We start from the raw sequence: 288,358 nt of genomic DNA on the forward strand, positions 1-288,358 counted from the left end.
ATTACTTTGGTTTTTGCTGTCAGCTGTTATTGCTCGTGCGTGAGGGAACGTATGACTGTATGAAGAGAGCTAGACATGTTCACTCGTTGTAGTGTAACCACGAATTTTCTTTTTTTTTTCTTTTTTTTTCTTTTTTTTTTTAGAGATGTGCTTATCTACGTCCATCAGGTAATCTCCATATTGAAGATACATAGATTTTTCAAGATTTTACTCTCTTAGTTGTTTATTTATTCATTATTTCCCAAGTAATATCGGTGAAGGTGACAGTTATTACAAGGATATTGTGTGGATACTTTTATTAATGGCATCTTCACGTACAGAGGTGAGTGCTAGATTTCGTCAGCACCAGCTTAGTCATGCGACACCAGCAGAAACCTCCACCCCCTCCTACACCAAACAATGGTCCTGGACCGCTCTAGCCAGCCGCATTCTACAGTACCACTGCCCAACACCACATTCCCACCAGCAGAGTCCTGCAGTACCCTACCAGGTAGTAGCCTGAAGCAACTCGCTAACGGTCCCATAGGACCAGCCAGCAGACCTCAGCAGCATCTCGCCAGTCTTACCTCACCATGAGGGCCCAGCTGGACGTCTTAACTACACAGTGCTTCAGAACACCACCAGACGAGTTCTACAGAACTGGCAGATCCCCACAGCACCCCCATCCCCCCACAAGCGGAGTCCCACACCACCAGCAATATCCTACGGCCACTCCACCATAAACGGCAAAAAGAGTCCTTCACCACCTCACCAGCAGAATCCTACAGTGCCCATCCAGCGGAGTTTTGTAGCACTCCATCAGCAAACCTCTGCAACGCCCTTCCAGTAGAGCCCTAAATCGCCCCGATCGACGGAGTCCTGCAGTACCCCTAGCAGAGTCCTGCAGCAACTCCACCAGAAGGGTTTGTGAAGCAGCCGCCGGAGTGCCACTAAACCACTGGAGTCCTAGAGTCCCCAGCTCATGTTGACGACAGACACAAAGTATTCATCGTCGTCAAGGTTCTTGCTCAGGCTAGAGTAATAGTCCAAGAACTCCTGCTTCGTCACCTGCAACGGGGAGGAAGTAGCACTGTATAGAACACTGAGGAGAAACATTGGAAAATTATTGCTAATGTGTCATTTGTAAAGATCCTTACAACTAGAAACTTTTGGGTTGAAATACCTTGCCGTCCATGGAGGAGTTACTTTCAAACATGTTAAGGAACTTCTTGAGGAGCTCTTCCTCAGTGGCTTCGCCCTTCACGACCTTAGGGTGTTTCTTGGCCGAGTAGACGCCCTTGAGGTCTTCCACGGATACTATCCCGTCGCCCGTCTTGTCAAGGTGTTTGAACACGGCCTCCACTGCCTTCTTTCTGGGCTCGTTCATACTAGGCTGATGGAGAGGGTGTTGGGGTGTTGATTTAGTAAGGAATGTTGGTTCTTTCCTTCACCATCATACACACACACACACACACACACACACACACACACACACACACACACACACACACACACATACACACAAATTGAAATACACATCCACAGTAACACTTGTGCATAAAACACACTTACACATTTTCCAGTCTTCACACATCCTAAATCTGCAGGTGTGCAAGCAAGGCGAGCAACCATATATACTCGTACATGTATGTGCACTTCCACCTCTACAGCTACCGACATCCTCAACCTCTTTCCATTTCTCTAATTGTATCTTCTTCCCTCTTTCTTTACCTTATATTTTCTTTTTCTTCATCCACTGTCATTCACTGTATTTATTATATCTTTTGTCTCCATCATAACCTTGTTTCTTCCTTTATCACTTTTCATCCTGTTTCTCACCTCTGGTTCCCATTCCCTCACCCTGCCCTCCCCTCAGGTGCACCAGCCTCACCCTTAGGGCCTCGAGGAACTCCTCGTAGTTGATTCCGCTCTGTCCGTCCTTCTCGAAGGCGGAGAAGAGCTTGTTGATGTCAGCTTCGGAGAAGTCCAGACCGAACTTGGCCACCCCGTTACTCAGCTCTTCCTTCGACAGCGTCCATGATCGGTCCTTGTCCATCACTCGGAACACCCTGACGGAGGTAAATGGCTCAGCATGTCCCTTTACACTGCTGTCAAGCTGCTAGGTTAGTCACACTAAGCAGCTCTCAGGTCTGGAATTCAACATAGCAGCTTGACAACACAAAGCAAACTAGTGAAACACAGCAATACAGAGGGAATGTAAGGCAATGCACAAAGCAACAGATCATCGGGTCCCTCAGAGGCAGTGTTTTGGTTACGTTACAAGCTGATTCTTTATATAAATATATTTTTTTATAAACACAGACGCCCTTCAGACTGGAGTTATGGATTTTGTCATCCAATTCTTTATATGCCAGGACGCATCTGCATGATTTTGTGAATACCCGATTTACAGTTCTCAGGTTCCACATGGTTAATTCGAATTTGTCACTCCCCTACTACAATCGGCTCGTTCTACAGTCCGGGAAAGCACAGAGATAGCTGGGTCATCGAAGAACCCGAAGCATCGCAAGTCAAAGGTTATGGGAGAGTAGAGGTAGGCAGAAGTTGTTGAACAGGGACGCTTACTTGCCAAGTCTGAGGAGGCCGCAGTAGCCTTCCGAGAGACAAAAGTTCCGGAGTTTCTCAAGCGGGTCACTCGACTCCTTCAGCTTCTCCTTCGCCGCCTCCTTCATCTTGGCCTCGGACATCCTGCATGAGATAGTTGGTAGTTAGTTCTGTAATGAATGAATTAATTAGTAGGGCATTATCGATACAGTGTAGTGAAACATATGGTAAATTATGTCCGTAAGTTACGAAAAACCACGTAATCAGAGAGAATGATGTTAGTTTACCTCGCAAGTTTTCTCCTACACCGTACATCAAACACTGCTGGAATCATATATATGAAAGCTTGTCTCTTATTCTATGGGCAGCGATTATTTTGCCGAATTGTTGGGTAAAGTAACCAATACTTATGTCTGAACGGGTTAAATTATATTTACATATCCAATATTTTCGGCATTATTTTCTTTCAACAATATATATATATATATATATATATATATATATATATATATATATATATATATATATATATATATATATATTCCTTCAACAATGTTGTATGGTTGCGAGGCGTGGGCTATGGATAGAGTTGTGCGCAGGAGGATGGATGTGCTGGAAATGAGATGTTTGAGGACAATGTGTGGTGTGAGGTGGTTTGATCGAGTAAGTAACGTAAGGGTAAGAGAGATGTGTGGAAATAAAAAGAGCGTGGTTGAGAGAGCAGAAGAGGGTGTTTTGAAATGGTTTGGGCACATGGAGAGAATGAGTGAGGAAAGATTGACCAAGAGGATATATGTGTCGGAGGTGGAGGGAACGAGGAGAAGAGGGAGACCAAATTGGAGGTGGAAAGATGGAGTGAAAAAGATTTTGTGTGATCGGGGCCTGAACATGCAGGAGGGTGAAAGGAGGGCAAGGAATAGAGTGAATTGGAGCGATGTGGTATACAGGGGTTGACGTGCTGTCAGTGGAGTGAATCAAGGCATGTGAAGCGTCTGGGGTAAACCATGGAAAGCTGTGTAGGTATGTATTTTTGCGTGTGTGGACGTGTGTATGTACATGTGTATGGGGGGGGGGGGGGGGGTTGGACCATTTCTTTCGTCTGTTTCCTTGCGCTACCTCGCAAACGCGGGAGACAGCGACAAAGTATAAAAAAAAAAAAAAAAATATATATATATATATATATATATATATATATATATATATATATATATATATATATATATATATATATATATTATCCCTGGGGATAGGGGAGCAAGAATACTTCCCACGTAATCCCTGCGTGTCGTAGAAGGCGACTAAAAGGGGAGGGAGCGGGGGGCTGGAAATCCTCCCCTCTCGTTTTTTTTTTAATTTTCCAAAGGAAGGAACAGAGAATTGGGCCGGGTGGGGGTAGTCCCTCAAAGGCTCAGTCCTCTGTTCTTAACGCTACCTCGCTGATGCGGGAAATGGCGAATAGTTTGAAAGAAAGAATATATATATATATATATATATATATATATATATATATATATATATATATATATATATATATATGTGTGTGTGTGTGTGTGTGTGTGTGTGTGTGTGTGTGGAAAGGGAACTGTGGTTTCGGTGCATTACACTTGACAGCTAGAGACAGTGTGAACGAATGTGGCCTTTTTTCGTCTGTTCCTGGCGCTACCTCGCTGGAGGGGGTGGGGGGGAATGCTATTTCGTGTGTGGCGGGGTAGCGACGGGTATAGATGAAGGCAGCAAGTATGAATATGTACATGTTTGTGTATATACATATATATATATATATATATATATATATATATATATATATATATATATATATATATATATATATATATATATATATATATATATATATAATGTAAGGGTAAGAGAGATGTGTGGTAATAAAAAGAGCGTGGTTGAGAGAGCAGAAGAGGGTGTTTTGAAATGGTTTGGGCACATGGAGAGAATGAGTGAGGAAAGATTGACCAAGAGGATATATGTGTCGGAGGTGGAGGGAACGAGAAGTGGGAGACCAAATTGGAGGTGGAAAGATGGAGTGAAAAAGATTTTGAGTGATCGGGGCCTGAACATGCAGGAGGGTGAAAGGCGGGCAAGGAATAGAGTGAATTGGATCGATGTGGTATACCGGGGTTGACGTGCTGTCAGTGGATTGAATCAGGGCATGTGAAGCTTCTGGGGTAAACCATGGAAAGTTGTGTGGGGCCTGGATGTGGAAAGGGTGCTGTGGTTTCGGGCATTATTGCATGACAGCTAGAGGCTGAGTGTGAACGAATGGGGCCTTTGTTGTCTTTTCCTAGCGCTACCTCGCACACATGAGGGGGGAGGGGGATGGTATTCCATGTGTGGTGGCGATGGGAATGAATAAAGGCAGTGTGAATTGTGTGCATGGGTATATATGTATGTGTCTGTGTGTGTATATATATGTGTACAGTGAGATGTATAGGTATGTATACTTGCGTGTGTGGACGTGTATGTATATACATGTGTATGGGGGTGGGTTGGGCCATTTCTTTCGTCTGTTTCCTTGCGCTACCTCGCAAACGCGGGAGACAGCGACAAAGCAAAATTATATATATATATATATATATATATATATAATCCTCCCCTCTCGTTTTTTTTTCATTTTCCAAAAGAAGGAACAGAGGGGGCCAGGTGAGGATATTCCAAAAAAGGCCCAGTCCTCTGTTCTTAACGCTACCTCGCTAACGCGGGAAATGGCGAATAGTTTAAAAGAAAAAAAAAAAAAAAAATATATATATATATATATATATATATATATATATATATATATATATATATATAAAGTGAGTTGGTATTAGATGTACCATATAGCACAACATTCTTGCATCTGTATAATTATACATGTCGCCCCCAGCATCCTGAAGACGTGGCAGGCAGGTCGACAGCACATCCAAGTACGAGTTTGTTTACCGTCAAGGGGAGAAAAAATCATTACATTTTCTTCTTTATTTTGTTTTTATTTAGATATTCAGAGTAGCTGTTCCAAAGAGAAAATGTTACTGTTCAATGCAGTTATTTACACCTCTGCTACCATCATACGAATATTGCCGCAACATTATTGAAACCTGTAGTGACGCGTAACTACAGCCAAGGTAGGTGACGTAACCTAAGACTTGATGTACAGCCCTGGTTAGAAAGGATCTAGTCCACAGCCGTATATCTTCTCACACCTGCAGGGGTCGACTTTGGCCACGTAGCTGCAGTTACCGCACCTGCACCTGACGGCGATGGCAGGACATACTTGATAAGAACCCTTCTGGGTCCAGCACTCTGCTGACTCATGGATCACCTCTGTCACCGTGCGCGAGGGATCCAAACATGTGTTCACTACTTCCGCCGTAGTCGTGACGACGTGCAGTCCCGTCACAATACAGCGATTCACCCATCTGGTCCTCTCCAGGGGCTTGTCTAACACTGGGGTAGAACGGGCGACGTTGTTAGTGATGGAACGACACTCATCGTCCTGCCCCCAGCACTCCGCCGATGCCACCGTCTCCCTCGTCACCCTCTGCGGGGGATTCAGACACGTGTTTTGGGCCACGTTCTTCCTCGAGACGACGATCTTCCCCGTATGGATGCAATGATCCGACCGTTTGACCTTCTCCAGGGAGACCTTGGACGCCGCCTGGAAAGGTCTACGACCATCCGATGGTTTGTCCACTCCGTTAAAGACAAAGGAAGGCTGTAAGTCCGTGGATCTGGCTGTGGCAGAGGCGGCTACCATTAGCACCAGCGACACAGTCCGAGTGAGCATCGGAGCAAATGCTGTTCTGGTAAATAAACAAAAATCAAGTTAATTCTGAAATCCAGAAGAGAATATATGCCTCCATAACAATATGGTACTTGATCGCCGTTTCCCGCGTTAACAAGTTGGCGCAACCATATAACATTGTTGGAACCACTTTTCCTTCAAAAAAAAAACCATTTTTGCTCTCCGAGATAACGTTCTCGCCTTCCACACATTTTTCAGTGCTCCAGAACCTTCGCCCCCTCCCCCACCCTGTGACTCACTTCTGCTTCCATGGTTCCATTCGCTGCTAAATCCACTCCTAGATGTCTAACATTAGTAGATGCTGTACATGTGTCTACTGGTGACTTCAGTCCATCTCGAGATGGCTACCCTGACAAGCGTCACCTTCCCTTACCCCTAAGATACTTGATTTTCTGTCTGTCGAAAAAGTCTAACCCCTTAATTTCTTCCTGAAAGATCCAGGTTTTTTACCAGCCTTTTGTATGGCACAGAGTCATAAACTTTCATGTAGATATTGCATAGGACGTGGCTTTATTCCTGTACTTTTAGGCAATTTCAGTTTTAACCTTCCCGTATATTTGAAGTACCAGGTATCCACGTTCCCACCCCGTCATTTTACAGTTTCATAGAACCTTCCACCACAACGCCCTGGTTTCTGGCTACATAATGCTCTGTATCCCTCGTCAACTTTATTATGGACATTGTTTTGTTCTCTGTGGTTTTTCATGAAAATATTTCCTCTGCATCTGGTTTTATCTGTGTTCGTGCAACGTCCTCGTTTACCACATAAACAAAAGCGTTGCGTGATTACTTTTTTTTCCGACAGTATGGTGGAAGATGTGATGTACGTTGCGGTTGCTAGGATGGAGTGTGGATGATGTTGGCTGGGATAGTGTGTGGCGGTGCTGCGCCGTATGACTCATGAAGGGCTGGTAGTGGGTGTGAGGGGAGGGCGGGCTGGTGTTGGGCGTTCGTCAAGGTTAATCGTTCCCCGACTCCTCAGGCATAGTCTGGCTCTATGTTTCTCGCCTGTGTGTTATGTCGATAACCAGCCTCCTTAATACACACGTTTGACCTGAGCAGTAGTGACCTGTACGGCCAGGTCAGATTGTTCTTTATATGTATGTACATCTGCTCCCAGGGTCTGCAGCTTCTCGCTGGCACGGACGCCGGCGTCCGTACCATCCATTCCTCATCGTCTCCGTCACCTCTCTATAAGCCCTTCACTTAGCACCTGTTGTTGCCTGTGTGATGGCTGCGTGTCCCTCACAACGCTTGTGTGACGGCTGCCTACCCCGCAACCTGCCTGGGTGAGGGCTGCCTGGTACGTTTCACATCTGTGGCAACAACGCCTGTCGGCCTTGACATTACGCTCCCTTCCTGCACGCACGATATTATTCACAACGCTTGTGTGACGGCTGCCTACCCCGCAACCTGCCTGGGTGAGGGCTGCCTGGTACGTTTCACATCTGTGGCAACAACGCCTGTCGGCCTTGACATTACGCTCCCTTCCTGCACGCACGATATTATTTCCCCCCCCCCCCCCCCCCCCCACCACCACCACCACCATGGCTTCCCGCGGGACTTTGGCGTAGGTAGATTTGTAAAAAAGGCAAGATTTCTCCAGTGTCTTCGGACGCCACAGGTGGCTGCCAGTATTGTGCTTTGACTGCAGACACATACGAACAAGAGGTGGTCCCCACGAGCGTAAATCTCCCTCTCCACACTTTACAAATAGGAAATTGTGCACACACACACACACACACACAGTATCTACACCATGAAGGTCAAGCAAAACGACCGGCCGCTGGGGTGAATGTGCTGCTGCTGCTGCCGCAACCGTGCGCTTGCCGCGGGTCTGGACAGCGCATGCGTTTCTTCTCTTGTGATATTGTTGTTTCCCCGCCATATTGCTCCTGCTGGCCTAGAACCCAGATGTAAACCAAGTATCATCATTTATACTCACGCAAGACGCGTTGTGTTGTTTTCCCTATCCATAATGAAGAACTTTGTTTCTTGTAAAGTCATTGAAGTTTCTACATTTACTATTTATGGGGGAGCAGGAGTGGTCGAGGTTCCAGACACTCGGTGGATATTTTTAAGGGTTATGTGGTCGGAGGCGGACAGGAAATCGCATTGCGCTCAAAAAGAAAAACATCCCGTGTGACTCAGGGGAGCGGAGTGTGGTAAACGCCTCCTGACACCCACGGTCGTAGCTCCAACCATTTTACAGAATAATGAAAATTAATGACATGAAGTAAAAGTAAAATGATGGGAGAAGAACGAAGTAGCGACAAAATGACAGTGAAAGAAGAGTTAATGACAGACATACAAATGAAGACGAGAACGGCGCAGGCCTGGCGGTCGATGGGGCGTGGTGGGAAATACTGTATAAGTCTAGTGTACATTGTGCCAGGAGGACGCACCGCTTGCTCCAGGGAATGATGTAACTTCGATATTTTCAAACTTAGATTGTGAGGCAGTTTTGGTTCATTCAGTGAAGACGAATTCATAATTAGCATCTATTTGTTTTTATTATTCCAAAGATGAGCAGAGTGAATAGTAAAAGAACCCAGTGCAGACTCCAACGCGATGAGTTTAGGCTGGACATATGCATATGAATTAGGAATACATTAATCCGGGCTGTCATTAGCTACACAAGTGGGTGTGAAGAGTGGGTGTTGACCAGTTCAATTTGGAAGATTCCTCTCTACTCATTAGCGCTTTACAAACACACTGTACGTAATATGAAATTGAAGTATATATATATATATATATATATATATATATATATATATATATATATATATATATATATATATATATATATATATATATATTATCCCTGGGGATAGGGGATTAAGAATACTTCCCACGTATTCCCTGCGTGTCGTAGAAGGCGACTAAAAGGGGAGGGAGCGGGGGGCTGGAAATCCTCCCCTCTCGTTTTTTTTTTTTTTAATTTTCCAAAGAAGGAACAGAGGGGGCCAGGTGAGGATATTCCAAAAAAGGCCCAGTCCTCTGTTCTTAGCGCTACCTCGCTAACGCGGGAAATGGCGAATAGTTTAAAAGAGAGAAAAGAAAGAATATATATATATATATATATATATATATATATATATATATATATATATATATATATATATCCCTGGGGATAGGGGATTAAGAATACTTCCCACGTATTCCCTGCGTGTCGTAGAAGGCGACGAAAAGGGGAGGGAGCCGGGGGGCTGGAAATCCTCCCCTCTCGTTTTTTTTTTTTAATTTTCCAAAGAAGGAACAGAGGGGGCCAGGTGAGGATATTCCAAAAAAGGCCCAGTCCTCTGCTCTTAACGCTACCTCGCTAACGCGGGAAATGGCGAATAGTTTAAAAGAAAAAAAAAAAATATATATATATATATATATATATATATATATATATATGATTACTCGAGCACCAATTTCTGAAGGTACTTTTATGCTAGCTGGGTACCCATTCTACCTTTCAATCCGTCGGAATGGATGAACACCTGAGTTGACTGTGGACCAACTGCCGCAACCTGGATTCGAACCGTGCGCTCGACCTGGGCGGCCCGTGAATGCGTCACGTTCTGAAGTGGTAACCGCTACACCAAGGAGGTTACCCAACACCTTTCCAGAGACCACCAGTAGCAGGGAAGTGATGGACTCCTCTGGCGTGTGAAGTTCTTCCACGAGACTACATTTCCAGTGTTACACAGGATCTTTCCAGTCGCTGTGTAACCTCAAGCAGATGCATCCGGCAATATATATATATATATATATATATATATATATATATATATATATATATATATATATATATATATATATATATTTCATATATTCGCCATTTACCGCATTAGCGAGGTAGCGTCATGAACAGGACGAGCCTTAGAGGAAAAATTTCTCCCTTGTCCCCTTTTCTGTTCATTGTCTTGGAAAAGTAAAAACTGGAGGGGAGGATTTCCAATCCCCCACTCCCATCCCTTTTAGTCGGCTTCTGCGAAAGGGAGGGAATAAGTGGGAAGTATTCTTTCTCCCCTATCTCCCGGGATAATATATAGTCTCGTGTGTGTGTGTCTGCGTGTGTGTGTGTGACATACGTAGAGCATGACCTCACATTTACAGAAAAATTGTTCACTTATTACAAAATCGGTTTTACGTTGCCGTGTACTGGATGCATCAGGTGATTACTATTTGTGTTTCACAGGGAGTTTTACTCTGGTGATGCCCTGTCTTCCTAACCTCGTGTATAGTTACTATGTCTGTACTCATCTGTATGCACACACACACACAAACACACACTAGCGTATGCCAGGTACCCATTCTATCGACCAGCCCGTAAGGGAGGATGAACAGGTGGATAAACAATGAAGCAGGATTCGAACCTTTGCTGGTTTAAGAATGGGGAGGGTTGGAGTACGTATGAATGGAAGTTTACACGTCGTCAACCAGCAAACAAATATTCAGAGACATTTATCAGTGGGAGGAAAACATGGCTGTTTGATTACACTGAAACAAAAACAAAAATATTGATAACGTCCTAAATGGCGCTCATACAGCAATTTACGGAAAAATTGTTGGTCGAACTTTGACACCTGGCGTGTTTTACCCCATTTCCATCCCCAGCCATAATAATCCCTTTTAGTACTCATTGTCATCATGACGGCTTATCACTAACATTAGACTCGCATCGCTTTTTTTCATCTTACTAGATTTTCGATGCGTTGATATGCTACAGTGAGAATGGTCATTGAGCTGCCAGGAATCTAAAGTTACTGACGGACGACACTGGGCGGGTCCGAGTCCGGCTGTATCCCAGCCGCCCTTGGGCAGTTGCACCACCCTGGTCATCGATATTTACCTCCCGCCAGGGCAGTTCCTCAAACCGGTTCATCTGTCTAGTTATTACACTCCTTGAGATTGGCATCGAACCGTGGCTACCTGCAGGCTACTGATCCCGTCGTGCTGCCCCACACCGCCATGTCCGCGATGCCTGTAACCACTTGTTGTACCTACCTTGGTGTTGTAGAGTGTAGAGCTGCGGTGGTTGGCGCCGAGCTGTTGTGGCGTTGGAGCGGGCTGGTGGGGCGGCTCGCGGAGAGTGAGGCCGGGTGTGGTGGCGCCGCGGCCAAGCTCCGCCGGACGGCTGGCCGCTCCCCGTATCACAACACAGAAAGCGCCGGAGATTTCAACACCATGCGGACGATTTTAATATGTTTAGGAACGTCAGAGCTCTACCATTTTATTTTATTCATGGATTTACAAAGGTTAGAGGGATGTGATAAATACACCTGTTGGATGATACAACTGGAGAATTTGATAGATGCCAACGTGTTAGACGCAGATAGATGCACCAACATAGGAAAAATGACTGACATCACTTTCGTGGAATTACCGGATCGTGTGTGGTGATGATGTCAACGGCAGTGTGTTCTAGCTAAATGTTCGTTCGACCTTCGTGAAGTGTTTTATGGAGCAAAGACTCATGACCAGCCTCTCACCACCGCCCACATCCGTGTCTCTCGCTTGTGACTCATATTCTAGAGTCCCCTCCATCTTCAGTCATCACCGCTTCTTGCTTCTATCCTCCCCAACGCCATCATGACAACCTCGAGTTACAACTCACGAGCGCGGCACAATCCACAACCCTGGCAAAACTCCTTGAGCACAGGGGGTGCAACGAATCACAACAGGTGTTCTGTCACCAATACTGTGCTCGTGGGTGGAGTGAGCAACGTGATGAGTGAACCCTCAGTTTTAACCAACTTTGAGAGAAAGAGTGGTATTAGGAGACTTTATGCCAGCACATGGATTCCTAATGGGCCATGACAACGGTAACATCGATGTACGAAGAAAGCTCACATTTGGAGGTTTAGGCGAGAAAAATGTGCGGAGAGATGTGAGAAAGCGTTTCTTTAGCATGAACTGTCGACTTGTGGAATAAGCTGGACAGTGGGAAGTAAAATGCGGGAACCACTGGCCGAGGACAGGTCGGAGAAGGGGGTGCTCCTTCCCTCCAACCAACCGCCTTAACAGGAAAGTCTTTCTTGGTTTATTTTGAGGTTAACTGTCGTTAGCAACATTGGCGTTAATATTAGGAATGAAATACTTCTAAAACTTAACACTCTCTCTCTCTCTCTCTCTCTCTCTCTCTCTCTCGTTTAGCATCTTTAACAAATTATTTTTTAGGATTAGAATACAACGAATTGAATAGAAAAAACTGTAATGAGAGGAAAGTTGTCTGAAGAAGAGGGCACTATCGAAGCATAGAGCCCACTACATTTACAACCATTACGTCAAAAAACCCTCATAACCCACCACATCTACAACTTACCACATCATCAAACTTTATCATAGCCAGTCATATCACTAGACTCCATCATACATGGTTTATCACATCTACAACCATCATCACATCACTAAAGTGAATCATAGCTCACCACCACATCTACAGTTATCACAAAACTTGATCATAACCCACCGTCTACAAGCATCACATCACAACTCCATCCTAACTAACCACTTCTACGACAATCATCACAACAAAGCTGCATCATAGCTCACCACAGGTACAGCCATCCAGCAGCATGACCAGTACATACCCTTACCAACACGGTCCTTCATCACAAGTTCACCACCGTACAACACCTTCCCTTTCTCAGAAACCACAGCCTCATTACCAGAACTTGCCAACCATAACCTCAACTGCATCTATCTTGGGGAGTTTCCCATTGTATCATTTGACGATTAACATATGAATCTTCCTTAACGTTATAATGTAACATCTGAATCTTCATTACGTTATGTCACAACATCTTTACCTTCCTTAACATTATAACATCATGATGTCTTCCTTACTGTTATACCGTCATAGCATCTGACCCTTCCTTCACGTTGTTATAACATCTAGATCTTCCATAATATTAGAACATCATAAACTAGATATTCCGCAACTTTCTATGTTCCTCCACTTTTTTTTTTTTTACTGGTTTCCTGTATATTGGTGATGCTTCACCTGAGTCCCGCAGCTTTTCATCCCCACCTGAAAATATATGCAAAACATAATCTCAAACCTCATCATTTTATTACCAGCACTCCTGAGATACAGGTGCCTCACCAAATTGGAGTTCTGAAGGTCACATAAATGTTTAGAGCTTTCTGTAGTGTGTTCACCATGCTTAATCAACTATAAGATGTGGATCTTTCACAAAAAATGATTATAACATAAGTCATTGGTGAGGCCATAAAGCAGAAATTAGAAAATTGCAAGCTGGAAAAAGAAAATGAAAGACTGACCAATAAAAATCTTTTATCATTCATTATATCTTCTCAGTACATGAAATATTCAATAATTACACTATTTGTGTTATATAATGCACAATATCTCAGAAATTTTCATGACATGGTATCAAAACTACATTCATTTTTCATGAGAAAACACATAAAATGTCAGTATGTATGATGAATGTGACTGGCTGTAATGCTGGGTACCTCAGTAATAAAATGCTAATACATGAAAGACAATGCAAAATATACCATGAGGTTATGAATATAGAAATTATATGAGATTAGTAGGAACTATGAAAATAATGAAGTGAAAATACAGTAGGATAAGTGATTAACATTTTGTAATCTGTCAATGCATCCCCTGAAGCTGCAATTTCATCACCTAAACACATTCATTTATATAAAAGAAAATATACATATAAAGAACTTGCCACTATACTCTGTAGCTGGTTTCTACATATTTTTCCTGTAAGTATAAAAGCAATCTGAACAGTAGTAAGGTGGACTTTCTGCATATAATCTCAAAAACACTGACACCTGACTGTGAATAGAGAATAGGAAAGATATGGATAAATTTTCCAAACAAAAAACAAAACTTAATATTAATAAAGCATGGTTAATAAAAGCTACTACTATCAACACATATCTCACATGGTACACAATCAAAATGATATACAGCAGTACCTTTACCAGCCTGCAGGACTGGGTTTGGATAACCCACTGCTACAAAATTCAGTCCCACGAATGCATTTGATACATCCCATGTAAATGGGAACAGAAGTAATGGATAACAGATGGAATAAAGCAAAATTTTGCATAAAACGTCATCTACAGCTTACTTCAGCAGCATAAAATGGCAAAATTACTCCATTTCAAAAGAGATTTGGTTATTAACTACTTATGAAGGTCTAAACTCTAAAATGAATTAATGGGGTTTACAAAATTGTTGCAAGCCATCTTTATTAAAACTTTATATGGTCTCATGACCAGATGATCTTATATTACTCTAAAAATGCAGATTTTGAATGAAAAAGCCTTACATTCCAAGGCCACATCTGCAAACAATGCAAAAACATCTGGGCTAGGACCTTCTAGCCTTGTCTTTTTGGAGAGGAACACCAGCTTTCTCCAACAACTTATCCTCCCACCTCCATAACAACTGCTTGTTTGTATCAAGTCCCACCCTTGGCCAGTCAGACAATGCCACAAAGGCAGTACCATCCACACACTCTCCCGGCTACTAACAGCTCAATTATACCCAGGCCGCAGAGAAAGAAAGAACAAGATAAAATGTTCATGGGATGCCCTTTCGGAGAGAAAAGGTTTTAAAACTTTTCTCTTGCAAGCATGAAAGCATACCCACAGGACGGAGGGTTTAGAGAAAAACATTTAAATGACTGGACCCAATGACAGACTAAGCATCTACAAAAATGTAACTTTGTCCAGCTACAAAAATGTAACTTGTCCAGGGTTGTTATGATGAAACTCACTTTATAGGAGGTGTTAAGTTCTCAAGTCTGTGTCTGGAATTTTCCTCATACAAGCTGAAGACCCCAATCAAGGCTAATGAGAGGGAAGTGCAGAGGGGGTCACTGCCTCTGGGCTGGGTACGTGAAGGGGTCTAAGCCTCTCTTTTTTTCATGTCCCACTTTAATGCTGTTTTATATGTTCAACAAAAACCATCATCCTCCCTTCATCACAACATAATACATGCATTCTGCTTTATCAATGAGTGCATTCCTATCCTATTTCAGGATTTTATTTCCATGTTCCTAGAGAGCAAGAGCCCCTTACATCATTACCAGTCTCCCTACTTATAGATGGCAAGCTTGTTTGCCATGGCCTTATGCTTGCTTGTGATGCTCCTACACCCAATAGATTGTTGAGGTAAGCCACAACTAACACACTGCAGGACTTTTGCTGAAGGAAGAAGGGTTGCAATTACTCTTGTAATTCGAAGGGCCAAGCCTGAAGCTGATGACATCATCTTGAACTACCATTTTTGTGTACTAGTGTTTTGCAATAAGCCAGTAGGCATCCTTTAAGTCAAGGATGATTCTCCAGTTAACAGCTATAAGGTCTGGCAGATGTTCGGTAAAGTGGTCCATCTTGAACTTAGCTTCAGTATACGAGTTTGTTGAGAAGACATTCCTTTTCCTAATGACTCTCTTTTTTGGACCAGAAAACGTGTTGATAAAAAGTCTTTAGACTTCGTTAATGATCATCAGTACTGGGTATGCCTGTTCAAGCTAGGCTGGTAGCTATCCTAAAAGTTTCTGATTTCCAATCCATCTTGCACACCTCATTAACATTTGATACATCATGTTATCCCCTGTATACCACAATGCTCCAATTCACTTCATCCTTTGCATACTTCACACCCACATACATACTTGGGCTACGAACCTTCAAAACATCTTTCAATTCATTCTTCCATCTCCTTGGTTTACCCCTTTTCCCCGTTCCTCCATTTCTGACATGTATACCCTCTTAAGTCACCATTTCCTTGCTCATCCTTTCCCAATGTCCACTTATTACCACACCTCTCTCTCACCCTATCGTATAATATTCAATCAACTCTCCTCACAACACATTTCAATTCCAACATCCACCCTATTCCATACTTATATCTAGGGCCCATGCCATGAATCCATTCAAAACCACTAGAACATCAAACTTCCAAATACAACCTTCTTTGCTCTCACAGGCAGTGACCTCTCTTTCCACACACTTCTCAATATTCCCGAGACCTTAATTCCCTTACCCACCCTAAGCCCCATAGTTCCATTTACCTCTATGTCTACTCCCAGGTGTTTAAAGTTCTCTGCTACCAAAAAGTAACAAAAAACAAAGAAAAGGGATATTAATTCATGTAATGGAAGAAGCTGACGAGTTAGCATGTCTTGACAGTAAACAACCTACAGTAAAACCAAGCACTCACTGGCCAGGAGCCAGTATATTGATGACAATCATCTCTGTGGCAGTCTCTAACTGGCCAAGGCAAGGGCAGACCCGATATGAATAAGTGGCTATGACTTAGGGAAACAGACAGCAGCAAGCGGGAAGAGCCAGTATTGCCAACCAGAAAGACAAAGGATTTAGTCCTAACAATGATAATTCTAAAGAACATCTCTTATATACATGGGACAAACCACAAAAGAGAAATTTATAATAAATTAAGAGCATTGTGAACCTTCACTGATTCCTATGATGTGATTATTTTGATAAGTGAAATTGTATTGCCAAAAAATGAAAATTATGTCCTAAATAACATGCAAAAAATATATAGTGTAGAACCATAAAAGCAAAATATACTACGGGTAGCATATTTGAGCAATAACATCTGTGTATAAAACCTAAAAACTTAACGCTTTATCGTTAAAAAACAATGGCAGGTGAATTTTAAATACAAAATATTTTCATACACTTTTAAACGTGTAATATAGTCTAGTCAGTCAACTGTACATCACACAATACAGAATGCTTCAGTCTGTTTGATGACCCCTATATTATTCAATTTTACATATAAAAAGATAATGATCAGTTAGTTACACCTGGAGAAACAAGTGTGAATATAAATAGAGTACAAAATATGTCATGCCTCAATATCGTCTTCTCTTTCTATCATCTGCTTCCCTAGAAGGTTCCCGCCGTGCCCATCTGCCCCCTTGCCCAGAGGACGTTCCTCCCCGAACTTCATATTCATAGCTGGAAGCACGATACTGCCAGTCCCTATCATCCATATCTTGGCTACTTCCATACTTCTCCAGCCAATCTCGGTAGCGATACCACCACTGTTCCCATTTCAAGTAATCATCAAGAGTGATGGATCTGTCCCCAAAATATCCAGATTCTTTATAGTATCGGTACCTTACATGAACATCATCCCAATTTTGTGGCAACTCACGAGGAAGATCCCGATGGGGATCCCAGTGCCTTATCTCTCCATACCGTTCCTGATATTCTCTGTATTCAGCCTGATGTTCCTGCAGCCATCGCTCATGTGCAGGGTGGGTTGTACGGCTTCTGCCACTTGGGGAAGGTGATCTAGAGTGAAGGCGTCCTGCCTCAAGATAAACTTTCTTATCTTGTCCACCCTCACGCACTATCTTCATTCGCACTCCCTCATATTCCTGCCGCTGTGAACTAAGCTGAGCTAGTTTTCCAAATCTCTCAGACAGTGTCATACGTCGAGGTCCATCCTCTTCATCTGACGATGAATCAGAATCTGTGTCTTCCCCTTCTGATCTTGGTGATTCTCTTGGTGGAGGCAGAGGTTGATGATAATCAGGATGGTCAGGTGGCACTACTTTATAATGGTGGGGATCTAGTAAGTGACGACCCTCAGGTGCCACTCGAGGAGGAGTGCCAGGACCCCTATACTCAGCTGGCTCATTTACAAGGACATTATTATCATCATAATAATTACTTGTTGCTTGGGGAACAGGCGGACGAGGCTTTCTTCGCACTGCAGCTTCCCCATCTTTAAGCTTTACCTTGTTTTTCAACTTTGGTATTTTTGCAACTGTATTTCGAGACTTTATGACCACATTACTAACAGTTTTAGTAACAAGTTTCTTAGTAGTTTCTTGGTGTGTTACTTGCTTCATGCGTACTTGTGATGAGGGATTGGCTGGTGGTGGCTGCCTTCGACTTATCCTTCCCCGATGTGGAGATCCAGAGTAAGATCTTGGCCTTCGCTGTGCTGGAGAGTATGAACGTCTCCTCCTAGACCCCGATGAGCTGGATGAGGAACTAGTAAAAGATGATGATGAGGAGCCTGATGAAGAACGAGAGTATGAAGAATAGCTTCTGGAATAAGAAGATCCACTACTACTACTACTGGAAGACGATCTTGAATAGCTGCTGGAGTATGACCTCTTACGAACACGAGCTCGATTAGGAGATCGAGAACTATGAGACCTCTTGCGCCTTATAATCTGTTTAGGAGAGTGTCTTGGAGATCGTCTGGGTGAAGGTGGTGAAGCTCTCTGGTTTGACCTAAGTGGAGAACGTCGTGGAGACCGTCTTGGGGACCGTCTGGGAGAATGAGGTGATCTGCTCCTTGTTCTGTGTGGAAAGAGAGAACATAATGAGAAAGCAATATCCTACAAGAGAACGTGTGAATTATGAATCGACTGAGATTACAAACGAAATATTCATGTACATACAAGAACATGGAGTCATATAAATAGCCAGAAAGACTACTTTTCATCCCCTGCTTAAATATAAATACAAATTATAATCTTTAGCTGATCATTAAATATTACTTTATATGCCACTTTCACCTTCCTTTGTCAACTATCTCTAAACCTGCCACCACTTAATAATTCTAAGGGGCATTTACTTATAGCAACACAAAATATTTTCATTATTCTTAGGCAATCACTATACATTAAGCTTCCCTAAATCTAATCACACCCATGCAAAAAATTTCATATTTTGAAAAAAAAAATCTTAACTGAGATGGCACAGGCAGCTGAGGCCCTAATCAAGGCCATCCCATTAATGCATGTGAAGCATCTGGGTTAACCATGGAAAGGTCTGTGGGGCCTGGATGTGAATAGGAAGCTATAGTTCAGTGCATTACACAAGACAGCGAGAGACTAAGTGTGAACGAATGGGGCCTTTTTGTCTGCATTCCTGGCGCTATTTTCCTGTGGGGTGGGGTAGCAAGAGGAATGGAAGAAGGCAAGCTTGTATGAATATGTACATGTGTATGTATGTAATGTCTGCATATGTGTATATGTATGTATATGTTGATATGTATATGTGCGTATGTGGGTGTTTATGTGTGTACATGTGTATATGAGTGGATGGGCAATTCTTCATCTGTTTCCTGGCACTACCTCACTGATGTGGGAAACAGCGATTATGCTTAACTTGTTTATGGATGGGGTTGTTAGGGAGGTGAATGCAAGGGTTTTGGAGAGAGGGGCACATATGCAGTCTCTTATGGATTAGAGGGCTTGGGAAGTGAGTCAGTTGTTGTTCACTGATGATACAGTGCTGGCGGTTGATTCGGGTGAGAAACCAGAAGTTGGTGACTGAGTTTGGTAAAGTGTGTGAAAGAAGAAAGTTGAGAGCAAATGTGAATAAGAGCAAGGTTATTAGGTTCAGTAGAGTTGAGGGACAAAGTTAATTGGGAGGTAAGTTTGAATGAAGAAAAACTGGAGGAAGTGAAGTGTTTTAGATATCTGGGAATGGATTTAGCAGTGGATGGAACCATGGAAGTGGAAGTGAGTCACAGGGTGGGGGATGGGGCGAAGGTTCTGGGAGAGTTAAAGAATGTGTGGAAGGCGAGAACATTATCTCGAAGAGCAAACATGGGTATGTTTAAAGGAATAGTGGTCCCAACAGTGTTATATGGTCGTGAGGCATGGGCTATAGATAGGATTGTGCGGAGAAGGGTGGATGTGTTGGAAATGAAATGTTTGAGGACAATGTGTGGTGTGAGGTGATTTGATCGAGTCAGTAATAATAGGGTAAGAGAGATGTGTGGTAATAAAAAGAGTGTGGTTGAGAGAGCAGAAGAGGGTGTATTGAAATGGTTTGGTCACATGGAGAGAACGAGTGGGGAGAGATTGACCAAGAGGATATATGTGTCAGAGGTGGAGAGAATGAGGAGAAGTGGGAGAGACTGAATGCAGAATGGAAAAAGGTTAGAGCAAAGGACGTAAGGGGAGTGGGGGAAGAATGGGATGTATTTAGGGAAGCAGTGATAGTTTGCGCAAAAGATACTTGTGGCATGAGAAGTGTGGGAGGTGGGCAGATTAGAAAGGGTAGTGAGTGGCATCGTCCGATTTTTGCAGGGAAGTAGTGCAAATGACTGGGAGATGTATAAAAGAAAGAGACAAGAGGTCAAGAGAAAAGTGCAAGAGGTGAAAAAGAGGGCAAATGAGAGTTGGGGTGAGAGAGTATCATTAAATTTTAGGGAGAAAAAAAACTGTTTTGGAAGGAGGGAAATAAAGTGCGTATGACAAGAGAACAAATGGGTACATCAGTGAAAGGGGCTAATGAGGAAGTAATAACAAGTAGTGGTGATGTGAGGAGATGGAGTGAGTATTTTGAAGGTTTGTTGAATGTGTTACATGATAGAGTGGCAAATATAGAGTGTTTTTGTCAAGGTGGTGTGCGAAGTGAGAGGGTCAGGGAGAATGGTTCAGTATATAGAGAATAGGTAGTGAAAGCTTTGCAGAAGATGAAAGCCTGCAAGGCAGTGGGTTATTATTAAAAAAGGGAGTGACTGTATTGTTGACTGGTTGGTAAGGATATTCAATATATGTATGGTTCATGGGGAAGTGCCTGAGGATTGGCGGAATGCATGCATAGTGCCATTGTACAAAAGCAAAGGGGATAAAGGTGAATGTTCAAATTACAGAGGTATAAGTTTGTTGAGTATTCCTGGGAAATTGTATGGGAGGGTACTGATTGAAAGGGTGAAGGCATGTACAGAGCATCAGATTGGGGAAGAGCAGTGTGGTTTCAGAAGTGGTAGAGGATGTGTGGATCAGGTGTTTGCTTTGAAGAATGTATGAGAGAAATACTTAGAAAAACAAATGGATTTGTATGTAGCATTTATGGATATGGAGAAGGCGTATGACAGAATTGATAGAGATGTTCTGAGGAAGGTATTAAGAGTATATGGTGTGGGAGGCAAGTTGCTAGAAGCAGTGAAAAGTTTTTATCAAGGATGAACGGCATGTGTACGAGTAAGAAGAGAGGAAAGTGATTGGTTCCCAGTGAATGTCGGTTTGCGGCAGGGGTGCGTGATGTCTCCAAGGTTGTTTAATTTGTTTATGGATGGGGTTGTTAGGGAGGTGAATGCAAGAGTTTTGGAGAGAGGGGCAAGTATGCAGTCTGTTGTCGAGATATAGATATATATATATATATATATATATATATATATATATATATATATATATATATATATATATATATATTTTTTTTTTTTTTTTTTTTTTTTTTTTTTTTTTTTGCTTTGTCGCTGTCTCCCGCATTTGCGAGGTAGTGCACGGAAACAGACGAAAGAAATGGCCCAACCCACCCCCATACACATGTATATACATACGTCCACACACGCAAATATACATACCTACACAGCTTTCCATGGTTTACCCCAGTCGCTTCACATGCTTTGATTCAATCCACTGACAGCATGTCAACCCCGGTATACCACATCGCTCCAATTCACTCTATTCCTTGCCCTCCTTTCACCCTCCTGCATGTTCAGGCCCCGATCACACAAAATCTTTTTCACTCCATCTTTCCACCTCCAATTTGGTCTCCCTCTTCTCCTCGTTCCCTCCACCTCCGACACATATATTCTCTTAGTCAATCTTTCCTCACTCATTCTCTCCATGTGCCCGAACCATTTCAAAACACCCTCTTCTGCTTTTTTGCTTTGTCGCTGTCTCCCGCGTTTGCGAGGTAGTGCAAGGAAACAGACGAAAGAAATGGCCCAACCCACCCCCACACACATGCATATACATACACGTCCACACACGCAAATATACATACCTACACAGCTTTCCATGGTTTACCCCAGACGCTTCACATGCAATGATTCAATCCACTGACAGCACGTCAACCCCGGTATACCACATCGATCCAATTCACTCTATTCCTTGCCCTCCTTTCACCCTCCTGCATGTTCAGGCCCCGATCACACAAAATCTTTTTCACTCCATCTTTCCACCTCCAATTTGGTCTCCCACTTCTCCTCGTTCCCTCCACCTCCGACACATATATCCTCTTGGTCAATCTTTCCTCACTCATTCTCTCCATGTGCCCAAACCATTTCAAAACACCCTCTTCTGCTCTCTCAACCACGCTCTTTTTATTTCCACACATCTCTCTTACCCTTACGTTACATACTCGATCAAACCACCTCACACCACACATTGTCCTTAAACATCTCATTTCCAGCACATCCACCCTCCTGCGCACAACTCTATCCATAGCCCACGCCTCACAACCATACAACATTGTTGGAACCACTATTCCTTCAAACATACCCATTTTTGCTTTCCGTGATAATGTTCTCAACTTCCACACATTCTTCAAGGCTCCCAGGATTTTCGCCCCCTCCCCCACCCTATGATCCACTTCCACTTCCATGGTTCCATCCGCTGCCAGATCCACTCCCAGATATCTAAAACACTTTACTTCCTCCAGTTTTTCTCCATTCAAACGTACCTCCCAATTGACTTGACCCTCAACCCTACTGTACCTAATAACCTTGCTCTTATTCACATTTACTCTTAACTTTCTTCTTTCACACACTTTACTAAACTCAGTCACCAGCTTCTGCAGTTTCTCACATGAATCAGCCACCAGCGCTGTATCATCAGCGAACAACAACTGACTCACTTCCCAAGTTCTCTCATCCACAACAGACTTCATACTTGCCCTTCTTTCCAAAACTCTTGCATTCACCTCCCTAACAACCCCATCCATAAACAAATTAAACAACCATGGAGACATCACACACCCCTGCCGCAAACCTACATTCACTGAGAACCAATCACTTTCCTCTCTTCCTACACGTACACATGCCTTACATCCTCGATAAAAACTTTTCACTGCTTCTAACAACTTGCCTCCCACACCATATATTCTTAATACCTTCCACAGAGCATCTCTATCAACTCTATCGTATGCCTTCTCCAGATCCATAAATGCTACATACAAATCCATTTGCTTTTCTAAGTATTTCTCACATACATTCTTCAAAGCAAACACCTGATCCACACATCCTCTACCACTTCTGAAACCACACTGCTCTTCCCCAATCTGATGCTCTGTACATGCCTTCACCCTCTTAATCAATACCCTCCCATATAATTTACCAGGAATACTCAACAAACTTATACCTCTGTAATTTGAGCACTCACTCTTATCCCCTTTGCCTTTCTACAATGGCACTATGCACGCATTCCGCCAATCCTCAGGCACCTCACCATGAGTCATACATACATTAAATAACCTTACCAACCAGTCAACAATACAGTCACCCCCTTTTTTTATAAATTCCACTGCAATACCATCCAAACCTGCTGCCTTGCCGGCTTTCATCTTCCGCAAAGCTTTTACTACCTCTGCTCTGTTTACCAAATCATTTTCCCTAACCCTCTCACTTTGCACACCACCTCGACCAAAACACCCTATATCTGCCACTCTAACATCAAACACATTCAACAAACCTTCAAAATACTCACTCCATCTCCTTCTCACATCACCACTACTTGTTATCACCTCCCCATTTGCGCCCTTCACTGAAGTTCCCATTTGCTCCCTTGTCTTACGCACTTTATTTACCTCCTTCCAGAACATCTTTTTATTCTCCCTAAAATTTAATGATACTCTCTCACCCCAACTCTCATTTGCCCTTTTTTTCACCTCTTGCACCTTTCTCTTGACCTCCTGTCTCTTTCTTTTATACATCTCCCACTCAATTGCATTTTTTCCCTGCAAAAATCGTCCAAATGCTCTCTCTTCTCTTTCACTAACAATCTTACTTCTTCATCCCACCACTCACTACCCTTTCTAATCAACCCACCTCCCACTCTTCTCATGCCACAAGCATCTTTTGCGCAATCCATCACTGATTCCCTAAATACATCCCATTCCTCCCCCACTCCCCTTACTTCCACTGTTCTCACCTTTTTCCATTCTGTACTCAGTCTCCCCTGGTACTTCCTCACACAAGTCTCCTTCCCAAGCTCACTTACTCTCACCACCCTCTTCACCCCAACATTCACTCTTCTTTTCTGAAAACCCATACAAATCTTCACCTTAGCCTCCACAAGATAATGATCAGACATCCCTCCAGTTGCACCTCTCAGCACATTAACATCCAAAAGTCTCTCTTTCGCGCGCCTGTCAATTAACACGTAATCCAATAACGCTCTCTGGCCATATATATATATATATATATATATATATATATATATATATATATATATATATATAGATATCTGGGAGTGGATCTGGCAGCGGATGGAACCATGGAAGCGGAAGTGGATCATAGGGTGGGGGAGGGGGCGAAAATTCTGGGAGCCTTGAAGAATGTGTGGAAGTCGAGAACATTAACTCGGAAAGCAAAAATGGGTATGTTTGAAGGAATAGTGGTTCCAACAATGTTGTATGGTTGCGAGGCGTGGGCTATGGATAGAGTTGTGCGCAGGAGGATGGATGTGCTGGAAATGAGATGTTTGAGGACAATGTGTGGTGTGAGGTGGTTTGATCGAGTGAGTAACATAAGGGTAAGAGAGATGTGTGGAAATAAAAAGAGCGTGTTTGAGAGAGCAGAAGAGGGTGTTTTGAAGTGGTTTGGGCACATGGAGAGGATGAGTGAGGAAAGATTGACCAAGAGGATATATGTGTCGGAGGTGGAGGGAGCAAGGAGAAGAGGGAGACCAAATTGGAGGTGGAAAGATGGAGTGAAAAAGATTTTGTGTGATCGGGGCCTGAACATGCAGGAGGGTGAAAGGAGGGCAAGGAATAGAGTGAATTGGATCGATGTGGTATACCGGGGTTGACGTGCTGTCAGTGGATTGAATCAAGGCATGTGAAGCGTCTGGGGTAAACCATGGAAAGCTGTGTAGGTATGTATATTTGCGTGTGTGGACGTATGTATATACATGTGTATGGGGGGGTTGGGCCATTTCTTTCGTCTGTTTCCTTGCGCTACCTCGCAAACGCGGGAGACAGCGACAAAGTATAAAAAAAAAAAAAAAAAAAATATATATATATATATATATATATATATATATATATATATATATATATATATATATATATAATTTCATATGTATTTGCCATTTCCCTCTTTAGCGAAGTAGCATTAAGAACAGAGGTCTGAGCCTAAGAGGGAAAATTCTCTTCTTTTTTTTTCATACATATTCGCCATTTCCCATTTCATCAACCAACACCTAGGGGTGGATGACCAGCTGGGTTGACTGTGGACCTAATGCCATATCCAGAATTTGAACCAATGCCCTCAACCCTGGGCAGCCTGTGAATGCATCATGGTCAAGAAAGCTAACTGAATTTTAGTTTCTATGCAAATACAATATCCCTTTCCAAAGAGTAATGTGCTTTGCCTTCTCCATGATTATGGAGCAAATACAGTTCCAAAAATCTAAACTCAAGAGATAGACCACCCATGGATGGGCATAGTGAGCACAGTTTACCAATACCCATAAAACAGAACCAGTTGTTCTTATATGAAAACCTCACACAGCATACACCTCTCTTACTTAAATGGATACTCCCATCAAAAGTAACAAAAAACAAACACCATAAAAGATATTAGTTTAGCAACTCTGAACAGTCATATATACCCTGTACTTTGTAATACAGTGACAAAGGCTGCAAAATGCATAAAACTCCAAATACATCACTCACACCAAGACTTATTGTTTTAGAACTCTGACCTCCAAGCTCCCTAATTTTGCCTTTTCTCCTTCACTCTATGCTTTTCTTTTTAGTTTTCCTTCCAAAAGATTTTAAACAAAGAGCCTGAATAGGATACTGTTGCTTTAAAAAGTTGGCTTGCTGATCACTTATGCTGGTTTGCTTTCAATCAGATGAAGTGACAGATTTATCTTGACTCATATATGCTTGAAAAGTATCACTATCCTAAAAATCAACATTTCCCAAAACCATGTATGATTTTTTTTTTATTAAAACAAAGTCTATATGGATTCCCTGATAAAAGAGAAATATAGGGGCAATAGCACATGGCAGAAACTAGAGATTAAAATGTGCTCATGTATACTCCTTGGAAAAAACAAAGTGGATATGAACACTTCTATCAAGGATATACTTCATGGATGAATAAGATCAATCAGTTTATCTTCTGTACAGTTCAAATAATTCTGTTATACACCTTTCTACCCAAACTTTTGTATGCAAGATGTCATGTATCTATTGATACCTTTCTTAATGGCCCCTAGATAGTTTTTTTTTCTCATTTTTCAGAATCCAACAGAGCTTAATATTAAAAAAAAACTTTCTTAAACATAGCTCCTTCTTAAGCTTTAATTCTTTTAAATAATAATGGCAACAAATTATATCATTAGTCCTAAAAGAGGGTAGCACTTCCATCATACAAAACTGGGAATCTCTGCCTTTTGTTAGCCTGTGGGGATGAGTATTTCAGTTCCCAAAGATTAATTTCTATAAAAGGTATCTTTCTGCAGTTTTATTTCATAACATCAGACATGAAACTGGCAAAAGCAAGCCCCAACTGAATCCATGTCAAATGACATAGTAAACTGATGTCTGAAAAAGAAAAAATGCAAAGGGATTTAATTTGGGCTCCTAAGGTGTTTGTAAAACTCAACACGACACATGATTCTTCTTTCTTCCCTTGCATATCAAATCTGTGGAATTCTCTTCCATCTTCCTTTCTTCCTATGAGAAAAAGCCAAAAAGGAAGAAGAGAATTACACAGCTATGATGTGAAGCTAATTAAAAAGGTACCATACATAATGGCCAAACCTCATGTGACTATCTCCACACAGAAACTATGAGAAGAAGCAACTACTTAAATGCCTTAAATCAGGAACACTGGAACCTAAACATGCAGATAGCTCACAAGGCCAGCAGCTGAGATAATACCTGCAGAACAGAGGGAGAAGCAACATCCTATCAGACAGAGATAGCTGAAGGGAGGTGATGGCAGAAGGTCTTTGTTTCCATTATGGCTAAAAGAGGGATGGAAGAAGAGCCACCCCATACATGCATGCAAGGGGTGAATGAAACTCCTATAGAGATAACACAGCTGCTCAGATCACACTAAGCCTCTGGGAAGCACATTTTCTAACGCTCTTTATGTAGGGTTTCCTGGGTACAGTGGATGACAAAGGTAGATCTAATGTTTGCTTTATTGCGGGGCTGAACTGTGATGTTCTGCAGTTTGAAGAGGAAACAAGTGAGACTTGCCAGCTTAACAGCCTTTAATATGATTCTCATCCTACCTCCGCCGAGGATCTTGTGGGGATCTGGGGCGGGAAGGGGAGGCAGCCTTGCGAGGAACAATACCAGATGGATCCCGTGGGTCACGAGGGCGAGAGGAGGCCCGATTTTCTCTTTCCTTTTCATCAGCACTTCCCTCTCCAACATCACTATAGCCTAGCTCATCTCTATAAAGTTCCTTGAATCCAGTATGTGCCCACCTGTTGCCAAGGTACCATAAAAATAATCATTAGTTCACTGATTTAATAATTTTTCCTTATAAAATGATTATCCAACCACAAATAAATTATAAAATAGTAAAATTACATAAACTATGTTGTGATTACCTGTTTGGTTGAGAAGCTTCTGCATCCAGCAATTTCTTGGTCCAAAAAGTGTCCTTAGTACGTGTGGAAGCTTCTCGCCTTGCACGTACAACCACTTGCTCCATGGGACCTCTCTCTGCTGTAGCACCACGATCACCATCTTTAAATATTAACTGCATAAAACTGGCTCAAGGGTTATGTTAAGCATATAATAATTACCTGTCTCATGATATATATATTTATCATTATTATTATCATCATTATTATTATTATTATATGTAACCGCTGTTTCCTGTGTCAGCGAGGTAGCGTAAGGAAACAACAAAGAATGGCTCAACCATCCACATACACATATATATATATATATACATAAACACTCATACATGCACATATAAATACATATACATTTCATCATATAGATACATATACATACACAGACATATACATATATACACATGAACATATTCATATCTGCTGCCTTCGTCCATTCCCACCGCCATCCCGCCACACATGAAATAGCATATCCCCCCCTCCCCCATGTAGAGACAGGAATACAAACAAAAAGGCCACATTCATTCACACTAAGTCTCTAGCTGTCATGTGTAATGCACTGAAACCATAGCTCCCTTTCCACATCAAGGCCCCACAGACCTATCCATGGTTTACCCAAGACACTTCACATGCCCTGGTTCAATCCATTGACAGCACATCGACCACGGTATACCAGATCATTCCAATTCATTCTATTCCTTGCACACCTTTCACCCTCCTGTATGTTCAGGCCTCGATCGCTCAGAATCTTTTTCACTCCATCCTTCCACCTCCAATTTGGTCTCCCGCTTCTCCTTCTTCCCTCCAGCTCTGACACATATATCTTCTTTGTCAATCTTTCCTCACTCATTCTCTCCATGTGTCCAAACCATTTCAACACAGACTCTTCTCTCTCAAAAACACTTTCTATTACCACACATCTCTCTAACCCTTTCATTACTTAATCAAACCACCACACATCACATAATGTTCTTAAACATTTCATTTCCAACACATCCTCCCTCCTCCGCACAACCCTATCTATAGCCCATGCCTTGCAACCCTATAACATTGTTGGAACCACTATTCCTTCAAACACACCCATTTTTGCTCTCTGAGATAACATTCTCGCCTTCCACACATTCTTCAACGCTCCCAGAACCTTCGCCCCCTACCCCACCCTGTGGCTCACTTCTGCTTCCATAGTTCCATCCACTGCTAAGTCCACTCCCAGATATCTAAAGTACTTCACTTCCAGTTTTTCTCCATTCAAACTTATCTCCCAATTAACTTCTCTCTCAACCCTACTGAACCTAGCAACCTTGCTCTTATTCACATTTACTCTCAACATTCTTCTTTCACATACTTTACCAAACTCAGTCGCCAACCTCTGCAGATTCTCACCAAAATCAGCCACCAGTGCTGTATCATCAGCGAACAACAACTGACTCACTTTCCATGCCCTCTCATGCACAACAGATTGCATACTTGCCCCTCTCTCCAAAACTCTTGCATTCAACTCCCTAACCACCCCATTCATAAACAAATTAAACAACCATGGAGACATCATGCATCCCAGCCACAAACCGACGTTCACTGGGAACCAATCACTTTCCTCTCTTCCTACTTATACACATGCCTTACATTCTTTGGTAAAAACTTTTCACTGCTTCTGGCAACTTACCTCTCACACCATATACCATATACTCTTAAAACCTTCCACAAAGCATCTCTATCAACTCTATCATATGCCTTCTCCAGATTCATAAATGCTACATACAAATTCATTTGTTTTTCTAAGTATTTCTCACATTCATTCTTCAAAGCAAACACCTGATCCACACATCCTCTACCACTTCTGAAACCACACTGCTTTTCCCCAATCTGATGCTCTGTACATGTCTTTACCCTCTCAATCAATACCCTCCCATATAATTTCCCAGGAATACTCAATAAACTTATGCCTCTGTAATTTGAACACTCACCTTTATCCCCTTTACCTTTGTACAAAGGCACTATGCATGCATTCTGCTAATCCTCAGGCACTTCCTCATGATCCATACATACAATGAATATCCTTAACAACACAGTCACCCCCCTTTTTTATTAAATTTCACTGCAGTACCATCCAAACCTGTCACCTTGCCAGCTTTTATCTTCCACAAAGCTTTCACTACCTCTTCTCTGTTTACCAAACCATTCTCCCTGAACCTTTCACTTCAGACAACACCCTATATCTGCCACTCTATCATCAAACACATTCAACAAACCTTCAAAATACTCCATCTCCTCACTTCATCACTACTTGTTATTACCTCCCCATTTGCCCTCTTCACCAAAGTTCTCATTTGTTCTTGTCTTACACGTTATTTACCTCCTTCCAAAACATCTTTTTATTCTTCCTAATTTTTAATGATACTCTCTCACCCCACCTCTCATTTGCCTTCTTTTTCACCTCTTGCACCTTTCTCTGGACCTCCTGCTACTTTCTTTTATACATCTCCCAGTCATTTGCACTACTTCCCTGCAAAAATAGTCCAAACGACTCTCTCTTGTCTTTAACAATCTTACTTCTTCATACCACCACTTACTACCCTTTCTAATCTGCCCACCTCCCACCTTTCTCATGCCACATGCATCTGGATAGCATTTTTCAAAAGGCCTATAAAAACTTCACTTCTAGTCAAAATAGTTGCTAATTAAGATAATTCAAGGGATAATGTACACAAGCCTAGATTCCCCCACTCTCTCTTCCTACAACCCTTACTCACTCTATTCCACTTGACGCCACCTCAAACCCTCATCATTAACTTTTCAAAATGTCATCAGAGAGAGTGGCATATCATTCTTAAGCTAACGGTTTCATGTATATCCATTCCTCAAGGGTTAGAAATGGAAATTTTCTATTCAGGAATGTAACCTCACCCTCACTTTATATAATGGGTCTCAACTTTGCATGTAATGACAGATCATTTTGTGACAGGTTTTCCAGGAGTGCAACCCTATTTTCAACATGGGGTTTAGTGTATAGGCATATCTTCCTGAGGAATTTGTACATGTCTGTTACTCCTACTTCTTTACCAAAGGATGTGGCAGACTTATTTTCCCTTTTCTCCACTCATCTCTTATTTTCATCCCAGTTAAATTTTTCTCTAATATTCAGCAACATCATGTATAGTCTGTCCCATCATTATTCTCTACCTGTACACTTGATCCCCTACTTACAACCTATGCAACTTCAAACCATCTTGTACATATGACAGGAAAAAATATAAATAAAAAATCAAAAATTATGAAATATGAACTATAGAATCTTAAATAAAATATAAAAATAAACTACAGAATCATATAATAAAGTTGGTTAATAAAAAAACGAAATAATCATGATAGAAATTGAGTAGGATAAAGAATGCTGTACAGGTATACAAATTCTACATGCCAAGCTGACATGTGTCCAACTTATGTCCATTTCGAGATCCGACCAGTCAGTCAGAACAGAACTCAGACATGTAGGGGAGGGGGTTGCATTTCCATAATGAAAGGATAGTGCTTCATTGAAATATCTTTTCAAATAATAAGCACTGTACTGCAAGTTAATTGTGAAACCAAGCAATGCTGGACTTTTCTCCACAAAATCCAACAACTGTGATTCTATTCATGAAATAAGAATTACTAGGAAAAACAGCAAAATTCACACTAATGCATGCAAGTTTGAACAAAAAAAAATGTGAAACAACTATCACAAAAAACAATGGATTATTAAAAATTCATTTAAGGTAAGATGAAGTTCTGGTTAGTTTATAGTTTATGGTACAAGGAGTTGGCCGAGTGTGATAAGACAGCATGCCAAAGTATATGAGCATGCTGAAAAATTGAATGTGGACTACACTGTGTACACCCCAAACAAATGGAAAGAAAGATATATGGCACAAAACTGAGATGTGTAATGACTAAGATAATAAGAGCAAAACACATCCACATTGTACTAACATTCAAAACATGCACTTATATAAAAAAAAAAATCAAGAATTAAATGTTTAACCCAAAATATATCAGGTGTTTACAAATGAGAAAAACATCTTACCATCTTTGGGATCACGTAAAAGCTTTTCTGCCCGTGGTGGTCTGTAGTCATCCATTCTCATCCTCATGGATGCAATTGGCTGAACGTTGCCTCCAGACATAGGTGGTCTCCTACTACCCCCTCTTCCCCGCCGCCGGCGACGCCGACCTTTCCGTCTGCGTCTGCCACCACCACCACCACCACCAATTCCGCCACCAATAACACCATTGCCTCCAGCTGAATTGATAGGTCTGGGTGGTGGGCTTCGAGGTCCTCGCCTGGAAGCTGTACGCTCTGCACTACGTCTCTGTGGGAAATATCATCTATTAGAGAAAAAAATAAAAAATAAGAATAATAATTATCACATCAGATGTAAAGCCTTGAAAATTGGAATAACTTAAACCAGGAAATATCTACACCTACAACTTTGGTAATAATGCTTGAAACAAAGCCCTTCAACTGAAACCTAACTAAAAATCATAGCAAGACATATGTAACACATGAATTAATTTATCTTATTTAACTTCACCTAATAAATCTACTTGCAGAATGTACAATTCTAAAGGTAAAAAAGTAGACAAAAGCATGAGTAAGCAACACAAATTTTTATATATACTTAAAAATATGACGATAAAGAGATTAGGAAAAACACAATCACCAAGAAAGCCAAAATACTATGAAACCTTATATTGTATATTATCTAACATGTCTCCAAGGATTTTCTCATATAAGAATAGTAATCTAAAATGGCACTCACAAATTTAACAAAACAAATTACTTCAAAGAGAAAATTGTTAATCACCTCTTTGTTTCTTCCATACTCACCAAACCAAATCACTGAGTATACAGAGCACAAAGTATCTAATGCCATGTTACTGTGCTCAGCAACTGCTCTTGGCTAGACAGCCAATCCCATGGGCAGAATATGTGGGCCACACCACCACTCTGCATGGCCTCCATGACTTGGATCTGAGCCCTCGAGCTGTGGCAAGCTCAGGTTACTGTGTGCCAGTAACAAGTCATGAAGGTGGTTGGTCCTTCTCCACCCATCACTGGAAGGGGAGCTCTGCCTCAATGGCAACCCCACCTCTCTCTGTAGAACATCTGCTTCCATCACAGGTTTGATGACAGAATGGCCATAAGTGCCACATGTCCCTTCATAAAGACTCCATAACTGTTAGTTGTCAATAGCCAACTGTCCTGATTAACAAAGCAAACTTTGGGTGAAATGAGCAGAGTATCGCAACAGAATCTTAAACTACATGAATGCAATTTTTCCAGTTCTAAGTTACATACGAATCATAAGTTATATCTAACCCTCTGACTAGGATACCAAATTTAACTATGACATATACAACATAAAGAATGGGAAACATCAAATGTTCCTATCAATTCAGTCTTCACAAAACTCATAGGCAATCTCCCAATACACACACAAGAAAGAAGACAGATCACATTCCTGATAAGCTGTCTAATTATTTATTAGCAAAGTGTACCAACTCAAGATCAAAAGTTGTAAAACACAAACAAGACTTCGGAATGATTTTAATGGCTACATATGCATTACACAAAGATGGAGAAGGTTAAAAATATCTTTCTGGGAGAACTTGAAAAAGCAATTATTGGTGAAGATTTAAAGAAGAAACTGTATGATGGGTGACTTGAATGAATGGGTTAAAGACCTGATTAGAAAAGACAAACATGGGATCCTAGGTGTAAATGACGAGTGAAAATATATATGGATCAGGTGCAATAAGAGGTACGAGTTAAAAACATACTTTCACATAAAATACACGAGGTATAAAAACAACATAATGTGGTAAAATACACTAACTGGTATGTTCCTGGTAAAAACATGATAGGTAAAATGCATGATGTGTGGTCTGTGAGTGAGATAGGTGGAGGCTGGTTGATCACATGGTTAGACTTTTATAATTGATGGAATAAGACTTGACATGTGAATGAAAAAAGACATAAGGATAAAGGGAAGTTGGAAATCAAAAAGTGAACTCCGAAGAGAAGTTAAATGAAAGACTGAGGGAAGCTTATGAAATGGTACAAAGTGAGGTTAAGGTGATGTGGCAGGTAATTGTTTTACCCATATTAATTTCTATTATGCCAGTCAGTAACCATTAAAATACTGTGTGGAATTGTAAATACTTTCCTTGCTGCCCAGGCAGCAAGGAAAATATATAAATATAACGTATGTAGATTTATATAAATGGTGTATTCATTTGTATATATACAGAATGAAACAGTAATGGGAATTATAACATGAATACTTGCCCTCCTTTCACCCTCCTGCATGTTCAGGCCCCGATCACACAAAATCTTTTTCACTCCATCTTTCCACCTCCAATTTGGTCTCCCTCTTCTCCTCGTTCCCTCCACCTCCGACACATATATCCTCTTGGTCAATCTTTCCTCACTCATTCTCTCCATGTGACCAAACCATTTCAAAACACCCTCTTCTGCTCTCTCAACCACGCTCTTTTTATTTCCACACATCTCTCTTACCCTTACGTTACTTACTCGATCAAACCACCTCACACCACACATTGTCCTCAAACATCTCATTTCCAGCACATCCATCCTCCTGCGCACAACTCTATCCATAGTCCACACCTCGCAACCATACAACATTGTTGGAACCACTATTCCTTCAAACATACCCATTTTTGCTTTCCGAGATAATGTTCTCGACTTCCACACATTCTTCAAGGCTCCCAGGATTTTCGCCCCCTCCCCCACCCTATGATCCACTTCCGCTTCCATGGTTCCATCCGCTGCCAGATCCACTCCCAGATATCTAAAACACTTCACTTCCTCCAGTTTTTCTCCATTCAAACTCACCTCCCAATTGACTTGACCCTCAACCCTACTGTACCTAATAACCTTGCTCTTATTCACATTTACTCTTAACTTTCTTCTTTCACACACTTTACCAAACTCAGTCACCAGCTTCTGCAGTTTCTCACATGAATCAGCCACCAGCGCTGTATCATCAGCGAACAACAACTGACTCACTTCCCAAGCTCTCTCATCCACAACAGACTTCATACTTGCCCCTCTTTCCAAAACTCTTGCATTCACCTCCCTAACAACCCCATCCATAAACAAATTAAACAACCATGGAGACATCACACACCCCTGCCGCAAACCTACATTCACTGAGAACCAATCACTTTCCTCTCTTCCTACACGTACACATGCCTTACATCCTCGATACAAACTTTTCACTGCTTCTAACAACTTGCCTCCCACACCATATATTCTTAATACCTTCCACAGAGCATCTCTATCAACTCTATCATATGCCTTCTCCAGATCCATAAATGCTACATACAAATCCATTTGCTTTTCCAAGTATTTCTCACATACATTCTTCAAAGCAAACACCTGATCCACACATCCTCTACCACTTCTGAAACCACACTGCTCTTCCCCAATCTGATGCTCTGTACATGCCTTCACCCTCTCAATCAATATCCTCCCATATAATTTACCAGGAATACTCAACAAACTTATACCTCTGTAATTTGAGCACTCACTCTTATCCCCTTTGCCTTTGTACAATGGCACTATGCACGCATTCCGCCAATCCTCAGGCACCTCACCATGAGTCATACATACATTAAATAACCTTACCAACCAGTCAACAATACAGTCACCCCCTTTTTTAATAAATTCCACTGCAATACCATCCAAACCTGCTGCCTTGCCGGCTTTCATCTTCCGCAAAGCTTTTACTACCTCTTCTCTGTTTACCAAATCATTTTCCCTAACCCTCTCACTTTGCACACCACCTCGACCAAAACACCCTATATCTGCCACTCTATCATCAAACACATTCAACAAACCTTCAAAATACTCACTCCATCTCCTTCTCACATCACCACTACTTGTTATCACCTCCCCATTTGCGCCCTTCACTGAAGTTCCCATTTGCTCCCTTGTCTTACGCACTTTATTTACCTCCTTCCAGAACATCTTTTTATTCTCCCTAAAATTTAATGATACTCTCTCACCCCAACTCTCATTTGCCCTTTTTTTCACCTCTTGCACCTTTCTCTTGACCTCCTGTCTCTTTCTTTTATACATCTCCCACTCAATTTCATTTTTTCCCTGCAAAAATCGTCCAAATGCCTCTCTCTTCTCTTTCACTAATACTCTTACTTCTTCATCCCACCACTCACTACCCTTTCTAATCAACCCACCTCCCACTCTTCTCATGCCACAAGCATCTTTTGCGCAATCCATCACTGATTCCCTAAATACATCCCATTCCTCCCCCACTCCCCTTACTTCCATTGTTCTCACCTTTTTCCATTCTGAACTCAGTCTCTCCTGGTACTTCCTCACACAAGTCTCCTTCCCAAGCTCACTTACTCTCACCACCCTCTTTTTTCATACTATTCGCCATTTCCCGCATTAGCGAGGTAGCATTAAGAACAGAGGACTGGGCCTTTGAGGGAATATCCTCACCTGGCCCCCTTCTCTGTTCCTTCTTTTGGAAAATTAAAAAAAAAAGAGAGGGGAGGATTTCCAGCCCCCCGCTCCCACATATATATATATATATATATATATATATATATATATATATATATATATATATATATATATACACATAAATGCCCATTCACACAAATATACAAACATACACATATCAACATCTACACATACACATGCACATACACAAAAATATACATATATATACTTGCTTGCCTTTATCCATTTCTGGTACTACACAACCCCACAGAAAACAGCATTGCTACCCCCTACTTCAGCAAGGTAGTGTCAGGAAAACAAACAAAAAAAGCCACATTCATTCATACACAGTCTCAAGCTGTAATGTGTAATGAACCAAAACCACAGCTCCCTATCCATATCCAGGCCCGACAGACCTTTCCATGGTATACCCCAGACATTTCACAAGCCCTGGTTCAATCCACTGACAGCACGTCGACCCCAGTATACCACATCATTCCAATTCACTTCATTCCTTGCATGCCTCTCACCTTCCTGTATGTTCAGGCCCAGATTGCTCAAAATCTTTTTCACTCCATCCTTTCACCTCCAATTTAGTTTCCCACTTCTTATTCCCTCCATCTCCGACACATATATCCTCTTTGTCAACCTTTCCTCACTCATTCTCTCCTTATGTCCAAACTATTTCAACACACCCTCCTCTGCTCTCTCAACCACACTCTTTTAATTTCCACACATCTCTCTTAGCCTTTCATTATTTACTCGATCAAACCACTTCACACCATATATATATATATATATATATATATATATATATATATATATATATATATATATATAAATATATATATATATATATATATATATATATATATAAGGTGTGTGGAAGTCAAGAACATTATCTCAGAAGCAAAGGTGGGTATGTTTGAAGGAATAATGGTTCCAACAATGTTGTATGGTTGCGAGGCGTGGGCTATGGATAGAGTTGTGCGCAGGAGGGTTGATGTGCTGGAAATGAGATGTTCGAGGACAATATGTGGTGTGAGGTGGTTTGATCGAGTAAGTAATAATAGGGTAAGAGAGATGTGTGGTAATAAAAAGAGTGTGGTTGAGAGAGCAAAAGAGGGTGTTTTGAAATGGTTTGGTCACATGGAGAGAATGAGTGAGGAAAGATTGACCGAGAGGATATATGTGTCAGAGGTGGAGGGAATGAGGAGAAGTGGGAGACCAAATTGGAGGTGGAAAGATGGAGTGAAAAAGATTTTGAGTGATTGGGGCTTGAACATGCAGGAGGGTGAAAGGCGTGCAAGGAATAGAATGAATTGGAACGATGTGGTATACCGGGGTCGACGTGCTGTCAATGGATTGAACCAGGGCATGTGAAGCGTCTGGGGTAAACCATGGAAAGTTCTGTGGGGCCTGGATGTGGAAAGGGAGCTGTGGTTTCGGTGCATTATTACATGACAGCTAGAGACAGAGTGTGAACGAATGTGGCCTTTGTTGTCTTTTCCTAACACTACCTCGCATACATGAGGGGGAAGGGGGTTGTTATTCCATGTGTGGCGAGGTGGCGATGGGAATGAATAAAGGCAGACAGTATGAATTATGTACATGTGTATATATGTATATGTCTGTGTGTGTATATACATGTATACATTGAGATGTATAGGTATGTATATTTGCGTGTGTGGACGTGTGTGTATATACATGTGTATGGGGGTGGGTTTGGCCATTTCTTTCGTCTGTTTCCTTGCGCTACCTTGCAAACGCGGGAGACAGCGACAAAGCAAAATAAATAAATAAATTTTTTTTTCTTTTTTTTTTTTTATACTTTGTCGCTGTCTCCCGCGTTTGCGAGGTAGCGCAAGGAAACAGACGAAAGAAATGGCCCAACCCCCACCCATACACATGTATATACATACGTCCACACACGCAAATATACATACCTACACAGCTTTCCATGGTTTACCCCAGACGCTTCACATGCCTTGATTCCATCCACTGACAGCACGTCAACCCCGGTATACCACATCGCTCCAATTCACTCTATTCCTTGCCCTCCTTTCACCCTCCTGCATGTTCAGGCCCCGATCACACAAAATCTTTTTCACTCCATCTTTCCACCTCCAATTTGGTCTCCCTCTTCTCCTTGCTCCCTCCACCTCTGACACATATATCCTCTTGGTCAATCTTTCCTCACTCATCCTCTCCATGTGCCCAGACCACTTCAAAACACCCTCTTCTGCTCTCTCAACCACGCTCTTTTTATTTCCACACATCTCTCTTACCCTTACGTTACTCACTCGATCAAACCACCTCACACCACACATTGTCCTCAAACATCTCATTTCCAGCACATCCATCCTCCTGCGCACAACTCTATCCATAGCCAACGCCTCGCAACCATACAACATTGTTGGAACCACTATTCCTTCAAACATACCCATTTTTGCTTTCCGAGATAATGTTCTCGACTTCCACACATTCTTCAAGGCCCCCAGAATTTTCGCCCCCTCCCCCACCCTATGATCCACTTCCGCTTCCATGGTTCCATCCGCTGCCAGATCCACTCCCAGATATCTAAAACACTTTACTTCCTCCAGTTTTTCTCCATTCAAACTTACCTCCCAATTGACTTGACCCTCAACCCTACTGTACCTAATAACCTTGCTCTTATTCACATTTACTCTTGACTTTCTTCTTTCACACACTTTACCAAACTCAGTCACCAGCTTCTGCAGTTTCTCGCATGAATCAGCCACCAGCGCTGTATCATCAGCGAACAACAACTGACTCACTTCCCAAGCTCTCTCATCCCCAACAGACTTCATACTTGCCCCTCTTTCCATAACTCTTGCATTTACCTCCCTAACAACCCCATCCATAAACAAATTAAACAACCATGGAGACATCACACACCCCTGCCGCAAACCTACATTCACTGAGAACCAATCACTTTCCTCTCTTCCTACACGTACACATGCCTTACATCCTCGATAAAAACTTTTCACTGCTTCTAACAACTTGCCTCCCACACCATATATTCTAAATACCTTCAACAGAGCATCTCTATCAACTCTATCATAAGCCTTCTCCAGATCCATAAATGCTACATACAAATCCATTTGCTTTTCTAAGTATTTCTCACATACATTCTTTAAAGCAAACACCTGATCCACACATCCTCTACCACTTCTGAAACCACACTGCTCTTCCCCAATCTGATGCTCTGTACATGCCTTCACCCTCTCAATCAATACCCTCCCATATAATTTACCAGGAATACTCAACAAACTTATACCTCTGTAATTTGAGCACTCACTCTTATCCCCTTTGCCTTTCTACAATGGCACCATGCATGCATTCCGCCAATCCTCAGGCACCTCACCATGAGTCATACATACATTAAATAACCTTACCAACCAGTCAGTAATACAGTCACCCCCTTTTTTAATAAATTCCACTGCAATACCATCCAAACCTGCTGCCTTGCCGGCTTTCATCTTCCGCAAAGCTTTTACTACCTCTTCTCTGTTTACCAAATCATTTTCCCTAACCCTCTCACTTTGCACACCACCTCGACCAAAACACCCTATATCTGCCACTCTATCATCAAACACATTCAACAAACCTTCAAAATACTCACTCCATCTCCTTCTCACATCACCACTACTTGTTATCCCCTCCCCATTTGCGCCCTTCACTGAAGCTCCCATTTGCTCCCTTATATATATATTGTCTTCAAACATTTCATTTCCAACACATCCATCCTCCTCCGTACAACCCTATCTATAGCCCATGCCTCACATCCATATTATATTGTTGGAACTACTATAATTTCAAACATACCCATTTTTGCTCTCTGAAATAACATTCTCTCCTTCCACACTTTCTTCATCACTCCCAGAACCTTCACCCGGCTTCCCCACCCTGTGACTCACCTCCCTGGGGATAGGAAAGAGTACTTCCCATGTATTCCCTGCATGTCATAAAAGGCAACTAAAAGGGGAGGGAGCAGGGGGCTGGAAATCCTTCCATCCAGTTTTTACTTTTCGAAAAGAAGGAACAGAGAAGGGGGCCCAAGTGAGGATTCTCCCTCTAATCATTATTTATTATTATCATAACTACTATTATTATTATCATCCTACTTTATCGCTGTCTCGTGTCAGCGAGGTAGGAGATCCAATTCATGAGAGTGAGTGGATGATATTGGGGAAGTGGACATGTGTAGAGAAGTTATTGTATAAAAGTGCAGCAATGACTTGAATAAATTCAGTAAAGTTTTAGTATAACTAAACAGGTATCGCTCACATGTCAGTTAAAGATTTAAATTCTCATAATTGAGCCTATTCTGGCCACTAAGCTTCAGTACTGTTAATAGTATTACTCTGGAGGATCTAACTTTAAGACATCTAGCACTGGGTGAACCTTTATGAAAGTCTAGAATGTACTCAAATACCAAGACCAGCCAGTCATAGCCAAATCTTTACAGATTTGGCTATGACTTGAGATGTAACAGAAACCACCTGACAATAAATATTTGGGCAATTTATGGGATTCTGTTAAGGGTTAGGAGCAGATGGTAACACAACTAGAGCAGAAGATATGGATACATGAATAATTTCAAGGCTTATGAAGGAAGTCATGAGATAAAAGAGGAACTTAGATATCTGAGATAAACAGGCTTTAAGAATAAAAAAAAAAATTCAGAATTCTAGAGGGGATTCAGGATACTGAATATGAGAAAAGATGGCGGTCATCAAAAAGCAAATAAGGTCTGTCTGATGGGTCTTTTCTAAATATATTAGAGGCTGTTCATCTAGAGGCAAGGACAAAACTACATATGGGATTTATGGGATTCTGTTAAGGGTTAGGAGCAGATGGTAACACAACTAGAGCAGAAGATATGGATACATGAATAATTTCAAGGCTTATGAAGGAAGTCATGAGATAAAAGAGGAACTTAGATATCTTAGATAAACAGGCTTTAAGAATAAAAAAAAAAATTCAGAATTCTAGAGGGGATTCAGGATACTGAATATGAGAAAAGATGGCGGTCATCAAAAAGCAAATAAGGTCTGTCTGATGGGTCTTTTCTAAATATATTAGAGGCTGTTCATCTAGAGGCAAGGACAAAACTACATAAAAGAATCTACTGATAATAATGGTTGAAAAGATGCAGGAGCAATATCAGTAGCTGTTCAGTTAGAGGAGAGGAAAGGACTAAACCACATACAAAATCTATAAACAACAGTGGGCAGGGAAGTGCAGAAGGATCAACATTGGCAGCTGTTCAGTTACGACTATGACAAACCTGAATCTGACAGCAGTGGGCAGTGAGGCTCAGAAGAAGCAATTTCTGTAGCTGATGAATAGATACAGAGCATAAAGAAAGATGGAGATAAACATCGACCTAGGGTCATACAAACAGAAGCACACAGGAAGCTAAGAGAAGCTATTGAAAAAATAATATTCACAGTTTGAGATGATGCAACCAAGGAAGTTTATGAGCTTGATAATGGAAAGTTTAAAAAAGTAAAGTGCATACATGAAAAGTGCTTCCTAGCTAAAACAGATTTTTGAGAAAGAGAGGTTGACAGTTTAACACAGGATGTAGATGAAAAGTGGGTAGCACCAAAATTAGAAAAATTAGTAAAGCAGGAGGTTGATAAATGAAAATCACTGACTGTTCCTTTGTTTGGAAAATTATACACCAGATAAGGAAGGATGGGGAAAGAAGGAAATCCTAATAAAAAAAAATTCTGGAGGGTATGGGAATGCCAGGTGTAATTTTGATGAAGAATCAATGATGATATTCAAGATGTAAGGGGGGCTGCCATTTACAACAGTTAAGTCTGACTTGGAGCGCTTGGGAGAGATAAGAAACTTGCAAGGCGAGGTGGAAGTCAGTAAGATATGCATCAAATGATCATATAAAATAAAGTGCATCTGATGTTGTTGGAATCATGGAAACAAAAGTTCATCAAAGAGATAAGATCTCACCTCTTCTGCCTAGAGAGGTACATGATGGTAAGGAGGTAAACAAAAGGCAAAGAAGAGACAGGATTTGCCCTCTTAATACCCTCTGCGTGGGGCTGGAAATCTTCTCACTTTTTTTTACTTTTCCAAAAGAAGGAAGAGAGAAGGGGACCAAGTGAGGATATTCCCTCTAAGGCTCAGTCTTCTGTTCTTAACCCTACCTTGCTAACACGGGAAATAGCGAATATGTATGAAAAAAAATCCTCAAAATTGATCCAGTGATCCAGACCAATTATAAGAAATCAATGAAGGAACAATCTGGATGGCACATGCAGCATTAAAACACTCATTCCTGAAAAAAGTTACTAATAATGGGAATTTCATTTATAAATTTATTGGCTGGGGGAATCTGGATTCTCAAGGTGATCTTATAAGGGGTCATAGAGACAAGTTTTACTTTGTATAGAGGAAAATATCCTATACCAAGATATCAGCGAGCACACTCAAATAGGATACAATGATACATCATCGTTAGATCTAATCTTCACCCGTTAGCACGAACCTGGAGAATATTACATATGATATACTACCTGGAAAAAGTGACCATGTAATGCTAAAGCTGGTCTCACTATGTCTTAAATGAGAACACTAAAAGAGTAGATATGAAGCAAGACATAAAGAGGTATAATAGGGGTAGAAACATTAGGTAGAAAGGAAGAAGCAGGAAGTAAGAACATTATGTAGAAGCAGTAGTCAGCAGGAACACTAGGTAGGAGCCTCTGCAAACACTGCGCTAGACTGGCCCTCTGCCAGTGGCCTTTTAAGGGTGAGGCACTAAAGGCTAAGAAGCGACAGTGGTGTTCACTAGTTATGGAGACTCCATTGCCATGGCCACCCCACTGAAGGAGTTTCTGAAGGGAATGGGGATCGGAGATAAAGATTTTCTCTCCATCTGTCCAAACCATCTCAGCACACTCTCTTCACACAGTAGAGGAAGTGTGGAATAATTCTAAAACACACTAGTCAAGATTGAAAATAGACATCTTTCTTTCTTTCATACTATTCGCCATAAACATATTCCACAAATTACCAATAGAACTTGCAATATTTCAAAACCATCAGGGATGAATAAGAATAAAAGGACTAATTTGCCAAAAGAAAAAATATACAAGAAATTCAAATCAATGGGAACCGATGAAAATTGCCAGGAAGTAATCAAAACGCAGAGAATGCAAGATCATACGATAGTAAACATGAGGAAGAAAAAAGAATTTTTTTTTGAAAGTTAACAATAATCTTAAGGAAATCTTCAAATATAAAAGACAATGGAAGAAAGTTAAAGAAGGAACTGGACCAATAAGAAACGAACATGACACACTAACTACTGACAACAAGAAAATGGCTACCATATGCATGTATGTATATACACATGTATGTGGGTGGGTTGGGCCATTCTTTTGTCTGTTTCCTTGCGCTACCTCGCTAACATGGGAGACAGCGACAAAGTATAATAATAATAATAATAATAATAATAGGGATAGGGGGATAGGGGATTAAGAATACTTCCCACGTATTCCCTGCGTGTCGTAGAAGGCGACTAAAAGGGGAGGGAGCGGGGGGGCTGGAAATCCTCCCCTCTCGGTTTTTTTTTTTTTTTTTTCTTTTCTTTTCCCAAAAGAAGGAACAGAGAATTGGGCCAGGTGAAGGTATTCCCTCAAAGGCCCAGTCCTCTGTTCTTAACGCTACCTCGCTAATGCGGGAAATGGCGAATAGTTTGAAAGAAAGAAAAAGAAAATAATAATGATCATTATCTTGTGGAGGCTAAGGTGAAGATTTGTATGGGTTTTCAAAAAAGAAGAGTGAATGTTGGGGTCAAGAGGGTGGTGAGAGTAAGTGAGCTTGGGAAGGAGACCTGTGTGCGGAAGTACCAAGAGAGACTGAGTACAGAATGGAAAAAGGTGAGAAAAATGGAAGTAAGGGGAGTGGGGGAGGAATGGGATGTATTTAGGGAATCAGTAATGGATTGCGCAAAAGATGCTTGTGGCATGAGAAGAGTGGGAGGTGGGTTGATTAGAAAGGGTAGTGAGTGGTGGGATGAAGAAGTAAGAGTATTAGTGAAAGAGAAGAGAGAGGCATTTGGACGATTTTTGCAAGGAAAAAATGCAATTGAGTGGGAGATGTATAAAAGAAAGAGACAGGAGGTCAAGAGAAAGGTGCAAGAGGTGAAAAAAAGGGCAAATGAGAGTTGGGGTGAGAGAGTATCATTAAATTTTAGGGAGAATAAAAAGATGTTCTGGAAGGAGGTAAATAAAGTGCGTAAGACAAGGGAGCAAATGGGAACTTCAGTGAAGGGCGCAAATGGGGAGGTGATAACAAGTAGTGGTGATGTGAGAAGGAGATGGAGTGAGTATTTTGAAGGTTTGTTGAATGTGTTTGATGATAGAGTGGCAGATATAGGGTGTTTTGGTCGAGGTGGTGTGCAAAGTGAGAGGGTTAGGGAAAATGATTTGGTAAACAGAGAAGAGGTAGTGAAAGCTTTTCGGAAGATGAAAGCCGGCAAGGCAGCAGGTTTGGATGGTATTGCAGTGGAATTTATTAAAAAAGGGGGTGACTGCATTGTTGACTGGTTGGTAAGGTTATTTAATGTATGTATGACTCATGGTGAGGTGCCTGAGGATTGGCGGAATGCGTGCATAGTGCCATTGTACAAAGGCAAAGGGGATAAGAGTGAGTGCTCAAATTACAGAGGTATAAGTTTGTTGAGTATTCCTGGTAAATTATATGGGAGGGTATTGATTGAGAGGGTGAAGGCATGTACAGAGCATCAGATTGGGGAAGAGCAGTGTGGTTTCAGAAGTGGTAGAGGATGTGTGGATCAGGTGTTTGCTTTGAAGAATGTATGTGAGAAATACTTAGAAAAGCAAATGGATTTGTATGTAGCATTTATGGATCTGGAGAAGGCATATGATAGAGTTGATAGAGATGCTCTGTGGAAGGTATTAAGAATATATGGTGTGGGAGGAAAGTTGTTAAAAGCAGTGAAAAGTTTTTATCGAGGATGTAAGGCATGTGTACGTGTAGGAAGAGAGGAAAGTGATTGGTTCTCAGTGAATGTAGGTTTGCGGCAGGGGTGTGTGATGTCTCCATGGTTGTTTAATTTGTTTATGGATGGGGTTGTTAGGGAGGTAAATGCAAGAGTTTTGGAAAGAGGGGCAAGTATGAAGTCTGTTGGGGATGAGAGAGCTTGGGAAGTGAGTCAGTTGTTGTTCGCTGATGATACAGCGCTGGTGGCTGATTCATGTGAGAAACTGCAGAAGCTGGTGACTGAGTTTGGTAAAGTGTGTGGAAGAAGAAAGTTAAGAGTAAATGTGAATAAGAGCAAGGTTATTAGGTACAGTAGGGTTGAGGGTCAAGTCAATTGGGAGGTGAGTTTGAATGGAGAAAAACTGGAGGAAGTGAAGTGTTTTAGATATCTGGGAGTGGATCTGGCAGCGGATGGAACCATGGAAGCGGAAGTGGATCATAGGGTGGGGGAGGGGGCGAAAATTCTGGGGGCCTTGAAGAATGTGTGGAAGTCGAGAACATTATCTCGGAAAGCAAAAATGGGTATGTTTGAAGGAATAGTGGTTCCAACAATGTTGTATGGTTGCATTATCTCGGAAAGCAAAAATGGGTATGTTTGAAGGAATAGTGGTTCCAACAATGTTGTATGGTTGCGAGGCGTGGGCTATGGATAGAGTTGTGCGCAGGAGGATGGATGTGCTGGAAATGAGATGTTTGAGGACAATGTGTGGTGTGAGGTGGTTTGATCGAGTGAGTAACGTAAGGGTAAGAGAGATGTGTGGAAATAAAAAGAGCGTGGCTGAGAGAGCAGAAGAGGGTGTTTTGAAGTGGTTTGGGCACATGGAGAGAATGAGTGAGGAAAGATTGACCAAGAGGATATATGTGTCGGAGGTGGAGGGAACGAGGAGAAGAGGGAGACCAAATTGGAGGTGGAAAGATGGAGTGAAAAAGATTTTGTGTGATCGGGGCCTGAACATGCAGGAGGGTGAAAGGAGGGCAAGGAATAGAGTGAATTGGAGCGATGTGGTATACCGGGGTTGACGTGCTGTCAGTGGATTGAATCAAGGCATGTGAAGCGTCTGGGGTAAACCATGGAAAGCTGTGTAGGTATGTATATTTGCGTGTGTGGACGTATGTATATACATGTGTATGGGGGGGGGGGGTTGGGCCATTTCTTTCGTCTGTTTCCTTGCACTACCTCGCAAACGCGGGAGACAGCGACAAATAAAAAAAAAATATATAATAATAATAATGATAATAATAATCGTGTATGGTTGCGAGGCATGGGCTATGGCATGGCTATGGATAGAGTTGTGCGCAGGAGGGTGGATGTGCTGGAAATGAGATGTTTGAGGACAATGTGTGGTGTGAGGTGGTTTGATTGAGTAAGTAATGTAAGGGTAAGAGAGATGTGTGGAAATAAAAAGAGCATGGTTGAGAGAGCCGAAGAGGGTGTTTTGAAATGGTTTGGGCACATGGAGAGAATGAGTGAGGAAAGATTGACCAAGAGGATATACGTGTCGGAAGTGGAGGGAACAAGGGGAAGTGGGAGACCAAATTGGAGGTGGAAAGATGGAGTGAAAAAGATTTTAAATGATCGGGGCCTGAACATGCGGGAAGGTGAAAGACGGGCAAGGAATACAGTGAATTGGATCGATGTGGTATACCGAGTTGACGTGCTGTCAGTGGATTGAATCAGGGCATGTGAGCGTCTGGGGTAAACCATGGAAAGTTGTGTGGGGCCCGGATGTGGAAAGGGAGCTGTGGTTTCGGGCATTATTGCATGACAGCTAGACACTGAGTGTGAACGAACGGGGCCTTTGTTGTCTTTTCCTAGCGCTACCTCGCACACATGAGGGGGGAGGGGGATGGTATTCCATGTGTGGCGAGGTGGCGATGGGAATGAATAAAAGGCAGACAGTGTGAATTGTGTGCATGGGTATATATGTATGTGTCTGTGTGTGTATATATATGTGTACATTGAGATGTATAGGTATGTATATTTGCGTGTGTGGACGTGTATGTTTATACATGTGTATGGGAGTGGGTTGGGCCATTTCTTTCGTCTGTTTCCTTGCGCTACCTCGCAAACGCGGGAGACAGCGACAAAGCAAAATTATAATAATTATAATAATAATCTTTTTCTTTTTCTTTCAAACTATTCGCTATTTCCCGCGTTAGCGAGGTAGCGTTGAGATCAGAGGACTGGGCCTTTGCGGGAATATCCTCACCTGGCCCCCTTCTCTGTTCCTTCTTTTGGAAAAATTAAAAAAAAAAAAAAGAGAGAGAGAGAGGGGAGGATTTCCAACCACCCGCTCCCTTCCCTTTTAGTCACCTTCTACGACACGCAGGGAATACTTAAAGATACAACATATAAAAACAGAGAGCATCAAGACATCACCATATCAAACACTAAACATTTGACAGGTTTTCTCACAGGGACCTCACCATAATGTATACATACATACATACATTTAAAACTACCAAAAGCATAAATATATATTCACTTTCCCTTTCACACTTGATCGCTGCTATTTGCATCAGCAAGGTAGCGCCAGAAACAGACAAAGAAAGGCCACATTCTCTCACATCCATTCTCAAGCTGTCATGTGTAAGCACCAAAATCACAGCTCCCTATCCACATCCAGGTCCCACTGACCTTTCCATGGTTTACCTGGGGATAGGGGATAAAGAATACTGCCCACATATCCCCTCCATGTTATAGGTGACTAAAAGGGGAGGAACAGGGGGACTGGAAATCTTCCCCTTCTGTATTACTTTCCAAAATAAGGAACAGAGCAAGGCATCAGGAAATGATTTTTTTCCCTCTAAGGCTCAGTCATCTGTACCCGATGCTACCCCACTCATGTAGGAAATGGCAAACATGTATAAAAGATATAAGTATACATAGTTGGTGTTACCAGATTACATCTGCTTAAGATTACCCCAAGAGTGAAAAGTTACCTTTGGTGAGGCTGTACCAAAGGCAGTATGTTGTCAAAGAACTTCTCACTTTAAAGGAGGTGACATTTCTATGTTCCTGGAACAAGTGCAGCCTAGGGCTGCAGGAGCCTTTAGAAAAGTCTTGTGTAACACCAAGACTCCTTCAAAGAAATTGATCCTTGAGTAACTAAAAATAATTTTTTTTTTCAAACATACTTGCCATTTCCAGCATTAACAAGGTAGAATCAAGAACAGATGACTGAGTCTCAGAGGGAAAAAATCCTCACTATAATAATAATAATAATAATAATAATAATAATAATAATAATAATAATAATAATAATAATAATAAATTATTCCTTAACTCCATATTCACACTCTCGAATACTGCAACCAATGAAAATGTTTCAAGAATCTGATGAAGATGAGTTGAAGGTTAGAGAAATAAAGAGCTCTGAAGTACTAAAATACATGAACCAATTAAATCCTAACAAATCAAACGGCCCCGATAACTTAGCTCCCACGATTTTTTAGAGGTCAGAAGACAGCTGATATAACCCATAACAAAAATATTCAACAGATCTCTGGATCATATGGTCAGGTGCCAACTAACGGGAAACTAGCAAATGTTACGCCTATATATAAAAAAGAAACAAAAAGTGTACCTTGAACTACTGCCCAATTAGCCTTACATCAGTATTGGGTAAAAAGATGGAAAAAATAATAGAAGGTAAAACTGTCACGTTTCTAGATCACAAAATTGTATCACACAACCAACGTGGTTTCTGCAATAGAAGATCCTGCCTGAAAAATTTGCTGGAATTTTTTTGATGTTATTTATCTGAATTGAGACAAAAAAGTACTGTCTGATGTAGAATTTTTAGATTTCCAAAGGGCTTTCAATAAAGTACCTTTCAAGAGACTTTTAAATAAACTGGAAGCACATGGAATTGGTAAAGAATTATGTACATGGATCAGAGACTGGCTTACTGGAACAAAGCAGCATGTAGTATTAAATGGTGAAGCCTCAGACTGGTCAGACATAATGAGTGGTGTGCCACAGGGATCAGTCCTAGGCCCAATTCTTTTCATAATACATTAATGACCTAGAACTTGATCTCACATCTAAGATCTCTAAATTGCTGACAATACTAAACTAGGAGGCAGAGCTATAAACATGCAGGACTGTAAGATGATTCAAAGAGATCTTAAGTTACTAGCAGAGTGGTCAGACAGATGGCAAATGAAGCTTAATGTTGACAAACATAAAGTTATGCACTTTGGGGACAAGAATATACATGATGACTATAAACTATTCAGAAACCCTCTAACTAAAGTATATGAAGAAAAGAACCTTAGAGTTATCATTAGCAACAATCCAAAGTACACTAAAGAGTGTCAAGCCGCATGTAAAAAAGGCAACCAAAAGTAAGGTTTCAAATTCAGGAACACATATTACAAGACACCAGAAACAATTCTCACACCTTGAATATGCAGTCCAGTTTTGGTCCCCAAACTATGAAAAAGAGAGGAGGAAAAATTAGAGCAAGTACAAGGATACACAACAGAATTGATCCCATCCCCTGGAAATCTGGCATACAAAGAAAGGTTAACATGATTAAATCTTTTCTACCTTAAAAGATGTAAACTTTGTGGCAACTTAATCCAAGAGTTCAAAATGCTGAACAAGTTTGATAAAGCAAATCAAGAACACCTTTCCAAAATACAAGACAATACGGTTACCAGGACAAATGGAATAAAACTCAATGCTAAAAGATGTAGTACAGACTTAGGAAAAAGCTTCTCCTGTAGCTGTGTTGAGCACTGGAATAAGTTACTGTCAGATGTAGTGAATGCTAAGGTTATGAATACCTTCAAATGTCATTTAGACAACATTTTATGAATTCAGGTATACTCTGGGAAAAATGCCAAAAATAACCTGCATAAATGACAGCAGTAACAGGGACACAAGAAGGCTAATATTCAGCAGCAGAGAGTCAGTGATAGCTTAAAACCTGCTGATGAAAATAACATTTTCTTGTCAAGTTAAAACTTGTTCTTTTACCAGAAAGTCCAGTCATGGCCCAACCAGGCCTCCTGTTGTCTGTCTTTCTCATGTAAACTCATGTTAACCACATTTGTTGTATTACCACACCTCTCTCTTACCCTTTCATTACTTAATCAAAATTCTTCACACCACATAAAGTTCATTTCCAATACATTCATACAGCTTTATCTGTAGGCCATGCCTCATATTCATAAAATACTATTAGGACTACTATTCCTTCAAACATACCTATTTTTGCTCTCCCAGATAATGTTCTCTCTTTCCACACATTCTTCAGCGCTCTCAGAACTTTTGCCCCCTCACCCACCCTACAACTCACTTAAGCTTCCATAGTTCCATTTGCTGCCATGTCCACAAACAGGTATCTAAAACATTTCACTTCCTCTAATTTTTTTCCATTCAGACTCCCTACAAATTACCTGTCCCTCAACCCTGATAAACCTAATAAACTTTGTTTTTATTCACAGTCACTAGCAACTTCCTCCTGTTTCTTTATGATTTTGAAAAAAAAAATTGAGCACCTCACACAAACACCAAACAAAAACAAAAATTCAATGAATTTGGTAAAATAGCAATTGAGAGAAAAAATATTGATTTTTTTAATGACCAAAACCTTACAAATTCTCAAGTATAACATATCCCAAAAATAATTCAATTTGAGGAAAAAATAAGAATAAGTAACAAAGGCACCACATGATCATATAGGAAAAATCAATGCCAATGAAAAAAACAACTGAGGAAAGTCTAAAAGTTCATCGAGACACTATGCAAGCAAACAGAACAATATGTTTTTTCCACATCTCTATATACAGCTATCATGAGTGCATCTTAAAAAAAAAAATTCATTTCTCAATTTATTTTAACCAAGTAATATTAGCATCTCACACAGCCAGGAAACACCCACACAAGAAATATGAATGAATTTAAAGAAAAAATTTCTATGAAAATTCAGTTTCACTTTCTGGTGTTCAAACATGACAAAAAGATTCATCTGCCATTTTGTCCCAAATTATCTTATCATTTTGAAAAAAATGATTTATGTAAACAAATGCTCACCAGCTGTGTTGATCTGTTGTGCTTAGCATTAAGCCACAAGGTATACTGTGTAGGATAGGATACAGGACTGTCTCTTTTGTACCACTATCCTACCTTAAAGTGGAAGAATACTCTATGTCACTCCCCTCCCCCTCCAAAATGTCTGCAGGAGTTTAAAAAGAACTGGAGCTACCAATGAAGCTTTGGATAATTTTTTCAGTAGATTAATAGGTCACCTGAGAAATAATTCCAGTGGCTAGAAAAGAGAAAATTGTCCATGTATTGGAGATTTCTATCAAGGGGAGGTTCAAACTAAGGAGAACTTATTATATATGAGAAAAATCAGTGTGTCCTTAGTGGAGGGAGTTGAAGGGAAGAGGAGGCAAAAAGAGATTGAAAGAGGCTTTGAGGTATCATGGGCTGAACATTTAAGAGAGCAAGTGGCATGAACAGGATAAAATAAATAGGATCGATATGGTAAAGTTAGGTTGAATCAAGGCTTATGAACCAGTCAGAAGAAACTACATAACAATATCTGGGCTTCGGTTTAGATGACTGACTTTGGTTTCTGTGCATTTTAAATCAGTTCATATTCATCATAAGTAAATGGAGCTCCTGTTTGTGTTTTCCTAGAGATATCATGCAGCAATTGGAAAAGGTCTGTTTCAGGTGATGTCTTGCAACAGTGGGAAATGGTGAACAAGTAAAAAGTAGATAAAGCTTTCTTAATATTTCCTACTTTAACTGACCTGGGGATAGGGGAGAAAGAATACTTCCCACATATTCCCTGCGTGTCGTAGAAGGCGACTAAAAGGGGAGGGAGTGGGGGGCTGGAAATCCTCCCCTCTCCTTTTTTTTTTTTTTAATTTTCCAAAAGAAGGAACAGAGAAGGGGGCCAGGTGAGGATACTCCCTCAAAGGCCCAGTCCTCTGTTCTTAACGCTACCTCGCTAATGTGGGAAATGGCGAATAGTTTGAAAAAAAAAAAAAAACTGACCTAGTCACATTTTTCCCATCACACCCCATTCTTATCTAGGCATCTCTTTTTTCCATCAACATGAGAGGTATCAAGTGCATGAAGACCTTTCATAGGTAGCTGGAGATATGTTGCCCATTACTTGATATAAATACACCCACAATACAGATGCTTCTTGAATAGACATGTCCCTTGTCTAAAATTTCTTTTGGCCAGGTTCACTTTAACAACACAAAGAAATAAAAGAGATACATTTTTTACCCTACTACAAAAGATTTATATATTACATAATTCTATAAAGTACTTAAGCATTCATCAAGACAATTCTATTGATGTACTCTGCCCAATACCCAACACTGCTTCAACAAGAGTTCGCATTATCAGTTTTCAAAACAATAAACTGTCTTTCTCAGTTTTCATTGCAGATATATCTGTCTACACACAGGATAATCTTAAATTTCATAAGAAGCACATGGTGCAATTTCAAGAAATCTTCACAATTTATGTAATCCTTCACTGGTCTTTTCCAACAGTCTGATTAACCAAAATCTTACAAAGCTGTTAATCACAAATTTAGCACGAACAGCTTACCACAGCTATCTTACCATCCTAGATGCAATAGCACTGCATTTACCAATATGTCTACAAGTACACTGATCAAACTCTGATGTCAATCCTTTGTCATTTGCAATGTTCACTGACAGCACGCAAACTACAGATAAGACAGGTCTTTTTCATAAAAACTGAAATGAAAGTCCCCGTATCCGCGATCCAGAGCCAGCAATATATCAGTCACATATATTTCCAGTTCTTTAAGTAATCTATCATCTGCAACCTATGTAGTCTGTATTATTCTCTGCAAATTTTTCAGTGTCACAGCCAAATCTAATTTTCCTTTGTTTGTTTTCATTCCTTTGACTACATCAGAAATTTCCATCCCACTTATATGACTGATTGTAGTTCAAAATAATCCACAAACTCCAAATACATATCACAGATAATGTCATCCACATAGGTTCTCTTTGCTATTTCAAGGAGAGAAAGTATATCCAGAACATTCAAATCACAACACATTATGCATGTGAGAAACTTTTCCATAAAGCACTAATCACAGTTACAATATGAATATATTTGCAATGTTCAGTTTGCAATCAGATATGGATACATACCGATTCCAATTCACATGATGTTACTTGCTGTGCATGTCCAGTACACTTCATGCACCATCACACCAAACAAAAACTACTTCGTGATAAGGCTAATGAGCCAGCAATTATGGTGATGTGACGGCAAAGTTTTCTAAAAGCCTTAAGCTGAAAGAGGTCTAGTCACAAGTCATGGCTAAAACTGATGAATAAAATCTCCAAACACAAGCATTCTTGGACATTAATGGGAACAAGATCCTAATACTGTATAACTCCCATACACTTGGACTTGTAAGGCCACTTTACTATTGACAATAGTTTCCTTACAAAATATTTTACCTATATCCTATCAAAACAATTCATGAATGGAAACAATATGAAAGCTAAACAACAAAGATTCTTATACATGACTACAAAGATGATATAAAACACTCCTTCTGGCTCAAACAGTACTTAAACAAAAGAATGCATAGTACAGCAATAAGGATGATGAATACATCCAATGCACAGTACAAACAAACTTCCCTATCCACAATGCCAAATGGCCTGACAAATCCTTAGTGAAATTCTTGTGTCTGATAAACCTGACCATACATCATAAGCATAATAAATTGTCCAGAATCTCTTACTCTGGGTGACGCTGGTCGTCGTACAGGGGATCTCCTACGGGGAGATTTAGGCCGAGGAGACCTAGGCCGTGGAGATCGGGGTCTGGGAGACCTAGGTCGTGGTGACCTGGGTCGTGGAGATCGTCGGGTTGGGGAACGTGCCATTCTCACACAACCCCTACTCCCCTCTTACCCTGAAATTTAGATATGATACAGCATTAGTTACTACTATTCAATTTCAAGCATCATATCTGTAAGCAATATTAATCTTAAACTTTGCAAACTTACATTTCATCATTTTGTAATACTAATAAATTTACAAATTGTTTTAGGTATATGAAAAAGCTCTTTTTAGAAAAAAGTGTATACAAGGGAGACAGCGACAAAGCAAATAATAAATATTATTTTATTATACTTTGTCGCTGTCTCCCGCATTACCGAGGTAGCGCAAGGAAACAGACGAAAGAATTGCCTAACCCACCCACATAGACATGTATATACATACACGTCCACACACGCACATATGCATACCTATACATCTCAACGTATATATATATATATATATATATATATATATATATATATATATATATATCCCTGGGGATAGGGGAGAAAGAATACTTCCCACGTATTCCCTGCGTGTCGTAGAAGGCGACTAAAAGGGGAGGGAGCGGGGGGCTGGAAATCCTCCCCTCTCAATTTTTTTTAATTTTCCAAAAGAAGGAACAGAGAAGGGGGCAGGTGAGGATATTCCCTCAGTGGCCCAGTTCTCTGTTCTTAACGCTACCTCGCTAACGCGGGAAATGGTGAATAGTTTGAAAAAAAAAAAAAAAAAATATATATATATATATATATATACACACACAGACATATACATATATACACATGTACATAATTCATACTATCTGCCCTTATTCATTCCCGTCGCCATCCCGCCACATATGAAATGAAAACCCCCTCCCCTGCATGTGCGCGAGGTAGAGCTAGAAGACAACAAAGGCCACATTCGTTCACACTCAGTCTCTAGCTGTCATGTATAATGCACCGAAACCACAGCTCCCTTTCCACATCCAGGCCCCACAAAACTTTCCATGGTTTACGCCAGACACTTCACATGCCCTAGTTCAATCCATTGACAGCACGTCAACCCCAGTATACCATGTCGTTCCATTTCACTTCTGAATGTTGCTTGACATTCATATCAAAGGGTCTGTCTTATATCAAAACTACTGAATAAACCTCAGTGATCTGCCATGAAAACCCATTTTGTCTTATGATACTATATATCCAAGTAGTGTCTAAATCACACAACAATGATACAACATACTGCTGATTAGAATTTCCTTCTGCATGCCACTTGATATTTGTATGAAGAGGTCTGGATGATAACATTCCATAAGTAAGTTATAACTTATTCACTATCTGTCCCTCTGGCAACATCGGTATTCATAATCCAGCAAAATCTATGATTAGGTAACTGCATGTTCCAAAGGTTGTCAGATTTGGCTGATTAGAGTACATGCAATTCCTAACTCAAAGAGACTCATGCTACTGTTAAGTTCACATAAATGTGAAACTGGCAAAATTGTTTGCTAATTGGTCACTGCATTACAGCTAAAGCCTACCATCAAAACAAAAAATATTTGTAATATAAGCCTAGAGCTGTAGTTAAGTATGACTGACTCATCTATATATCTATAAGTCTGATACAGATACATTTCAATTCCCATAATCCCACCTAGCTTAACACTCACACCCAAGATCCCCAAAGTGAACTTCTCATAAATCAATGGCAACCTTTCAAAATCCTCATCATGTGCAATCAGCCAACAACATTTCCACACCACATCATGGATTTTTCAGAGGTCTTCATCCCCTACAGCCCAGACTGGGCCTAGCCTGGAACTGGGTCACTGGTCAACCAAGCTGCTGGAAGCCGCAGCCCTCAAACCCACGTAGGTGACACTGGCTGGCCTGTTACCAATTCACTCTTGAACTTCTCTACCATGCATTCCATGCTGTTTCTGATGATAGTTGGCAAAGTGTTGAAGAGTCTCGGGCCCCAGATGTTAAAGAGGTTCTCTCATTTTGTGCATATTGCACATGTGGATTTCAGAGGTAGCATTTTAGAAAGTCTTCCACACCTGTTGTGCCAGTAGGATGTTATTCACAAATATAAGCTGGGAACCACTTCTAGAAATTTCCAGGTTTTTTATTTCTTTACTTTACCCATGCCAGTCTAATATTTTTCTGGTGAAAAGCATGGTGTTCTCAGTTGCTCAATTAAAGACTTCATCTATGTCACTGTATAGCCTTTTGGCATCATCTATTGATGTGATTTTCATACTTATTCTTTTATCATCTGCAAAGGGTGATATTGAACTGTGGCTCATGTTTGTGTCAGTCAGAAATAAGAATTAGGAACATACGGGGTGCGAAAACAGTTCCTTAGGGAGAATTGAAATTTGTACTATGGGAGCACTAAAGAAAGCATGGCTTACAACTTTGTGTTGAGATCTATTAGTTAAAAAGTTGTTTGTCCATCTCCTAATTTTTCTAGTTATTCCTATCTTTTGTATCTTATGTGCTACAACACCATGGTCACATTTGTCAAATGTTTTTGTAAAGTCTGTGTACATCACATCAGCATTTTCTTTGTCTTTCAGAGCTTCAACAGTCTTATCATAATGGTCAAGCAACTGAGATAGGCAAGATCTTTCTGTCTTGAAACCACACTGTCCTGGTTTATATAGCTTGTTCCACATCTATAAATTCAATTTGCACTTACCTTGATCTCTTATCCTCTTCACCCTCTCCAAAACAATTCTCTCATATTTCTTCTTTGGTATGCTCATTATGCTATCACTACTTCACTACTCTCACCACCCTTTCCTTTGTAAAAAGGCAATGCTACTGCTCCTGTCTACTCTTCTGCAACACTCCCACTTTTCTAAGGACATATATATTCTGCATTCATTCTGCTACCATATTACCTCCACTATTCAACATTTATGCTGTTATCCCACCTACTCCAGGGTTTACCTATTCTTAACTTAATTATACCTGCTTTTCTCCAGTTCTTGGATAATATTCTTGGACTAACAAAAGTCTTTATTTACATAAAAACAACTGTGCTGAGTGAAGGTGTACCTGTTATTTAGAGTTCTTACTAACAGACCAGCATGCCTTAACTCAAACTTTAATCTTGATACTTTTTTTCACATTGAAAAAGTCCATATCAAGGCCGGGACTTAAGTGAAATACATAAAATTATGACATGGATAAAGAAAAGACAAGGGAAAGTATTTATGAATTTTTGAGATAGTGAAAGACATGTCTTTTGAAATGTGCTCACACAATTATTGGGAAACAAATGGGAAGGTACAGAATTCCAAAGTTCTGACGTTTAGGGAGAGAAGTAGGTTTAAAACAGTCCACCCTTGAGTTGCCAATGGCCACACAACAATCATATGATGCAGCAGCTTGCCAAGTAGTGAGTGGTCTAGCTAGTGGTGGGGGCACACAAGCAGCCAGCTCTCGGAAGCAAAAACACCAAAGTAATACCTATAGAAAAGCAAAAGTGAACAAACATTGCGGCGTAGGGCAAGGGTCTCTTCTTTCTGCTCAATTTCAATGCAGCTGTGAAATATTCTGGGAAAATGTAAAATATGCTATAGCACTGATCATACCTAACCTAACCTTTATCCACACAATGACCTTACTGAATCAAAGTTTAGACACCCCCAAAATTATGTCCTTTTACAATTAAATAATCAGCACTGAGAAACTACATAACATTAATTTATAAATACGCATAATACTATACAAAGTTTATGACTATAAACAGGAACAACCTGTGGATTAGCTCCAAGCAGCAAAAAAAAATAAGCTTTGTGTCTCTGACTCATTTCTTGCATAAATATCTTTCTTTCTTTTAACCACATTTTCTCTCAGCAAAATGTTTCAAAAGCTGATGTACTCCATGCTGGAAATGAGGACTGTGTTACAACTGAATGAATGTCACATCTAGTTACTTCCCCATCCTACAACCTTACATCAACACAAATGTCAGGGAGGGTCTGAAGTCTGGGAAAATGTAATATTATCAATGATCTAAGAAATTTGACAAAACCAAACATAACCAACCAGGAGAAATCTCCTGATGTAATAATGGAAGATGACTCAAAAAAATATAACACTGCCATTTTCCATCTATGTTCATAGACTAGGAAACAAAGTAAGCCAATGATTAAAAAAAAAGTTAAAAAAAATTTACAAAACTGCTGTTAAAAACTAATAAAAATACATGCATACAAGCAGTTGGGCACCATACAGAATATATGAACCAGTTGTAGTCATCGAGTGTGTAAAACATATCACAGAAAGCATATGCATAAAGGAGAATAACAAAACTGGTCAGGGCATGCTAACATAACATATGCAGACAGAGAATTTTATGATGTCAACTGCTGTCATACCAAAGGCATACAAGATTCTGAATGTAAAAAATTATGAAGTAACAAGGAAAATTTTGACTAAGATACACAAATGTTACAAAAACTTATAAGACTCTCTCAAAGACACCGAGACTTTGTTTAAAAAAAATGAATTGTCAAGAATAAGCTGATTTGTGAAGATTTGTGAAGTTTTTATCCTGGACAAGTATTTACAAAGTGTACTAGATCCACTAGGCTGCGTAGCAACATGGACCTGAAGGCGGTGGTTTCTAAAACCTCAGTCAACCAGCCCAGACTGTGGGGGTAGAAGGCCTTAGAAGAGTACTCCAAGGTAAATGTACTTGAGACCTGGACTGTGATGTCATATGAAAGGAACTTGAATAAATATGATATTCCTTATAACTGCAGAGCTTATGCCACTTTAAAGCTTTAGATTTCAGAAGAGGTGATGTCAATGGTGGACAACACCCCTAACAGAATTCAAGTACACCCATTCCTTGCTTTATGCAGGATCAAAAAAGCAATTTCACTATTCTGTGAGGAACCTATTTCTACCAGTCCCTCTTTTTATGCAGTCAAACTTCACTACTATGCAGGAGTGTGGTAGAAAGTGCACCTAAACTTCATTCATCTCTGTATGTTTCCTGATTTGCTATATGTGATTTCTCTTTAAGCAAGGTTTACAAAGAATGGAACCCCAGCAAAAAGTGAGGGTACTGTGCGACCTATGTCACCAATCCTTACAAATAATAACACACTATAGCAAAACTAAAAACCTTTACATAACAGTAAAATTACACATTCTGAGTTACAATCATCATCCAAGAGATATCATTAAAACAAACAAATGTAATATCTCTTTTTATACCATTCCCACTCCTGCTGGATGTGGTCTTTTTATTTTCATTTCTAATTCTCATGATCACTCACTCATAAAACTATTAATAAAGAAGTTATGTGGTGCAAGTAAAGCAAATAATTACAATTTCTTGTTTTTTCAATGGTTATTACATGACCTAAACATCCTACTGATGATAATGACAAAAGAATTCACCTACCTATTTTGTTTCTGGTCTCAATATAACCTAAAAGAAATATTAGCAAACAGCATTTTGCAAGTAATTACCCAAACTCCAGTAATATATCAAAGTCAAAATAATCAACACAAAATAAAAGAAGGCTGGTCAGCCCAGCTCCTGTAAGAAAGAACAAAAACTAAACTACTGATAGGGGACACAAGTGCTACCTTGGTCTACAGGGCGATGTGTGGTCCACAGGGTGATGTTTAATCTGCTAGAGAGCAAAGTGTTCATATGTGAAGGACTAAATAAATAAACCTCCACAATGACCTAACCTATACTATCAGTGCAAGTGTTACTCTCTTGAGTCATACAGTACAAATTTAGCATGGCTATGGGTATGGGACCATTTCTCTTGTTGGAATTAACTGATTCATTTTTGGGGGGATTCATACACATTACAGAAGAGAGTTATATATTTAACAACATATCACATAATATGATACCATACATGTTAGTGAATTCAAAGGATAACACAGTAAAGACATGAAAGCTGTTTCACTGTGTTCATTGAAACTGCAAGTACAGTAAATAAGTAGCATTCTTACATTATGGAAGCAGTGATTCAATACCAAATAAAAATGAACAGAAATCATATCAGCGGGTTCAATACATTTAGTAAAAGTAATCCATCTGCAGTGAAAAAAAAAACTAATCCACTTGTAGTGACAGCTTTAAAGGATGTTAGGTTATGTACAGCTAGGTCATCTATACTTTTTCATCTAAAACCTGATAAATTTGAAAAGAAAGGCAATCATGACTCAAGACACCTAACCCAGTTCATAAATTACCAGTTTAGCCTTGCATTGAAAACAGCTTTGAAAAATGAACAGAGAAATACATGGAAAAGACAATTCTATATCATCTTTCAAATTATATTACACAACAGTGAGAATGGTTATGATGGTGAGGGAAATGATGGAAAAAATTATAGGTTGACCTGCTTGAATGTATATACCAGTATATATACTTACTTTCTGCCCCAGGAGTTCTTTCTGTCTTTATTAGGCTCCTACTGCACTCAGGAAACCAACCGCATCCAATGGTCAGTGCCAAAGGTTAAAAGTGTAGTGATGTTATGTTTACCTCTATGTGCAGTGAATGCAGAACAATTCTGTGGTTAGTTCTCAGTACTTTCACTGTGGTATTTATATCATAGGTATGAAGGGTCATGGGATATAACGAAACAATATTTGCAGTACTGTAAGGATCAGTGATATCCAGAGCATAATCAGGAAAGTAAGATTTGTGTTTTTCTTTTAGTGTGGGTTCTGATGGCCATTTGTCTTGTGGACTGGTTAAAGACTGAGTTGGAAAGGCAGCTATAGTGCTTGTACATTTATTTCTGTGACTATTTGTGTTTTGTCAGTTTAATATTGGGTGGGGATGTGCGAGTACAGGTTACTGAAATGTGAGGCAAGAGTAAACTTTTTATTTTTACTTGGGTTTAGCAGTTATGGAGTGGCTTGAGTGGGAAGGGTAGCACAGAACTGTGGGCCAAGCATGCTAAGTTGAGACTGCACTGATAGGATCTTTGCATCATTGTGAAGCTGTTGAGTTTGTGGTTGCACTAACTTCTGTGGTTAATGGCTCAGTTGTATTTGCTTTTGAGAAAACTGAATACTAGGTAGATGAGCCATAGTCTGTAGTGGAGAGGACAAACTGTCTGTAGAGAATGTTGAATAATTTTTTTCTTCTCCAAATCTATTGCCAGTTAATGTTCTGAGGGCATTTAATCTGTGTTGCTTCTGTGTTAATGTTATTGGCATTTCCTTTGAGAAGACAAAAATGAAAGGTGTTTTCTTCAGCTTGAGTGACTGTCCATTCAAAGTAGAGAGACTGTGTGAGCTGGATTAATGTCTGTCTGGGGTTAAGAGAGAAATTGAAAACTTCTGTGATATGAAGGCATTCTGTTTCTGGGATAGCCATTGTTCCAACAGTATAATATAAGGCTGCATGTTTGTTGTTGCTAATGTCATGTCTAAGTGTTATGATGTGACTGTGAGGTCATATTCATATTAAAGGACTTTCATGTGGTTTGCCACAGGTAATGGGCAGTCATATAAAAAGAGATTAAAGTGAACCTAAAGAACAGCTCTTTAGGGAACTCCATGGTAGAGTTTAACTATTTTAAAGGTGAGGCCACTGTGAGTACCTCCATCATAATAGATGTGAGCAAACGAGTACCACTTCTTTGTCTGTACTTTGATAACACAGGAAACAGCAAATGAGCATAAAAAAGAAGCATGTAATTGAGAGATCTACAAAAGTATAGTGAACAACTGTAAAGTGTTTTGACATGAGATACTTGTGTATTTATATGACTCAAAAGGGTGAGACTAGAGCTGTTGCTGAAATCAACAAAGAAAATTTTGGAAAATAGACATTTACAGCCAACATACATGTTTTTCTTAGTATGTTATGTTACTGGAAGGTTAATGCTGTTACTTGAAATTATGTTGTTACATTGATCTTAGATTGATTAAATTTAGCTAACTTCTAAGATAGGTTTGGTTTTGTTACTCTAGGTGTGGTTAGATTAAATTACCAAGTAGATTAGGCTAGAGAAAATGACGTTATGTTACTCTTATGTTTGCTTAGATTTGTGCATTCTAGATATTTTTTCCACTTCCCTTTTTTTCAAAAGCTTAATCACTTTCTGGAAAGCCCAACATTTTCTGTCTTTGAACATCACAAATGAAGTCTGTTAAGTGATTTGCGACTCTGATGCTAATTTTGTTTAGGTTTGGGTAGAAATAGCACAGTGAGGCTAAACTGATAAATTACTGCCTAGTTGAAGTAATATTCTTTCAAGTGATGGTACAGTTATTTTCTACAATAGCCGTACATTACTACTGCATTTAATATTGACCAAGTTCTGCAATGCTACTGCAGTGTTTATCATGTGAAGCATTATAATTGGGCATTACATTTTTTATCAAACAATTATACATAAGGCAACAAGGACTCTTTAAAAATGGAAAAATATTTGTTCAAAGCAAGTGGATAATATATTTGTAAAAATTCTATCAAAACTAGTGTTTGAAATCATTACAGAAATACACCCATTCTAAATTCTCCTCCTGCAGGGGATCATTCATATTTGATACTTTGTTGGTAATGTATTTTTGTGTGACTGAGAAATAATAATCAAAATGCATTTTTGTTACTGATAAATAAAAAGTAAACAGCATTTTTGTGTTACTGATAAGTAAAATATCAAATATTAATAATAAATCTTGACTGCTAAGGAGATAAGTTTATCTTTGGTTTATTTTCTTTTAGTGTATAACCTACTTTTACATTAAAATGAACTCCTTAGTTTCCCTTATATACTATAATCGGCTTATATAATACAAAGGATATAAGAGACTAAAGTCCTCCAAAAGTATTTCCAAAATAATAAAATACATAAAACTAGTCATTTCCCAAAGCTAATACTGATGTGGAGCTTAAATAGACTTTATCCAGTGATATCTACAGCAAGCAGAGCCTAACCTTTACTAACTACAAAAAATACTGTAATGTGATTTTTTGCGATACTGATGCCGATCACTGCACCACTAGAATACAATAAGTTCTGTATCTCACTGCACCACTAGAATACAATAAGTTCTGTATCTGTAACTTCCTAGCAAGAGAAAGTCCCGTACATGTAACACAGTCCTCAGGAGGTTAATTAGACACTGACTAGCCTTTCACGCTTCACTGCACTCCGGTAAGCCTATGATAGCAGCAGTTGGACTGCTTGGCGATATTAACATCAGACCGTATTATAGACCAAGTTGACCTGTACACCAAGGGTAACACTTAAGCCCGTAATGGAACTACGAGACATACCTGTGTTTACGGTTTCCTCTTGGGAGGCGACACTAGGCCACACTCAAGCTGCAGCTGTACAGCTCTCGTACACCCACCACTTTACACTTATATCATTCACTTTCCGTACTTGAATGACTGGTCGAAGATTCCGAAATAATATTTAGGATTTCGCTAAAATTTCCTCTCCCGTACAGATGGTAAACGAGGGATCTAAAATCGATAAACGGCGTTGGGTCCGTGTGAGCTAACAGACCATCCATTTTGTGTATCTTACAACTCGTTATCATCGTTCCTGTGACGTTCACCCCTACCGGAAGAACTCTTCCCGACAGCTCAACAATAATAACGAAGCAAGAGGGTAAAATTCACAGGTCAAATTACCTATTTGTGTACGCACGGTGTACACTCCTCCCACCAAGGCGAATTTTCACTCAGATCGGGAGCTTGTGTTGACGCCGATGACCGTGAGTGACGTCACTACGGTGGAGGAGCAGCTGTTGGTAGCTAGGGTGGGAACACGGTAAAAAATAGGGTCATCACCCCCTTAAAGTTTAATTGAATAAATTGTCAGTAATAAAAATTCTTAATACAGTATTACTAGAAATGGCTTTACTTCAAAATATCATTGGATGAAGGAAAATTTTGTAAAGACATTACTATGAACTACTACTATTGCTGGCATCACCATCCACCTCACTACGTAGACCAGCTGTTATTTATCAGTCACAGAGGCTGAGACTCAGAATATTCGATTGGCTTTTTCTGCTAGCAACTATGTAGTAAGAATAGCTGGGCAGTCCTTGTTTCTGCAGCCTTGTAATCAAAATCCCGTGTGAAGAAAATTTCTTCCTCAAACATTATACACTACGAACAACGGAAGGGAAAAAAGAGTGCTTCAGGGATCGTTAAAAGCATTACATCACTGGGACCTCTTTAATTGAATATAAAAAAATATTGCATCAGTTCTACATGTGGAAGTTTCTTATCAATTTATTGTTATATATTTATTCAACTGCCTGGACCACCCTCAGCAATTATTGGTACAGGTAGATAAAGCTTTAAACGAAAAAGTGAACATCAACCAATGACATAGTAAACTTAATTAACTTGGAGATTAGAAAGAGCATCACACGAACAGCTTTCAGAAAGTAGTTTCTCGCCGAGCATTAAATTTCTAACGGATATCCCAAAAAGTAGTTTTGATATCCGGTACGAAGCAGGTTAAGAACAAAAAAAAAAATTAACCCGGTTTATCTTCCCTTTCTGTAAGCTAGGCATATATATATATATATATATATATATATATATATATATATATATATATATATATATATATATATATATATATTCTTTTTCATAATATTCGCCATTTCCCGCATTAGCGAGGTAGCGTTAAGACAGAGGACTGGGCCTTTGAGGGAATATCCTCATGTGGCCCCCTTCTCTGTTCCTTCTTTTGGGAAAAAAAAAAACGCGAGGGGAACATTTCCAGCCCCCCCCACTCCCTTCCCTTTTAGTCGCCTTATATATATATATATATATATATATATATATATATATATATCATAGGGTGGGGGAGGGGGCGAAAATTTTGGGAGCCTTGAAAAATGTGTGGAAGTCGAGAACATTATCTCGGAAATCAAAAATGGGTATGTTTGAGGGAATAGTGGTTCCAACAATGCTGTATGGTTGCGAGGCGTGGGCGATGGATAGAGATGTGCGCAGGAGGATGGATGTGCTGGAAATGAGATGTTTGAGGACAATGTGTGGTGTGAGGTGGTTTGATCGAGTAAGTAACGTAAGGGTAAGAGAGATGTGTGGAAATAAAAAGAGCGTGGTCGAGAGAGCAGAAGAGGGTGTTTTGAAATGGTTTGGGCACATGGAGAGAATGAGTGAGGAGAGATTGACCAAGAGGATATATGTGTCGGAGGTGGAGGGAACGAGGAGAAGAGGGAGACCAAATTGGAGGTGGAAAGATGGAGTGAAAAAGATTTTGTGTGATCGGGGCCTGAACATGCAGGAGGGTGAAAGGAGGGCAAGAAATAGAGTGAATTGGAGTCATGTGGTATACAGGGGTTGACGTGCTGTCAGTGGATTGAAGCAAGGCATGGGAAGCGTCTGGGGTAAACCATGGAAAGCTGTGTAGGTATGTATATTTGCGTGTCTGGACGTGTGTATGTACATGTGTATGGGGGGGGGGGGGTTGGGCCATTTATATATATATATATATATATATATATATCTTTCTTTTTTCTTTCAAACTATTCGCCATTTCCCGCATTAGCGAGGTAGCGTTAAGAACAGAGGACTGGGCCTTTGAGGGACTACTGTCACCTGGCCCAATTCTCTGTTCCTTCTTTTGGAAAATTAAAAAAAAAAAACGAGAGGGGAGGATTTCCAGCCCCCCGCTCCCTCCCCTTTTAGTCGCCTTCTACGACACGCAGGGAATACGTGGGAAGTATTCTTGCTCCCCTATCCCCAGGGGGATAGGGGATTAAGAATACTTCCCACGTATTCCCTGCGTGTCGTAGAAGGCGACTAAAAGGGGAGGGAGCGGGGGGCTGGAAATCCTCCCCTCTCATTTTTTTTTTTTTTCCAAAAGAAGGAACAGAGGGGGCCAGGTGAGGATATTCCAAAAAAGGCCCAGTCCTCTGTTCTTAACGCTACCTCGCTAACGCGGGAAATGGCAAATAGTTTAAAAGAAAGAAAAAGATATATATATATATATATATAAGGAGGAGAGTTGTGCGCAGGAGGATGGATGTGCTGGAAATGAGATGTTTGAGGACAATGTATGGTGTGAGGTGATTTGATCGAGTGAGTAACGTAAGGGTAAGAGAGATGTGTGGAAATAAAAAGAGCGTGGTTGAGAGAGCAGAAGAGGGTGTTTTGAAGTGGTTTGGGCACATGGAGAGAATGAGTGAGGAAAGATTGACCAAGAGGATATATGTGTCGGAGGTGGAGGGAACGAGGAGAAGAGGGAGACCAAATTGGAGGTGGAAAGATGGAGTGAAAAAGATTTTGTGTGATCGGGGCCTGAACATGCAGGAGGGTGAAAGGAGGGCAAGGAATAGAGTGATTTGGAGCGATGTGGTATACCGGGGTTGACATGCTGTCAGTGGATTGAATCAAGGCATGTGAAGCGTCTGGGGTAAACCATGGAAAGCTGTGTAGGTATGTATATTTGCGTGTGTGGACGTATGTATATACATGTGTATGGGGGGGGGGGTTGGGCCATTTCTTTCGTCTGTTTCCTTGCGCTACCTCGCAAACGCGGGAGACAGCGACAAAGTATAAAAAAAAAAAAAATATATTATCCCTGGGGATAGGGGATTAAGAATACTTCCCACGTATTCCCTGCGTGTCGTAGAAGGCGACTAAAAGGGGAAGGAGCGGGGGGGCTGGAAATCCTCCCCTCTCGTTTTTTTTTTTAATTTTCCAAAAGAAGGAACAGAGGGGGCCAGGTGAGGATATTCCAAAAAAGGCCCAGTCCTCTGTTCTTAACGCTACCTCGCAAACGCGGGAGACAGCGACAAAGTATAATAAAAAAAAATATATATATATATATATATATATATATATATATATACACACGGCATTTTCCACATTAGCGAGGGAGCGTCGAGAGCAGAGGACTAAGCCCGACAGGGAAAATCATCACCTGGCTCCCTTTGTGTTCCTCCTTTTTGGAAAAGTAAAAAACTGGTGGGGAAGATGTCCAGCCCCCCACTACTTTTGTTGCCTTCTACAACACGCAGGGAATACGTATATATTCTTTTTTTTTTTTTTTCCGTCCCCAGGTTTAGGGGAGAAAGGTGATATATATTCTTATACATATAAGCTTTCCCTCCCCGAGAATTCCCTTTATGGAATTTCCCGGAATAACAGGAACCAGGCCACGTTCACCGAGTGGCAAATAATCACAGACCATATACATGAGTTAATGTGTTTCATAATTATCTTTAACACCTGACTAACAGTAAAGTGGAGGGAAATGGGCATTTCCAGTCACCGCATAGACAAAAATTGCCTTTAAGAGGATTCACATAAAAAGTTAAATGATTAATTTGTTCCTAATCAGGTCGCCTAATATTTTCAAGAATCAGATCTTATCTTGCTTTTCATCCCCTAAAAAGCATATCAAAATAGCATTCGTAATACACCGCATAATATAGGAGATGAAAATAAGTGTCTGCATCTAGTGGTAGCCTCCTGTTGCTCACCTGTTTGAGGATATGTCATTTCATTATGGTTCACAGAAATGTAATTATTAGTGACAAGCAGCATCAAGTTTGATGCTCTTCCTTATTTGCACGGGCTGAGCAGTTTTTGTTTTTTTCATGTTTTAGAAAAGAAACATTTCACAGTGGCTATCACTATTGGCAAGGTCCTATATATTGAGATAAACTAGGAGTGGGAACATGCATTTCAACATTCTTGCACATTATTCTTTGTAGAACATGTGTTGAATAAATAGCTTTTACCTGCATTAGAATCTTTCAAAGAACTGGCACTTAATTTAGACCGCTCCTTTGGCTGCATCTCACTCCAATGAGGTAGAACTGTAAGGCTGTAAAATCATCACTAAATTTAACCAGCATGTCACCCTTCCTTTTCAATTGTCTTATCATGATATCTACTAATGAGTAATAAAATATGGCAGATACTCAAGATTAAAATGAATGGTATTCACTTGAAGTGGAATTGCATTTGTACTTAGTAAGAACTTTTTTTTCTTGTTTGATGAAGAATGTCTCTTAGAATCATTGTCTGAATTATCTAATTTTTGCTCACCTTTTTCAAATTATTAATAGAACTGCTTATCTGTCCTTAGTAAACTTATTTTTATTACTACATCCACAATGTTGTAAGCTGATGACTTGGAAGTACAGTAAATGCAATGCATTAGGCACACCTTGAACAGCCTGCATAGCTGCTCCCTTCTCCAAGCCTTACATTCACCTTCCTCATCACCCAATCCAAAATCAAATCAAACAGCCATGGAGACATCACACAACCACTTTCACCTGGAACATCTAACCCTTCTCTCTTCCTACTTTCACACAAACTTTACTCTTTGAATAGATACTCTTCACTGCAACCCCCCCCCATATTCAAAACATTTTCCACAAAGCATCTCTATCAACCCTATCATACATTTTTTCCAGATCTGTAAATGCCACATACAGATCCTTCTGTTTTTATAAGTATTTCTCATACATTCTTTAAAGCAAACACCTGATCTACACATCCTGTGCAACTCCAGAAGCCACATTGTTCCTCCTCAGTCTGAGGCTCTGCACATGCCACTACCATCTTATCATCACTCTCCCACACAATTTACCATGTGCACTTCTTGCTTCACTCCTCCATCTACCTCATCTTTTAGAAACTGAAAGACAAAAAGGGGGATGGTTTCCAATCATCTACCCTTTCCCTTTTTGTTGTCTTCTGTGACATGCAGGAAATATGAGGGTATGATTCTTTCTGATCTATCCCCAGTAATGCTTATCTATCCATGAAAACATGAAAAAGAATTCTTCCCACGTATTTCCTGCATGACGTATAAGGTAACTAAGTGGGACAGGAGCAGGGAGCTGGAAACCTTCCCCTTCTTGTATCAAAATTTCTAAAAGTTGTAACAGAAGAAGCCAAGCAAGGAGTGTTCATCCTCTTCAAAGACTCAGACTGGGGTGTCTGTGTGAGGATGTAACCATAATGAGAAGAGAGAGATAGGTTGTATTTTAAGATGGGGAACTTCAGTGCTCTAGATCTGAGTGAATGGTTTGGGAATGTCTTAGGGTTAAAGTCAGGGGGTTAGTGTGGGGGCAAGAGTTAAAGGAAGAGGTAGCTTTTTTGCTGAAGGAGGACTTTTGCTGATACATAAAAGAGTGAACCCCAGACTACGTATAAAATAAAAGCAGATTGTGAGAGGTGGATAATTGTTAGTGCTTATGCAAATGGAAATGAGAGAAGTGCTTTGGGAGGAGCTAAGTGTGTTAGCAATTTTTATGCAAAGCAATGGGTATTACTGATGGGCAATTTGAGTGAGTGGATAATGTGGTAGTTGAAGGTATAATTGGGGGCATGGGATACTGATGTGAATGAAAATGATGAAAATCTTGTAGAGTCGTGCTGAGAATGGATTGGTAATTGGGAGTGCCTGGAAACTGATCATATGCAAATAAAGCAATTGCTCATCAGTTCCTGATGCTACCTTACAGAGAAAGGCAATTACAAACACACATACACAAATTAACATGGAGAAGTAGTTTCTCCAGTAATTACTGAGGCTGAAAAGGGAATGCTGCACATCTCTGAAAACTCCAAATATGCCTGAAGACTGACATTTATTATAAACTTTTTAGTTGCCTCCATCCTTATGGTTCATATAATGAACAAAAGCTTGATTATTCACCATGATGTATGGTTGAGCCCAATATAAAAACATTTACTAAAATAATAAAAAACTTGCTGCCTAATTTCATATTTTCTTGATATTACCTCATCCAAAAAATGAAGGTAATGAAGGATAAAAAGTATACAAAGTTTTATTAAGCTTAATTCTTAGAAGGATATTGAACTAACATATGTAAAAAAAAATCCTATCATACAGTTTTCAGCATAATTTTATATAATCAATAATAACATACTTACAAAATATATACAAATCAGGTTGCATGAAGAAACCTCATCCATTTCTCACAACATTCAAACTGATATTTGTAACTATCATACACCACAATTACCAGTATCTGGCTAAAGTCTGATTACCTAACCCGCTGGTGAAGAGAGATGTTCTTTACTTCCAAATAAGTAAAATGTCACTCAGTCTGTGATTATACAATAAATATGAATCCAATATCACTTCTGTATCAATCAAATATTCCAAATAATTTTCAATTCATGCTTATAAAAGATAGCGATGCATATGTATATTAAATTATTCCACTGGGTTGAGAGTTATCATCTTGTTTACTTTCCAACGAAAAAGGTGGGATACGACAATCAAATGTAAAGCCATCTTCTCTTTCCATCCTGAAGGTGCCCCTGTAAAGAAATCATGACATTATGTACCTTTTGAACAGTATAATCCCATAAACTGTTGTAGATCAAGAGGATGAATGAGATCACTAAAAAATCAAATCTCCCACCAATGATGTTATTTATGAGCTTAACTTTCAACAGAAAAGAATCAATTACTTTACAAGAAAATTTTCATTAAGATGATAGTGGTTATCCTAAAGTTTATGGATGTTATAAACTCACTATATTCCTATTTTAATAAACTTACACATTAAAAATGGCAATGTTATTAGGTTCTATATACATGTAGTTTCTCTTTAGTTCATGACTATTTATCGAGCCAAATTAATGCTTACTCTGTACTTGGTGTTCTAACACAACTTAACTTACATTGCCTTCCATTTCTGTACCAGAAACCTTTTCTATGGAGCACCCACAGCACTCAGAAAGCCAGCCACATCCACCACAAAGACCATAGGTCAAAGACTATGATGGCCATGGGCTTATATATGTCTGAAAAACCTATCACATTCTTCAAAATTCTTTACAGTTTTTTTTTCTCTTTATTTCCTATATTTCTTTTCCTTCAAACTTGTTCACCATTTCTTGTGTTGGTGAGGAAGAGCTAGGAACAGATGAAAGGCTGCGTTTGCTTACATCCAATGCCCTGAAACCACAGTCCCCTATCCACATATACTTAAGAAGTGCTATGATAGTAGAGAATGTTCAAAAAATGGGACCTTACTGTAATCATTTCTTTTAATACTTGATCACAATTTCCCACATTCACAAGGTAGTGCCAGGAAATGAAGATAGACCGCATCTGTTCACATCCATTTCTAGTTATCATGTGTAATGCACCGAAACCACAGCCCAAAATCTTTTTTCACTCCATCCTTCCGCCTCCAATTTGGTCACCCCATCCTCCTTGTTCCTTCCACTTCAGACATATATATATGTCAATCTTTCCTCACCCATTTCTCCATATTTCAAAACCATTTTTGTGCATCCTCTTCAGCTCTCTCAACCACACTCATTTTATTACCACACATCTCTCTTACTCTTTCATTACTTAATCAAACCACCTCACACCACATACTGTCCTCAAACATTTCATTTCCAACAAATCCACCATCCTCTGCACAGCCTCATCTTTAGTCCATGCCTCGCATCCACATAATATTACTGAGACTTCTGTACCTTGACACACCCATTTTTGCCCTCCCAAATAATATTCTCTCTTTTCACACATGCTTCAATGCTCCAAGAACCCTGGCACCACCACCCACCCTATGACACACTTCCATGATTCCTTTCACTACCATGTCCACTCCTGGGCATCTAAAACACTTCACTTCCTCTAATTTTTCTCCATTCAAACTCACACACCAACTAACTTTTCCCTCAGCCCTGCTACACCTAATAACCTTGATTTTATTCAGATTTACTCCAAACTTCTTCCTTTCACACATTTTTCCAACCTCAGCCATTGACTCTGCAGAATATCACTCAAATCTGTAACCAGTGCTGTACTGTTAGCAAACAAAAACTGAGTTACTTTCTAGGCCCTTTCATTCCCTACAGACTGCATATTTACCAGTTTATGACCAATGGTCCTAACCAGTGAATGAGGCCTGCTTCCTTATTGCTGCAAGAGATTCATAAGGATAGAGGGAACTCCTAGGGTATAAAATAAGTAAATTTTGCTCACTCTACTAGACAAAAGGCATAGATAGATGGAAATAATACAACAGCAAACTACTAAGATGATTCCCAGACTAAGAAAAAAAATGCTTCAACAGCGAAGTAGGCCACTTAAATCTAATCAGCTTGGAAAAGAGATTTATCCTTAAACTGCTATACACAGTACATTTCATATGATGGTTTACAATCAACTGCAATGTACATCATATGAGAATAGGTTTCCATGTAACTTTTAAACTGTGCGCCAAACTTAGCATTCATACACCACAACAAATGTTCCAGTAGACTTCCTTATGCCATCCATGCATCATTTAGGCTCTCAGAAGCTACACCACATCAAATGTTCCAGTAGACTTCCTTATGCCATCAATACATCATTTAGGCTCTCAGGAGCATCTCTGTAATCATGAAAAATTCACCTATAATGCAGTCTCCTGTGGTACAGGCAGTGTACAAGAGAAGTCTAACACATAGGGGTGTTAGTGAGGCCTAAGCTTTGTGGTAACTCTTGCATAAATTTGTATATTCTCTTTATGCCTGAGACTCATTTGTTCTATTGTCTTGATATCAACCACAACATACCTTACATGATGCTGGTACATGACATATGCAACATATATCACCTGAGTTAAAATATCCATTCACTGTTTTAAAAGTACTGTACCAAGATCAATGCTCCACCATAACTTGCTCCCTCCTTCTTCTCCCTTGTTACACACAGCAACTTTCTCTAGCTTCTCTCCCTTTCCTTTCCCCCATTATGCACCAAAGCACCTGCTGGGCCACCCTCAGATGTTTGCTTCAACATTACCATTGGCAAACAAGGGTAGAAAATGGATTATTTTCATGTTGCAAACTTTTGCATGCATATCTTTAATCTTATATATTTTTCTCATGTTTTCAGTGCTTAGCTAGGTTTTCTTGTGGCTACACTTTAAGGGTTAAGAGATGATTTCATAAAGGTATTCCTTTTTATACCTACCTGCCTTTCCAACCTCCTTGGTTAGTGGTAAGAACACATGAAGAATGACCTCATTTGAACTAATTCTTTTCCTAACTGTCACTACCTAGTTAACCAAAGAACAAGGTAACCACTCTAGTTAGGCTAAAGGGTTTCAAAATATATTAGAGTAAATGTCTGCTAGTATACCAAGTTAAAAAAGATTGAGGCAGCCATTCCAGAGAACTGCAATAAAACTGATTATAGGAACTTTACAAACCACATGTGTCCAGATGGTGCCTGTAAAGAAACATGTGAAGAATACTGGAAGGCTGGCTGCTGACTGGATAGTACTGGCTCTTGTCCTACAACACCTCGACCACGGACAGTCTCCAATGTTCCAGACAAGCTGAATATACGCCAATGTCTCTCTCTAAGTTGAACTGTCAAATCTCCTAGGTTTTCTAGACGTATGCAATACCGCCACTGCAATCAATACAACAGACGTAAACACACATGTCCTTTAATGGTGAATCAAACAGAGTTTTCACTAAATCAGTCCTTATATAGATTAGCACTATAAAAAAATTATGGAAGAAAAGTCTGGGCCCAAAGTCAAAGGTATCATAGATTATATGCTAAGGATAAGTTAAAGGCATTCTAAATGTGTATCTGGATGTGTATCAATGGCTTTTAAAAGTTTTGAATATATGCAAAGACAAGTGACTAAATATATCTGGTACCCTATGATGAGGACTTGGAGGGGGGGTCAGACATTGCATTTGTCACTGACTCAATCTTAACTAAATGTTAGAATATGGGGATGGGAAGAAAGAATACTTACCACGTATTCCCTGCGTGTCGTAGAAGGTGACTGGAGGGAGCAGGGCACTAGAAATCCTCCCCTCCTGTTTTTTACTTTTCCAAAAAAAGGAAGAGATATTCCCTCTAAGGCTCAGTCCTCTGTTATTAACGCTACCCCACAAATACGGTAAATGGTGAATAAATACGAAAAAAATGAAATGTTCAGTATTCATATTTTTCACATGATATTCATTTTCTGATAGATTTGCAATTTAGAAAGACATCACAGTGGGTTCAAGAACACAACTAAGATCAAGTTGGGTCTGTTGTTACTGAGTTACTGAAGGAAAGCTGAGGTGGTATGGTAAAAGAGCACCTGCGCATTTAATGGCGAATAACGATAATCACTTCCTTGACTGTCTCTGCACAGCCCTTGCTTGTCTTTACCAACTGCTTAATTTGATACAGATATATATTGTTTCCTCTCTTCCTACACGTACACATGCCTTACATCCTCGATAAAAACTTTTCACTGCTTCTAACAACTTGCCTCCCACACCATATATTCTTAATACCTTCCACAGAGCATCTCTATCAACTCTATCATATGCCTTCTCCAGATCCATAAATGCTACATACAAATCCATTTGCTTTTCTAAGTATTTCTCACATACATTCTTCAAAGCAAACACCTGATCCACACATCCTCTACCACTTCTGAAACCGCACTGCTCTTCCCCAATCTGATGCTCTGTACATGCCTTCACCCTCTCAATCAATACCCTCCCATATAATTTACCAGGAATACTCAACAAACTTATACCTCTGTAATTTGAGCACTCACTCTTATCCCCTTTGCCTTTGTACAATGGCACTATGCACGCATTCCGCCAATCCTCAGGCACCTCACCATGAGTCATACATACATTAAATAACCTTACCAACCAGTCAACAATACAGTCACCCCCTTTCTTAATAAATTCCACTGCAATGCCATCCAAACCTGCTGCCTTGCCGGCTTTCATCTTCCGCAAAGCTTTTACTACCTCTTCTCTGTTTACCAAATCATTTTCCCTAACCCTCTCACTTTGCAGTTCTCAGTGAATGTAGGTTTGCGGCAGGGGTGTGTGATGTCTCCATGGTTGTTTAATTTGTTTATGGATGGGGTTGTAAGGGAGGTAAATGCAAGAGTTTTGGAAAGAGGGGCAAGTATGAAGTCTGTTGGGGATGAGAGAGCTTGGGAAGTGAGTCAGTTGTTGTTCGCTGATGATACAGCGCTGGTGGCTGATTCATGTGAGAAACTGCAGAAGCTGGTGACTGAGTTTGGTAAAGTGTGTGGAAGAAGAAAGTTGAGAGTAAATGTGAATAAGAGCAAGGTTATTAGGTACAGTAGGGGTGAGGGTCAAGTCAATTGGGAGGTGAGTTTGAATGGAGAAAAACTGGAGGAAGTGAAGTGTTTTAGATATCTGGGAGTGGATCTGTCAGCGGATGGAACCATGGAAGCGGAAGTGGATCATAGGGTGGGGGAGGGGGCGAAAATTTTGGGAGCCTTGAAAAATGTGTGGAAGTCGAGAACATTATCTCGGAAAGCAAAAATGGGTATGTTTGAGGGAATAGTGGTTCCAACAATGTTGTATGGTTGCGAGGCGTGGGCTATGGATAGAGATGTGCGCAGGAGGATGGATGTGCTGGAAATGAGATGTTTGAGGACAATGTGTGGTGTGAGGTGGTTTGATCGAGTAAGTAACGTAAGGGTAAGAGAGAGGTGTGGAAATAAAAAGAGCGTGGTTGAGAGAGCAGAAGAGGGTGTTTTGAAATGGTTTGGGCACATGGAGAGAATGAGTGAGGAAAGATTGACCAAGAGGATATATGTGTCGGAGGTGGAGGGAACGAGGAGAAGAGGGAGACCAAATTGGAGGTGGAAAGATGGAGTGAAAAAGATTTTGTGTGATCGGGGCCTGAACATGCAGGAGGGTGAAAGGAGGGCAAGGAATAGAGTGAATTGGAGCGATGTGGTATACAGGGGTTGACGTGCTGTCAGTGGATTGAATCAAGGCATGTGAAGCGTCTGGGGTAAACCATGGAAAGCTGTGTAGGTATGTATATTTGCGTGTGTGGACGTGTGTATGTACATGTGTATGGGGGGGGGGTTGGGCCATTTCTTTCGTCTGTTTCCTTGCGCTACCTCGCAAACGCGGGAGACAGCGACAAAGTATAAAAAAAAAAAAAAAAAAAAAAAAAAAAAAAAAAAAAAAATATATATTGTTTAGTTATGAAGTTAATACTTTAAATTAATCATACACATTCTTTATCTGTGCTGAAAGCACAACATTTCTTTCTATCCTATTATCTTTTGAGAGCCAATTTAATGTGTACTTCAATAAATGGTAAAGCTAGCTCTCAGTGTTAATGTCTAAAATAATAGCATACTCAGTATTCAGCACCCTAAGCCCATCTCTGTTTGTCTTATAATCAAGTTCATTGAGTGCCTGTGAAGTCCTTATTGCATATCATGGGAATGTTTTCTTACAATGAGTGATGTGGTAAAACCTGCCTTGTGGTTTCTTCAAGGAAAAAAATAAAATATCAAGGCTATACTATATCACACTGTCTCACGTTAAGTCCACTTACCCAGTAAACATTAGCATTTTGTGATTCTCTGCACCCCATATAAAAGGGTATAACTGTGACTCTGATGTTCTCTGTGGTTTCCTTGTGTACATCTGACAGCTCCAGCCATGGGTGATTACGTTCCTGCCATGCTATTAGTGTTTCACGAGCACCAAATGGAGGATCTAAAAAGATTATCACAATTATATAAATAATGTCCATGTTATAACATGTATTAATAATACTGAATAGTACATATAATTAAATCATAAAATATGAAATTAAATGATAAATACTCAAAATCAGAGGGAAATATATTTAGATAACACACTGGACCAGATATCTACTGAAGCAATACACTGGTGATATATCTGCCAAATCCTCAAAATAACTTCTCTTTATCATGCACAATTTTTTTATAGAGAATGATATGGTAAAGGCAAAACATGCCTCAATCAAAGGTCATTTTGGAAGAAAGAAAAAGTAAATATTAATCAAGGCTCCACAGGTATTTGCAGACTTAACTCTTGAATGACTAAAGGTCATACGAAGAGGGAAAGTTGGAAGGAGGAAGAGAATTCTAGAGATTTACTGGGAGGAAGGAGGTCCCATAAAAGTTAATCCTCTACTGGCTGGTTTCCACATAGAAACTGTGGGAAGCAGAAGCCAAAGAATGCCCTAAGCAAAAGCCTTGGAGGTAGGGTCATATGCAGGCAGCTCATGAAAACGGTGGCCAAAATGATACATGTGGAACAAAGACAGAAACAGCAGTAACATAATATGGAAAGAGTAGGTTGAAATGAGGTGATACCAAGAAAATCAAAGAGACAGAAGGCTCTTAGCTCCAGTCTAGGTAATAAACAGGTGGAGAATGAGCCACACCACATGTGCGAACAGTACAATATACATGGTAGAATTAAACCCCTGTAGATATGAAACGACTGCTCATGAAAAATAATTATAGCACCTATTCTACATTCCCAACCTTTGGAAAGCAAACTTTGTGATGTTGGTTATGTATAGCAGAGTGGAGGATATGGTTATGCCCAAATTCTTTTTGTTATTACTGGATTTAATTATGATGTTTTATAATAAAAACTGAAGGAAACAAATTATTTTTTATAACGAGATAGAAAAACTGTATTTCATCACTCAAATTTAACAAGGTTACTGCTTCCCATAATGAGGTACTGTACAGGTCCTAGTTGGGGAAGGAAATGACTTAAGTACTAAAAAAAAAATGAGTGTTAGAAGGGAAGGAGGAAGGGAAAATGAGTTGAAATGGAATCATCAGCGTATGCGTGAGAGTGAAAGGGTTAGAAATAGATAATTTAGAGAGAGTAAGGGACTCCTGGGTCAGGAAAGTATAATGGAAAGTATAATAAGGAATATACTTAATTCCTGTCCCAGGAGTCCCTTCTATCCTTATGAGGCTCCATCAGCTCTCAGAAAGCTGACTACATTCTCCAGTTGGGATCACAGGTCATAACATGTAGTGATCTGTGCATCATGTGCATAGAGTACAAAGTATCTGAGTAATAAGGGCTCAGTGTCTTCTTTTGGGTAATTGCAGCTTGACCATGAAGGGTCTTGGGATATGATGAAATGGTGCTTGTGGTGATTGGTGATGTCCAGAGTGTAAGTAGGAGAGTGCAACTCATGCTTGTCTGGAGAATGTGGTTTCTGATAGGTGTACAACTGATGGGCTGGAGTTTAAGATGGAGTTGAGAGGTCATTTGTTTGGTGCTTGTTGTTTTACTGTGTATGTGTTTTAATCAGTGTTATATTTGTTGGGGGTGGGGTGATACGAGAGTAGAGGGTACTTTAGTGTGAAACAGGGTTAGGCTTTTAATTTCTCCTTGGGGGTAGGTGGTTAGTTACAGAGTGGTCTAAGGCTGATGCACAGAACTGAGAGCTGAGCATGTTATGGTGTGACAGCACTGGGAAGATTTTTCTTTAATTGCAAAGGTTTTGAGTGTTGATGGTCGCCAGAGAGCCAATGTTTGTTCTAAGTGCACTATTTTGTATGGGTTGCAGATCTGTTACATTTGATTTTGAGAGGGTGGAAGACCTAACAGGTGAGGGCATAGTTTAAAGTGCATGAGATAATTGTTTTCTTAGGATGCTGATGGATTCTTTTTCTTGTCCAAATCTGGTGCCTGTTAGTTTGTGAGGGCATTTAGTCTGTGTACTGATGTTATTGTTGTGGGGAGTGAATATCATGTGTGTGTATCTTAAGTGATGCCTAGAATGGTTAGTGTTTTGCTCAGTGGAAGAGACTGTCCATTTAAGGTGACAGAAGGGTAAGGGCTGCATTCTTTCCGGTCATGACCTGATTCCCCAAAGTAATACTAGTGAAAGTAATGAAGCATACTTGCACAAAATAACCTCTATCATGAGAATTTAGATTTCTAACTGACACTAAGTGTCGTTATTTGGTAACAGTAACACTGTACTCCCTTTTGTCAAGTCAGAACTGTACTTTTATAGAGTAATTTGTTCATTTCCCCTAATGTTACCCACTTTCTTAAAATCTGTCTCTCCTTAACAAGGACACCAATAATTAATAGAAACTAATTTACTGAAGTCAGCAACACTCCTTTTGTTCTATTTGAACATTGGAAGCTTCCATTTCCAATCCCTTTTAAACTTCCAGAATTTGGAACACTCAGACTGGGTATACAATTCATTTATCACACAGGGCCCCTTCACATTCTACTCTCCCATCTAGTACACCCTAAATAGAAAAATAAAAAAATGCCCGGAGCTCTTCTCTTGTGAGTGGTGTATGTGTAATCATCTATTGGTAATGTACAGGGAGGGAGTTTTACACTCATGGGTCCCTATCTCATGAACATTCTTTACTAACATACAACCTTTTAAATTCATGTATGCTGTTTGTATTAATCATGTCCACAATCAATCCACTCCATTCATCCACCATTCTCATATATAAAAGTATTTCTTTACATCCTTTTTCAGTAAGTTTCTTAATTAATTTCATGTCATGTCCTCTGCTTGCTCTGTTTCTACATCTCTCAAAGAACTGTTCATTGTCCACATTGTCAATCTCTTTCAAAAATTTAAAGGTTGTAATCAAGTCACCTTTCACTCTTCTCTCTTTCCAGGAGGGTAAATCTAAATCTAAAACATCGAGATTTTTCCTATAACTCAGCTATCTTCATTCTGGTACCAACTGTTTTGCCCTCCTCTGGACCTTCTTCATTAGCTCTTTGTGCTTCTCCAGGTGTGGTAACCAAACCTAAGAAATATATTCTAGTTTTGGACACAAAAGGGATATGAATAGCTCGTCAAATATTTCCTTATCCAAACACGGGAAGGCTATTCTGATACTTACCTGCAGGCATTTTCTCTTCCTAACTATATTCTCCTAATCTGAGACTCTGGCAACAGGTTACTAACAATGTTGACTCCCAATCCCTTCTCATGCACAGAATCCTGAAGCTAAGTTCCTGCAAGATAATAATCACATTGAGGCAATCTTTCACTTTGTGCCATCCTCATTACTTTATGTTTGCTCAGGTTGAATTTCATCAACCATATTTCAGACCAACTTTGGAGTCTGTTCAAGTCCCCCTGTAAGTTGATGCGATCCTTCTCACTTTTCACTTCCCTTATGACTTTTGCATCATCTGAAAAAGTATTCAAGGAGGAGTCCATACCTTCCAGCAAGTTATTCGTGTAGATCAAGAGCACTGGTCCCAGAACCGAGCCCTGTGGCACTCCACTGGTCACCTCTATCCATTCAGAAAAGATTCCTCTAAAATGTGTCATTTGTTCTCTCCCAATGACATAATCTTCTATCCACCAAGGGGGTTTCCTCCCTTATTCCTGTCTAGTAATCCAGTTTCTTAATCAGCTTCCCATGTAATACAGTGTCACAAGCTTTATGGCAGTCCAGATACAAACACTTCACCTAACCTTCCATTTTGTCCAGGACTGAAGTCACTTTCTTTTAAAATTCTAAGAGGTTAGTTACACATGAAGTCCTTTACCTAAAACTATACTGTCTCTCACTTGGGTAATTTCTCCACAGAAAGTCATGTATTTGCTTTCAAATAATCTTTTCTAAAACCTTACAAACTACACTCTTTGGTGCAACCATTCTGTTCCCAGTCTCCTTATATATATACATAATGTTTGCCCTTTTCCATTACCTTAGCACTTTCTCTCTCTCCAGTGACATCTTGAACAGAAATTCAGGTGGTTTATTTAGCATATCCACATCCATTTCGTGCATATGGTGAAATTTCAAAAGTCTATGAGCCTTTTATGTGTCCAGTCCTTTTAATATTCTGTTAATATCTTTTCTCGATATCTCAATGATTTTCAAAACCAATCCCATTTTGTCTCACTGGCATTAGGGTTATACTGTCTTCCACTGTGAAATCACTTTTGAACTTGTTAATCAGATCCTCACAGAGCCAATATCATCCTCCACAATTTTTCCCTCTAAATCCCTCAGCCTGATAAGATGCTTCTTAACTGACAAATTACATCTGATGAATTTATAGGAAGTTTCAGATTTTCATTTGCCTTGTTCACAATATTCTTTTAAAAATTTTTTAATCTCACTTTCTTATCATGCTCTACTCATTCTATGCTCTTTTATACCTTGCAAGTACTGGAAGCTCTACTCCTCTCTTATACCTTGAAAGTACTGGAAGGCTTGAGTGCTGTTTATATCTTGGCCACTGCACATCTCATAAAATCTTTTGCTTTTTGACGTTTTTTTCATTCAACCATTTTACCCTCTTCTTACTGTTCCCTCAGTATCTGAGGCTTGGGGTACCCTTGTCTCTACTACTTTATTGTAAAGTCAACAGAAACTATCACCACAAAACCTTGGATTCTGGCTAATGAACACTATTTCCAAACTTATGTTACCATAAAAACTAGGGAGATTTGTGAAGTTTCCAGAATTATATCTCTTTATATCATGTCTTACCTCTGCTCTTTTAATGTCCTCATTTAACACAGTCAAACTTGAGCATTATGTGATAACTTCTTCCAAATGGTGTATCATATATACTGTTCTCAATATCCATGCTACTAAGTGTGAAGACAAGATCTAGGAATGATGGTACATCATTCCCTCTCATCCCTAGCAAGATGGTATATGAAATTTTCCTATACCCCGTATACTCTAAAAACTTGTGCTTCCATTACTCCCTATCACCATGTGAATCTAAATTTCCCCATTCTGTTTCTTTATAACTAAAATCCCTTATTATCATTACGTACTGTATGGGGAGGGAGTTTTACATTCATGGGGTATCATCTCTCTACCACCATACAACTTCTTAAATTTCTATATGCTGTCTGCATTAATCAGTACTAACTCATTCAATTCCATTCATCCAACAATCTTATAGTACAGAAGTCCTTCTTTACATTTTTTCAAAAAATTTCTTGCTTAATTTCATGTCCTCTGATTGCTCTATCCCTAAATCTCTTACAAAACTGGTCACTGTCCACATTATCATCCTGTTTTAAAAACCTTAAAGGCTGTGACAGGTCACCTACCAGGCTTCTTTTTTCCAAGGTGGGCAAATTAGCTTTTCCCTTTATCTCAGCTCTCTTCATTCTGCTACCATCTTTGTTACCCTTCTCTGGACTTCCTTTATCAGCTTTTTGTGCTTTTTTAGGTGCTGTGACTAATCTTGAGAACCACATTCTAGTTTTGGCCTTGTGTAGAATATGAACAGCTTTCTAAATATTTCCTTACCCATATACTTAAAGGCATGAGAAGAAAGATCATGAGAGGCAAGTGTTTTGGGAGCAGCTGAATGAGTGTCTTTGTGGTTTTGAGGCACAAGACAGGTTATAGTGATGGGTGATTTGAATGCAAAGGTGAGTAATGTGGCAGTTGAGGGAATAATTGGTATACATGGGGTGTTCAGTGTTGTAAATGGAAATGGTGAAGAGCATGTAGATTTATGTGCTGAAAAAGGACCGGTGATTGGGAATACCTGGTTTAAAAAGCGAGATATACATAAGTATACGTATGTAAGTAGGAGATATGGCCAGAGAGCGTTATTGGATTATGTGTTAATTCATAGGCGCGCAAAGGAGAGACTTTTGGATGTTAATGTGCTGAGAGGTGCAACTGGAGGGATGTCTGATCATTATCTTGTGGAGGCGAAGGTGAAGATTTGTAGGGGGTTTTCAGAAAAGAAGACAGAATGTTGGGGTGAAGAGAGTGGTGAGAGTAAGTGAGCTTGGGAAGGAGACTGGTGTGAGGAAGTACCAGGAGAGACTGAGTACAGAATGGAAAAAGGTGAGAACAAAGGAGGTAAGGGGAGTGGGGGAGGAATGGGATGTATTTAGGGAAGCAGTGATGGCTTGCGCAAAAGATGCTTGTGGCATGAGAAGAGTGGGAGGTGGGTTGATTAGAAAGGGTAGTGAGTGGTGGGATGAAGAAGTAAGATTATTAGTGAAAGAGAAGAGAGAGGCATTTGAACAATTTTTGCAGGGAAAAAATGCAAATGAGTGGGAGATGTATAAAAGAAAGAGGCAGGAGGTCAAGAGAAATGTGCAAGAGGTGAAAAAGAGGGCAAATGAGAGTTGGAGTGAGAGAGTATCATTAAATTTTAGGGAGAATAAAAAGATGTTTTGGAAGGAGGTAAATAAAGTGCGTAAGACAAGGGAGCAAATGGGAACTTCAGTGAAGGGGGCTAATGGGGAGGTGATAACAAGTAGTGGTGATGTGAGAAGGAGATGGAGTGAGTATTTTGAAGGTTTGTTGAATGTGTTTGAAGATAGAGTGGCAGATATAGGGTGTTTTGGTCGAGGAGGTGTGCAAAGCGAGAGGGTTAGGGAAAGTGATTTGGTGAACAAAGAAGAGGTAGTAAAAGCTTTGCGGAAGATGAAAGCCGGCAAGGCAGCAGGTTTGGATGGTATTGCAGTGGAATTTATCAAAAATGGGGGTGACTGTATTGTTGACTGGTTGGTAAGGTTATTTAATGTATGTGTGATTCATAGTGAGGTACCTGAGGATTGGCGGAATGCTTGCATAGTGCCATTGTACAAAGACAAAGGGGATAAGAGTGAGTGCTCAAATTACAGAGGTATAAGTTTGTTGAGTATTACTGGTAAATTATATGGGAGGGTATAGATTGAGAGGGTGAAGGCATGTACAGAGCATCAGATTGGGGAAGAGCAGTGTGGTTTCAGAAGTGGTAGAGGATGTGTGGATCAGGTGTTTGCTTTGAAAAATGTATGTGAGAAATACTTAGAAAAGCAAATGGATTTGTATGTAGCATTTATGGATCTGGAGAAGGCATATGATAGTTGATAAAGATGCTCTGTGGAAGGTATTAAGAATATATGGTGAGGGAGGCAAGTTGTCAGAAGCAGTGAAAAGTTTTTATCAAGGATGTAAGGCATGTGTACGTGTAGGAAGAGAGGAAAGTGATTGGTTCTCAATGAATGTAGGTTTGCAGCAGGGGTGTGTGATGTCTCCATGGTTGTTTAATTTGTTTATGGATGGGGTTGTTAGGGAGGTGAATGCAAGAGTTTTGGAAAGAGGGGCAAGTATGAAGTCTGTTGGGGATGAGAGAGCTTGGGAAGTGAGTCAGTTGTTGTTCGCTGATGATACAGCGCTTGTGGCTGATTCATGTGAGACTCTGCAGAAGCTGGTGACTGAGTTTGGTAAAGTGTGTGAAAGAAGAAAGTTGAGAGTAAATGTGAATAAGAGCAAGGTTATTAGGTACAGTAGGGTTGAGGGTCAAGTCAATTGGGAGGTAAGTTTGACTGGAGAAAAACTGGAGGAAGTAAATTGTTTTAGATATCTGGGAGTGGATCTGGCAGCGGATGGAACCATGGAAGCGAAAGTGAATCATAGGGTGGGGTAGGGGGTGAAAATTCTGGGAGCCTTGAAGAATGTTTGGAAGCCGAGAACATCATCTCGGAAAGCAAAAATAGCTATGTTTGAAGGAATAGTGGTTCCAACAATGTTATAAGGCTGTGAGGCGTGGGCTATGGATAGAGTTGTGCGCAGGAGGGTGGATGTGCTGGAAATGAGATGTTTGAGGACAATGTGTGGTGTGAGGTGGTTTGATCGAGTAAGTAATAATAGGGTAAGAGAGATATGTGGAAATAAAAAGAGTGTGGTTGAAAGAGCAGAAGAGGGTGTTTTGAAATGGTTTGGTCACATGGAGAGAATGAGTGAGGAAAGATTGATAAAGAGGATATATGTGTCAGAGGTGGAGGGAACGAGGAGAAGTGGGAGACCAAATTGGAGGTGTAAAGATGGAGTGAAAAAGATTTTGAGTGATCGGGGCCTGAACATGCAGGAGGGTGAAAGGCGTGCAAGGAATAGAGTGAATTGGAACGATGTGGTATACTGGGGTTGACGTGCTGTCAATAGATTGAACCAGGGCATGTGAAGCATCTGGGGTAAACCATGGAAAGTTCTGTGGGGCCTGGATGTGGAAAGGGAGCTGTGGTTTTGGTGCATTATTACATGACAGCTAGAGACTGAGTGTGAACGAATGGGGCCTTTGTTGTCTTTTCCTAGCACTACCTCCACACATGAGGGGGGAGGGGGTTGTTATTCCATGTTTGGCGAGGTGGCAATGGGAATAAATAAAAGGCAGACAGTATGAATTATGTACATGTGTATATATGTATATGTCTGTGTGTGTATATATATATATGTACATTGAGATGTATAGGTATGTATATTTGCATGTGTGGACGTGTATGTATATACATGTGTATGTGGGTGGGTTGGGCCATTCTTTCGTCTGTTTCCTTGCGCTACCTCGTTAACTCGGGAGACAGCGACAAAGCAAAATAAAAAATAAAAATAAAATATACTTAAAACCTATTTTGCTAATAAGGGACTCTTGGCAACTGGTTAGGGATGACATTGATTCCCATGTCCTCAAACAAAGAAGCCTGAAGCTTATTTCTTGCAAGATAATGATCCTATTTTTGAGGCATTCATTCACTCTGTCCCATCCTCATTACTTTATATCTGCTCAAGTTGAATTTCTTCAACTAAGTACTACACCAACTTTGAGTCTATTTAGGTCTTGTATGTGGATGCAATCCTCCACACTTTCATCAGACCTTTGCATCCTATGCAAATATAATCAGATACGAGTACATCCCTTCAGTTAAGTCATTCCCATAGATTAAGAAGAGTAATTGCCTCAGAACTCTATGGCACTCTGCTGGTTATCTTGGCCCACTTTGAGAAAGCTCCTCTAACATATACCCTCTGTTCCCTCTTACATAAATAATCTTCTATCCACCAAAGGACTTTCCACCTTACTCCTGCCCAGTGATCGAGCTTCTTTATCAGTCTCCCACACTGTACAGTATCAAATGTTTTCTGGCAGCCTAGATACAAACAGTCCACCCATCTTTTTTTTGGTGTGTCTGTCACTGCATCACTTAAAGTAGGATTACCTGTAAATCTTATGCTTAGCTGCATGTATGTGCATGTGTAATTTTAATGAAAGAGATAATTCCGGTGAACTCCAAAGTAGGAGGTCTCATTAAAATTTTCATGTTTTTCATAGCAAGACAAGTCATATCAATGCTGCATGAAAATAACTTACATGTAATCACTAAATATAATAGTATGTATATGATTAAAACAACCTTTCTCTGGAGCATATGCAAGAAACTTATCAAACAAGTCATGTCTGATAGGTCTTTTGCTCCCTGCAACATATGGCATTACATCTTCATGCCCAATGTAGTCAAGCCCAGGCACAGCATACAGAGTTCTTCCATTGTCTTGATTACCTAAGAATGTCACAGCTTCAGTCTGAGCTCTCTGTAAAAGATAGAGAAAGAGAGAGAGAGAAAAATATAGGTTTTGAAAGATGAAAAACCACTTCTTTACTATAGGCAGAGTCCTCTGAGCATTTGAGAGAGCAATTTCTTGGTGAGAAGTTAAAACACCATTTTAGCCCCAAAATGGTTTATCCAAGATGATTTACCCACTTCAAGCATCATTAAACATTTCAGGCTGGCAAATTCTCTACAACTATAGGGCAATCCATCCAGGCCTATTACACTGTGGCTTGGAAGTTAGTAGGTGTACTGACCCCTCACTTACATTCATTTAATGACTGCTGGTGAATGCCTCACGCCTGTTACCTTCAGTTAGCTGGAAATGGTCTTCAAAAAGAAAGGAAAGAAATACAAAAATGCTTTGAGGGCTCTCCCTATGGTACAATAAAGGCTTTTCATCCTACAAATCAATCATTCTTCACCAACAGACACAGCCCTACAATCATCTGAGAGCATACCCATATGACAGAAGAGCAATTGAAGAAAAAGCTATGGAAAGCTAAAGCAAGGATGAACCCTTAATGCACATCAACTTCTGTTGTAAACCATCATTCTTCTGCCAGAAGCATACTCAATGGCATAGAAGGAATGTCAACTAGGTCTAAACAGAGATAACATCAACAAACAGTTTTTGTCATATGCCAGAGACCCCTTTAACTTATCTTGATCACTGAGAGGCTCATAAGGTCAATGCACAAGTCACTACCCTGCCATCATGGCCTCTAATATCTAGCCCTGGTTGTGTAAGGAGAATCAGCAACCAGTGCTGTATCATCAGCGAACAACGACTGACTCACTTCCCAAGCCCTCTCATCCACAAGATACTGCATACTTGCCCCTCTCTCCAAAACTCTTGCATTTACCTCCTTAACAACCCCATCCATAAACAAATTAAACGACCATAGAGACATTACACACCCCTGCCGCAAACCGACATTCACTGGGAACCAATCACTTTCCTCTCTTCCTACTCGTACACATGCCTTACATCCTTGGTAAAAAATTTTCGCTGCTTCTAGCAACTTGCCTCCCACACCATATACTTTTAATACCTTTCACAGAGCATCTCTGTCAACCCTATCATATGCCTTCTCCAGATCCATAAATGCTACCTACAAAATCCATCTGTTTTTCTAAGTATTTCTCACATACATGCTTCAAAGCAAAGACCTGATCCACACATTTTCTACCACTTCTGAAACCACACTGCTCTTCCCCAATCTGATGCTCTGTGCATGCCTTTACCCTCTCAATCAAGACCCTCCCATATAATTTACCAGGAATACTCAACAAACTTATACCTCTGTAATTTGAACACTCACCTTTATCCCCTTTGCCTTTGTACAATGGCACTATGCACGCATTCTGCCAATCCTCTGGCACTTCACCACGAACCATACATATATTGAACATTCTTACCAACCAATCAACAACACAATCACCCCCTTTTTTAATAAATTCCACTCCAATAGCATGCAAACCCGCCACCTTGCCAGCTTTCATCTTCCACAAAGCTTTCACTACCTCTTCTCTGTTTACCAAACCATTCTCCCTGACCCTCTCACTTCGAACACCACCTCGACCAAAACACCCTATGTACGCCACTCAATCATCAAACTCATTTAACAAACCTTCAAAATACTCACTCCATCTCCTTCTCACTTCACCACTACTTGTTATTACTTCCCCATTTGCCCCCTTCACCGATGTTCCCATTTGTTCTCTTGTCTTACGCACTTTATTTACCTCCTTCCAATACATCTCTTTATTATCACTAAAATTTAATGATACTCTCACCCCAACTCTCATTTGCCCTCTTTTTCACCTCTTGCACCTTTCTCTTGACCTCCTGCCTCTTTCTTTTATACATCTCCCAGTCATTTGCACTACTTCCCTGCAAAAATCGTCCAAACACCTGTCTCTTCTCTTTCACTATCTTACTTCTTCATACCCTCCTGGGGATAGGGGAGAAAGTATACTTCCCACGTATTCCCTGCGTGTCGTAGGCGACTAAAAGGGGAGGGAGTGGTCGGCTGGAAATCCTCCCCTCTCGTTTTTTTTTTTTCTATAATTTTCCAAAAGAAGGAAGAGAGAAGGGGGCCAGGTGAGGATAGTCCCTCAAAGGCCCAGTCCTCTGTTCTTAACGCTACCTTGCTAATACGGGAAATGGCGATTAGTATATATTTATTTTTTTTTCATACTATTCGTTATAAAGTGCATATACACTTTAGCCTAAGCCAGGTACCCATTCTATTGAGTAACCCTTTAGGACAGATGAACAGCTGGGTTGACTGTGGACTGACCGACACAACCAGGATTTGAACTTATGTGCTCAACCCTTAGCAGCCCATGAATAAGTCATGGTCAAGAATGCTAACAGCTACACAATGGGAGTCCATAATTTTGCCTTGTTCTACTTTCATTTCCGAGGATCCCCTTCTATGTGGCTACTACAGTGATCAGGAAAACAGCTACATCCACCATGTGAGACCACAGTTCAAGAAGGTAGTGTGTGTGTGTGTGTGTGTGTGTGTGTGTGTGTGTGTGTGTGTGTGTGTGTGTGTGTGTGTGGTGAGCACAAGACAATTTAGAAGTGTTCAGTGACTTTAGTGAGGTAATTGCATCTTGGGCACAAGGGGTCTTAATATGATGAATCAGTGTCAGTTATACTGGAAAGATGGAGATTGTCCAGAACACATTCGAGACACCATAACTTAGTATTATATTTCACGTGGGTGCATGTCTGGTGGAGTGGTGTTCAAGACAGGTTTATGAGGGGTGTTGTTTAATATGTCAGGTCATTTCAGCATGTACTGTATTGGTTTTGTCAAAGTCATATTTGATAAGGAAGGTGGGGTCTGTAGGTGTTGTCCACTGATTGGAAGAGAGTTCCAAGATGAGCTATTGCTGCTACTGTTTAGATGGTTTGCAAAGGGTGAGAAGCATAAAGCTTGCCACAATGATGGAGTTGGAGGCTCCTAACCTTCAGAGATTTGTGGAGGCATCTCATTAACTTGCAGTACAGCCACAAAATACAAACAAAAAGTAGTGGTCTGGCTTAGCATCACAAAAAAATTCAAGTAACTGCTATTTTGTGGCAGACAGTGCCAGTAGTCTCCAATTAAACTAGTTTTCAAGATATAATAGAACAAAGTAGTAATGATTTGTTTCATGGAAGTCTCATTCATAAGAGACAAAAACACCAATCTTGCCTTTAATTTGAGGGCCACAAACTTAAGTGAAGACACCAAAAGCTTGTAAAATACAAATGTTAGCAAGCCTGAGCATTGCCAACTCGCTAGAGTGAACGAATATGGTTGAGAGGATGTTAGGCCCTATCTCACTCCCCCTACTTGATGTCATAGGCATGGATGGACTGCTCTTATGTCAATGAGTCCTGTGAACACACATCTGCCAGCTTCATATGTTTCACGATGGTTATATCTTTATGATGCTTGATCCTCAGGGGAACACCTCATTTTGGGAGTGGGATAGTGCTTTAACTCCAAGCTGAGCCAGGGCCCTCTCATTGCTCATGAGGGTTTGTAATAAAACTACACCTAAATTTCATTACATACATATATGTTGAAATACTCTCTCTATAAGGAGCATAGTCCAACAATGAATTCACATTCATTTATTCTATTTTCATAATTACTCCAGGACGTCTTCCTAGGACCCCATTCTAAAGGCTGTTACTAATGCAGTAATAACAGTAACAGGAAAAAATGTGGACTCCTTTGGAGTAAAAAGTTCTTTGATGAGACTACTCCCAGTGATACTGTCTCACAAATGGTACTTTTTCTCTTACCGTGTAATCTTGAGCAGGTGGACTCTGGAAAGAATGTGTGTGAATTCACATACCTGTACTTGCATGAAACTTCTGATTTTGAAAATCCATACAGGAATATTCCATCATTCATCAGGAGTAAAAGGACAGTTAAAGAGCAGCTAATCAGACAGAGGGATTCAGAGGGGAAAAACTGAAGAAGATAAGAAAATAAGCAAGTAAATGAGATGTTGCAAAATGTACTCACAGTGGGGGGAAACTATAGCCCTATCATTAAAGAAAATGGATGTGGGAAGAGGACTTAGGGACCACTGAAACTGTCAAAAAAATACATAAGTAGACCACTAAAGGTTCTTATGTAAGGCACACACTACTGACAAAGTCCCCTCATGTGCACTAAAGAAGTATGCAGAAGCCTTCAACATGCCTCCCCAAAATCCTGTTCAAAATTTCGCTGGCCAAGGGAGTAGTATGTGGGTATTGGACGAAAGCAAAAGTCATGTCTAACCTTAAGGAAAGAGATTTGAAAATCAATGAGCTACAGATCAGTATCTCTGATGAATGAGATCTGTAAAACATCAAAGATAATCAGAGAGGATATGGATGATTATTTGCAATGGAGAAACTCCCCAAGTGAGAGACAACATGGGTTCTACGAAGAGGTCATACATAAATATTCTAAGACTTTTACAAAAGAATGAGCCCCTTTTATAAGAAAAAAAAAAGATGGATGGTTAGACTGCATATTCCTAGACCCTCAAAATTTGTTTACACTATACTGTATAGGCAGAGTGTTTAGCAACCGAAAATCTACCTTACAAAATATCTACTTAACTAAAGATTTAAGCATCTAAAATTCCCATATTGACCCATGCTGGGTTAATTGTCAGTCTTCAAGGTGTCTTAGCTTCGACCATTTAACATATAATACAGTAAATTGTATTCTTCATACAATTTTTCATCACATCTTTCTTCAGCAGGTTCTCAAAGCAGAAAAATATAGAAGAGACCTGATACAGAATTTTTTCCGAGTTTGCATATGAAATCAATTCAAGACATTCAAGATACAGCCAGTGAATCATACAGTAAATTTTACATGTATTATTTCAAAACCATCCTCTTCATTAGGATCTTACCTAATGCATAAATTAATGATTATCAACATATTCAGAGAATATTGGGTGAAAAATGATGAAAGAAAATTAGTCCTGTTACGCATATATCCCACTGGGCCAAGTCATTAAACAAATCTTCAAAAGTTTTATTATAGACATTTTTGTAATGTCCATTGCATTACAGACTTATGGAAAATAAAAATTCATTATTAAATGATACTGAAAAATTGCCAACACATATATGTCCAAACCTCAACAAATGAGTTAAACATTTTGAATGCTCACTAATCCCATCTTCAATCATCCAAGACCAAAAAGAAAGCAAACATCAGAATGTCTCTCAACTAGCTACTGTACTTACGATATATGGACAATCTCGAGAGTCAATAAGTACTTGATAGTATGTGTGAGCTCTCCCTTTCACCTCTTTTCCAACCTGATTGTAGTTCATACTCTCTTCTATTGGTCTGGAATACAACCATAAACAAAATATAAAATATTCATCAATACCCTACAACAGTATTCATCAGCTTATATGACAAAAATATATAGTTTTACAAACAATCATCTAAAATAACCTACTTTGATTCCTTTTTATTTGGGACATCTCTGTCGTAGACTCTGGCTAACCAGGGGAAGAGAACAACCCCTCGATAACCAAAGACTCTATGCAGGAAAAGCTGACCCGTTTCATATTTTCCAGTCAATTTGGGAGACTCAAATTTACCAACCTCAGCCAACCTGTAATTGCTGAAAATAAAGCGTATGGCAGGTACAGCACTACCAAATCAACTCGGAAACATAAATACTGATTTTTCAAAACCTTACTTCCAATAGAGTATAGTCCTCTTTTCTTCAATATATGAAAAAAATCCTCACTTTCCATTACCTTATATCTATCTACATTTAACATATATATAATGCTTCTTAAATTGGATAGGTAACACATACATAGTATTTCCCACATTTCAGATGCTGATCAACATCTAACACTTATTTCTTGAAACCCAAATGATATTGTTTGAAATTGTTCTGGAAAAAGTTGAGTAGAGTACAGTCAGACCTTGAAAATCAAAAATCCCTGGCCCCACAGACCTTTCCATGGTTTACTACAGACATTTCACATGCACTGGTACAGTCCATTGACAGCATATTGACCCCAGAATACCACACAGTTTCAATTTACTCTATTTCTTGCATGCCTTTCACCCTCCTGCATATATATATATATATATATATATATATATATATATATATATATATATATATATATATATATATATATATATATATATTTTTTTTTTTTTTTTTTTTTTTTTTTTTATACTTTGTCGCTGTCTCCCGCGTTTGCGAGGTAGCGCAAGGAAACAGACGAAAGAAATGGCCCAACCCCCCCCCCCATACACATGTACATACACACGTCCACACACGCAAATATACATACCTACACAGCCTTCCATGGTTTACCCCAGACGCTTCACATGCCTTGCTTCAATCCACTGACAGCACGTCAACCCCTGTATACCACATGACTCCAATTCACTCTATTTCTTGCCCTCCTTTCACCCTCCTGCATGTTCAGGCCCCGATCACACAAAATCCTTTTCACTCCATCTTTCCACCTCCAATTTGGTCTCCCTCTTCTCCTCGTTCCCTCCACCTCCGACACATATATCCTCTTGGTCAATCTCTCCTCACTCATTCTCTCCATGTGCCCAAACCATTTCAAAACACCCTCTTCTGCTCTCTCAACCACGCTCTTTTTATTTCCACACATCTCTCTTACCCTTACGTTACTTACTCGATCAAACCACCTCACACCACACATTGTCCTCAAACATCTCATTTCCAGCACATCCATCCTCCTGTGCACATCTCTATCCATAGCCCACGCCTCGCAACCATACAACATTGTTGGAACCACTATTCCCTCAAACATACCCATTTTTGCTTTCCGAGATAATGTTCTCGACTTCCACACATTTTTCAAGGCTCCCAAAATTTTCGCCCCCTCCCCCACCCTATGATCCACTTCCGCTTCCATGGTTCCATCCACTGACAGATCCACTCCCAGATATCTAAAACACTTCACTTCCTCCAGTTTTTCTCCATTCAAACTCACCTCCCAATTGACTTGACCCTCACCCCTACTGTACCTAATAACCTTGCTCTTATTCACATTTACTCTCAACTTTCTTCTTCCACACACTTTACCAAACTCAGTCACCAGCTTCTGCAGTTTCTCACATGAATCAGCCACCAGCGCTGTATCATCAGCGAACAACAACTGACTCACTTCCCAAGCTCTCTCATCCCCAACAGACTTCATACTTGCCCCTCTTTCCAGGACTCTTATATATATGGGTTGGGCCATTTCTTTCGTCTGTTTCCTTGCGCTACCTCGCAAACGCGGGAGACAGCGACAAAGCAAAAAAAAAAATTAAAAAAAAAATATATATATATATATATATATATATATATATATATATATATATATATATATATATATATATATATTTGGACGATTTTTGCAGGGAAAAAATGCAATTGTGTGGGAGATGGATAAAAGAAAGAGACAGGAGGTCAAGAGAAAGGTGCAAGAGGTGAAAAAGAGGGCAAATGAGAGTTGGGGTGAGAGAGTATCATTAAATTTTAGGGAGAATAAAAAGATGTTCTGGAAGGAGGTAAATAAAGTGCGTAAGACAAGGGAGCAAATGGGAACTTCAGTGAAGGGTGCAAATGGGGAGGTGATAACAAGTAGTGGTGATGTGAGGAGATGGAGTGAGTATTTTGAAGGTTTGTTGAATGTGTCTGATGATAAAGTGGCAGATATAGGGTGTTTTGGTCGAGGTGGTGTGCAAAGTGAGAGGGTTAGGGAAAATGATTTGGTAAACAGAGAATAAGAGCAAGGTTATTAGGTACAGTAGGGTTGAGGGTCAAGTCAATTGGGAGGTAAGTTTGAATGGAGAAAAACTGGAGGAAGCAAAGTGTTTTAGATATCTGGGAGTGGATCTGGCAGCGGATAGAACCATGGAAGCGGAAGTGGATCATAGGGTGGGGGAGGGGGCGAAAATCCTGGGAGCCTTGAAGAATGTGTGGAAGTTGAGAACATTATCTCGGAAAGCAAAAGTGGGTATGTTTGAAGGAATAGTGGTTCCAACAATGTTGTATGGTTGCGAGGCGTGGGCTATGGATAGTTGTGCGCAGGAGGGTGGATGTGCTGGAAATGAGATGTTTCAGGACAATGTGTGGTGTGAGGTGGTTTGATCAAATAAGTAACGTAAGGGTAAGAGAGATGTGTGGAAATTAAAAGAGCGTGGTTGAGAGAGCAGAAGAGGGTGTTTTGAAATGGTTTGGGCACATGGAGAGAATGAGTGAGGAAAGATTGACCAAGAGGATATATGTGTCGGAGGTGAAGGGAACGAGGAGAAGTGGGAGACCAAATTGGAGGTGGAAAGATGGAGTGAAAAAGATTTTGTGTGATCGGGGCCTGAACATGCACGAGGGGGAAAGGAGGGCAAGGAATAGAGTGAATTGGATCGATGTGGTATACCGGGGTTGACGTGCTGTCAGTGGATTGAATCAGGGCATGTGAAGCGTCTGGGGTAAACCATGGAAAGCAGTGTAGGTATGTATATTTGCGTGTGCGGACGTGTATGTATATACATGTGTATGGGGGTGGGTTGGGCCATTTCTTTCGTCTGTTTCCTTGCGCTACCTCGCAAACGCGGGAGACAGCGACAAAGCAAAAAAAAAAAAAAAAAAAATAAAAAACAGAGAAGAGGTAGTAAAAGCTTTGCGGAAGATGAAAGCCGGCAAGGCAGCAGGTTTGGATGGTATTGAAGTGGAATTTATTAAAAAAGGGGGTGACTGTATTATTGACTGGTTGGTAAGGTTATTTAATGTATGTATGACTCATGGTGAGGTGCCTGAGGATTGGCGGAATGCGTGCATAGTGCCATTGTACAAAGGCAAAGGGGATAAGAGTGAGTGCTCAAATTTCAGAGGTATAAGTTTGTTGAGTATTCCTGGTAAATTATATGGGAGGGTATTGATTGAGAGGGTGAAGGCATGTACAGAGCATCAGATTGGGGAAGAGCAGTGTGGTTTCAGAAGTGGTAGAGGATGTGTGGATCAGGTGTTCGCTTTGAAGAATGTATGTGAGAAATACTTAGAAAAGCAAATGGATGTGTATGTAGCATTTATGGATCTGGAGAAGGCATATGATAGAGTTGATAGAGATGCTCTGTGGAAGGTATTAAGAATATATGGTGTGGGAGGCAAGTTGTTAGAAGCAGTGAAAAGTTTTTATCGAGGATGTAAGGCATGTGTACGTTTAGGAAGAGAGGAAAGTGATTGGTTCTCAGTGAATGTAGGTTTGCAGCAGGGATGTGTGATGTCTCCATGGTTGTTTAATTTGTTTATGGATGGGGTTGTTAGGGAGGTGAATGCAAGAGTTTTGGAAAGAGGGGCAAGTATGCAGTCTGTTGCGGATGAGAGAGCTTGGGAAGTGAGTCAGTTGTTGTTCGCTGATGATACAGCGCTGGTGGCTGATTCATGTGAGAAACTGCAGAAGCTGGTGACTGAGTTTGGTAAAGTGTGTGAAAGAAGAAAGTTGAGAGTAAATGTGAATAAGAGTAAGGTTATTAGGGACAGTAGGGTTGAGGGTCAAGTCAACCGGGAGGTAAGTTTGAATGGAGAAAAACTGGAGGAAGTGAAGTGTTTTAGATATCTGGGAGTGGATTTGGCAGCGGATGGAACCATGGAAGCGGAAGTGAATCATAGGGTGGGGGAGGGGGCGAAAATTCTGGGAGCCTTGAACAATGTGTGGAGGTCGAGAACATTATCTCGGAAAGCAAAAATGGGTATGTTTGAAGGAATAGTGGTTCCAACAATGTTGTATGGTTGCGAGGCGTGGGCTATGGATAGAGTTGTTCAAATCCCATAAGCCACTAAGCATAATAATAATAATATTCAAATCCCATGCATTCAAACCTAAGAACATAATCTACCATGAGTACTGGGTTGGTTTTCCTTTTCAAAGAAACTCCACATTTTCCCTGTGCTTCACAGCCATTTTAATATTAGTTAAATAAATCAAAAATTAAAATTTTGTTTCATAAAGCATAATCAGGGCTCTTTATAAACATTTAGGTTAAACTTGGCTAAATTATATTAAGCTTAGGGATTTCAGGTTCAATAAGAATATCCAAATCATGTTTCTTTTTACTATTTGTGCCTTGTAAAATGCATGGAATATTGTTCACTGCCAATAAGAAAACAAACCTAATACTCCACTACAAATCATGTAATCTTGATATCAGGAGTGTAAACATTTTATAAAATTTTAATATATTTCTGCCAAAAATACATCATATATTCTTCAAAGTTTTTGGATTTTGGATTTTCTATGGTTCTCTTAAATTGTTTTAACAAAAATGTTTGGTTTAAGGTTAAATATTCCACTGGATTCATAGCCTTGATAACTATCAGGGTTTATTACAAGGACAGGCTATCCTCCCCAATCAGATTTAAAATGAGGGACAAAAGCAATGATGAAAAACCTGTTGAGAGCTTCTTAGTAATGCAATTTTCTGAATAATTACTGTGTGAAATTGGGAATATATTGTATTTCAATATTTCAAACTTGAGATATATTCTTTTACATTTAATCCCATTTTCCTTAAACTTCAATGCCACAAATACTTAATTTAATTTGTCAACATGAAGACTTTATTACTAAACTTTCTCACTCCTCTACTGGAATAATACTCAAAATATCATTTGAAGCCTACTGGTTAGAAATACATTCACAAATATGAATCTTTTGGATAACGAGGGAACTGGAAACTTATCAATGATCTTCCAGGCACTGTTTACTTATGGTCCCCATATTCCACACTTCTGGTAAAATTATGTTCAAGATATATTTCGCTGTGTACTAGCTATAAGTACTGGCAATGCATGTTACCATAGAGGAATCAGGCCTTGACACCTAGCTGGAACCTATCAGGAGGTAATTCATCCAGTGCTCGGCTTTTTCACACCTTCCGCACACAGCTTCTCACGACAATGTTCCATATTGGTGGAGACAAGAATTTATACTTTAACTATTAAAAAATATAAGTGAAAAGACCATAAGGGAAGTATTTGTACGTCTCTTGCATCAAGATCCAAATTTAAGAAGTGTACCAATGACATTTGGTGTGTGGTCGACCAGTACCGCTCATTCCTTACAACATGCAAACTGATGGTCTTCTACACCCGATTCAGTGGCCCCGAGACAGAACCTACCTTGTATAGTGAGCCACTGATATCACAGTACACCTGAGGAGTTTAGTGGACGATAGAGTTCGGGTACATGATGACAACATTTTACCCCTCCACGATCCTATGGCTACTGGTCTGCTCCTCGCTCCTGGCTGGCTTCCACCTGATAGCCGACGTTGTTTTGATGCAGACGTAAAACAACTTGTAAATTATATCTAATAAAATATAACATACAAATAATTCGGAAAAAATAAAGGATTTCTTACTTTATACGTGCGTACATTATGTTAAGGCAAATATAAATAATATGTATTATGGAGACAAACAAGATATAAACATGCCAAAGAGAAAACGAGCTGTTGTTACGATAACTCGTATAGATTATGGTTGTCTCATGCCTATACCAAAGGGACAGTTGGCTCTGCCAAAGGGGACATACTCATATGCGTCCCCTTCGTATTTAGAATGAGTATATAATGCTAAATCGATCTCATGTTCTAATCTGCATGGGAACATTATACTTTTCAAATAAATGATGTATAACTTGGAATCATGAATCTAGCACATGAATTTTTCATGAAATTTGGCATTTTTATAACTATCATTTTACTTATAATCGCTCCTGACATTTAAGTATCATACTGAAAATTGAATGAGCAAATGGTTACTTAATTTGTTACACAGGCTTTGAGACGATCAATTGCAGGGGTCATTACAGTTATCAATGTAGTTAAAACCCAAGACCTTAAACACTCACTCCTCAATGGATATGCATTTTCAGAATAATTTGAAAACTTACACTTTGTAGACATCTCTACAGGCTATTTTCATGCGGGCTCCTATTTTGAATAAAACTTCTGTCTCATATTCTGAATTTAAGATATCCTTGAAATACTTATTCCAATTAGATTAGTTGGGCACAGTAAATTAACTGTCTCACATCCAACACATACAAAGAGATGGAATAGCCAAGGTACATTTTTCAGTTTTGAAACTAATTCAATAACACTAGCAGTAAATAGTTCTTGGAAAGATGCAAAGATGGAACAAATAATTTTGTGAATGTGGATGGCATGCATCAGAAAATGTTTAATGAGCTATCTAAAGATTAAATGAAACTGAAACTAGAGTATGCATCGCACCCTGAGTCATTGCACTTCGAATGTAAAAATTGATAGATAAGGATCTAATAGATGGTTGAGGAGAGGGCAATTAAGAATATACCTGTAATTGGAAAATTGGCCTAAAATGAAATGCTGCAAATTGGATCGGATTCCAATTGAATTGCTTGAGGGGGTGACTGTTGTTAATTGGCTAATTAGGATTTTGTGTATGGATGGCTCATGGTGAGGCATCTGAAGATAAGTGAAATGCCTGTATAGCACCATTATTCGAGTTATTGAAGTACAAATTTGTGAAGTATACCTGTTTCATTGTGTGGGAGAATGGGGGATGAGAGGTTGGTGACATTTTTAGATTATTAGATTGGGGAGTAACAATCTAGTTTCAGGAGTGGTAGGGGATGTGAGGATCAAGTGTTTGCTTTGAACTTGTGTGAAAGAAAAAATACTTTGAGAAAGATTTATGTGTGGAATTTTTGGATCTGGAGAAAGTACATGAAATGGTTGACAAGATTTTTTTTTGTAGAGGGTGTTACAAATATATGGTGTCTCAGGAAAGCTACTTAAAACATTGAGGAGTTTTCATCAAAAGATTAATGCATGTGGTTCCAGGTGAAGGTGGACTGCTCAGGGGTTCATGTTGTCACCATGGCAGTTTAATCTGTTTATGATAGTGGTGGTGACGATGGTGAATAGAAGGGGTCTGGAAGGAGAGGTAGGTCTGCAGTCTGGCAGTGGTGCAAGGGCTTGGAAGGTCAGTTAATATTTGTTGATGATGTGACATTGGTGGCAGATTAACGAGAAACTGCAGAAGTTAATTTTTTATTGACTGAGATGACATGGGCAAATGAAGTCCTGGTAGTACCAGGAAAACGACAAAAAACCCACATTTGTTCACAGTCTCTAGCTGTCATGTGTAATGCACCGAGACAACAGCTCCTATCCACACCCAGGCCCCACAGACTTTTCCTTGGTTTACCCCAGATGTTTCACATGCCCTGGTTCAGTCCATTGACAGCTCATCTACCCCAGTATATCACATCGTTCCAATTCACTCTATTCCTTGCATGCTTCTCTCTCTCTCTCTCTCTCTCTCTCCCCCCCCCCCCCCCGCATGTTCATGCCCGAATCACTCAAAATCTTTTTCACTCCATGAAGTATAATGATGATGAATATATTTGTTTTCCTTACATATTCGCCATCTCCCGTGTTAGTGAGGTAGCATTAAGAACAGGGGACTGAAAATATTCTCACTTGGCCCCTTCTTTGTTCTTTCTTTTGGAAAAAATAAATAAAAAATTTACACAAAACGTTTTGTGGGGCCTGGATGTGGAAAGGGAGTTGTGGTTTCGGTGCATTACACATGACAGATAGAGATTGAGTGTGAACGAATGTGGCCTTTGTTGTCTTTTCCTAGCGCTACCTTGAGCGCACGTGCAGGGGGAGGGGGGTTGCTATTTCATGTGTGGCGGGGTGGCGACAAAATGTATGAAGGCAGTAAGTATGAATATGTACATGTGCGTTGGGCCATTCTTTCGTCTGTTTCTTTGCGCTACCTCGCTAACGCAGGAGACAGCAACTAAGTATAATAAAGAAATAAATCTATACGTAAACACCCATACACGCACATATACACATCAACATATACACATATATATTTATATACATCCTCAAATACAGACATATACATATATGCGGCAGGGGTGTGTGATGTCTCCATGGTTGTTTAATTTGTTTATGGATGGGGTTGTAAGGGAGGTAAATGCAAGAGTCCTGGAAAGAGGGGCAAGTATGAAGTCTGTTGGGGATGAGAGAGCTTGGGAAGTGAGTCAGTTGTTGTTCGCTGATGATACAGCGCTGGTGGCTGATTCATGTGAGAAACTGCAGAAGCTGGTGACTGAGTTTGGTAAAGTGTGTGGAAGAAGAAAGTTGAGAGTAAATGTGAATAAGAGCAAGGTTATTAGGTACAGTAGGGGTGAGGGTCAAGTCAATTGGGAGGTGAGTTTGAATGGAGAAAAACTGGAGGAAGTGAAGTGTTTTAGATATCTGGGAGTGGATCTGTCAGCGGATGGAACCATGGAAGCGGAAGTGGATCATAGGGTGGGGGAGGGGGCGAAAATTTTGGGAGCCTTGAAAAATGTGTGGAAGTCGAGAACACTATCTCGGAAAGCAAAAATGGGTATGTTTGAGGGAATAGTGGTTCCAACAATGTTGTATGGTTGCGAGGCGTGGGCTATGGATAGAGATGTGCGCAGGAGGATGGATGTGCTGGAAATGAGATGTTTGAGGACAATGTGTGGTGTGAGGTGGTTTGATCGAGTAAGTAACGTAAGGGTAAGAGAGATGTGTGGAAATAAAAAGAGCGTGGTTGAGAGAGCAGAAGAGGGTGTTTTGAAATGGTTTGGGCACATGGAGAGAATGAGTGAGGAGAGATTGACCAAGAGGATATATGTGTCGGAGGTGGAGGGAACAAGGAGAAGAGGGAGACCAAATTGGAGGTGGAAAGATGGAGTGAAAAAGATTTTGTGTGATCGGGGCCTGAACATGCAGGAGGGTGAAAGGAGGGCAAGAAATAGAGTGAATTGGAGTCATGTGGTATACAGGGGTTGACGTGCTGTCAGTGGATTGAAGCAAGGCATGTGAAGCGTCTGGGGTAAACCATGGAAAGCTGTGTAGGTATGTATATTTGCGTGTGTGGACGTGTGTATGTACATGTGTATGGGGGGGGGGGGGGTTGGGCCATTTCTTTCGTCTGTTTCCTTGCGCTACCTCGCAAACGCGGGAGACGGCGACAAAGTATAAAAAAAAAAAAAAAAAAAAAAAAAAAACATATATACACACTTGTAAATATTCATGCTTGCCTTCATCCATTCTTTGCGCTACCCCTCCCCACAAGAAGCAGCATCGCTACCCCCACATTTGTTCACACTCGGTCTCTAGCTGTCATGTGTAATGCACCAAAACCACAGTTCCCTATCCACATCCAGGCCCCACAGACCTTATACAAAATGCCTGGGACCAGAAGTGTTTCGAATTTAGGAATATTTGCATATACTTAATGAGTTATGGAAAACAGGATGGTATGGAAACAAATGGTTAGAGCTGAAACATACCTCATTTCAAACATTCAACGGCCTTCCTCAGTAGATCCTGATTCTAGCATTTGTTGGGGCCATATTTCCCAGCAAGTGATGATTACCCAGTCAGAAGCCTTGGCATGTCGCTTTCTTATTGGAACGTTGTTCTGTTATCTCCACTCATTCACTGCCATCTCTGTTGCCCGACATGACCAACAGATGAACCCAGGCCTTGTATCAATGTTGCCTTAGATAGCAATAGAAGCCGATTCTAATGTCTTTCTTATTTGTCTACTTAGGCCTTTATGCCATATTCTTGCCTTGTCTTACTACACAGATTTGCAGCAAGGACTCATCTAAAATTAGGTATTTTCCTTCAAAATGACAGTAAATTTCTGCCATAGGTAAAGTCTGGTAGGTTTCCATTATTGTTTTTTCTAGTGGTGTTTCATTTGCTTTTAACCCCACATATTCCTCAATCATCATTTATAAAGTAAAAATAATATGTTTAACGAAGCTCTTCTGGTCTAAATACTTTCTACTACAAGAGTCCATAGATATGGATTTCATTCCAATATTTATCTTTCTCCCTTGCAAAACCTGACTCTCAAATTCAACTTTTCCTTTACCATTCTAATTGATATTCACTTCCAAATACCTATTCCTAAACTTCGACAAAAGTTCTTAAACCTTCTGACTAAAAGGGCACTGTGACAGCTCATTTCTTTCAAAAACTAGGCTCATTCACAACTTCCAGTTCTTAACCCTTCTGACTATTAGGGCAAGATGACAGCTCATATCTTTCAAAAACTAGAACAATTCTGCTTGCACTCAATTTTTGTTCCTCCTCCCACACCCACACAATTAAAGCAAAGTAGAGTATCACAATGTAGAGTATTCACAGCAACAGTGTCAACTTCCACAAGATATATGAACTCGTATTGTCCCACTTCACTCGCATCTCATGTAATGCCGACATCCAAGTAAACAATAATCATGATGACAACACACAGCCAATCATCTATGCCATCCTATACTCCCATTGTAAAGTTATTAACAGCATTCAGAAGTCTTCTATGTACCCTGTAGTCATCACTTTCCAAGGAACTCTCCAATTTTCATTATATGCCGTTTCTTAATTCATGCATACCTATTTCTTCAATAGAACTTTTTCCATTATCTATCCAGGAATAAAAGTCTGGACTACACACCCTCTTCCATTTCCAAGTCCAGTGTTCTTCATCTAAACTGGATTTACTTATCTTTTTAAACAGAGAGAGTACAAAACACCACAATACCTTGTGATTCCTCATTTCTAACACTTTTCCTGTATAGGTGTCCAGTCTAGAATCTGCTCACTTGTTATCAAAGATCCCCTAGGCCAAAGACTGGCATGGGCCTACAGTTACTTGCTGCTCATCCCTTCATATAATACCATATTGGGTGAGTGGTTGTGACTTTGACACAGTAATTTTTATGCTTCATTATGGATTATTTTGTGTACTTCATAAAGTGTCCTAGGAGTATAGTCTGCATACTACAAGAAACTTTTACATCTTTCACCTTAAAAGATGTGTTCATTTCTTTATTTTAAGGATTGTTTCTGCTGTACTACTGGTAGTAACCACATGGAACTAAAAAAACTTGATACATCGTCTAATCTCCTTGATATTACACTTCTTAGGATATAACAGGAAGTCTTTATTATAAAGGACCTTGAAGGTCAAAATTTTTGACTACTGGAATGAGCTAGAAGTAAATTTTAAGTATAAAATTTTCTGACATACAAATATTATAAACCTATATGTCATCATCACCATTATATATCTTTTCCCAGCTCTGAGGGATGGATAAAGTTCAGAGTCATCAAGTATCACACCCATATCCTCCATTCATACCCAATGTGCTGATTGAAATCTGGACTTCTGTACTTACAAGTATCAGGCAGATGTTATCTCCCACAAATTTCTGACATCAGAATTAGTGTGAAACAAGTCTTCTGGTCTATGGAATTTTCTATGATATTATCATAAAACTGCACGTGAAAGCAATAATTTCAAGCAAGAGGATTCACAGCACTATAGTGCATATGCTAAAAATATATCAACAGTGCCTTATGAATTGTATATGCAATTCATCATCTTTTCTACTGAACTAATATTACTGGTAAAATCATCATCAGTAACCCACTGGAATGTAATGATCACCTCTATACTTCAACCATTTCTTGTTAACAAGTGGTCCATGCAGAATCATGCAAAATTCTTAAAACATTATGCCTTTCGACACGTGAACCCTTCACATTTCAACACTGTGTCCGAGTGTATAGCAGAGATGATACATACAAAATGTCTGATTGAATTCTGAACATTTTAAAAATTTTTATGGTAAACAGAAATTCATCTACATTTTCACACAGCAAACTTACCCTTCCAAAATATTCTGAGAAATGATAATGATCTTTTCCTCAAAACAGATCATGTGGGAATAATACACTATAATGCATTTATATTACACTAACTCTTATGTACAATGATGTTTTTATTTAAAAATAGTATTCTATCTATCACAACGACCATATCCATTTACATGGGTTGGATGAAATGTATACAGTAAAAGTACCTTTTAGGGTGAATCAGATTTGCAGAAGTAGGGTCCCACACCCCTAGTCAGCAAACTGGCAAAGAGCATGGTTGCCCAACTCTCTGGGGTACACTCCTTACCTTGGTACACTTACATATTGGCCTTTCAATCTAAAATTCTTTGATCATATTTCCAGTCGACAGAAAGATTTTATGCAATATATGGCTTCCCTTTAATAAGCAATCTAATCCAAATTGCAAAACAAAATCATAGTCCAATGCACAAGGTTAAAACCAACCATAAAGAAGCTAATTTTTGTTTGGATATGGACACTAAACATGCAAAGTAAATATGTCTTGAGACAAAGATTTTACATGAGAATAAATATTTTTCATTGTATAAATCCAACCCAGTTTTCAAGTTAAAACACAGTAAAAGACATTCATTCTGATGTTAATGAGGGTATCTAGTATTCTCAAACAAGGAAACAGCAACAAACAGAGTAGCCTCTTTGACATTCATTTAATGGAATAAATACATAACTCTTTTGAAACCTGTTTATATGTCCAATGGTAGCGAGTGTACAAAGGAGTCTGGCAGGAGAGACCAGATAACAAAGAATATTCAAGGAAAAGAGAGCATGATCAAGAACATGATGATGTAAGATGGCAGGCAGATGGATTCACCGACACCCTAGTCCCATCCCAAAACCCTTTTAATTTGCATACAGCCATCTCCTTAACCTCCAAGTCTCAACAGATGTTTGCATTTAAATGCCATCAGTGAATTTAACACTAAAAAATTACTCCCTGGGATTTACAAAAGTTTATATAAATTAATCTATATCTTTCTCAGGTAGGAACATTATGTATTTTATACCAAAAAAAAAACCCACTAGTTTTGATGCTAGGTGCCATACCTGGTCTAATGTTGAAGTATTACCAGATGCAGCAACTACAGGCATCTACAATCTAGTGCATCATGATGGTTCTTCCACAAGGATTCTAGTTTGTGACGGATTCTTCATACTTGGAGTCTTGGAAGAAACTGTATACAAATAATACTCAGGCACATTAATACATAGGTGGCAAATTTCTCCTCCTGTGCTTTGTCATTTTGCTGACCACAACAATATGGCCTATTACTGAAAACTGCATTCACAAAATTCCTTAATAATACCAGAGGTGTAACCAGTACAAATTTCATGTGGGACCCAAGCATAGTGTTAAGACCCTCATTAAAATGAGACAAACAACCTTTCCCATTTTTTGATTTCCCTTGGAAATGCTTATAAAAGTAATGATTTTTTCATCATAATTTTCAAACTGATTAAAAATAGGTTTATTATTAAAATATGGTTTATTATTAATACAACTAAATAACTATAAAAATTCATATGCCTGGGTCAGTTTGGAAGGACTAATAACACTGCTGCATACAAAATTCATAACAAAGTCACTAACCACCTAATCTCTCAATAATAAGCTTCTATATACCATGTAGAATGCTATTTGTGTAAAAAAAAAAAATGTTTGCATCTACTTTTCAGTGTTATAATTTAGTAATGATATTTGTAAGTTAAAGATAACACTAACAAGGATGGCTATCACAAGTGCATTACTTTACTACCACCTATGAATTAATACCTCTGCCTGCAAGGAAGAGAAATCTTTTAACAAAAGTGAGCAACAGAAGTCCTCTCCATCCAGAAATTACACAAGTAGAAGAGAATGAAGGTTAAGAGGATAACAAAATTTCAAGATGAAACAATTGCATCGTTTATGAACTGGTAATAGCTCAGCGTTGACCACACACGCAAGTTTGGCTGCGCTGGGACCAAGCAAATAAGCAGGTCATCACTCTTACATTATTTTTTGTTTTCACTTCCAACTGGTTTCTCAGCCATAATCACCTCCAGGCCAACGAATCACATCTAGATACTTTTAAGTCTGGCATCTAGTTTTATAATACGGGGAGACCCTTTTGACACTCTTATTAACCACTGATATCACTGTTTTTCTGGTTGTCACTATCAACTGTTCTGAATGTTTCCACTGGCAACAATGGCTAAGAGAAGCAGCTAAGAGCAACCTGCAACACAATTTCCTGGTGAATTGAGTTTTTTATTCCAGGTTTACTCTTGGTACTTGTGGCAACATCAGAATCTACAGCCGTACATTTGCCGTTCCCAGCAAGTTAAACTGAGGGTGAAGTGAGCATCTGCTGAGAGAGCAAAGGACTGAGGAGAGCAGAGTTGGATTGGGTTGATCCTTGGGCTCAAGTAATCCTTTCCCTCACCCAATATGGATGTACGACTGTATCTCTTACAAAGGAAGGTTTCACAGCCTTGGCTATGCTCCAGTATATAACATACTCTTCACGCCACATATGAGTAGATTTTCCTGTAAAAAGAAAAATCAATTAAGATGTGCAAAATTCAGGTTTGAAAAATTAAGTGACAATAAAAAGAAAGTCATTAACACAATTAGGTTTACAAAACTCACCTGTCTTCTGGAGTGCGGGCTAAATATTCCCGCTCTATGAGGCTTTCAATTCTTTTCTTGATAAGTATTGGGGACGGTAAGAAACGGGACTTAAGCTGATCAGTTACTTCAGCCACCAAGTTGTTATGCTGTAAGAAATTATAACGTCTAAGTATGTTAAGGGAAAATAATGTTATTTCATTCTTCACAAAATGTTTATACCACTATTTATAAACGTTCTGGATATACAATGCCATGCTCAACTTTCACAAAAGGAAATACATTACAATATAGTTGTTGTGTCAGTGTATTATGAAGAGAACATGAAGTACATATAATGATAAGTTTCTAGCTTAAGGGATCATAAGTATCATGCAAGATCACACAGAATCAACAGAAAAAGAGCTATATTTCAAATGACTAACTGTCATTCGCCGGCGAGCCTTCATAATCCTGACAATAGCAGCTTCAATCTCATGTTTACGATCTTCATCGACTTTACTTCGGGTTTCCTTCCTCTCAGGTTCACTTTCACCCTTAGCTGCCACAGCCTGAATCTTCACTCTAAGGAGTAAACAGTCTGAGATAGTGAAAGCAATCCTCAAGTATCTATCAACATGTACCAATTTTTCAGAACCTACATCAAGGTCATGGCACATGCACATTCCACACACCAGACCTTCATTAAACTATTTCAGGTTATCAAACATGAAAGTAGATTATGAGGGGTGGATGTTTATTAGTACCTGAGCATTCAGCCGTTAGAAGTCAAAGATAGGCAAGTGTTTTGGAAGCAGCTGAGTGAGCGTGTCAGTAGTTTGGATGTTCAAGATAGGGTATCAGTAAAGGATAGATTGAAAGTGAAAGTGAGTAAAGTGGCACTTAAAGTCAAAATCTAGGGACAAGAGGTGATGAGTGAAGTAAATGGAAATGGTGAGCACCTTGTGGAGCAATGCATGGAAAAAGAACTTGCAACCGGGAATACCTGGTTTTTATATATCTTATTTATAATTACCCCATGACCAAGTTCTATGAAAGTCCTGGTGATACCCTTGGCCTCTTTCTAAAGGCTTCTTCAGAAACACTTGGTTTCAAAAGACAGACCTATATAAGCACATGTGGACAAGGAAAGATGGTAAGCAAACATTACTGGACTGCTAACTAACTAACAGGATTGCAAAAGAAAGACTTTTGGGTGTGAATATGCTGAGAGAGGCAGCTGGTGGGATGTCTGATAATTATCTGATGGAGGTGAGGGTGAACATTTGTAGAGGTTTTAGGAAGAGGAAATACTGTGGGTGAATAGAGGGTGGCAAAAATATGAGCTCAGGAGAAAACTTTGTGTGAAAAGATAAAACGAGAATGAGTGTAGTACGTAAAATGTTAGAGTAAATGAAGCTAGGGTTGGGTGGGTGAGGAATGAGAGGTGTTTAGTGAAGTAGTGCTGGCATGTGCAAGAGATGTGTGTGGTATGTGGAAGGTAAGGGGTGGGCAGGTGAGAAAGGGTAGCGAGTCATGGAATGATGAACTTAATATGCAGTTGTAAAAGAAAAGAGAGATATATACTTACAGGGAAGGACTGTCAGTGAGAGAGGTCAAGAGGAAGATGCTAGAGCCAAAAAAGGGGGCAAATGAGAGCTGGGATGAATAAAGATCTACAAAACTTCAAGAAGAATAGGAAAATGTTTTGGAAGGTTAATAGAAAGAGAAATATTTAGAAATAAGGAAGGATTTTTGCCTGTGGCATTTATGAATCTGGAGAAAGCACATGAGAGGGCTGAAAGATGCTAAGAACATATAGTATGTGAGGAAAGTTCTTAGAAGCAGTAGTGAAGTGTTTTTATGAAGAGTGCCAGGCATATGTATGAGAAGGGGAAAATGAGGATGAGTAGTTTACAGTGAAGGTGGGTCTGCAATAGGGGTGTGTCATGTCACCATGGCTGTTTAATTTGTTCATGGATTATGGATGGGGTGGTGAAGGAAGTGAATACAAAGGTCTTGGAGAGAGGAACAGATATGCAGTCTGCTGGGGGTGAGGTGGGGGGCCTGGTACATAAATGAGTTGTTCGCTGACAATACAGTGCTTGTGACAGACTTGAGTGAGAAACTGCAGAAGCTGGTGCCTGATTATAGGGGTGTATCAAAGGACTGAGCTGAAAGTAAATGTGCATAAAAGTTAGGTTATTAGGTTTGTGCTATGATACATTCTACTCTGAGTGTGAGTCTAAATAAAGAGAACTTGGAGGAGGTAGAATGTTTCAGTTACTTGGAAGCAGATATGGCAGTGAATGGAACTATGGGATATGAAAAGAGTCAAAAGGTGGGTAAGGAGGCAAAGATCTTGGGTGCACTAAGGAATGGGTGGAATTTGGGCAAAGAAAGGTATGAATGATGGTATAGTCATCCCATTGGTACTGTATGGATGCAAAGAATGGGCCTAAGACAGAAATGTAAAGAACATATTGAATGTGTTGGAAATGAAATGTATGAGGACAAAACATGGTGTAAGGAAGAGTGAAGCATAAATGATAAGGTAAGGGAAAAAAAACTGTGGTAGTTACAGGATTCTAAATGGAAGAGCTGATGAGGGTAAGCTGAAATGGTTTGGACACATGGGGAGGATGAGTGAGGGATGGACGACTTCGGGGGTATACATTTCATAAGTGGATGGAACATGGATAAGGAAGAAACCAAGGAAGTGGAAGGAACGTATGAAAGATGCTTTGAAAAGATGCCTGATAATGCAGGATGACGCAAGGCATAGAAAGGATAGAGCAAACTGGAGCTATGTGGTTTAGAGGGAAAGACATGCTTTCAAAGGCAGAACCAGGGTATATGAAGCAGTTGAGGGATAGCATAGAAAGGTCAGTGGGGCCTGATAAAGATAGAAAGGTCAGTGGGGCCTGATATTTTATAAGGAGTTCTGGTTCTGGCACATTATACATGACAGCTATTCTATCTATCTATCATTCTATATCTCTGATGCCTCTTTCAATTGGAACTCCTAAAAGGGTTGGACACTGCAATGGAGTCTCCATAACTAGTGAACTACAGTGCTGCTTCTTAGTCTATAGGGGCTCACACTTAACAGGCCACTGGCAGAGGGCAACTCTAGTGCAGTGTCTGCTGAGGCTCCTACCTAATTTTCCTACAAACTATTTCTATCTAATGCTCCTTCCAACTATTTCTACCTGATATTTTTACTTAATGCTTCTGCCTATATGTTCCTACTCACTACTTCTATCTACTGCTCCTACCACTTTGCCAAAAGGCAGGGATAGCACATAGTGCTCCCCACAGAAAAATCTAGAGTTAATGCATGACAGCTCAAGAGTGGATATGAGTGAATAATGCCATTTCTCTGCTCCTCGTGCCACCTTGCTAACAGTGGAAATGACAAACATATATGGGGTAAAATAAATAAAACACTCATCAAAGTATCCAACATAAACACTGAAAACATCAACCAAAGTTTTCTAAAAGTTTTTTCACAAGAATAAGAGCTGCCTTTTCCAAACATTAAAAAAGAGAATTTCTGGAATGTGTTTCTTTAATTTATAAAATTAAAAGATATTTACACATCAAATCATGATAACATGAAAGAAAAGTAAATGACTAGGATATGCCAACTTACATTCTGGCAGGATTTAGGTGTGCATCTTTACCATTTAAAGTAAAGAGAATAGAGAATCAAACAAATCCCGTACTGTGCTGGTGTTTGTCTATATATGTTTTTTTAAGTATCATTTACAAAACCCATACCTGTATAATTTGGATGTGAAAGAATCATTTACAGTAAACTCATGAGAGGACTCCATCTCTTTAGTCTTTGGAGTCTTGAGCAATACACGTTGGGCTGGCTTGCCAAGTGCTAATGACTGTAGCGCTCGGACCAGGTCTCGGTCAGGGATGTCGGTCTCATTTTGTATCTCCTGTTGAAAATAAAGAAAGAAATCATCTTGTAGTATCACTCATTTTTTCTATTGGCTAACTGCTTTTTCTGTGTCAGTAAGGTAGCATCATGAATAAACAAACAAGACCCTCATTTGCAGACATCCACTCTTTATCTGTCATGTGTAATGCACCGACATCAGCTTAAACAATACCTGGTAAACACCCTGCAAAAACTTGAGGGGTTTCACCCCTACATCCCTAGCTAAGTCCAGGCTGTTGGATAGCTTTTCCAAAAGGCTTAAAGTCACTTCTACACCTTCAGATGAATATGTTGAATAAAAAGATTCAGGGGTTGCTGAAGACAAGGCTATTGCCTCTCCCTCCCTTCCAGTAACCCTCACTCCATCCCAGCCCAGTCCACCACCACTGCAAGCACTCATCACAACATTTTCTGGCAAGTTTTCACTGAACATCATCTGTCACTTGAAGATGACTGTGATATACGGATCATACCCAGAATTGTTTCTTGTATATTCCATACTTAAGAGTTACACACTGAAAGTGTTTGCTGAAGAACTTAAACCCCTTACACTGAAGGTTGCAATTGCTCACATATGAAAGATATCTTAAGAATTTTGTTTTTACATATAAACAGCCCCATAACTTTAAATATTTTCTGTTAATGCATCCACCACATGAAGGAAGGAAGGGTGCATACCCAGTTCTAATGAAATAATTGTTGTATTGTTGACTGGTTGGTAAGGTTATTTAATGTATGTATGACTCATGGTGAGGTGCCTGAGGATTGGCGGAATGCGTGCATAGTGCCATTGTAAAGGCAAAGGGGATAAGAGTGAGTGCTCAAATTACAGAGGTAGAAGTTTGTTGAGTATTCCTGGTAAATTATATGAGAGGGTATTGATTGAGAGGGTGAAGGCATGTACAGAGCATCAGATTGGGGAAGAGCAGTGTGGTTTCAGAAGTGGTAGAGGATGTGTGGATCAGGTGTTTGCTTTGAAGAATGTATGTGAGAAATACTTAGAAAAGCAAATGGATTTGCGTGTAACATTTATGGATCTGGAGAAGGCATATGATAGAGTTGATAGAGATGCTCTGTGGAAGGTATTAAGAATATATGGTGTGGGAGGCAAGTTGTTAGAAGCAGTGAAAAAGTTTTTTCGAGGATGTAAGGCTTGTGTACGTGTAGGAAGAGAGGAAAGTGACTGGTTCTCAGTGAATGTAGGTTTGCGGCAGGGGTGTGTGATGTCTCCATGGTTGTTTAATTTGTTTATGGATGGGGTTGTTAGGGAGGTGAATGCAAGAGTTTTGGAAAGAGGGGCAAGTATGAAGTCTGTTGTGGATGAGAGAGCTTGGGAAGTGAGTCAGTTGTTGTTCGCTGATGATACAGCACTGGTGGCTGATTCATGTGAGAAACTGCAGAAGCTGGTGACTGAGTTTGGTAAAGTGTGTGAAAGAAGAAAGTTAAGAGTAAATGTGAATAAGAGCAAGGTTATTAGGTACAGTATGGTTGAGGGTCAAGTCAATTGGGAGGTAAGTTTGAACGGAGAAAAACTGGAGGAAGTAAAGTGTTTTAGATATCTGGGAGTGGATCTGGCAGCGGATGTAACCATGGAAGCGGAAGTGAATCATAGGGTGGGGGAGGGGGCGAAAATCCTGGGAGCCTTGAAGAATGTGTGGAAGTCGGAACATTATCTCGGAAAGCAAAAATGGGTATGTTTGAAGGAATAGTGGTTCCAACAATGTTGTATGGTTGCGAGGCGTGGGCTATGGATAGAGTTGTGTGCAGGAGGGTGGATGTGCTGGAAATGAGATGTTTGAGGACAATGTGTGGTGTGAGGTGGTTTGATCGAGTAAGTAATGTAAGGGTAAGAGAGATGTGTGGATATAAAAAGAGCGTGGTTGAGAGAGCAGAAGAGGGTGTTTTGAAATGGTTTGGGCACATGGAGAGAATGAGTGAGGAAAGATTGACCAAGAGGATATATGTGTCGGAGGTGGAGGGAACGAGGAGAAGTGGGAGACCAAATTGGAGGTGGAAAGATGGAGTGAAAAAGATTTTGAGTGATCGGGGCCTGAACATGCAGGAGGGTGAAAGGCGGGCAAGGAATAGAGTGAATTGGATCGATGTGGTATACCGGGGTTGATGTGCTGTCAGTGGATTGAATCAGGGCATGTGAAGCGTCTGGAGTAAACCATGGAAAGTTGTGTGGGGCCTGAATGTGGAAAGGGAGCTGTGGTTTCGGGCATTATTGCGTGACAGCTGGAGACTGAGTGTGAACGAATGGGGCCTTTGTTGTCTTTTCCTAGTGCTACCTCGCACACATGAGGGGGGAGGGGGATGGTATTCCATGTGTGGCGAGGTGGCGATGGGAATGAATAGGGGCAGGCAGTGTGAATTGTGTGCATGGGTATATATGTATGTGTCTGTGTGTGTATATATATGTGTACATTGAGATGTATAGGTATGTATATTTGCGTGTGTGGGTGTACATTGTGTATGGGGGTGGGTTGTGCCATTTCTTTCGTCTGTTTCCTTGCGCTACCTCGCAAACGCAGGAGACAGCGACAAAGCAAAATAAATAAAATATATAAAATGACCAATTAACTTCTGTATGAACTGGATATTAACAAACTGCAATATTTCTGTAGCACAGTGAACTTTACATACCTCATAAGTAAGTTTATCTCTGGTATTGAAGAGCATGAGAATAACCATCTGATACGTAGACACCTGAATGATGTGTTTCTTGGGGCCTGAGGGTTTTCCGGTTGCCATTACAGATGATCCTGATGGTGATGCTATGGCATTCGTTGGTGTAGGTGTGCCAGGAAGGCTAGGGGATGGCACTAAACCATTATTACTGCTTGTTCCACCAACAGTTGATGATGAAGAAGATATACCAGCAACACTGCTTACTGTATCTCCTGAGGCTACAGCTGCTACTGATGCTACTGATCCAACGACAACACTGGCTGCTGCACAGCCATTATCCTCTTTTCTTGAACCATGGAATACTGCATTGAGATCTGCAGATCTAGATGAAAAATGCAATTTACAGTACCATGATAATAATACTACAATCATGAAAGCCAAAAAGTACATAAAACTTTTTCAACATCAATTCAATCAGCATCATACAACATAAGAAATATGGGTGAAGCTTGCATCATGATTATGAAATTCATAACCAAAAATCACACATTAGTTTTCAACTTTTTTTTTCATTTGCAGTACCTGAAACTCCATCATATTTTGCTGCACCCCTATCCCATATAATATCCCTTAAACTTCATTAATAATTTGCATTATCCTAGGCATTTTTGTGATTAACACAGCTAGAGTATAGGACCATTACCTAATCTATTATTTATTTTTTTTTGTTTTTGCTTTGTCGCTGTCTCCCGCATTTGCGAGGTAGCGCAAGGAAACAGACGAAAGAAATGGCCCAACCCACCCCCATACACATGTATATACATACGTCCACACACGCAAATATACCTACCTACACAGCTTTCCATGGTTTACCCCAGACGCTTCACATGCCCCGATTCAATCCACTGACAGCACGTCAACCCCGGTATACCACATCGCTCCAATTCACTCTATTCCTTGCCCTCCTTTCACCCTCCTGCATGTTCAGGCCCCGATCACACAAAATCTTCTTCACTCCCTCTTTCCACCTCCAATTTGGTCTCCCTCTTCTCCTCGTTCCCTCCACCTCCGACACATATATCCTCTTGGTCAATCTTTCCTCACTCATTCTCTCCATGTGCCCAAACCATTTCAAAACACCCTCTTCTGCTCTCTCAACCACGCTCTTTTTATTTCCACACATCTCTCTTACCCTTACGTTACTTACTCGATCAAACCACCTCACACCACACATTGTCCTCAAACATCTCATTTCCAGCACATCCATCCTCCTGCACACCACTCTATCCATATGCCTCGCAACCATACAACATTGATGGAACCACTATTCCTTCAAACGTACCCATTTTTGCTTTCTGAGATAATGTTCTCGACTTCCATACATTCTTCAAGGCTCCCAGAATTTTCGCCCCCTCCCCCACCCTATGATCCACTTCCGCTTCCATGGTTCCATCTGCTGCCAGATCCACTCCCAGATATCTAAAACACTTCACTTCCTCCAGTTTTTCTCCATTCAAACTCACCTCCCAATTGACTTGACCCTCAACCCTACTGTACCTAATAACCTTGCTCTTATTCACATTTACTCTTAACTTTCTTCTTTCACACACTTTACCAAACTCAGTCACCAGCTTCTGCAGTTTCTCACATGAATCAGCCACCAGCGCTGTATTATCAGCGAACAACAACTGACTCACTTCCCAAGCTCTCTCATCCCCAACAGACTTCATACTTGCCCCTCTTTCCAAAACTCTTGCAGTCACCTCCCTAACAACCCCATCCATAAACAAATTAAACAACCATGGACACATCACACACCCCTGCTGCAAACCTACATTCACTGAGAACCAATCACTTTCCTCTCTTCCTACACGTACACATACCTTACATCCTCGATAAAAACTTTTCACTGCTTCTAACAACTTGCCTCCCTCACCATATATTCTTAATACCTTCCACAGAGCATCTCTATCAACTCTATCATATGCCTTCTCCAGATCCATAAATGCTACATACAAATCCATTTGCTTTTCTAAGTATTTCTCACATACATTCTTCAAAGCAAACACCAGATCCACACATCCTCTACCACTTCTGAAACCACACTGCTCTTCCCCAATCTGATGCTCTGTACATGCCTTCACCCTCTCAATCAATACCCTCCCATATAATTTACCAGGAATACTCAACAAACTTCTACCTCTGTAATTTGAGCACTCACTCTTATCCCCTTTGCCTTTGTACAATGGCACTATGCACGCATTCCGCCAATCCTCAGGCACCTCACCGTGAGTCATACATACATTAAATAACCTTACCAACCAGTCAACAATACAGTCAACCCCTTTTTTAATAAATTCCACTGCAATACCATCCAAACCTGCTGTCTTGCCGGCTTTCATCTTCCGCAAAGCTTTTACTACCTCTTCTCTGTTTACCAAATCATTTTCCCTAACCCTCTCACTTTGCACACCACCTCGACCAAAACACCCTATATCTGCCACTCTATCATCAAACACATTCAACAAACCTTCAAAATACTCACTCCATCTCCTTCTCACATCACCACTACTTGTTATCACCTCCCCATTTGCGCCCTTCACTGAAGTTCTATTATAAAAACAAAAAACTGTCAGATTTCTGCTATAATGTAAAAGAAAAAATGTATCACATCATGATGATTATGACTGAAAATATCTGTGGCACCCTGAAAATATCTGTGGCACCCCTAAGAGATGTCTACAGCATGCTGGGAGGAATCACTGGATCACAGGGATATAGTACTTATGCCTAAGTAAATTCAAATCTGAAAATCATGCAGTGTCTAGCTGTCAAAATGCATCAGTGCTACATAACCTACCTGAATACCACATACATCTTTATCATATATGCTTTTCCCTGAATACTACATACAGCTCTGTCATACGTGCTTTTCCCTGAATACTACATAAATCTCCATCATATATGCTTTTCCTACTTTTGCGTTGGATAGCTCAACTAATTTTTCTTCAAACCATGGTAAATGCACAGCTCAGTATCTTCCTTAAAAATACAACTGAACACACTTACCTACATTTTCCTTCCACTTTACTTTTAATGTTCCTTGAATCCACTTACACTAAAGTCCCATATCAATTTTTCCACACAACCATAACACCCTAATATTTCAACTCTTTCAATGACTACTCATTGTAATAACCCATTTCTGTCTTATTTCCTCCTTCCTCACAAACTAACTCTGAAACATACATGTCTCTCTCAGGATGAAACTAAACTGAACTATTTGCACTGTGCTTGCCATTCCTCAGATAAGAATGTTCCAATATCTCATGAAGCGGGTAGTGATACTATTTCTAATGAATGTGACAAAATGTGCCATACCTCTAAAAATGCTTTTACATCAATGTTCATTCCAGGATTCTTGCCTTCAAAATTTCAATATCTTTTCTTAACTTGTTCAGCATTTCCCATGTTAGTGAAATTGTACTTGAAGCAGATGAAGAAATGGCTACATCCCTTCACATCTAATCTCTAGTTTAAATGTGGAGTGCACCACAGCCCACTCTCAACAACCAGGCCCTAAAACCTTCCCCAGTCACTTAATATGCCCTGATTCACTCCACTGAGAGCACATCATTCCCTGTATACCGCATTGTATACTAATGAAATATTTAAAATCATGTAAACTTTCCATCTTTTTTTACTATCAATGATGAATTACATTCCATTTCTCTTTCCTTAAACAAAACTACCTTGCTGTTAACAGAACTTTGAGCGGTTTTTTCTCACACAACTTCTTTATTTGATTACTTCAGCCACTAAAGACTTTGCAGATTCTCTGACATCTACAGGTAACTATATGCCCTTTTTCACTTCTTTCCTGCAACCTTTACTTCAACAATTAACTACAATGACAGTCATAACCTTTCCCATAACTCTGTTCATGAATACAATTAACCATTATGACCTAAGAAATACATCCTGACACAGGTTGAACTTCTTTAATCCAGAGCTTTGTGGTCCAGGAACTCCCATGGTCTGGCATATTTTGACTTCTGCCTTTGTGGTCAAGTAACTCCCATGGTCTGGCATGTTTTGACTCTTCTGCCATTAGTTTGTGGATCTGCCATTAGTTTGTGGATCTGCCATCAGGGTGGTGCTGTTAGCAGCACTAAGGTGCCAAAATTTGTTTACACTACAGATGGGCTAATTAACAATCCTGTTAATTTCTTATATTCATTTTTTTGCTGAAACTGAAAGCCAGAAAAGTTTAAAGTTTTGGAAAACTTTGAAAGGTGCCAGGAGAACAGAATTAGACAATGCACTTATAAAGTGGTTTAAGCTCCCATGTAATGAAGGTGTGAGTATTTCTGGGGAGATGCTCATTGAACAGGCCAAAGTTTTTCATAGATAACTAAAGCTAGACTATGACTGAATATTCACAAGGATGGTTACACAAGTCTAAGTGGAGACATGGAATTTTAGCACATAGTGTGTACGGAGAAAAGTGTAGGGCTGAAATGGAAGCTTGTACTGTAAGGCTGTATTGAAAGAATTGATAAAAACTTGAATTCTTTATCAAACAACCAACCACTATACACGTACAGGGCGAGAGAGTGTACGAGCTAGCTGCCTGGCTGGGGCTGATGCACCGCAGGATGGCTGCCTTGATGATGACAATAAAACAACAATAGTAACAAGAGTGATGCGAGAAGATGGAGTGAGTATTTTGAAGGTTTGTTGAATGTGTTTGATGATAGAGTGGCAGATATAGGGTGTTTTGGTCGAGGTGGTGTGCAAAGTGAGAGGGTTAGGGAAAATGATTTGGTAAACAGAGAAGAGGTAGTAAAAGCTTTGCGGAAGATGAAAGCCGGCAAGGCAGCAGGTTTGGATGGTATTGCAATGGACTTTATCAAAAAAGGGAGTGACGGTATTGTTGACTGGATGGTAAGGTTATTCAATGTATGTATGATTCATGGTGAGGTGCCTGAGGATTGGCGGAATGCGTGCATAGTGCCATTGTATAAAGGCAAAGGGGATAAGAGTGAGTGCTCAAATTACAGAGGTATAAGTTTGTTGAGTATTCCTGGTAAATTATACGGGAGGGTATTGATTGAGAGGGTGAAGGCATGTACAGAGCAGCAGATTGGGGAAGAGCAGAGTGGTTTCAGAAGTGGTAGAGGATGTGTGGATCAGGTGTTTGCTTTGAAGAATGTATGTAAGAAATACTTAGAAAAGCAAATGGATTTGTATGTAGCATTAATGGATCTGGAGAAGGCATATGATAGAGTTGATAGAGATGCTCTGTGGAAGGTACTAAGAATATATGGTGTGGGAGGCAAGTTGTTAGAAGCAGTGAAAAGTTTTTATCGAGGATGTAAGGCATGTGTACGTGTAGGAAGAGAGGAAAGTGATTGGTTCTCAGTGAATGTAGGTTTGCGGCAGGGGTGTGTGATGTCTCCATGGTTAATTTGTTTATGGATGGGGTTGTTAGGGAGGTGAATGCAAGAGTTTTGGAAAGAGGGGCAAGTATGAAGTCTGTTGGGGATGAGAGAGCTTGGGAAGTGAATCAGTTGTTGTTCGCTGATGACACAGCGCTGGTGGCTGATTCATGTGAGAAACTGCAGAAGCTAGTGACTGAGTTTGGTAAAGTGTGTGAAAGAAGAAAGTTAAGAGTAAATGTGAATAAGAGCAAGGTTATTAGGTACAGTAGGGTTGAGGGTCAAGTCAATTGGGAGGTTAGTTTGAATGGAGAAAAACTGGAGGAAGTAAAGTGTTTTAGATATCTGGGAGTGGATCTGGCAGCGGATGGAACCATGGAAGCGGAAGTGAATCATAGGGTGGGGGAGGGGGTGAAAATCCTGGGAGCCTTGAAGAATGTTTGGAAGTCGAGAACATTATCTCCGAAAGCAAAAATGGCTATGTTTGAAGGAATAGTGGTTAAACAATGTTGTATGGTTGCGAGGCGTGTGCTATGGATAGAGTAGTGCGCAGGAGGGTGGATGTGCTGGAAATGAGATGTTTGAGGACAATATGTGGTGTGAGGTGTTTTGATCGAGTAAGTAATGTAAGGGTAAGAGAGATGTGTGGAAATAAGAAGAGCGTGGTTGAGAGAGCAGAAGAGGGTGTTGTGAAATGGTTTGGGCACATGGAGAGAATGAGTGAGGAAAGGTTGACCAAGAGGATATATGTGTCGGAGGTGGAGGGGACGAGGAGAACGGGGAGACCAAATTGGAGGTGGAAAGATGGAGTGGAAAAGATTTTGAGTGATCGGGGCCTGAACATGCAGGAGCGTGAACAGCAGGCAAGGAATAGAGTGAATTGGATCAATGTGGTATACCGAGGGGTCGACGTGCTGTCAATGGATTGAATCAGGGCATGTGAAGCGTCTGCGGTAAACCATGGAAAGTTTTGTGGGGCCTGGATGTGGAAGGGAGCTGTGGTTTCGGGCATTATTGCATGACAGCTAGAGACTGAGCGTGAACGAATGGGGCCTTTGTTGTCTTTTCCTAGCGCTACATCGCACACATGAGAGGGGAGGGGGATGTTATTCAATGAGGTGGCGATGGGAATGAATAAAGGCAGAAAGTGTGAATTGTGTGCATGTGTATATATGTATATGTGTACATTGAGATGTATGGGTTTGTATATTTGCGTGTGGGGACGTGTATGTATATACATGTGTATGGGGGTGGGTTGGGCCATTTCTTTCGTCTGTTTCCTTGCGCTACCTTGCAAACGTGGGAGACAGCGATAAAGCAAAATAAACAAATAAAAATAATAGTAACAAGAGTTGACCAAAGCCATCTACCTACCTGTAGTTGTTCATAAATCAACTACTTATCACAAAGCTGAAACAAAGTTTGTGGATGAATATGAAAAGATAGTGGTAGTGGAAAACTTTGCCCCACAACAAGTGTATAATGCTAATGAATCTGCCCTGTATTGACATCATATGCTATGAAAAACCCTTGCCCAAGATATTGAGGAGTCTCCATCTGGGGATACTTTTCATGTAAACTGATGTAACAATAAAAACCTTATTTAAAAGATTTATCTCAAGCTTTGTTCTACCTTTCATAACACAGCAATTTGTATGTGGAATGAGTTCGCAAGATTAGGGGTCGGGAATATGTTTACATAGGGGGTTCACTTTGGAGTAAATTTCTATTCTATCCCAGGTTACAAACAAAATACATATATCTTTTCCTTGTTTCATACCTTTTCATTATTCTCCAGCTGAAAATATGCTCTATGCACCATTAGATCCCTTCTGACACTTCCTATATCCTACTGCACAACTTAATATATTTTCAAGGTATAAGGCTTCAAATGATTGCTTTCATTTCTCTATTAAACCTATAAGATCACTATATCTACCCTGATATTTGGAACACTACATTTCTTCCATGCTTTTTCCACATAAGCTTCATAGATTTACACAGAAATTCACCATATTCCTTACACATTTTCCAAATTACCTAGTCCATCCAGAAACCACAATACTTCATCTATTACCTATTTCTTCTGTAAATAAATGCATCATAATATCTAATATCCTCCATCCATCATATCTAAAGAAAATACATAATTATATTCACTAATAATTAAATATTCTGCATGGATCAACCTGTTACATAGCAGGACATACATTTCTGATCACAAAGTTCACCATTAAGTTGAGCATTGTAAGTCAGAGCAACTCACTTTTGAGAAATACCGAAGCATTCATCAATATAATATGCATCTGCAGATGAAATGACATGAATATACATCAAACAGTGGCTGAAGACTGAAACCAGATGATAACCTTAACAAAAGTGTGCATGTACATGTGAGTGTAAACCTGAATGCCATGGGTGAACTAAAATTATATAGGTGGACACCACCAAGTCACAAGGTATCTTGTGTAAAAATTCATGGGAACAATATTAAGTCTAGATCACCCAAATATGACAAAAGTGGACACTGAACACTGAATCAAAGACGGTTCATATTATAATGTCATGAAGAATTGTGTATAAAATGGCATCTCTTTATGGTCTTCCATAAAATGTGCCAGAGAGAGTCTTCAACAGCAGAACACAGCATAAACAAGCAGTGAAAAGATTATTTTCTCCACTGGATTAGCACTTAGAACACCAAAGAATGCCTCGCATATTCAAAGCAAAGACAACTGGGCTAATAAAAGCACATACAACAAAACTGGAAGAAAAGGGGAATGTAACATGCCCTCTGCAAGTTAATTTTGGCACAAGTAGTCAGTCGAATCACCCAGGAATTTGGCCACTCTATCAGTGAAAACAGAGGGGTGGGTGAGAAGCACTCAATGTCAGGGGCAGAATCTATGTGAAAGATAAACCCCTTAATTCTTTTAAAACTCTTTCTCTTGAGACACAACCACAGATGGGTGCCAAAAATTTGTTGAAGGTAAGCACCTATGGAGAAGGACCAACCAAAAAATAGTATTAATTTTAAGACATGTAACATGGGCATGCAGGGAGAAAGGTAGCATAAAAAAAAGTAAATCCAACAAAATCTTACAAAGGGATTCTGTCGGCTACACAGTTAAAATATTCACTGCCAATATTCCTCTGATGATAATAAGGTCCTGCTTAACTATATATGATTAGTAAACCATGGGATGCATATCCCCTATTTCAAGAAAAAATGGCGATTTTTTTTTTATAGGACACTTACCATGAAATGATAGGTTTACAACCAACCTGCAAATAAAGTTAGATAGTAAAATATGTGGTCTTCCTTAGGACTATATCTTTAAACCATGAACTAGTAATCTGCAGAAACAGTAATCCCTTCAGTTCTATGAAACTTTAAGGGTAAGAGAGATGTGTGGAAATAAAAAGAGCGTGGTTGAGAGAGCAGAAGAGGGTGTTTTGAAATGGTTTGGGCACATGGAGAGAATGAGTGAGGAAAGATTGACCAAGAGGATATATGTGTCGGAGGTGGAGGGAACGAGGAGAAGAGGGAGACCAAATTGGAGGTGGAAAGATGGAGTGAAAAAGATTTTGTGTGATCGGGGCCTGAACATGCAGGAGGGTGAAAGGAGGGCAAGGAATAGAGTGAATTGGAGCGATGTGGTATACAGGGTTTGACGTGCTGTCAGTGGATTGAATCAAGGCATGTGAAGCGTCTGGGGTAAACCATGGAAAGCTGTGTAGGTATGTATATTTGCGTGTGTGGACGTGTGTATGTACATGTGTATGGGGGGGGGGGGGGTTGGGCCATTTCTTTCGTCTGTTTCCTTGCGCTACCTCGCAAACGCGGGAGACAGCGACAAAGTATAAAAAAAAAAAAAAAAAAAAAATATTATGCCAGCAGTGAGCAATTCTTACCCTGCCAAGAAGTTGATGACAACTAAGTAAAGGGTTGGTTATCATGTGTCTGGCAATTTCCTATGTGTCAACAGACAGAAAACATGACTGCATTCTTAAAGTAAAGAAGATAATAGCTTAATAATTTCCCAAAAATATATCATTCCACCAGGATACAATTTCTATCCTACCATGGAACTGGATGAATTATTGTTAACTATGTCTATGGTTAATACATTAGTAAGAGAATTTTCAAGAAAAGGAAGACTAACTTCACAGTATCTCAGTAGATTATGACCAACACAACTGCATGAATCACACCAACTTTCCTAGATACCTTTGATGACTTAACTGTCAAAGAAATGTTTTTGTAAATATGAGAACTCGTGATACGATATTAGAAGCCGTTTGATTTCCAAATGATGTCACAATTTACTCCTATTGCCATGGCAAAACTTTGCCACACTTATTCCAGGAAATGGACATTCAATCCAGCACTCAAGCACGGATGAATGGCATTATCATAAATGTGTACATAACTGCAATCTCTCAATATCCTTAAATGAATGTAAAGTCCACCAACAAGACTCCCAACAAACCATCTCCAGCAGTCGACCTTACAAGACATCATGTTCTACTCACCAACACAACACATAAGTGCCAACTGGAGCATGCTACATGAACTCTATTTTAATCTCTTGCCAGTCCTCATAACTTTCCATCAAGCCCAACCAATCAACAAAACCACCAAAAAGACTTGCACAAACTAAAGGAAAGCAGACTGGCCAGCCTGCTGTTTAGAGCTGACAGATATTTGTGACAGGTGGGCTGTCATCCCATTTATTTCATCATTCGTTTGTTTTCCATGCCTGTACTTTGAATTACAGACTACTTTGTTCTTCGTGACAGAATGAACTATTTTCTTTTATAAACCATAGTATCAGATTGAAGAGGAACAATGTGGTTTCAGGAGCAGTAGAGGATGTGAGAAATACTCAAGAGATACAGAAGGATTTGCATGTAGTAATTGTGAATCCGGAAAGAGCATATGAAAGGGTTGATAAAATTGCCTTGTGGATGGTTTTACATGCATATGGTGAGGGAGGGAAACTACTAGAAGCAGTGAGAAGTTTTTAGTAAGAATGTAAACCATGTGCAACAGTAGGAAGAGAGGGGAGTGAGTGGTTCTAGGTGAAGGTTAGTCGGCAGCAGGGATGTGTGGTGTCACAATCCCAGCAGCCAATAATATCTATCCTGCCAGGGAAATGGATGAATTATGAACAAGTGTGCATGGGGTTTAATTGTTGTGCATCTGACAACTTCCCCACCGTGTTTAAATACTGGGGACGAACAGAGAGAGCTGTTTTTTTATCATGTAGATATTTTCTTGCAAAAAAATATCTAGCATAACCATATTGTTAATATAAAGATACTGGTGTTCATTTCAACTCAACAGGTAAAAGACCAAAACAGACTGAAAAACTGCAATGTAGTAGACAGAATTTATGAGAAGAAAAAGATCAAAGAATGAAGTGGGAGAAATGATGATTGAAGAAACCATTGGAAGTACACAAAGATAAAAACCAGTTTAGATGGTATGAAATGTGCGATGCAAAGCAGATGATAAGTTGGTAAAAAAGATCCACAGCATTACACCTGAACATAAAAAGGATACAACAAAACAGTTACACATGAAATGACTGAATCACTGGGAGGTCAAAGAACTTTCACATATGGAAAGCATGGGAATGACTGCTGTGTAAGGATGTTGTTAATGAACATATGGTCCTTACTTGATGAATCAACAATGAATCAACATGTGTGCAAAGAGGGTAAGAGAATAATTAGTTTTATAGTAGTACAGTTGTTCACTTTAACACAACAGACATATTTAGGTTGTGTGTGAACAAGTTTAGAATCTGTATAAAGTTGATTTACCCATTGCAAATGGTAGACAGACAAAAATAAGACATTACAAATCATAATTTTCAGGAAACTACAAAAACTTGATTTACCCCTTGCAAATGGTAAAGTTAAATACATTACAAAAAACAGAGAATATTTTTCAAAATCATAATTTTCAGGGAACTAAGCAGAAGAGCTTCAGCATGGGAAATGCTATGGGGAGGAAAAGAGAGAACATCAATATATTTTTCATACACATCACATCTTCACATCATGTATTACCTTTTTCAGTATCCTGGGTACTGTAGTCTTTGAGTTCTAATCTGGAAATAAAAGATCTATTTTGAGTGAAGAGACTAGTTTCTGCACGCTAACAGATGAAGCATGAAGGATGTATGTTAGGCCAGCCTTATTCAGTCACAGCAGCTAAATCCTGATGTGGAAGGTCCAATAACTCCAACATAGGCAAAAACTGAAATTTGAAGGACAGCCATCTGAGGCTTTCAAAAACAACTTAAACAGCCATCATGCTATAATCCTCTAAGTTCATCAATGAATTCATGACCTGAATACTGGCTAAATGCATGAATACTAGCAGCCAAAGGAAAGCCATGCTTGCCATATTCACCATCCTTATACATTGAAAAGAGTGGGATACAGGTAAGTACATTCTTCAAGCCTCATTTAACAGAGTGCAGAAACATTATTCCACCCAACATGCAAAACAGAATAACATCTGTATTACATGAAGAATAAACATGAACTCTCCTACCAAAATCTATCAATCATCTCAATACTTATGAACCTTAAGAACAATACGACAATTTACTTATACATTGAAAAGAGTGGGATACAGGTAAGTACATTCTTCAAGCCTCATTTAACAGAGTGCAGAAACATTATTCCACCCTACATGCAAAACAGAATAACATCTGTATTACATGAAGAATAAACATGAACTCGCCTACCAAAATCTATCCATCAATCTCAATACTTATGAACCTTAAGAACAATATGACAATTCACTTCCAAACTTAAATAGCAAACTTTTGGTCATCACTAGCTTACTGAGAGAAAAAAAAAGGTGAGATAAAGTACCACAAGAAAGTAGCAAATACAAAAGTTTACTGAAGTCAGTAAAACAGTATTTGCAATTCTGTTCATTACTGGTGTCCCAACTAGACAACAAAATTATGAATAGCAACATAAAAAAAGAAGAATGGAAAACAATCATACACCCATGCCCTGACCTATGACATTTCAACTTCAGTTATCAAAAACTTGTGACAGTTAAGATTAAGGGTATATTGCACTAACTTGCAACTTTTATGCTTCAACTCATGACAAATTTGAAAAAAAAACTATATCTTTGTTGTATAAAGCAATCCTTTCTCCAACATATTTTCATTCTTGCTAGCAGTTTCACACATAGCGAGGTAGTGCCAAGAACAGACAAAGAATGGCCTCATTTGCTCATATCCATACCATAGCTGTCATACTTAAATCATTTAAACCAGAGCCCCCCATCCAAAGCCAAGCCCCACATATTTTCTGTGGTTTTCCTTGACCCCTTTGTATGCCCTGGTCAGCCTACTGATAGCACATACTTCATTGCTCCAATTCACTCAACTCCATGCATGTCTTGCACCTTCCTGCATGCTCAGGCCATGATATATCAAAACATCTTTCACTTAATCCTTCCATCTTCAATTGGTTTTCACCCTTCTCCAAGTCTCCACTCCAGTCACATATACCCTCTTAAACAGCCTCTCCTCACTCACCCTCTTCAAATAATCCAAACAAATAATGCACATCCTCTTCAGCATACTCATCCAACCTATCATTTCTTACTTGATCAGCTCTCCTCACACCACATATTGTCTTCAAGCATTTCACATCCAATACGTCTACCCTCTTCCACACCTTTTTTACCTATACCCAAAGCCAAACATCCATACATCGCCACTGGAAGTACTATACCCCCCAAAATATACAACTCTACCCTCTCAGCCAGTGATCTTTTGTTTCCACATGCTACCCAATGCATCCAGGATCTCAACTCCCTTACTCACCCTAAAACTTAAGTAAGTCAGCTTCTGTGGCTCTGTTTGCACTCTCAAGTATCAAAAACACTCCACTTCCTCCAGGTTCTCCCCATTCAATCTGTTGCTACTATAAAACTTTATACCCTTAAACTTTTTCACATGAACTCTAAACTTTCTCCTTTCAGACACTCTTCCCAATTCAGATGCCAGCTTCCTCAATTTCTTAAATCAAGTCTGCCACTACTGTGGTGTCAGTAACCAGCAACAGACTCATGTCCTATGCACCCACCCCCAACACATTACAAGCTATCCTCTCTCTAAGACCCTTTCATTTACCTCTCTCACCTTCCTATCCATAAACGGATTAAACAGCCATAGTAATATCATACACCTTTGATGCAGACCTAACTTCACCTGAAGCCACTTGACCTCTTCTATTTCCACTCGTGCATACGCCTTACTCTCTTGACAGAAATTTCTCAATTCTTTTCATAGCTTTCCTCCTATATCACAATTTGTTACACCTTCCAAAGGGTATCTCTATCAATGCATTCTCCAGATCCATAAGTACCACAGAAATCTTTCTATCTTTAAGTACTCCTTACACTGATTCTTCAAAGCAAACTTCTGATCCATATATCCTCTACCACTCATGAAGCCAAATTGTTTCCCCCCCAAGCTGATGTTCTGTGCATTCCACCATCTCAATCATCACTCAATTGTACAACTTACCAGGTATACTCAATAACCTTATAACACTGTAATTAAACATTCACTTTTGTTTACCTTGCATTATACAGACATCACAAATCCATTCAAACAATCTTCAGGCTCCTCACCTTAAACCATATATACAAAATTCCTAACCATGCAATCAACAAGTCACTCCATTTTTTGAAATGTTCATCTGTAACCCCATTCACTCTGCTACCTTGCCACACTTTATCTTTTGCAGGGCATTCAACACCTCTTCTCTTCAACAAACCACTTGCAATGACTCTCCCATTTGTTGTCTTGTTCTCCTCATATCATTCTCCTCCTGTCAAACCTTTTCTTATTCTTTTTGAAGTTTGCTGGCACTCTCTGACTCCAACTCTCATTTGCCCTCTTTTTCAGCCCCTGCAACTTCCTCTTCACCTCCTGCTGCTTCCTCTTGCATGCATCCAAATCATTCATATTCCTTCCCTGCAGTAGTGCTTGTATACTTCTCTTTTCTCTTACACAAATAACTCAACTCATCCCACTACTCAACCATATCACTATATTTCAGTACTTAATGCATATTTTTATGATATGGCGAATACAGTTTATTCAAATCCAACCAACTGACAAACTGCCATCATCTGTGGTCACTGCTTCCCTATTATTTACCACATTGAAAGTAATGTCAGTGTAAACATTTCTATTTGTCCAGAAAGAGTGCTAAAGATCCTCAGGGCAGCACAGGGAATAAGGCTATCACTCATTAAGTTAAACTACAGGAGCTTTGAAGGGTTGTTAATAATCAGAAACTTATGAAAATAGCCAAGTCTATGATATGATTCATTCTTTGTTATCTTTATATTTTTAATACGTTAAGTAGTTTTTTTAAGGAGTCTCATCAAGGGTGTAAGGTATGTGTGTTGGCAGATAGAGAGGAAGGTGAGTGGTTTAAGGTGAAGGTGGGTCTGGGGCAGGGTTGTGTGATGTCATGATGGCTATTAATCCTGTTCATGGATGGGGTGGTGAGGAAGGTGTATGCAAAGGTTTTTAGAAAGAGGAATAGGTACACAGCCTACTCTAGACTCCTAACTACTGCTAATAGCTTTCATCCCACACCCTATCTTTGTAACACCTTCCACAGAGCTTCTCCATCAACCCTATGCTATCATATGCATTTTTCATTATTATTATTATTATTATTATTATTATTATTATTATTATTATTATTATTATTATTATCAAAATTATTATATAACCCCAAGATCTCTTCTTTGGGAGCTCCTACAACTTCAAGGCTGCACTACATTCTTTAGTAGGGACAGGATTAACTTCTTTGAAGTAAGAAGTTCTTTGATTTCGTCAACTGTTTTTGATGATACAGCCTTGCCAAAGATGACTTTTCAATGATTGTGTGCCCTCAAGCTGGCATGGCTTTGGATAAGGGTCTCTGGTTTTTGCACATTATATATGATAACAAGAGAGGCCATTCTTCATCTGTTCATTGCGCTTCCCTGTTGACACGAAATAATGAGCAAGTATGAAAAAATACTATAAAACATAACTTTTGATAGAAGAAATTATTTTTTGGTGGGACTTAGGTTCAATTTTTGTCCCCAAACTATAAAAAAGATAAGGAAAAATTAGAGCAAGTACAAAGATGTGCAACAAAATTGATCCCATCCCTTAGAAATCTGGCATACAAAGAAAGGCTAAAACGATTGGATCTCTTCTCCCTTAAAAAAGTAGACTTTGCAGCGACTTAATCCAAGTGTTCAAAATTCTAAACAGATTTGGTAATGTAAATCACGAACATCTTTTCGAAAAAGAAAAATACAGCTACCAGGACAAGTGGAGTAAAACTCAAAGCTAAAAGATATAGTACAGACATGGGAAAAAGCTTTTCATATAGGTCTTTTGAGCACCGGGATAAGTCACCATCAGGCGTAGTGAGTGCTAAGACTACAAATACCTTCAAAAGTCATTTAGAGAAATATTTTATAAGTTTGAATATACTCTGAGAAAAACACCAGAAAGAAAAACGACAGTGGTAACAGAGACTGTAGAAGGCTTTATGTGCAGCAGCTGGGAGTCGGTGATAGCTTAAAAAACTGCTGAGAGGAATCATTTTCTTGTGATGTTGAATTCTTTTTTCCAGACAACCCAGTCATGGGCCACTCAGGCCACCTGTTGTCTGTCTTTCTCATGTAAACACATTTTCTCTTAAATCTGTATCATCAAGCTGTATAGCATATTTTTTTCATATTACTCATGGTAAAATTATGTACAGTGTGAATATAATATCTGTAGTAAACATTGTCCAGAACTGAGGGAACTGTCATGGACTGTAAGTCACAGTGGGGCTTGGGCATGAGCAGGAACAGGGACAAAACATCAAATGTGTGGTCCAACATACATACAGTATTATAGTCCTTAAGACATAACATATTAGTACTTTCAGTGATCAGATATTCCAGCTAGGTAATCTGGGAAAAGGAAATGGACTGTATTTATATTTTAGATGAAAACAAACTCGTTAGAAATGAACATTTAACATATGAGAATTGAAAATTAAAGGAAATCTACAATATTTTCTGTGCTTTTATAGACTCACCAGTGAAAGTGAATAGTAATACAACTTTTAAGAAGTGGGACATGTATATTCAAGAATTCAGGTAAAAAGAAAATTTAAGTTTGAATTAGATAAATTTTTAAACTTTCTCAATTTTCTGTATTTATGTAAGGGAGCGGGGGGCTGGAAATCCTCCCCTCTCATTTTTTGAATTTTCCAAAAGAAGGAACAGAGAAGGGGGCCAGGTGAGGATATTTCCTTAAAGGCCCAGTCCTCTGTTCTTAACGCTACCTCGCTAATGCGGGAAATGGCAAATAGTATGAAAAGAGGTTTTTTTTAATATTTATCATATTCATACACATTTGCCATTCATGAGTCAGTATACTTTACAACATTTGTGTACTTACCATGCACATTTTAACTATGTCATGACAAAATACTATTTGATTCACATCCCACTGACTAACAAAATATATCTCAATCACAAGCAGTTTGCTTGTAAATGAGAGATCTCCTAATGCATGCCATGCTATACTGTACCCCCATTATCTGATGATTCCAAATTAAGCACAGGAGGGTAAAAGTTGTAAGGCCATCACTCTTGAAGCAAAATCATAGGTGCTTCAGAAGTCCATGAAACTTGCTCACTAATGTGACCACTATTTGTGAAAATAAGGTCACATTCTTTGTCTGGTGTTCCTGTAAGTGTTTTGCTATTGAGTTGGAAGAGGAGCACGTGGACTGAGCACCAAAATAAGAACACACCCATGTATATATTGATTATCCTGGAGAAGGGGAAGTCATTATATAATGACTTGAAAAAGGAAGATGGGAAGACAAGATAGCATTACAGTGTCCAAAACACCCATATGTGTGGCAAAGCCACCAATACTGATATGGAGGTAACACAGAGGTAAAGAAAGAATTTAATGGAAATTATTGGAAAGAGAGATTACACTCTAAGCAAGTTCTTAACATGCATGAAACAAGGCAATTCTGGAAGAAAATGCCAGCTCGAACATTCATCAGTAAGGAAGAAAAGAATGATCCATGGTTAAAAGTAGCCAAAGGTTTCTTGATGCTGCTATTGGGAAGAAACGCAGTGTTTTATTTTGCAAATCTCCAAATCTCTGGGCTATGAGGGGTTAAGTAAAATTAGCATTACCTATGATCTGGCAGTCAAACATCACGGTTTGAGACACTAAAAGAAATTTTCATAGACCAGTTTACTGGGTTGTCCTGTCCAGCTGTAAAGCAATAATGTGCCATTAAAAATCTAACCAATAATGGGCTAATTATTCTTCATAATGCAACAGGCCATCCTGAAGACCTGGCTGAGATAAATCCAAATGTTTAAGTGGAATTCCTCCCTAAAAAAAAAAAGTTCCTTGCTTCAGCCCATGGCTTAAGGCATAAATGCTACCTTCAAGGCAAACATCATATGAGGAGGAAATTCCACCAACTCTTCAAACATTACGATAGAGAAGATAAGCCTTCAATCACATAGTTGAAAACAGCACCAAGTCAAGGTAGAAAGTGAAATTCACAACCATGAATGGTGTCTGGGGAAAGTCATGGCTTGAGTGTGTGCATGTTTTTGGGCATGAGCATTTTAACAATACCTAAGGCCCAGCAAACAAATGACTTAAAAGAAATTGCTTGAGATATGGCTGAGTAGCTTGAGTCACAGTCTGAAGACTTAAGCAGTGATGAACTCATAGCTGGAGGCAGAAAAACTCTATGAGGAATGTGAAGATGAAACAACCCATACCAAATACCAGTTTACAGCCATGTGGTCAGCACAAAATTTTGACCACTTACACATGGCTGGAGCCATTCCTAAATAATCCTAACCCCAACTATAAATGTACCTCAGTGTTTTCTAAATGGCTTGAAAATCTTTCACATGAATTCATGAGGAGTTACTGAGAAAGACAGAGAAAAGTCACACAGCTAAACATTCGACAACATTTTCAAAAGGCCTAATAAAACTTCTCCATCTCCAGCTCAAACAGCTGATGAATCGATGATTCAGGGCATAATGCAGACACATATGTTTCCCCTACCTCTCCTTTCCAGTAGCCTTCATCCCACTCCACTATCACCTTAAGCTCTCATCGCCCTTCATTCCACTCTCCAATCACCTCCAGCTCTCATTAGCAACTTTTTTGTTGATGTCTATTAAATATCTGCATTACCTGTGATATGGCAACAATTCCCAAATCAGATAATTCAGGGGATGATGTAGACAACCCTACTGCCCTGCTCTCTCTCTCTCTCTCTCTCTCTCTCTCTCTCTCTCTCTCTCTCTCTCTCTCTCTCTCTCTCTCACTCACTCTACCCTATTTCACTTCACTACCACCATAAATCCTTACCACCACATTCCAGTACCTTTTTCCATTTGTTAATTAAATATTAACTCAGTTACATCAAAACAGAGCGTGGTTACATTAGTGATAAGCTGTTTCTGGTAAAGTCCATTTTTAAGAGTCAGAAGGGGAAATATCAAATTTAGGAAGATAAACCCCTTATAAAGTATGCTTCAATTGCTTGACTTCAGATTTTTCAACATACGACAAGTTGTTCATGAATGTAATCCCATCCCAAGTTGAAGCATATACTTAACTACCAACATAAAGCAAGATTTAAAAGCCCAAACTTTCCACAAAAAAAAAAAAAACATTCTGCTAGAACAGCCTTAAATGTATCATGTCACAAGGCTATCTACCATTAAATGTTTTTACATGCTCACGCTTCAAATATGACAAACTGTGTCCAAAGTATGTATCACATGAGGGCCAATTAGCAAGTATTTGTAACAAGAAGACATGGCACTCCCTAATGTCAGTGATAGCAGGTTTTAAGCAGCCACTGACTAGAAAGTATTACAACCTGGTTATTGGGATGGAGAGTGAGGGGGTGCTGTGAACCAGTACTGCATTGCTGTCACACTCCCCTCCTTAGCCTTGGTTGCTGTCTTTTTTTACTGTCTCACTTGCCTGTGGGCTGTTGGAACTCATTCCACAAATGCACACACACACACACACACACACACTCCAGCTCACACACACCATCATCATTAGATCTAATCTTCCCACATACTTTTAAAAGTGCCGAGTTCAAATAAAAAAAATAGGAGTGTCCTGCATGGAATGGGCATACCCGTGAAAGCCATGTCCTACATGGAAAAGGTTAAAAAGAAATGGTAGCAGTTAATAAGTACCCAACACGACCAAGGAGGTAAATTACCAGTACTAACCCTTGGGTATCATGAGGATCAGCGACAGAAGGTAGTGAGCTAGCACTTCAGTGGTTGCCAAGCTGCACTTCTATAACCTAGATAGCTGTCTTCTCTTTCTGCCTCACCCACCCAAGGACTGCTGGCATCCTGTCTATAAACATACACTCTCTCCTTGTCACACATAACATCTGACACCACTAACTCATACAACTCATTCTCCCTAATTCTATATTTTTCTGCAGTGAATGCTATATGCTTGCCCTTGCCTTTTGGCAAAATGGGAGGAGCAGTAGACAGAAGTAGTAGGTAGAAGCATTTGATATTTGATACTGAAAATATATATGAAATACCAAATGGATAAACTGATCTAATGTTTGACTTTGCTCATTTGATAAAAAGAGGTGATCAAAGAGTAGAGATGAGACAGGGCTTAAAGAGATGTAATAATGGAAATTACACAAACCTCAACAGTTCCTATGGTACGATAACATAAATGGGAAAATGAAGTTGAACAGCCAGGACCCAGGGCAATATGGTGAAAGATTCTGTGAAATTCTGTGTAATTAAATTTCTGTACAAAACCCATCAAAACCCAGCCTTATGCCACATTTCACTATCACACAATTGGTGGTCTTTGAGTATCGCTCTTAAAATAAATACAGATGAATATATAGGTACATGCAAACAAAACAATAACTCATTCCATGAGACTGGGAATACTAGAGACCTTCATGTTTCAGCTAGATTCTGCATAAACCATCCTCCAATGAATACAAGAGAAAGGTATTGCTATAAACACTACAAACCATATCTGAAATGTAAGAATTAGTGGATGGACACTGCCAGATTAACTGACCACAAAGAAAAACTAACCCCAGCTGTGGTTGAAGAGTAAGTTGTCTGCCGCTGTGTTTGTTGAGGTAGAATCTCCGGAAGGCCTCAAAGGCACTTCTTGGGGCCATAGGAATATTGGCTTTCAAATTAGCTGACTGTGTGGGCCAATAGCCAGTTGTTAAGACTCGTACATAGATGTCAACACCACATAAATTTGTCTGGGGAAAGAAAAGAAAAATTAATAAGTAAATAATCAAAGATATCCTAAAAAAAAAAACTGCTTTACTCCTGTACAAGCACTTGTTTTCTCAAGTCATAATATGTAATTAATACACTGCTAAAGTTAATGATGAGGATTCTACTAATCTATCTAAAATAATTTCCTGTATCTTTAAGGGAGCTCATGCTGAATCAATCCCAAGTGGTAGAGAGTTACTGCTGTTCTCAATGTTTTCTGATATTAGATCCATCAAATATACACTCCCTTACAGTATCTGTTAATCTTTGATTACTAAAAGAGCATGACTGAGACTCTCCAGCTGTGGCCATCCTATTGAAAGAGTTCCTGAAGGGAACAGGCATCAGAGATATAGATAGATAGATAAAGACATAGATCGATGAAGAGGGTGTGCTGAAATGATTTGGATATATGTAAGATGAGTAAAGAGAGACTGATTTAGACTGAGCAGCTTGGTTGACTATGGACCAACTGCAGGCACCAGGATTCAAACCTATGCCCTTGACCCAGGAACACTAACTGCTGCACCATGGGAGTTTAATCCTTGCCTAAATTCATTCACATTCACTATCACCAAGCAGATAAATAACTAATTCATTACTACTCTGCCTTGTAAACAGTTCTTCAAGAAGCCATATTTTTTCCTCAACTAATGCAAATATCAGTATCATAAATATCACCTTAGCATGCTTCCTCTTCTTACTTAATTTTTTCCATCTAAATGTCTTTCACTCTTTATGCAGCTTTGTAATATAATATGTTTTAGCTTATTTACTTTTCACCTATCTAAAAATATTTCCTGAAAATTCTAATAGTAAACTAAAAATATTCAGCCAATTAAGTATTCCATTTATGTACTACCAATATCAAATACACAATGTATTAGTTGAAAATAGAACAGCTCAATGACAAATCAACTCCCTGAAAACCAACTGTGATACTCAATGCATGCAAAGAACACAGCCTGATCCCTTATATCAACATTATGTTTAAATTCACATGCCATACCCCAGCACTGTTGACTCGTTGCTTAAATTCTTCATTGATGGTGTTTGATATAGTTACATCCTTGAACATGCCCTCAAGTTTTGAAGTGAACTGGCACCCACACTCTGTTTTTAACTTTGAAATCATTGTCTTTTCTGAGTCTTCTGAGACTGATTTCTGAAGAAGGAGACGTTTCGCTAGGTGCTGCTTGTAGTAACGTTCAAAAACATCTTTCTCTTGTAAAAATCGGAAAAGCACCATTGTCTTGTCTAATACCACTTCTATCTCTGCTTCAGTCATCTGCAAAAATAGTAATAAGAAAAAAAATTCAGTTATTTTCTAAAGTTATTTACTCCACTCCCATTTCCATGGTGGGATCAGGTGCACAGAACCTCTTAGTTCACTCATACATATCCTTAACCTACGTCCAGTATGTTAAAAGCACATCATACATTTCCTGTCAAGTATACGCATTTTTCCTTTTTCCTTCTGCATACTAATATGATAATCAAATAAGATTTGTGAAAACAGACCAGAGTCTAATGAAGCTAATATCAACTAAAAGAAATATTTTTTTTTCTTTTTTTTTTCAAACTATTCGCCATTTCCCGCATTAGCGAGGTAGCGTTAAGAACAGAGGACTGGGCCTTTGAGGGAATACCCTCATCTGGCCCAATTCTCTGTTCCTTCTTTTGGAAAATTGAAAAAAAAACCGAGAGGGGAGGATTTCCAGCCCCCCGCTCCCTCCCCTTTTAGTCGCCTTCTACGACACGCAGGGAATACGTGGGAAGTATTCTTAATCCCCTATCCCCAGGGATAAATACCTTGGAATATACATTAGTCACAAAGTTTCCTTCAAAAGTTATCCTTCCTCATTAAAGATTTATCCTTTGCGATATCTATGATTTTCTTTTAACTGTGCCTGGCACATTCTCAAACAAAACAGGATCTGTACACTAATGTTAAAACCTAACTCCTTCATTGTATACTCCTTTTCCAAATTTCCAGGTTGGTTTCCATACTATACATAATTTGAATAAACAAGTTACATTTTCATACAAAGCAAGATTCATATGTACACACATTAGTAATGGTGCTGACAGAGGTACAGGCTATCTTACTAGTATAGTTATCCTGTCATATGCAATCTCCCAGACTTATCCAACACACTCCACAGACCAAAAACTTAGCTGGTTGGACCTACTCTGCTTGGTAAAGCTGTTTGAGAAAAAAAGAGAAAAACAACTGCTTACACATATACTTTATGCCATTAATTGCAGAGAGCATACTATCTACAATAATAATAGAAATGTTGACAAGGAAACATACATATGTCCAGTTAGGTTACTAAAACTCGTTTACCTTTTTGGCTTAGTCAAGCAAAAATTAATTATTTAATGTCTGCATGCTGTTCTAAAAGCTTCTGCTCTAAATAAGCAGAGATATAGAAATTACTCAACTAAATTACTGAGTTTTAGCTTACCAACCACTCTGTTAGTATTCACATTAGCAAATAGTGTTTTCAAAACATACCAGACCAAGTGGACCCTTTCATTACATCTACCTGACCCTACTGTTAATCAGTCTTCCCATCTACCCCATGTAGTTTGATTCCAGTAAATTTAGTTTAAGGGCTTAGTACTCTAACTACTACAAAACCAAGAAGATTTGTTCAGTTTCGAAATTACAGATAAACATCCTGCATGGAACTTACGCCTTTGACACCTTTCTTGAGTTTGTCATCGATAAATAATGACAGGTACTCAGGTGACTTATTGTTAAGGTTGAGAAAGTATTCAAAATCTGCTGCAATCATCTGTTTGAAAATCTTATCATTGTTGAAAGAGTTGTGAAGGAAGTGGTCAAATCGGTCCTTCAGGTCCAATAAATTCTGCAAATCAAACATAAAAGAATTATACATGGAAAAAGAGTGAAAAAGAAAGTTTTGTAATGTCTTTGGTAAATAAATGAAATCATGGTTATGATTACTGAGGGATAAATTCCAGGCTTCTAGGATTAAAATCATTATGAAAATATCAACCCAAGACACCTTTTTAACAACATGAAAGCATCTCCAAGTACTAATTTACCTCCTTCCTGGAGTTCCAGTTATCTTACCATACAATCAAAAGATCATCACTGTCTCAGCTTTTCTCCATCTACATCTACTCCTGGATATTAATGCCTTTATAACATCTTGTAACGTTCAAAAGCCTTATAATTTTTCATTCGTACTTGATTACTGTTTCCTGCGTTAGTGAGGTAGCATCAGGAAACAAAGACAGACACACACTCACACAGACGTATACATATATAAGCATAAATGTAAATATACATACAAATACATATATATACATATGTACAGTTTCTCACATGTGAGAAACTGCAGAAGCTGGTGACTGAGTTTGGAAAAGTGTGTGGAAGAAGAAAGTTAAGAGTAAATGTGAATAAGAGCAAGGTTATTAGGTACAGTAGGGTTGAGGTCGAGTCAATTGGGAGGTGAGTTTGAATGGAGAAAAACTGGAGGAAGTGAAGTGTTTTAGATATCTGGGAGTGGATCTGGCAGCGGATGGAACCATGGAAGCGGAAGTGGATCATAGGGTGGGGGAGGGGGCGAAAATTCTGGGGGCCTTGAAGAATGTGTGGAAGTCGAGAACATTATCTCGGAAAGCAAAAATGGGTATGTTTGAAGGAATAGTGGTTCCAACAATGTTGTATGGTTGCGAGGCGTGGGCTATGGATAGAGTTGTGCGCAGGAGGATGGATGTGCTGGAAATGAGATGTTTGAGGACAATGTGTGGTGTGAGGTGGTTTGATCGAGTGAGTAACGTAAGGGTAAGAGAGATGTGTGGAAATAAAAAGAGCGTGGTTGAGAGAGCAGAAGAGGGTGTTTTGAAGTGGTTTGGGCACAGGGAGAGAATGAGTGAGGAAAGATTGACCAAGAGGATATATGTGTCGGAGGTGGAGGGAACGAGGAGAAGAGGGAGACCAAATTGGAGGTGGAAAGATGGAGTGAAAAAGATTTTGTGTGATCGGGGCCTGAACATGCAGGAGGGTGAAAGGAGGGCAAGGAATAGAGTGAATTGGAGCGATGTGGTATACCGGGGTTGACGTGCTGTCAGTGAATTGAATCAAGGCATGTGAAGCGACTGGGGTAAACCATGGAAAGCTGTGTAGGTATGTATATTTGCGTGTGTGGACGTATGTATATACATGTGTATGGGGGGGGTTGGGCCATTTCTTTCATCTGTTTCCTTGCGCTACCTCGCAAACGCGGGAGACAGCGACAAAGTATAATAAAAAAAAATAAAAATGTACAGTGTGGTTTCAGAAGTGGTAGAGGATGTGTGGATCAGGTGTTTGCTTTGAAGAATGTATGTGAGAAATACTTAGAAAAGCAAATGGATTTGTATGTAGCATTTATGGATCTGGAGAAGGCATACGATAGAGTTGATAGAGATGCTCTGTGGAAGGTATTAAGAATATATGGTGTGGGAGGAAAGTTGTTAGAAGCAGTGAAAAGTTTTTATCGAGGATGTAAGGCATGTGTACGTGTAGGAAGAGAGGAAAGTGATTGGTTCTCAGTGAATGTAGGTTTGCGGCAGGGGTGTGTGATGTCTCCATGGTTGTTTAATTTGTTTATGGATGGGGTTGTTAGGGAGGTGAATGCAAGAGTTTTGGAAAGAGGGGCAAGTATGAAGTCTGTTGGGGATGAGAGAGCTTGGGAAGTGAGTCAGTTGTTGTTCGCTGATGATACAGCGCTGGTGGCTGATTCATGTGAGAAACTGCAGAAGCTGGTGACTGAGTTTGGAAAAGTGTGTGGAAGAAGAAAGTTAAGAGTAAATGTGAATAAGAGCAAGGTTATTAGGTACAGTAGGGTTGAGGGTCAAGTCAATTGGGAGGTGAGTTTGAATGGAGAAAAACTGGAGGAAGTGAAGTGTTTTAGATATCTGGGAGTGGATCTGGCAGCGGATGGAACCATGGAAGCGGAAGTGGATCATAGGGTGGGGGAGGGGGCGAAAATTCTGGGGGCCTTGAAGAATGTGTGGAAGTCGAGAACATTATCTCGGAAAGCAAAAATGGGTATGTTTGAAGGAATAGTGGTTCCAACAATGTTGTATGGTTGCGAGGCGTGGGCTATGGATAGAGTTGTTCGCAGGAGGATGGATGTGCTGGAAATGAGATGTTTGAGGACAATGTGTGGTGTGAGGTGGTTTGATCGAGTGAGTAACGTAAGGGTAAGAGAGATGTGTGGAAATAAAAAGAGCGTGGTTGAGAGAGCAGAAGAGGGTGTTTTGAAGTGGTTTGGGCACATGGAGAGGATGAGTGAGGAAAGATTGACCAAGAGGATATATGTGTCGGAGGTGGAGGGAACAAGGAGAAGAGGGAGACCAAATTGGAGGTGGAAAGATGGAGTGAAAAAGATTTTGTGTGATTGGGGCCTGAACATGCAGGAGGGTGAAAGGAGGGCAAGGAATAGAGTGAATTGGAGCGATGTGGTATACCGGGGTTGACGTGCTGTCAGTGGATTGAAGCAGGGCATGTAAAGCGTCTGGGGTAAACCATGGAAAGCTGTGTAGGTATGTATATTTGCGTGTGTGGACGTATGTATATACATGTGTATGGGGGGGGGTTGGGCCATTTCTTTCGTCTGTTTCCTTGCGCTACCTCGCAAACGCGGGAGACAGCGACAAAGTATAAAAAAAAAAAAAAAAAACATATGTACATAGTTACTAACCTTCCTTCATTCCCAATGCCACCCCACCCCACAGGAAATAGCAAGAGTGTATGATGGAAAAGAAAAAAGATAACACATACATTCTCTTTTCACCTAGACTCGATTGCTGTCCCTTGTGTCAGCGAGGTATCACCAGGAAACTCTACATTTGTGGCCATGTGTACCAGTCATCACTGTGCGTAAATGTCCACTATGTATCCCAAAACAAATGACCCTCCTAAGTGGGTTAGGAAGACTTTTAACACAGAGGAAAAGGTTAAAGTATTAGATGAACTTGAGCATGGGTCTGGCAAATCAGCAGCTGCTCACCATTATGGGTTTAATGATAGCAGCATCAACACCATCAAGCTGAAAAGGGGATCATTCAGGGAAGCCATTTCTTGACCAACCACATCGGTGATGACAATGGTAGGTAATGGTAGAACAAAACCCTGATACAAGCCAAAATCAGTCAAAATTGGCAGAAAATAACAAATATAACAGAATAACACAGTGTAAGCATGGGATAGAGAGCTATTGTGATGTGATATGAGGAAGATGACACACTATCAATGGGATGAACCAGGGAATATGAAGAAGTCAGGGAAACTACAGAAAAGTCAGGAGGTTTAGCAGTGGATAGGAGGGGCTGTGGTTTCAGTGCTTTATATATGAAAGCCAGAAAGTGGATGTGAGCTAATGAGGCTGTTTCTATGGCTATTCCTGGTGCTACCTTGTTCTGTGGGAAAAGGTGATCAAGCACATATATATAAAAAAAAATCCTTACCTGTACAAATGTGATAGCATTCTTGCCTCCTTCTTCTTCTGCAACCAAAGCTTTGCCTTGTTCTCTCAGATGCTGAGATACACATTCCGCTACTGCCCGCAAACCATCTGACACACGTGACATTAGTTTATACATACAAGCCAAGTCTTCTGTTTTATTATTCTTGAGCATGTGTACAACTCCAGAGTTTTCCATCTGTAAAGTTTCATTGAAAATGTAAAACAAATGTTTATGATACAAGGTACAAGAACTTTAAGTGATATAAGCCAACTTTTTGATAAGTCTTCAGCAATGAATGAAGTGGATATAAGTAAACTGCTATGATATTCTTTAATTTATGAAAATCTTTGAATTAAAGTAAATATATAAACTCTTAAAATTATTTCAGCACATCATTTATCAAGTGGACTTTCATCCCCCATATCTTCTTTCATTCAGCTATATAACAAATAAATAGTGTCCTATCACCTAATTAGCCACTATTATAGGTAATATTGTAGTTAACAAGGTCACATCTAATATTCCTGTTGTTTGCATTCCATTCCTTTGTTATATATTTCATTCCAGTCATAATGTCAAGAACATTCAACAGTGACATTAATATTGACATTAAAACCAGATGGTAAATGAAGAAAGTGAAATGAAAACTAATTGCCTTCCTTTATTTCATAAAACTTCTGCACCCATGCATATCAATTAAGCACAATGGTTAACATAAAATTACTAAGCAATTAAATCACACTCAGTTGCTGAGAAAAACTTCCATAAAGCCTGTCAATATACATATGAAACCATACCTCGACAATGGTCTTCATATGTTTCTTTATAAGTTCCTCTTCTACAACCTCAACAATCCGTCTTTCTGTGGACTCATCAAGGTAATGCTTAGCCCGTTCTGCCTCCTCCATTATCCTTGCTTCTACTCTCTTAATATAAACCGATGCACTGTTCTCTGCTAAAAACTTTTGACTCTCCATCTGCAACATCACATAAAATCTATAGCAACGAGCATAAAAAAACATAAATTAATTACATATGACCAGGACTGAGGAAAAGGAATAATTCTTACATATTCCCTTTGCGTCACAGAAAGAGACTAAAAGCAGCAGCAGTGAGGAGCCGGAAACCCTACTCACCTTGTACTTCAATTTCTAAAAGTTGGAACTGAATAAGGAGCCAAGTGAGGAGTGCTCATACTCCTCAAAGGCTCATACTGGGGTGTTTTAATGTGTATGGATGTAAAAAGGATGCGAAGAAGAAAGAAATAAGTATTGGGGTGTTTGAATGTGTATGGATGTAAAAAGGATGAGAAGGGAGAAATAAGTACTGGGGTGTTTGAATGTGTATGGATGTAAAAAGGATGAGAAGAAAGGAGAAATAAGTACTAAGTATGAGGATCATGGATTGCTCTGGTTCTGAGTAACACAAAGCTCAAGGGGAGGTACGAAGAATGGTTTGTGAATGTTTCAGGGGTCAGTGTGAGAGCAAGACCTCTCAGAGAGAATGAGAATGGGAGTCTGTCGGGGATGTAAGGGCCTGGGAAGTCTGTCAGGGATGTAAGGGCCTGTGAAGTAAGTTGTTGTTTGCTGATGATACAGCAGCGGTGGTAGATTCAGCACACCTTACTAGATATAATCAACAGAAAAATACCTCTATAACTGAAACATTCACTTTTGTTACCTATATGCACTCTACTCATCCTTGGGCACTTCATCCTGGGTTATACAAACAGTGAATAACCCAACTAACCAATCAATAAGTCTGCCATGTTTTTTTGAGAAACTCAACTGCAGCCCTATCCACTCCTACCACTTTGCCTCATATCATACCACACAGAGCTCTGACTAACGCCTCCCTTTTCAACACCAGGAGTCTCATTCCACATGCCACCTCATCCCAAACACATCATATCCACCACTCCATTATCCAAAATATTCAAGAGTTTGTTCAAAATACTTACTCCATCTTTTTTTTACCTCTTCTTTGTCTGTTATCATTTCCCCATCTGCTTCCTTAACTGTCTCTCCCATTTGTTTTCTTGTTCTCAGACTACTCACCTTCTTCCAAACCATTTTTCTCATTGTTTCTGCACTTCATGCATTCACTCTCATCCCATCTCATATCTGTCCTTTTTCAGCTCTTGTTCCATTATCTTGACCTCCTGCTGCTTTCTCCAGTACTTTCCCAATTACTCACACTTCTCTGCAGACACCATCCATAAACTTCTCTTTTCTCTTTCACAAGCAATCAACTTCCTTGTTCCAAAACACACATAACTTTCCATCTACCTTCTAACTATATAGCCATAAAGCACAAAGAAAATTTTGATTAAAGATGTCTATAAATCATGTGGATATTAACCCTATAAAACTCAGCTGATTGGGCAAGGAAAGGTCTTTCAAAATCCTCTTCATAAACAGCCCGAGACTCAATGCCTAACACTATAAGCATTTGAGCTGCATTCTTGATTGCTAGTCTGTCCACTACTTCACCTCTGCGCTCCCTCATAACCATATCCAAAAGTGTTTCTCGTAGATGATCCCTTATGCAACCGTATCGTACAACCTGTAACAAAAAGAACAAATCCAAAATTTCTACACCCACTGACCTTATTTCAAACTTTTAAATGAAAAAGGGAAATTTCTTCTTTTCATTTATTTCTATATTATCTAACACAATAAATACCAATTCTGGAACATGTCAACTTCAGCCTCAAGATAAATGAACATCCCTTGTGCAACAATCTTTTACCTACAAAACCTAAAAAAATCAAAATATCCTTTATAACAACGTGTTGCATATTTCCTTGTCATAACTCATAACAAGCAGTAAAATTTCTCCTTACATATCAAATCATAGTAATTCATTCAAAAGAAAAAAAAAAATCTTGTAACATATACAGAAATCTTACCTGATCTCTAAAAATGATTAGCCCTAAGTTATAGACATTGTCTACGTTATTCTGTTGAACGTAGACTCGATCCATATACATGAGGATGTCCCTGATCATCACCATTGATGTTTGGTGGTCATTCCATGCATGATTTAGAGTTTGCAAAAAGTTGTTTTGTAACGAAGCCAGCACATCTGCTCGAACCTATCAAACAATTAAGAAAATATGTTTAAAGAATAATACTTTAACTGTAATCATACAGTATGTACTGATATCAAGACTCTTCAAATAGATGCTTTTTCCAACAGTTAAATACATGAATGAACAGAAGGAAGCCACTTCAAATACAAATCTAAAAAACAATTACCAAAGTTTTACATTTCTCACTCAATCAAAGAACATTACAGCATTCTCAACAAACCAGATACCTGAGAGAAAGTCTTATAATGAACAATAACTATCATTTAAATAAATGAGGCTGAAAATATTACTGCACTGTCAATTTACTTGGCAACAACAAACAGAGGGTAACCTTGTTTTCTAAGTGCTGTGTGACGACATCCCTGAGGCCCGAGTAGAGTCTCTCTCCATGTTTGTGGAGGACCATAGTATAGGCATTTCGGTACAGCTCCTCAAAGCTGAGGCCACTGTTGTTCTTTTTCTGGATCTCCTGGATGGCATTTTTAAGCAGCTGCCATATATTTTCCACATAACGCTCATCCATTGTCATCTGTAAGAAAAGAGAAGTTAAGACTATAATCATAATTATAAATATTTATTCATCTATTCATTCACTGTACTTAATCACAGTTTCCCACGTCAGTGACATAGCGCCACGAAACAGACGAAAGGCATATACACTCTCTCTCTCTCATACACACACAAACACACACACACATATATATATTTTTATATATATATTATTTTGCTTTCTCGCTGTCTCCCACATTTGCGAGCTAGCACAAGGAAACAGACGAAAGAAATAGCCCAACCCACCCCATACACATGTATATACATACACGTCCACACATGCAAATATACATACCTATACATTTCAATGTACACATATGTATACGCACACAGACATATATAACATTATCTCGGAAAGCAAAAATGGGTATGTTTGAAGGAATAGTGGTTCCAACAATGTTGTATGGTTGCGAGGCGTGGGCTATGGATAGAGTGGTTCGCAGGAGGATGGATGTGCTGGAAATGAGATGTTTGAGGACAATGTGTGGTGTGAGGTGGTTTGATCGAGTAAGTAACGTAAGGGTAAGAGAGATGTGTGGAAATAAAAAGAGCGTGGTTGAGAGAGCAGAAGAGGGTGTTTTGAAATGGTTTGGGCACATGGAGAGAATGAGTGAGGAAAGATTGACCAAGAGGATATATGTGTCGGAGGTGGAGGGAACGAGGAGAAGAGGGAGACCAAATTGGAGGTGGAAAGATGGAGTGAAAAAGATTTTGTGTGATCGGGGCCTGAACATGCAGGAGGGTGAAAGGAGGGCAAGGAATAGAGTGAATTGGAGCGATGTGGTATACCGGGGTTGACGTGCTGTCAGTGGATTGAATCAGGGCATGTGAAGCGTCTGGGGTAAACCATGGAAAGCTGTGTAGGTATGTATATTTGCATGTGTGGACGTATGTATATACATGTGTATGGGGGTGGGTTGGGCCATTTCTTTCGTCTGTTTCCTTGCGCTACCTCGCAAACGCGGGAGACAGCGGCAAAAAAAAAAAAAAAAAAAAAAAAAAAAAAAAAAAAAAAGGAGAAAGGTGCAAGAGGTGAAAAAAAAGGGCAAATGAGAGTTGGGGTGAGAGAGTATCATTAAATTTTAGGGAGAATAAAAAGATGTTCTGGAAGGAGGTAAATAAAGTGCATAAGGGATATATATATATATATATATATATATATATATATATATATATATATATATATATATATATATATATATATATGGTGTGGGAGGAAAGTTGTTAGAAGCAGTGAAAAGTTTTTATCGAGGATGTAAGGCATGTGTACGTGTAGGAAGAGAGGAAAGTGATTGGTTCTCAGTGAATGTAGGTTTACGGCAGGGGTGTGTGATGTCTCCATGGTTGTTAAATTTGTTTATGGATGGGGTTGTTAGGGAGGTAAATGCAAGAGTTTTGGAAAGAGGGGTAAGTATGAAGTCTGTTGGGGATGAGAGAGCTTGGGAAGTGAGTCAGTTGTTGTTCGCTGATGATACAGCGCTGGTGGCTGATTCATGTGAGAAACTGCAGCAGCTGGTGACTGAGTTTGGTAAAGTGTGTGGAAGAAGAAAGTTAAGAGTAAATGTGAATAAGAGCAAGGTTATTAGGTACAGTAGGGTTGAGGGTCAAGTCAATTGGGAGGTGAGTTTGAATGGAGAAAAACTGGAGGAAGTGAAGTGCTTTAGATATCTGGGAGTGGATCTGGCAGCGGATGGAACCATGGAAGCGGAAGTGGATCATAGGGTGGGGGAGGGGGCGAAAATTCTGGGGGCCTTGAAGAATGTGTGGAAGTCGAGAACATTATCTCGGAAAGCAAAAATGGGTATGTTTGAAGGAATAGTGGTTCCAACAATGTTGTATGGTTGCGAGGCGTGAGCTATGGATAGAGTTGTGCGCAGGAGGATGGATGTGCTGGAAATGAGATGTTTGAGGACAATGTGTGGTGTGAGGTGGTTTGATCGAGTGAGTAATGTAAGGGTAAGAGAGATGTGTGGAAATAAAAAGAGCGTGGTTGAGAGAGCAGAAGAGGGTGTTTTGAAGTGGTTTGGGCACATGGAGAGAATGAGTGAGGAAAGATTGACCAAGAGGATATATGTGTCAGAGGTGGAGGGAACAAGGAGAAGAGGGAGACCAAATTGGAGGTGGAAAGATGGAGTGAAAAAGATTTTGTGTGATCGGGGCCTGAACATGCAGGAGGGTGAAAGGAGGGCAAGGAATAGAGTGAATTGGAGCGATGTGGTATACCGGGGTTGACGTGCTGTCAGTGGATTGAAGCAGGGCATGTTAAGCGTCTGGGGTAAACCATGGAAAGCTGTGTAGGTATGTATATTTGCGTGTGTGGACGTATGTATATACATGTGTATGGGGGGGGGGGGCATTTCTTTCATCTGCTTCCTTGCGCTACCTCGCAAACGCGGGAGACAGCGACAAAGTATAATAAATAAATAAATAAATATATACACACACAGACATATACATATATACAAATGTACATAATTCATACTGTCTGCCCTTATTCATTCCCGTCGCCACCCTGCCACACGAAATGATAACCCCCTCCCCCCACATGTGCGCGAGGTAGCGCTAGGAAAAGACATCAAAGGCCACTTTCGTTCATACTCAGTCTCTACCTGTCATGTATAATGCACCGAAACCACAGCTCCCTTTCCACATCCAGGCCCCACAAAACTTTCCATGGTTTACCCCAGACACTTCACATGCCCTGGTTCAATCCATTGACAGCATGTTTGTGTGTGTGTGCTTGTGCAGAAAAACATAACTAAAATATGACTTCATAAGTGCAGAAACATGAATAAGGAAAGAAAACACAAGAATCCTGAGCTCTTTCATGCATTACATCTTCTGTGGCTTAGTTACAGAGGAAATACATGCAATACAGATTATGTGAAGAGAACTGAAGGAAACATAGAATGTGATCAAGCAACCTTGTAATTACTGAGAGGCAAGGTTGGCTCAAGGTCCTGTGTGATCCACCCTCAACCTAACCTTGACCTGAGAACTCCCGGATGACCTCCTTCCGATAAAACCAGACGCATTGTTGACTTACATAATGAAGCATGTACTTAAGAACAGTTGATAAAACATTTTAAAATTTTCTCTACAAAAAATGAATCTAATTTGTATATGCGTTGAATGATATACAATACATTACCTTCAAGGCATTTAATTATGCTGTATTCAATTATATTTCTTTTATCCTTATACCTAAATGCCAAAGTTGTGTGGCTATATCAGTGTTTACAAGAAACACCTGATCAGAGCATCAAGATGAGATTTTTTTTCTTTGACTAATTACAAATATTTTCTTATACCTATAGTTGTTCTAACAAATCATTTAAACAATTTGGGGTTTTATCACACTTATCTAAATTATGTTCTACCAGTCTTACTATATTTTCTATTCACTAGTACTGCCAAACAATATCATTCAATATCCAAAATCCAAAACTAATAACAAAGCAAAGCTATACTAAACTTTACCAGTATATATTTTTTTCCATAAATCTGTAGTTTCCAGTTTCCCCAATTCAAACAGTGAATGCTACCTAGATATCAATGTTCATGTTATGTAAAGCTAGTTAACTCTACATGAATGTCATACATTAAAGGCTGAAGAATTCACATGTACACGTCTCCAAGATTACCCTTTTTATAATCAAAAATTGTTCACTATAACTGTAAAATCTATAAACACCCAAATGAGATTACTTTGGTAAATGAGATCATAACTCTCCTACAGGGTCACATTTTGACAGCAAACGCAGTGCATGCATGACAAGAGTAAAAAAGATGACATTCATATCTTTAGTCTAGCATATCATAAAGCAGGTAATAAATACCGGCCTAGGTCAACTTCAATGACATTGGTCAAGGAAACGTTTAGAATGTACATAAACCTTCTTCGACAGTTTCATCATAACATGAAATACTCACCGGAAATGCGCGTATGCGCATTTTCTGATGATCCTTTTTGTTTCCTGGTTTTATGGAACTCATATTAACGATTTTTAGTTTACTCAATTTTCAAACACACTATATCCTTGACACTTCCTTCCCGAAATTCTTGGGTGTTCATCAAAACATCATTCTTTAATGGCCTATTATCAAAATATACAGCATTATTATTATTAATCACATATTCCTTTTATCTAACACAGAACTAAGGTTCAAAGTAAGGGTTGAGTCATCGTGATAAAATCACAGGTTATGAGACATTAATGGAGTTTCCTTCACTAGAGCTGTCTACGGCAACGAACAATGGTCGGCCATGATTGTTGATAGACTACTTTCACATTGCGCCCAGAAAACTAGTACGATAGTTGCTATTTTTCTCACTTAGGGAGGCTTATATATGTACAAAATTAGTTTCTAATAATTCATATTTTAATATTTGCTATTTTCACTTCAGTTATTTAAAGAAACTTTGCTTCAGTGGAAAAATTCAAACAGCGGAGTGATATGTTAAGCAGCTGCTGGTGTGTGTGACGTCACGACGTAAACATGGCGATTTCCATGTTCAGGGCATCAGCCGGGATACTCAAAAATCATGGAATCCTGGCTTATGGAGGACATAACGCACTTTTATTACGCCAGTGCTCCATCGCACACACAATTAAGGTTAGGGATAATATAAAGAAAAAGCGCAGCGAGGCTTTAGTTGGCGGTGGACAAAAGAGGATTGATGCTCAACATAAAAAGGTATTATAAGCTTTATTGCAGTATAAGTCAACACACGATTCATACTATTACCATAAAAACATTCCACTGAAACAGAAGTTTAATGTATACTGTATTTTTACTTTTGACATTGTACGGGTAGTCAAACAAATTGATGTATGGTTGGCGGTGGTTATTTTGCCGACTAGTGGGCATTTAGTGGGTTAGATAATGTTTCGTCGACTATTAGTTACGTGAGGGCTGCATGATATATGAGAATCTAATAGCGATCCGCATCGCTGTTATCTGTGGATATCGCATGACATTGTTAAAGTATGTGCCAGTTAGGTTTGCTACTTAAATAACACTGATCAAGTTAGGTTTGCCACTTAAATAACTGATAGAGATTATGACTGGATGCTTTATGGTCAATGAAAGTGATTTAGACAAAGGGAGCATGATTTTTTCTACACTTTTTTTCTGTGGAAAGTGATATGAAGAAAAGGATTAGACAAATTAAGTATTAGTAAATTCCAAGTCACATATATATGTGCATTTTCGAATTCTGAGAATAAGTGTTGTCCATCTGTGGTACTTCTAAGACTTTGATATTGGTTAGGTCTATTCTGGTCTCTGCATTAGTTCTGTAGTTGTAAAGAATTTCTTGTTTGCACCAAAACTTTACCAATCACTTTTCAACTGACATCACTGATTTAGCAGGAATGCAGTAGGAGGCAAACTTCCTTAAATGAATTACTTTATAGCAGAATGCATATATTCAGATATTTAATGTTGACTGATATCAGTTGGATATAAGAGTGGAAATTTAGATGCAAAAAGTAAGGGGAGTTGTTGATTTAAAGGATCAATTGAAAGGGAGAAAGAGTCTTTTTGAAGAGCTGATGAATGTGGCAGAAGGTGAGGCAGTAGTTGTATGCATGGGAGTGGAGGATGGAAGGGAATGAATGCAAGTGCATGGGCCTATAGCAAGAAGGGAGGTAAAAAGCACAATAATTAGGTTGAAGGTAGGAAAGGTATCTGGAGTGGATAGGATTACCGTTGAAATCTTGAAGTATGGAGGAGAAAGTGTCATAGAGGAGGTACATTTGATATTTAAGTTTGCTTGGAGGCAGAAGGGTGTGCCTGAGGAGGACATGAAAGTTGTCAGTCTCTTGATTCAGAGGAAAGGTGGTGATGATGTATGTGGCAATTATAGGGAAGTAAGTCTTAAGTATACCAAAAAAAGTGTATACTAGAGTGTTGATTGATAGAGTGATGGAAGTGAGTGGATGTAGAATAAGTGAGGATCAAGGAGGATTTATGAAAGGTAAGGGATATGCGGATCAGACTTTGCAGTGAGGGTGATGTGTAACAGGCTTGAGTGAAATGCTGTATGGGATGCATTAAGGATATGTGATTAGGGGAACAACTGTTGGATGGTGTAAAAGTCTTCTGTAGTGGAGCAAATGCATGTGTAAAAGTAGTCAGAGAGTGTACTGAAACTTTCAGTATACATGTGGATGTGAGGCAGGGCTTTGTGTTGTCATATATATATATTTATATTTATTTATTTTGCTTTGTCGCTGTCTCCCACGTTTGCGAGGTAGCGCAAGGAAACAGACGAAAGAAATGGCCCAACCCACCCCCATACACATGTATATACATACGCGTCCACACACGCAAATATACATACCTATACATCTCAATGTACACACATATATACACACACAGACACATACATATATACCCATGCACACAATTCACACTGTCTGCCTTTATTCATTCCCCTCGCCAAACATGGAATACCATCCCCCTCCCCCCTCATGTGCGAGGTAGCGCTAGGAAAAGACAACAAAGGCCCCATTCATTCACACTCAGTCTCTAGCTGTCATGCAATAATGCCCGAAACCACAGCTCCCTTTCCACATCCAGGCCCCACACAACTTTCCATGGTTTACCCTAGACGCTTCACATGCCCTGATTCAATCTACTGAAAGCATGTCAACCCCGGTATACCACATCGATCCAATTAACTCTATTCCTTGCATGCCTTTCACCCTCCTGCATGTACAGGTCCCGATCACTCAAAATCTTTTTCACTCCATCTTTCCACCTCCAATTTGGTCTCCCACTTCTCGTTCCCTCCACCTCTGACACATATATCCTCTTCGTCAATCTTTCCTCACTTATTCTCTCCATGTGCCCAAACCATTTCAAAACACCCTCTTCTGCTCTGTCAACCACGCTCTTTTTATTTCCACACATCTCTCTTACCCTTACATTACTTACTCGATCAAACCACCTCACACCACACATTGTCCTCATACATCTCATTTTCAGCACATCCACCCTCCTGTGCCCAACTCTATCCACAGCCCATGCCTCGCAACCATACAACTTTGTTGGAACCACTATTCCTTCAAACATAACCATTTTTGCTTTCCGAGATAATGTTCTCGACTTATACACATTCTTCGAGGCTCCCAGGATTATCGCCCCCTCCCCCACCCTATGATTCACTTCCGCTTCCATGGTTCCATCCGCTGCCAGATCCACTCCCAGATATCTAAAACACTTTACTTCCTCCAGTTTTTCTCCATTCAAACTTACCTCCCAATTGACTTGACCCTCAACCCTACTGTACCTAATAACCTTGCTCTTATTCACATTTACTCTTAACTTTCTTCTTTCACACACTTTACCAAACTCAGTCACCAGCTTCTGCAGTTTCTCACATGAATCAGCCACCAGCGCTGTATCATCAGCGACAACAACTGACTCACTTCCCAAGCTCTCTCATCCCCAACAGACTTCATACTTGCCCCTCTTTCCAAAACTCTTGCATTCACCTCCCTAACAACCCCATCCATAAACAAATTAAACAACCATGGAGACATCACACACCCCTGCCGCAAACCTACATTCACTGAGAACCAATCACTTTCCTCTCTTCCTACACGTACACATGCCTTACAACCTCGATAAAAACTTTTCACTGCTGCTAACAACTTGCCTCCCACACCATATATTCTTAATACCTTCCACAGAGCATCTCTATCTACTCTATCATATGCCTTCTCCAGATCCATAAATGCTACATACAAATCCATTTGCTTTTCTAAGTATTTCTCACATACATTCTTCAAAGCAAACACCTGATCCACACATCCTCTACCACTTCTGAAGCCACACTGCTCTTATATATATATATATATATATATATATATATATATATATATATATATATATATATATATATTTTTTTTTTTTTTTTTTGCTTAGTCGCTGTCTCCCGCGTTTGCGAGGTAGCGCAAGGAAACAGACGAAAGAAATGGCCCCCCCCCCATACACATGTATATACATACGTCCACACACGCAAATATACATACCTCCACAGCTTTCCATGGTTTACCCCAGACGCTTCACATGCCTTGATTCAATCCACTGACAGCACGTCAACCCCGGTATACCACATCGCTCCAATTCACTCTATTCCTTGCCCTCCTTTCACCCTCCTGCATGTTCAGGCCCCGATCACACAAAATCTTTTTCACTCCATCTTTCCACCTCCAATTTGGTCTCCCTCTTCTCCTCGTTCCCTCCACCTCCGACATATATATCCTTTTGGTCAATCTTTCCTCACTCATTCTCTCCATGTGCCCAAACCATTTCAAAACACCCTCTTCTGCTCTCTCAACCACGCTCTTTTTATTTCCACACATCTCTCTTACCCTTACGTTATATATATATATATATATATATATATATATATATATTTTGCTTTGTCGCTGTCTCCAGCGTTTGCGAGGTAGCGCAAGGAAACAGACGAAAGAAATGGCCCAACCCACCCCCATACACATGTATATACATACGTCCACACACGCAAATATACATGCCTACACAGCTTTCCATGGTTTACCCCAGACGCTTCACATGCCCCGATTCAATCCACTGACAGCACGTCAGCCCCGGTATACCACATCGCTCCAATTCACTCTATTCCTTGCCCTCCTTTCACCCTCCTGCATGTTCAGGCCCCGATCACACAAAATCTTTTTCACTCCATCTTTCCACCTCCAATTTGGTCTCCCTCTTCTCCTCGTTCCCTCCACCTCCGACACATATATCCTCTTAGTCAATCTTTCCTCACTCATTCTCTCCATGTGCCCAAACCATTTCAAAACACCCTCTTCTGCTCTCTCAACCACGCTCTTTTTATTTCCACACATCTCTCTTACCCTTACGTTACTTACTCGATCAAACCACCTCACACCACACATTGTCCTCAAATATCTCATTTCCAGCACATCCATCCTCCTGCGCACAACTCTATCCATAGCCCACGCCTCGCAACCATACAGCATTGTTGGAACCACTATTCCTTCAAACATACCCATTTTTGCTTTCCGAGATAATGTTCTCGACTTCCACACATTCTTCAAGGCTCCCAGAATTTTCGCCCCCTCCCCCACCCTATGATCCACTTCCGCTTCCATGTTTCCATCCGCTGCCAGATCCACTCCCAGATATCTAAAACACTTCACTTCCTCCAGTTTTTCTCCATTCAAACTCACCTCCCAATTGACTTGACCCTCAACCCTACTGTACCTAATAACCTTGCTCTTATTCACATTTACTCTTAACTTTCTTCTTTCACACACTTTACCAAACTCAGTCACCAGCTTCTGCAGTTTCTCACATGAATCAGCCACCAGTGCTGTATCATCAGCGAACAACAACTGACTCACTTCCCAAGCTCTCTCATCCCCAACAGACTTCATACTTGCCCCTCTTTCCAAAACTCTTGAATTCACCTCCCTAACAACCCCATCCATAAACAAATTAAACAACCATGGAGACATCACACACCCCTGCCGCAAACCTACATTCACTGAGAACCAATCACTTTCCTCTCTTCCTACACGTACACATGCCTTACATCCTCGATAAAAACTTTTTACTGCTTCTAACAACTTGCCTCCCACACCATATATTCTTAATACCTTCCACAGAGCATCTCTATCAACTCTATCATATGCCTTCTCCAGATCCATAAATGCTACATACAAATCCATTTGCTTTTCTAAGTATTTCTCACATACATTCTTCAAAGCAAACACCTGATCCACACATCCTCTACCACTTCTGAAACCACACTGCTCTTCCCCAATCTGATGCTCTGTACATGCCTTCACCCTCTCAATCAATACCCTCCCATATAATTTACCAGGAATACTCAACAAACTTATACCTCTGTAATTTGAGCACTCACTCTTATCCCCTTTGCCTTTGTACAATGGCACTATGCACGCATTCCGCCAATCCTCAGGCACCTCACCGTGAGTCATACATACATTAAATAACCTTACCAACCAGTCAACAATACAGTCACCCCCTTTTTTAATAAATTCCACTGCAGTACCATCCAAACCTGCTGCCTTGCCGGCTTTCATCTTCCGCAAAGCTTTTACTACCTCTTCTCTGTTTACCAAATCATTTTCCCTAACCCTCTCACTTTGCACACCACCTCGACCAAAACACCCTATATCTGCCACTCTGTCATCAAACACATTCAACAAACCTTCAAAATACTCACTCCATCTCCTTCTCACATCACCACTACTTGTTATCACCTCCCCATTTGCGCCCTTCACTGAAGTTCCCATTTGCTCCCTTGTCTTACGCACTTTATTTACCTCCTTCCAGAACATCTTTTTATTCTCCCTAAAATTTAATGATACTCTCTCACCCCAACTCTCATTTGCCCTTTTTTTCACCTCTTGCACCTTTCTCTTGACCTCCTGTCTCTTTCTTTTATACGTCTCCCACTCAGCTGCATTTTTTCCCTGCAAAAACCGTCCAATTGCCTCTCTCTTCTCTTTCACTAATACTCTTACTTCTTCATCCCACCACTCACTACCTTTTCTAATCAACCCACCTCCCACTCTTCTCATGCCACAAGCATCTTTTGCACAATCCATCACTGATTCCCTAAATACATCCCATTCCTCCCCCACTCCCCTTACTTCCATTGTTCTCACCTTTTTCCATTCTATACTCAGTCTCTCCTGGTACTTCCTCACACAAGTCTCCTTCCCAAGCTCACTTACTCTCACCACCCTCTTCACCGCAACATATATATATATATATCTTTTCTTTTCTTTCAAACTATTCGCCATTTCCCGCATTAGCGAGGTAGCGTTAAGAACAGATGACTGGGCCTTTGAGGGACTACCATCACCTGGCCCAATTCTCTGTTCCTTCTTTTGGAAAAAAAAAAATGAGAGGGGAGGATTTCCAGCCCCCCGCTCCCTCCCCTTTTAGTCGCCTTCTACGACACGCAGGGAATACGTGGGAAGTATTCTTGCTCCCCTATCCCCAGGGATAAAATATATATATATATATATATGGGTATGTTTGAAGGAATAGTGGTTCCAACAATGTTGCATGGTTGCGAGGCGTGGGCTATGGATAGAGATGTGCGCAGGAGGATGGATGTGCTGGAAATGAGATGTTTGAGGACAATGTGTGGTGTGAGGTGGTTTGATCGAGTAAGTAACGTAAGGGTAAGAGAGATGTGTGGAAATAAAAAGAGCGTGGTTGAGAGAGCAGAAGAGGGTGTTTTGAAATGGTTTGGGCACATGGAGAGAATGAGTGAGGAAAGATTGACCAAGAGGATATATGTGTCGGAGGTGGAGGGAACGAGGAGAAGAGGGAGACCAAATTGGAGGTGGAAAGATGGAGTGAAAAAGATTTTGTGTGATCGGGGCCTGAACATGCAGGAGGGTGAAAGGAGGGCAAGGAATAGAGTGAATTGGAGCGATGTGGTATACAGGGGTTGACGTGCTGTCAGTGGATTGAATCAAGGCATGTGAAGCGTCTGGGGTAAACCATGGAAAGCTGTGTAGGTATGTATATTTGCGTGTGTGGACGTGTGTATGTACATGTGTATGGGGGGGGGTTGGGCCATTTCTTTCGTCTGTTTCCTTGCGCTACCTCGCAAACGCGGGAGACAGCGACAAAGTATAAAAAAAAAAAAAAAAAAAAAAAAATATATGTATATATATATCTATGTGTGTGTGATTTCAAGCCAGTCAAGCTTGAATGCAAGATATGCAGTAAATATATAAATTCAACTGAGGTGTGTTGTTCTTAGTCATCTGCTGTGCCTCTTTTTAAAACTGACACTTGTTGGTATGGGAAACATTAACAACCTCTTTTTCCATTTAAAATGCTAAGGTATATCTTTTTCTTTTCTTTCATACTATTCGCCATTTCCCGCATTAGCAAGGTAGCGTTAAGAACAGAGGACTGGGCCTCTGAGGGAATATCCTCACCTGGCCTCGTTCTCTGTTCCTTCTTTTGGAAAATCAAAAAAAAAACGAGAGGGGAGGATTTCCAGCCCCCCGCTCCCTCCCCTTTTAGTCGCCTTCTACGACACGCAGGGAATACGTGGGAAGTATTCTTTCTCCCCTATCCCCAGGGATAGGGGAGGTATATGCATAGAGGAAAAGTTTTCCGACAGGCCTCATTCAGAATTTTGATGTTTGTTTTTGAGATATGTGAGAAACTGCAGAAGCAGGTGACTGAGTTTGGTAAAGTGTGTGAAAGAAGAAAGTTAAGAGTAAATGTGAATAAGAGCAAGGTTATTAGGTACAGTAGGGTTGAGGGTCAAGTCAATTGGGAGGTGAGTTTGAATGGAGAAAAACTGGAGGAAGTGAAGTGTTTTAGATATCTGGGAGTGGATCTGGCAGCGGATGGAAACATGGAAGCGGAAGTGGATCATAGGGTGGGGGAGGGGGCGAAAATTCTGGGAGCCTTGAAGAATGTGTGGAAGTCGAGAACATTATCTCGGAAAGCAAAAATGGGCATGTTTGAAGGAATAGTGGTTCCAACAATGTTGTATGGTTGCGAGGCGTGGGCTATGGATAGAGTTGTGCGCAGGAGGATGGATGTGCTGGAAATGAGATGTTTGAGGACAATGTGTGGTGTGAGGTGGTTTGATCGAGTAAGTAACGCAAGGGTAAGAGAGATGTGTGGAAATAAAAAGAGCGTGGTTGAGAGAGCAGAAGAGGGTGTTTTGAAATGGTTTGGTCACATGGAGAGAATGAGTGAGGAAAGATTGACCAAGAGGATATATGTGTCGGAGGTGGAGGGAACAAGGAGAAGAGGGAGACCAAATTGGAGGTGGAAAGATGGAGTGAAAAGGATTTTGTGTGATCGGGGCCTGAACATGCAGGAGGGTGAAAGGAGGGCAAGGAATAGAGTGAATTGGAGCGATGTGGTATACAGGGGTTGACGTGCTGTCAGTGGATTGAATCAAGGCATGTGAAGCGTCCGGGGTAAACCATGGAAAGCTGTGTAGGTATGTATATTTGCGTGTGTGGACGTGTGTATGTACATGTGTATGGGGGTGGGTTGGGCCATTTCTTTCGTCTGTTTCCTTGCGCTACCTCGCAACCGCGGGAGACAGCGACGAGGTATAAAAAAAAAAAAAAAAAAAAAAAGAAAGAAGAGTGAATGTTGGGGTGAAGAGGGTGGTGAGAGTAAGTGAGCTTGGGAAGGAGACTTGTGTGAGGAAGTACCAGGAGAGACTGAGTACAGAATGGAAAAAGGTGAGAACAATGGAAGTAAGGGGAGTGGGGGAGGAATGGGATGTATTTAGGGAATCAGTGATGGATTGCGCAAAAGATGCTTGTGGCATGAGAAGAGTGGGAGGTGGGTTGATTAGAAAGGGTAGTGAGTGGTGGGATGAAGAAGTAAGATTATTAGTGAAAGAGAAGAGAGAGGCATTTGGACGATTTTTGCAGGGAAAAAATGCAATTGAGTGGGAGATGTATAAAAGAAAGAGACAGGAGGTCAAGAGAAAGGTGCAAGAGGTGAAAAAAAGGGCAAATGAGAGTTGGGGTGAGAGAGTATCATTAAATTTTAGGGAGAATAAAAAGATGTTCTGGAAGGAGGTAAATAAAGTGCGTAAGACAAGGGAGCAAATGGGAACTTCAGTGAAGGGCGCAAATGGGGAGGTGATAACAAGTAGTGGTGATGTGAGAAGGAGATGGAGTGAGTATTTTGAAGGTTTGTTGAATGTGTTTGATGATAGAGTGGCAGATATAGGGTGTTTTGGTCGAGGTGGTGTGCAAAGTGAGAGGGTTAGGGAAAATGATTTGGTAAACAGAGAAGAGGTAGTAAAAGCTTTGCGGAAGATGAAAGCCGGCAAGGCAGCAGGTTTGGATGGTATTGCAGTGGAATTTATTAAAAAGGGGGTGACTGTATTATTGACTGGTTGGTAAGGTTATTTAATGTATGTATGACTCATGGTGAGGTGCCTGAGGATTGGCGGAATGCGTGCATAGTGCCATTGTACAAAGGCAAAGGGGATAAGAGTGATTGCTCAAATTACAGAGGTATAAGTTTGTTGAGTATTCCTGGTAAATTATATGGGAGGGTATTGATTGAGAGGGTGAAGGCATGTACAGAACATCAGATTGGGGAAGAGCAGTGTGGTTTCAGAAGTGGTAGAGGATGTGTGGATCAGGTGTTTGCTTTTAAGAATGTATGTGAGAAATACTTAGAAAAGCAAATGGATTTGTATGTAGCATTTATGGATCTGGAGAAGGCATATGATAGAGTTGATAGAGATGCTCTGTGGAAGGTATTAAGAATATATGGTGTGGGAGGCAAGTTGTTAGAAGCAGTGAAAAGTTTTTATCAAGGATGTAAGGCATGTGTACGTGTAGGAAGAGAGGAAAGTGATTGGTTCTCAGTGAATGTAGGTTTGCGGCAGGGGTGTGTGATGTCTCCATGGTTGTTTAATTTGTTTATGGATGGGGTTGTTAGGGAGGTGAATGCAAGAGTTTTGGAAAGAGGGGCAAGTATGAAGTCTGTTGGATATGAGAGAGCTTGGGAAGTGAGTCAGTTGTTGTTCGCTGATGATACAGCGCTGGTGGCTGATTCATGTGAGAAACTGCAGAAGCTGGTGACTGAGTTTGGTAAAGTGTGTGAAAGAAGAAAGTTAAAAGTAAATGTGAATAAGAGCAAGGTAATTAGGTACAGTAGGGTTGAGGGTCAAGTCAATTGGGAGGTAAGTTTGAATGGAGAAAAACTGGAGGAAGTAAAGTGTTTTAGATATCTGGGAGTGGATCTGGCAGCGTATGGAACCATGGAAGCGGAAGTGGATCATAGGGTGGGGGAGGGGGCGAAAATTCTGGGAGCCTTGAAGAATGTGTGGAAGTCGAGAACATTATCTCGGAGAGCAAAAATGGGTATGTTTGAAGGAATAGTGGTTCCAACAATGTTGTATGGTTGCGAGGCGTGGGCTATGGATAGAGTTGTGCGCAGGAGGATGTTTGAGGACAGTGTGTGGTGTGAGGTGGTTTGATCGAGTAAGTAATGTAAGGGTAAGAGAGATGTGTGGAAATAAAAAGAGCGTGGTTGAGAGAGCAGAAGAGGGTGTTTTGAAATGGTTTGGGCACATGGAGAGAATGAGTGAGGAAAGATTGACCAAGAGAATATATGTGTCGGAGGTGGAGGGAACGAGGAGAAGAGGGAGACCAAATTGGAGGTGGAAAGATGGAGTGAAAAAGATTTTGTGTGATCGGGGCCTGAACATGCAGGAGGGTGAAAGGAGGGCAAGGAATAGAGTGAATTGGTGCGATGTGGTATACCGGGGTTGACGTGCTGTCAGTGGATTGAATCAGGGCATGTGAAGCGTCTGGGGTAAACCATGGAAAGCTGTGTAGGTATGTATATTTGCGTGTGTGGACGTATGTATATACATGTGTATGGGGGTGGGTTGGGCCATTTCTTTCGTCTGTTTCCTTGCGCTACCTCGCAAACGCGGGAGACAGCGACAAAGCAAAAAAAATATATATATATATATATATATATATATATATATATATATATATATATATATATATATGAATTATGTAAAGTTGTATATATGTATATATCTCTATATCTGTGTATGTATATATATGTATATGTTGAATATGTATATGTGCATGTGTGGACATGTATGTATATACATGTATGTATATACATGTGTATGTGGGTGGGTTGGGCCATTCTTTCGTCTGTTTCCTTGCACTATCTCGCTGACACGGGAGACAGTGACAAAGTATAAAGAATAAAGTAAGATATATTTCATACTATTCACCATTTCCCGCATTAGCAAGGTAGCTTTAAGAACAGAGGACTGAGCCTTTGAGGGAAATCCTCGCTTGGCCCCCTTCTTTGTTCCTTCTTTTGGAAAATTAAAAATGAGGGGGGAGGATTTCCAGCCCCCGCTCCCTCCCCTTTTAGTTGCCTTCTACGACGCACAGGGAATATGTGGGAAGTATTCTTTCTCCCCTATCCCCAGGGATAATATTATATATATATTCTTTACTCTTTAGTAGAGAGAGTAAAGAGTAAAGAGCACTACTCCTGAAACAGGAGTGGTGGGAGTATGTGATAGAGTGTAAGAAAGTACACTCTAGTTTGATATGGGTAAAACTGAAAGTTGATGGTGAGAGATAGGTGATTATTGGTGCATATGCACCTGGGCATGAAAAGGAGGATCATGAGAGACAAGTATTTTGGGAGCAGCTGAGTGAGTGTGTTAGTAGTTTTGATGCACGAGACCGTGTTATAGTGATGGGGGATTTGAATGCAAAGGTGAGTAATGTAGCAGTTGAGGGAATAATTGGTGTACATGGAGTGTTCAGTGTTGTAAATGGAAATGGTGAAGAGCTTGTAGATTTATGTGCTGAAAAAGGACTGGTGATGGGGAATACCTGGTTTAAAAAGAGAGATATACATAAGTATACATATGTAAGTAGGAGAGATGGCCAGAGAGCATTATTGGATTATGTGTTAATTGATAGGTGCATGAAAGAGAGATTTTTGGATGTTAATGTGCTGAGAGGTGCAACTGGAGGGATGTCTGATCATTATCTTGTGGAGGCAAAAGTGAAGATTTGTAGAGGTTTTCAGAAAGGAAGAATGTTGTAATGAAAAGAGTGGTGAGAGTAAGTGAGCTTGGGAAGGAGACTTGTGTGAGTAAGTACCAGGAGAGACTGAGTACGTAAGGGGAGTGGGGGAGAATGGGATGTATTTAGGGAAGCAGTGATGGCTTGCGCAAAAGATGCTCTTGGCATGAGAAGCGTGAAAGGTGGGCAGATTAGAAAGGGTAGTGAATGGTGAGATGAAGTAAGATTATTAGTGAAAGAGAAGAGAGAGGCATTGTTATTTAATGTATGTATGACTCATGGTGAGGTGCCTGAGGATTGGCGGAATGCTTGCATAGTGCCATTGTACAAAGGCAAAGGAGATAAAAGTTAATGCTCAAATTACAGAGGTATAAGTTTTTTTAGTATTCCTGGTAAATTATATGGGAGGGTATTGATTGAGAGGGTGAAGGCATGTACAGAGCATCAGATTGGGGAAGAGCAGTGTGGTTTCAGAAGTGGTAGAGGATGTGTGGATCTGGTGTTTGCTGTGAAGAATGTATGTGAGAAATACTTAGAAAAGCAAATGGATTTGTATGTAGCATTTATGGATCTGGAGAAGGCATATGATAGGGTTGATAGAGATGCTGTGTGGAAGGTATTAAGAATATATGGTGTGGGAGGCAAGTTGTTAAAAGCAGTGAAAAGTTTTCATCGAGGATGTAAGGCATGTGTACGTGTTGGAAGATAGGAAAGTGATTGGTTCCCAGTGAATGTCGGTTTGCGGCAGGGGTGCCTGATATTTCCATGGTTATTTAATTTGTTTATGGATGGGGTTGTAAGGGAGGTGAATGCAAGAGTTTTGGAGAGAGGGGCAATTATGCAGTCTGTTGTGGATGCCAGAGCTTGGGAAGTGAGTCAGTTGTTTGCTGATGATACAGCGCTGGTGGCTGATTCATGTGAGAAACTGCAGAAGCTGGTGACTGAGTTTGGTAAAGTGTGTGAAAGAAGAAAGCTGAGAGTAAATGTGAACAAGAGTGAGGTTATTAGGTACAGTAGAGTTGAGGGTCAAGTTAATTGGGAGGTAAGTTTGAATGGAGAAAAACTGGAGGAAGTTCAGACTCAGTCTCTAGCTGTCGTTTGTAATGCACCAAAACTACAGTTCCCTTTCCACATCCAGGCCCCACACACCTTTCCATGGTTTACCCCAGACACTTCACATGCCCTGGTTCAATCTATTGACAGCACATCGACCCCAGTACACCACATCATTTCAATTTGCTCTCTTCCTTGCATGCCTTTCACCCCAATTGCTTAAAATCTTTTTCACTCCATCCTTCCACCTCCAATTTGGTCTCCTGCTTCTCTCTGTTCTCTCCACCTCTGACATATATAACCTCTTTGTCCTCTTTCATGCTCTCTGTATGTCCAAACCATTTCAACACATTTCTGCTCTTTCAACCACACTCTTTATTTCGACACATTGCTCTTACCCTTTCGTTACTTACTTGATCAAAGCACCTCACACCACATATTGTCCTCAAACATTTCATTTCTAACATCCACCCTCCTCCACACAACCATATCTATAGCCCATGCCTCGCAACCATATAATATCGTTGGAACCACTATTCCTTCAAACATACCCATTTTCATTCTCCAAAATAACATTCTTGCCTTCCACACATTCTTCAATGCTTCCAGAACCTCCCCCACCCTCTGACTCACTTCCATGGTTCCATCCGCTGCTAAATCCACTCCCAGATATCTAAAACACTAAACCTCCTCCTCCAGTTTTTCCACTATTCAAACTTACCCCCCAGTTATCTTGCCCCTCAAACCTTACTCTTATTCACATTTACTCTCAACTTTCTTCTTTCACACACTTTACCAAACTCAGTCATCAACCTCTGCAGTTTCTCACCCGAATCAGCCACCAGCGCTATATTATCAGCAAACAATAACTGACTCACTTCCCAAGCCCTCTCATCTACATCAGACTTCATACTTACCCCTCTCCAAAACTCTTGCATTCCCCTCCGTAACCACCCCATCCATAAACAAATTAAACAACCATGGAGACATCATGCACCCTTGCCGCAAACTAACATTCACTGGGAACCAATCACTTTCCTCTTTTCCCACTCATACACATGCCTTACATCCTGGGTAAAAACTTTTCACTGCTTCTAGCAACTTACCTCCCACACCATATATTCAATACCTTCCACAAAGCATCTCTATCAACCCTATCATATGCCATCTCCAGATCCATAAATGCTACATACAAGTCCATTTGTTTTTCTAAGTATTTCTCACATACATTCTTCAAAGCAAACACCAGATCCACACATCCTCTACCACTTCTGAAACCTTACTGCTTTTTCCCAATCTGATGCTCTGTACATGCCTTCACCCTTTCAATCAATACCCCTCCCATATAATTTGCCTGGAATACTCAACAAACTTATACCTCTGTAATTTGAACACTCACCTTTATCCCCTTTGCCTTTGTACAATGGCACTATGCATGCATTCTGCCAATCCTCAGGCACTTCACCATGAACCATACATACATTGAATATCCTCACCAACCAGTCAACAACACAGTCACTGCCTTTTTTAAGAAATTCCACTGCAATAGCATCCAAACCTGCCGCCTTGCCGGCTTTCATCTTCCGCAAAGCTCTCGCTACCTCTTCTCTATTTACCGAACCAGTCTCCCTAACCCCTCTCACTTCGCACACCACCTTGACCAAAAGACCCTATATCTGCAACTCTTTCAACAAACCTTCAAAATACATACTCCCTCTCCTTCTCACTTCACCACTACTTGTTATTACCTCCCCATTTGCCCCCTTCACCGATGTTCCCATTTGTTCTCTTGTCTTTACCTGCTTTATTTACCTCCTTTCAAAACATCTTTTTATTCTCACTAAGATTTAACAATACTCTCTCACCCCAACTCTCATTTGCCCTCTTTTTCACCTCTTGCACCTTTCTCTTAACCTCCTGCCTCTTTCTTTTATACATCTCCCAGTCATTTGCAGATTTTCCCAGCAAAAATCTTGCAAATGCCTTGCTTCATCTTGCTTCATCCCACCACTCACTACCCTTTCTCATCTGCCCACCTCCCACCTTTCTCATGCCACAGGCATCTTTTACGCAAGCCATCACTGCTTCCCTAAATACATCCCATTCCTCTCCCACTCCCCTTACGTCATTTGCTCTCACTTTTTTCTGTTCTACCCTCAATATCTCCTAGAACTTCCGCACACAAGTCTCTTTTTCCAAGCTCACTTACTCTCACTGCTCTCTTCACCCCAACATTCTCTCTTCTTTTCTGAAAACCTCTACAAATTTTCACCTTCGCTTCCACAAGATAATGATCAGACATCCCTCCTGTTGCCCCTCTCAGCGCTTTAACATTCAAAAGTCTCTCTTTCATGCACCTATCAATTAAAATGTTATCATATAATGCTCTTTGGCCATCTCTCTTACTTACATTTTATTATATTATTATTTTGCTTTGTCGCTGTCTCCCGCGTTTGCGAGGTAGCGCAAGGAAACAGACAAAAGAAATGGCCCAACCCACCCCCATACACAATGTATACACACACACGCGTCCACACACGCAAATATACATACCTATACATCTCAATGTACACATATATATACATACACAGACACATACATATTTACCCATGCACACAATTCACACTGTATACTTATATGTATCTCTTCTTTTTAAGCCAAGTATTCCCAGTCACCAGTCTTTTTTCAGCACTCAAATCTACAAGCTCTTCACCATTTCCATTTACAACACTGAACTCCCCATGTGCACCAATTATTCCCTCAACTGCCACATTACTCACTTTTGCATTTAAATCGCCCATCACTATAACCCAGTCTTGTGCATCAAAGCTGCTAACGCACTCACTCAGCTGCTCCCAAGACACTCGTCTGTCATGATCTTTCTTCATGACCAAATGCAGAGGCACCAATAATCACCCATATCTCTTCATTCACTTTCAGTTTTACCCATATCACTCTAGAGTTTACTTTCTTACACTCTATCACATACTCCCACAACTCCTGCTTCAGGAGTAGTGCTACTCCTTTCTTTGCTCTTGTCCTCTCACCAAACCCTGACTGTACTCCCAAGACATTCTCAAACCACTCTTCCCCTTTACCCTTGAGCTTCGTTTCACTCAGAGCCAAAACATCCAGGTTCCTTTCCTCAAACATCCTACCTATCTCTCCTTTTTTCTCATCTTGGTTACATTCACACTCATTTAGACATTAATGAGATGACTTTGATTAAGGTTTTAGTTGCCCATGCCATCTCAGCTTTTGTGGAAATAATAGAACATGTATATCTGGATAAGGCATTATACGGCATTGGTTAGACTGTACTTTGAGTATCAAATCAAGTCTTTGGTCAATACATCCAGTAGTATATTACTTCTCTGGGGATTTTACAACTTAGAGTAACAAAACTAATACCAGGCTTGAAAGACTTCACTGGATTTTGGATGAGCTTTGGCACTCACAGGAAAAAGTTCAACCTGAAATTTACCCCATCTTATCTGCAAAATTTTGAAATATCTATTTTCGTAAAAGAATTGAAATTCATTAGTTGGGTGGGACTTTGTTGAAAGTAGAATCAGGGTGTCCCACTTAGGACATTTGGCACACAACATTGTACAGTATAGGGTTTGCATTTTGACTCATTCACCTGTCGAATCATGAGGCTGTTTGATATTTAAAATTACAGTACAGATGCTCATTTCTTATATGACTTTATAATAATAATATTACTATTATTAATGTATGTTCCATCAAATTTTTTTATATTAGTTGTTTAAGCTCAAACTCATTTTCTTTCCCTCAGGGTAAATTAACAGCTCGAGAGAGAGTAGAGCTGCTATGTGACCCGGGCAGCTTCTTGGAGTTTGATATGTTTTCTGAGCATACTTGCACTGACTTTGGCATGGAGAATCAAAAGGTCAGTTTTAGATTGAATTTCTTTTTTGATATCAGAAATAAAGTCTGTGGATTGATTAATGTAAAATATTGTAGCTTTGATAATATTGAAATTTTTCTGTGGAGGTTAAAGATTAACTTTGCAAGAAAATAATTTTAGGATTGGTTTACGGGCTCCTTGCACAGACACTAGAGGTATTTATATTGTAGCAAAATATGTTGCCTGTTCCTTTCTGAGGGAAGTTACAGTTGATCTGTATGATTAATTGTTTAGTACCTGTGAAAGAGAACTTTATGAAATGTTTACTGATTGACAAGCATGCACTCAAGTGTATACTTAATATAACCAAAGCAATTGGTTAGCTGAAAGAAAACATCCTTGGTACCAGGTGGAATTCCAGTAATTATTATATAAAGAAAAAATGAACTTTAGCCAAATTTCTTACAGTGCTGCTTAGATAATGCATAAACCAGTCAGCCTAACATCACACATGAATTATTTGAGAGAGTAAGACAAAGAACAGATAATGGCATATCGTATATCCAAAGAACTCATAAATGAAAGACAGCATGGATTTGTTCTTGGTGAAAGCACACAAACACAGCAGCTAGATCATTATGACATGCATGGAGCATTGATAAATGGGGGAAGGGATGCATACTGTTTTTCTTGTTTCTTTAAAAGCATATGATGAAGTAAACTATGGAGTGTTAATAAAGAACGTGGCAACACTGATGTTTAGTAAAGAAAATGGAAAATGGATCAAAGAATTTCCAACCAACAAAGTTTAAAGTAGTTGTAAGTGATTATGAAAATCCATCACTTGTTTTCAATCTGTAAATTTTGTCTTCAGTATTAGTTGTAACTAGATGTCCAGCCATTATTTGTGAAAGTTACTGCACACTTACACTTGGGCTTGGTAAGAGAAGTAGTATGAGTCTTTACATATGTGCTCTGTGTACTTATTTCAGTAATGTTTGTGTAAATTTTCCTTCCTGTTTTTATATGTATTAATTTTCATTATACCTTTTCATAACAAAAATATGCAAAATTACTAACAATAAATCTGGGAGTACATGTATGATATCCTGAAATTTGTAAATCATGGCTGTTGGATCAATTGATGTGTGTGTAACATGAGAGTAGAAACATGAGCTGTCTGTTGGATTATGCCAGTGGATATCCAGACTCCAATTTGGAGATACTTGTTTCATATGAAGAAAGTGGGGGAACCATAGAAAGGTGTGTGGGTTCCAGTTTTGGATAGGGTGCTGTGGTTTCGGTGCATTATACATAACAGCTGGAGAATGGATGTGAGTGAATGAGGACTTTTCTCTGTCTTTTTAGCACAACCTTGCTATTGCAAGAAATAACAAACAAGATGGAAAAAATCATTGAATGATGAACATTGTGTGATAACTTTCTAAATAATTAGTAACAACTAGGTCATGTCTTGAATCATTATTTATTTTATTATTTATTTATTTTGCTTTGTCGCTGTGTCCCGCGTTAGCGAGGTAGCGCAAGGAAACAGATGAAAGAATGGCCCAACCCACCCACATACACATGTATATACATACTCATCCACACACACATATATACATACCTATACATCTCAATGTATACATATATATATACACACACAGGCATATACATATATACACATGTACATAATTCATACTGTCTGCCTTTATTCATTCCCATCGCCACCTTGTCACACATGGAATAACAACCCCCTCCACCTTCATGTGTGTGAGGTAGTGCTAGGAAAAGACAACAAAGGCCCCATTCATTCACACTCAGTCTCTAGCTGTCATGTAATAATGCACCGAAACCACAGCTCCCTTTCCACATCCAGGCCCCACACAACTTTCCATGGTTTACCCCAGACGCTTCACATGCCCTGGTTCCATCCATTGACAGCACGTCGACCCTGGTATACCACATCGTTCCAATTCACTCTACTCCTTGCATGCCTTTCACCCTCATGCATTTTCAGGCCCCGATCACTCAAAATCTTTTTCACTCCATCTTTCCACCTCCAATTAGGTCTCCCACTTCTCCTCGTTCCCTCCACCTCTGACACATATATCCTCTTGGTCAATCTTTCCTCACTCATTCTCTCCATGTGACCAAACCATTTCAAAACACCCTCTTCTGCTCTCTCAACCACACTCTTTTTATTACCACACATCTCTCTTACCCTGTTATTACTTACTTGACCAAACCACCTCACACCACATATTGTCCTCAAACATCTCATTTCCAGCACATCCACCCTCCTCTGCACGATCTATCCATAGCCCACGCCTTACAACCATACAACATTGTTGGAACCACTATTCCTTCAAACATACCCATTTTTGCTTTCAGAGATAATGTTCTCGACTTCCACACATTTTTCAAGGCTCCCAGAATTTTCGCCCCCTCCCCCACCCTATGATTCACTTACGCTTCCATGATTCCATGCATCATATGCATGTTTAATCTTTGAGTATGATTCGCATAAACCATCAGCTGTAAGTCATACAAGTACTAAGTATGTTTGCAAATTTTTTTGGCAACTGATGCAGATGTCTCCATATTTATGTTTGATATGTGATCCCTCTTCCTAACCCATCACATACAAAACCACATTATTGTCATTCATTATTTCCAACTCTTTGTATGTCCTTACCAGTCTTATAACCCCACCCATGAGTTTTTCAGTTACATTGGTATGGTCTACATGCCTTAAAAGGTGCAAGGTTAATTATCTTTTCTTTACAGCTATTAATGCTCATCAGTTACCTCATATTCCCTCAAAGGTATCCCAGTTAAGTACTTTATACATAAGATTCTTTGTTACTGATACTGTATTAGGTTATGGTGAAGTATGCCACACTTGATTGAGATGCATGACCTTTCTCTCCAGTATAATTTCATGGTTTTCCTTAAATCAAGGATATAAATTGGAGCATGAGTGATAATCCCAAAATTATTTGGAAGCTCATTCATGGACATACTGTATTAGGTAACCAAATAATAGAATCTTTGACTTTTTTAAAGGTACTAATAAAAGTATGTATGTATTCATCTTGCATACAATAAAAGAATGGGTCTGAATTTGTTTTTCAAGTGTGTAAGATGTTTTGCTGGTGCTACATTTGTTTGAATTAGGAATGTCGGGCTTTTTATTGTATGGTGCCTCAGAAGCATTTCTTTTTTTTTTTCAGTTTCCTGGTGACTCTGTTGTAACAGGCCATGGTTTTATACATGGTCGACTGACATACGTATTTAGCCAAGATTTCACAGTCTTTGGAGGATCACTTTCATCTATTCATGCTAAGAAAATCTGCAAAGTGAGTTATACAATTGATTGTTGGATGTACATGCAGTTAATCTGTGATTGAGATCTTTTTGAAAAATGTTGGTTTTCAGTTGTGTTGTTAGCAATGATATCAAGTTATTAAATGTTATTGTTGTTTTGAAGTTATGTATCATCCTTTGGTGATATAGTGAAGTTGCATAGCACTGCTACATCTCCAACACATTCAGTGGTACAGTTTTCCCCTACCTCCACTTTTACGGTGTGAATTCTCTTGCTTTCCATTAGTCTTTGCAATTTATGCTGGAATTTGTACACTGTGACTGATATAAGAAAGAGTAGTGCTTTTGAACACCTTGTTTAAAAATCAAAGGAAAACAAAAACCTTAAAAGAAAAATTAGATGTAAAAGGTGATGATGAATGTGCTGCTTACATTGCTGGGATATACTCATTTCCAACAGCAATGAGAAACAATTGATCCATACATTGACTAATCCTGAAAACACTTTGTTCATTATATATTCTCTCATTTCTTTTTTTTATCATAATCTTCATGAAAGAAACTTATATGACAGGAAGTTTTTTTCTTTTTTGCTCAGATCATGGATCAGGCAATGCTTGTAGGAGCTCCTGTAATTGGTTTGAATGACTCAGGAGGAGCCAGAATTCAGGAAGGAGTGGAGTCTCTTGCTGGGTATGCTGACATCTTCCAGCGTAATGTTATGGCATCTGGGGTTGTCCCACAGGTATGATTTAGATTTTTTTACCATCATCATTCACTGAAAGAAAGTTAAATCTTTATTTGATTTTGTACATGTTTGTGTTTTATTTGATATCCTGGAAGTGTACACTATCAGTGAATTCTGTCAATCATATTCCACCAGATCTCCCTGATTATGGGCCCATGTGCAGGTGGCGCAGTGTACTCCCCTGCCTTAACAGACTTCACATTTATGGTTGAGGACAGCTCTTACCTATTTATTACTGGACCAGATGTTGTGAAGGCTGTCACCAATGAGGATGTGACACAGGAAGAACTTGGTGGAGCCCGTACTCACACAACTCTGTCTGGTGTTGCTCATAAAGCTTTCCATAATGACATTCATGCTCTTCTTAATCTCAGATCCTTTATGAGTTTCTTGCCTCAGAGTAACCAAGATCCATCACCCATCAGACAGTGTGATGATCCCTGGTGAGTACCGCTGCATTACATTACATAATAGTTAAATTGTTTACTTAAGTTTTTATCTCATATCACACGTCTTGCTGAATTATGTTATGATATTTAACAGGGTGGGGGAGGGGGCAAAGGTTCTGGGAGCATTGAAGAATGTGTGGAAGGCAAGAATGTTATCTCGGAGAGCAAAAATGGGTATGTTTGAAGGAATAGTGGTTCCAACAATGTTATATGGTAGTGAGGCATGGACTATAGATAGGTTTGTGTGGAGGAGGGTGGATGTGTTGGAAATGAGATGTTTGAGGATGATATTTGGTGTGAGGTGGTTTGATCAAGTAAATAATGAAAGGGTAAGAGAGATGTGTGGTAATAAAAAGAGTGTGATTGAGAGAGCAGAAGAGGGTGTATTGAAATGGTTTGGTCACATGGAGAGAATGAGTGAAGAGAGATTGACAAAGAGGATATATGTGTCAGAGGTGGAGGGAACGAGGAGAAGTGGGAGACCAAATTGGAGGTGGAAGGTTGGAGTAAAAAAGATTTTGAGCGATCAAGGCCTGAACATACAGGAGGGTGAAGGGCGTGCAAGGAATAGAGTGAATTGGAACGATGTGGTATACTGGGGTCGATGTGCTGTCAGTGAATTGAACCAGGGCATGTGATGCGTCTGGGGTAAACCATGGAAAGTTTTGTGGGGCCTGGATGTGGAAAGGGAGCTGTGGTTTTGGTGCATTACACATGACAGCTAGAGATTGAGTGTGAACGAATGGGGCCTTTGTTGTCTTTTCCTAGTGCTACCTCGCGGGGGGAGGGAGGTGCCATTTCATGTGTGGCGGGGTGGCTGTGGGAAAGGATGAAGGCATCATGTATGAATATGTACATGTGTATATATGTATAAGTCTGTGTGTTTGTATGTATGTATATGTTGAGATGTATAGGTATGTATATGTGCATATGTGGGCGTTTATGTATATAAATGTGTATGTGGGTGGGTTGGGCCATTCTTTCGTCTGTTTCCTTGCGCTACCTCACTAATGCGGGAGACAGCAACAAAGTATAATAGATATAGATAGATGAGTATTTATCTTTTTCTTGAGACAACTTCTCACTTGCCCCCAACCTCATATTGTGATCTCACAGCCAGTGGGTGTATCCCAGGTGTTAAGGAACATATTTATATATAGGTAATCACTAATTTCAAACTCCTCCCCAGAGTTGTGAAATGCAGTCTTGCAATATTTGTGTAAAGTTGTAGCGGTGAGCTGCTTTCCAGTTGGGGTTAAAATTGGTCAGAAATGAATTAGTCAACTTTTCTAGACTTATTCTCTAGGAGACAATATTAGAAGTTTGCAATGTTAATGAAATTTTATAGCCATGGTATGTACTATGATACTTTTGTACCATACCAGTACACTTTGATAGTTTCCATGGACAAGACTTAACAGAAAATCCATAGTGATGAATTACCAGTTTTAGGAGACTAAATATGTAATTACAGGTAGCTATATTAAAGGTAACTAATGAGGGTCAGATTTGAATTAGATTATGTTCAGGTTTACTATAATGATCAGTGTGATATGAGCAGAACATGCCCCAATCTTGGCCATCTTATCTAACGGGATTACTATATAGAGTAAGAAAGAATCTTTTCAAACCTGGCTGTTAAAGGTAGATAGGTTATAGGATGACATAGATTTGATAAAGATGCCTGGGACCAGAAGTGTTTCGGATTTTGAATATTTTTGGATTTTGGAGTATTTTTATATACATAATGAGATATCTTGGGGTTGGGACCCAAGTCTAAACAATCCATATGCACTTTATACTCATAGCTTGAAGGTAATTTATAAAAAAAAAAATTATAATTTTGTGCATAAAACAATGTGTATGTAACACTGAATCATTGGAAGAGCAAAGATGTCACAACCTCAGCCACCCATGTGGACAGTGTGGTTGTTTGGCATCACCTTCATTCCTGACTCTGAATTTATATGCTACTGATAAGCAATTATTTTCTTATACTTGTTCGCATACAAGTACTTAACAGTAAAAGAATATGAAATACCATTAATGTAGTGAAAATATATGTTTAGGGTAACTAAACAGCACAGTAGCATTAGTAGAATACCTATAGCAACTGTTAAACAAACAACATCAAACAACTCCAGATTTTCAATTTCCACTAATGATGCTGTGTTTTAATTAAAAGGTTACAGTACACTCTATTTTAATTTTCAGGTTTTATTTGAGATATAAAAACAAATAAGCATTTAATTTATGATAATTATGGGTAGCTGTAATAAAAACAGAAAAATTTCAATGCAGTAATATTGCTGGTCATGTTACGCTCAAAAATGGCAATATCGGTGAATATGAAATTCAGATTTCTTGTGAAAATTTTTTGCACTTACCAAAAAAAAAAAAAAAAATTTGTTTCTGCTTACAAAAGAAGATAAATACATTAGCAAATACTAGAATTACATATGGCCTGAGAAACATGATGGGGAGGGTACATCACTGTTGACATCATCGTGAAAAGGAACATCAGAAGTTGAGGGATCAGGAAGTGGTTCCTCTAGGGATGAAGAGGCATTCTACTGAATGGCATTTTTTAACATTTGCTCCTCATTCATCTGCCTCTTTAACAATGGTTTTTGTCATAGAAGTCTCTTTGATTTTATATACTGACGATTTCTTGTTCTGTTATGAATGCATGCTGCTCTGGTCCTTCAGTAAGTCCATCACACATTTTCACCATGTTGTCTGCAGGCACTTTTTCTGCAGTGTTAACAGAGTCATCTTCATCGTCTCTATTAACACGATCACCTTGATTCAGAACCATTGCAACTATTTCACTGTTACCCATAGGGGTATCTGCAGGTCTTTTTGACATTTTCAACAATATCTTTGCACCACAGAGTAGAGAATATGCAAAAAACACAGTGAGTAATGCGTGTAGGTCACTGCTTACACTTAGTAATGGTAAATCTGATAAATGATGTGTTTTCCCTTATTTAGGAATGTTTAACTCAAAGAAAATAATGGTTCTTAGAGCTGAAAATAGGTCACTACTCACACTTAGTATTGGTAAATCTGATAAATGATGTGTTTTCCCTTATTTAGGAATGTTTAACTCAAAGAAAATAATGGTTCTGCAAGTCTTGTTGAACCTGTGCTTGATTTAAAAAGTTATCAAATTTTTTGGCATACTTTAGATTGGCAAATCCAGTCGGTAATGTGTTTTTCATGTTTAGAAATGGTTTAGTCTTGATTTATATGAACATAATATTTTGCACCTTTTCATAAACCGAAAAAGAATTAATATATTCTATATGTTGGAGGGAGGGAAATATACACTATGAAAGGGTAAAGCTGTTTTATACATATTCTGTTTCTAAGAGTTAGATATGGATAATTTTTGCTCAGGACTTTAGCACTTCCTGTATGAAGGGCTTTAGTTGCTTGTATAACGATGGATAGTATAGTGACAATTTTCCAGGAATGTAACCCCATCATAAAGCAAGAGCTTGGTGTATTTAAGAAAAAAGTATGACCAGCAGTTTTGATCATGTATGATCCTTAACTGCCTGGTGTAAGACCAACATCTGAGACTACTGCATGAGGCAGGGACAGATGAAGAGTCTCGGCCAAAAATATGCTTTTCATTGGCTTAAAGATAAATTTTTCTTGTTTTACATAAGAATTCATGAGATCATATATATTTGTAGGGATCGTGATGTACCTGGACTTGACACTGTTGTACCATTGGAATCCACTGCAGCTTACAACATGCTAGATGTAGTGCAAAGCATTGTGGATGAAGGTGATTTTTTTGAAATTATGCCTAACTATGCCAAAAACATTATTATTGGATTTGCAAGAATGAATGGCCGCACAATTGGCATTGTTGGCAACCAGCCTAAGTCTGCTGCAGGTTAGTGAGTTTTGTTTGTTTTATTAGAATGACATAATAAGAATTTTGTAGATTTTGTGTTTCTAAAGAATTGGCCCCTCCTCTCCTTACCTATCAGAGAGGTCATCTGAAAGGGATGTATAGGTTTGAGACACAATCTTTTGGTAATATTTATCAGGATGTATAAGAGTAAGAGGGAGGTGTAGTTGTAAGAAGAGTATGTGTGGGAGAGTTAAAGAGGGCATAGACACATGGAGAGGATGAGTAAGGTAAGGCTGATTGTGAGGGAACATGGAGAAGGGGGAAACTAAAGAGGAGTTAGAAGGATAGATTGAAAGATTCTGTAAGCGATTGGGGCATGAGCATATAGGAGGGTGTTGAGGCATGCATTGGATGGAGCAAATTGGAGCAGTGTGGTATACATGGGGCAATATGCTGTCAGTGGGCTGAACTAGGGCATGTAAATTGGTCAGGGAAGACCACAAAAAGGTCTGCAGGGTTTGGCTATGTATGGGGATTTTTGTTTCTCAGTCCATTTTACATGACAGCTGAAGAGTGGATGCATGCAAATATTGCTGTTTTCATATCTTCCTGGTACCATCTCTCTATGTTGAAAACAGCGAACAAGTATGAAAAAAAATTTGTCCCATGGGTGATTAGAATTAGGAAGCTGATGGTGTGTTTCTTGACAGACCTTTGTTATTTGGGTCATTAAGGTAACTGATGTTGTGTTTGTTGGCAGATGTAGAATTGTTTCAAGTCACTTGACTGTTACAGATAATCATTGATGGAATTGCTTTAGAATAGACTTGAAAGTTTGTAAATAGTAAGTGCATATTAAGTTTTATCATTTGGTATGAAATAGAGTACCCAGTTAAAGGACAGTAAGTATAAATAATTGTACACAGACTGAGGTGTGAGCACTTTTCTGGAACTAACCTGGTTGATTAGCAGATTGCACTAAGAATAGGTTATGATCATTTAGCTTACCTTATGGTCACTTTTTTATTTGATACTACTTTTTTCACAGGTTGTTTAGATATAAATTCCTCTATAAAAGGAGCAAGATTTGTGCGATTCTGTGATGCTTTTAACATTCCACTGGTGACATTTGTGGATGTACCTGGCTTCTTGCCTGGGACTGCCCAAGAGTATGGTGGCATCATTCGTCATGGAGCAAAGCTTTTATATGCTTTTGCTGAAGCAACAGTTCCAAAGATCACAGTCATTACAAGAAAAGTAAGTACAGTTTATAGCATTGCTTTGTGGCTCAGACAAAAAGATTTAGACAGTTTGATAGGTGATATCCACCTTTTCAGTGGAGCAGGGTGCCTGGGGACTAGGATGATGGATTTGTTTCAACAATGAATGGGTGACAAAGCTGGTAAATGAACTGATGATGAGTAATCAACACAGTCTTTGAAAATTCACAAAAAAAATTTATTCATCAGTTTATTTATTTATTTTTTACACTTAATCACTGTTTCCTGCATCAGCAAGGTAGCACCAGGAAACAGATGAAGAATTGCCCATCCACTCTTTTCATTTTCCAGAAGAAGGAACAGAGAAAGGGGCCAAGTGAGCAAAATAAAATAAATAAATAAAATAAATGATATATATTCTTTATACTATTCGCTGTTTCCTGCGTTAGCGAGGTAGCGCAAGGAAACAGACGAAAGAAATGGCCCAACCCACCCCCATACACACTGTATATACATACACGTCCACACACGCAAATATACATACCTATACATCTCAATGTACACATATATATACACACACAGACACATACATATATACCCATGCACACACTTCACACTGTCTGCCTTTATTCATTCCCATCGCCACTTCGCCACACATGGAATACCATCCCCCTCCCCCGTCATGTGTGCGAGGTAGCACTAGGAAAAGAAAACAAAGGCCCCATTCGTTCACACTCAGTCTCTAGCTGTCATGCAATAATGCCCGAAACCACAGCTCCCTTTCACATCCAGGCGCCACATATATATATATATATATATATATATATATATATATATATATATATATATATATATATATATATATAATATATATATATATTTTTTTGCTTTGTTGGTCTCCCGCGTTTGTGAGGTAGCGCAAGGAAACAGACGAAAGAAATGGCCCAACCCACCCCCATACACATGTATATACATACGTCCACACACGCAAATATACATATCTACACAGCTTTCCATGGTTTACCCCAGACGCTTCACATGCCCTGATTCAATCCACTGACAGCACGTCAACCCCGGTATACCACATCGATCCAATTCACTGTATTCCTTGCCCTCCTTTCACCCTCCTGCATGTTCAGGCCCCGATCACACAAAATCTTTTTCACTCCATCTTTCCACCTCCAATTTGGTCTCCCACTTCTCCTCGTTCCCTCCACCTCAGACACATATATCCTCTTGGTCAATCTTTCCTCACTCATTCTCTCCATGTGCCCAAACCATTTCAAAACACCCTCTTCTGCACTCTCAACCACGCTCTTTTTATTTCCACACATCTCTCTTACCCTTACGTTACTTGCTCGATCAAACCATCTCACACCACACATTGTCCTCAAACATCTCATTTCCAGCACATCCATCCTCCTGCGCACAACTCTATCCATAGCCCACGCCTCGCAACCATACAACATTGTTGGAACCACTATTCCTTCAAACATACCCATTTTTGCTTTCCAAGATAATGTTCTCGACTTCCACACATTCTTCAAGGCTCCCAGGATTTTCGCCCCCTCCCCCACCCTATGATCCACTTCCGCTTCCATGGTTCCATCCGCTGCCAGATCCACTCCCAGACATCTAAAACACTTTACTTCCTCCAGTTTTTCTCCATTCAAACTTACCTCCCAATTGACTTGACCCTCAACCCTACTGTACCTAATAACCTTGCTCTTATTCACATTTACTCTTAACTTTCTTCTTTCACACACTTTACCAAACTCAGTCACCAGCTTCTGCAGTTTCTCACATGAATCAGCCACCAGCGCTATATCATCAGCGAACAACAACTGACTCACTTCCCAAGCTCTCTCATCCCCAACAGACTTCATACTTGCCCCTCTTTCCAAAACTCTTGCATTCACCTCCCTAACAACCCCATCCATAAACAAATTAAACAACCATGGAGACATCACACACCCCTGCCGCAAACCTACATTCACTGAGAACCAATCACTTTCCTCTCTTCCTACACGTACACATGCCTTACATCTTCGATAAAAACTTTTCACTGCTTCTAACAACTTGCCTCCCTCACCATATATTCTTAATACCTTCCACAGAGCATCTCTATCAACTCTATCATATGCCTTCTCCAGATCCATAAATGCTACATACAAATCCATTTGCTTTTCTAAGTATTTCTCACGTACATTCTTCAAAGCAAACACCTGATCCACACATCCTCTACCACTTCTGAAACCACACTGCTCTTCCCCAATCTGATGTTCTGTACATGCCTTCACCCTCTCAATCAATACCCTCCCATATAATTTACCAGGAATACTCAACAAACTTATACCTCTGTAATTTGAGCACTCACTCTTATCCCCTTTGCCTTTGTACAATGGCACTATGCACGCATTCCGCCAATCCTCAGGCACCTCACCATGAGTCATACATACATTAAATAACCTTACCAACCATTCAATAATACCGTCACCCCCTTTTTTAATAAATTCCACTGCAATACCATCCAAACCTGCTGCCTTGCTGGCTTTCATCTTCCGCAAAGCTTTTACTACCTCTTCTCTGTTTACCAAATCATTTTCCCTAACCCTCTCACTTTGCACACCACTTCGACCAAAACACCCTATATCTGCCACTCAAACACATTCAACAAACCTTCAAAATACTCACTCCATCTCCTTCTCACATCACCACTACTTGTTATCACCTCCCCATTAGCCCCCTTCACTGAAGTTCCCATTTGCTCCCTTGTCTTACGCACTTTATTTACCTCCTTCCAAAACATCTTTTTATTCTCCCTAAAATTTAATGATACTCTCACCCCAACTCTCATTTGCCCTCTTTTTCACCTCTTGCACCTTTCTCTTGACCTCCTGCCTCTTTCTTTTATACATATACATATATACATATACATATATGTATATATATGTATGTGTGTGTGTGTGTGTGTATGTGCGTATGTGTGTGTATGTGTGTGTGTGTGTGTATGTATATATATATGTATATTATCCCTGGGGATAGGGGTGAAAGAATACTTCCCACGTATTCCTCGCGTGTCGTAGAAAGCGACTAGAGGGGACGGGAGCGGGGGGCCGGAAATCCTCCCCTCCTTGTATTAACTTTCTAAAATGGGAAACAGAAGAAGGAGTCACGCGGGGAGTGATCATCCTCCTCGAAGGCTCAGAGTGGGGTGCCTAAATGTGTGTGGATGTAACCAAGATGTGAAAAAAGGAGAGATAGGTAGTATGTTTGAGGAAAGGAACCTGGATGTTTTGGCTCTGAGTGAAACGAAGCTCAAGGGTAAAGGGGAAGAGTGGTTTGGAAATGTCTGGGGAGTGAAGTCAGGGGTTAGTGAGAGGACAAGAGCAAGGGAAGGAGTAGCAATACTCCTGAAACAGGAGTTGTGGGAGTATGTGATAGAATGTAAGAAAGTAAATTCTCGATTAATATGGGTAAAATTGAAAGTTGATGGAGAGAGGTGGGTGATTATTGGTGCATATGCACCTGGGCATGAGAAGAAAGATCATGAGAGGCAAGTGTTTTGGGAGCAGCTGAATGAGTGTGTTAGCGGTTTTGATGCACGAGACCGGGTTATAGTGATGGGTGATTTGAATGCAAAGGTGAGTAATGTGGCAGTTGAGGGAATAATTGGTATGCATGGGGTGTTCAGTGTTGTAAATGGAAATGGTGAAGAGCTTGTAGATTTATGTGCTGAAAAAGGACTGATGATTGGGAATACCTGGTTTAAAAAGCGAGATATACATAAGTATACTTATGTAAGTAGGAGAGATGGCCAGAGAGCGTTATTGGATTACGTGTTAATTGACAGGCGTGCGAAAGAGAGACTTTTGGATGTTAATGTGCTGAGAGGTGCAACTGGAGGGATGTCTGATCATTATCTTGTGGAGGCTAAGGTGAAGATTAGTATGGGTTTTCAGAAAAGAGGAGTGAATGTTGGGGTGAAGAAGGTGGTGAGAGTAAGTGAGCTTGGGAAGGAGACCTGTGTGGGGAAGTACCAGGAGAGACTGTGTACAGAATGGAAAAAGGTGAGAACAATGGAAGTAAGGGGAGTGGGGGAGGAATGGGATGTATTTAGGGAATCAGTGATGGATTGCGCAAAAGATGCTTGTGGCATGAGAAGAGTGGGAGGTGGGCTGTTTAGAAAGGGTAGTGAGTGGTGGGATGAAGAAGTAAGAGTATTAGTGAAAGAGAAGAGAGAGGCATTTGGACGATTTTTGCAGGGAAAAAATGCAATTGAGTGGGAGAAGTATAAAAGAAAGAGACAGGAGGTCAAGAGAAAGGTGCAAGAGGTGAAAAAAAGGGCAAATGAGAGTTGGGGTGAGAGACTATCAGTAAATTTTAGGGAGAATAAAAAGATGTTCTGGAAGGAGGTAAATAGGGTGCGTAAGACAAGGGAGCAAATGGGAACTTCAGTGAAGGGCGTAAATGGGGAGGTGATAACAAGTAGTGGTGATGTGAGAAGGAGATGGAATGAGTATTTTGAAGGTTTGTTGAATGTGTCTGATGACAGAGTGGCAGATATAGGGTGTTTTGGTCGAGGTGGTGTGCAAAGTGAGAGGGTTAGGGAAAATGATTTGGTAAACAGAGAAGAGGTAGTAAAAGCTTTGCGGAAGATGAAAGCCGGCAAGGCAGCAGGTTTGGATGGTATTGCAGTGGAATTTATTAAAAAAGGGGGTGACTGTATTGTTGACTGGTTGGTAAGGTTATTTAATGTATGTATGACTCATGGTGAGGTGCCTGAGGATTGGCGGAATGCGTGCATAGTGCCATTGTACAAAGGCAAAGGGGATAAGAGTGAGTGCTCAAATTACAGAGGTATAAGTTTGTTGAGTATTCCTGGTAAATTATATGGGAGGGTATTGATTGAGAGGGTGAAGGCATGTACAGAGCATCAGATTGGGGAAGAGCAGTGCGGTTTCAGAAGTGGTAGAGGATGTGTGGATCAGGTGTTTGCTTTGAAGAATGTATGTGAGAAATACTTAGAAAAGCAAATGGATTTGTATGTAGCATTTATGGATCTGGAGAAGGCATATGATAGAGTTGATAGAGATGCTCTGTGGAAGGTATTAAGAATATATGGTGTGGGAGGCAAGTTGTTAGAAGCAGTGAAAAGTTTTTATCGAGGATGTAAGGCATGTGTACGTGTAGGAAGAGAGGAAAGTGATTGGTTCTCAGTGAATGTAGGTTTGCGGCAGGGGTGTGTGATGTCTCCATGGTTGTTTAATTTGTTTATGGATGGGGTTGTTAGGGAGGTAAATGCAAGAGTCCTGGAAAGAGGGGCAAGTATGAAGTCTGTTGGGGATGAGAGAGCTTGGGAAGTGAGTCAGTTGTTGTTCGCTGATGATACAGCGCTGGTGGCTGATTCATGTGAGAAACTGCAGAAGCTGGTGACTGAGTTTGGTAAAGTGTGTGGAAGAAGAAAGTTAAGAGTAAATGTGAATAAGAGCAAGGTTATTAGGTACAGTAGGGTTGAGGGTCAAGTCAATTGGGAGGTGAGTTTGAATGGAGAAAAACTGGAGGAAGTGAAGTGTTTTAGATATCTGGGAGTGGATCTGTCAGCGGATGGAACCATGGAAGCGGAAGTGGATCATAGGGTGGGGGAGGGGGCGAAAATTTTGGGAGCCTTGAAAAATGTGTGGAAGTCGAGAACAGTATCTCGGAAAGCAAAAATGGGTATGTTTGAAGGAATAGTGGTTCCAACAATGTTGTATGGTTGCGAGGCGTGGGCTATGGATAGAGTTGTGCGCAGGAGGATGGATGTGCTGGAAATGAGATGTTTGAGGACAATGTGTGGTGTGAGGTGGTTTGATCGAGTAAGTAACGTAAGGGTAAGAGAGATGTGTGGAAATAAAAAGAGCGTGGTTGAGAGAGCAGAAGAGGGTGTTTTGAAATGGTTTGGTCACATGGAGAGAATGAGTGAGGAAAGATTGACCAAGAGGATATATGTGTCGGAGGTGGAGGGAACGAGGAGAAGAGGGAGACCAAATTGGAGGTGGAAAGATGGAGTGAAAAAGATTTTGTGTGATCGGGGCCTGAACATGCAGGAGGGTGTAAGGAGGGCAAGGAATAGAGTGAATTGGAGCGATGTGGTATACAGGGGTTGACGTGCTGTCAGTGGAGTGAATCAAGGCATGTGAAGCGTCTGGGGTAAACCATGGAAAGCTGTGTAGGTATGTATATTTGCGTGTGTGGACGTGTGTATGTACATGTGTATGGGGGGGGGGGGGTTGGGCCATTTCTTTCGTCTGTTTCCTTGCGCTACCTCGCAAACGCGGGAGACAGCGACAAAGTATAAAAAAAAAAAAAAAAAAAAATATACATATACATATACATATACAAAAATCGTCCAAATGCCTCTCTCTTCTCTTTCACTAATAATCTTACTTCTTCATCCCACCACTCACTACCCTTTCTAATCAACCCACCTCCCACTCTTCACATGCCACAAGCATCTTTTGTGCAATCCATCACTGATTCCCTAAATACATCCCATTCCTCCCCCACTCCCCTTACTTCCATTGTTCTCACCTTTTTCCATATATATATATATATATATATATATATATATATATATATATATATATATATATATATATATATGTTTGATGATAGAGTGGCAGATATAGGGTGTTTTGGTCGAGGTGGTGTGCAAAGTGAGAGGGTTAGGGAAAATGATTTGGTAAACAGAGAAGAGGTAGTGAAAGCTTTGCGGAAGATGAAAGCCGGCAAGGCAGCAGGTTTGGATGGTATTGCAGTGGAATTTATTAAAAAAGGGGGTGACTGTATTGTTGACTGGTTGGTAAGGTTATTTAATGTATGTATGACTCATGGTGAGGTGCCTGAGGATTGGCGGAATGCGTGCATAGTGCCATTGTACAAAGGCAAAGGGGATAAGAGTGAGTGCTCAAATTACAGAGGTATAAGTTTGTTGAGTATTCCTGGTAAATTATATGGGAGGGTATTGATTGAGAGGGTGAAGGCATGTACAGAGCATCAGATTGGGGAAGAGCAGTGTGGTTTCAGAAGTGGTAGAGGATGTGTGGATCAGGTGTTTGCTTTGAAGAATGTATGTGAGAAATACTTAGAAAAGCAAATGGATTTGTATGTAGCATTTATGGATCTGGAGAAGGCATATGATAGAGTTGATGGAGATGCTCTGTGGAAGGTATTAAGAATATATGGTGTGGGAGGAAAGTTGTTAGAAGCAGTGAAAAGTTTTTATCGAGGATGTAAGGCATGTGTACGTGTAGGAAGAGAGGAAAGTGATTGGTTCTCAGTGAATGTAGGTTTGCGGCAGGGGTGTGTGATGTCTCCATGGTTGTTTAATTTGATTATGGATGGGGTTGTTAGGGAGGTAAATGCAAGAGTTTTGGAAAGAGGGGCAAGTATGAAGTCTGTTGGGGATGAGAGAGCTTGGGAAGTGAGTCAGTTGTTGTTCGCTGATGATACAGCGCTGGTGGCTGATTCATGTGAGAAACTGCAGAAGCTGGTGACTGAGTTTGGTAAAGTGTGTGGAAGAAGAAAGTTAAGAGTAAATGTGAATAAGAGCAAGGTTATTAGGTACAATAGGGTTGAGGGTCAAGTCAATTGGGAGGTGAGTTTGAATGGAGAAAAACTGGAGGAAGTGAAGTGTTTTAGATATCTGGGAGTGGATCTGTCAGCGGATGGAACCATGGAAGCGGAAGTGGATCATAGGGTGGGGGAGGGGGCGAAAATTCTGGGGGCCTTGAAGAATGTGTGAAAGTCGAGAACATTATCTCGGAAAGCAAAAATGGGTATGTTTGAAGGAATAGTGGTTCCAACAATGTTGTATGGTTGCGAGGCGTGGGCTATGGATAGAGTTGTGCGCAGGAGGATGGATGTGCTGGAAATGAGATGTTTGAGGACAATGTGTGGTGTGAGGTGGTTTGATCGAGTGAGTAACATAAGGGTAAGAGAGATGTGTGGAAATAAAAAGAGCGTGGTTGAGAGAGCAGAAGAGGGTGTTTTGAAGTGGTTTGGGCACATGGAGAGAATGAGTGAGGAAAGATTGACCAAGAGGATATATGTGTCGGAGGTGGAGGGAACGAGGAGAAGAGGGAGACCAAATTGGAGGTGGAAAGATGGAGTGAAAAAGATTTTGTGTGATCGGGGCCTGAACATGCAGGAGGGTGAAAGGAGGGCAAGGAATAGAGTGAATTGGAGCGATGTGGTATATCGGGGTTGACGTGCTGTCAGTGGATTGAATCAAGGCATGTGAAGCGTCTGGGGTAAACCATGGAAAGCTGTGTAGGTATGTATATTTGCGTGTGTGGACGTATGTATATACATGTGTATGGGGGGGGTTGGGCCATTTCTTTCGTCTGTTTCCTTGCGCTACCTCGCAAACGCGGGAGACAGCGACAAAGTATAAAAAAAAAAAAAATATATATATATATATATATATATATATATATATATATATATATATATATATATATATATATATATATATTCTTTTCTTTCTTTCTTTTAAACTATTCGCCATTTCCCGCGTTAGCGAGGTAGCGCTAAGAACAGAGGACTGGGCCTTTTTTGGAATATCCTCAACTGGCCCCCTCTGTTCCTTCTTTTGGAAAATTTAAAAAAAAAAACGAGAGGGGAGGATTTCCAGCCCCCCGCTCCCCTCCCTTTTAGTCGCCTTCTATGACACGCAGGGAATACGTGGGAAGTATTCTTTCTCCCCTATCCCCAGGGAGTTTATATATTTATTATTTATTTACCTTGCTCTGTCGCTCTCTCGCACGTTTGCGAGGCAGCGCAAGGAAACAGACGAAAGAAACGGCCCAACCCACCCCCATACACATGCACACACACACACACACACGTCCACACATGCAAATATACACACCCACACACCCCAGTGCACACATATATATACACACACAGACACACACATACACACCCATGCACACTTCACACTGCTCGCCTTTACTCACCCCCACCGCCACCCCCCCCACACACGGAACACCCCCCTCCCCCCATGTGCGCGAGGCAGCGCCAGGAAAGGACAACAAAGGCCCCACTCGTTCACACCCAGCCCCCAGCTGTCACGCAACAACGCCCGAAACCACAGCTCCCCCTCCACATCCAGGCCCCACACAGCCTTCCATGGCCTACCCCAGACGCTTCACACGCCCTGACTCAATCCACCGACAGCACACCAACCCCGGCACACCACATCGATCCAACCCACCCCACTCCCCGCCCTCCCCCCACCCCCCCGCATGTTTTTTTTTTTTCCCAAAAGAAGGAACAGAGAATTGGGCCAGGTGAGGGTATTCCCTCAAAGGCCCAGTCCTCTGTTCTTAACGCTACCTCGCTAATGCGGGAAATGGCGAATAGTTTGAAAGAAAAAAAGAAAAAATATATATATATATAAATATATATCTTCACCTTTGCCTCCACAAGATAATGATCAGACATCCCTCCAGTTGCACCTCTCAGCACATTAACATCCAAAAGTCTCTCTTTCGCGCGCCTGTCAATTAACACGTAATCCAATAACACTCTCTGGCCATCTCTCCTACTTACATAAGTATACTTATGTATATCTCGCTTTTTAAACCAGGTATTCCCAATCATCAGTCCTTTTTCAGCACATAAATCTACAAACTCTTCACCATTTCCATTTACAACACTGAACACCCCATGTATACCAATTATTCCCTCAACTGCCACATTACTCACCTTTGCATTCAAATCACCCAACACTATAACCCGGTCTTGTGCATCAAAACCACTAACACACTCATTCAGCTGCTCCCAAAACACTTGAAGATTTGTATGGGTTTTCAGAAAAGAAGAGTCAATGTTGGGGTGAAGAGGGTGGTGAGAGTAAGTGAGCTTGGGAAGGAGACTTGTGTGAGGAAGTACCAGGAGAGACTGAGTACAGAATGGAAAAAGGTGAGAACAATGGAAGTAAGGGGAGTGGGGGAGGAATGGGATGTATTTAGGGAATCAGTGATGGATTGCGCAAAAGATGCTTGTGGCATGAGAAGAGTGGGAGGTGGGTTGATTAGAAAGGGTAGTGAGTGGTGGGATGAAGAAGTAAGAGTATTAGTGAAAGAGAAGAGAGAGGCATTTGGACGATTTTTGCAGGGAAAAAATGCAATTGAGTGGGAGACGTATAAAAGAAAGAGACAGGAGGTCAAGAGAAAGGTGCAAGAGGTGAAAAAAAGGGCAAATGAGAGTTGGGGTGAGAGAGTATCATTAAATTTTAGGGAGAATAAAAAGATGTTCTGGAAGGAGGTAAATAAAGTGCGTAAGACAAGGGAGCAAATGGGAACTTCAGTGAAGGGCGCAAATGGGGAGGTGATAACAAGTAGTGGTGATGTGAGAAGGAGATGGAGTGAGTATTTTGAAGGTTTGTTGAATGTGTTTGATGATAGAGTGGCAGATATAGGGTGTTTTGGTCGAGGTGGTGTGCAAAGTGCGAGGGTTAGGGAAAATGATTTGGTAAACAGAGAAGAGGTAGTAAAAGCTTTGCGGAAGATGAAAGCCGGCAAGGCAGCAGGTTTGGATGGTATTGCAGTGGAATTTATTAAAAAAGGGGGAGACTGTATTGTTGACTGGTTGGTAAGGTTATTTAATGTATGTATGACTCATGGTGAGGTGCCTGAGGATTGGCGGAATGCGTGCATAGTGCCATTGTACAAAGGCAAAGGGGATAAGAGTGAGTGCTCAAATTACAGAGGTATAAGTTTGTTGAGTATTCCTGGTAAATTATATGGGAGGGTATTGATTGAGAGGGTGAAGGCATGTACAGAGCATCAGATTGGGGAAGAGCAGTGTGGTTTCAGAAGTGGTAGAGGATGTGTGGATCAGGTGTTTGCTTTGAAGAATGTATGTGAGAAATACTTAGAAAAGCAAATGGATTTGTATGTAGCATTTATGGATCTGGAGAAGGCATATGATAGAGTTGATAGAGATGCTCTGTGGAAGGTATTAAGAATATATGGTGTGGGAGGCAAGTTGTTAGAAGCAGTGAAAAGTTTTTATCGAGGATGTAAGGCATGTGTACGTGTAGGAAGAGAGGAAAGTGATTGGTTCTCAGTGAATGTAGGTTTGCGGCAGGGGTGTGTGATGTCTCCATGGTTGTTTAATTTGTTTATGGATGGGGTTGTTAGGGAGGTGAATGCAAGAGTTTTGGAAAGAGGGGCAAGTATAAAGTCTGTTGGGGATGAGAGAGCTTGGGAAGTGAGTCAGTTGTTTTCGCTGATGATACAGCGCTGGTGGCTGATTCATGTGAGAAACTGCAGAAGCTGGTGACTGAGTTTGGTAAAGTGTGTGAAAGAAGAAAGTTAAGAGTAAATGTGAATAAGAGCAAGGTTATTAGGTACAGTAGGGTTGAGGGTCAAGTCAATTGGGAGGTGAGTTTGAATGGAGAAAAACTGGAGGAAGTGAAGTGTTTTAGATATCTGGGAGTGGATCTGGCAGCGGATGGAACCATGGAAGCGGAAGTGGATCATAGGGTGGGGGAGGGGGCGAAAATTCTGGGAGCCTTGAAGAATGTGTGGGAAGTCGAGAACATTATCTCGGAAAGCAAAAATGGGTATGTTTGAAGGAATAGTGGTTCCAACAATGTTGTATGGTTGCGAGGCGTGGACTATGGATAGAGTTGTGCGCAGGAGGATGGATGTGCTGGAAATGAGATGTTTGAGGACAATGTGTGGTGTGAGGTGGTTTGATCGAGTAAGTAACGTAAGGGTAAGAGAGATGTGTGGAAATAAAAAGAGCGTGGTTGAGAGAGCAGAAGAGGGTGTTTTGAAATGGTTTGGTCACATGGAGAGAATGAGTGAGGAAAGATTGACCAAGAGGATATACGTGTCGGAGGTGGAGGGAACGAGGAGAAGAGGGAGACCAAATTGGAGGTGGAAAGATGGAGTGAAAAAGATTTTGTGTGATCGGGGCCTGAACATGCAGGAGGGTGAAAGGAGGGCAAGGAATAGAGTGAATTGGAGCGATGTGGTATACCGGGGTTGACGTGCTGTCAGTGGATTGAATCAAGGCATGTGAAGCGTCTGGGGTAAACCATGGAAAGCTGTGTAGGTATGTATATTTGCGTGTGTGGACGTATGTATATACATGTGTATGGGGGTGGGTTGGGCCATTTCTTTCTTCTGTTTCCTTGCGCTACCTCGCAAACGCGGGAGACAGCGACAAAGCAAAAAAAAAAAAAAAATATATATATATATAGTATATATATATATATATATATATATATATATATATATATATATATATATATGGAAGGTATTAAGAATGTATGGTGTGGGAGGTAAGTTGTTAGAAGCAGTGAAAAGTTTTTATCGAGGATGTAAGGCATGTGTACAAGTAGGAAGAGAGGAAAGTGATTGGTTCTCAGTGAATATTGGTTGCGGCATGGGTGCGTTATGTCTCCGTGGTTGTTTAATTTGTTTATGGGTGGGGTTGTTAGGGAGGTGAATGCAAGAGTTTTGGAAAGAGGGGCAAGTGTGCAGTCTGTTGTGGACGAGAGAGCTTGGGAAGTGAATCAGTTGTTGTTCGCTGATGATACAGCGCTGGTGGCTGATTCGGGTGAGAAACTGCAGAAGCTGGTGACTGAGTTTGGTAAAGTGTGTGAAAGAAGAAAGCTGAGAGTAAATGTGAATAAGAGCAAGGTTATTAGGTACAGTAGGGTTGAGGGACAAGTCAATTGGGAGGTATGTTTAAATGGAGAAAAACTGGAGGAAGTGAAGTGTTTTAGATATCTGGGAGTGGATTTGGCAGCGGATGGAACCATGGAAGCGGAAGTGAATCATAGGGTGGGGGAGGGGGCGAAAGTTCTGGGAGCATTGAAAAATGTGTGGAAGTCGAGAATGTTATCTTGGAAAGCAAAAATGGTTATGTTTGAAGGAATAGTGGCTCCAGCAATGTTATATGGTTGCGAGGTGTGGGTTATAGATAGAGTTGTGCGGAGGAGGGTGGATGTGCTGGAAGTGAGATGTTTGAGGACAATATGTGGTGTGAGGTGGTTTGATTGAGTAAGTAATGAAAGGGTAAGAGAGATGTGTGGTGATAAAAAGAGTGTGGTTGAGAGAGCAGAAGAGGGTGTTTTGAAATGGTTTGGTCACATGGAGAAAATGAGTGAGGAAAGAATGACCAGGAGGATATATGTGTCAGAGGTGGAAGAAATGAGAAGTGGTAGACCAAATTGGAGGTGGAAAGATGGAGTGAAAAAGATTTTGAGTGATGAGGGCCTAAACATGCAGGAGGGTGAAAGGCGTGCAAGGAATAGAGTGAATAGGAATGATGTGGTATACCGGGGTCGACTTGCTGTCAGTGGATTGAAGCAGGGCATGTGAACCATCTGAAGTAAACCATGGGAAGTTTTGTGGGGCCTGGATGTGGAAAGGGAGCTGTGGTTTCGGTGCATTATACATGACAGCTAGAGACTGAGTGTGAACGAATGTGGCCTTTGTTGTCTTTTCCTAGCACTACCTTGCGCACATGCAGGGGTAGGGGGTTTTCATGTGTGGCGGGGTGGCAACGGGAATGAATAAGGGCAGACAGTATGAATTATGTATGGAACAGAGAGGATATTCCCTCAAAGGTTCAGTCCTCTGTTCTTAACGCTACCTCGCTAACGCGGGAAATGGCGAATAGTATGAAAGAAAGAAGGTATATTTGTGTGTGTATATATATGTATATGTTGAGATGTGTAGGTATGTATATGTGCATGTGGACGTGTATGTATATACATGTGTATGTACACATATATACATCAAGTTAGCACCAGACAACGGACAAAAAAAGATGCAAGATATCATGAACCTAATATGATAATCATGTGCTGCCATTTGATGAGTCAGGGAACGATATTCAGCAAATACATTTTGTTTTAATGCTAAGATCTCTTTATTTATAGGCCTATGGAGGAGCTTATGATGTGATGTCTTCAAAACATTTACGTGGGGATATGAATTATGCTTGGCCTACAGCTGAGGTAAGAGTTGAAAATTTATTCAACCCAAGAATAATTAATTTGAAATACTATTTCCTGGAAGAACATGAAAACCTCATAGAACATCTTTGTAATGCAAGTTCCAGAAATTAACCTTTAAACATTAGTTATCATATGTTGACTTGTTCAGCAGGTGATAAAGAGTAATATGAGTGCTAATTTTCCCTGGCATGTTTTAAAAAACCCACAGATGTTTTGACGTCTGTGAGGCTGCTGAGTGTCTCTTCGTCTATAGGTGCTTATTACATAGACCACCACTCTGAAAGTAATTCTCAAGTGTAAATATATATGTAAAAAGATAATTGTGAAGTGTAAATATGTATAGATAAAAAAAAATTAATAGATTTTTCATACTTTATTTGCCATTTCCCACATTAGTGAGGTAGCACTAGAAAAACCTGAAGAAATGTCCTCATTCTCTCACATCCATTCTCTAGTTGTCTATAATGTACAGAAACTAGAACCTCTTATTTACAACCAGACCCCATAGATCTTATTGCTTTCCCTGACAGCTTCATATGCCCTGGTGCAGCATGTTGACAGCATGTCACCCCCTGTATACCACATCGCTTTAGCTCAATTTTCCCATGTATGCCTTATACCTTTGAGCATATTCAGGCCTTATACATTTAAAGCTTCTTTCACTCCATTCTTCCACCTCCTTGGTTCCCCCTTTTCCTTGTTCCCTCCACTTTCACTGTGTATACCCTCTTAGTCATTCTCTCCATATGTCCAAACCATTTCAGTACACCTTTTTCAACTCTTTTTTACATACTCCCCTGATTACCAAACCTCTTTATAACCCCATCATTTCTTATTTGATGAACCCTTCTCACACCACATATTGTCCTCAAACATTTCATTAAGAGCACAGTCACCATAATATCCATGAAGTGATATGTCATTTAGTGAATGTGAGTTACAAGGCACACAAACCCCCCCTCCCCTATTGCCAGGGGAATTCCACAGTATCTAAAGGTTATCTCATGGCCATGCGAATGATTGTAGCTTTAATTTACATAACTTTTACGTTTGTGCATTTCTTTTGTAAACAGTGATGAGTTGTTGCTGAATTTTTTTCGGAGGCCTCACCCCACCATCCCCTCTATAGTGGCTCTATGAATTAACTTCATCACTGTACTATGGAAGTAGTTATGTAGTTCACATTTTTGCCCATATCCTGGGAAACAGAAATTTAGAGCCTTTTTGTCCAAATCATGGACAACTTTCTAATACTCTTCCGGTGTTTAAAAGTTAAGGTGCATTTGCTGAGAAATTTTGGTTGCTTTTTTGCATGTGGCAGTGAAGCATTTGCTTTTTTAATTCCTAAGAGAGGAAAGTGATTGGTTCTCAGTGAATGTAGGTTTGCGGCAGGGGTGTGTGATGTCTCCATGGTTGTTTAATTTGTTTATGGATGGGGTTGTTAGGGAGGTAAATGCAAGAGTTTTGGAAAGAGGGGCAAGTATGAAGTCTGTTGGGGATGAGAGAGCTTGGGAAGTGAGTCAGTTGTTGTTCGCTGATGATACAGCGCTGGTGGCGGATTCATGTGGGAAACTGCAGAAGCTGGTGACGGAGTTTGGTAAAGTGTGTGGAAGAAGAAAGTTAAGAGTAAATGTGAATAAGAGCAAGGTTATTAGGTACAGTAGGGTTGAGGGTCAAGTCAATTGGGAGGTGAGTTTGAATGGTGAGAGGCTGGAGGAAGTGAAGTGTTTTAGATATCTGGGAGTGGATCTGTCAGCGGATGGAACCATGGAAGCGGAAGTGGATCATAGGGTGGGGGAGGGGGCGAAAATTTTGGGAGCCTTGAAAAATGTGTGGAAGTCGAGAACATTATCCCGGAAAGCAAAAATGGGTATGTTTGAAGGAATAGTAGTTCCAACAATGTTGTATGGTTGCGAGGCGTGGGCTATGGATAGAGTTGTGCGTAGGAGGATGGATGTGCTGGAAATGAGATGTTTGAGGACAATGTGTGGTGTGAGGTGGTTTGATCGAGTAAGTAACGTAAGGGTAAGAGAGATGTGTGGAAATAAAAAGAGCGTGGTTGAGAGAGCAGAAGAGGGTGTTTTGAAGTGGTTTGGGCACATGGAGAGAATGAGTGAGGAAAGATTGACCAAGAGGATATATGTGTCGGAGGTGGAGGGAACGAGGAGAAGAGGGAGACCAAATTGGAGGTGGAAAGATGGAGTGAAAAGGATTTTGTGTGATCGGGGCCTGAACATGCAGGAGGGTGAAAGGAGGGCAAGGAATAGAGTGAATTGGAGCGATGTGGTATACAGGGGTTGACGTGCTGTCAGTGGATTGAATCAAGGCATGTGAAGCGTCTGGGGTAAACCATGGAAAGCTGTGTAGGTATGTATATTTGCGTGTGTGGACGTGTGTATGTACATGTGTATGGGGGGGGTTGGGCCATTTTTTTCGTCTGTTTCCTTGCGCTACCTCGCAAACGCGGGAGACAGCGACAAAGTATAAAAAAAAAAAAAAAAAAAAAAAAAAAAAGAACTGAAACTTTATATGAAAATGCAGAGTGGGAGAAATATGGAGTGTGTAAGCACAAAGATTTTTAAAAAATAACATTTTGATCATTTTGAATTTGATACAGAAGTACCTACCTATATCTCTGATACCCATTCCCTCCAGGAACTCCCATCAAGGGGATGGCTACAGAGGAAAAGTCTCCATTTATCTCTGTCTTTACATGCCTCCCCCAAATAAACTGTGATCAATATTAGTTCCCCATTTCATTTTACTGAAGCTGTCTTATGAGCTATCATGTATGGCAGTGGTGAGTACTAATGAAGCCAAATGCTAGTCACATTTTCGAATATGCCATTAAACAACAAAAACAAACAACTTGGGTCTCTTCAAAGGTTTTTTGGTGGTTAAATTAGATCAACAAAAACTGCCACAGTCTTGAGGATTGTGATCATTACTTACTTTATTATTAGGAGGGTGAAAGGCGTACATGGGATAGCGTTCATTGGAACGATGTGGCATGCTGTCACCGAACTGAACCAGGGCATATGAAGTGTTAGGAGTAATCCATGGAGAGGTCTGTGGGGCCTGGTTATGGATTGGGAGCTGTGGTTTTAGTACATTACACATGACAGCAAGAGAATAAATGTGAGCAGATGCAACCTTTCTTTGTTGTGTCATAGCACTACCTTGCTAACCCAGGAAATGATGATCAAGTATGAAAAAAAAGATTAGTTTCTTCAAATTGGTTAACTTAGAAATATCTCTTGAGTGTCACATCTGTACCATTAGTACCTCAAATCATACAACAGCTGTCAGATTTTCAGAGATCCCACATTGAGCTAAAAATAATCTGGGAGCTACTGCCATTTTCATGTCTATCTTCTATATCTCTGACACTTGTTCCTTTTGGGAACTCCCTTAAGGCAATGGCCACAGTAAAAGAGACACTGTAAATGGTGAACTCTTTTGCTGCTTCTTAGCCATTTAGTGCCTCCCTGTTAACAGGCCACTGGGAGAGGGCATCTTTACCAGTGTTTCCAGAGGCTGCTACCTAATGTTCCAACCAGCTGCTTCTACCTGATGTTCTAAACTTTTACTTCTACCTAATGCTCACACCTAAATGTTCCCACCTACTACTTCTGCCTAGTGTTTCTTTCTAATGTTCCTGCCTATTGTTTCTACGTATTGCTCTTACCATTTTGCCATAAGGTAGGTCTAGCACAAAGCACTCACTGCAGGAAATTATAGAGTTATGAGGAATGAGTATTGTGAGTTAAGTGTTGTCAAGTGTTATGTGTGACCAGGAGAGATTGTATGTTTGTAGACAGAATGCTAACAGCCCACATGTGTGTGAAACAGGAAAAAAAGCTAACTAGGTCTGAGGATTGCAACTTGACAACCACTGAAGTCCTGACTCTTTATGCAGCTGTCTCTAACCATCATGATACCCAGGTGGGTAGAACCAGTGATATACCACCCTGATCAGTGGGTAGAACCAGTAATATACCACCCTGATCAGTGGGTAGAACCAGTAATATACCACCCTGATCGGTGGCTCTCTCCTAGCTGCTACTTCCACAGTATTCTCTTTCTTTGCATATATAAATTGTACCTAAGAATCACAAGAGGAAATAAAAGATCATATGTATTATTGAAGTGAGGTGGGCATATGGAAAAGTAGTTGTAAAGAGAATGACAATGTGTATGCAGGTGTAGTGATCCTGAATGAATAAAGAGAAAGGTTTGGTGGAATGAGAGTGAGGGGCAGTATCCGTTGTCAAGTTAGGAAAAGGCTTATAACTATTGCAAATACCTGATGTAAATGATTTTACTTTTGTTTAGGTTGCTGTAATGGGAGCCAAAGGTGCAGTGTCTATTTTGTATCGTGGAAAAAGTGATGTTGCACTGATTGAAAAAGAATACATGGAGAAATTTGGTAACCCATTTCCTGCTGCTGTCAGAGGTAAGGAAGTTAGTTTGTGAGGCAAATTCCCATACAAGTTTGTGCAGTATTGTATTTTTAAAGTGTTTCATGAAGACAATAAAGTTTTATAAATTCAGGAAACCTTAATTATTTAATTATATTTTTTATGTTGACATTTTCTGAAAAAATCTTTTTCTTAGAATTTTTGTCCAATTATAGGTTTTGTGGATGACATCATAGAACCACACACTACAAGACGTCGCATCTGTCAAGACCTGGATAAGTTATCTTCAAAGAAACTTAGTAACCCATGGAAGAAGCATGCAAATATTCCTTTGTAATATATTTAAATATATTCATATGCTACTGATAAATTATATCGTATTTGTAAATAGTGCAAATTAAAGTTTTCTCAGCAAAGATGAAAAGACATCATAGTATTCTACCATGGCTTGGGTACCAGACCATAATCAGTAGGTCAGATTACCCTCATCTAAGTACCCAAGAGACTATAATAACCTACCACAATTCCCCAGCAGCAGTATACTGTCATTCATGTTGTAGTTTGCCTTTCAGTTGCCTTGATTGGGCAATTTTCTCTCCATAGCTGCTTTAAGTAAGTATTTTTTGTCAGAAGTATATGTTGAAATTAGTCTCATGATATGAGAATTGATTTTCTCCATTGGAATTTTTGCATCATGTGATTACCAGTGAAGGGCTTTGCTCTATAGGAAAATACTCATAACACAAATTTATCTATGCATACAACACTTAATTTTCCATAATGATGGAGGCACTTTGCATTTGACTGAATGTACGGGCATGAAGTGTTGTGCAATATCTGGTAATGAAGGCATAACTGGTAATTGAATATTTCGTCACATATCATTGATTGTCACTCTTAGCACATGAAAAAATTATACAGTTACACTTGTGTTACACATTTGACAGGTTTGGGGCCAAGAAGTTGTGGGATTTTGGAATTTTCCCAGGTTTTTGGGTATCAGTATTACCAAGGGGATTTGATAACAGATCATGTAATTTATAATTTAACCTTGATATAGTAAATGAAATTATTAGTTTTGATCAGCATTACAGCTGTAATTATGTAGTGTGTGATACAAAAATATATATTGTCTCCAATGCCGAAAATGCACGAGAGACTAAGTAGGAGTTCCCTGTGCACAGTATTACACTTCAGTGGTGCACTTTTTTGTCACTTTCAGCACAGAACTTGGCAGCTTTTCAAGTTGCTTCTTTACTTCTAAAGTTGTTGAAGAACTAACATCAAAATAGTCCCACTAATAAACACTAACAAATATCTACAGATATTTTTTAAAGCACTGCTAACACTATACTCATCATTGAATCTTAAATGCTGGGACACCATTATAGGGACAAAACAGAGGAGAATGGACTGGTGACTAGTGGATTTTGAGATAGTACCCAAACAACAGAAGGGTAGTGAACATGCACGGCATTTCACTTAGCATGAAGATAACTAGGTGATATATTAACCTGTGGAGTTGAGTTTCCCCAGTATACATGTTTATTTAAGTATAACAAAACATAATGGCTTTAGTTATTTAATGTTCTTTCCAAGTTATTCCTTGTTTCCAGTTGAAAAATATACAAAGCCAATTGAGGATTTTTCCCTCAGAGGCTAGTTCTTGATACTACATCACTAATGCAGAAAATGGCAAATATGTACATGAAAAAAAAGCTTAATACAATGATAGATGATTACATAGAAGCTGAAATGCTGGGGATTTTAATGAGCACCAGTATCCTTGTAAGTGCTGGATTATAGAAATGGGCACATCTGAAACATTTACTCATTAGATACATTAATAATCAGGCTTTTATTAAGAAAGAAGGTATTATGTTGCCTAATTTTTTTATGTAAGGATTATGCATGGAAAGACTTAGTTTTATTATGATGGCATGGAGAAGAAAGGGGAGGCAAGGTTTGAAGGAAACTCTAACTCTGCCAGTTTCTTGTATTGTGAGTTTTTTGCATCTGTACTGCAAAGGAGGATGGTGCTCTGTAGAAAAATCCAAATACTTTCTGATCAGTTCTCAGACTATGGTTGATGTCCTTTTAATGTAAATATGCAAAATGAATCATGAAAAATATTGTAACCTTTTGTAATTACTGATGTATACACTCCAGATATTTGAATGGCTTGAAGATGATGTTATTACATCCTGGTGTAGATTTTGAATTTTATGAAATTTATTTTTGAATGAGATATATGCTTAATTATTTAAGATTTTTCTTTTCCTGATACTATACTATATTCAAGTATATTAAGAAAGGTGAAGCAGTTTGTGAACACGTCATTTTGCTAAATATATTTTTTTTTTTATTATACTTTGTCGCTGTCTCCCGCGTTTGCGAGGTAGCGCTAAATATATATAGTTAAGAATTCATATATGATTACCTCTTTTGCAGATAGTCAAAAGTTTTCTTACCCTGTGTGCCCTGTGTTCTACCCATGGCCAAGCCAGGCCTAGAATATGACTCGTGAAAACGTTGCCACAAGTTTTATTCAAATATTTACAATTTCTTAATAAGACATTTTCTGGAAGAGTAGAAAATAGGTCAGGGATATTAATTTGTTATACAGTATAACCTCTCAGTGATGATACCCCTGAATAGGAGTCATCATGGGGTGACATCATCCATCACAAGTAATTCTAAATTTTGTTAGTAATCAGAGGGTACCATTCAGTAATAATGCACAGATGTAAGAGATGTGCTGCCCACTGTCAGTAATTAAAGGTAATTTTTGGTACATTACTAACTTTTCACTATCAGTTGTCTTGATCTGTGATTGGCTGAAGCTGCCGCTTAATCATGTGATGCAGCAGCACCTGTTCCATTCAGCAACAGATATCCCAGTATTTGGATGCCTTTTACTTATGTTGTTACTTTCTGTTGGTATAGTGATTGTATTCTGTCTAAATTTGTATACTGTGCTGTGACTAACAACTTGCTGTTCTGCATTACTTAATGTACCTTTTCTGTATTGTGAAAAAAGCTTGCTGTGTTTGCTTTAAAGTGTGATTAAGCTCTTATGTCATGTGAGCTTCTGTGTACACCCTGTAAGGACTGTTCTATACACCTTTCCTGTACTGGTTTTGTTCTATAGTGTACCTTATCTATCTATCTATATCTCTAATGCCTGCTTCCAACAGGAACTACCTCAAGGGGGTGGCCATGGCAATAGTCTCCATAACTAGTGAACTCCAATGCCGCTTCTTATCCTTTAGTGTCTCACCCTTAACAGGCCACTGGTGGAAGGCATCTCTAGTGCAGTGTTGACAAAAGCTACTAACTAATGTTCGTACTGACTCTTTCTACCTAATACTCATGCCTGATGTTCCTACCTACTACTTCTACTTATGTTTCTACCCAGTGCTTCTGCCAAAATCTTTCCACCAACTACTATCATTTCTAATCTTTTGCCAAAAGGCAGGGCTAGTGCTTAATGCCCACTGCAGGAAAATGTAGTTAAGAAGAATGAGTTATGCTTAGGCTATTATATATTTTTTTTATTATTATACTTTGTCGCTGTCTTCCGCATTAGTGAGGTAGCGCAAGGAAACAGATGAAAGAATGGTCCAACCCACCCACATACACATGTATATACATACATGCCCTCACACGCACATATACATACCTGTACATTTCAACGTATACATATATATATATATATTTTTTTTCTTTTTTTGTCGGTCTCCTGCGTATGCAGGGGTAGCGCAAGGAAACAGACGAAAGAATTGGCCCAACCCACCCCCATACACATGTATATACATACGTCCACACACGCAAATATACATACCTACACAGCTTTTCATGGTTTACCCCAGACGCTTCACATGCCCTGATTCAATCCACTGACAGCACGTCAACCCTGGTATACCACATCGATCCAATGCACTCTATTCCTTGCCCTCCTTTCACCCTCCTGCATGTTCAGGCCCCGATCACAAAATCTTTTTCTCTCCATCTTTCCACCTCCAATTTGGTCTCCCACTTCTCCTCGTTCCCTCCACCTCCGACACATATATCCTCTTGGTCAATCTTTCCTCACTCATTCTCTCCATGTGCCCAAACCATTTCAAAACACCCTCTTCTGCTCTCTCAACCACGCTCTTTTTATTTCCACACATCTCTCTTACCCTTACGTTACTTACTCGATCAAACCACCTCACACCACACATTGTCCTCAAACATCTCATTTCCAGCACATCCATCCTCCTGCGCACAACTCTATCCATAGCCCATGCCTCGCAACCATACAACATTGTTGGAACCACTATTCCTTCAAACATACCCATTTTTGCTTTCCGAGATAATGTTCTCGACTTCCACACATTCTTCAAGGCTCCCAGGATTTTCGCCCCCTCCCCCACCCTATGATCCACCTCCGCTTCCATGGTTCCATCCGCTGCCAGATCCACTCCCAGATATCTAAAACACTTTACTTCCTCCAGTTTTTCTCCATTCAAACTTACCTCCCAGTTGACTTGACCCTCAACCCTACTGTACCTAATAACCTTGCTCTTATTCACATTTACTCTTAACTTACTTCTTTCACACACTTTACCAAACAAGGTTATTAGGTACAGTAGGGTTGAGGGTCAAGTCAATTGGGAGGTAAGTTTGAATGGAGAAAAACTGGAGGAAGTAAAGTGTTTTAGATATCTGGGAGTGGATCTGGCAGCGGATGGAACCATGGAAGCGGAAGTGAATCATAGGGTGGGGGAGGGGGCGAAAATCCTGGGAGCCTTGAAGAATGTGTGGAAGTCGAGAACATTATCTCGGAAAGCAAAAATGGGTATGTTTGAAGGAATAGTGGTTCCAACAATGTTGTATGGTTACGAGGCGTGGGCTATGGATAGAGTTGTGCGCAGGAGGATGTTTGAGGACAATGTGTGGTGTGAGGTGGTTTGATCGAGTAAGTAATGTAAGGGTAAGAGAGATGTGTAAAAATAAAAAGAGCGTGGTTGAGAGAGCAGAAGAGGGTGTTTTGAAATGGTTTGGGCACATGGAGAGAATGAGTGAGGAAAGATTGACCAAGAGGATATATGTGTCGGAGGTGGAGGGAACGAGGAGAAGTGGGAGACCAAATTGGAGGTGGAAAGATGGAGTGAAAAAGATTTTGTGTGATTGGGGCCTGAACATGCAGGAGGGTGAAAGGAGGGCAAGGAATAGAGTGAATTGGATCGATGTGGTATACCGGGGTTGACGTGCTGTCAGTGGATTGAATCAGGGCATGTGAAGCGTCTGGGGTAAACCATGGAAAGTGTGTGGGGCCTGGATGTGGAAAGGGAGCTGTGGTTTCAGGCATTATTGCATGACAGCTAGAGACTGAGTGTGAACAAATGGGGCCTTTGTTGTCTTTTCCTAGTGCTACCTCGCACACATGAGGGGGGAGGGGGATGGTATTCCATGTGTGGCGAGGTGGCGATGGGAATGAATAAAGGCAGACAGTGTGAATTGTGTGCATGGGTATATATGTATGTGCCTGTGTGTGTATATATATGTGTACATTGAGATGTATAGGTATGTATATTTGCGTGTGTGGATGTGTATGTATATACATTGTGTATGGGGGTGAGTTGGGCCATTTCTTTCATCTGTTTCCTTGCGCTACCTCGCAAACGCGGGAGACAGCGACAAAGCAAAAAAAAAAAAAAAATATATATATATATATATATATATATTCATATATATAGCTCCCTTTCCACATGCAGGCCCCACACAACTTTCCATGGTTTACTTCAGATGCTTCACATGCCATGTCTCAATCCATTGACAGCATGTCGACCCTGGTATACCACATCATTCCAATTCACTCTATTTCTTGCACTCCTTTCACCCTCCAGTTGCTTAAAATCTTTTTCACTCCATCCTTCCACTTCCAATTTGGTCTCCCACTTCTCATTCCCTCCACCTCTGATACACATATCCTCTTCGTCAATCTTTCCTCGCTCATCCTCTCCATGTGACCAAACCAATTCAATGCACCCTCTTCTGCTTTCTCAACCACACTCTTTTTACTACCACACATCTCTTTTACCCTTTCATTACTTACTCGATCAAACCACCTCACACCATACATTGTCCTCAAACATCTCATTTCCAACACTTCCACCCTCCTCTGCACAACCCTATCTATAGCCCAATTCTCACAACCATATAACATTGTTGGAACCAGTATTCTTTTAAACATACCCATTTTTGCTCCAAGATAACGTTCTCGCCTTCCACACATTCTTCTACACTCCCAGAACCTTTGCCCCCTCCCCCATCCTGTGACTCACTTCCGCTTCTATATTCTTTCTTTCATACTATTCGCCATTTCCCGCCTCAGTGAGGTAGCATTAAGAACAGAGGACTGGGTCTCTGAGGGAATATCCTCACCTGGCCCCCTTCTCTGTTCCTTCCTCTGGAAAATTAGAAAAAAAAAAAATATGAGAGGGGAAGATTTCCAGCCCCCCACTCCCTTCCCTTTTAGTCACCTTCTACGACACGCAGGGAATATGTGGGAAGTATTCTTTCTCCCCTATCCCCTATTTATTTTATTTATTTATCTATTTTGCTTTGTTGCTGTCTCCCGCGTTAGCAAGGTAGCACAAGGAAACAGACAAAAGAATGGCCCAACCCACCCACATACACATGTATATACATACACGTCCACACATGCAAATATACATACCTATACCTCTCAACGTATACATATATATATACACACACAGACATATACATATATACACATGTACATAATTCATACTGTCTGCCTTTATTCATTCCCATCGCCACCTCGCCACACATGAAATAACAACCCCCTCCCCCCTCATGTGTGCGAGGTAGTGCTAGGAAAAGACAATAAAGGCCCCATTTGTTCACACTCACTCTCTAGCTGTCATGTAATAATGCACCAAAACCACAGCTCCCTTTCCCCATCCAGGCCCCACAGAACTTTCCCTGGTTTACCCCAGACGCTTCACATGCCCTGGTTCAATCCATTGACAGCACGTCGACCCCGGTATACCATATCGTTCCAATTCACTCTATTCTTTGCACGCCTTTCACCCTCCTGTATGTTCAGGCCCCGATCACTCAAAATCTTTTTCACTTCATCTTTCCACCTCCAATTTGGTCTCCCACTTCTCCTCGTTCCCTCCACCTCTGACACATATATCCTCTTTATCAATCTTTCCTCACTCATTCTCTCCATGTGACCAAACCATTTCAAAACACCCTCTTCTGCAACAATCACCACTGGAAAGAGAAAATTATATTTATTTTCTCTTTCAAGGAAACAGACAAAGAATGGCCCATCCACTCATATATGCATAAATGTACATAAATGCCCATACATGCACATATACATACACATACATATCAACATATACAAATATACACATGTACACATTCATACTTGCTTGCTTTCATCCATTCCTGTTGCTACCCTGCCACTCAGAAATTAGCATAGCTACCCCCTGCTTCAGCGAGGTAGCGCTAGGAAAACAGACAAAAATTACTACATTCATTTACACTCAGGTTGTCATCTTTAATGCACTGAAATCAATGTTATCAGGTTTAGTAGGGTTGCGGGTTGAGGGACAAGTTAATTGGGATGCAAGTTTGAATGGAGAAAAATTTTTAGATATCTGGGAGTGGACTTAGAAGTGGATGGAACCATGGAAGCAGAAGTGTCACTGGTTGGGGTAGGGGGCGAAGGTTCTGGGAGCAATGAAGACTGTGTGGAAGGAGAGAGTGTTATCTTAAGAGAGCAAAAAATGGGTATGCTTTAAGAAATAGTAGTTCCAGCAATGTTATATGGTTGCAAGGCATGGGTTATAGATAGGGTTGTACGACAGTGTGTGGAAGTGTTGGAAATGAAATATTTGAGGACAATATGTTTTGTGAGGTGGTTTGATCGAGTAAGTAATGAAAGGGTATGAGAGATGTGTGGAAATAAAAAGAGTGTGGTTGAGAGAGCAGAAGAGGGTGTGTTGAAATGGTTTGGGCATATGGAGAGAAAGATGACAAAGAGGATACATGTGTCAGAGGTGGAGGGAACAAGGAGAAGCGGGAGACCAAATTGGAGGTGGAAGGATGGAGTGAAAAAGATTTTGAGCAATTGGGGCCTGAACATACAGGAGGGTGAGACGTGCAAGGAATATTGTGAATTGGAACGATGTGGTATACCGGGGACAACGTGCTGTCAGTGGATTGACCCGGGGCATGTGAAGTGTCTGGGGTAAACCATGGAAAGGTCTGTGGGGCCTGGATGTGGATAGGGAGCTGTGGTTTGTTGCATACACCTGACAGCTAGAGACCGAGTGTGAATGAATGTGACCTTTTTTGTCTGTTTTCCTGGCGCTATCTTGCTGAAGCGGGGAGTAGCGATGCTGTTTTCTGTGGGGCTGAGTAGCTTTCACTTTTCTGAACACTCTATTCTTATATATGTTAAAAAGCTAGTGATATCACATAGCCCCGCTTGCCTCAACTCTCCATCCATTTTTACACATCCAATTGTCCTCTTACCCCAAATATCCCTCACACATCCCGTAAACCATTCCACTTCACTCTGTGATGCTTTTTCCTGATCCATAAAAGCTTCATACAGCTCCTTACCTTTTGCAAGATACTTTTTCACAGTCATTCTCTGCAAAAATCTGATCCACATGTCCCCTACCTTTCCTAAAACCCCTTTATTCCTCAACTATCCTGCATTCAGTTACTTCTATCACTCCTTCGATCAACACATGCACACACTTTTCCTGATATGCTTACTAGACTTTTTCCCCTACGATTACTACATACACCCTCAGCACCTTTTCCTTTGAAGAAATTAACAATAATAGCTTTTACCCAATACTCATGCACAACCTTCTACCTCTATGCTAACCTGAATATCAAATGTGTCCACTCTATCACACTTTCTTCTTCATACTTCAACATTTCAACTGCAATTTCACCCAATCTGGGTGCCTTTCCTACCTCTAGCCTCAGCTTTCCCCTTTTTACCTCCTTTCTTGTTATAGGCACCTGCACTTATATGCATGTAACAACTGTTGCTCTCACATTCATCAGGTCTTCAAAATATTCCCCTTACGTACATCCCATCTCTTTCCTTTTTCACCCCCTTCCAGTACAATATATTTTTCGTGCTTGAACCTGTGTATCACGTTAGCGAAGTAGTGCCAGGAACATACGAAGGAAGGCCACATCCACTCACATCCATTCTCTAGCTGTCACTTGTAATGCACCAAAGCCATAGCTTCCTATCTACAACCAGGCCCCACAGTACAATTTCTTATTTCTTTTAAACTTTTCATGCAACTTTCTTCCAAAATCTTTATCTGCTGTTTACTCTATAAGCCTCTTAACATTTCTCTTTCATGTCATATATTTTTCCTCTCTTCCACAACACTATGTTGATGTTAATGTAGAAAACTGTGAACACATATGAAAAGAAATCAAGAGAGAAATGAAGTTGGTTGGTAATGAAAGGTTGTGTCAGAAAGACAATCATCTCTGAAAACATTAGTGGATGAATTCTTTTTTTGTTATTGAGATGTTATGCTGTATGAGTGCTGCAAGTGCACTACCTTTATTGATTATACAACCCCAGGACCCTTTTTATGGGGTTTCTGCAGCTTCAAGGCTGTGTCAGTACAAGGGAAAGGATGGAGTACTTTGGAGTGATGCACTTATTGAAGGTACCTTTTCATGTACTGCATAACCATATGCAGGCAGAGTCCAGTGACACCTTAATTCAAAGTTTATGTAGAACATATCAACGTGTATTGTGAAATAATGCACAGTACTTCAGAAGCCAGATTTTATGTAAGAATAATAACAGTAAGTGCTACAGTTATACATGTAGAAGTCTACCGGGAGTCAAACCTGGGCCTGCAACCTCATCAGTGGCTAAACTGATTGTAGGAAACTTATTCAAAAGTTTTAGGCAACATGCATTTTAAAATTCTGCAGTAAAATATCTTTGGGGAATAAACAAGAAATTTCTGTTTTTCTAAAAATTCTTTAATTATGATTATCCATGTATACAGTTTTCCCACTACCTTAAATGACAGGCAAGTCTTGGAAATAACATGAAATTTACAAAGACTTTTCTTGTAAATGGCAGATCTTGCATTTTTCTAAGGTCTTGCCCATAGTTTATGCAAAGAAGTTTATATATTAAATATATTTTTATTATTATTTTAACTACTAAAACAATAAAAATCCCGGAATATGTAGTTTGCAAAATCTTAGTGTGCTTGTCAAAGAGATAAGTAAAATTCATAATATGACTTGTACATGAATAAGTGTAATGAATGGAGTACAAATGCAGTGCCAAGTAAATCTTGTCACTGCTTCAAAGTTAAGAAATATATATGGAATACCACCATAATGATGTAAAGAGGTAATGAATATGGTTATCAAACACAGCATACAAAGTCTTATATATATATATATATATATATATATATATATATATATATATATATATATATATATATATATATATATATACATATATATATATATTATATTTTTTTTTTTATTATACTTTGTTGCTGTCTCCCGCATTTGCGAGGTAGACAGCGACAAAGTATAATAAAAAAAAATATATATCTTTCTTTCAAACTATTCGCCATTTCCCGCATTAGCGAGGTAGCTTTAAGAACAGAGGATTGGGCCTTTGAGGGAATATTCTCACTTGGCCCCCTTCTCTGTTCCTTCTTTTGGAAAATTAAAAAAAAAAACGAGAGGGGAGGATTTCCAGCCCCACACTCCCTCCCCTTTTAGTCGACTTCTACGACACGCAGGGAATACGTGGGAAGTATTCTTTCTCCCCTATCCCCAGGGATATATATATATATATATATATATATATATATATATATATATATATATATATATATATATATATATATATATATAGGAAGAGAGGAAAGTGATTGGTTCTCAGTGAATGTAGGTTTGTGGCAGGGGTGTGTGATGTCTCCATGGTTGTTTAATTTGTTTATGGATGGGGTTGTTAGGGAGGTGAATGCAAGAGTTTTGGAAAGAGGGGCAAGTATGAAGTCTGTTGAGGATGAGAGAGCTTGGGAAGTGAGTCAGTTGTTGTTCGCTGATGATACAGTGCTGGTGGCTGATTCATGTGAGAAACTGCAGAAGCTGGTGACTGAGTTTGGTAAAGTGTGTGAAAGAAAAAAGTTAAGAGTAAATGTGAATAAGAGCAAAGTTATTAGGCACAGTAGGGTTGAGGGTCAAGTCAATTGGGAGGTAAGTTTGAATGGAGAAAAACTGGAGGAAGTAAAGTGTTCTAGATATCTGGGAGTGGATCTGGCAGCGGATGGAACCATGGAAGCGGAAGTGGATCATAGGGTGGGGGAGGGGCGAAAATCCTGGGAGCCTTGAAGAATGTGTGGAAGTCGAGAACATTATCTCGGAAAGCAAAAATGGGTATGTTTGAAGGAATAGTGGTTCCAACAATGTTGTATGGTTGCAAGGCGTGGGCTATGGATAGAGTTGTGCGCAGGAGGATGGATGTGCTGGAAATGAGATGTTTGAGGACAATGTGTGGTGTGAGGTGGTTTGATCGAGTAAGTAACGTAAGGGTAAGAGAGATGTGTGGAAATAAAAAGAGCGTGGTTGAGAGAGCAGAGGAGGGTGTATTGAAAAGGTTTGGGCACATGGAGAGAATGAGTGAGGAAAGATTGACCAAAAGGATATATGTGTCGGAGGTGGAGGGAACAAGGAGAAGTGGGAGACCAAATTGGAGGTGGAAAGATGGAGTGAAAAAGATTTTGTGTGATCGGGGCCTGAACATGCAGGAGGGTGAAAGGAGGGCAAGGAATAGAGTGAATTGGATCGATGTGGTATACCGGGGTTGACGTGCTGTCAGTGGATTGAATCAGGGCATGTGAAGCATCTGGGGTAAACCATGGAAAGCTGTGTAGGTATGTATATTTGCGTGTGGACGTATGGATATACATGCGTATGGGGGTGGGTTGGGCCATTTCTTTCGTCTGTTTCCTTGCGTTACCTTGCAAATGTGGGAAACCGACAAAGCAAAAAAAAAAAGAGGTAGTGAAAGCTTTGCGGAAGATGAAAGCCGGCAAGGCAGCAGGTTTGGATGGTATTGCAGTGGAATTTATTTAAAAAGGGGGTGACTGTATTGTTGACTGGTTGGTAAGGTTATTTAATGTATGTATGACTCATGGTGAGGTGCCTGAGGATTGGCGGAATGCGTGCATAGTGCCATTGTACAAAGGCAAAGGGGATAAGAGTGAGTGCTCAAATTACAGAGGTATAAGTTTGTTGAGTATTCCTGGTAAATTATATGGGAGGGTATTGATTGAGAGGGTGAAGGCATGTACAGAGCATCAGATTGGGGAAGAGCAGTGTGGTTTCAGAAGTGGTGGAGGATGTGTGGATCAGGTGTTTGCTTTGAAGAATGTATGTGAGAAATACTTAGAAAAGCAAATGGATTTGTATGTAGCATTTATGGATCTGGAGAAGGCATATGATAGAGTTGATAGAGATGCTCTGTGGAAGGTATTAAGAATATATGGTGTGGGAGGAAAGTTGTTAGAAGCAGTGAAAAGTTTTTATCGAGGATGTAAGGCATGTGTACGTGTAGGAAGAGAGGAAAGTGATTGGTTCTCAGTGAATGTAGGTTTGCGGCAGGGGTGTGTGATGTCTCCATGGTTGTTTAATTTGTTTATGGATGGGGTTGTTAGGGAGGTAAATGCAAGAGTCTGGAAAGAGGGGCAAGTATGAAGTCTGTTGGGGATGAGAGAGCTTGGGAAGTGAGTCAGTTGTTGTTCGCTGATGATACAGCGCTGGTTGCTGATTCATGTGAGAAACTGCAGAAGCTGGTGACTGAGTTTGGTAAAGTGTGTGGAAGAAGAAAGTTAAGAGTAAATGTGAATAAGAGCAAGGTTATTAGGTACAGTAGGGGTGAGGGTCAAGTCAATTGGGAGGTGAGTTTGAATGGAGAAAAACTGGAGGAAGTGAAGTGTTTTAGATATCTGGGAGTGGATCTGGCAGCGGATGGAACCATGGAAGCGGAAGTGGATCATAGGGTGGGGGAGGGGGCGAAAATCTTGGGAGCCTTGAAGAATGTGTGGAAGTCGAGAACACTACCTCAGAAAGCAAAAATGGGTATGTTTGAAGGAATAGTGGTTCCAACAATGTTGTATGGTTGCGAGGCGTGGGCTATGGATAGAGATGTGCGCAGGAGGATGGATGTGCTGGAAATGAGATGTTTGAGGACAATGTGTGGTGTGAGGTGGTTTGATCGAGTGAGTAACGTAAGGGTAAGAGAGATGTGTGGAAATAGAAAGAGCGTGGTTGAGAGAGCAGAAGAGGGTGTTTTGAAATGGTTTGGGCACATGGAGAGAATGAGTGAGGAGAGATTGACCAAGAGGATATATGTGTCGGAGGTGGAGGGAACGAGGAGAAGAGGGAGACCAAATTGGAGGTGGAAAGATGGAGTGAAAAAGATTTTGTGTGATCGGGGCCTGAACATGCAGGAGGGTGAAAGGAGGGCAAGAAATAGAGTGAATTGGAGTCATGTGGTATACAGGGGTTGACGTGCTGTCAGTGGATTGAAGCAAGGCATGTGAAGCGTCTGGGGTAAACCATGGAAAGCTGTGTAGGTATGTATATTTGCGTGTGTGGACGTGTGTATGTACATGTGTATGGGGGGGGGGGGTTGGGCCATTTCTTTCGTCTGTTTCCTTGCGCTACCTCGCAAACGCGGGAGACAGCGACAAAGTATAAAAAAAAAAAAAAAAAAAAAAAAAAAAAAAAGTATATATATATATATATATGTGGTATACCGGGGTTGACGTGCTGTCAGTGGATTGAATCAGGGCATGTAAAGCGTCTGGGGTAAACCATGGAATGTTGTGTAGGGCCTGGATGTGGAAAGGGAGCTGTGGTTTCAGGCATTATTGCGTGACAGCTGGAGACTGAGTGTGAACAAATGGGGCCTTTGTTGTCTTTTCCTAGTGCTGCCTCGCACACATGAGGGGGGAGGGGGATGGTATTCCATGTGTGGGGAGGTGGCGATGGGAATGAATAGGGGCAGACAGTGTGAATTGTGTGCATGGGTATATATGTATGTGTCTGTGTGTGTATATATATGTGTGCATTGAGATGTATAGGTATGTATATTTGCGTGTGTGTGTGTACATTGTGTATGGGGGTGGGTTGTGCCATTTCTTTCGTCTGTTTCCTTGCGCTACCTCGCAAATGCGGGAGACAGCGACAAAGCAAAATAATATAAATAAAAATATATATATATATATATATATATATATATATATATATATATATATATATATATATATATATATATAACCCCGGTATACCACATCGCTCCAATTCACTCTATTCCTTGCCCTCCTTTCACCCTCCTGCATGTTCAGGCCCCTATCACACAAAATCTTTTTCACTCCATCTTTCCACCTCCAATTTGGTCTCCCACTTCTCCTTGTTCCCTCCACCTCCGACACATATATCCTCTTGGTTAATCTTTCCTCACTCATTCTCTCCATGTGCCCAAACCATTTCAAAACACCCTCTTCTGCTCTCTCAACCACGCTCTTTTTATTTCCACACATCTCTCTTACCCTTACATTACTTACTCGATCAAACCACCTCACACCACACATTGTCCTCAAACATCTCATTTCCAGCACATCCACCCTCCTGCGCACAACTTTATCCATAGCCCACGCCTCGCAACCATACAACATTGTTGGAACTACTATTCCTTCAAACATACCCATTTTTGCTTTCCAAGATAATGTTCTTGACTTCCACACATTCTTCAAGGCTCCCAGGATTTTCGCCCCCTCCTCCACCCTATGATTCACTTCCGCTTCCATGGTTACATCCGCTGCCAGATCCACTCCCAGATATCTAAAACACTTTACTTCCTCCAGTTTTTCTCCATTCAAACTTACCTCCCAAATGACTTGACCCTCAACCCTACTGTACCTAATAACCTTGCTCTTATTCACATTTACTCTTAACTTTCTTCTTTCACACACTTTACCAAACTCAGTCACCAGCTTCTGCAGTTTCTCACATGAATCAGCCACCAGTGCTGTATCATCAGCGAACAACAACTGACTCACTTCCCAAGCTCTCTCATCCCCAACAGACTTCATACTTGCCCCTCTTTCCAAAACTCTTGCATTCACCTCCCTAACAACCACATCCATAAACAAATTAAACAACCATGGAGACATCACACACCCCTGCTGCAAACCTACATTCACTGAGAACCAATCACTTTCCTCTCTTCCTACACGTACACATGCCTTACATCTTCGATAAAAACTTTTCACTGCTTCTAACAAATTGCCTCCCACACCATATATTCTTAATACCTTCCACAGAGCATCTCTATCAACTCTATCATATGCCTTCTCCAGATCCATAAATGCTACATACAAATCCATTTGCTTTTCTAAGTATTTCTCACATACATTCTTCAAAGTAAACACCTGATCCACACATCCTCTACCACTTCTGAAACCAAACTGCTCTTCCCCAATCTGATGCTCTGTACATGCCTTCACCCTCTCAATCAATACCCTCCCATATAATTTACCAGGAATACTCAACAAACTTATACTTCTGTAATTTGAGCACTCACTCTTATCCCCTTTGCCTTTGTACAATGGCACTATGCACGCATTCCGCCAATCCTCAGGCACCTCACCATGAGTCATACATACATTAAATAACCTTACCAACCAGTCAACAATACAGTCACCCCCTTTTTTAATAAATTCCACTGCAATACCATCCAAACCTGCTGCCTTGCCGGCTTTCATCTTCCGCAAAGCTTTTACTACCTCTTCTCTGTTTACCAAATCATTTTCCCTAACCCTCTCACTTTGCACACCACCTCGACCAAAACACCCTATATCTGCCACTCTATCATCAAACACATTCAACAAACCTTCAAAATACTCACTCCATCTCCTTCTCACATCACCACTACGTGTTATCACCTCCCCATTTGCGCCCTTCACTGAAGTTCCCATTTGCTCCCTTGTCTTACGCACTTTATTTACCTCCTTCCAGAATATCTTTTTATTCTCCCTAAAATTTAATGATACTCTCTCACCCCAACTCTCATTTGCCCTCTTTTTCACCTCTTGCACCTTTCTCTTGACCTCCTGTCTCTTTCTTTTATACATCCACTCAATTGCATTTTTTCCCTGCAAAAATCGTCCAAATGCCTCTCTCTTCTCTTTCACTAATACTCTTACTTCTTCATCCCACCACTCACTACCATTTCTAATCAACCCACCTCCCACTCTTCTCATGCCACAAGCATCTTTTGCGCAATCCATCACTGATTCCCTAAATACATCCCATTCCTCCCCCACTCCCCTTACATACAGATGCTAACCGACTTGCATTGGTTCGACATGATTTTTTTACAATGGTGCAACAGCAATACATATCCAGCAGCAACCATACTTCAAATTTTGATCTTTTCCTGGGTTAGCAATATGCAGTACAATACTCTCTTGTGATGCTGCACATTGGCAGTGAACCATAGCTTCCATTGGCCACGCAATCACGAGTGTAAACAACCATTACAGTATACTGTGTTGCCAGCACTATTTGAATTTTGTGTTTTGTGTATTTTCATCCCATCATGTTTACAAAATGCCCATCTGTGTGTCCTGCCTCTAGTGAGCAGAGGAGGAAGGAAATTACTCGAGATGAAATTAAAAATAATTGCCCAGCATGAAGGTATACCTGTGGCACCAAGAAAGTTTACAGCAAAGAAACTGGTGGAGGCACTTGCTACTGTCAGCAGAGGTGTACAGATGTTAGAAGAAATGAATGTCTGTTATGAGAAATTCACAAGAACTGACAGGCAGATACAGGATGCTCTTGCTTGTTATAGAGAAATATGTAATGAAAAGAAGAAACTGTACAGTCAACACTTGATATCTTCCTAAAGAAATCTAAACCATCAATAAGTGTCAATGCCACAGTGCCTTCTACCAGCTATTCTCAAGCCAAATCAGAAGAGAGAAATTGATGACCCTGTTGATGTAGCATCCTCACAATCTAGCAGTCAATTTTCGTATTGTATGCTTTAAACATTCTTCAGGCCCAGTGTGCTTTCAGCTGTGTACATTAATGGTGAGTACCCATGCAACCAATCTTTCTTTTTTTTTCATTATAGCATTAAATAGATTACACGAGATATTCAACATGTTGTTATAAAATAGGCTTTGTGTTTGATGATTTTGTCCAACTGTAAGCTAATATAAGTGTTCTGAGAATGTCTAACGTAGGAAAGGCGATATTTTCAACTTACGATGTGTTTATCAGAACTTAGTCCCATTGTAAGTCAAGGAGCATCTGCATATATATATATATATATATATATATATATATATATAGGGGGATAGGGGAGAAAGAATACTTCCCACGTATTCCCTGCGTGTCGTAGAAGGCGACTAAAAGGGGAGGGAGCGGGGGGCTGGAAATCCTCCCCTCTCAATTTTTTTTAATTTTCCAAAAGAAGGAACAGAGAAGGGGGCCAGGAGAGGATATTCCCTCAATGGCCCAGTCCTCAGTTCTTAACGCTACCTCGCTAACGCGGGAAATGGCGAATAGTTTGAAAAAAAAAAAAAAAAATATATATATATATATATATATATATATATATATATATATATATATATTTTTTTTTTTCTTTTTAAATTATTCCATTTCACATCGTGATACATAATATATATATATATATATATATATATATATATATATATATATATATGCAGATGTGAAAAAAGGAGAGATAGGTAGTATGTTTGAGGAAAGGAACCTGGATGTTTTGGCTCTGAGTGAAACGAAGCTCAAGGGTAAAGGGGAAGAGTGGTTTGGGAATGTCTGGGGAGTGAAGTCAGGGGTTAGTGAGAGGACAAGAGCAAGGGAAGGAGTAGCAATACTCCTGAAACAGGAGTTGTGGGAGTATGTAATAGAATGTAAGAAAGTAAATTCTCGATTAATATGGGTAAAACTGAAAGTTGATGGAGAGAGGTGGGTGATTATTGGTGCATATGCACCTGGGCATGAGAAGAAAGATCATGAGAGGCAAGTGTTTTGGGAGCAGCTGAATGAGTGTGTTAGTGGTTCTGATGCACAAGACCGGGTTATAGTGATGGGTGATTTGAATGCAAAGGTGAGTAATGTGGCAGTTGAGGGAATGATTGGTATACATGGGGTGTTCAGTGTTGTAAATGGAAATGGTGAAGAGCTTGTAGATTTATGTGCTGAAAAAGGACTGATGATTGGGAATACCTGGTTTAAAAAGCGAGATATACATAAGTATACTTATGTAAGTAGGAGAGATGGCCAGAGAGCGTTATTGGATTACGTGTTAATTGACAGGCGTGCGAAAGAGAGACTTTTGGATGTTAATGTGCTGAGAGGTGCAACTGGAGGGATGTCTGATCATTATCTTGTGGAGGCTAAGGTGAAGATTTGTATGGGTTTTCAGAAAAGAAGAGTGAATGTTGGGGTGAAGAGGGTGGTGAGAGTAAGTGAGCTTGGGAAGGAGACCTGTGTGAGGAAGTACCAGGAGAGACTGTGTACTGAATGGAAAAAGGTGAGAACAATGGAAGTAAGGGGAGTGGGGGAGGAATGGGATGTATTTAGGGAATCAGTGATGGATTGTGCAAAAGATGCTTGTGGCATGAGAAGAGTGGGAGGTGGGTTGATTAGAAAGGGTAGTGAGTGGTGGGATGAAGAAGTAAGAGTATTAGTGAAAGAGAAGAGAGAGGCATTTGGACGATTTTTGCAGGGAAAAAATGCAATTCAGTGGGAGATGTATAAAAGAAAGAGACAGGAGGTCAAGAGAAAGGTGCAAGAGGTGAAAAAAAAGGGCAAATGAGAGTTGGGGTGAGAGAGTATCATTAAATTTTAGGGAGAATAAAAAGATGTTCTGGAAGGAGGTAAATAAAGTGCGTAAGACAAGGGAGCAAATGGGAACTTCCGTGAAGGGCGCAAATGGGGAGGTGATAACAAGTAGTGGTGATGTGAGAAGGAGATGGAGTGAGTATTTTGAAGGTTTGTTGAATGTGTTTGATGTTAGAGTGGCAGATATAGGGTGTTTTGGTCGATGTGGTGTGCAAAGTGAGAGGGTTAGGGAAAATGATTTGGTAAACAGAGAAGAGGTAGTAAAAGCTTTGCGGAAGATGAAAGCCGGCAAGGCAGCAGGTTTGGATGGTATTGCAGTGGAATTTATTAAAAAAGGGGGTGACTGTATTGTTGACTGGTTGGTAAGGTTATTTAATGTATGTATGACTCACGGTGAGGTGCCTGAGGATTGGCGGAATGCGTGCATAGTGCCATTGTACAAAGGCAAAGGGGATAAGAGTGAGTGCTCAAATTACAGAAGTATAAGTTTGTTGAGTATTCCTGGTAAATTATATAGGAGGGTATTGATTGAGAGGGTGAAAGCATGTACAGAGCATCAGATTGGGGAAGAGCAGTGTGGTTTCAGAAGTGGTAGAGGATGTGTGGATCAGGTGTTTGCTTTGAAGAATGTATGTGAGAAATACTTAGAAAAGCAAATGGATTTGTATGTGGCATTTATGGATCTGGAGAAGGCATATGATAGAGTTGATAGAGATGCTCTGTGGAAGGTATTAAGAATATATGGTGTGAGAGGCAAGTTGTTAGAAGCAGTGAAAAGTTTTTATCGAGGATGTAAGGCATGTGTACGTGTAGGAAGAGAGGAAAGTGATTGGTTCTCAGTGAATGTAGGTTTGCGGCAGGGGTGTGTGATGTCTCCATGGTTGTTTAATTTGTTTATGGATGGGGTTGTTAGGGAGGTGAATGCAAGAGTTTTGGAAAGAGGGGCAAGTATGAAGTCTGTTGGGGATGAGAGAGCTTGGGAAGTGAGTCAGTTGTTGTTCGCTGATGATACAGCGCTGGTGGCTGATTCATGTGAGAAACTGCAGAAGCTGGTGACTGAGTTTGGTAAAGTGTGTGAAAGAAGAAAGTTAAGAGAGGAAAGTGATTGGTTCTCAGTGAATGTAGGTTTGCGGCAGGGGTGTGTGATGTCTCCATGGTTGTTTAATTTGTTTATGGATGGGGTTGTTAGGGAGGTGAATGCAAGAGTTTTGGAAAGAGGGGCAAGTATGAAGTCTGTTGGGGATGAGAGAGCTTGGGAAGTGAGTCAGTTGTTGTTCGCTGATGATACAGCGCTGGTGGCTGATTCATGTGAGAAACTGCAGAAGCTGGTGACTGAGTTTGGTAAAGTGTGTGAAAGAAGAAAGTTAAGAGTAAATGTGAATAAGAGCAAGGTTATTAGGTACAGTAGGGTTGAGGGTCAAGTCAATTGGGAGGTGAGTTTGAATGGAGAAAAACTGGAGGAAGTGAAGTGTTTTTAGATATCTGGAGTGGATCTGGCAGCGGATGGAACCATGGAAGCAGAAGTGGATCATAGGGTGGGGGAGGGGGCGAAAATTCTGGAAGCCTTGAAGAATGTGTGGAAGTCGAGAACATTATCTCGGAAAGCAAAAATGAGTATGTTTGAAGGAATAGTGGTTCCAACAATGTTGTATGGTTGCGAGGCGTGGGCTATGGATAGAGTTGTGCGCAGGAGGATGGATGTGCTGGAAATGAGATGTTTGAGGACAATGTGTGGTGTGAGGTGGTTTGATCGAGTAAGTAACGTAAGGGTAAGAGAGATGTGTGGAAATAAAAAGAGCGTGGTTGAGAGAGCAGAAGAGGGTGTTTTGAAATGGTTTGGGCACATGGAGAGAATGAGTGAGGAAAGATTGACCAAGAGGATATATGTGTCGGAGGTGGAGGGAACGAGGAGAAGAGGGAGACCAAATTGGAGGTGGAAAGATGGAGTGAAAAAGATTTTGTGTGATCGGGGCCTGAACATGCAGGAGGGTGAAAGGAGGGCAAGGAATAGAGTGAATTGGAGCGATGTGGTATACCGGGGTGACGTGCTGTCAGTGGATTGAATCGGGGCATGTGAAGCGTCTGGGGTAAACCATGGAAAGCTGTGTAGGTATGTGTATTTTGCGTGTGTGGACATATGTATATACATGTGTATGGGGGTGGGTTGGGCCATTTCTTTCGTCTGTTTCCTTGCGCTACCTCACAAACGCGGGAGACAGCGACAAAGCAAAAAAAAAAAAAAAAAAAAAAAAAAAAAAAAAAATATATATATATATATATATATATATATATATATATATATATATATATATATATATATATATATATTTTTTTTTTCCAAAAGAAGGAACAGAGAAGGGGGCCAGGTGAGGATATTCCCTGTAAGGCCCAGTCCTCTGTTCTTAACACTACCTCACTAATGCGGGAAATGGCGAATAGTATGAAAAAAAATATATATATATATATATATATATATATATATATATATATATAGATATATATATTTATTTATTTATTTTTTTTTTGCTTTGTCGCTGTCTTCCGCATTTGTGAGGTAGCGCAAGGAAACAGACGAAAGAAATGGCCCAACCCACCCCCATACACATGTATATACATACGTCCACACACGCAAATATACATACCTACACAGCTTTCCATGGTTACCCCAGACGCTTCACATGCCCTGATTCAATCCACTGACAGCACGTCAACCCCGGTATACCACATCGATCCAATTCACTCTATTCCTTGCCCTCCTTTCACCCTCCTGCATGTTCAGGCCCCGATCACACAAAATCTTTTTCACTTCATCTTTCCACCTCCAATTTAGTCTCCCACTTCTCGTTCCCTCCACCTCCAACACATATATCCTCTTGGTCAATCTTTCCTCACTCATTCTCTCCATGTGCCCAAACCATTTCAAAACACCCTCTTCTGCTCTCTCAACCACGCTCTTTTTATTTCCACACATCTCTCTTACCCTTACGTTACTAACTCGATCAAACCACCTCACACCACACATTGTCCTCAAACATCTCATTTCCAGCACATCCATTCTCCTGCGCACAACTCTATCCATAGCCCACGCCTCGCAACCATACAACATTGTTGGAACCACTATTCCTTCAAACATACCCATTTTTGCTTTCTGAGATAATGTTCTCGACTTCCACACATTCTGCAAGGCCCCCAGAATTTTCGCCCCCTCCCCCACCCTATGATCCACTTCCGCTTCCATGGTTCCATCCGCTGCCAGATCCACTCCCAGATATCTAAAACACTTCACTTCCTCCAGTTTTTCTCCATTCAAACTCACCTCCCAATTGACTTGACCCTCAACCCTACTGTACCTAATAACCTTGCTGTTATTCACACATATATATATATATATATATATATATATTTTTTTTTTTTTTTTTTTTTTTTATACTTTGTCGCTGTCTCCCGCGTTTGCGAGGTAGCGCAAGGGAACAGACGAAAGAAATGGCCCAACCCCCCCCATACACATGTACATACACACGTCCACACACGCAAATATACATACCTACACAGCTTTCCTTGGTTTACCCCGGACGCTTCACATGCCTTGATTCAATCCACTGACAGCACGTCAACCCCTGTATACCACATCGCTCCAATTCCCTCTATTCCTTGCCCTCCTTTCACCCTCCTGCATGTTCAGGCCCCGATCACACAAAATCCTTTTCACTCCATCTTTCCACCTCCAATTTGGTCTCCCTCTTCTCCTCGTTCCCTCCACCTCCGACACATATATCCTCTTGGTCAATCTTTCCTCACTCATTCTCTCCATGTGCCCAAACCATTTCAAAACACCCTCTTCTGCTCTCTCAACCACGCTCTTTTTATTTCCACACATCTCTCTTACCCTTACGTTACTTACTCGATCAAACCACCTCACACCACACATTGTCCTCAAACATCTCATTTCCAGCACATCCATCCTCCTGCGCACAACTCTATCCATAGCCCACGCCTCGCAACCATACAACATTGTTGGAACTACTATTCCTTCAAACATACCCATTTTTGCTTTCCGGGATAATGTTCTCGACTTCCACACATTTTTCAAGGCTCCCAAAATTTTCGCCCCCTCCCCCACCCTATGATCCACTTCCGCTTCCATGGTTCCATCCGCTGACAGATCCACTCCCAGATATCTAAAACACTTCACTTCCTCCAGTTTTTCTCCAGTAGGAGAGATGGCCAGAGAGCGTTATTGGATTACGTGTTAATTGACAGGCGTGCGAAAGAGAGACTTTTGGATGTCAATGTGCTGAGAGGTGCAACTGGAGGGATGTCTGATCATTATCTTGTGGAGGCTAAGGTGAAGATTAGTATGGGTTTTCAGAAAAGAAGAGTGAATGTTGGGGTGAAGAAGGTGGTGAGAGTAAGTGAGCTTGGGAAGGAGACCTGTGTGAAGAAGTATCAGGAGAGACTGTGTACAGAATGGAAAAAGGTGAGAACAATGGAAGTAAGGGGAGTGGGGGAGGAATGGGATGTATTTAGGGAATCAGTGATGGATTGCGCAAAAGATGCTTGTGGCATGAGAAGAGTGGGAGGTGGGCTGTTTAGAAAGGGTAGTGAGTGGTGGGATGAAGAAGTAAGAGTATTAGTGAAAGAGAAGAGAGAGGCATTTGGACGATTTTTGCAGGGAAAAAATGCAATTGAGTGGGAGAAGTATAAAAGAAAGAGACAGGAGGTCAAGAGAAAGGTGCAAGAGGTGAAAAAAAGGGCAAATGAGAGTTGGGGTGAGAGACTATCAGTAAATTTTAGGGAGAATAAAAAGATGTTCTGGAAGGAGGTAAATAGGGTGCGTAAGACAAGGGAGCAAATGGGAACTTCAGTGAAGGGCGTAAATGGGGAGGTGATAACAAGTAGTGGTGATGTGAGAAGGAGATGGAGTGAGTATTTTGAAGGTTTGTTGAATGTGTCTGATGACAGAGTGGCAGATATAGGGTGTTTGGGTCGAGGTGGTGTGCAAAGTGAGAGGGTTAGGGAAAATGATTTGGTAAACAGAGAAGAGGTAGTAAAAGCTTTGCAGAAGATGAAAGCCGGCAAGGCAGCAGGTTTGGATGGTATTGCAGTGGAATTTATTAAAAAAGGGGGGTGACTGTATTGTTGACTGGTTGGTAAGGTTATTTAATGTATGTATGACTCATGGTGAGGTGCCTGAGGATTGGCGGAATGCGTGCATAGTGCCATTGTACAAAGGCAAAGGGGATAAGAGTGAGTGCTCAAATTACAGAGGTATAAGTTTGTTGAGTATTCCTGGTAAATTATATGGGAGGGTATTGATTGAGAGGGTGAAGGCATGTACAGAGCATCAGATTGGGGAAGAGCAGTGTGGTTTCAGAAGTGGTAGAGGATGTGTGGATCAGGTGTTTGCTTTGAAGAATGTATGTGAGAAATACTTAGAAAAGCAAATGGATTTGTATGTAGCATTTATGGATCTGGAGAAGGCATATGATAGAGTTGATAGAGATGCTCTGTGGAAGGTATTAAGAATATATGGTGTGGGAGGCAAGTTGTTAGAAGCAGTGAAAAGTTTTTATCGAGGATGTAAGGCATGTGTACGTGTAGGAAGAGAGGAAAGTGATTGGTTCTCAGTGAATGTAGGTTTGCGGCAGGGGTGTGTGATGTCTCCATGGTTGTTTAATTTGTTTATGGATGGGGTTGTTAGGGAGGTAAATGCAAGAGTCTTGGAAAGAGGGGCAAGTATGAAGTCTGTTGGGGATGAGAGAGCTTGGGAAGTGAGTCAGTTGTTGTTCGCTGATGATACAGCGCTGGTGGCGGATTCATGTGAGAAACTGCAGAAGCTGGTGACGGAGTTTGGTAAAGTGTGTGGAAGAAGAAAGTTAAGAGTAAATGTGAATAAGAGCAAGGTTATTAGGTACAGTAGGGTGGAGGGTCAAGTCAATTGGGAGGTAAGTTTGAATGGAGAAAAACCGGAGAAAGTAAAGTGTTTTAGATATCTGGGAGTGGATCTGGCAGCGGATGTAACCATGGAAGCGGAAGTGAATCATAGGGTGGGGGAGGGGGCGAAAATCCTAGGAGCCTTGAAAAATGTGTGGAAGTCGAGACCATTATCTCGGAAAGCAAAAATGGGTATGTTTGAAGGAATAGTGGCTCCAAAGATGTTGTATGGTTGCGAGGCATGGGCTATGGATAGAGTTGTGCGCAGGAGGGTGGATGTGCTGGAAATGAGATGTTTGAGGACAATGTGTGGTGTGAGGTGGTTTGATCGAGTAAGTAATGTAAGGGTAAGAGAGATGTGTGGAAATAAAAAGAGCATGGTTGAGAGAGCAGAAAAGGGTGTTTTGAAATGGTTTGGGCACATGGAGAGAATGAGTGAGGAAAGATTGACCAAGAGGATGTATGTGTCGGAGGTGGAGGGAACGAGGAGAAGTGGGAGACCAAATTGGAGGTGGAAAGATGGAGTGAAAAAGATTTTGAGTGATCGGGGCCTGAATATGCAGGGGGGTGAAAGGCGGGCAAGGAATAGAGTGAATTGGATCGATGTGGTATACCGGGGTTGACGTGCTGTCAGTGGATTGAATCAGGGCATGAAGCATGTTTCATCAGAAGCATAACTTTTTCCTTTACAAATTCAGTTCAACAGTATATACCAGTGTCTAAAAATCACATGCATGAAAATAAATATTTCAATAATCTCATGAGGACCATTTGTTTTTAAATTCAAATATTGTGTCTCAAGTAATCTCACTAAAACTTATAATTATTTATGGTGCTTCAAGAGAAGAAGCAATCTAGGCCAGGATACAGCCAACTAGTCTGTGGCAAGAGTTGGTCATCTACACATACAGCTTATGCAAATCACAGCAGAAATTTGGCCAGACTTGGATACTACTCACTGTAATCAACCCTTTCACAGTGACTTTAAAATATATCCAAATAAAATAATTTTCTTTAATTTGACATTTGGATTTAGCCCATGCTCTTCCCAATTCAAGAAAAGTTTTCCTTAAGATAATTTTTAAGGATATCTTTTCCCTTAGATTTTTGTCTTCATATGTTTGAACAATACCTAGGCTTGAACCAATCTTATCTAGTGCTACCGAATGTAATGGAAATAGATTTTTTTGGTAAATGAATAAAATTTTCTAAAAACTGCAATGTTCATGCTTTTATGCAGTACTGAAATGTTTCAAATGTCAAATTTGTTAAGTTTAAGGTAAAGTGGTTAGAAAAATATATGTAGTTTCCAAATAATACCACGAATTTTTTCAAAGAATAAGTGGTTATTTTGGGGCACTCCCTTGACATCTAATTAAGCAGCGAAAGGGTTAAGCTAACACAGCAGAGAGCAACCAATGGGGTTAGCCACCACCTTACTAGTAACAGCTTAAAAGAGAGAGGAATTCATGAACATGATGTAAAACTTCATAGTAAATGCCAAAAAATTCTGAAGGCACATTATAAAAATGAGCAATTCTGAGAGGACTTAAAAACAAAAAGGTATTGTCGCAGTATATGGAGATTTTAATTCCATATGTGGCTGGCAGAGATTGCATCTCATTTGTTCAGTGCCATAGTAGAGACAGCCCAAACAATAAGCCATTTTCATTTTTTTTTTTATATATTTTTGTCTATGCTGTTACATTCCAGCATATTTCACAAAAGAACCTTAACAATTCTAATTAGTGTTAACACCGCTTAATTTCCATCATAAATGTTACAAAAAAATATATATAGCCGCAAAAAGGTTTACATGAAAAAGGTTATTGGCAAAGCTGAATAACACATCCTGATAACATAAGGAAGTACTATTAACGCATTACATTTTATCCAAGCATTTAAAAATTTTGCAAGTAATATTTCACAAATAAGAAAACATAATAGACCTTTCCATGTAACACAAAAGATCCTGTAAAGCTAAAAAGCATGCCATTAAGTTTGTATATATGATTATATTTCCAACCAATAGGCCACAAAAATTAATATCATGCATTACTCAATACACTGGAAATGAATTTGTAAGTTCTCTATTCAATATATTAGAGATAATGTTCAAACCTAAATATGGTGTAAAACTAAAGTTGTTGATACACAATTGAATTTCATACATTTAGTAATGGCTACCAGGCAACTACAAACAAATTTACTATCCAAATCTTTTGAAGAAGTCATCTTAAACAGCCTCAGATGTTTTGATATTAATTTTTCAAGACATAAAAACTGCACATGACTCAAATGGAGCAAAAATCAGTTTCCTCTAGTACCATTACATGTGTACCTCTGTTTCTTTGTACAGGTGTCTTTACCTAGACATTTAGAATAACTAGTCCTCCATACACAAAAGACTAATAATCTTTGCTTTATTCTACCTCTCAACTTAAGCATGCATACAGGTGTATCTACCAGAGAAATGTTCAAATAAGCATTCAAAACCACAAAACCCTTTCACCATATATATATATATATATATATATATATATATATATATATATATATTATTTTGCTTTGTCGCTGTCTCCCGCGTTAGCGAGGTAACACAAGGACACAGATGAAAGAATGGGTCACCCACATACTCATGTATATACATACACGACCACACCCGAAAATATACATACCTATACATCTCAATGTATACATATATATACCCACAAAGACATATACATATATACCCATGTACATAATTCATACTGTCTGCCTTTATTCATTCCCATCACCACCCACCACACATGGAATGACAACACCCTCCCCTCTCATGTGTGCAGGGTAGCGCTAGGAAAAGACAACAAAGACCCCATTCATTCACACTCAGTCTCTAGCTGTCATGTAACAATGCACTGAAACCACAGCTCCCTTTCCACATCCAGGCCCCACACAACTTTCCATGGTTTACCCCAGACGCTTCACATGCCCTGGTTCAATCCATTGACAGCAAGTCGACCCCGGTATACCACATCGTTCCAATTCACTCTATTCCTTGCACGCCTTTCACCCTCTTGCATGTTCAGGCCCTGATCACTCAAAATCTTTTTCACTCCATCTTTCCACCTCCAATTTGGCCTCCCACTTCTCCTCGTTCCCTCCACCTCTGACACATATATCCTCTTGGTCAATCTTTCCTCACTCATTCTCTCCATGTGACCAAACCATTTCAAAACACCCTCTTCTGCTCTCTCAACCAAACTCTTTTTATTACCACACATCTCTCTTACCCTATTATTACAGACTCGATCAAACCACCTCACACCATATATTGTCCTCAAACATCTCATTTCCAGCACATCCACCCTCCTGCGCACAACTCTATCCATAGCCCATGCCTCGCAACCATACAACATTTTTGCTTTCCGAGATAATGTTTTCGACTTCCACACATTCTTCAAGGCTCCCAGAATTTTTGCCCCCTCCCCCACCCTATGATTCACTTCTGCTTCCATGGTTCCATCTGCTGCCAAATCCACTCCCAGATATCTAAAACACTTCACTTCCTCCAGTTTTTCTCCATTCAAACTTACCTCCCAATTGACTTGACCCTCAACCCTACTGTACCTAATAACCTTACTCTTATTTGCATTTACTCTCAACTTTCTTCTTTCACACACTTTACCAAACTCAGTCACCAGCTTCTGCAGTTTCTCACATGAATCAGCCACCAGCGCTGTATCATCAGCAAACAACAACTGACTCGCTTCCCAAACTCTCTCATCCCCAACAGACTGTATACTTGCCCCTCTTTCCAAAACTCTTGCATTCACCTCCCTAACAACCCCATCCATAAACAAATTAAACAACCATGGAGACATCACACACCCCTGCCGCAAATCTACATTCAATGAGAACCAATCACTTTCCTCTCTTCCTACACGTACACATGCCTTACATCCTCGATAAAAACTTTTCACTGCTTCTAACAACTTGCCTCCCACACCATATATCCTTAATACCTTCCACAGAGCATCTCTATCAACTCTATCATATGCCTTCTCCAGATCCATAAATGCTACATACAAATCCATTTGCTTTTCTAAGTATTTCTCACATACATTCTTCAAAGCAAACACCTGATCCACACATCCTCTACCACTCCCCAATCTGATGCTCTGTACATGCCTTCACCCTCTCAATCAATACCCTCCCATATAATTTACCAGGAATACTCAACAAACTTATACCTCTGTAATTTGAGCACTCACTCTTATCCCCTTTGCCTTTGTACAATGGCACTATGCAAACATTCCGCCAATCCTCAGGCACCTCACCATGAATCATACATACATTAAATAACCTTACCAACCAGTCAACAATACAGTCACCCCCTTTTTTAATAAATTCCACTGCAATACCATCCAAACCTGCTGCCTTGCCGACTTTCATCTTCTGCAAAGCTTTTACTACCTCTTCTCTGTTTACCGAATCATTTTTCCTAACTCTCTCACTTTGCATACCACCTCGACCAAAACACCCTATATCTGCCACTCTATCATCAAACACATTCAACAAACCTTCAAAATACTCACTCCATCTCCTTCTCACATCACCACTACTTGTTATCACCTCCCCATAAGCCCCCTTCACCGAAGTTCCCATTTGCTCCCTTGTCTTACGCACTTTAATTACCTCATTCCAAAACATCTTTTTATTCTCCCTAAAATTTAATGCTACTCTCTCACCCCAACTCTCATTTGCCCTCTTTTTCACCTCTTGCACCTTTCTCTTGACCTCCTGCTTCTTTCTTTTATACATCTCCCACTCATTTGCATTTTTCCCTGCAAAAATCGTCCAAATGCCTCTCTCTTCTCTTTCACTAATAATCTTACTTCTTCATCCCACCACTCACTACCCTTTCTAATCTGCCCACCTCCCACGCTTCTCACGCCACAAGCATCTTTTGCACAAGCCATCACTGCTTCCCTAAATACATCCCATTCCTCCCCCACTCCCCTTACCTCCTTTGTTCTCACCTTTTTCCATTCTGTACTAAGTCTCTCCTGGTACTTCCTCACACAAGTCTCCTTCCCAAGCTCACTTACTCTCACCACTCTCTTCACCCCAACATTCTGTCTTCTTTTCTGAAAACCCCTACAAATCTTCACCTTCGCCTCCACAATATAATGATCAGACATCCCTCCAGTTGCACCTCTCAGCACATTAACATCCAAAAGTCTCTCTTTCGCGCGCCTGTCAATTAACACGTAATCCAATAACGCTCTCTGGCCATCTCTCCTACTTACATACGTATACTTATGTACATCTCGCTATTTAAACCAGGTATTCCCAATCACCAGTCCTTTTTCAGCACATAAATCTACAAGCTCTTCACCATTTCCATTTACAACACTGAACACCCCATGTATACCAATTATTCCCTCAACTGCCACATTACTCACCTTTGCATTCAAATCACCCATCATTATAACCCGGTCTTGTGCATCAAAACCACTTACACACTCATTCAGCTGCTCCCAAAACACTTGCCTCTCATGATCTTTCTTCTCATGCCCAGGTGCAAATGTACCAATAATCACCCATCTCTCTCCATCAACTTTCAGTTTTACCCATATCAATCTAGAATTTACTTTCTTACACTCTATCACATACTCCCACCACTCCTGTTTCAGGAGCAGTGCTACTCCTTCGCTTCCTCTTGTCCTCTCACTAACCCCTGACTTTACTCCAAAGACATTCCCAAAACCACTCTTCCCCTTTACCCTTGAGCTTCATTTCACTCAGAGCCAAAACATCCAGGTTTCTTTCCTGAAACATACTACCTATCTCTCCTTTTTTCTCATCTTGGTTACAACCACACACATTTAGACACCCCTGGGGATAGGAGAGAAAGAATACTTCCCATGTATTCCCTGCGTGTCGTAGAAGGCGACTAAAAGGGGAGGAAGTGGGTGGCTGGAAATCCTCCCCTCTCGTTTTTTTTTAATTTTCCAAAAGAAGGAACAGAGAAGAGGGCCAGGTGAGGATTTTCCCTCAGAGACCCAGTACTCTGTTCTTAACGCTACCTCGCTAACGTGGGAAATGGCGAACAGTATGAAAGAAAAAACGAAGATATATATACATATATATATATATATATGTATGTAGCATTTATGGATCTGGAGAAGGCATATGATAGAGTTGATAGAGATGCTCTGTGGAAGGTATTAAGAATATATGGTGTGGGAGGCAAGTTGTTAGAAGCAGTGAAAAGTTTTTATCGAGGATGTAAGGCATGTGTACGTGTAGGAAGAGAGGAAAGTGATTGGTTCTCAGTGAATGTAGGTTTGCGGCAGGGGTGTGTGATGTCTCCATGGTTGTTTAATTTGTTTATGGATGGGGTTGTAAAGGAGGTAAATGCAAGAGTCCTGGAAAGAGGGGCAAGTATGAAGTCTGTTGGGGATGAGAGAGCTTGGGAAGTGAGTCAATTGTTGTTCGCTGATGATACAGCGCTGGTGGCTGATTCATGTGAGAAACTGCAGAAGCTGGTGACTGAGTTTGGTAAAGTGTGTGGAAGAAGAAAGTTGAGAGTAAATGTGAATAAGAGCAAGGTTATTAGGTACAGTAGGGGTGAGGGTCAAGTCAATTGGGAGGTGAGTTTGAATGGAGAAAAACTGGAGGAAGTGAAGTGTTTTAGATATCTGGGAGTGGATCTGTCAGCGGATGGAACCATGGAAGCGGAAGTGGATCATAGGGTGGGGGAGGGGGCGAAAATTTTGGGAGCCTTGAAAAATGTGTGGAAGTCGAGAACATTATCTCGGAAAGCAAAAATGGGTATGTTTGAGGGAATAGTGGTTCCAACAATGCTGTATGGTTGCGAGGCGTGGGCTATGGATAGAGATGTGCGCAGGAGGATGGATGTGCTGGAAATGAGATGTTTGAGGACAATGTGTGGTGTGAGGTGGTTTGATCGAGTAAGTAACGTAAGGGTAAGAGAGATGTGTGGAAATAAAAAGAGCGTGGTCGAGAGAGCAGAAGAGGGTGTTTTGAAATGGTTTGGGCACATGGAGAGAATGAGTGAGGAGAGATTGACCAAGAGGATATATGTGTCGGAGGTGGAGGGAACGAGGAGAAGAGGGAGACCAAATTGGAGGTGGAAAGATGGAGTGAAAAAGATTTTGTGTGATCGGGGCCTGAACATGCAGGAGGGTGAAAGGAGGGCAAGAAATAGAGTGAATTGGAGTCATGTGGTATACAGGGGTTGACGTGCTGTCAGTGGATTGAAGCAAGGCATGTGAAGCGTCTGGGGTAAACCATGGAAAGCTGTGTAGGTATGTATATTTGCGTGTCTGGACGTGTGTATGTACATGTGTATGGGGGGGGGGGTTGGGCCATTTCTTTCGTCTGTTTCCTTGCGCTACCTCGCAAACGCGGGAGACAGCGACAAAGTATAAAAAAAAAAAAAAAAAAAAAAATATTTTTTTTTCATACGATTCGCCATTTCCCGCATTTGCGAGGTAGCGTTAAGAACAGAGGGCTGGGCCTTTGAGGGAAAATCCTCACCTGGCCCCCTTCTCTGTTCCTTCTTTAAAAAAAAAAAAGAAAAAAAAAAAAAAAAAACGAGAGGGGAGGATTTCCAGCCACCCGCTCCCTCCCCTTTTAGTCGCCTTCTACGACACGCAGGGAATACGTGGGAAGTATTCTTTCTCCCCTATCCCCAGGGATAGTATATATATATATATATATATATATATATATATAAAAAGGGGGTGACTGTATTGTTGACTGGTTGGTAAGGTTATTTAATGTATGTATGACTCATGGTGAGGTGCCTGAGGATTGGCAGAATGCGTGCATAGTGCCATTGTACAAAGGCAAAGGGGATAAGAGTGAGTGCTCAAATTACAGAGGTATAAGTTTGTTGAGTATTCCTGGTAAATTATATGGGAGGGTATTGATTGAGAGGGTGAAGGCATGTACAGAGCATCAGACTGGGGAAGAGCAGTGTGGTTTCAGAAGTGGTAGAGGATGTGTGGATCAGGTGTTTGCTTTGAAGAATGTATGTGAGAAATACTTAGAAAAGCAAATGGATTTGTATGTAGCATTTATGGATCTGGAGAAGGCATATGATAGAGTTGATAGAGATGCTCTGTGGAAGGTATTAAGAATATATGGTGTGGGAGGAAAGTTGTTAGAAGCAGTGAAAAGTTTTTATCGAGGATGTAAGGCATGTGTACGTGTAGGAAGAGAGGAAAGTGATTGGTTCTCAGTGAATGTAGGTTTGCGGCAGGGGTGTGTCATGTCTCCATGGTTGTTTAATTTGTTTATGGATGGGGTTGTTAGGGAGGTAAATGCAAGAGTTTTGGAAAGAGGGGCAAGTATGAAGTCTGTTGGGGATGAGAGAGCTTGGGAAGTGAGTCAGTTGTTGTTCGCTGATGATACAGCGCTGGTGGCTGATTCATGTAAGAAACTGCAGAAGCTGGTGACTGAGTTTGGAAAAGTGTGTGGAAGAAGAAAGTTAAGAGTAAATGTGAATAAGAGCAAGGTTATTAGGTACAGTAGGGTTGAGGGTCAAGTCAATTGGGAGGTGAGTTTGAATGGAGAAAAACTGGAGGAAGTGAAGTGTTTTAGATATCTGGGAGTGGATCTGGCAGCGGATGGAACCATGGAAGCGGAAGTGGATCATAGGGTGGGGGAGGAGGCGAAAATCCTGGGGGCCTTGAAGAATGTGTGGAAGTCAAGAACATTATCTCGGAAAGCAAAAATGGGTATGTTTGAAGGAATAGTGGTTCCAACAATGTTGTATGGTTGCGAGGCGTGGGCTATGGATAGAGTTGTGCGCAGGAGGATGGATGTGCTGGAAATGAGATGTTTGAGGACAATGTGTGGTGTGAGGTGGTTTGATCGAGTGAGTAACGTAAGGGTAAGAGAGATGTGTGGAAATAGAAAGAGCGTGGTTGAGAGAGCAGAAGAGGGTGTTTTGAAGTGGTTTGGGCACATGGAGAGGATGAGTGAGGAAAGATTGACCAAGAGGATATATGTGTCGGAGGTGGAGGGAACAAGGAGAAGAGGGAGACCAAATTGGAGGTGGAAAGATGGGGTGAAAAAGATTTTGTGTGATCGGGGCCTGAACATGCAGGAGGGTGAAAGGAGGGCAAGGAATAGAGTGAATTGGAGCGATGTGGTATACCGGGGTTGACATGCTGTCAGTGGATTGAAGCAGGGCATGTGAAGCGTCTGGGGTAAGCCATGGAAAGCTGTGTAGGTATGTATATTTGCGTGTGTGGACGTATGTATATACATGTGTATGGGGGGGGGGGTTGGGCCATTTCTTTCGTCTGTTTCCTTGCGCTACCTCGCAAACGCGGGAGACAGCGACAAAGTATAATACAATAATAAAAAAATAAAATATAATATAAAATATATATATATATATATATATATATATATATATGTATGAATGTAGGTTTGTGGCAGGGGTGTGTGATGTCTCCATGGTTGTTTAATTTGTTTATGGATGGGGTTGTAAGGGAGGTAAATGCAAGAGTCCTGGAAAGAGGGGCAAGTATGAAGTCTGTTGGGGATGAGAGAGCTTGGGAAGTGAGTCAGTTGTTGTTCGCTGATGATACAGCGCTGGTGGCTGATTCATGTGAGAAACTGCAGAAGCTGGTGACTGAGTTTGGTAAAGTGTGTGGAAGAAGAAAGTTGAGAGTAAATGTGAATAAGAGCAAGGTTATTAGGTACAGTAGGGGTGAGGGTCAAGTCAATTGGGAGGTGAGTTTGAATGGAGAAAAACTGGAGGAAGTGAAGTGTTTTAGATATCTGGGAGTGGATCTGTCAGCGGATGGAACCATGGAAGCGGAAGTGGATCATAGGGTGGGGGAGGGGGCGAAAATTTTGGGAGCCTTGAAAAATGTGTGGAAGTCGAGAACATTATCTCGGAAAGCAAAAATGGGTATGTTTGAGGGAATAGTGGTTCCAACAATGTTGTATGGTTGCGAGGCGTGGGCTATGGATAGAGATGTGCGCAGGAGGATGGATGTGCTGGAAATGAGATGTTTGAGGACAATGTGTGGTGTGAGGTGGTTTGATCGAGTAAGTAACGTAAGGGTAAGAGAGATGTGTGGAAATAAAAAGAGCGTGGTTGAGAGAGCAGAAGAGGGTGTTTTGAAATGGTTTGGGCACATGGAGAGAATGAGTGAGGAGAGATTGACCAAGAGGATATATGTGTCGGAGGTGGAGGGAACGAGGAGAAGAGGGAGACCAAATTGGAGGTGGAAAGATGGAGTGAAAAAGATTTTGTGTGATCGGGGCCTGAACATGCAGGAGGGTGAAAGGAGGGCAAGAAATAGAGTGAATTGGTGTCATGTGGTATACAGGGGTTGACGTGCTGTCAGTGGATTGAAGCAAGGCATGTGAAGCGTCTGGGGTAAACCATGGAAAGCTGTGTAGGTATGTATATTTTGCGTGTGTGGACGTGTGTATGTACATGTGTATGGGGGGGGGGTTGGGCCATTTCTTTCGTCTGTTTCCTTGCGCTACCTCGCAAACGCGGGAGACAGCGACAAAGTATAAAAAAAAAAAAAAAAAAAAAAAAATATATATATATATATTCCCTGGGGATAGGGGAGAAAGAATACTTCCCACGTATTCCCTGCGTGTCGTAGAAGGCGACTAAAAGGGAAGGGAGCGGGGGGGCTGGAAATCCTCCTCGGTTTTTTTTTTTTTTTTCCAAAAGAAGGAACAGAGGAGAGGTCCAGGTGAGGATATTCCCTCAAAGGCCCAGTCCTCTGTTCTTAACGCTACCTCGCTATTGCGGGAAATAGCGAATAGTATGAAAAAAAAAAAAAAATATATATATATATATATATATATATATATATATATATATATATATATATAGCCTTAATGAGATGCCTTGAATCAAGCTTTTATCTGCCCGTGTCGTCTCATATATATATATATATATATATATATTGGAAAGGATCACAATTCTGCGCGTGATCAAGATATTCCTATGAGTCCACGGGGAAAATGAAACACGATAAGTTTCCAAGTGCACTTTCATGTAAATAATCACATCATCAGCGGGGACACAAGAGAGAAATATAACAGTCAGTTGATATACATTGAAGAGACGAAGCTAGGACGCTATTTGGTAAACATGTGATTGTCCAAAACATATGTTTTGTATGTTTTGGACAATCACAAATTTACCAAATGGCGTACTAGCTTCGTCTCTTCGATGTATATCAACTGACTGTTATATTTCTCTTGTGTCTCCCCTGATGATGTGATTATTACACGAAAGTGCACTTGGGAACTTTTCGTGTTTCATTTTCCCTGTGGACTCATAGGAGCAGTGTTAGAAGCAGTGAAAAGTTTATATCGAGGATTGTAAGGCATGTGTACGTGTAGGAAGAGAGGAAAGTGATTGGTTCTCAGTGAATGTAGGTTTGCGGCAGGGGTGTGTGATGTCTCCATGGTTGTTTAATTTGTTTATGGATGGGGTTGTTAGGGAGGTGAATGCAAGAGTTTTGGAAAGAGGGGCAAGTATGAAGTCTGTTGTGGATGAGAGAGCTTGGGAAGTGAGTCAGTTGTTGTTCGCTGATGATACAGCGCTGGTGGCTGATTCATGTAAGAAACTGCAGAAGCTGGTGACTGAGTTTGGAAAAGTGTGTGGAAGAAGAAAGTTAAGAGTAAATGTGAATAAGAGCAAGGTTATTAGGTACAGTAGGGTTGAGGTCAAGTCAATTGGGAGGTGAGTTTGAATGGAGAAAAACTGGAGGAAGTGAAGTGTTTTAGATATCTGGGAGTGGATCTGGCAGCGGATGGAACCATGGAAGCGGAAGTGGATCATAGGGTGGGGGAGGAGGCGAAAATCCTGGGGGCCTTGAAGAATGTGTGGAAGTCAAGAACATTATCTCGGAAAGCAAAAATGGGTATGTTTGAAGGAATAGTGGTTCCAACAATGTTGTATGGTTGCGAGGCGTGGGCTATGGATAGAGTTGTGCGCAGGAGGATGGATGTGCTGGAAATGAGATGTTTGAGGACAATGTGTGGTGTGAGGTGGTTTGATCGAGTGAGTAACGTAAGGGTAAGAGAGATGTGTGGAAATAGAAAGAGCGTGGTTGAGAGAGCAGAAGAGGGTGTTTTGAAGTGGTTTGGGCACATGGAGAGGATGAGTGAGGAAAGATTGACCAAGAGGATATATGTGTCGGAGGTGGAGGGAACAAGGAGAAGAGGGAGACCAAATTGGAGGTGGAAAGATGGGGTGAAAAAGATTTTGTGTGATCGGGGCCTGAACATGCAGGAGGGTGAAAGGAGGGCAAGGAATAGAGTGAATTGGAGCGATGTGGTATACCAGGGTTGACATGCTGTCAGTGGATTGAAGCAGGGCATGTGAAGCGTCTGGGGTAAGCCATGGAAAGCTGTGTAGGTATGTATATTTGCGTGTGTGGACGTATGTATATACATGTGTATGGGGGGGGGGGGGTTGGGCCATTTCTTTCGTCTGTTTCCTTGCGCTACCTCGCAAACGCGGGAGACAGCGACAAAGTATAATACAATAATAAAAAAATAAAATATAATATAAAATATATATATATATATATATATATATATATATATATGTATGAATGTAGGTTTGTGGCAGGGGTGTGTGATGTCTCCATGGTTGTTTAATTTGTTTATGGATGGGGTTGTAAGGGAGGTAAATGCAAGAGTCCTGGAAAGAGGGGCAAGTATGAAGTCTGTTGGGGATGAGAGAGCTTGGGAAGTGAGTCAGTTGTTGTTCGCTGATGATACAGCGCTGGTGGCTGATTCATGTGAGAAACTGCAGAAGCTGGTGACTGAGTTTGGTAAAGTGTGTGGAAGAAGAAAGTTGAGAGTAAATGTGAATAAGAGCAAGGTTATTAGGTACAGTAGGGGTGAGGGTCAAGTCAATTGGGAGGTGAGTTTGAATGGAGAAAAACTGGAGGAAGTGAAGTGTTTTAGATATCTGGGAGTGGATCTGTCAGCGGATGGAACCATGGAAGCGGAAGTGGATCATAGGGTGGGGGAGGGGGCGAAAATTTTGGGAGCCTTGAAAAATGTGTGGAAGTCGAGAACATTATCTCGGAAAGCAAAAATGGGTATGTTTGAGGGAATAGTGGTTCCAACAATGTTGTATGGTTGCGAGGCGTGGGCTATGGATAGAGATGTGCGCAGGAGGATGGATGTGCTGGAAATGAGATGTTTGAGGACAATGTGTGGTGTGAGGTGGTTTGATCGAGTAAGTAACGTAAGGGTAAGAGAGATGTGTGGAAATAAAAAGAGCGTGGTTGAGAGAGCAGAAGAGGGTGTTTTGAAATGGTTTGGGCACATGGAGAGAATGAGTGAGGAGAGATTGACCAAGAGGATATATGTGTCGGAGGTGGAGGGAACGAGGAGAAGAGGGAGACCAAATTGGAGGTGGAAAGATGGAGTGAAAAAGATTTTGTGTGATCGGGGCCTGAACATGCAGGAGGGTGAAAGGAGGGCAAGAAATAGAGTGAATTGGTGTCATGTGGTATACAGGGGTTGACGTGCTGTCAGTGGATTGAAGCAAGGCATGTGAAGCGTCTGGGGTAAACCATGGAAAGCTGTGTAGGTATGTATATTTTGCGTGTGTGGACGTGTGTATGTACATGTGTATGGGGGGGGGGTTGGGCCATTTCTTTCGTCTGTTTCCTTGCGCTACCTCGCAAACGCGGGAGACAGCGACAAAGTATAAAAAAAAAAAAAAAAAAAAAATATATATATATATATTCCCTGGGGATAGGGGAGAAAGAATACTTCCCACGTATTCCCTGCGTGTCGTAGAAGGCGACTAAAAGGGAAGGGAGCGGGGGGGCTGGAAATCCTCCTCGGTTTTTTTTTTTTTTTTTCCAAAAGAAGGAACAGAGGAGAGGTCCAGGTGAGGATATTCCCTCAAAGGCCCAGTCCTCTGTTCTTAACGCTACCTCGCTATTGCGGGAAATAGCGAATAGTATAAAAAAAAAAAAAAATATATATATATATATATATATATATATATATATATATATATATATATATATAGCCTTAATGAGATGCCTTGAATCAAGCTTTTATCTGCCCGTGTCGTCTCATATATATATATATATATATATATATATATATATATATATATATATATATATATATATATATATATATATATATTGGAAAGGATCACAATTCTGCGCGTGATCAAGATATTCCTATGAGTCCACGGGGAAAATGAAACACGATAAGTTTCCAAGTGCACTTTCATGTAATAATCACATCATCAGGGGGGACACAAGAGAGAAATATAACAGTCAGTTGATATACATTGAAGAGACGAAGCTAGGACGCTATTTGGTAAACATGTGATTGTCCAAAACATATGTTTTGTATGTTTTGGACAATCACAAATTTACCAAATGGCGTACTAGCTTCGTCTCTTCGATGTATATCAACTGACTGTTATATTTCTCTTGTGTCTCCCCTGATGATGTGATTATTACACGAAAGTGCACTTGGGAACTTTTCGTGTTTCATTTTCCCTGTGGACTCATAGGAGCAGTGTTAGAAGCAGTGAAAAGTTTATATCGAGGATGTAAGGCATGTGTACGTGTAGGAAGAGAGGAAAGTGATTGGTTCTCAGTGAATGTAGGTTTGCGGCAGGGGTGTGTGATGTCTCCATGGTTGTTTAATTTGTTTATGGATGGGGTTGTTAGGGAGGTGAATGCAAGAGTTTTGGAAAGAGGGGCAAGTATGCAGTCTGTTGTGGATGAGAGAGCTTGGGAAGTGAGTCAGTTGTTGTTCGCTGATGATACAGCGCTGGTGGCTGATTCATGTAAGAAACTGCAGAAGCTGGTGACTGAGTTTGGTAAAGTGTGTGAATGAAGAAAGTTAAGAGTAAATGTGAATAAGAGCAAGGTTATTAGGTACAGTAGGGTTGGAGGTCAAGTCAATTGGGAGGTAAGTTTGAATGGAGAAAAACTGGAGGAAGTAAAGTGTTTTAGATATCTGGGAGTGGATCTGGCAGCGGATGGAACCATGGAAGCGGAAGTGAATCATAGGGTTGGGGAGGGGGCGAAAATTCTGGGAGCCTTGAAGAATGTTTGGAAGTCGAGAACATTATCTCGGAAAGCAAAAATGGGTATGTTTGAAGGAATAGTGGTTCCAACAATGTTGTATGGTTGCGAGGTGTGGGCTATGGATAGAGTTGTGCGCAGGAGGGTGGATGTGCTGGAAATGAGATGTTTGAGGACAATGTGTGGTGTGTGGTGGTTTGATCAGGTAAGTAATGTAAGGGTAAGAGAGGTGTGGAAATAAAAAGAGCGTGGTTGAAAGAGCAGAAGAGGGTGTTTTGAAATGGTTTGGTCACATGGAGAGAATGAGTGAGGAAAGATTGACCAAGAGGATATATGTGTCAGAGGTGGAGGGAACGAGAAGTGGGAGACCAAATTGGAGGTGGAAAGATGGAGTGAAAAAGTGATCGGGGCCTGAACATGCAGGAGGGTGAAAGACGTGCAAGGAATAGAGTGAATTGGAACGATGTGGTATACCGGGGTCGACGTGCTGTTAATGGATTGAACCAGGGCATGTGAAGCGTCTGGGGTAAACCATGGAAAGTTGTGTGGGGCCTGGATGTGGAAAGGGAGCTGTGGTTTCGGTGCATTATTACATGACAGCTAGAGACTGAGTGTGAAGGAATGGGGCCTTTGGTGTCTTTTCCTAGTGCTACCTCGCACACATGAGGGGGGAGGGGGTTGTTATTCCATGTGTGGCGAGGTGGCGATGGGAACAAATAAAGGCAGACAGTATGAATTATGTACATGTGTATATATGTATATGTCTGTGTGTGTATATATATGTGTACATTGAGATGTATAGGCATGTATATTTGCATGTGTGGACGTGTATGTATATACATGTTTATGTGGGTGGGTTGGGCCATTCTTTCGCCTGTTTCCTTGCGCTACCTTGCTAACGCGGGAGACAGCGACAAAGCAAAATAAATATAAATGAAATAAATATATATATTATCCCTGGGGATAGGGGAGAAAGAATACTTCCCACATATTCCCTGCATGTTGTAGAAGGAGACTAAAAGGGGAGGGAGTGGGGGCTGGAAACCCTCCCCTCTTTTTTTTAATTTTCCAAAAGAGGGAACCGAGAAGAGGACCAAGTGAGATATTCCCTCTAAGGCTCAGTACTCGGTTCTTAATGCTACCTCGCTAGCGTGGTAAATAGCAAATATATATATATATATATATATATATTTTTTTTGCTGACGCTGTCTCCCGCGTTTGCGAGGTAGCGCAAGGAAACAGACGAAAGAAATGTATATATATATATATATATATATATATATATATATATATATATAAAATAAATAAAAAAAAAAAAGGAACAGAGAAGCGGGCCAAGTGAGGATATTCCCTCAAAGGCCCAGTCCTCTGTTCTTAACGCTACCTCGCTAATGCAGGAAATGGCGAACAGTATGAAAGAAAGAATATATATATGTATATATATATATATATATATATATATATATATATATATATATATATATATATATATATATATATATGTGTGTGTGTGTGTGTGTGAGAAATACTTAGAAAAGCAAATGGATTTGTATGTAGCATTTATGGATCTGGAGAAGGCATATGATAGAGTTGATAGAGATGCTCTGTGGAAGGTACTAAGAGTATATGGTGTGGGAGGCAAGTTGTTAGAAGCAGTGAAAAGTTTTTATCGAGTATGTAAGGCATGTGTACATGTAGGAAGATAGGAAAGTGATTGGTTCTCAGTGAATGTAGGTTTGCGACAGGGGTGTGTGATGTCTCCATGGTTGTTTAATTTGTTTATGGATGGGGTTGTTAGGGAGGTGAATGCAAGAGTTTTGGAAAGAGGGGTAAGTATAAAGTCTGTTGGGAATGAGAGAGCTTGGGAAGTGAGTCAGTTGTTGTTCGCTGATGATACAGCGCTGGTGGCTGATTCATGTGAGAAACTGCAGAAGCTGGTGACTGAGTTTGATAAAGTGTGTGAAAGAAGAAAGTTAAGAGTAAATGTGAATAAGAGCAAGGTTATTAGGTACAGTAGGGTTGAGGGTCAAGTCAATTGGGAGGTAAGTTTGAATGGAGGAAGTAAAGTGTTTTAGATATCTGGGAGTGGATCTGGCAGCGGATGGAACCATGGAAGCGGAAGTGAATCATAGGGTGGGGGAGGGGGCGAAAATCCTGGGAGCTTTGAAGAATGTGTGGAAGTCAAGAACATTATCTCCAAAAGCAAAAATGGCTATGTTTGAAGGAATAGTGGTTCCAACAATGTTGTATGGTTGTGAGGTGTGGGCTATGGATAGAGTTGTGCGCAGGAGGGTGGATGTGCTGGAAATGAGATGTTTGAGGACAATATGTGGTGTGAAGTGGTTTGATCGAGTAAGTAATGTAAGGGTAAGAGAGGTGTGGAAATAAAAAGAGCGTGGTTGAGAGAGCAGAAGAGGGTGTTTTGAAATGGTTTGGGCACATGGAGAGAATGAGTGAGGAACGATTGACCAAGAGGATATATGTGTCGGAGGTGGAGGGAACTAGGAGAAGTGGGAGACCAAATTGGAGGAGGAAAGATGGAGTGAAAAAGATTTTGAGTGATCAGGGCCTGAACATGCAGGAGGGTGAAAGGCGGGCAAGGAATAGAGTGAATTGGATCGATGTGGTATACCGGGGTCGACGTGCTGTCAATGGATTGAATCAGGGCATGTGAAGCGTCTGGGGTAAACCATGGAAAGTTGTGTGGGGCCTGGATGTGGAAAGGGAGCTGTGGTTTCGGGCATTATTACATGACAGCTAGAGACTGAGTGTGAACAAATGGGGCCTTTGTTGTCTTTCCTCAGCGCTACCTCGCACATATGAGGGGGAGGGGGGATGTTATTCCATGTGTGGCGAGGTGGCGATGGGAATAAATAAAGGCAGACAGTATGAATTATGTACATGTGTATATATGTATATGTATGTGTGTGTATATATATATGTGTACATTGAGATGTATATGTATGTATATTTGCGTGTGTGGACATGTATGTATATACATGTATATGGGGGTGGGTTGGGCCATTTCTTTCGTCTGTTTCCTTGCGCTACCTCGCAAATGCGGGAGACAGCGACAAAGCAAATAAAATATATATATTTTTTTTCTGATTCTTATAAATCATTCGCCATTTCCCGCGTTAGCGAGGTAGCGTTAAGAACAGAGGACTGGGCCTTTTTTGGAATATCCTCACCTGGCCCCCTCTGTTCCTTCTTTTGGAAAATTAAAAAAAAAAACGAGAGGGGAGGATTTTCAGCCCCCCGCTCCCTCCCCTTTTAGTCGCCTTCTACGACACGCAGGGAATACGTGGGAAGTATTCTTAATCCCCTATCCCCAGGGATAATATATATATATATATATATATATATATATATATATATATATATATATATATATATATATATATATATATATATATATATATATATATACAGAACCTTCACATCACTGTGACAGCATATATACAAACACACACATACACAACATGCATGCAAGTGACAGAATTGAAACAGCATTAAAAGTATATTTTACAATCTTGTTTGACTAAATATGTGAATTCCATAATAGTGAAACATAATTTGGTAAACATCAGGAGGCTGACTTTACTGATGATTCAACAAGATACAATGTGAAACCACACAGAAAATATCAACAAGGCTGGGCACAGGACAAACCATCTCACCATGGTCCTAATTACAATTGTTCTCATGGTTAACCCAAGTCATCTCTGCTCCTCAATCCCAGCTCTCCCAGTCCTCACTCTGCAGTTTGGAAAAAATAAATTACAGATGGTAATTAAGTTGGCTAAGGGAGCAAGGATAACCTCTTTTTCCTGAGCAACTTTAGTAAATCTATCACATCAAGCTTAAAGAATCATAAATTGAATATTTTTTTTGGGGTACAAGAAACTTTTGAATTCAGTGTAAGATTTTGAGCCTAGACACAGCAGACTACGGATGACTGTGATCCTGGCCCCTGTCTAGAACTGTTTGACAAGGTATTTTGAGGAATCATTCCACAAAAGCTATGTGCAATGACACCATCAAAGTAAACTAATCAAATGCTGACAAACAGAGTAGATATCTTGATATTGCTCTGAGATCTGCACCCTCATGTTCCATAATGAGTTTGTTGCAGTATCACTCTCACAAGATAAGTAATAATGATCTAAATCCACTGGTGACAATCTTTGTGACAAAAACACTTGCAAAAACAGTATAATTCTCACTTGGTATGCATGAAAACACTCATGAAGTTCATCATACAACTGGTAGCACTGTAGCACAAGTTAATTCTATACAGACAGAACTTTTTTGTGTTGGTAAAAATAATCTAGCTTTGCAAGTTCTGAACACCCCGCTGCCAGAATACTGAATTTTATGTTTTTTGAAATCAATGAATATGATTAATCTATTATGTCAAACATGTGGTGAGAAAAATTCTATTCTGGTGAAAATTTATTTTATATATTTATTATACTTAACCGCTGTCTCCCGCAATAGCGAGGTAGCACAAGGAAACAGACGAGGAATGGCCCAACCCATCCACATACACATGCATATACATAAATGCCCACACATGTTCATATACATACACAGCCATGTACATGTATACACATGTACATATCCATACTTGCTGCCTTCATCCATTTTCGTCGCCATCCCGACAATTACAAAATATGAGGTGAAAATATGTGGAAAAAAATTTGTTTCCATGCTATGAAAAGGTATTCCCATTTGTCTGTTCCCAATATGCTCATAGGGCAAGGGAGTTGCCAGATCCATGTCTCTTTCCTTGGCAAGACAGAAATTGCTGGCTGCTAGGTTGAAACATTTTCAGGAAAATATTTAACTCTTCAGCAAGAAAACCAGGCTGGAAATATCAAAGGTATGAAGAAGAAAATAGCAAAGAGTTGTTACACTAATGAATGATATTACTGTATCATTCAAGGTGCAGTGGCCAGAAAAATACATTCTAAATTTTTTTGCAATGGGTGAGGGTTAATTCTGAGGTTTTAAGTGGTTAAGGGGCTAGATGTCTCTCAAACTAGCACTACTTTCATTATAAAAGCTCTTAACAGGTGCAAAAGTATTTATCAAGTTCACAATTGGTTATCTAAAGTTTTCAGCCTTTATCTAACTATTAAACAAGCAGGATTATAAATTTGCAGAACCAATATAATTACAAAGATGTAAATGCTATAAAAAGACATGTTCTTGAAAATAATTCTTACACATTTTTAAAACTCACCTTACATTCTTCAGACTTTTCATTCTTGTTGCTCTTACTGGACGACGTGGAGGACTGTGAATTTGCAGCATCAGTAGCATCAACTTTTTCCCATTCATCTTCATTGCTCTCTATATTACAAAAAAACAAAATTCATTCAACAATGCACAACATCTAGTAGAATAAAGTATGTTAAAAAATGCTAATGTATGGATAGAAAATACCTAACAATGTAAAGTTTTGGTGTGAAGCATTCTACTGTATATAAGAATCATGTTACAAATAGCATACAAAGGTATCTGCAAAAAATATTGTACCACAAGGTATGATATAAAGCTGATGTAAAAAAATGGCAGCTTTTGAAATGACAATGATATTAACTATAAATATGTTTGTTTCTCATCATATTAGCTGTCTTTGAAAAATAACTACATAAAACCTAAAGTGTTCTGACCACATAAGCTTTACCTAGTGTGTATATAAAATAAGTTGCATAAACATCCAAAGTTACCAAAGAATCAAAATATTATGAATAAAAGGACATACAAATATGAAAATTATCTATTTACAGAAAAATGCATGTAAATCACAATTACAATTTCCTTGGATGAAAGTTGCAGAACTGGGCAGGCAATGGTGTTCATATATAACACATGCATACGTCTTAATACAAGCATCGTCATTAAAACCAAACTGTTTTAACTCGTGCAGTCAAACCAAAAAAATATTTAGTTACTCATTTCTATGTATAGATTTTGAGAATGCCCAAGTTTGACAAAAATATGTAACACTTTAGAGAATTACTCATATCTGTCTGCTAATAAATACTAAAATTTCAAGTAATTCTAGTATACAAGGCCAATGATGGCATTCTATGCTGAAAAATTTAAAGCATTGTTGGAGATCAGAATAAGGAATGTATCTCCCAGGTGACTGAAAACCACAGAGGAGCTGTCATATGTAATGCACCAAAACCATAGCTCCCTATCCAGCTATTAGGCCCTCACGGACCTTTCCATGGTTTATCCTAGATGTTTCACATGCCCTGGTTTGGTTCACTGACAGCATGTTGACCCCAGGAACCTACATCATTCCAATTTACTCTATTCTGTGCATGTTTTACACCCTCTCGCATGTTCAGGCCCCAAATGCTCAAAATCTTTTTTAATCCATCCTTTTATCTCCAATGTGATCTTGTTCCCTGCATGTATCCTCTTTGTCAACCTTTCCTCTCTCATTCTCCCTAATGTCCAAATCATTTCAACACATCTGCTCGCTCAACTACACACTTTTTATTCCCACACATCTCTCTTACCTGTTCATTACTTACTAAGTCAAACCACCTCATACCACATACTGTCCTCAAGCATTTCATTTTGAACATATCCACCCTCCTCCACACAATCCCATCTAAAGCCCATACCTCGCAACCTCATAATATTTACCCTCCAAGACAACGTTCTCTCTTTCCATACATTCTCCAGCGCTCCCAGAACCTTTGCCCCCTCCCCCATAATACAACTCACTTTTGCTTCCATGGAAGGAACAAAGTGAATTGGAACGATGTGATATACCAGGGGTGACATGCTGTCAATGGACTGAACCAGGGCATGTGAAATGTCTAGGGAAAACCATGGAAAAGGTCTGTGGGGCCTGGATGTGGATAGAGAGTTCTGATCGAAGCATTACACGTGACAGCTAGGGACTGAGTGTGAACAAATGTGGCCTTTTTTGTCTGTTTTCCTGGTGCTATCTCGCTGATGCAGGAGGTGGCAATGCTGTTTCCCATGGGGCAGGGTGGTGCCAGGAATGAATGAAGGCAAGCAAGTATGAATATGTACATGTGTATATATGTATATGGCTGTGTATGTATATGTATATATGTTGATATGTATATGAATGTATCTGTGTGTGTGTACGAGTATATAAGTGGATGGATCTTTGTCAGTTTCCTGGCGCTACCTCGCTGACACGGGAAACGGCGACCAAGTATAATAAAATATAAAAAATAAATGTATATATATATATATATATATATATATATATATATATATATATATATATATTTTTTTTTTTTTGCTTTGTCGCTGTCTCCCGCGTTTGCGAGGTAGCGCAAGGAAACAGACGAAAGAAATGGCCTAACCCACCCCCATACACATGTATATACATACGTCCACACACGCAAATATACATACCTACACAGCTTTCCATGGTTTACCCCAGACGCTTCACATGCCCTGATTCAATCCACTGACAGCACGTCAACCCCGGTATACCACATCGATCCAATTCACTCTATTCCTTGCCCTCCTTTCACCCTCCTGCATGTTCAGGCCCCGATCACACAAAATCTTTTTCACTCCATCTTTCCACCTCCAATTTGGTCTCCCTCTTCTCCTCGTTCCCTCCACCTCCGACACATATATCCTCTTGGTCAATCTTTCCTCACTCATTCTCTCCATGTGACCAAACCATTTCAAAACACCCTCTTCTGCTCTCTCAACCACGCTCTTTTTATTTCCACACATCTCTCTTACCCTTACGTTACTTACTCGATCAAACCACCTCACACCACACATTGTCCTCAAACATCTCATTTCCAGCACATCCATCCTCCTGCGCACAACTCTATCCATAGTCCACGCCTCGCAACCATACAACATTGTTGGAACCACTATTCCTTCAAACATACCCATTTTTGCTTTCCGAGATTTTATTTATATATATATATATCCCTGGGGATAGGGGATTAAGAATACTTCCCACGTATTCCCTGCGTGTCGTAGAAGGCGACTAAAAGGGGAGGGAGCGGGGGGCTGGAAATCCTCCCCTCTCGTTTTTTTTTTTTTTTTTTTTTTCTTTCCAAAAGAAGGAACAGAGAATTGGGCCAGGTGAGGGTATTCCCTCAAAGGCCCAGTCCTCTGTTCTTAACGCTACCTCGCTAATGCGGGAAATGGCGAATAGTTTAAAAGAAAGAAAAAAGAAAAAGATATATATATATATATATATATATATATATATATATATATATATATATATATATATATATATATTTTTTTTTCAAACTATTCGCCATTTCCCGCGTTAGCAAGGTAGCGTTAAGAACAGAGGACTGGGCCTCTGAGGGAATATCCTCACTTGGCCTCGTTCTCATGTACCCATTATATCAACCAACTCTTAGGGGTGGATGAACAGCTGGGTTGACTGTGAACCTACTGCTGGAACTAGGATTCAAGCCCATGCACATGACCCTGGGTAGCCAGTGAATGTATCAAGTTCTGGAATGCTAACTACTACATCCAGGAGGTCCATACTGTGACACTGCTGCTGTCTTTCTGTTCTACTGATATTTTTGGTCAATGTTCTCATGATTTGTATGCACATGTCCCCAACCCCAAGGTTTGGGCTCATGACACATGTCTGGCTGATGCATCCCACAGTTTTTGTGTGGAGACTGGCAACTCAAAAGAAAGGCTGTTATGATACTTCCTTGATCCCCCAAACAGCTAAGCTGTGGAATTGTCTTCTTTTGTCATTCCTTCTTCATATAACCTTTCTTCCTTTAAGAGCCAAGTCTACAAACACTTGCAGAGCCCTGATTAACTTCTAATTTCTTTTCCTTTTACCTTTTTCTTTCACCCAAGATAGCCTCAACTGGGTCATATATTGCCCATGCCATATTAGTTACTATAAAAAAAGCACATAAGCAAAAGTAGGAAAATTTTAGTCATGGTGGCAACATCTATACATACTGTGATATACATCCTCACCCATAACTAGAGGGCAACTGAAGATGTTATGTACCTTGAGGGCATTAGTGCCCATATGGTTCCTCCCATACCTCTACCAGAATTTAACCTTAGAAATGCAGCAGGAAATCTCAGCTGATATACAAGCGGGTAGAGAGCTTACCAAAGCACTGTACATATAGTGTATGGTGGCAGTGGTTAGAGGATTAATTGATAGTTACTTATACAACAGAATTATCAAATTTATCCTTTGCACTTATATGCTGACCTGACAGTAACATACAGGTACTGTGCATAGCTGTGTCGAACAAAATATCTGATGAAGGGTATGCATGAACAGACCCCCCTCATTGAAAAGTTAAGGCTTAAAACCCTGAGCAATATCACTATACACAAAGAAGCTTTTTGAGTATATAGCAATGCAGCTTCAACAGCTTCATGTAATCTTAATATGATTGTTATGAATTCAACTAATCAACTTAATGCAACCTGATAGCAAATATGTCTGAAAATCATCGTCAAGAATAAAACTGCTATGTAGTAAGACTGCTACATATAGGAATAATGAACAAAAGTGTATGGGGGAACTGATCCTGTTACCTATCATAAACAAAGAAAACTACATACTGAATAATAAAAGCATTTAGAATTCTACAGCAAATGTTCCACTAGCTGATGCCAAATCTTTAAGACTTACAGTGAGGGGGTACATAACCAAAACATCAGACTCCAAAGGAAGATTCTATGATGGGAACTCTACTTTGACTTTGGGATATATAATCTACAATCCAGACACAGACATACAATGTATTATCGACAATATCAATGCAGCTGCAAAGATCCCAACAGATACTACATACTTAATACACAAAAAACAAACACCACAAAAGCCAGGCAAAAAACATCATTAAAAGACTGTTACAAATCTACCAAGTTTAGTTAGGTACAGATGTAGAACTTCCACAACCCATCACCAAAGCTCAGCATGGCTAACACAACTGACAAGACGTGTTTAATGTTTACTTGAATTGTACAAATTAAGTCATTCACACAAGGTCTCATAAATGAACCCATTATTTGTTTAACAACTTTGTAAACAATGACATAGGGTGTCTAATAGTTTTGTAACAATGAATCATTGTTTTCAGCAGCTCCAAGACTGATGAATGAGAGCAATTATTTTCAGTATGTGAGAAATTATATTTAGCAGGTTTGAAAATGATGAATGATTCAGCAACTTTAAAAATGATAACCAACTGTATTTTGTTAGGCTCCAAAACAGGAAGACTTGCCTTTTTAAGGTAAGATATTAATTACATAAATGAAAAATTAAATCAAAATTCTAAATGCTACTTTTATCATAAGGGTATCAAGTCTGAAGACCTCTTGAATGAAAGATTAATTTCCATATATAACTCTGAAACCTTGCACTTAGCCATATATATTCTCACACAACAGCCACTGGTTATATTTCAGGAAGGGAGGCAGATATGTCAGTCAGTTATGCACCACATAGACTTGAAACATCAATTTACCTGTTGATGAGGGTGAGGGTTTACTTGTGGATTCTGTAGTTTTAGTTAAATCCACTCTGAGTTCTTCCAACAAGTCCGAAGCAGTGCCATCAAACTTTCTGTCAGAGCTATTTTTTGGTGAAATTATATCTTTGCCTATTACTGTGTTCATTTTCTCATCTGCTGATTCATGATCATCTGTTGTGTTTTTCTCAGTATCTTCATTACCTTCATTACTAGATACATTTTTCCCTTTTTCTTCACATTCTCGCTGGTAGTCCTCTAGAAGTTGGGTCTGCATTTCTTCTGGTATTTCTACATCTCCTCCAAAGTCCTCATCTGCTGGGGGGTGGGGGCACGAGCACACCAACTACTGTTACTATGCCTTCTATATATACCTTATAAATACTACATATTAATTCTGCTACATTACTAAACATGAGCAGTATTGGCTAACATACAGCAACATACAACTCCAAAGTACCAAATTAATATTTTTTTCTCTCATTACAGCTTCAATTACTTTCAACTTAAAAAATCATCAATAGCTAGATCTGAAATTTCTCAACTATGACAAATGAGAGATAGAATGACTTTTACCTTGTTGTCACTTTAGGCATAAAAGCCATCAAACAAAGACAAAACCAAGAAGTATGAGTAACCATCTAAACACCAAGAAAGTAATTATCTGCCAATGGGTGAGCACTCACAAGCCACAGGAATTCAAACCAGGCATACAATCACACCATACTCATAATATTGCACCATGCTTCTTTTGGATCTTTATAATTTTACAGAGAAATAAAAAGGCCGAGAGTGGTGAGAGTAAGTGAGCTTGGGAAGGAGACTTGTTTGAGGAAGTACCAGGAGAGACTGAATACAGAAAGGAAAAAGGTGAGAACAAAGGAGGTAAGGGGAGTGGGGGAGGAATGGGATATATTTAGGGAAGCAGTGATGGTTTGCGCAAAAGATGCTTGTGGCATGAGGAGCATGGGAGGTGGGTTGACTAGAAAGGGTAGTGAGTGGTGGGATGAAGAAGTAAGATTGTTAGTGAAAGAGAAAAGAGAGGCATTTGGACAATTTTTGCAGGGAAAAAATGCAAATGAGTGGGAGATGTATAAAAGAAAGAGGCAGGAGGTCAAGAGAAAGGTGCAAGAGAGGGCAAATGAGAGTTGGGGTTAGAGAGTGTCATTAAATTTTAGGGAGCATAAAAAGATGTTTTGGAAGGAAGTAAATAAAGTGCGTAAGACAAGGGAGCAAATGGGAACTTCAGTGAAGGGGGCAAATGGGGAGGTGATAACAAGTAGTGGTGATGTGAGAAGGAGATGGAGTGAGTATTTTGAAGGTTTGTTGAATGTGTTTGATGATGGAGTGGCAGATATAGGGTGTTTTGGTCGAGGTGGTGTGCAAAGTGAGAGGGTTAGGGAAAATGATTTGGTAAACAGAGAAGAGGTAGTAAAATCTTTGCGGAAGATGAAAGCCGGTACGGCAGCAAGTTTGGATGGTACTGCAGTGGAATTTATTAAAAAAGGGGGTGACTGTATTGTTGACTGGTTGGTAAGGTTATTTAATGTATGTATGATTCATGGTGAGGTGCCTGAGGATTGGCGGAATGCTTGCATAGTGCCACTGTACAAAGGCAAAGGGCATAAGAGTGAGTGCTCAAATTACAGAAGTATAAGTTTGTTGAGTATTCCTGGTAAATTATATGGGAGGATATTGATTGAGAGGGTGAAGGCATGTACAGAGCATCAGATTGGGGAAGAGCAGTGTGGTTTCAGAAGTGGTAGAGGATGTGTGGATCAGGAGTTTGCTTTGAAAAATGTATGTGAGAAATACTTAGAAAAGCAAATGGATTTGTATGTATCATTTATGGATCTGGAGAAGGCATATGATAGAGTTGATAGAGATGCTCTGTGGAAGGTATTAAGAATATATGGTGTGGGAGGCAAGTTGTTAGAAGCAGTGAAAAGTTTTTATCGAGGATGTAAGGCATGTGTACGTGTAGGAAGAGAGGAAAGTGATTGGTTCTCAGTGAATGTAGGTTTGCGGCAGGGGTGTGTGATGTCTCCATGGTTGTTTAATTTGTTTATGGATGGGGTTGTTAGGGAGGTGAATGCAAGAGTTTTGGAAAGAGGGGCAAGTATGCAGTCTGTTGTGGATGAGAGAGCTTGGGAAGTGAGTCAGTTGTTGTTCGCTGATGATACAGCGCTGGTGGCTGATTCATATGAGAAACTGCAAAAGCTGGTGACTGAGTTTGGTAAAGTGTGTGAAAGAAGAAAGTTAAGAGTAAATGTGAATAAGAGCAAGGTTATTAGGTACAGTAGGGTTGAGAGTCAAGTCAATTGGGAGGTAAGTTTGAATGGAGAAAAACTGGAGGAAGTAAAGTGTTTTAGATATCTGGGAGTGGATCTGGCAGCGGATGGAACCATGGAAGCAGAAGTGAATCACAGGGTGGGGGAGGGGGCGAAAATCCTGGGAGCCTTGAAGAATGTGTGGAAGTCGAGAACATTATCTCGGAAAGGAAAAATGGCTAAGTTTGAAGGAATAGTGGTTCCAACAATGTTGTATGGTTGCGAGGCGTGGGCTATGGATAGAGTTGTGCGCAGGAAGGCGGATGTGCTGGAAATGAGATGTTTGAGGACAATATGTGGTGTGAGGTGGTTTGATCGAGTAAGTAATGTAAGGGTAAGAGAGATGTGTGGAAATAAAAAGAGTGTGGTTGACAGAGCAGAAGAGGGTGTTTTGAAATGGTTTGGGCACACGGAGAGAATGAGTGAGGAAAGATTGACCAAGAGGATATATGTGTCGGAGGTGGAGGGAACGAGGAGAAGTGGGAGACCAAATTGGAGGTGGAAAGATGGAGTGAAAAAGATTTTGAGTAATCGGGGCCTGAACATGCAGGAGGGTGAAAGGCGGGCAAGGAATAGAGTGAATTGGATCGATGTGGTATACTGGGATCGACGTGCTGTCAATGGATTGAATCAGGGCATGTGAAGCGTCTGGGGTAAACCATGGAAAGTTCTGTGGGGCCTGGATGTGGAAAGGGAGCTGTGGTTTCGTGCATCATTGCATGACAGCTAGAGACTGAGTGTGAACGAATGGGGCCTTTGTTGTCTTTTCCTAGCGCTACCTCGCACACATGAGGGGGGAGGGGGATGTTATTCCATGTGTGGCGAGGTGGCGATGGGAATGAATAAAAGCAGACAGTGTGAATTGTGTGCATGTGTATATATGTATCTGTCTGTGTGTGTATATATATGTGTACATTGAGATGTATGGGTATGTATATTTGCGTGTGTGGACGTGTATGTATATACATGTGTATGGGGATGGGTTGGGCCATTTCTTTCGTCTGTTTCCTTGTGCTACCTCGCAAACGCGGGAGACAGCGACAAAGCAAAATAAATAAATAAGTATAATATAAGTAAATTGTAGAAAGGATCGCAATTTTGCACGCGATCAAGATATTCCTGTGAGTCCACGGGGAAAATGAAACACAATAAGTTCCCAAGTTCACTTTCGTGTAATAATCACATCATTAGGAAAAGACACCAAAGGCAACATTCGTTCATACTCAGTCTCTAGCTGTCATGTATAATGCACCGAAACCACAGCTCCCTTTCCACATCCAGGCCCTACAGAACTTTCCATGGTTTACCCCAGACGCTTCACATGCCCTAGTTCAATCCACTGACAGCACGTTGACCTTGGTATACCACATCATTCCAATTCACTCTATTCCTTGCATGCCTTTCACCCTCCTGCATGTTCAGGCCCCGATCACTCAATCTTTTTCACTCCATCTTTCACCTCCAATTTGGTCTCCCACTTCTCCTCATTCTCTCCATATCTGACACATATATCCTCTTTGTCAATCTTTCCTCACTCATTCTCTCCATGTGACCCAACCATTTCAAAACACCCTCTTCTGCCCTCTCAACCATACTCTTTTTATTACCACACATCCCTCTTACCCTTTCATTACTTACTCGATCAAACCACCTCACACCACATATTGTCCTCAAACATATCATTTCGAGCACATCCACCCTCCTACCACAACTCTATCTATAGCCCATGTCTCACAACCATATAACATGGTTGGAACCACTATTCTTTCAAACATACCCATTTTTGCTTTCCAAGATAACATTCTCGACTTCCACACATTCTTCAATGCTCCCAGAACTTTCACCCCCTCCCCCAGCCTATGATTCACTTCCACTTCCATGGTTCTCTCTCTCTCCAAGACTTTTGCATTCACCTCCCTAACAACCCAAACCATAAATAAATCAAACAACCATGGGGACATCACGCACTCCTGCCGCAAACTGACATTCACTGGGAACCAATCACTCTCCTCTCTTCCTACTCGTGCATATGCCTTACATCCTTGGTAAAAACTTTCACTGCTTCTAGCACCTTACCTCCCACACCATATACTCTTCATACCTTCCTCAAAGCATTTCTATCAACCCCATCATATGCCTTTTCCAGATCCATAAATACTACATACAAATCCATCTGTTGTTCCAAGTATTTCTCACACATTTTTCAAAGCATACACCTGATCCACACATCCCCTACTACTTCTGAAACCACACTGCTCTTCCCCAATCTGATGCTCTGTACATGCATATACCTTCTCAATCAATACCCTCTCATATAATTTCCCAGGAATACTCAATGCACTTATGCCTCTGTAATTTGAACACTCACCTTTATTCCCTTTGCCTTTGTACAATGGCACAATGCATGCATTCTGCCAATCCTAAGGCACTTCACCATGATCCATACATATACTGAATATCCTTACAAACCAATCAACAACATAGTCACCCCCTTTTTTAACAGATTCCACTGCAATACCATCCAAACCCACCACCTTGCCGGCTTTCATCTTCCACAAAGCTTTCACTACCTCTTCTCCATGACCCTCTTACTTCGCACACCACCCAACCAAAACAACCAATACTCACTCCACCTCCTCCTCACTTCATCACTATTTGTTATTACCTCCCAATTTGCCCCCTTCACCAATGTTCCCATTTGTTCTCTTGTCTTATGCACATTATTTACCTCCTTCCAAAACATCTTTCTACTCTCCATTACTGAATCAATAATTTCTCTTAGGAATGGGATTGCCTTCACTGAAAAATCTGAACCAAAATCAGATATTCTGTAAGAACAAAGATAACGTAATATATATATATATATATATATATATATATATTTATTCATTTATTTATTTTGCTTTGTCGCTGTCTCCCGCGTTTGCGAGGTAGCGCAAGGAAACAGACGGATATATATATATTAGGTACAGTAGGGTTGAGGGTCAAGTCAATTGGGAGGTGAGTTTGAATGGAGAAAAACTGGAGGAAGTGAAGTGTTTTAGATATCTGGGAGTGGATCTGGCAGCGGATGGAACCATGGAAGCGGAAGTGGATCATAGGGTGGGGGAGGGGGCAAAAATTCTGGGAGCCTTGAAGAATGTGTGGAAGTCGAGAACATTATCTCGGAAAGCAAAAATGGGTATGTTTGAAGGAATAGTGGTTCCAACAATGTTGTATGGTTGCGAGGCGTGGACTATGGATAGAGTTGTGCGCAGGAGGATGGATGTGCTGGAAATGAGATGTTTGAGGACAATGTGTGGTGTGAGGTGGTTTGATCGAGTAAGTAACGTAAGGGTAAGAGAGATGTGTGGAAATAAAAAGAGCGTGGTTGAGAGAGCAGAAGAGGGTGTTTTGAAATGGTTTGGTCACATGGAGAGAATGAGTGAGGAAAGATTGACCAAGAGGATATATGTGTCGGAGGTGGAGGGAACGAGGAGAAGAGGGAGACCAAATTGGAGGTGGAAAGATGGAGTGAAAAAGATTTTGTGTGATCGGGGCCTGAACATGCAGGAGGGTGAAAGGAGGGCAAGGAATAGAGTGAATTGGAGCGATGTGGTATACCGGGGTTGACGTGCTGTCAGTGGATTGAATCAAGGCATGTGAAGCGTCTGGGGTAAACCATGGAAAGCTGTGTAGGTATGTATATTTGCGTGTGTGGACGTATGTATATACATGTGTATGGGGGTGGGTTGGGCCATTTCTTTCGTCTGTTTCCTTGCGCTACCTCGCAAATGCGGGAGACAGCGACAAAGCAAATTTTTTTTTTTTTTTTTTTTTTTTTTTTTTTTTTTTTTTACTTTGTCGCTGTCTCCCGCGTTTGCGAGGTAGCGTTAAGAACAGAGGACTGAGCCTTTGTGGAATATCCTCACCTGGCCCCCCTCTGTTCCTTCTTTTGGGAAATTAAAAAAAAAAAGTTTACCTATTCTATTGCTATATAATTGTTTTCAGGATATTCTGTAAATCATTTATGTTTTTACTACATTCCAATATACCGGATGACCCTACCCATTTCCTGCACTGCTGGTGGGTTAATGACAAGTATACTGGTTTTCATACTTTTATAAGATAATATATTTGCATGATCAGTTTTTAAACTTTCATGAAAGTATGCTCTAGTTTCAGTGTATTACACATGACAGCTTGAGACTGCATGTGTAAATGAGGCCACTGTTTATTTGTTCCTGATTTCAACTCACTATGGCAGGAAGAGCAATTACAAATACCAAAAAATTCAATAACACATGGACAGTTTTAAATTTTCACAGAAGAATGTTGGCACACAAACTGGCAATCTGAAACATAAACAAATTTGTATTTCCAAAACATTTTCAGGTATCCAGATATTCTTACTCCACGACTTCCATAGGCACAGCAATGTTCAGAAAAATTTGCTGACAGTTGTAAAATTTCCTGACTAAAAAGTAACTTGAATCCAAATTTTACCTCTCTAGAGAGTAGACACTTTTCCATCATATCAACAGTGTTAATATCATCTACAACTCTACAGCTACAAACAGTACTAAAACTTCACCATTGCAAAGTAACCTTAATCCCATTCTTTTCAATCTACAGAGGAAATACCATTCTCATACAATAGGAAAATAATTTCAATTATCTCCTCTGTAACTACGAATATGCAAGATAGTTAGAAAAAATTCTAAATCTCAGTCATATGTTCTTGCTTATGTTGCAAGACTCTATGAACCTAACTGACCACTTTCATTTGCAATCAAAGATTTTGCTTACCTTCATCCCAAACCAGCTCTGAGTCATCAGCTGTTTTTTCTGCTCGTTGTTTCAGCTCCTGTCGACGTGCTTCAGCTGCTTCTAACCGATGAACTTTGTAGAAGTATCGAAGCCAAAACACCAAATGAGGCACCTGAAACACATGTGCACAGTTCTTGGTGTGTGACTTTACCATTCTTATACAATAACAAGCAAAAAATTACATTCTATCTCCAGCATTAGCTAGATAAGATGTATTTCTTGAATTTAGATGACCACTCTACACTCCCGTTCCTGAACTAGAAACATTCTAAACTGTAAACTTTCCCATGCTATTTCCCATGTTTTTACCATGTTTGCAAAGTAGTGCCAGGAACTGAAAAAGAAAGGCCTCATCCACTCACATCCATTCTCTAGTTATGATGTGAAATACACCAAATCCACAGCTCTATATCCACAACCAGGCCCCACAGACTTTTCCATGGTGTACCCTGGATGCTTCACATGCCCTGGTCCAATCCACTGACAGCACATCGACCCTTGCAAACCACATCATTCTAATTCATTCTATCCCATGCATGCCCTTCACCCTCATGCATGTTCAGGCCCCTACTGCCCTAAATATTCTTTATTCCAACCTTACATCTCCAATTTGGTCTCCCCACTCTCCTTGTTCAGTCTACTTCTAAGAGACATGTCTCCTTTGTTAACCTCTCCCCACTCATTTTCTCCACATGTCCAAATCATTTCAGCACAACCTTTTATTTTCTCTCAACCACACTCCTTTCATAATACCATACCCCTCTCTTACCCTTATTTTATTCTAACATCAGATTTGTATTCAGCATGAAAAATACTTCTTATAATGAGTTTATAAAGGAAAACTTTTTTCTGAGAAAAAACAAAAATTGAAGGTAATAGTTCAGGGTATTTTTTGGCACTAAAAACTCTTTCTTTCAAAAGTGAAAGATAAAATATTCAAACACTTCTATACTTGAAATAATCATGAAAGAGATATCATAATGCTATCAGTTACCGATACATACTCAGTAAATACGATGCAAACAAAAATATCTTAAAAACTGACTTCATTTAACAGTTTAATTGAGTGTCATTAAGAGGACTAGATGCTGTTTTAACACTATATTTGTACTCAGAATGAAAAATACTCCTTTTAATGAGTTTTTAAAGGAAATCTATTTTTCTGAGAAAAATACCAAAAATTGAAGGTAATAAAATAATAGTTCAGGGTATATTTTAGCTCAAAAAACTTTTTGTTTTAAAATTGAAAGATTGAGGGAGTTGAGGGAATAATTGGTATACATGGGGTGTTCAGTGTTGTAAATGGAAATGGTGAAGAGCTTGTAGATTTATGTGCTGAAAAAGGACTGATGATTGGGAATACCTGGTTTAAAAAGCGAGATATACATAAGTATACTTATGTAAGTAGGAGAGATGGCCAGAGAGCGTTATTGGATTACGTGTTAATTGACAGGCGCGCGAAAGAGAGACTTTTGGATGTTAATGTGCTGAGAGGTGCAACTGGAGGGATGTCTGATCATTATCTTGTGGAGGCTAAGGTGAAGATTTGTATGGGTTTTCAGAAAAGAAGAGTGAATGTTGGGGTGAAGAGGGTGGTGAGAGTAAGTGAGCTTGGGAAGGAGACTTGTGTGAGGAAGTACCAGGAGAGACTGAGTACAGAATGGAAAAAGGTGAGAACAATGGAAGTAAGGGGAGTGGGGGAGGAATGGGATGTATTTAGGGAATCAGTGATGGATTGCGCAAAAGATGCTTGTGGTATGAGAAGAGTGGGAGATGGGTTGATTAGAAAGGGTAGTGAGTGGTGGGATGAAGAAGTAAGAGTATTAGTGAAAGAGAAGAGAGAGGCATTTGGACGATTTTTGCAGGGAAAAAATGCAATTGAGTGGGAGATGTATAAAAGAAAGAGACAGGAGGTCAAGAGAAAGGTGCAAGAGGTGAAAAAAAGGGCAAATGAGAGTTGGGGTGAAAGAGTATCATTAAATTTTAGGGAGAATAAAAAGATGTTCTGGAAGGAGGTAAATAAAGTGCGTAAGACAAGGGAGCAAATGGGAACTTCAGTGAAGGGCACAAATGGGGAGGTGATAACAGTAGTGGTGATGTGAGAAGGAGATGGAGTGAGTATTTTGAAGGTTTGTTGAATGTGTTTGATGATAGTGTGGCAGATATAGGGTGTTTTGGTCGAGGTGGTATGCAAAGTGAGAGGGTTAGGGAAAATGATTTGGTAAACAGAGAAGAGGTAGTAAAAGCTTTGCGGAAGATGAAAGCCGGCAAGGCAGCAGGTTTGGATGGTATTGCAGTGGAATTTATTAAAAAAGGGGGTGACTGTATTATTGACTGGTTGGTAAGGTTATTTAATGTATGTATGACTCATGGTGAGGTGCCTGAGGATTGGCGGAATGCATGCATAGTGCCATTGTACAAAGGCAAAGGGGATAAGAGTGAGTGCTCAAATTACAGAGGTATAAGTTTGTTGAGTATTCCTGTTAAATTATATGGGATGGTATTGATTGAGAGGGTGAAGGCATGTACAGAGCATCAGATTGGGGAAGAGCAGTGTGGTTTCAGAAGTGGTAGAGGATGTGTGGATCAGGTGTTTGCTTTGAAGAATGTATGTGAGAAATACTTAGAAAAGCAAATGGATTTGTATGTAGCATTTATGGATCTGGAGAAGACATATGATAGAGTTGATAGAGATGCTCTGTGGAAGGTATTAAGAATATATGATGTGGGAGGCAAGTTGTTAGAAGCAGTGAAAAGTTTTTATCGAGGATGTAAGGCATGTGTATGTGTAGGAAGAGAGGAAAGTGATTGGTTCTCAGTGAATGTAGGTTTGCGGCAGGGGTGTGTGATGTCTCCATGGTTGTTTAATTTGTTTATGGATGGGGTTGTTAGGGAGGTGAATGCAAGAGTTTTGGAAAGAGGGGCAAGTATGAAGTCTGTTGGGGATGAGAGAGCTTGGGAAGTGAGTCAGTTGTTGTTCGCAGATGATACAGCGCTGGTGGCTGATTCATGTGAGAAACTGCAGAAGCTGGTGACTGAGTTTGGTAAAGTGTGTGAAAGAAGAAAGTTAAGAGTAAATGTGAATAAGAGCAAGGTTATTAGGTACAGTAGGGTTGAGGGTCAAGTCAATTGGAAGGTGAGTTTGAATGGAGAAAAACTGGAGGAAGTGAAGTGTTTTAGATATCTGGGAGTGGATCTGGCAGCGGATGGAACCATGGAAGCGGAAGTGGATCATAGGGTGAGGGAGGGGGCGAAAATTCTGGGAGCCTTGAAGAATGTGTGGAAGTCGAGAACATTATCTCGGAAAGCAAAAATGGGTATGTTTGAAGGAATAGTGGTTCCAACAATGTTGTATGGTTGCGAGGCGTGGGCTATGGATAGAGTGGTGCGCAGGAGGATGGATGTGCTAGAAATGAGATGTTTGAGGACAATGTGTGGTGTGAGGTGGTTTGATCGAGTAAGTAACGTAAGGGTAAGAGAGATGTGTGGAAATAAAAAGAGCGTGGTTGAGAGAGCAGAAGAGGGTGTTTTGAAATGGTTTGGGCACATGGAGAGAATGAGTGAGGAAAGATTGACCAAGAGGATATATGTGTCGGAGGTGGAGGGAACGAGAAGTGGGAGACCAAATTGGAGGTGGAAAGATGGAGTGAAAAAGATTTTGTGTGATCGGGGCCTGAACATGCAGGAGGGTGAAAGGAGGGCAAGGAACAGAGTGAATTGGATCGATGTGGCATACCGGGGTTGACGTGCTGTCAGTGGACTGAATCAGGGCATGTGAAGTGTCTGGGGTAAACCATGGAAAGCTGTGTAGGTATGTATATTTGCGTGTGTGGATGTATGTATATACATGTGTATGGGGGTGGGTTGGGCCATTTCTTTCGTCTGTTTCCTTGCGCTACCTCGCAAATGCGGGAGACAGCGGGAAAAAAAAAAAAATATTCAAACACTTCTATACTTGAAATAATCGTGGAAAATATATCATAATGCTTTCAGCTACCGATATATACTCGGTAAATATGATGCCAAGGAACAAACTGACTTCATTTAACAGCTTAACTGAATGTCATAAAGACAACTAAACATTAACACCCGATTTGTATTCAGCAGGAAAAATACTTATAACGAGTGTTTAAAGGAAATCTATTTTTCTGAGACAAATACCAAAAATTTAAGGTAATAGTTCAGGGGATTTTTCAATTCAAAAACTATTTGTTTCAAAATTGAAAGATAAGATATTCAGACACTTCTATACATGAAACAATCATTTAACATATTATATCATAATGCTCTTAGTTACTGATTCATACCCAATAAATACACAAAGCAAAGGATCAGAAAACATTTTAGAATTGCCTTCAATTAACAGCTTAATTGACTATTGTAAAAACAACTAAACAATATTTTATCAAAAGATTTGTATTTAGCATGAAAATACTTCATATAATGAGTTTTTAAAGTAAATCTATTTTTCTGAGATAATTCCCAAAAATTGAAGGGCATTTTTTTGCTCAAAAAACTTTTTGTTTCAAAACTGAAAGATAAGATATTCAAAAACTTTTATACTTGAAATAATCATAAAAAATATATCATAATGCTCTGAGTTACTGATACATACTTAGTAAATATGATGCAAAGGAACAGAAATATCTAAAAATCAACTTCATTTAAAAGCTTACTCAAGTGTCAATAAGAGGACTAAACATTATTTTAACACCAGATTTGTATTCAGCAGGAAAAATATTTCTTATAATGAGTTTATTAAGGACAACTGTTTTGAGTAAAATACCAAAAATTTCTTTTAACATTCTGTTTATCCTCTGCAAAATTTACCTCTGCAGGAACAAGTGTTGCATAATGATGTCTTAATGGCTGATTATTAACAAGAAGGTCAGACAGTTCTGTCTGTACACGTTTAAAGTCAAAGGTTTCGAACCAGGCCTCATACTGTGATTCTTCTCCCTCAGGATCTGTCAAGTAAGTAGCTGAATCTTGTGATATAGCATAGATAGATGCCTGCAAACAATAAAAAAGGAGATTACCTTAAAAATTTTCACTATCTGGATAGCTGTTGCATCCAAGAAAAATGATCATCACATGATCACTGGCATTGTGATTTATATCTAAAATGATGAACTACATTTTCTAGGTTTAAACACAGCTTATAAAGTCAATGTTCATTGTATAAGAAAAAAAATCTGAGAAAGACAAATAACTAAGGTGATGAATTTGTGATACACATATAGTTGTAGGGATGAAATCATGATTTTAAAGGGCTGCAAAGATTAAAATAAGGAAAATTGTCCAAGGAATTGATAATGAAGAAAAACTATACAAGTGTATAATATCACACATGATCATTCTTGTTGTTTGTTTGCTTATATGGTGTCTTCCTCACTACTTAAAACATTTCTAGATGAATGCCCTTGGACAGTCTTCCCTAATCCACTCTCTTTACACATCCATACAATTATTCTTCTACTTTATTAATAAAATCTAAGTCACCAGACAATATTCTGCATTTTGCATTCACAACCAATGTCAACTGAGTTCAAGCCCACGCCCAAGCAGGACTGTTCAGGTGCTATTCACGATGGAGTGCATAGAGCAAGTCAAAAACCCAATAGGTTTCCCTTCCTTATCCGGGAAGTTCCAACCAAAAAAAGCAGGATTATTATGGTGTGCAGAAAATAAGAGAACACAGGGGAACATCAGTGAAGGGGGCAAATGAGGAAGTAGTAACAGGCAAAGATGAGGTGAAGAGATGAAGTGAGTAATCTGAAGGATCATCAAATGACAGGGTGGCAGATGTAGGGTGTTTGAATTGGGGAGGTAAGTCTAATGAAAAAGTCATGGCAAGTGATTTAGTAAAGGCAGAAGAGAGAAGAAACAGGTTTAAAGATATAGAAAGATAGATATACAGTGGTGAGGGAGGTAAATGCAAGGTTCTTAGAGAAAAGGGCAGTTATGTAGCTTGAAAAAGGGGGGAGAAATTATGACAGTTACTGTTTGCTAATGAAACAGCACTGGTGGAAGATTCATGTGACAAACTATAGAAGTTAGTGTCTGAGTTTGGAAGAATGCATGAAAGGGATAGTTGAGAGTAAATGTGAATAACAGCAGTCATAAGCACAGCAGAGAGATAATTTTGTTGGGAAGTGAATTTGAATGGAGAAAACTTGGAAGAAGTGAAAAGTTTTAGATATCTTGATGTGGATATGACAACAAATGGAACCATGGAATTGAAGGTGAGTCATAAGGTGGGCGAGGGAGTGTAGGTTTTGGGTGCATAAAGGAACATGTGGAACATGAAGTCACTAGGTGGGAAGGCAAAAAGGGGATCTTCAAAGGTATAGCAGTCTTAATGGTGCACAGATGTGAGGTATAGGTATAGATTAGAATGTATGTAATAAAGTGGATGTGCTGGAAATTAAGTTTCTGAGGACAATATGTGGTGTGAGAAGGAATGATCAAGTAATCTGTGATCGAGTTAGAGAGAAGTGTTGCAATAAAAAGAGTATGGTTGAGAGAGGTGAAGAGGGTGTGCTGAAATTGCCTGGAGAATGGAAAGAATGAGTGAGGAGAGGCTGACACATAGGATATGCATCAGAAAAGGAGGGGGCAAGGAGAATGGGGGAGATGAAATTGGAGATGGAAGGATGGAATGAAGAAGATTCTGAGTATTTGGAGCCTTAACATGCAGGAGGATAAAAGTCATGCATGGGATAGAGTCAACTGGAATGATGTGGTATACTGGAGGCATTATGCTGTTAACAGACTGAATCACGGCATATGAAAAGTACCGAGGGAAACCATGGAAAGGTCTGTGGGGCCTGGTTTTGGATATGGGTCTGGTTTTGTAGCATTACAGATGACAGCTAGAATCAATGTAAGTAAATTAAGTCTTTTCTTTGTCTGTGACTAGCATTACCTATCTCGAACAGGAAATGGCAAACAAGCATGTGGTGCAATGGTGTTTGCAGTGCTCTTGTGATGGGTGATATTCAAAGCATTAGCAGGGGAGTTTAACTCGAGTTTGTACGGGAAGTCGAATTCCTGCTGGGAGTATGTCTGATACACTGGAGTTTAACTTAGTTCCTTTACCACTTTAATATGGGCTGTGAAGGGTCTCTGAACACTTTCTAATTCTGCAATTTCACTTTCCCTGTATGGTGATGTCAGAACACAGCAATATCTAATTTGTGAAAGACTAAGCACCTTGAATAATACCAACATTGGTTTTTTTTCTTCTGGATTCTGTAATGTGGCCTAAGATTAACTGGAAGTTACGTTAATACCAGGTATGTTATTTGAGTTAAGAGAATGAATTAGAGGACTGTCAAAGGAAAGAAGAAACTAGCGAGTAGTCTTCGATAAAGGGATAAAGTCTGTAGGATCCAGCCCAATATCTTTCTTCAAAAGCCAATTGATGTTTTGTCATGTTTACCGAAAGTTTGGTTGTTAGACATTAATACTCCGAGGTTTTCATATTATTTAACCTGATTTATCATTGTATCTGTGTTTGTACATCATTCTTTGTTGTTTTCCATTTCTTTATTTTCCCCATATCAGAGGAGATGAAACCTGATCCCATTGAAAAGAATATTGTTCTACGATGCCCAGCTAAAGATTTTGTGTCTCTCAATGGCCTTTCAGCATCCTCTTGTGATGTGATTCTCATTCTTGTATTACTTACAAAGAATGATATGAAGCTTTGGCTTGTGCTTGCATCAATGTCAGATATGAGAATGGGAACAGAAAGGGTGCACATAAATTTCCTTGGGGGACAAAGTTTTATACTCTGGAGGCACTGGTGATGGTATGGTTTATGACTAAGTGTTGTGATATGTTGGATAAAAATATGAATATCCATCTCCCAATTTTTCTGGTTATTCACGTCTTTCAAATTCTAGGAGCTATGATCCCATGGTCACATATGTCAAGTCCTTTTGCAAAGTCCTGCCCTAAAACCAAGTTGTCCTAGGATATGCAGATTGTTCAGTTCCATTAGTTCAGTCAGTTTGCCTCTTAGGACTCTTTTGAGGATTTTAATATAGTGTGATGTTAATTCTATTGATCCATAGTTTTGGGGGGGTCTGCTTTGCTCCCACCTCTGTGGAATGAGGTGATGTGAGTTACTTTCAAGCTCCAAGAATGATACCAGAGTCAAAGATTTTTGGGTTAGATTTAGAAAGCACAATACACTGAATTTGCAGTCAGAGAGCTCTAAACTGGTAATAGGTATATTCTTAGAATTTAGTAGTCACAGATCTCCAGTATAAACATCTACAATCGGAAAACATCCAAAATATGAACGCCTGTGCTTTCTCCTTTGTTTTTTCCTGTGGTGTTTACACTTTTCCTGCTCTTAAAATAGCATCCAAGTGTCTAACTCCAAGCACTTCATCTATGTAATCCAAACTCTACAGGTCTATATCATAATTAGAGACAACAAAGACTTTTGTACAAGTACAATATGTAAATGTTTTATATCGCATTAACTACATAAATGTAATATCAATTAACTGAAAACTCCCTCTGAAATGAGGGGTATATACAATCAAAAAAAATTTGAAATTCAAACAAGACAATCCTAAGGAATTGGGACTGGGACTGCCCATTTTTCCAAGTCTGACAGTACTAGTATATAAAAGAATTATACTTACTGAACATCATATTATATAAAAAACTAACCTGCAGTCTATTTAATATGACAGGCTGTTGGTTGCGAATAACAATGGCCTCTTGATCTGCATCATCTGGTGGTGGAGTGAATACTTCAGCAACATGGTTGAGGAAGCCACTCACACTTTTTTTCATGTGGTTTGCTGTGCTGTCATCTTCATCCAACTGGAACAGTGAAATAGTTCTTCAACAACACTCACCACAGTGAACTGCTTTCATTAGTCATAATTTCCAAATCTTATGGTGTGGATCAAGTATATACAGCATCTAAATTCTCCTACACACCCTCAATTCATGCCTAGTGTGTTATGAAATGTCAGCTTCCACACTTACATAAATAAATTTTGCTTTTACCCTTTGTGCACTTTGTTAGTTTGTCAAGTGAGGTCAACTTCTCTATTCACACCATATCCAAACACAATATTTTTCCATTAAAACTATTTCTCAAACTCTCCTTGAACTATTAATGTCAGCTACCTGTTTCAGAAGAATCAATGAAGCAAAGTTAATCAATCACAATATCTATAAATCTTGTATCCAATGTAAAATTCAATTTCAATACTTAATTCCTTGATAAAGTACCTATGATCAATTTCTAACCTTACCTACTTAAAGCAACAGTAACAACTGACAAAAGTTCTGGATAAAAGTGCTCTATATAATAAAAACACTGGACAAAGTGTTGTTTTTGAACAAGTAAATATGAGTTCAATTCTAAGCTGAAATAAGGTCACTATGAAAATAACGGAGTATTTTTACAGCAAATACCTCATCCTTATTACCTCATATTTCTATCCCCCTGATGGAAATCATCAAGTAGAAAAGATGTATCCCTGGTCAATCCATTTTCATAACAGAAGGGACACTTTAAATGATAAAACCACCATTACCTACTTTTACTGAATTTATACAAGAGCATAATTAGTCGTATAACTAATCACACCTATATTACAAATATCAAATCAGTAAGATAAATTTCTTTTTATTCCTTACTGCTTCACATGAAAAAACAGTCTATAGCTGTTACGTAAAGTGCATCAAAACCACAAATAATTATCCACAACAAAGCCCATACACAAATAGAATGTTCATCTTGACCACTTAAGATGCCCTGATTCATCATCAGAACATCCCCCTCCCCCCCAACTCACCTACCCATTACCCCAGTGCTACGATTCTTTATATCTAAAACAAGCCTATCACCCTCTTGAATGTTCAAGCCCTGACCCTCAAAAGCCCAACTTACTCCATCCTTCTAGCTCCTAGATCTCTGTCTCCTCCTTGTTCCCTTTGCCTCTAACAAACTAACAATACCTTCTCCAACATTTCTGACAACCTGGTCAGCATTCTCTATCACACTGCACTAGTTATCACATCTTTCTCTGACACTCATTTTTTATATTATCAACTTCCAAGGTTTCTCCATATATACTCAAATCCTAACTACCCTGCACTGCTAAATCTAATAACATTGCTTTAATTCACATTTAGTCACAAGTTTCTCCTTTTATATGCTCTCCAAGATTTAGAAATCAACTTCTGCAGTTTTTCATTTACATATGCCATCAGCTCCATGTCATCAGCCATTATTTACTGATTATTCTCCCAAGCCTCCCAACTCCTGACAGTGCAGACCTACCCCTCTCCCCAAAACCCAATTCACATAATAATCAAACAGCCATGGTGACATCAAATACTTCTCCCATGGACCCATCTTTATGTGGAACCACTCACCCTCCTCTTTACCTAACCACATACATACCTTATTTTCTTGATAAAAACTCCTCACTGCTAATGATAGCTTACTCCAACATCATATATTCATAAAGCATTCTACAAGGCATCTCTATCAATCATGTTGTATGCTTTCTACAGATCCATAAGTGCTACATATAGATCCTTCTGTCTCTAGATGTAAATCTCACAAAAACTCGTCAGAACAAACACCTGATTCACGCATCCCCTAACACTCCAATGAAACTATATTGTTCCTCCCCAATCTGATAGTCTGTGCATGCCACCACACCACACTCCCCTCCACAACTTACCAGCTACACTCGGCAAACTTATACATCTGTAATTCAGACATTCACCTCTATCCCCCTTGCCTTTACACAATAGAAATATACAAGCATTCTGACAATCCCCAGGCACCTCGCCATGATCTAAACGCACAGTGAAAAGCCTAACTAACCAATCAGCAACAAAGTCATCCCCTTTTCTAAGAAATTCAACTACAATACCATCTCCTCAGCTGTCTTGCCACATTTCATTTCATGCAAGGCTTTCACCACCTCATCTCTTTTCACCAAACCTCTTGCCAAGACTTACTTCATATACCACCCTGACCTAAACATCCACACATTTTTAGGTATACAAAAGGTAAAACCACCTTAGCCCATGCTCTGCCTATCTTCCATCTACAATCTGCTGTATAACCTTCCTATGATATCCTAATACCCAAACTAGCAAGAAAGAGCAACTTCCATCACTGCCACAACTACTGTCGCTCGCAATGGCTTGCTGCTTGATACTCAATTTACAAAAGTGTGTGGTGATGACTGTTTTAAATTGGCAAAAATCTATCAAAACAGGTATCTGCAAACAATTATATAGAAAATGTAGAAGCCAGATCTGTTGAAGGAAAAAATAGTCCCTCCACTTTCTAGCACTACATTCAATCTGAAATATTTCACAACAAAAATTTGTTTTACTATTCACCCTGAGTTTTTCCTTGAGCGTATTAGCTGTTGTAGATACGACTGATGATGCCTCCTCAGTCACAACTTTGGCAAACTCATCTATGTCCTTTTTTACAAACTCTAAAACTTCTGTTGATTGTGACACCACCTGCAATGAAAAAATCCATCTTACTTGAACAACTGCAAAACAAATTTCACACTAAGAAGCATCAGTCAGTCAGTCATATATCAAGCTACCTATTCCCAATACATCCCATTATAAGGTGGTGATATTTGTGTGAAAATGTCAAATTAGCCTGAAACATAAGCAAAATGCCAAAACTGAGGATATACATTCGAAAAGCACTTTAAATATTGCTTGGTCCTAAGACCAAATTTAAAACCTGTGAGTTCTGACAGTAAGAGTATTATCTGAGAATAAATCAATATGTGGCAAAATACTGTAATATCTATAATTTACTCCATGACACAAAGGCTATTCAGTCAAAATATCAACTTTATGCTCAAAAATATCAAACTCCATGCACAAAATAAAAATATATCAATTGCAATGTACTGAATAAAATCTAGTCTAAATCAAAGCCATATAAACAGAATATAAAGAACAAAGCAAAACAAGACACAGATAATTTGAGAAAAACACATAAAGTGAATAAGTAGAATCAACTTTCCACTTTCAAAAAGACAGCTGTTGTAAAAGCATCCAAAATTTAAGTATTACATTGTATTCCTTACTGTGGCCACATCTACTTGCCTCTAACCTTCTACATGAATTTCTAATCTTTCATTCTTCGTTTCCCATTCCCCATCCCCACCAACATAGGTTTATCATGTTCCCATTCAAGCAAGTAAGAGTAAATACATTACAGCCACAGTTTACAATGATCCTATGATATAATAAAACAGAAATAAAAAAAAACCTGTCCACTCTGACACTTGGTCCTAAAAGAAAGGCACACCAATACATCAAAAATATCATAATCATATATCTACTTGAGTATTCAATCTTACAAAAATTGAAAAGAATAATTACCAACAGCACAATCAAGCATGGGATATTAGCAAATATCAAACCTACAGACATTTATGGCTTACCTTATCTCTTGCACTCTGAATCCAGCCCCACCAACTCCCATCACCTCCGCTTCTGTAGGAGTTTACAAGATACTGTACTTGCTTGAAGCAATATAATTCTAAAAATCACATTTACTCTTAATAATGACTAAAATATATGATTTATGGGAAATACATTAACTGATATACTTATAACTAAGAAAAATTATACAAACCAACATATCATAACAATAAACATGCTAACTAAGAGTAAGAAGTGCTAACAAAACTGAAAGATATATAATTAGTTCAGGTATATACTGCATATCTGATGGCTTATTATCAATACAGCACTTGGATTACAATCATCCAAATGTTGCATTAACATGACTATATTTCAAGATTCACCCAAAAAACACTAAGCTACATAACATATAAACAAATTATCATTATTTTTTTCATTATCATCCTTGATCACTGTTTCCCACATCAGCGAGGTAGCTCCACGAAACAGACGAAGAACAGTCCATCCACTCATATACTAATAAATATACATAAATGCCCATACATGCACATATACATAAATATACATATAAGTATCAACATATATACATATACATATGCATATATACACACGTGCATATTCATACTTGCTTGCCTTTATCCATTCCTGGTGCCACCCCGCCACACAGAAAACAGCACTGCTGTCCCTTACTTCAGTGATGTGGCACCAGGAAAACAGACAAAAAAGGCCACATTTGTTCACACTCAGTCTCTAGCTGTCATGTGTAATGCACCAAAACCACAGCTCCCTATCCATATACAGGCCCCTAAGGCCTTTCCATGGTTTACCCCAGACATTTCACATGCCCTGGTTCAGTCCACTGATAGCACATCGACCCCAGTATACCACATCATTTCAATTCACTCTATTCCTTGCACACCTCTCACCCTCCTGTATGTTTAGGCCCTGATTGCTCAAAATCTTTTTCACTCCAACTTTTCACCTCCAATTTGGTCTCCTGCTTCTCCCTGTGTATACCCTCTCTTTAAATCAGGTATTTCCAATCACCGTCCCTTTTCAGCACACAACTCAACAAGCTATTCACCACTTCCATTCATAATACAATACTAAATACCCCATGACACCCAGTTGCACCCCTTAACTTTATAGCATTAATACTTGGTCTCTTACATCAAAATTGCTGATCCATTCACTCAGCTGTTCCCAAACACTTGCTTCTCATGATCTTTCTTCTCTTGGGCAAGGGCATATGCACTAATAATCACCCATCTCTTGCCATCCACTTTCATTACACTTTCACACACTCCCATAACTCATGCTTCAGTAGTGCTATTCCTTCCTTCACTCCTGTCACCTCACCTACCCCTGATTAACTCCTAAGAGCCATTCTTGCTCTTTTTGAGCTTTATTTCACTCACAGCCAGAACATCCAGGTATCTTTCCATAAACATACTACCTATCTCTCCTCTCTTATCATTTTGATTACATCCTGCAAGGCACTTCTATTCCAACTTTTAGCAGAGGAAATACAAGAGGGGGAGGGTTTCCAGGTCCCCGCTCCTGTCCCCTTTAGTCATCTTCTACGACACACAAAGAATACATAGGTAGAATTCTTTCTCCCCTACCCCAGGGATATATACATATATGAGATGGCCATAATCAGGGCATTCAGTGGCTCATGCCATCTCAGCTACCATAAAAAAAATCACTCATTAGGTATATGATCTAACTCTTATGTCATAGACCTTAAACTTGTTAACCTTTTTGACATGAGACTGCTCCCAAGAAAAAGTAGAATACAGCAAGAAGGATGTAGAATCTTCTTACCCTTGGAAAAAAGTTAAAGCAAAATATAGTAGTAAGAGAGGGAACATATAGTGCATTTCTGTACCATATGAATATTAAAAAAAAGATATTTCTATAATGTAAAGTGAAAATGGTTGCAATATATCAAAATTAGCCTCATAATGGTAAATATGCAAGTTCCTGCAAATTTGTTTATCTTTCCTAATCATAAATATTCCCACAACTTTAAAAATCCTGACTAATCTATAATGCCTAAAGTCTGAGTCAGCATTTATCTGATGGTAAAGAGGAACATCTGCTACTGCTAGATGAATGAAATAAAGTTCAAAATAAAAGAGTGAATAGACATATATCACTGTGTAATGAGTGGAACTAAAAACAGCATCTGCAGCACTGGCATCATTACAACAACTCAGAACAATTAATACAAGGAATTACCATAAGCATTGATAAATCAAATCATTCTTACCCATAAAACAAGGCAATTGATCCATCCTGATAACAGCTGCATGGATAAAGAGAAATATAAAAATCATTTTGAAAGATTTCATGAAAATGGGAATAAAAATGCAAGCACTACTTGCACATACAGTTCATCTAAAGCTGGGTCAAGTGATCTGACTGCCTACATTCACTGCAGTTAAAAGTTCTCAAAGATATCACTCCTTGAAGACAGATATTATACAAGAGGAGCATTATCAGTAAGCTCAACAAGGTTACATAAAAGGGTAAGAGATAACATTAATCATAAATACAGCATCTACATACAGCATTTACAATATCACTTATTCATATTTCTCTCTTTCATTGGCATACACACACATACACACACATATATACTTATATACATGGAGAGAATGAGTGAGGAAAGATTGACAAAGAGGATATATGTGTCAGAGGTGGAGGGAAGAAGGAGAAGCAGGAGACCAAAGTGGAGGTGGAAGGATGGAGTGAAAAAGATTTTGAGAGATCGGGCCTGAACATACAGGAGGGAGAAAGGCATGCAAGAAATAGAGTGAATTGGAATGATGTGGTATACTGGGGTCGACGTGATCTCAATGGATTGAACCAGCTAGAGACTGTGAACAAATGTGGCCTTTTTGTCTGTCCCTGGCACTGCTTCACTGGAGGGGGAGGGGGGAAGCTGTTTTGTGTGTGGTGGGGTGGCGATGGGAATGGTTGAATGCAGCAAGTATGGATATGCATATGTATGAATACATTGAAATATATATGTATGTACATGTGCGTGTGAGGGCATTTATGTGCAAATATGTGTATGTGGGTGGGGTGGGCTATTCCTCATCTGTTTCCTTGCGCTACCTCACAAATGCGGGAGACATCGGTTAAGTATAAGATACATACACACACATATATATATTTATTTATATATTGTTGTTCGCTGATGATACAGCGCTGGTGGCTGATTCATGTGAGAAACTGCAGAAGCTGGTGACTGAGTTTGGTAAAGTGTGTGGAAGACGAAAGTTGAGAGTAAATGTGAATAAGAGCAAGGTTATTAGGTACAGTAGGGGTGAGGGTCAAGTCAATTGGGAGGTGAGTTTGAATGGAGAAAAACTGGAGGAAGTGAAGTGTTTTAGATATCTGGGAGTGGATCTGTCAGCGGATGGAACCATGGAAGCGGAAGTGGATCATAGGGTGGGGGAGGGGGCGAAAATTTTGGGAGCCTTGAAAAATGTGTGGAAGTCGAGAACATTATCTCGGAAAGCAAAAATGGGTATGTTTGAGGGAATAGTGGTTCCAACAATGCTGTATGGTTGCGAGGCGTGGGCTATGGATAGAGATGTGCGCAGGAGGATGGATGTGCTGGAAATGAGATGTTTGAGGACAATGTGTGGTGTGAGGTGGTTTGATCGAGTAAGTAACGTAAGGGTAAGAGAGATGTGTGGAAATAAAAAGAGCGTGGTTGAGAGAGCAGAAGAGGGTGTTTTGAAATGGTTTGGGCACATGGAGAGAATGAGTGAGGAGAGATTGACCAAGAGGATATATGTGTCGGAGGTGGAGGGAACGAGGAGAAGAGGGAGACCAAATTAGAGGTGGAAAGATGGAGTGAAAAAGATTTTGTGTGATCGGGGCCTGAACATGCAGGAGGGTGAAAGGAGGGCAAGAAATAGAGTGAATTGGAGTCATGTGGTATACAGGGGTTGACGTGCTGTCAGTGGATTGAAGCAAGGCATGTGAAGCGTCTGGGGTAAACCATGGAAAGCTGTGTAGGTATGTATATTTGCGTGTGTGGACGTGTGTATGTACATGTGTATGGGGGGGGGGTTGGGCCATTTCTTTCGTCTGTTTCCTTGCGCTACCTCGCAAACGCGGGAGACAGCGACAAAGTATAAAAAAAAAAAAAAAAAAAATATATATATATATATATATATATATATATATATATATATATATATATATTTCTTTTCTTTTAAACTATCCGCCATTTCCCGCATTAGCGAGGTAGCGTTAAGAACAGAGGACTGGGCCTTTGTGGAATATCCTCACCTGGCCCCCCTCTGTTCCTTCTTTTGGAAAATTAAAAAAAGAAAAAAAAAAACGAGAGGGGAGGATTTCCAGCCTCCTGCTCCCTCCTCTTTTAGTCGCCTTCTACGACACGCAGGGAATACGTGGGAAGTATTCTTCATCCCCTATCCCCAGGGATAGTCCGGCGCTAACGTGGATTGTTGATTTGCCATGATAAGTCTTCATCATATATATATATATATATATATTTTTTTTTTTTTTTATACTTTGTCGCTGTCTCCCGCGTCTGCGAGGTAGCGCAAGGAAACAGACGAAAGAAATGGCCCAACCCCCCCCCATACACATGTATATACATACGTCCACACACGCAAATATACATACCTACACAGGTTTCCATGGTTTACCCCAAACGCTTCACATGCCTTGATTCAATCCACTGACAGCACGTCAATCCCGGTATACCACATCGCTCCAATTCACTCTATTCCTTGCCCTCCTTTCACCCTCCTGCATGTTCAGGCCCCGATCACACAAAATCTTTTTCACTCCATCTTTCCACCTCCAATTTGGTCTCCCTCTTCTCCTCGTTCCCTCCACCTCCGACACATATATCCTCTTGGTCAATCTTTCCTCACTCATTCTCTCCATGTGCCCAAACCACTTCAAAACACCCTCTTCTGCTCTCTCAACCACGCTCTTTTTATTTCCACACATCTCTCTTACCCTTACGTTACTCACTCGATCAAACCACCTCACACCACACATTGTCCTCAAACATCTCATTTCCAGCACATCCATCCTCCTGCGCACATCTCTATCCATAGCCCACGCCTCGCAACCATACAGCATTGTTGGAACCACTATTCCTCAAACATACCCATTTTTGCTTTCCGAGATAATGTTCTCGACTTCCACACATTCTTCAAGGCCCCCAGAATTTTCGCCCCCTCCCCCACCCTATGATCCACTTCCGCTTCCATGGTTCCATCCGCTGCCAGATCCACTCCCAGATATCTAAAACACTTCACTTCCTCCAGTTTTTCTCCATTCAAACTCACCTCCCAATTGACTTGACCCTCAACCCTACTGTACCTAATAACCTTGCTCTTATTCACATTTACTCTTAACTTTCTTCTTCCACACACTTTACCAAACTCAGTCACCAGCTTCTGCAGTTTCTCACATGAATCAGCCACCAGCGCTGTATCATCAGCGAACAACAACTGACTCACTTCCCAAGCTCTCTCATCCCCAACAGACTTCATACTTGCCCCTCTTTCCAAAACTCTTGCATTTACCTCCCTAACAACCCCATCCATAAACAAATTAAACAACCATGGAGACATCACACACCCCTGCCGCAAACCTACATTCACTGAGAACCAATCACTTTCCTCTCTTCCTACACGTACACATGCCTTACATCCTCGATAAAAACTTTTCACTGCTTCTAACAACTTTCCTCCCACACCATATATTCTTAATACCTTCCACAGAGCATCTCTATCAACTCTATCATATGCCTTCTCCAGATCCATAAATGCTACATACAAATCCATTTGCTTTTCTAAGTATTTCTCACATACATTCTTCAAAGCAAACACCTGATCCACACATCCTCTACCACTTCTGAAACCACACTGCTCTTCCCCAATCTGATGCTCTGTACATGCCTTCACCCTCTCAATCAATACCCTCCCATATAATTTACCAGGAATACTCAACAAACTTATACCTCTGTAATTTGAGCACTCACTCTTATCACTCTTATATATATATATATATATATATATATATATATATATATATATATATATATATATATATATATATATATATATATATTTTTTTTTTCTTGCTTTGTTGCTGTCTCCCGCGTTTGCGAGGTAGCGCAAGGAAACAGACGAAAGAAATGACCCAACCCACCCCCATACACATGTATATACATACGTCCACACACGCAAATATACATACCTACACAGCTTTCCATGGTTTACCCCAGACGCTTCACATGCCCTGATTCAACCCACTGACAGCACGTCAACCCCGGTATACCACATCGATCCAATTCACTCTATTCCTTGCCCTCCTTTCACCCTCCTGCATGTTCAGGCCCCGATCACACAAAATCTTTTTCACTCCATCTTTCCACCTCCAATTTGGTCTCCCACTTCTCCTCGTTCCCTTCACCTCCAACACATATATCCTCTTGGTCAATCTTTCCTCACTCATTCTTTCCATGTGCCCAAACCATTTCAAAACACCCTCTTCTGCTCTCTCAACCACGCTCTTTTTATTTCCACACATCTCTCTTACCCTTACGTTACTTACTCGATCAAACCACCTCACACCACACATTGTCCTCAAACATCTCATTTCCATATATATATATATATATATGGATGTTAATGTGCTGAGAGGTGCAACTGGAGGGATGTCTGATCATTATCTTGTGGAGGCTAAGGTGAAGATTTGTATGGGTTTTCAGAAAAGAAGAGTGAATGTTAGGGTGAAGAGGGTGGTGAGAGTAAGTGAGCTTGAGAAGGAGACCTGTGTGAGGAAGTACCAGGAGAGACTGAGTACAGAATGGAAAAAGGTGAGAACAATGGAAGTAAGGGGAGTGGGGGAGGAATGGGATGTATTTAGGGAATCAGTGATGGATTGCGCAAAAGATGCTTGTGGCATGAGAAGAGTGGGAGGTGGGTTGATTAGAAAGGGTAGTGAGTGGTGGGATGAAGAAGTAAGAGTATTAGTGAAAGAGAAGAGAGAGGCATTTGGACGATTTTTGCAGGGAAAAAATGCAATTGAGTGGGAGATGTATAAAAGAAAGAGACAGGAGGTCAAGAGAAAGGTGCAAGAGGTGAAAAAAAGGGCAAATGAGAGTTGGGGTGAGAGAGTATCATTAAATTTTAGGGAGAATAAAATGATGTTCTGGAAGGAGGTAAATAAAGTGCGTAAGACAAGGGAGCAAATGGGAACTTCGGTGAAGGGCGCAAGTGGGGAGGTGATAACAAGTAGTGGTGATGTGAGAAGGAGATGGAGTGAGTATTTTGAAGGTTTGTTGAATGTGTTTGATGATAGAGTGGCAGATATAGGGTGTTTTGGTCGAGGTGGTGTGCAAAGTGAGAGGGTTAGGGAAAATGATTTGGTAAACAGAGAAAAGGTAGTGAAAGTCTTGCGGAAGATGAAAGCCGGCAAGGCAGCAGGTTTGGATGGTATTGCAGTGGAATTTATTAAAAAAGGGGGTGACTGTATTGTTGACTGGTTGGTAAGGTTATTTAATGTATGTATGACTCATGGTGAGGTGCCTGAGGATTGGCGGAATGCGTGCATAGTGCCAATGTACAAAGGCAAAGGGGATAAGAGTGAGTGCTCAAATTACAGAGGTATAAGTTTGTTGAGTATTCCTGGTAAATTATATGGGAGGGTATTGATTGAGAGGGTGAAGGCATGTACAAAGCATCAGATTGGGGAAGAGCAGTGTAGTTTCAGAAGTGGTAGAGGATGTGTGGATCAGGTGTTTGCTTTGAAGAATGTATGTGAGAAATACTTAGAAAAGCAAATGGATTTGTATGTAGCATTTATGGATCTGGAGAAGGCATATGATAGAGTTGATAGAGATGCTCTGTGGAAGGTATTAAGAATATATGGTGTGGGAGGAAAGTTGTTAGAAGCAGTGAAAAGTTTTTATCGAGGATGTAAGGCATGTGTACGTGTAGGAAGAGAGGAAAGTGATTGGTTCTCAGTGAATGTAGGTTTGCGGCAAGGGTGTGTGATGTCTCCATGGTTGTTTAATTTGTTTATGGATGGGGTTGTTAGGGAGGTAAATGCAAGAGTTTTGGAAAGAGGGGCAAGTATGAAGTCTGTTGGGGATGAGAGAGCTTGGGAAGTGAGTCAGTTGTTGTTCGCTGATGATACAGCGCTGGTGGCTGATTCATGTGAGAAACTGCAGAAGCTGGTGACTGAGTTTGGAAAAGTGTGTGGAAGAAGAAAGTTAAGAGTAAATGTGAATAAGAGCAAGGTTATTAGGTACAGTAGGGTTGAGGGTCAAGTCAATTGGGAGGTGAGTTTGAATGGAGAAAAACTGGAGGAAGTGAAGTGTTTTAGATATCTGGGAGTGGATCTGGCAGCGGATGGAACCATGGAAGCAGAAGTGGATCATAGGGTGGGGGAGGGGGCGAAAATCCTGGGGGCCTTGAAGAATGTGTGGAAGTCGAGAACATTATCTCGGAAAGCAAAAATGGGTATGTTTGAAGGAATAGTGGTTCCAACAATGTTGTATGGTTGCGAGGCGTGGGCTATGGATAGAGTTGTGCGCAGGAGGATGGATGTGCTGGAAATGAGATGTTTGAGGACAATGTGTGGTGTGAGGTGGTTTGATCGAGTGAGTAACGTAAGGGTAAGAGAGATGTGTGGAAATAAAAAGAGCGTGGTTGAGAGAGCAGAAGAGGGTGTTTTGAAGTGGTTTGGGCACATGGAGAGGATGAGTGAGGAAAGATTGACCAAGAGGATATATGTGTCGGAGGTGGAGGGAACAAGGAGAAGAGGGAGACCAAATTGGAGGTGGAAAGATGGAGTGAAAAAGATTTTATGTGATCGGGGCCTGAACATGCAGGAGGGTGAAAGGAGGGCAAGGAATAGAGTGAGTTGGAGCGATGTGGTATACCGGGATTGACGTGCTGTCAGTGGATTGAAGCAGGGCATGTGAAGCGTCTGGGGTAAACCGTGGAAGGCTGTGTAGGTATGTATATTTGCGTGTGTGGACGTATGCATATACATGTGTATGGGGGGGGTTGGGCCATTTCTTTCGTCTGTTTCCTTGCGCTACCTCGCAAACGCGGGAGACAGCGACAAAGTATAATAAAAAAAAATAATAATAATATATATATATATATATATATATATATATATATATATATATATATACAAATCCATTTGCTTTTCTAAGTATTTCTCACATACATTCTTCAAAGCAAACACCTGATCCACACATCCTCTACCACTTCTCAAACCACACTGCTCTTCCCCAATCTGATGCTCTGTACATGCCTTCACCCTCTCAATCAATACCCTCCCATATAATTTGCCAGGAATACTCAACAAACTTATACCTCTGTAATTTGAGCACTCACTCTTATCCCCTTTGCCTTTGTACAATGGCACTATGCACGCATTCCGCCAATCCTCAGGCACCTCACCATGAGTCATACATACATTTAATAACCTTACCAACCAGTCAACAATACAGTCACCCCCTTTTTCAATAAATTCCACTGCAATACCATCCAAACCTGCTGCCTTGCCGGCTTTCATCTTCCGCAAAGCTCTGTGGAAGGTATTAAGAATATATGGTGTGGGAGGCAAGTTGTTAGAAGCAGTGAAAAGTTTTTATCGAGGATGTAAGGCATGTGTACGTGTAGCAAGAGAGGAAAGTGATTGGTTCTCAGTGAATGTAGGTTTGCGGCAGGGGTGTGTGATGTCTCCATGGTTGTTTAATTTGTTATGGATGGGGTTGTTAGGGAGGTGAATGCAAGAGTTTTGGAAAGAGGGGCAAGTATGAAGTCTGTTGGGGATGAGAGAGCTTGGGAAGTGAGTCAGTTGTTGTTCGCTGATGATACAGCGCTGGTGGCTGATTCATGTGAGAAACTGCAGAAGCTGGTGACTGAGTTTGGTAAAGTGTGTGAAAGAAGAAAGTTAAGAGTAAATGTGAATAAGAGCAAGGTTATTAGGTACAGTAGGGTTGAGGGTCAAGTCAATTGGGAAGGTGAGTTTGAATGGAGAAAAACTGGAGGAAGTGAAGTGTTTTAGATATCTGGGAGTGGATCTGGCAGCGGATGGAACCATGGAAGCAGAAGTGGATCATAGGGTGGGGGAGGGGGGCGAAAATTCTGGGAGCCTTGAAGAATGTGTGGAAGTCGAGAACATTATCTCGGAAAGCAAAAATGGGTATGTTTGAAGGAATAGTGGTTCCAACAATGTTGTATGGTTGCGAGGCGTGGACTATGGATAGAGTTGTGCGCAGGAGGATGGATGTGCTGGAAATGAGATGTTTGAGGACAATGTGTGGTGTGAGGTGGTTTGATCGAGTGAGTAATGTAAGGGTAAGAGAGATGTGTGGAAATAAAAAGAGCGTGGTTGAGAGAGCAGAAGAGGGTGTTTTGAAAGTGGTTTCGTCACATGGAGAGAATGAGTGAGGAAAGATTGACCAAGAGGATATATGTGTCGGAGGTGGAGGGAACAGAGGAGAAGAGGGAGACCAAATTGGAGGTGGAAAGATGGAGTGAAAAAGATTTTGTGTGATCGGGGCCTGAACATGCAGGAGGGTGAAAGGAGGGCAAGGAATAGAGTGAGTTGGAGCGATGTGGTATACCGGGGTTGAAGTGCTGTCAGTGGATTGAATCAAGGGCATGTGAAGCGTCTGGGGTAAACCGTGGAAGGCTGTGTAGGTATGTATATTTGCGTGTGTGGACGTATGTATATACATGTGTATGGGGGGGGTTGGGCCATTTCTTTCGTCTGTTTCCTTGCGCTACCTCGCAAACGCGGGAGACAGCGACAAAGTATAATAAAAAAAAATAATAATAATATATATATATATATATATATATATATATATATATATATATATATACAAATCCATTTGCTTTTCTAAGTATTTCTCACATACATTCTTCAAAGCAAACACCTGATCCACACATCCTCTACCACTTCTCAAACCACACTGCTCTTCCCCAATCTGATGCTCTGTACATGCCTTCACCCTCTCAATCAATACCCTCCCATATAATTTGCCAGGAATACTCAACAAACTTATACCTCTGTAATTTGAGCACTCACTCTTATCCCCTTTGCCTTTGTACAATGGCACTATGCACGCATTCCGCCAATCCTCAGGCACCTCACCATGAGTCATACATACATTTAATAACCTTACCAACCAGTCAACAATACAGTCACCCCCTTTTTCAATAAATTCCACTGCAATACCATCCAAACCTGCTGCCTTGCCGGCTTTCATCTTCCGAAAAGCTCTGTGGAAGGTATTAAGAATATATGGTGTGGGAGGCAAGTTGTTAGAAGCAGTGAAAAGTTTTTATCGAGGATGTAAGGCATGTGTACGTGTAGCAAGAGAGGAAAGTGATTGGTTCTCAGTGAATGTAGGTTTGCGGCAGGGGTGTGTGATGTCTCCATGGTTGTTTAATTTGTTATGGATGGGGTTGTTAGGGAGGTGAATGCAAGAGTTTTGGAAAGAGGGGCAAGTATGAAGTCTGTTGGGGATGAGAGAGCTTGGGAAGTGAGTCAGTTGTTGTTCGCTGATGATACAGCGCTGGTGGCTGATTCATGTGAGAAACTGCAGAAGCTGGTGACTGAGTTTGGTAAAGTGTGTGAAAGAAGAAAGTTAAGAGTAAATGTGAATAAGAGCAAGGTTATTAGGTACAGTAGGGTTGAGGGTCAAGTCAATTGGAAGGTGAGTTTGAATGGAGAAAAACTGGAGGAAGTGAAGTGTTTTAGATATTTGGGAGTGGATCTGGCAGCGGATGGAACCATGGAAGTGGAAGTGGATCATAGGGTGGGGGAGGGGGCGAAAATTCTGGGAGCCTTGAAGAATGTGTGGAAGTCGAGAACATTATCTCGGAAAGCAAAAATGGGTATGTTTGAAGGAATAGTGGTTCCAACAATGTTGTATGGTTGCGAGGCGTGGACTATGGATAGAGTTGTGCGCAGGAGGATGGATGTGCTGGAAATGAGATGTTTGAGGACAATGTGTGGTGTGAGGTGGTTTGATCGAGTAAGTAACTTAAGGGTAAGAGAGATGTGTGGAAATAAAAAGAGCGTGGTTGAGAGAGCAGAAGAGGGTGTTTTGAAATGGTTTCGTCACATGGAGAGAATGAGTGAGGAAAGATTGACCAAGAGGATATATGTGTCGGAGGTGGAGGGAACGAGGAGAAGAGGGAGACCAAATTGGAGGTGGAAAGATGGAGTGAAAAAGATTTTGTGTGATCGGGGCCTGAACATGCAGGAGGGTGAAAGGAGGGCAAGGAATAGAGTGAATTGGAGCGATGTGGTATACCGGGGTTGATGTGCTGTCAGTGGATTGAATCAAGGCATGTGAAGCGTCTGGGGTAAACCATGGAAAGCTGTGTAGGTATGTATATTTGCGTGTGTGGACGTATGTATATGCATGTGTATGGGGGTGGGTTGGGCCATTTCTTTTGTCTGTTTCCTTGCGCTACCTCGCAAACGCGGGAGACAGCGACAAAGCAAAAAAAAAAAAAATATATATATATATATATATATATATATATATTTATATATATATAAAGAGGTATAAGTTTGTTGAGTATTCCTGGTAAATTATATGGGAGGGTATTGATTGAGAGGGTGAAGGCATGTACAAAGCATCAGATTGGGGAAGAGCAGTGTGGTTTCAGAAGTGGTAGAGGATGTGTGGATCAGGTGTTTGCTTTGAAGAATGTATGTGAGAAATACTTAGAAAAGAAAATGGATTTGTATGTAGCATTTATGGATCTGGAGAAGGCATATGATAGAGTTGATAGAGATGCTCTGTGGAAGGTATTAAGAATATATGGTGTGGGAGGCAAGTTCTTAGAAGCAGTGAAAAGTTTTTATCGAGGATGTAAGGCATGTGTATGTGTAGGAAGAGAGGAAAGTGATTGGTTCTCAGTGAATGTAGGTTTGCGGCAGGGGTGTGTGATGTCTCCATGGTTGTTTAATTTGTTTATGGATGGGGTTGTTAGGGAGGTGAATGCAAGAGTTTTGGAAAAAGGGGCAAGTATGAAGTCTGTTATGGATGAGAGAGCTTGGGAAGTGAGTCAGTTGTTGTTCGCTGATGATACAGCGCTGGTGGCTGGTTCATGTGAGAAACTGCAGAAGCTGGTGACTGAGTTTGGTAAAGTGTGTGAAAGAAGAAAGTTGAGAGTAAATGTGAATAAGAGCAAGGTTATTAGGTACAGTAGGGTTGAGGGTCAAGTCAATTAGGAGGTAAGTTTGAATGGAGAAAAACTGGAGGAAGTAAAGTGTTTTCAGATATCTGGGAGTGGATCTGGCAGCGGATGGAACCATGGAAGCGGAAGTGAATCATAGGGTGGGGGAGGGGGTGAAAATCCTGGGAGCCTTGAAGAATGTGTGGAAGTCGAGAACATTATCTCGGAAAGCAAAAATGGGTATGTTTGAAGGAATAGTGGTTCCAACAATGTTGTATGGTTGCGAGGCGTGGGCTATGGATAGAGTTGTGCGCAAGAGGATGTTTGAGGACAATGTGTGGTGTGAGGTGGTTTGATTGAGTAAGTAATGTAAGGGTAAGAGAGATGTGTGGAAATAAAAAGAGCGTGGTTGAGAGAGCAGAAGAGGGTGTTTTAAATGGTTTGGGCACAAGGAGAGAATGAGTGAGGAAAGATTGACCAAGAGGATAAATGTGTCGGAGGTCGAGGGAACGAGGAGAAGTGGGAGACCAAATTGGAGGTGGAAAGATGGAGTGAAAAAGATTTTGTGTGATCGGGGCCTGAACATGCAGGAGGGAGAAAGGCGGGCAAGGAATAGAGTGAATTGGATCGATGTGGTATACCGGGGTTGACGTGCTGTCAGTGGAGTGAATCAGGGCATGTGAAGCGTCTGGGGTAAACCATGGAAACTTGTGTGCGGCCTGGATGTGGAAAGGGAGCTGTGGTTTCGGGCATTATTGCGTGACAGCTGGAGACTGAGTGTGAACGAATGGGGCCTTTGTTGTCTTTTCCTCGTGCTACCTCGCACACATGAGGGGAGAAGGGGGATGGTATTCCATGTGTGGCGAGGTGGCGATGAGAATGAATAGGGGCAGACAGTGTGAATTGTGTGCATGGGTATATATGCATGTGTCTGTGTGTGTATATATATATATGTGTACATTGAGATGTATAGGTATGTATATTTGCGTGTGTGGACGTGTATGTATATACATGTGTATGTGGGTGGGTTGGGCCATTCTTTCGTCTGTTTCCCTGCGCTACCTCGATAATGCGGGAGACAGTGACAAAGCAAAATAAATAAATAAATACATAAATAAATAAATAAATGTATGTAAGTAGGAGAGATGGCCAGAGAGCATTATTGGATTATGTGTTAATTGACGGGCGCGCAAAAGAGAGACTTTTGAATGTTAATGTGCTGAGAGGAGCAACTGGAGGGATGTCTGATCATTATCTTGTGGAGGCGAAGGTGAAGATTTGTAGAGGTTCTTAGAAAAGAATAGAGAATCTTGGGGTGAAGAGAGTGGTGAGAGTAAGTGAGCTTGGGAAGGAGACTTGTGTGCGGAAGTACCAGGAGAGACTGAGTGCAGAATGGAAAAAGGCGAGAACAAAGGGCGTAAGGGGAGTGGGATAGGAATGGGATGTATTAAAGGAAGCAGTGATGGCTTGCACAAAAGATGCTTGTGGCATGAGAAGCGTGGGAGGTGGGCAGATTAGAAAGGGTAGTGAGTGGTGGGATGAAGAAGTAAGATTATTAGTGAAAGAGAAGAGAGAGGCATTTAGATGGGTTTTGCTGGGAAATAGTGCAAATGACTGGGAGATGTATAAAATAAAGAGGCATGAGGTCAAGAGAAAGGTGCAAGAGGTGAAAAAGAGGGCAAATGAGAGTTGGGGTGAGAGAGTATCATTAAATTTTAGGGAGAATAAAAAGATGTTTTAGAAGGAGGTAAATAGTGTGTAAGACAAGAGTACAAATGGGAACATTAGTGAAGGGGGGTAATGGAGAGGTGATAACAAGTAGTGGTGATTTCAGAAGGAGAAGGAGTGAGTATTTTGAAGGTTTGTTGAATGTGTTAGATGATAGAGTGGCAGATATAGGGTGTTTTGGTCGAGGTGGTGTGCAAAGTGAGAGGGTTACGGAGAATGATTTGGTAAACAGAGAAGAGGTAGTAAAAGCATTGCAGAAGATGAAAGCTGGCATGGCAGTGGGTTTGGATGGTATTATAGTGAAATTTATTAAAAAAGGGGGTGACTGGTTGGTAAGGATATGTAATGTATGTATGACTCATGGTGAGGTGCCTGAGGATTGGCGGAATGCATGCATAGTGCCATTGTACAAAGAAAAAGGGGATAAAGGTGAGTGCTCAAATTACAGACGCATAAGTTCGTTGAGTATTCCTGGGAAATTATATGGGAGGGTACTGATTGAAAGGGTGAAGGCATGTACAGAGCATCAGATTGGGGAAGAGCAGTGTGGTTTCAGAAGTGGTAGAGGATGTGTGGATCAGGAGTTTGCTTTGAAGAATTTATGTGAGAAATACTTAGAAAAGCAAATGGATATGTATGTAGCATTTATGGATCTGGAGAAGGCATATGATAAAGATGCTCTGTGGAAGGTAATAAGAATATACGGTGTGGGAGGCAAGTTGTTAGAAGCAGTGAAAAGTTTTTATTGAGGATGTAAGGCACGTGTACGAGTAGGAAGAGAGGAAAGTGATTAGTTCTCAGAGAACGTAGGTTTGCGGTAGGGGTGCGTGATGTCTCCATGGCTGTTTAATTTGTTATGGATGGGGTTGTTAGGGAGGTGAATGCAAGAGTTTTGGAAAGAGGGGCAAGTATGAAGTCTGTTGGGGATGAGAGAGCTTGGGAAGTGAGTCAGTTGTTGTTCGCTGATGATACAGCGCTGGTGGCTGATTCATGTGAGAAACTGCAGAAGCTGGGGACTGAGTTTGGTAAAGTGTGTGAAAGAAGAAAATTGAGAGTAAATGTGAATAAGAGGAAGGTTATTAGGTACAGTAGGGTTGAGGGTCAAGTCAATTGGGAGGTAAGTTTGAATGGAGAAAAACTGGAGGAAGCGAAGTGTTTTAGATATCTAGGAGTGGATTTGGCAGCGAATGGAACCATGGAAGTGGAAGTGAGTCACAGGGTGGGGGAGGGGGCAAAAGTTCTGGGATGGCTGAAAAATGATTGGAAGGCGAGAACATTATCTTGGAAAGCAAAAATGGGTATGTTTGAAGGAATAGTGGTTCCAACAATGTTATATGGTTGTGAGGCATGGGCTATAGACAGAGTTGTGTGGAGGAAGGTGGATGTGTTGGAAATGAGATGTTTGAGGACAATGTGTGGTGTGAGGTGGTTTGATCGAGTAAGTAATGAAAGGGTAAGAGAGCTGTGTGGTAATAAAAAGTGTGTGGTTGAGGGAGCAGAATAGGGTGTTTTGAAATGGTTTGGTCACATGAAGAGAATGAGTGAGGAAAGATTGATAAAGAGGATATATGTGTCAGAGGTGGAGGAACGAGGAGAGGTGGGAGACCAAATTGGAGGTGGAAAGATGGAGTGAAAAAGATTTTGAGCGATCAAGGCCTGAACATGCAGGAGGGTGAAAGGCGTGCAAGGAATAGAGTGAATTGGAACAATGTGGTATACTGGGGTTACGTGCTGTCAATGGATTGAATCAGGGCATGTGAAGTGTCTGGGGTAAACCATGGAAAGTTTTGTGGTGCCTGGATGTGGAAAGGGAGCTGGGGTTTCAGTGCATTATATGTGACAGCTAGAGACTGAGTGAACGAATGTGGCCTTTGTTATCTTTTCCTGGGGCTACCTCACGCGCATGCGGGGGGAGGGGGGTGTCATTTCATGTGTGGCGGGTGGCGATGGGAATGAACAAAGGCAGCAAGTATGAATTATGTATATATGCATATGTCTGTGTATGTATGTATATGTATACATTGAAATGTATAGGTATGTATATGTGCATGCGTGGCCATGTATGTATATACATGTGTATGTGGGTGGGTCGGGCCATTCTTTCGTCTGTTTCCTTGCACTACCTCGCTGACGCGGGAGACAGCGACAAAGTATAATAAAATATATTTTCAATACATATTATACTTTGTCACTGTCTCCCGAGTTAGCGAAAGGAAACAGACAAAAGAATGGCCCAACATATATATACATACACAGACATATACATATACACACATGTACATAATTCATACTTGCTGCCTTTATTCATTCCCGTCACCATCCCATCACACATGAAATGACAACCCCCTCCCCCGCACGCCCACGAGGTAGCGCTAGGAAAAGACAACAAAGGCCACATTCGTTCACTCAGTCTCTAGCTGTCATGTATAAAGCACCGAAACCACAGCTCCCTTTCCACATCCAGGCCCCACAGAACTTTCCATGGTTTACCCCAGACGCTTCACATGCTCTGGTTCAATCCACTGACAGCACGTCGACCCCAGTATACCACATCGTTCCAATTCACTCTATTCCTTGCACCTCTTTCACCCTCCTGCATATTCAGGCGCCAATCGCTCAAAATCTTTTTCACTCCATCCTTCCACCTCCAATTTGGTCTCCCACTTCTCCTTGTTCCCTCCAACTCTGACACATATATCCTTTTTGTCAATCTTTCCTCATTCATTCTCTCCATGTGACCAACCATTTCAGTACACCCTCTTCTGCTCCCTCAACCACACACTTTTTATTACCACACAGCTCTCTTACCCTTTCACTACTTACTCGATCAAACCACCTCACATCACATGTCCTCAAACATCTCATTTTCAACACATCCACCCTCATCTGCACAACCCTCTCTATAGCCCACACCTTGCAACTATATAACATTGTTTGAACCACTATTCCTTCAAACATACCCATTTTTGCTTTCCAAGATAATGTTTTTGCCTTCCATCCATTCTTCACTGCTCTATCTGTTTCCCCTTTTAGAAACTTAAAATACAAGGAGGATATGGTAAACGTGCTCTCAATGGATTGAACCAGGGCATGTGAAGCGTCTGGAGTAAACCATGGACAGTTTTGTGGGGCCTGGATGTAGAAGGGGAGCTGTGGTTTCGGTGCATTACAAATGACAGCTAGAGTCTGAGTGTGGACCAATGTGGCCTTTGTTGTCCTTTCCTAACGCTACCTCGCCCGCACGCAGGGGGAGGGGGGTGTCATTTTATGTGTGGCGGGAAAGTAAGGTGAAGTTTTCATTAGTCCTGTTGATATGTTTTTTGGACATTTCACTGACTCTTACATCAATTAACACCACACTTTCCCTGATCTTCACTGCCCTTCCACAACTGTCTCTACTAACAAACAGTAGTTCTTTTGCTGATATATATCCTGACTGGCATCAGTGGTTCAAATAATATTTTGAAATATTATTCACTTTACGTTTTTACTGGATCTATCAAATTTTACCTCGCAAACGCGGGAGACAGCGACAAAGTATAATAAAAAAAATATTAATATCAAATTTTACATGAAAGGGAAAGTTTGTGCAGACACGAGATTTGCGAAGTATAAAATGTATTGAGTGAAAAGACAAATTTTAATTTCATGAAGTCCAGCAGGAGTTGTTAGATAGCTCTTACCAATGGCCATCTTGAAGTGTATGGAAAACACTAGGTTATAAAAGTCAAACCAATCAACCCTATCTAACCCTGAACCACCCAGATCCCTAACCCTTGCCTACCTCAATGAAAAATATTATCAAGAATCACTTCCAACTTAATAAGAGAATTCAATAAAACCAGTAGTAAAGCAAAGCAAGAAATAAATGAAACAATTTGATCCATCAGTGCCACCTCATATTCACAGGAAACTATAAGTAGAGGTAAGTCACTGTTATGGATGTGGATACTGAGTGACTTTATTCTACAATGGTAATGTAGTATTCAGAGAATAGAGTAAGAATGGTAAATCATGACTTGGAGCACACAATATCTTATCCTTTGATGTTAAATATGAAAATGGGTGTGAAAGTTATGAAGACCAGTAAATATGTGGAATTAATTGCCATAAAGTTAGGAAACAAAAAAAAATTAACAAAACCTGAAAACCTCATCTTATTCCTCCTTGTACTTGAGATTTATCTTCACTTTCAATATTTTAGTTGATATACTCAAGACACACTCATGACTAAGCATCAAGATAACTGCCCCACATATACAGAGATGGTCAAACCAAACAACTGTTTGTGACAATGTCTAACCTTCCCCACAAGCATCCACTGTAAGTAGGTCCAAGCTGCTGCCATATTAACACCAGTATTTTCCAACAATAATTCTACTTAGAAATGGGAAGAGGGTAATTTCCCAATTAAGGCCTTTATCACTATCAGCTTGAATACTGAGTGATGATGTTCAGCGGCAATAGTCTAGTTACAACAGATTATAAAGATAGGTGTGGGGAATGATCTGGAGCATCATATTCTATTGAGCAATATCAAATAAGGTGACAGTGAGGGTTATGTACATTAGGAGGTGTGGACTGACTACTGTAAGATTAGATATTACAATCATAAAATATCAACATAACCTATAAAAACTTCTATGAGCCAAAATGACTGTGTTAATATATCAGAGGATCACATGGCCAGGTACTGTATAATCTTGGTTAATATCCATCACAATTTTTGCAGCTTTCATTCATGGGTGTAACTGGTAAATTTTGACATGAATATTATACACCAAGGCAAATCTTGATTGACTGCTTGGATGTTTTAGTGAGGTTTTCATATGTTCTGCTGTTTTTATTATCAGTTGCCAGCTTATATCTTCACTGACCTCATATTTTCCCTGGTACACTACCATTTTACTCATTTTCATCTAATAATATATAATACTCCAAATAATGCTTGGCAACTGTTACTTTTTCCAAACACTAGACTAGTGCTGCAGAACAAGTTCACTCAATAACCAAGAATATTACCAGTAGGAAAGCCAAACTAATTTTTTTTGTTAGGTAAGATTGTTGTTGTTGTTCGCTGATGATACAGCGCTGGTGGCTGATTCATGTGAGAAACTGCAGAAGCTGGTGACTGAGTTTGGTAAAGTGTGTGAAAGAAGAAAGTTAAGAGTAAATGTGAATAAGAGCAAGGTTATTAGGTACAGTAGGGTTGAGGGTCAAGTCAATTGGGAGGTGAGTTTGAATGGAGAAAAACTGGAGAAAGTGAAGTGTTTTAGATATCTGGGAGTGGATCTGGCAGCGGATGGAACCATGGAAGCGGAAGTGGATCATAGGGTGGGGGAGGGGGCGAAAATTCTGGGAGCCTTGAAGAATGTGTGGAAGTCGAGAACATTATCTCGGAAAGCAAAAATGGGTATGTTTGAAGGAATAGTGGTTCCAACAATGTTGTATGGTTGCGAGGCGTGGACTATGGATAGAGTTGTGCGCAGGAGGATGGATGTGCTGGAAATGAGATGTTTGAGGACAATGTGTGGTGTGAGGTGGTTTGATCGAGTAAGTAACGTAAGGGTTAAGAGAGATGTGCGGAAATAAAAAGAGCGTGGTTGAGAGAGCAGAAGAGGGTGTTTTGAAATGGTTTGGGCACATGGAGAGAATGAGTGAGGAAAGATTGACCAAGAGGATATATGTGTCGGAGGTGGAGGGAACGAGGAGAAGATGGAGACCAAATTGGAGGTGGAAAGATGGAGTGAAAAAGATTTTGTGTGATCGGGGCCTGAACATGCAGGAGGGTGAAAGGAGGGCAAGGAATAGAGTGAATTGGAGCGATGTGGTATACCAGGGTTGACGTGCTGTCAGTGGATTGAATCAAGGCATGTGAAGCGTCTGGGGTAAACCATGGAAAGCTGTGTAGGTATGTATATTTGCGTGTGTGGACGTATGTATATACATGTGTATGGGGGTGGGTTGGGCCATTTCTTTCGTCTGTTTCCTTGCGCTACCTCGCAAACGCGGGAGACAGCGACAAAGCAAAAATAAAAAAAAAAAAAATTTCATGGGCTGTTCATCTTTTACATATGTTTTACCTACTACAGTGTACATCCCAAATTTTCTCCGATCTTCATAACTCACGACAATCTCCATATTTGGTAACAAAATTATCATACTCCAATGCTCAATCTATTCTGAATGCTATAATCACCAATGAAAAAAATCTCTATACTGAATGCTAACAGAATGGCAGCCTCAAGCTGAAAATTACCATATCCATTACCAATGAATTACTAAATGTCATTTTGTCATATCAATGGCCTTCTGAATCAAGTTACTTCACTGACGCTCAAACAAACCTTTTATCAAAATATATCTCAATCATCTCCATTTAAAAAAAATCACTTTAGTTACTAAATATGTATGCCATTTTCCTTTTGGACGTATAAATATTATATACGTATGGTAATGGAAGTCAAGGGCAACAACTTAACCTGGCTTTTAACAAAGACAAACATTTCAAGACCAAATACGAGTCAAATTACCATAACCTACATTTACTGTGTGGATTATTAATCAAAACAGTGCTTACGGAATCACTATAAATATGATACTTAAATGTCACACAGGAGAAAATGAACATGCAGGATAGTCTGCCAGGTAATGAAGCTGATTACCTTGGTGACATCTACAACCATCACCAACGTAGAAATGAAGTCACCTTTACATCATCAATTAATCTAACTTACAAGATCAGACATCAAAAGCTGTCAAACTACCTGAAAACATTGCAATTATGAGAGGTATTCAGTGACACTCATTTAAAGGCATCTGCGGTTCATGAAATATCTGACAAATTTGAGTAATAAAGAATTTGACATTACCCCTCGGCCATCCTGCCTTCTGCTGTCGTGTAAACATTGATCGACCTGCCATCTGGCGGCTGACCCCCAACACCCGCCACGTTCAACATAGAAACAACATCTAATTACTTAACTACAAGGACTGTGTTCGTCACCTTCAATACCCATGGACTTTACACAATGTGATATCATACGAAAAATTCCTCCATGATAATTTGTACACAACTTTTTCATTTTTCAATAGCGTTACGTAGTAAATTTGTTGATCATTGTTGAAGAAAGAAGGCCTAAAACGTATGTGGTCGCCCTCTTCCTTTATTGGGGGTAATGTGGAAAACTAAGTGGTTCCAAGATGAGATTCATGAACAAATATACATTTTTTTAATTGTTTAAAAGTGGAGACGAATGTCAGTAACTGGCCATGGAGGGGCAACCGAACCACTCAGCGAGCGTAGTGAGTCCAGCGTCAACCGATGTAAACAATAACAATGGTTCATCGTTGGCTATTCATCTAGAGGTCAGTTGCCTTTATTTCATTCAATATATTTTTAGGACGAAAGTTACTAGTGAAATATTTTATTAGGAAATGTGGCAGACACTGAGCTTGAGAAGTGACTTGGTAAATATGATTTATATAAATGATGTCCAACGCAGTGAAATCCTCGCTGCGACGTGTGTTATTACTGCTGGTTCCACACGCAGTTCATGGAATTATTCACATCTTTCCCGGTCATTTTTATTTTTATTTTTTCTGTAAACCCGACCAACCATCTAACCACGTATTATACGTAGGTTATATCTCATTTAGCAGTACAATTAATTACAAAATTGTACGTGTCCGTCTGTGAATTCATTTATTATGCAATCAGATCGTTTCCTATATGATAGTATTTCCTGCTTTACGCACAGTTGGATGTAGCTTGAAAACTCGCCCAATCGAAATGGACTTTATCCTTGACACTGAATGTATTGCCATCTTTGTGTAGATTTATTAATTGAAAGTTTTTAGATTCGGATTACTTTTGAAGATACCCACACGTTTGTATTTGTAGTGCAAACATAGATATAACAGTAGTCCGATTAACTTTGAAAAATATCAGGTTATCGCCTATATATCCCATGATTTATGTGACACTTATGTTGAAAATAATGTGCAAGACGTCTTTGAGCACCATAATCCTTATGTGATCAACTGGAGCAATGAGCATAACAAAACTAGGTGGCTGGAGACAAAGCTGCGTTGTCTTTCTTGACAGCTGAACTGAAGGCCGGGTTGTTGGAGTTGCAAGAGTTTGGGAAGAGTTTACTGGAGGGTTCTTGAGAGTCTTAACTGGAGAGTTCTTGAGAGTCTTGACTGGAGGGACGGGTTTCAGGAGTCGAAGAATCTGGGTGAGATATTTTTAAGAGTCCATAGGTGTTTGACAAGCCAGGCCTGTTGCTTAGGTTTGGGGGGTGGGGAGAACAAAGGGACTCCCCCCACTCTCTTGACGGGAAAAGGTCTACTATTGTCATCATAGTGATAATTCATGATGAGATGTAATATATCATTTATTTGTTAAACACTCTTATTCTTATGTTCGAAAGTGCCTATGGGTAGCAAATCTTAGCTGTCAATAACCATGCAAACTGCCTTCATCACTCACCCTCACCTCTCCAGGGACTAGGTGCTACATGGAATAATAGTCCTACCTTTATGGAAATGAGTGTTGAGTGGAGGGACGGCTTCCAAAAGTTTTAGACTTTTGAAAAGGGTTGTTGGAAGGTTCTTGGGAGTGCGACAAGCTAGAAATTGTAAAGGAAACAGAAAAGTTATTTGGTTTGAGGGCTCTCGGCTATATCTAAGGGTTGTACTCTTTTTAATGAAGGGTTCCATTTATCTGTATGAAGTCAATGAACCATATAACTTAGAACAAAGACTTCTTTGAAATAAGCCGTCTATTTTGTGCAAACGTCTCAGTGGGTTGAATATTCACCAGCCTGGAAGGTAATTAGACTGGATTCATGTCTTTCACATCTTTCATATATTTTGGAGAAAGAAAACGATTTTCTGAGGTCGTTTCCAATGTCTAATGTGTTTAGTCAATGACATAAAAGAAATATATTTTTTAAGTAGTTACACCTTGAAAAGGACTGTTTTCTTTAATGACTCATTCCTGATGTTTAACTTGATGCATAACTAAAGAGAAATCAGACCAACTAAT

The 288,358-nt window shown here is 40.2% G+C and overlaps 6 protein-coding genes across 16 annotated transcripts; 1 reads left to right on the top strand and 5 right to left on the bottom strand.

Annotated features, from left to right (window-relative positions):
* Positions 1-281: 281 nt before the first annotated feature.
* On the bottom strand, positions 282-11,480 carry LOC139766905 (crustacean calcium-binding protein 23-like). The gene is made up of 5 exons (XM_071695924.1): positions 11,339-11,480; positions 2,566-2,688; positions 1,871-2,048; positions 1,163-1,372; positions 282-1,047 (listed from the first exon to the last, which is right to left on the bottom strand). Exons 2-5 carry the CDS (start codon positions 2,685-2,687, stop codon positions 946-948), a joined length of 612 nt encoding a protein of 203 aa, XP_071552025.1. The 5' UTR covers position 2,688; positions 11,339-11,480; the 3' UTR covers positions 282-945.
* Positions 11,481-13,618: 2,138 nt separating this feature from the next.
* On the bottom strand, positions 13,619-64,180 carry LOC139766906 (uncharacterized). 6 transcript variants are annotated; one of them, XM_071695928.1, is made up of 6 exons: positions 64,037-64,180; positions 54,319-54,491; positions 32,015-32,300; positions 27,922-28,039; positions 27,598-27,795; positions 13,619-18,679 (listed from the first exon to the last, which is right to left on the bottom strand). In XM_071695928.1, the coding sequence occupies exons 2-6, from the start codon at positions 54,460-54,462 to the stop codon at positions 17,212-17,214; spliced, it is 2,214 nt and encodes a 737-aa protein (XP_071552029.1). In that variant the 5' UTR covers positions 54,463-54,491; positions 64,037-64,180; the 3' UTR covers positions 13,619-17,211. The 6 variants fall into 6 exon arrangements, with proteins under 6 accessions (XP_071552029.1, XP_071552026.1, XP_071552028.1 ...); XM_071695925.1 differs by having other exon boundaries at positions 27,922-28,060; XM_071695927.1 differs by lacking the exon at positions 64,037-64,180 and adding an exon at positions 63,674-64,018 and having other exon boundaries at positions 27,922-28,060.
* A 6,013-nt stretch (positions 64,181-70,193) lies between these two features.
* Positions 70,194-97,929, bottom strand: POLDIP2 (DNA polymerase delta interacting protein 2). 2 transcript variants are annotated; one of them, XM_071695932.1, is made up of 7 exons: positions 97,773-97,929; positions 92,061-92,228; positions 91,840-91,945; positions 86,376-86,553; positions 76,761-76,924; positions 73,606-73,811; positions 70,194-70,705 (listed from the first exon to the last, which is right to left on the bottom strand). In XM_071695932.1, the coding sequence occupies exons 1-7, from the start codon at positions 97,850-97,852 to the stop codon at positions 70,594-70,596; spliced, it is 1,014 nt and encodes a 337-aa protein (XP_071552033.1). In that variant the 5' UTR covers positions 97,853-97,929; the 3' UTR covers positions 70,194-70,593. The 2 variants fall into 2 exon arrangements, with proteins under 2 accessions (XP_071552033.1, XP_071552034.1); XM_071695933.1 differs by having other exon boundaries at positions 92,061-92,219; positions 97,773-97,916.
* A 7,107-nt stretch (positions 97,930-105,036) lies between these two features.
* On the bottom strand, positions 105,037-148,859 carry Cul3 (cullin 3). Its single transcript, XM_071695934.1, has 14 exons — positions 148,514-148,859; positions 144,363-144,560; positions 143,849-144,034; positions 143,299-143,502; positions 141,735-141,914; positions 140,938-141,132; positions 137,148-137,324; positions 135,455-135,733; positions 134,248-134,426; positions 113,593-113,959; positions 110,775-110,944; positions 107,438-107,576; positions 107,034-107,161; positions 105,037-106,931 (listed from the first exon to the last, which is right to left on the bottom strand). The coding sequence occupies exons 1-14, from the start codon at positions 148,574-148,576 to the stop codon at positions 106,907-106,909; spliced, it is 2,490 nt and encodes an 829-aa protein (XP_071552035.1). The 5' UTR covers positions 148,577-148,859; the 3' UTR covers positions 105,037-106,906.
* A 184-nt stretch (positions 148,860-149,043) lies between these two features.
* Positions 149,044-196,462, top strand: LOC139766909 (propionyl-CoA carboxylase beta chain, mitochondrial-like). Its single transcript, XM_071695935.1, has 10 exons — positions 149,044-149,278; positions 166,061-166,174; positions 169,369-169,494; positions 170,061-170,207; positions 170,346-170,653; positions 174,364-174,569; positions 175,579-175,787; positions 189,702-189,779; positions 194,115-194,235; positions 194,416-196,462. Exons 1-10 carry the CDS (start codon positions 149,081-149,083, stop codon positions 194,535-194,537), a joined length of 1,629 nt encoding a protein of 542 aa, XP_071552036.1. The 5' UTR covers positions 149,044-149,080; the 3' UTR covers positions 194,538-196,462.
* Positions 196,463-237,737: 41,275 nt separating this feature from the next.
* On the bottom strand, positions 237,738-286,398 carry LOC139766911 (BSD domain-containing protein 1-like). Of its 5 annotated transcripts, none has more exons than XM_071695937.1 (10): positions 286,179-286,398; positions 266,616-266,651; positions 264,358-264,409; positions 263,282-263,410; positions 260,570-260,725; positions 256,709-256,891; positions 251,858-251,990; positions 244,737-245,054; positions 239,474-239,583; positions 237,738-237,984 (listed from the first exon to the last, which is right to left on the bottom strand). In XM_071695937.1, the coding sequence occupies exons 1-10, from the start codon at positions 286,265-286,267 to the stop codon at positions 237,958-237,960; spliced, it is 1,233 nt and encodes a 410-aa protein (XP_071552038.1). In that variant the 5' UTR covers positions 286,268-286,398; the 3' UTR covers positions 237,738-237,957. The 5 variants fall into 5 exon arrangements, with proteins under 5 accessions (XP_071552038.1, XP_071552037.1, XP_071552040.1 ...); XM_071695936.1 differs by having other exon boundaries at positions 244,737-245,057; XM_071695939.1 differs by lacking the exon at positions 266,616-266,651.
* Between the last annotated feature and the right edge of the window lie 1,960 nt (positions 286,399-288,358).

The sequence above is a fragment of the Panulirus ornatus genome, chromosome 58 (genome assembly GCF_036320965.1).
Source record: "Panulirus ornatus isolate Po-2019 chromosome 58, ASM3632096v1, whole genome shotgun sequence".
NCBI classification, from domain to species: Eukaryota; Metazoa; Arthropoda; class Malacostraca; order Decapoda; family Palinuridae; genus Panulirus; species Panulirus ornatus.

Coding starts and splice junctions, on each gene's coding strand:
- LOC139766905 (XM_071695924.1), bottom strand. CDS start 2,687: ATGTCCGAGGCCAAGATGAAGGAGGCGGCGAAGGAGAAGCTGAAGGAG. Junction 2,049..2,565: donor GGCCTCCTCAGACTTGGCAA/GTAAGCGTCCCT, acceptor TACCTCCGTCAG/GGTGTTCCGAGTGATGGACA. Junction 1,373..1,870: donor AGTTCCTCGAGGCCCTAAGG/GTGAGGCTGGTG, acceptor CCTCTCCATCAG/CCTAGTATGAACGAGCCCAG.
- LOC139766906 (XM_071695925.1), bottom strand. CDS start 54,462: ATGGCACGTTCCCCAACCCGACGATCTCCACGACCCAGGTCACCACGA. Junction 28,061..32,014: donor TTTACGTGATCCCAAAGATG/GTAAGATGTTTT, acceptor TAATATTTAAAG/ATGGTGATCGTGGTGCTACA. Junction 18,680..27,597: donor CCACAAGATCCTCGGCGGAG/GTAGGATGAGAA, acceptor CTTTCCACACAG/AACAAGGAGCAGATCACCTC.
- POLDIP2 (XM_071695932.1), bottom strand. CDS start 97,852: ATGTTGTCATCATGTACCCGAACTCTATCGTCCACTAAACTCCTCAGG. Junction 91,946..92,060: donor CCAAATAAAAAGGAATCAAA/GTAGGTTATTTT, acceptor GTTGTATTCCAG/ACCAATAGAAGAGAGTATGA. Junction 86,554..91,839: donor CTCGAGATTGTCCATATATC/GTAAGTACAGTA, acceptor TATCTTTTACAG/AGAGCTCAGACTGAAGCTGT.
- Cul3 (XM_071695934.1), bottom strand. CDS start 148,576: ATGAGTTCCATAAAACCAGGAAACAAAAAGGATCATCAGAAAATGCGC. Junction 144,561..148,513: donor TGCGCATACGCGCATTTCCG/GTGAGTATTTCA, acceptor CTTTTCTTACAG/ATGACAATGGATGAGCGTTA. Junction 143,503..143,848: donor TAATCATTTTTAGAGATCAG/GTAAGATTTCTG, acceptor TTTTTGTTACAG/GTTGTACGATACGGTTGCAT.
- LOC139766909 (XM_071695935.1), top strand. CDS start 149,081: ATGGCGATTTCCATGTTCAGGGCATCAGCCGGGATACTCAAAAATCAT. Junction 166,175..169,368: donor TTGGCATGGAGAATCAAAAG/GTCAGTTTTAGA, acceptor TTTTTTTTTCAG/TTTCCTGGTGACTCTGTTGT. Junction 170,208..170,345: donor CATCTGGGGTTGTCCCACAG/GTATGATTTAGA, acceptor ATATTCCACCAG/ATCTCCCTGATTATGGGCCC.
- LOC139766911 (XM_071695936.1), bottom strand. CDS start 286,267: ATGTTGAACGTGGCGGGTGTTGGGGGTCAGCCGCCAGATGGCAGGTCG. Junction 251,991..256,708: donor CAACACTTGTTCCTGCAGAG/GTAAATTTTGCA, acceptor CATGTGTTTCAG/GTGCCTCATTTGGTGTTTTG. Junction 245,058..251,857: donor AGAGCTGGTTTGGGATGAAG/GTAAGCAAAATC, acceptor CCCACCCCCCAG/CAGATGAGGACTTTGGAGGA.